General features: G+C 41.1%; 2 protein-coding genes across 3 annotated transcripts; one reads left to right on the top strand and one right to left on the bottom strand.

The window, feature by feature from the left end:
• Positions 1-43,569: 43,569 nt before the first annotated feature.
• Positions 43,570-80,250, top strand: FAM98B (family with sequence similarity 98 member B). The gene is made up of 8 exons (XM_081228813.1): positions 43,570-43,676; positions 52,240-52,385; positions 53,533-53,667; positions 59,158-59,336; positions 62,444-62,524; positions 63,125-63,241; positions 75,189-75,356; positions 77,437-80,250. Exons 1-8 carry the CDS (start codon positions 43,606-43,608, stop codon positions 77,806-77,808), a joined length of 1,269 nt encoding a protein of 422 aa, XP_081084939.1. The 5' UTR covers positions 43,570-43,605; the 3' UTR covers positions 77,809-80,250.
• An 892-nt stretch (positions 80,251-81,142) lies between these two features.
• On the bottom strand, positions 81,143-159,972 carry RASGRP1 (RAS guanyl releasing protein 1). 2 transcript variants are annotated; one of them, XM_081226855.1, is made up of 17 exons: positions 159,848-159,972; positions 155,195-155,379; positions 121,526-121,631; positions 112,827-112,889; positions 111,751-111,882; positions 109,275-109,428; positions 105,563-105,736; positions 104,435-104,551; positions 101,863-102,138; positions 100,263-100,343; positions 95,603-95,707; positions 94,647-94,756; positions 93,756-93,900; positions 92,978-93,014; positions 92,049-92,201; positions 90,983-91,368; positions 81,143-83,840 (listed from the first exon to the last, which is right to left on the bottom strand). In XM_081226855.1, exons 1-17 carry the CDS (start codon positions 159,880-159,882, stop codon positions 83,706-83,708), a joined length of 2,394 nt encoding a protein of 797 aa, XP_081082981.1. In that variant the 5' UTR covers positions 159,883-159,972; the 3' UTR covers positions 81,143-83,705. The 2 variants fall into 2 exon arrangements, with proteins under 2 accessions (XP_081082981.1, XP_081082982.1); XM_081226856.1 differs by lacking the exon at positions 95,603-95,707.
• Between the last annotated feature and the right edge of the window lie 124,650 nt (positions 159,973-284,622).

Raw genomic sequence — 284,622 nt, 5'->3', positions numbered from 1 at the left:
CCACAATCAGTTTAACATCCATCATCTCATATAGATACAAAAATGAAGAACAAGAATGTTTTCTTACTTGTGTTGAGAACTGTTAGAACTTAGTCTCTTATCAACTTTCAAATATACCATACAGCAGTGTTAACTATAATATTCAGGTTGTATATTACATCCCCAGTACTTATTTCTCTTTTGACTGGAAATTTGTACCTTTTGACCATCCAGTCCCTGCCCCACACCCCCCACCTCTGGTAACCACAAATCTGATTTCTATACGTTTAGAGGTTTTGTTTGTTTGTTTCCAGATTCCACAAATAAGTGAGCTCATAGAGTATTTGTTTTTCTCTGTCTGATTTATTTCACTTAGCATAATGCTTTCTAGGTCCATCCATGTTGTCACAACCACAAAATTTCCTTCTTTTTTATGCCTAAATAGTACATATATGGATAATTGTATATACATAAATTATATCTTCTTTTATCCATTTATCCATTGATGGACACTTAAGTTTTTTCCATGTGTTGGATATTGTAAATAATGCTGCAATGAACAAGGCAGTGCAGATATGTTTTCGAGTTAGTGTTTTTGTTTCCTTTGGATATATTCCCAGAAGTAGAATTGCTGGATCATGTGGTATTGCTATTTTTAATTTTTTTGAGGAAACTCCATACTGTTTTCTATAGTGACTGTATCAATTTAAAATCCTACCAACAGTACAGAAAAGGGTTCCCTTTTCTTCACATTCATACCAGCATTTGTTATCTCTTGTGTTTTTGATGATTGCCATTATAACAGGTGTGAGGTGATATCTCTTTGTGGTTTTGATTTGAATTTCCCAGATGATTCGTGATGTTGAACACTTTTTCATGTACCAGTTGACTTTTTGTAAATCTTCTTTGGAAAAATGTCTTTTCAGGTCTGTTGCCCATTTTTAATTGGATTATTATTATAATTGTTGTTATTATTACTTGCTATTTTTAAGTTGTATGGGTACAACTTATATATTTTGAATAATAACCCCTTATCAGCTGCATGGTTTGCAAATATTTTTTCCCATTCCATGGGTTTTGTTTGTTTGCTGTACAGAAGCTTTTTAGTTTGATGTAGCCACACTTGTTTAGTTTTGATTTTCTTTCTTGTTCTTTAGGTGTCATATCCAAAAAATCATCATCAAGACTCATGTCAAGGAGCTTTTCCCCTGTGTTTTCTTCTAGTAGTTTCATGGTTTCTATTCTTACATTTAGGTCTTTAATTCATTTTGAGTTAATTTTTGTGAGTGGTGTAAAAATAAGAGTAGTTCCATTCCTTTACATGTGAATACCCAATTTTTCCTGGCACCATTTATTGAAGAGATTGTCTTTCTCCATTGAGTATTCTTGGCTCCCTTGTCAAATATTATCTGACTGCACATGAATGGGTTTAATACTGGACTCTCAATTCTGATTTTTGGTCTATGTGTCTGTTTTCATGCCAATACTGTATTGTTTTGATTACTATAGCTTTATAATATAGCTTGAAAGCAGGAAGTGTGATGCCTCCTGCTTTGTTCTTCTTTTTCAGGATTACTTTGGCTATTCAGCATATTTTGCTGTTCCATATAAATTTTAGGAGTGTTTTTTCTACTTCTGCAAGAAAATGCCATTGAATCTTGATAGGTATTGCACTGAATTTATAGATGGCTTTGGGTAGTATGGCTATTTTAACAGTATTAATTCTTCCAATTCACATAGGATAACTTCCCAATTATTTATGTCTTCTTTGATTTTTTTCATGAATGTTTTGTAGTTTTCAGTGTACAGATCATTTACATCCTTGGTTAAATTTATTTCTAAGTATTTTATTGTTTTGATGCTATTTTAAATAAAATAATTAAAAAAAATTTCAGGTTATTTGTTGTTCATTTATACTTAAACTACTGATTTTTGTATGTTAATTTTGCATCCTGCAACTTTACTGCATTCACTGTTTAGATTTAACAGTCTTTTGGTTGAGTCTTTAGGGTTAGTTATGTCATTTGCAAATAGCAAGAATTTTACCTCTTCCTTCCCAATTCTGGTGCATTTTATTTCTTTTTTCTTGCCTGATTTCTCTGGCTAGGACTTCCAATACTATGTTGAATAGGAGTGGTGAGAGTGGGCGCATTTGTCTTGGTCCTAATATTAGAGGAAAACCTTTCAGCCTTTTGCTATCAACTATAATGTTATCTGTGGACTTGTCTTATAAGGGCTATATTATGTTGAGGTATGTTCCTTCTATACATAATTTATTAAGGGTTTTTATCATGAATAGATGCTGAATTTTGTCAAATGCTTTTTCTACATCCATTAAGATGATTATATGTTTTTTTCTTTCATTCTATTAATGTGATGTATCACATTTATTGATTTTTCATATATTGAACCATCCTTGCATCCTAGGGATAAATCCCACTCAACCTTAGTGTATGATCCTTTTAATGGGCTGCTGAATCGTTTGCTGGTACCAAATTTTCCATCTGTATTCATTAGGAATATTGGCCTATGGTCTTCTATTCTTGCGGTGTTTTTTTTTCCCCCCGACTTTGCTGGGTTTGGAAGTGTTCCCTCCTCTTCTATTTTTTGTAAGAGTTTGAGACAGATTATCATTAATTTTTCTTTAAATGTTTGGTAAAATTCACCAGTGAAACCATCTGGTCCTGGGCCTTTCTTTGTTGGGGGATTTTGGTTACTGATTCAATCTTCTTACCAGTAATTGGTTTTTTAGATTTTCTATTTTTTCTTGATTCAGTCTTGCTGGATTGTATATTTTTAAGAATTTTTTCAAGTACCTTTCCCCAGAGGCCATCCAAGAGTCCAAAGGCTTATTGCAGCAAAGTGGGCTTCTGGAGCTGAACCTGAGGCCTCAATCTGACAAATGCCAAGGGCATTTTCCAGGCTTGTTCAGCACTTCAGATCAGTCAGTGCAAAAAGCTCTGAATGATTACTAAGACTTTGAGACATTGAATGACCTGCCCAAGAACAGTTCGACTCACCCAAGCCGTGTGGCTGACAGGGTCTTGGTTCTCTGGCCGGGTGTCAGGCCTGTAACTCTGAGGTGGAAGACCTGAGTTCAGGACATTGGTTCACCAGAGACCTCCCGGCTCCACGTACTACCAAACGGCAAAAGCTCTCCCAGAGATATCCATCCCAATGCTAAGACCCAGCTCCACTCAATGACCAGCAAGCTACAGTTCTGGACACCCTATGCCAAACAGCTAGCAAGACAGGAACACAACCCCACCCATTAGCAGAGAGGCTGCCTAGAATCATAATAAGGTCACAGACACTTGAAAACACACCACAAGACGTGGACCTGCCCACCAGAGAGACAAGATCCAGCCTCAACTACCAGAACACAGGCACGAGTCCCCTCCGCCAGGAAGCCTACACAACCCACTGAACCAACCTTAGCCACTGGGGTCAGAAACCAAAAACAACGGGAACTACAAACCTGCAGCCTGTGAAAAGGAGACCCCAAACACAGTAAGTTAAGCAAAATGAGAAGAAAGAGAAACACACAGCAGATGAAGGAGCAAGGTAAAACCCCACCAGACCAAAAAATGAAGAGGAAATAGGCAGTCTACCTGAAAAAGAATTCAGAATAATGATAGTAAAGATGATATAAAATCTTGGAAATAGAATGGAGAAAATACAAGAAACATTCAACAAGGACCTAGAAGAACTAAAGAGAAAACAAACAATGGTGAACAACACAATAAATGAAATTAAAAATTCTCTAGAAGGAATCAATACCAGAATAACTGAGGCAGAACGGATAAGTGACCTGGAAGTTAAAATAGTGGAAATAACTACTGCAGAGCAGAATAAAGAAAACAGAATGAAAAGAATTGAGGACAGTCTCAGAGACCTCTGGGACAACAGTAAATCCACCAACATTCAAATTATAGGGGTCCCAGAAGAAGAAGAGAAAAAGAAAGGGACTGAGAAAATATTTGAAGAGATTATAGTTGAAAGCTTCCCTAATATGGGAAAGGAAATAGTTAATCAAGTCCAGGAAGCACAGAGAGTCCCATACAGGATAAATCTTAAGGAGAAATATGCCCAGACACATATTAATCATACTATCAAAAATTAAACGCAAAGAAAAAATATTAAAAGCAGCAAGGGAAAAGCAACAAATAACATACAAGGGAATCCCCATAAAGGTTAACAGCTGATCTTTCAGCAGAAACTCTCCAAGCCAGAAGGGAGTGGCAGGCCATATTTAAAGTGATGGAAGAGAAAAACCTACAACCACGATTACTCTACCCAGCAAGAATCTCATTCAGATTCGACGGAGAAATTAAAACCTTTACAGACAAGCAAAAGCTAAGAGAATTCAGCACCACCAAAGCAGCTTTACAACAAATGCTAAAGGAACTTCTCTAGGCAGGAAACACAACAGAAGGAAAAGATCTACAATAACAAACCCAAAACAATTAAGAAAATGGTAATAGGAACATACATATCAATAACTACCTTAAATGTAAAAGGATTAAATGCTCCCATCAAAAGACATAGACTGGCTGAATGGATACAAAAACAAGACCCATATATATGCTGTCTACAAGAGACCCACTTCAGACCTAGGGACACATACAGACTGAAAGTGAGGGGATGGAAAAAGATATTCCATGCAAATGGAAATCAAAAGAAAGCTGGAGTAGCAATTCTCATATCAGACAAAATAGACTTTAAAACAAAGACTACTACAAGAGACAAAGAAGGACACTACATAATGGTCAAGGGATCAATTCAAGAAGAAGATATAACAATTGTAAATATTTATGCACCCAACATAGGAGCACCTCAATACATAAGGCAAATGCTAACATCCATAAAAGGGGAAATCGACAGTAACACAATCATAGTAGGGAACTTTAACACCCCACTTTCACCAATAGACAAATCATCCAAAATGAAAATAAATAAGGAAACACAAACTTTAAATGATACATTAAACAAAATGGACTTAATTGATATTTATAGGACATTCTACCCCAATACAACAGAATACAGTTTCTTCTCAAGTGCTCATGGAACATTCTCCAGGATAGATCATATCTTGGGTCACAAATCAAGCCTTAGTAAATTTAAGAAAATTGAAATTGTATCAGATATCTTTTCTGACCACAATGCTATAAGACTAGATTACAATTACAGGAAACAATATGTAGAAAAATACAAACACATGGAAGCTAAACAATACACTACCTAATAACCAAGAGATTACTGAAGAAATCAAAGAGGAAATAAAAAAATACCTAGAAACAAATCACAATGAAAACACGATGACCCAAAACCTATGGGATGCAGCAAAAGCAGTTCTAAGAGGGAAGTTTATAACAATACATTCTTACCTTAAGAAACAAGAAACACCTCAAATAAAGAACCTAACCTTACACCTAAAGCAATTAGAGAAAGAAGAATTTTAAAAAAACCAAAGTTAGCAGAAGGAAACAAATCATAAAGATCAGATCTGAAATAAATGAGAAAGAAATGAAGGAAACAGTAGCAAAGATCACTAAAACTAAAAGCTGGTTCTTTGAGAAGATAAAATTGATAAACCATTAGCCAGACTCACCAAGAAATAAAGGGATAAGACTCAAATCAACAGAATTAGAAATGAAAAAGAAGTAACAACTGATACTGCAGAAATACAAAGGATCATGGGAGATCACTAAAAGCAACTCTTTGCCAATGAAATGGACAACCTGGGAGAAATGGACAAATTCTTAGAAAAGCACAATCTTCCAAGACTGAACCTGGAAGAAATAGAAAATATAAACAGACCAATCACAGGCACTGAAATTGAGACTGTGATTAAACATCTTCCAACAAACAACAACACAGGACCAGATGGCAATTTCTATCAAACGTTTAGAGAAGAGCTAACACCTATCCTTCTCAAATTCTTCCAAAATATAGCAGAGGGAGGAACACTCCCAAACTCATTCTATGAGACCACCATCACCCTGATACCAAAACCAGACAGAGATGTCACAAAGAAAGAAAGCTACAGGCCAATATCACTGATGAACATAGATGCAAAAATCCTCAACAAAATACTAGGAAACAGAAAAGGATCATACACAATGATCCACCATGATCAAGTGGGGTTTATCCCAGGAATGCAAGGATTCTTCAATATATGCAAATCAATCAATGGAATAGACCATATTAACAAATTGGAGGATAAAAACCATATGATCATCTCAATAAATGCAGAAACAGCTTTCAACAAAATTCAACACCCATTTATGATAAAAACCCTCAAGAAAGTTGGCATAGAGGGAACTTACCTCAACATAATAAAGGCCATATATGACAAACCCACAGCCAACATCGTTCTCAATGGTGAAAAACTGAAACCATTTCCACTAACATCAGGAACAAGACAAGGTTGCCCACTCTCACCACTATTATTCAACATAGTCTTGGAAGTTTTAGGCACAGCAATCAGAGAAGCAAAAGAAATGAAAGGAATCCAAATAAGAAAAGAAGAAATAAAGCTGTCACTGTTTGCAGATGTCGTGATACTATACATAGAGAATCCTAAAGACTCTACCAGAAAACTACTAGAGCTAATCAATGAGTTTGGTAAAGTAGTTGGATACAAAATTAATGCACAGAAATTCCTTGCATTCCTACACATTAATGATGAAAAACCTGAAAGAGAAATTAAGGAAACACTCCCATTTACCACTGCAGCAAAAATAATAAAATATCTAAGAATAAACCTGCCTAAGGGGACAAAAGACCTGTATGCAGAAAACTATAAGACACTGATGAAAGAAATTAAATATGATATAAACAGATGGAGACATATACCATGTTCTTGGATTGGAAGAATCATTATTGTGAAAATGACTCTACTACCCAAAGCAATCTACATATTCAATGCAATCCCTATCAAACTACCACTGGCATTTTTCACAGAACTAGAGCAAAAATTTTCACAATTTGTATGGAAACACCAAAGACCCCGAATAGCCAAAGCAATCTTGAGAAAGAAAAACGGAGGTGGAGGAATCAGGCTCTCTGACTTCAGACTACACTACAAAGCTACAGTCATCAAGACAGTATGGTACTGGCACAAAAACAGAAATATAGATCAATGGAACAGGATAGAAAGCCCAGAGGTAAACCCACACCCATATGGTCACCTTATTTTTGATAAAGGAGGCAAGAATATACAATGGAGAAAAGACAGCCTCTTCAATAAGTGGTGCTGGGAAAACTGGACAGCTACATGTAAAAGAATGAAATTAGAACACTGCCTAACACCATACAGAAAACAAACTCAAAATGGATTAAAGACCTAAATGTAAGGCCAGACACTATCAAACTCTTAGAGGAAAACATAGGCAGAACACTCTAGGACAAAAATCACAGCAAGATCCTTTTTGACCCACCTCCTAGAGAAATGGAAATAAAGACAAAAATAAACACATGGGACCTAATGAAACTTAAAAACTTTTGCACAACAAAGGAAACCATAAACAAGATGAAAAGACAACCCTCAGAATGGGAGAAAATATTTGCAAATGAAGCAACTGACAAAGGATTAATCTCCAAAATTTACAAGCAGCTTATGCAGCTCAGTATCAAAAAAACCAAACAACCCGGGCTTCCCTGGTGGCGCAGTGGTTGAGAGTCTGGCTGCCGATGCAGGGGACATGGGTTCATGCCCCAGTCCGGGAAGATCTCACATGCTGTGGAGTGGCTAGGCCCGTGAGCCATGGCTGCTGAGCCTGCACGTCTGGAGCCTGTGCTCTGCAACGGAAGAGGCCACAGCAGTGAGAGGCCTGCGTACCGCAAAAACAACAACAACAAAAAAAACACCAAACAACCCAATACAAAAATGGGCAGAAGACCTAAATAGACATTTCTCCATAGGGATATACAGACTGCCAACAAACACGTGAAAGAATGCTCAACACCATTAATCATTAGAGAAATGCAAATCAAAATTACAATGAGGTATCACCCCACAGTGGTCAGAATGGCCTTCATCAAAAAATCTACAAACAATAAATGGTGGAGAGGGTGTGGAGAAAAGGGAACCCTCTTGCACTGTTGGTGGGAATGTAAATTGATACAGCCGCTATGGAGAACAGTATAGAGGTTCCTTAAAAAACTAAAAATAGAACCACCATACGACCCAGCAATCCCACTACTGGGCATATACCTGAGGAAACCATACTTCAAAAAGAGTCATGTACCACAGTGTTCATTGCAGCTCTATTTACAGTAGCCAGGACATGGAAGCAACCTAAGTGTCCATCAACATATGAATGGAGAAAGAAGATGTGGCACATATATACAATGGGATATTACTTGGCCATAAAAAGAAACGATTGAGTTATTTGTAGTGAGGTGGATGGACCTAGAGTCAGTCATACAGAGTGAAGTAAGTCAGAAAGAGAAAAACAAATACCATATGCTAACACATATATATGGAATTAAAAAAATGGTACTGAAGAACCTAGGGGCAAGACAGGCGTAAAGACGCTTCGTAGAGAATGGACTTGAGGACTTGGAGAGGGGGACAGGTTAGCTGGGATGAAGTGAGAGTGTGGCATGGACTTATATATACTACCAAATGTAAAATAGATAGCTAGTCAGAAGCAACTGCTTAGCACAGAGAGATCAGCTCAGTGCTTTGTGACCACCTAGAGGGGTGGGATAGGGAGTGGGGAAGGGAGACACAAGAGGGAGGAGATATGGGGATATACGTATATGTATAGCTGATTCACTTTGTTATAAAGCAGAAACTAACACACCATTGTAATGAATTATACTTCAGTAAAGATGTTAAAAAAAAAGAATTTTTTCATTTCTTCTAGGTTACCCAGTTGGTGTATAGTTGTTCATAATAACTTCGTATGTTTTTTTGTTTATCTATGGTATGACTTGTCTCCTCTTTCATTGTAATTTTGTCAATTTGGGTCCTCTGTCTTTTTTCCTTGGTTAGTCTAGTTAAAGATTTGTCTTTTCAAAGAACTAATTCTTAGTTTTGTTAATCTTTTCTATTTTCTTATTATCAATTTTGTTTATTTCTGCTCTAATCTTTATTATTTCCTTCCTTCTGCTAACTTTCAGCTTGATTTGTTCTTCTTTTTCTAGTCCCTTGAGCCATAGAGTTAAGTTGTTTGAGATATTTCTTGTATCTTGGTATAGAAGTTATTTCTCTGAACTTCCCTCTTTTGCTGCATCCTACCAGTTTTGGTATGTTGTTTTTCCATTTTCATTTGTCTCAAGACACTTTTTAATTTCCCCTTTAATTTATTCCCTGATCCATTGGTTGTTCAAGGAAATGTTGCTTAACTTCCATGTATTTGAGTTTTCCAGTTTTCCTCCTGTTATTGATTCCTAGTGTCATACTGCTGTGGTCACAGAAGATACTTGGTATGATTTCAGTCCTCTTGAATTTGCTTAGACTTGTTTTGTGACCTAACATAGGGTCTTTCTTAGAAAATGTTCCATGTGCACTTGAGAATGTGTATTCTGCTGTTGTTAGATGAAATGTTCCATATGTCTGCTAGGTCCATTTGGTCACTATTGTTCAATTCTGCTGTTTCCTTATTGATTCTCTGTCTGAATGATCTATTTATTGTTAAGACTGAGGTTTTAAAGTCCCCAACTACTATTGTCTTGTTGTTTACTTCATGTTGTAGCTCTACTAATTTTGGCTTTATATATTTAGGTGCTCCAATGTTGGGTGTATAAATATTTATAATAGTTTTATATCTTGATGGAGTGTCCCTTTTATCATTATATAATGCCTTTCTTTTTCTGTTTTTACCTTTTTTACTTTAAAGGTTATTTTGTCTGATATAAATATAGGTACCCCTCCTTTTTTGTTGTTGTTACCATTTGCTTGAAATATCTTCTTTCACCCCTTCATTCTTAGTCTATTTGTATCTTTAAGACTAAAGTGAGTCTCTCGTAGACAGCATATTTTTGGATCTTGTTTTGTTTTGTTTTATTTAATCCATTCAGCCTTCTATTTTTTGATTGGAGAATTTAATCCATTTACATTTAAAGTAATTATTGATAAGTACAGACTTACTATTACCATTTTGTTAATTGTTTTCTTGGTGTTTTGTTCCTTATTATTCTGAGGTTTGGGGGTTGTTTTTTCTTTTTTAATGTCTTCTGGTATCAGTATGCTTTGATTTTTTTTATCATGTTCTTTTGTGTAAGTGCTACAAGTTTTTCTCTTCTGGTTACCATGAGGCTTACATACAGTATCTCAAAATTTAACACCATATTTTCAACAGATGATAACTTCAATAGCATGCCTAAACTTTACACTTTTATTTATCCTTCCCCTTACATTTTAGGTTATTGACATTACAGATTACATATTTTAATATTATGGATCCAATAACAGATTATTATAGTTATGGTTACTTTTACTACATTTGTCTTCTAACTTTTAAATTAGAGATTAAATATTTTATATTACCATATTATAAAATCTAACTTCGACTATTTTATATATCTATATACACATATACAGTTACATTACATATATGTAATTACTAGTGAGTTTTATACTACCTTTTTATGTTTTTGTGATGTTCATTAGTGTTCTTTAACTTCCACTCAAATAACTCCCTTTAGCATTTTTTGTAAGGCAGATCTAGTAGTGATGAACTCCCTCAACTTTTGTTTACTTGGGAACGTCTCTCTGCCTCCTTCATTTCTGAAAGATAGCTTTTTTGCATATAGAATTCTTGGCAGACACATTTTTTTCAATATTTTGTATATATCATCCCCCTCTTTCCTGGCCTGAAAAGTTTCTGTTGAGAATTCACTGATACAAGCAGCTTCTCAGGAGTCCCTAGTCAGGGTCTGTGGTCAAACGATGTCAGGAGTGGACAGGGATATGAATTAGCACACCTGCCTGGAGAGAGTAGGGGAACTGGCTCCAAGCTTGGCCAGGCTCTTTGTTTGTGGTCTTGATGGAAGCTGACCCATTCTCCAAGTTCCCTGGCTGAACAGTGCCATTGCCTTTGCTCTGCAGATGATCAGCTCTGCCAGCAGGGCTTTGTAGCTTCCAGGTGTTCTGACCAGACTTCCTGGTCAGGCCAGTCTCTAACTCAGCTCCCTTGCCCGGGCAGGTTGTTGTGGGGAAGACCAGGCTCCAGGACCAGCAAGGCTCTCTGTTTGAGACCCCAAATCAGGCAGATCTGCACCCTGCTGAGTTCCCTGGTCAGACTGTGCCACTGTCTTGGCTTTGCAGATGAGCAAAGTTGCTGGCTGGGGCTACTGCTGGCCCGCCAAGATCCAAGTGTTTGCTGGTTGTTGCAAGCCCCATCCCCTTTCTTCATCACAATCAGATTCCCCATAGTCAAGCCCTGCAGATTCCCCTGCAATCCCCGTGAAGGGAGACTGGAGCGGGACTCCCAAGAAGTGACTTACGATGCTGGGGAAGGTGGATGTCCACCTTGGGCTCTCTTTTCTCCCAGGAGGCTCAGTGGAGACCTCTTGGGGAATGCTGCAGGAGGGGCAATGAGGTCCTTGTGTAGCTGCTCCTTTTACTCCTCTAATACGGTCTGTCTTGGTCTCTGTGGTGCAGGGGGTGCTTTCATGTTCTAGGATTTTTCTCAGTGGTGTCTAGTCCATGAATAGTTTTTAGTTGTTCTTCCTGTGAGGGGTAGTGAAGTTGGGAATGACCTCTGTCACTATCTTGGTGATGTCACCTCTGAGAGTAGATCTTAAATGTTCTTACCACAAAGAAAAAATAGTAATTAGGAGATGTGATGCAGGTATTTATTAAAGCTGTGTTGGTCATTATTTTTCAATATCTAAGTGTACTAAATCAACACATTGTATACCTTAAATGTTACACCTTGCACAATGTTATATGTCAATTATATCTCACTAAAGCTGGGGGAAAATCCACAATTGCTTACATGATATTACTCATGTAATGCTGACCTTCGTGTATTAATATGTGTATCCTATATTTGCAATATAATTTAACATAAAACAGTAAATATGACACCATTAAGGTGAATCTTTGCTGTTTGGTTTGCCCAACATTTATTTGCCTTCCTCTAACACTTCCCCAGTTGTTGTTTGGGTACCCCTTTCTACCTCCACAAAACCCATGTACTCAAAGGATGCTCACCTTACTGTCAGCTTCAGGGCTGGGTTCTGATAAGCTTAACTCAGCACATCCTCTTCATCTGGCCTCACGGATTAGTACACAAATGGGCACAGAACCCAGTTTGGGTGGATGAGAAGCAAGGAGATATGGCTGAGAGGTTCTCTTTCCCAGGTACTTTCCCTTTTCTGAGAGCATCATCGAAAGAAATCCTCCTTTGTAGTTCAAAGAAGCAAAAAAACCCAAAAAACAAACAAACAGAAAAACAACCCAAATACAAAAAACCAGACTGAGGACAAAGCCACATCTGAGGGAGTAGAGATGAGAGAATTGTAGAGAAATAGAGCCAAGGCCTTGTTAACATTATGAAGCCTCTGGTTAAAACCATTCCCAAAATCTTCAACTATAACTTTACTTTAGCCAACACATCTCCATTTTAGCTTAAGCCAGTTTGGATTGGGGTTTCTGTTTCTTGCAGCACAGAGTTCTAAATGTGACATAGGCTAAACTATTCTGTAAAAGGAAGAGCAAACTATTTAGCTGAATTGATCATCTTACTTACATATAAAGCTTCATAAGAGAATTTGTAATATTACATAAGTAACTTTTCTTTCTCCCATCTCACCTGCCCTGTTTCTTCTGATAGTCTGACAGAGCTCAGAAAAGGAACAATGTTAAGAAGAATGATGAGATCTAGACTAGGCTTAGAAGAGTGGGTGATTGTCCATATTATAAAAGTCTACAGGTGCACAAGGGAGGGGGTGATGACTGTAATGCTATACCTGTGTCACTTAAATTCATTTTTAAAAACAGTTTTATTGGTGTATAATTGACATATAGCAAACAGCACATATTTAAGGTGTAAAATTTAATCAGCGTTGACCTATGTGAAACCAACATCGCAATCAAGGCAACAAACATCTATAACCTTTAAATATTTCCTTTTGATCCTTTGTAATCCTCCATCTCACCCCACCCTAATACCCTTACCATTCGCCAGGCAACCACTCATATGCTTTTTGTCACTATAGATTACATTTCATTTTTTAGAATTTCATGGAATAATATACTATGTATTTCTTTTTTGTCTGGCTTCTTTTACTCTTCATAATTATTTTGAGATTCATCCATATTGTTGTGTGTATTAGTGGTCCATCTGTTTTTTTGTTGAATAGTATTCTATTTTATGGAAATACCACAGTGCATTTATCCATTCCATTGAAATGTTGACAGACATTTGGATTATTTCCAGTTTGGGACTATTACAAATAATTAGCATACAAATATTAGCATGTTTGTCAGTACATATGCTTGCTTTTCTCTTGAATAAATGCCTAGTTGTGGAATGGAGGATCAGATGGCGGGTATATATTTAACATTTTAAGAAGCTGTCACACTGTAGTCCAAAGTGATTGTAACAATTTTACATTTCTAATGGTGGTATGTGAGATTTCTAGTTGCTCCACATCTTCCCCATATTTGGTATGGTCAGTCTTTTTAATATTAGCCATTCTAATAGGTATGTAGTGGTATTTCATTGTGATTTTAATTTGCATTTATGACAAATGATATTGAGCATAGTTTTATGTACTTATTTGCAGTCCATATATCTTCTTTGGTGAGGTATCTGTTCAAATCTTTTGTCTATTTTTAAAAATAGGGGGACTTCCCTGGTGGTCCAGTGGTTAGAACTTGGCTCTTCCACTGCTGGGGACCTGGGTTCAATCCCTGGTCGGGGAACTATGATTCCGCAAGGCATGCAGTGTGGCCCTCCCCGCAAAAAAATGTGGTTTTTTTTTTTTTTGAGTTGAATTCTTTACATATTCTGGATTCCTTTATTACATGTATGACTTTAAAATATTTTCTCAGAGTCTGTGGCTTGCTTTTCATTCTCTTAATGGTGTGTTTTGAAGAGCAAAATTTTTCATTTTGATGAAGTGCAATTTATCAAATTTTCCCTTTTTGGATTATGTATTTGACATCATATCTCAGAAATCTTGGCCTAAACTAAAGTCATGAAGATTTTCTCCTATGTTTACTTCTAAAGCTTTATATTGTTAGGATTTATATTTAGACCTCTGATCCATTTTAAGGTAAATTTTGTATATGATAAAAGATATAGATCAGTTATTTTTTTCTTTTTCATATGATTATTTAAAATTTCCAGCACCATTTGTAAAATCAATCTATCCTTTCTCCACTGAATTGCCTTTGTATCTCGGTCAAAAGACAAGTGTCCATATGTGTTTAGGTTTATTTATGTACACTCTTCTCTGTTCTACTGATATATCTGTCTGTCTTTACAATAAAACCATGCTGTCTTCATAAAAGAAAGCAAAATTGAGTTCTTTGTGGTGAGGTGGATGGACCTAGAGTCTGTCATACAGAGTGAAGTGAGAAAGAGAAAAATACCATATATTAACATATATATATGGAATCTAAAAAAAAGAAAAAATGTTCTGAAGAACCTAGGGGCAGGACAAGAATAAAGATGCAGATGTAGAGAATGGGCATGAGGACACGGGGAGGGGGAAGCATAAGCTGGGAGGAAGTGAGAGAGTAACATTGACATATATATGCTACCAAGTGTAAAATAGATAGCTAGTGGGAAGCAGCCACATAGCACAGGGAGATCAGCTCGGTGCTTTGTGACCACCTAGAGGGGTGGGATAGGGAGGGTGAGAGGGAGGTGCAAGAGGGAAGGGATATTGTGATATATATATACATGTAGCTGATTCACTTTGTCGTATAGCAGAAACTGGCACACCATTGTAAAGCAATTATACTCCAATAAAAATGTTAAAGAAATGCTGTCTTAATTAGTGTAACTTTAAGGAAAATCTTGAAATAAAGTAGTGTTAATTCTTCAACTCTGTTCTTCTTAATTTTCCAGTTTTATTTATATAATTGACATATATTACCATATAGGTTTAAGGTAGACAACATGATGGTTTGATTTACATGCATTGTGAACTGATTACCACAGTAGGTTTAGTTAACATGCATCATCTCATATAGATACAATAAAAAGAAAAGAAAAAAAATTCTTGTGAGGAAAGCTCTGAGGATTTACTCTCCTAACAACTTTCCTGTATATCATACATCAGTATTGTAGTTATCATGTTGTACATTGCATACCTAGTGCTTATCTATCTTAAACTGGAAGTCTGTATCTTTTGACCACCTTCCTCCAGTTCCCCCAACCCACCCACTGCCTCTAGTAATTACAAATCAGATCTATTTTTCTCTCAGTTTGGTGGGGTTTTGTTGTTGTTTTAGATTCCACATATAAGTGAGATGATACAGTATTTGTCTTTCTCTCTCTGACTTATTTCACTTAACATGATGACTTCAAGATCCAACCATGTTGTTGCAAGATATATATCTCACAACTTCTTCATCTTTTCATCCATCGATTGACACTTATGTTGTTTCCATGTCTAGGCTATTGTAAATAATGCTGTTATGAACATGAGGGGGCAGGGTACAGATATTTTTTCTAGTTAGTATTTTTGTTTTCTTTGTAAGTACCCAGAAGTGGAATTGTTGGATCATATGGTAGTTCTATTTTTAATATTTGAAGAACCTCCAATCTGTTTTCTACAGTGGCCGTACCAATTTACAATCCCACTAGCAGTGCACAAAGGTTCCCTTTTCTCCACATCCTTACCAACACTTGTTATTGCTTGTCTTTTTAATGACAGTCATTCTAGTAGGTGAGGTGATATCTCATTGTGGTTTTGATTTGCACTTCTCTGATGATTAGTGATGTTTAGCACCTTTTCATGTGCCTGTTGGCCATCTGTATGTCTTATTTGAAAAAGATCTATTCAGATCCTCTGCCCATTTTTTAAATTGGATTGTTTTTTGCTACTGAGTTGTAAGAGCTCTTTATATATATGTGTGTGTGTGTGCGTGTGTGTGTGTATATATATATATATATATATATATAGGATATTAACCCCTTATTAGTTATACAATTTGTAAATATTTTCTCCTATTCCATAGGTTGCCTTTTCATTTTGTTGATGGTTTGCTTTGCTATGCAGAAGCTTTTAAGTTTGATGTAGTCCTGTTTATTTTTGCTTTTGTTGCTCTTGCTTTTTGTGTCAAGATAGATGCAATAAGAAGTATCTATCTATATACAGTATTGCCAAGATGTCAAGGACATTAAGGAGCTTACCGTCTATTTTTTCTTCTAGGATTTTTATGGTTTCAGGTTTTATGTTAAAGTTCTTGTTCCATTTTGTGTTGATATTTGTGTATGGTGTAAGTTAAGAGTCCATTTTTATGCTTTTGCATGTGGCTGTCCAGTTTTTCCAACAACATTTATTGAAGAGACCATCCTTTCCCCATTGTGTATTCTTGGTTCCTTTGTCAAAAATTAATTGATGATAGCTGTGTGGGTTCATATGTGGGGTATCTATTTTGTTACATTAATCTATGTGTTTGTTTTTATGCCAATACCATACTGTTTTGATTAATACACCTTTGTAATAAAGTTTGAAATCAGGAAGTGTGACGAATTTAGCTTTGTTTTTCTTTCTCAAGATTGCTTTACCTATTTGGGATCTTTTGTGGTTCCATACAAATCTTAGGATTGTTCTGTTTTCATGAAAAATGTCATTGGAATTTTGGAAGAGATTGTATTGACTCTGTAGATTGATTTAGGTAATATGGACATTTTCACAATATTAATTCTTCCAATCCATGAGCACAGAATATCTTTCCATTATTGACACCTTCTTCAATTTCTTTCATCAATGTCTTATAGTTTTCAGTGTACACGTTTTTCATCTTCTTGATTAAATTTATTCTCAAGTATTTTTTTCTTTTTAATGCAGTTGTAATGGGATTGTTTTCTTAATTTCTCTTACTGCCAGTTTGTTATTAGTGTATAGAAACACAACAGACTTTTGTATATAGATTTTGTATCCTGTAAGTTTACTGAATCCATTTATTAGTTCTAACAGTTTTCTTTCTTTTTTTTTTTTTTGTAGAGTCTTTGGGGCTTTCTGCATATATTATCAAGTCATCTGTAAATAGAGACAGTTTTACTTCTTTGTTTCTGATTTGGATACCGTTTATTTCTTTTGCCTAAGTGCTCTGGCTAGGACTTGCAATACTTTGTTGAAAAAAAGGGGTGAGAATGGGCAACCTTGTCTTATTTCTGATCTTAGAGGAAAAGCTTTCAGCTTTTCACTGTTGAGTGTGATGTCAACTGTGGGCTTGTCTTATATGGTCTTTATTATGTTGAGGTATATTCCAGCTATATCCACTTTATTGAGTTTTTTAAAATCATAAATAGATATTGAAATATGTCAAATGCTTTTTCTGTATCTATTGAAATTATTATATGATTTTTATCCTTCATTTTGTTAATGTGGTGTATCACATCGATTGATTTGCAGGTATTAAACAAGCCTTGCATTCCTGCAATAAATCCCACTTGATTGTGGTAGAGTATTCTTTTAAAGTATTGCTGATTTAGGTTTGCTAATATCTTGTTGAGGATTTTTGCATTTCTGTTCAACAGGGATATTGGCCTGTTTTCCCTTTTGGTAGTGTCCTTGTTTGGTTTTGGCACCAGGGTAATGATGGTCTTGTAAAATGAGTTTGGAAGTGTTCCTTCCTCTTCTATTTTTTGGAAGAGTTTGGGAAGGATTGGTATTAATTCCTCTTCAAATATTTGGTTGAATTCACCAGTGTAGCCATCTGATCCTGAACTTTTGTTTGTTGGGAGGTTTTTGAGTACTGGTTCAGTTTCATCACTAGTAATCAGTCTGTTCAGATTTTCTATTTCTTCATAATTTAGTATTGGTAGGTTGTATATTTCTAGGAGTTTATCCATTTCTTCTAGGTTGTCCAATTTGTTGGCACATAATTAAAATTGTTCATAGTAGTCTCTTATGTTCCTTTGTATTTCTGTAGTGTCAGTTGTAGTTTCTCCTCTTTCATTTCTGATTTTATTTGAGTCCTCTCTTTTCTTCTTGGTGAGTCTAGCTAAATTTTGTTTATCTTTTCAAAAAATAAGCTCTTAGTTTCTTTGATCTTTTCTGTTGTTTTTTAGTCTCTGTTTCATTGATCTCTTCTGATCTTTATTATTTCCTTCCTTTGACTAAATTTGGGCTTCATTTGTTCTTCTTTTTTTAGCTTCTTGAGGTATAAAATTAGATTGTTTATTTGAGACCTACATTGTTTCTTAATTTAGACATTTACCACTATGTGTTTCCCTCTCAGAACTGTTTTTGCTGCATCCCTTAAGTTTTGGCATGTTGCATTTCCATCTTCCTTTGTCTCAAGGTATTCTTTGATTTCTCTTTTGAGTTCTTCTCTGACCCATTGATGTTCAGTACCATGTTATTTTATCTCCACGTACCTGTGAGTTTTTTTAGTTTTCTTCTTGTAAGTGATTTCTAGCTTCATACCATTGTGATTGGAAAAGATGCTTGATATGATTTCAATCTTTTAAATTTATTAAGACTTGTTTTATGGCCTAACATATGATTTATCCTGGAGCATGTTCCATGTGTGCTTGAGCAAAATGTGTTTTCTGTTGCTTTTGGATGGAATGTCCTATACATGTCTGTTAACATGTCTGGTCTAATGTGTCATTTAAGGCCAAAGTTTCCTTATTGATTTTCTGTTTGGATGACCTATCCATTGATAAAATTGGTATATTAAAATTCCCTAATGTTATTATATTGCTGTCTATTTCTCCCTTTAGGATTGTTAACATTTGCTTATCTACTTAGGTGCTTCTATATTGGGTGCATAAATATTTACAAATGTCATATCCTCTTGTTGGATAGATCCCCCCTGCTGTGTCTTATTGATGAATTTAGGTCACATTTTTATTCTCACAAGGAGAATGTGATAAAATTAGACCAAATAACCCTGCCTCTGGACCAAGGCTGTAACCAGCTAACTTTAAAGAGTATGGTTGCATGGGGAAGGCTTTGCATGTCTACTGAGTTGAAGTTTTGTTAGGAAGGGTGAATGGAAAATGGATGTCAGGGAGGCAACCATCTCTAATATACCTGATTAATTGGAGGATGACCAATCAGATGAAGTTCTAGTTTTATTTCCAGTAGTGTTGGGAAGCAAGTATTTCTTTGCCTTTGAATGTAAATGAAGAAGTATGTAGTTTTGATTGCTACTGGCACCCATCTTGTGACCATGAGGGGAGTCTTCTCAAGGATGAAGCCAACCATGGGGCCAGAGCTCAGGGATTCATAGAGAAATAGATAAGTAGATCTGGAGCCCTGACTACACTATGTGTTTGGCCTGGATTTTGGACTTTTTAGGTACATAAACCAATGAATTTTGTACCTAATTATTAGTTAAGCCAAACTGAGTTGAGTTTTTGTTGCTGATTTATTTTTATTTTTATTTTGTTTTTAGTACATTTCTAAACAACAGAATTCTGAGACCTAGAGGGTGATGCAAAGCAAAGGCCAGTATTACAGTCTCCAATGCTAGAAAAAATAGAACTTTCAGACAAGAGACAATAATGAGAGAGTTATGTCTAGCCAGCAAGTGGGATCAAGGGGATTCAGATACTCCCTGCCAGATGCTCCTAACTGGAGTAATAAGTCTTTTAGAAGAATATTCTGATAGAAAAAATTCAGTGGCTTCATCAACCATTTATTTTTTCTTCTCTGCACTTGGGAAGACTATATTTCCCAGCTTCCCTGAAGATAGGTTGGGGTTAATGTGACTGAATTTTAATCTGTCCAATGTGGGCAGAAAGTGATGAGCTTTCTTCTAGATCTTACCATAAAACTCTTTGTATAAGCTACCATTCTCTCAGTTTCCTTTTTATGCTATGTGTCAAAAATAGCAGAGTCATGAGAATACTGTGACATGGAAGAATGTTTTTCTGGTTACCAACTGCTGCATAAGAAACAACCTCAAAACTTAATGGCTTAAACAACAGTGTATAATATGATTCTTATGATTCTGTGAGTTTTCTGGGCTCAGCTAGTTGTTCTTACTTGAGATCTCTCATGAAGTTGCAGGCAATTGTTGGCTAGGACTGCAGTCATCTGATGAATCAACTGATGGACCAAGAGGGTCCATTCACACTGGCAGCTGATGCAGGCTATCTTTTGGAAACCCAACTGGGGCTGTCACCTGGCATGCCTCCATGTGGCATCTCCACGTAGCTTGAGTTTCTCTTAGCCTGGTGCCTGAGTTCCAATAGGAAGCATCCCATAAGTATGCATTCTAAGAGGCAGGACGTGGAAGGAGCCAGATAGTTAAGGACTACACCTGGACTGGCACAGCATCATTTTCACAATATTCTATTGATGGAAGTTACCAGGCCTGCCTCGATTCAATGGAGAAATAAATTTTACCTCTTGATGGGAGAGTGGCAAAGTCACTTTGCCAAAGAGCATATGGTATTGATAATATTGTCATGATCATCTTTGGAAACACAATATGCCATACTCTCCCACCAAACACCTCTTGGACTATGACATGAACTAGATATACACTTATATTATCTTAATCCACTGAGATTTTGGGATTGTTATAGTGGTTACTTTGTCCTGAGTACCATACATAATACTGTATCAACTGAGGGGACCACCCTCTTGTCTCTCAGATTCACAGTAATGCCTCTTCCCAGCTTGCATAAGGAACCTTATCTTACAAATGAGGATATCATCATTTCAAGCAGAATATTTAGTCCCAGGTGCAAGGAGGTACCTGTTATGTTTACTCACATGGCCATTTGGGTGCACCAAGTTCCAGCTGCCAAGTCAAAGGTCTGGCTCAAGTTCTACTGGGAAATAATCACATTACAGGCAGAGTCATGGAACAAGCACAACTGCCCACCTCCATACATCTGGTTGGTTCAGGTCAGGCATCCATCTCAAATAGTAGGTTCTAGGCTGCAAATCCAAGTATCTTATTTCAATTGCCAAGATATTTTCCAAATGAACTTACCCCTAATTCCAAGGATATGTTCAAATGAATTTTACATATTGCATTATTTGTAAGCATTCTTCAAGAGATTCTTAGGGTCCTTGCTATACACCTCTTTGTGTAGGGCCTACTCCAAATCATTTGCCTGGTAACTACATATTGGTCAAAGGTATAGTCTTACACTTTTACTTTCCAAGAGTCTTGTTTATCTTGCTCAGGGGCCCAAAGAGCTGATAAAAAAAAAAAGAGTGTATGGCTACTGATTGTTTTTTTCCAGTTTGTATGATGCCAGTAGAAACTCGCCTTGGATTTCCTACACATGTAATATAGTCTGGGAGGGCCCACCCATTCTTGGCAACTAGTAAGATGGAGGTAGTTCCCTTAGTCAAGAAGATAAGTTTGAGCACAGACCATTTTATGAATATATCAGTATGCACTGAGACCAGTCAGACAGGTTCTTGGGGTTGATGCAGAAGAGTACAGTTTTGCTGTACAGCCTCTGGTAGTTCAATACTAGAATTCATAAACTCCTCTGCCTTTTGGTGAGTTCAGGAGGGCCAGCTTCATGGGCACGTGACCTGTGCAGTTGCACTGAACCTACTTTTAGCAGAGCTCCATGCTTGGTTTAATGCCACGCTACGCAGCTTGTGGGATCTTTGTTCCCCAACCAGGGATTGAACCCGGGCCTTCGGCAGTGAGAGCATAGAGTCCTAACCTCTGGACCACCAGGGAATTCCCACCATCTTGAAAATTTTCATATTTTTTTAACTTTTTCATTTTGCCCTGGGACATGCACATTATATAGTTGGCCCTGGGTAAAGGACCATTATTCCTCTAATCAAACCAATCTGTCTAATGTTGTTCCTGCACTATTACTGATGTCTTGAAGGTAAAATTAACCTGAATGAAATCTAGGAATTGCCACAGAAGTTAATACCTCCTGATAATAGATGATATTAAGACCAGAAATTTTACAATATTCACAGAATCCAAAACAATGTATCTGTGGATACCGTGGTTCGGTTCTATTCTGTTCTATTCTCTTCTTTCTATTCCACAAATAGTTACTGAGTACACTCTGGGAATGAGGGATGCAGCTCAACAGAGAAAGTGATCAGAGGCCAGCGAAGTGAACAACATAGAGAGGTAAGCAAGAGCCAGATCAGGCATGGGCTTTTAGGCCATGTGTATGTTGGACACATTTTATGTGCCTTCTTGGCTTTCCTCCTGGACTAGTAGCTGCTTGCTTTACCTCAGCTACCACTGCATCTGCCTGACTCTTCTTGGGCCTCTGTCTGAGGCCAACTAGTTTCTTGCCCTTAGAGTTCTAGGTTCTCTTTCTTTGCCATTGTCATGTTTCTTGGCCAACCAGCCATGAACATCTGGAGTTTCTGGCTCCTTCTGTACTTCTGCACTTGGAGGAAACCCAGACCACAGGACATGGGATTTGGCACCTAGATAGAGAGTCAAAGGGGAAAAATGATGCAACCTTAAGTGCAGGAAATTTGGGGCCAGTGGGAAAGATATAGAAGGAGATGAGCTGGTAAATACCCTCCTTTTCCTCTAGCTCAGGGTCTGTCTTAGAACAGTTTTTCCTTGCAGTCCAGCATGTTGGAGGTATGGGTATTGACTCCTGGGAAAGCAAATGTCTTGACTGGAAAATTAGGGATAAAGGAGGTCTGAGGGAGAGATAATGTTTAGATCTAAGGGAGTGGGCCCAATGGAAATGGATCTTTGTGTCTCATCTTAAGGTTGATAGGAACATGTCTAGCACAAAAGATACACTCAACAATCAGGAGGACAGGATGTTCCATCCCACGGATGTCATCCAGACCCTATCCTCAGCCACCGCAGTGCTTTCCTAAAGAGCCCATGAATGGAGCAGCCCTGGTAGCAAGGATGAGTTATGTATTGACCCAACAACTTGGGTTTCCCTTCATCAAGGCTGAGGAACTCAGTACTTTATTGTGTATGTGTTTTGCTTTTAATTTCTTTTAAAAGTTTACTTTAAAAATTAGTAAATTGGTAAAGTGTTTAAAACAGTGGCAGGTACATAGGAAGCACTTAATGCTATCAGTTGTCTTAGTGTGGATTCCCTAGAAAACACAGCTAGAGGCAAAAGCTTAGGTACTAACATGTTATTAGTAAGTTCAATCCTAGGGAAGCAAGAATAACTGAAGAGGAAGGTAAGGCAGAAAAGGAGAGAAGATATATAGAGTACCTTATTGCACTACTGAATGCTAACATGCAGGAAGCTAAGGCCTGAAGATGGTTTTTTCCTTAGGGATCCCACCCAGGCACCTGGTGGAAGGTTGGTTATATTCCATCTTAGAGAGGGTTTTGTTTCTGGATCAGACTTTGCCTTTTCTGGCTACAGTTTCTCTGCTATCATCACCAATTGAGGGCTCACAGAATGTTTTACCGATGACAATATTGTCTTGAAATAAGTTATCCATTTTATGACAATGATGGTGAGACAATGGATGAAACACAAAAATGTTTAGAGGTGCTACCTACCATGTGCCATCTGAGAAGCAGCTGTCCTGATAGAATGCTGAAATGGCCTATTGGATACTCAGGTTTGCTGATCATTTTAAAGTCTTCTGAGGAGGTTACAGAGTCTACCACCTTGACAGATTAGTCTTGTATCTTTCCTGTCAAGGAAGAAGGGAGGATATTTAATACATTACAAGTGAGTGCAAGTGGCTCTGAGTGAAGCAAGGGCTGAACTGACTGGACTTAGTTTAGGCATCACCCAGAGCCATGCATGTACATTGTGCTCTGGCCAGAGTGGCCCTTACAATAGCTTGTGCTGTTAAGTGGCCTCCCTTGCTCCTACAGACTGAAGGCCTCATTGCCTTGCCTGCTCTGAAATCTTCAGGCCACTTGTGGGCAAACTGTAGTGTTATTTCCATGTCATGTGCCTGGCATTTTTCTGCCCTGGGGACTCAATATAGCTGCTGAGGTGCACATGTAACCTGGATGTGTGGGGGAGTCATCCTCCTCTTGGAGCAAACTTTGACAGACAGAAACATGAGCTAGCTGATAAATTCTTCATCTTTTACCCAGAGGGATGATTGAGAAATTCAGTAGCTTCATAGCACATCAGTGAAAAGGCAGAGCAATGCAATTGTTGTTACCAAGCTGTGGCCAGCTTGGTGATGCACTACCATATATTTGCTCCACTTTCCTGCCTTGCTTGCTTCTTCTATCCTTCTTGATTCTCTAGGGTTGGAGCTACCAATAACGTCCTACCACCTAAGCTTTTCCACAGACTCTGTTTTCTACTGAACCCAAGCTAATTGATAGAATTTATTATGTGCTTACTGTGTACAGACACTATTTTGAGTACTTTACATTATTCATTTTTTATTGTGACAATTATATATACAACATAAAAAATTTACCATTTTTAAGTGTACATTATTTTTTTCTTAAGTAAACTTAAAAAAATAAAGTAAAACATATATACAGACAAGTACAGAATTCCTAAGTATACAGCTCAATGAATGTCTGTAAATTGAACACATCTGCTCAAGATACAGAAAATTACCAACACCAGAGAGCCCCTCCCTCATACCTCTGCCAGTCATTATTCCTTCCCAAAGAAGATCACAATTTTGACTTCTATCACCATTTGTCTGCTTTTAAGTCTTTTTAAAAGATTTAAAGAACACTTGCAGTAGAAAGAACTTTTGCTTAATGTTGTGTTTCTATGGTTCATTAATGTTGTATGTGGCAGTGGTTTGTCCATTTTCATTGCATATAACATTCCATTGCATGATTACTCCTTAATTTATTTATCCATTCTACTGTAAACAGACACTTGGATTCTTTCCAGTCTTTGGCTGATATGAATAATGCTGCTGTAAACATTCTTGTACATGGCTTTTGGTGCCGAGCCATAGGGATTGTATAGGTTCAGCTTTAATTAACGCTGCTTAATTTTTCCCCCTAAATTTATGTTCCCATTGATAGTGTGTAAGAGTTCTAGTTTTACATTCTTGCTGACATTAGATATTGCGTTCTTTTGTAATTTTAGCCATTCTCTGTGTGTGTGTGTGTGTGTCTATATATATATATATAGTGGTATCTCAGTATTATTATTATTATTATTATTATTTATTTTTGGCTGTGTTGGGTCTTCCTTGCTGCGTGTGGGCTTTCTCTAGTTGTGGTGAGCAGGGGCTACTCTTTGCTGTGGTGTGCAGGCTTCTCACTGTGGTGGCTTTTCTTGTTGTGGAGCATGGGCTCTAGACACGCAGGCTTTAATAGTTGTGACACATGGGCTCAGTAGTTGTGGCTCGTGGGCTCTAGAGGGCAGGCTCAATAGTTGTGGCGCACGGGCTTAGTTGCTCTGCAGCATGTTGGATCTTCCTGGACCAGGGATCGAACCCATGTCCCCTGCATGGGCAGGCGGATTCTTAACCACTGCACCACCAGGGAAGTCCTCAGTATTATTTTAATTTGCATTTCTCTAATGGCAGTGAGGTTGAACACTTTCATACAGTTATCCATTTGAATACTCTCTTTTGTGAAGTGGTTATTTAAGTCTTTTGGCTAGTTTTTCCCCCTTTGACTTGTTTAACTTTTTCTTATGGATTTGAAGGATTTCCTTACATAATCTGAATATGAACCCTTGTCAGATACATGTATTGTAGATATTTTCTCTCACTTGTTTAGGCTGCCTTCTCAATTTCTTAATGGGATCTTTTTATGAACTTAATTTTAATAAAGACCAAGTTGTCAATATAATATAAAGTATCTATATGTCCTGTGGAATAGGCAAAATTTTCTTAAATAGGACAGAAAAGCCCTAACTAATAGACTAAGTAATATCTGCCTATCCCGATTTCATGAATATATTTTATATTATCTTCTAGAAACTTTGTTTAATCTTGTAATTTACATCTACGGTCCCTCTGGAATTGATTTTTGTGTATAGTGATGATGTATTTAAGATCAATTAAAAATTAAAATGGAGTAACTGGGGTTCAGACATCCAAAATGGAGCCTGGGGGCCATTGTGGATGTGGTTTCAGACATGTTCCTGCATGACTGAGAACGTAAATTTTCTGAACTGTACCAAACTCAAGGATACCACCATTCATTTTCAAAACAGTATCTGCTAGAGGCTGCCACCTGCAACCTTATGGTCTCAAGGTCTCCCATTGTAATGTGCAACCATTTTGGACATCAACTAACCTTGCTTAGCAAGCATCCTTACTTCTTGCCAGCCCCAACCCTAGTTCTTGACAAACAACTTCTATAACTTTGTGGTTTTTCCTATATAAGCCTCCCCCGTTTTGTAGTCAGGTGGAATACAATTCAAGTGCTTCTTGAATCTGTGTCTCCCAGGCTATAGTCCTCAGCCTGGCTCACATAAAGCTGTCTTCTATTCCGTGATATAGATTGTTTGTTAATTATTTGCATCAATATTGCTTGGTGTAGTCTGCAGGATATTAGAGAAACCCACCTGAGGTTACCTGAAATCTACTTTGAACTGGCATATGGTACCAAGCCTGGGCCCCTGGGCCCCTTGGCTTTACAGAACTCTTCATGTGATTCGGTGAGTTCCTTCCCTGATATCAGGACCTCCTTATTTTAAGTTGTTGGCCCTGACTTTTATTCAAGCTGTTAAGATCTTAAGATTAGGTGTCTTAAGGGGTCAGGGTTACTGGTACATTTCCTAGGTGAAAGGGACCTAGAGGGAATTTCCTAGGCAAGGAAAGCCTAGGGGGAATTTTGGAATGAACTGGGTTGGCTGACCTCTTTTTAATTTGGATTAAAATTGGAAAGATTTATGGGCTTCCCTGGTGGCGCAGTGGTTGAGAGTCCGCCTGCCGATGAAGGGGACACGGGTTCGTGCCCCGGTCCAGGAGGATCCCACATGCTGCGGAGCGGCTGGGCCCGTGAGCCATGGCCGCTGAGCCTGCGCTCCACAACGGGAGAGGCCACGACAGTGAGAGGCCCACATACTGCAAAAAAAAAAAAAAAAAAAAAAAATGGAAAGATGTATCTATATCTATATCTATATTGTCTTAACAAACTGTTTGACAGCAAAATGAGAGACTGAGTTCATTCAGCTTCAAAGAGAAGGGACACTAGCTCCTTCCAGCCTCAAGGTGTTCTTAGGTGACTGAGAACCTAGGAGAAGAGTCTGAGGATTGATTTTTGTGATGTGTAGTGGTCCCATAGGGAACCCCATCATGACACCTTAAGTAATTGATGGCTTACCATAAGGATTGGTCATCCAGTGCTTCAAGCCCGCATGGTGGCTTTAGACTGCCAGCAGGAAAAACCAAGACACAAAAGAGGTGAACCAAAGGTGCCACCTTGAGAAGGTAAGCTTACAAGCAGCACACTTCTGACCCAATACACTGTCCTTAGAAATTGTTCAGACTTTGTAGTAAAATGAAACTAAAACAAAATGCAAAGTTGTGCTTTTAAAGCCTATTAGCTCCAGGATGGGCAGGCACTCACTGGAACTCTGGCTGGTTTTATGTACAACATGTAGGGAGCCAATAATTGCAAATACTTGACAAATGGGAAGATTTAAGAAAAGATAACTTAGATCTTAAATGTCCAAAATGGGGCTCTTTTGACATTCCAAAATTGGTTTTTTGCATACACAGTGAGAAAGCCAGCTTGATGAAACGTCTTTTCAAAATTCTGACCCTAAGGGAACAAAAGTCCTTCTAGAGAAAGCTTACATTTTCTTTCTTTCTTCCTTAAAGTTATAAATCTTATGTCTTTGAAATGTAAACACAGCCCACATTGCCTGACACTACAACCTTGACTCAATCAGAGGAAACTAAAACTAAAAGGAAAAAAAAAAAAGGGGAAATGAAGCCTTTTTAAACTCAAATGAGTAAAGTTAACTTATTCCATCTGTTATATATAGACTAGTGAGTTTTATATTGTAATACCTGATTCATGACCAAGTCTTAAAACGAAAACTGAGACCTCTGTCTGTGTCTGTCTGGATGTATGTATGTCTATGTATGTATATTATAAATATATGTTTCTACCTTCAGATGGCATTACCAAAGTTAACTTGTAAAAGGGCTATACTTAATTGGCTTAAAGAAAATTAAACACTTGTATAAATTCTCTCAGAAATATAATCGAAACTACCCAAAGGAATTTCAGGTTCACATGATCTGGGAAGTATTCAATATTAAATTAATATTGATTTTACTTTGACTTTTTATTGAAATATAGTTGATTTACAATGTTGTCCTAATTTCTGCTGTACTGCAAAGTGACTCATTTATACACATATATACATTCTTTTTTAATATTCTTTTCCATTATGGTTTATCCCAGGAGAATGGATATATTTCCCTGTGCTATACAGTAGGACCTTTTGTTTATCCATTCTAAATGTAATAGTTTGCATCTACTAACCCCAAACTCCTACTCCGTCCCTCTCCCTCCCCTCATCCTTGGCAACCACAAGTCTGTTCTCTACGTCTGCGAGTCTGTTTCTGTTTTGTAGGTAGGTTCATTTGTACCATATGTTAGATTCCACGTATAAGTGATATGATATTTGCCTTTCTCTTTCTGACTTACTTCACTTAGTATGATAATGTCTAGGTCTATCCATGTCACTGCAAATGGCATTATTTCATTCTTTTTTATGGCTGAGTAGTATTCCATTGTATATATGTACCACATCTTCTTTATCCATTCATCTGTAGATGGACATTTAGGTAGTTTCCATGTCTTGGCTACTGTGAATAGTGCTGCTGTGAACATAGGGGTGCATGTATCTTTTTGAATTGTAGTTTTGTCCAGATAGATGCCCAGGAATGGGACTGCTGGATCCTATGGCAACTCTATTTTTAGTTTTTTGAGGAACCTCCATACTGTTCTCCATAGTGGCAGTACCAATTTACATTCCCACCAAAAGTGTAGGAGGGTTCCCTTTTCTCCACACACTCTCCAGCATTTGTTACTTGTAGACTTTTTTAAAGTTATTTATTTATTTATTTGTTTGTTTATTTATCTTGGTTGCGTTGGGTCTTTGTAGCTGCGTGGGGGCTTTCTCTAGTTGCGGCAAGCGGGGGCTACTCTTCATTGTGGTGTGTGGGCTTCTCATTGCAGTGGTTTCTCTTACTGTGGAGCATGGGCTCTAGGCACGTGGGCTTCAGTAGTTGTGACATGTGGGCTCAGTAGTTGTGGTACATGGGCTTAGTTGTTCCACAGCATGTGGGATCTTCCCGGACCAGGGCACGAACCCGTGTTCCCTGCATCAGCAGGCGGACTCTCAACCACTGTGCCACCAGGGAAGCCCTGTCTTTTAATTTTTCTTTAATGGTTCCTTTGCTGTGCAAAAGCTTGTAAGTTTGATTAGGTCCCATTTGTTGAGTTTTGTTTTTATTTCTATTGCCTTGGGAGACCTAAGAAAACAGTGGTATGATTTATGTCAGAGAATGTTTTGCCTGTGCTCTCTTCTAGAAGTGTTATGGTGCCATGTCTTATATTTAAGTCTTTAAGCCTTTTTGAGTTTATTTTTGTGCGTGGTGAGAGGTGTGTTCAAATTTCATTGATTTACATTCAGCTGTCCAACTTTCCCAGCACCACTTGTTGAAGAGACTTTTTCTGATTTTATTGTTTTGCCTCCTTTATCAAACATTAATTGACCATAATTGTGAGGGTTTACTTCTGGGCTTGTTATTCTGTTCCATTGATCCGTATGTCTGTTTTTGTACCAATACCACACTGTTTTGATTACTGTAGATTTTGCAGTATTGTCTGAAGCCTGGGAGAGTTATGCCTCCTGCTTTGTTTTTTCCATCAGGATTGCTTTGGCAATTCTGGGTGTTTTATGGTTCCATATAAATTTTTGGATTATTTGTTCTAGTTCTGTGAAAAATGTCATGGGTAATTTGATAGGGATTGCATTAAATCTGTAGATTGCTTTGGGTAGTATTGCCATTTTAACAATATGAATTATTCCAATCTAAGATCGTGAGATATCTTTCCATTTCTTTGCATCCTCTTCAATTTCCTTTATTAATGTTTTATAGTTCTCAGCGTGTAAGTCTTTCACCTCCTTGGCCAGATTTATTCCTAGGTATTTTTTCTTTGGTGTGATTTTAAAAGGGATTGTTTGTTTACATTTCCTTACTGTTATTTCATTGTTAGTGTAAAGAAATGAAACTGATTTCTGAATGTTGATTTTGTATCCTGCTACTTTGCTGAATTCATTTATTAGATCTAGTAGTTTTGTATGGAGTCCTTAGGGTTTTCTATATATATCAGTAGTATCATGTCATCTGCATATAGAGTTTTACCTCTTCCCTTACAATTTGGATACTTTTATTTCTTTTTCTTGTCTGATTGCTGGAGCTAGGACTTCCAGTGGTATGTTGAATAGAAGTGCCAAGAGTGGGCATCCTTGTCTTATTCCAGATTTTAGTGGGAACACTTTTAGCTTTTCGCCGCTGAGTATTATATTGGCTATGGGTTTGTCACAAATGTCTTTTATTCTGTTGAGATATGTTCCCTCTATACCCACTGTGGTAAGAATTTTTATCATGAATGGATGTCACATTTTGTCAAATGCTTTTTCTGCATCTATTGAGATGATCATGTGATTTTTGACTTTTCTTTGTTGATGTGGTGTATTGCATTGATTGATTTGCATATGTTGAACCATCCTTGTGAACTTGGGATGAATCTCACTTGGTCATTGTGTATGATCTTTTTTATGTGTTGTTGGATTCGGTTTGCTAATATTTTGTTGAGAATTTTTGCATCTATATTCATCAAAGATATTGGCCTGTAATTTTCTTTTCTTTTTTTTTTTGTTGTATGTGGGCCTCTCACTGCTGCGGCCTCTCCCGTTGTGGAGCACAGGCTCCGGATGTGCAGGCTCAGTGGCCATGGCTCACGGGCCCAGCCGCTCCGTGGCATGTGGGATCTTCCCGGACTGGGGCATGAACCCGTGTCCCCTGCATCGGTAGGTGGACTCTCAACCACTGCGCCACCAGGGAAGCCCTGTAATTTTCTTTTTTTGATGGTGTCTTTGTCTGGTTTTGGTATCAGGGTGATGGTGGCTTCATAGAATGTCTTTGGGAGTGTTCCCTCCTCTTCAGTCTTTGGAAAGAGTTTGAGAAGAATCAGTATAGGTTCTTCTTTGTATGTTTGGTAGAATTTGCCTGTGAAGCCATCTGGTCCTGGACTTTTGTTTGCAGGGAGTTTTTTTTTTTTAATTACAGATTATATTTCCCTTCTAGTGATCAAGGTGTTCAAATTATCTATTTCTTCTTGATTCAGTTTTGGTGGGTTGTATGTTTCTAGAAAGTTGTCCATTTCTTCTAGGTTGTCAAAATTTTTGGCATATAGTTGTTCATAGTATTCTCTTATGGTTTTTAAATATTGCTGTGGTATCGGTTGAGATTTCTCCTTTTTCATTTCTTATTTTGTTTGTTTGGGTTCCCTCTCTTTTCTTTTCTTCTTGGTGAGCCTGGCCAGAGGTTTGTCAATTTTGTTTAACCTTTCAAAGAACCAGCTCTCGGTTTTATTGATTTTCTTTCTATTGTTTTCTAATCTCTATTTTGTATATTTCCTCCCTGATCTTTATTATTATTTTTTCCTTTTTCTGACTTTAGGTTTTGTTTGTTCTTCTTTTTGTAATTCTTTTAGGTGGTATGTTAGGTTGTTTATTTGAGATTTTTCTTGTTTTTTGAGGAAGGCCTGTATTGCTATGAACATCCCTCGAAGACCTGCTTTTGCTGTATCCCATAGATTTTGTATGGTTGTGTCTTCATTGTCATTTTTATCAAGGTATTTTTAAATTTTCATTTTGATTTCCTTGTTGACCCATCATTCTTTTAGTAGCATGTCGTTTAGGCTCCATGTCATCATTTTTTTCTCATTTCTTTTCCTGTGGTTGATTTCTAGTTTCATGCCATTGTGGTCAGAGAAGATGCTTGAAATAATTTCTATACTCTTAAATTTGTTGAGGTTAGTCTTGTGCCCTAGTATGTGGTCAATCCTAGAGAATGTTCCATGTGCACTTGAAAAGAATGTGTATTCTGGGTGTTTTGGATGTAACGTCCTGAAAATATCAATTAAGTCTAACTGTTCCATTGTATCATTTAGGATCTTTTGCCTTACTGATTTTCTGTCTAGAAGATCTATCCACTGACGTGAGTGGGGTGCTAAAGTTTCCTACTATTATTGTATTCCCATCTATTTCTCCCTTTATGTCTGTTAGCATTTGTTTTATGTATTTGGGTGCTCCTATATTAGGTGCATATATGTTGATGGGTGTAAAATACTCTTGCATTGAGCCTTTTACCATTACATAGTGTCCTTCTTTATCTTTCTTTATGGCCTTTGTTTTAAAGTCTATTTTTGTCTGATATGAGTACTGCAACTCTTGCTTTCTTGTCATTTCCGTTTGCATGAAATGTCTTTTTCCATCCCCTCACTTTCAATCTATGTGTGTCCTTTGCCCTAAGATGGACCTCTTGTAGGCAACATATTGTAGGCTCTTGATTTTTTTTTATCCTGGCTGGCACTCTATGTCTTCTTTTAAAATATATAAATTTATTTATTTTATTTTTGGCTGCGTTGGGTCTTCGTTGCTGCATGTGGTCTTTTCTCTGGTTGCAGTGAGCGGGGGCTACTCTTCGTTGCAGTGCATAGGCTTCTCATTGTGGTGGCTTCTCTTGTTGGAAGCATGGGCTCTAGGTGCGTGGGCTTCAGTTGTTGTGGCACGTGGGCTCAGTAGTTGTGGCTCATGGGCTCTAGAGCACAGAATCAGTAGTTGTGGCACACGGGCTTAGTTGCTCTGTGGCATATGGGATCTTCCCAGACCAGGGCTCGAAACTGTGTCTCCTGCATTGGCTGGCGGATTCTTAACCACTGCCCCACCAGGGAAGTCCCCACTCTATGTCTTTTGATTGGAGTATTCAGTCCATTGACATTTAAGGTAATTATTAATACGTATGTATCTATTGCCATTTTAACCCTTGTTTTCCAGATGATTTGATGTTTCTTCTTTGTTCCTTTTTTTGTTTTGTTTTTCTTTTTGTGATTTGATGATTTCCTTCTATTTTATGGTTGTATTCTCTTATTTTTGGTCTTTGTGAATCTACTGTATGTTTTTGATTTGTGGTTGCCCTGTTTTTCAAGTATGTTAACCCCTTCCTATATCTGCTTACTTTAGACTGATAGTAATATAGGCTCAGGTACATTCTAAAAAAAACATTCTATATTTTCTTACTCTCCTTCCCCACCTTTTATGATTTTGATGTCCTATTTCACTTCTTCATGTTTGTCCTTTTGCTGTTCCTTATGTTTATCATCACTTTCATAAATAGTTTTTTTTTTCTTTCTTCCGGATCTGTTTACTAGCTAATTTAAGTGATTTACTTTCCAATTATGATTTCCTCCTTCCTATATCTTCTTGCTTCTTTACTATTTAGAGAACACTTTCAATATTTCTTTTAGGATAGGTTTAGTATTGCTGTATTCTTTTCATTTTTGCTTGTCTGAGAAATTCTTTATTTCTCCTCCTATTTAAATGGTAATCTTGCTGGGTAGAGTATTCTAGGTTGAAGTTTTTTTTCCTTTCAAAACTTTTAGTATATTTTGCCATTCCCTTCTTGCCTATAGAGAAATCAGCTGATAGCTTTATGGGGGTTCCTTTGTAATTAACTCTTTGTTTTTCTCTTGCTGCGTTCAGAATCCTCTTTAACTTTTGCCATTTTTATTATAATGTGTCTTGGTGTAAGTCTGTTTGGGTTCATCTTATTTGGGACCCTTTGTGCCTCCTGTATCTGGATATCTGTTTCCTTCTTTAGGTTTGGGAAGTTATCAGCCATAATTTCTTCAAATACATTTTCAGTCCTCTTTTCTCTTTCTTCTCCTTCTGGAATCCCTATTATGCATAGATTGACCCAGTTTATATTAGCCCATAGGTCTTTTATATTGCTTTCATTTTTTAAATTTGGTTTTCTGTCTGCCATTTTGACTGGGTAATTTCCATTATTCTTTCTTCCAGATCACTTATTCTTTCTTCTGCATTATTCATTCTACTATTCACTGCCTTTAGCTCAGTTATTGTCTTGGCAAATTAACTTTCTAATTTTTCTTGACTCCTTAAAATTTCTAATTCCTTTTTACAGTAATCTGCTTTTCTGTTGATAGCCTTTCTTAATTCCTTCAGAATTTTCATTACCTCCATTTGAACACAGTGTCTATTAGACTGAAGAGGTATGTTTCACTGTTTGTTCCTTCAGGGGAATTCTGTCGGTCTTTTAACTGGGAGTGGTTCCTCTGCTTCTTCACTTTGCTTATATTTCTCTAAGGAAAAACAATTATCTACTGTAGTCTTGGAGGGCTATTTAAATGTGGGAATGGCCCTGTGTAGTTTGTGTGGATATAATATGTTTTTGGTGTGAAGGCTGTTTTTGGTTTGAATGCTTGCCATCTCTTTCCTCAGTGTGTGCTGGCCATTATCCCCTTGATAGGGTGTATGCAGGTGTGCAGCCCACACACACTCCCAGGAAGGCAGGGGCAGTGCTTGGCACACTTTTGTGGGACCCTCAGCGGTGGCAGCGGTCTGCGCCCACCTCTGGAGTCTGAGATGGTAGTGGCAGCTGATGTCCGCCCCTGAAGTTCATGTAGGCAGTGCCCTGCCACCTGAGAGCTTGAGCGGAGCGAGAAGTTCCAATGGCAATCCCTCCCCTCTTTTCACCACCCCCAACAATGGCGCCTTGCCTTTTTGGCGGGCCCAGTCTTCTTCCTGTATTTCCTGGGTTAGGGTACACCACACCCTTGCCCCCTCAGGCTGTCTCCACACAGCTAACCCCAGTCCTTTCCCCAGGTCTGACCTCTGAAGCCTGAGCCTCAGCCCCTAGCCCCCACCCATCCCAGTGGAGGGGCATTTCAGGTTGGGGAGTGCCAGGTGGTGGCAACAATTGTGCAGGTCTCTCTGTGCTTTGCCCTCCACAAAGCAAACCAGTTGCTGTGCTCTCCTCTGAGGCTCCAAAGTTTCCCGTTTGTCTTGGCTATCTCCCTGCCAGTGAGGGGACTTACAGTGTGTGGAAACCTTTCCTCATCTTATTTCTGTTACAAAATTTTGTCAACAAGAAAAATGACTTGGTATGATAAAATTTTTTTTTTTTTTTTTTTTTTTTTTTTTTTTTTTTTTGTTTTTTGCGGTATGCGGGCCTCTCACTGTTGTGGCCTCTCCCATTGCGGAGCACAGGCTCCGGACGCGCAGGCTCAGCGGCCATGGCTCACGGGCCCAGCCGCTCCGCGGCATGTGGGATCTTCCCAGACCGGGGCACGAACCCGCATCCCCTGCATCGGCAGGCGGACTCTCAACCACTGCGCCACCAGGGAAGCCCGATAAAATTTTTATAAGTAATGAAATAGATATAAATGATATGAGAGTTTTTAGCTAAAAGAAAAATTATGTTTTTGGGTATGTCTACTTAAAAATAGTTTCCTCAAAACTTTTGGTAACTTAAACCTTAGAGTTTTGCTAAGTTAAATTAAATAATGGGAATTCATTGCATGTCTAGATAATTTTTAAATGAGATAAATACTGAAACATTAATTGCTTAAGAAGTCTATTTTTATCTACTTTTGACCCCTTATTATAGAGACTAAATATGTTTGAGACTATTAATAAATATATTTTGTGCTTTATTTAAATATTATACTAAAATTATTAGAAATAATAAGATTAAAAAATGACTGTGTGTGTAAAGTAGGATATATGTTGTCAGTAAGAGAAAGTATAAGGAATGGAAATGCATCTTGTTAAAGGAAAAGAAAATAATTTTGTCCTAAGAGAGGTAGAAAAAAAAAAAGACAAAGAGGAAAAGCATAGGACAAAATCTGAAGGTAAAAAAAGAAGTTATAGAAAGTTTGCGGAAAAGAAACCCTAAGGAAATAATTTTGTATGTGATCAGGACTGGCTAAGATTGGAATGAATTTAATTAAGTAAATGAGTTTTAATATTAAATGTAAGGGTGGTACAAAACTAGAATCTGATTTTCTCTGTCTATTAAGAAGACAAAGTCTTCTTGGAATAATTATCTGATTTTGATAAAAGATTATAAAGTTTCTTTAACCTTTTAAGGAATCTGTTGCAACTTTCTGTATTTGCCTTTGAAATCGTTTTCATTACCTTGGTTTAGAGAATAAGTATTGTTTCGCAGTGACCTATGACCCCATTTGAGTAAGTGTTTTAAGACCTTTTTGGTATTTTTGACAAACTTCCTCCAAATCAAATTCTAATAAAGTCTTTTGACTTACAGCTTTGGATGTCCTCTCTCCTTACAAAAAGAGAGATATTTAACTAATCATGTATATTTGATATGTTAAATTACATAAGAAGCATTATCAGATAAGAAGCAATATTAAGCCTTTATGTTGTGTCTGTACAGATATAAATGTTCCAGAATATTATGTGAAATTTCTAGAAGCCTTTTATGTCCTGAGGTAAAATGTTATCTGTCATCAAAATTGAAGCTCACACTAAGACGACTGAACCCAAGTATCAGGGAAATACCCAAACTGACTTTCATACAAAGGCAGAAACAATAAAAGAATCTGTAAAGATTGTGACACATGTGGATAAAGCCCATTCCGCTTCTGCAAAAATTTGATCTCTCATTGCCAGACTTTTGCCATCCTGATGTCCTTGTAACATGGCAACAGTCTGCTCCTGAATCAGAGAATTTAAGATGAGTAAACAGCAGCTATAAAGGAAACAAACAGTCAGCGCAGTGGGAAACCCAAGATGGTTGCTTGGTTCTTCCCAGCTCCCTGGCAAACCTCCTTTTTCATGTGATGTTTGAAAGCCTCCTCTTGCCATGAGGCTGATGCCCTCACAATAGCAAAGAAACTGTTTAAAAAATGTGTTTTCCACTTGGGGTATACCTTTCACAATGTCTAGTGATGAAGGCACCCACTTCACAAGGCAAATCGTGAAAGTGTTAAGAAAAACCTTGTGGAGACATCCCTGGTGGTCCAGTGGTTAGGACTCTGCACTTCCACTGCAGGGGGCATGGGTTTGTTCTGTGGTCAGGGAATTAAGATCCCACATGCCATGCGGTGTGGCCAAAAGAGAAAAAAAGAGAAAAACAAACCTTGCAAACCTCTTGAAATTATCACTGTCCCTATCACCTTCAATCATCAGGCAAGGTCAATGGAACTAATGGAAAAACTGGACTCAAGCAGAACAAGAATTAATTACATGGGGGACTTCCCTGGTGGTCCAGTGGTTAAGATTCCCCGCTCCCAATGCAGGGGGCCCGGGGTTCGTTCCTTGGTCAGGGAACTAGATCCCGCATGCCACAGCTAAGGATGCTGCATGCCGCAACTAAAGACCCACATGCTGCAGTGAAGATCCTGCATGCTGCAACTAAGACCCGGTGCAGCCAAACAAACAAACAAATATTTTAAAACAAACAAAAAAATCCTTTAAAAAAGAATTAATTACATGGCGGGGGGCTGGTGGTGGTGGGATGAATTGGGAGATTGGGATTGACGTATATACGCTAATATGTATAAAATAGATAACTAATAACCTGCTGTATAAAAAATAAATAAAATTCAAAAATAAAATGAAAAAAGAATTCATAGGATTGAATGAACTGATAAATATGATTATAATTTTTTATCGTTTTGTCTAAAATACTGATTTTTTTTTTTTGTTTTTGTTTTTGTTTTTTTTGCGGTACGTGGGCCTCTCACTGTTGTGGCCTCTCCCGTTGCGGAGCACAGGCTCCGGACGCGCAGGCTCAGTGGCCATGGCTCAGGGGCCCAGCCGCTCCACGGCATGTGGGATCTTCCCGGACCCGGGCACAAACCCGTGTCCCGAACCCGTGTCCCCTGCATCGGCAGGCGGACTCAACCACTGCGCTACCAGGGAAGCCCAATACTACTGATTTTTAATAATTTGTTTTCCAGATAAAAGGAAAAGATTTTAAAGACTTAAAACAATTCGGTAAATTAAACATTTTTAAGCAGAATTGAAACACTTATCTTTTTCTCCCTATCTGATTTCTCCAGAATTCTCAAACTAAGCCCTTTTCCTGAAGCTAAATGACTTGATACAAACTTCAGAGAAATTGCCACAACAGCTCATATTTAAATAATCCTCATGTTTGTTTCTGTATGAGCCACTCAGAAAGTTTACTTGAACACCTGATGACATCATTAGAGACATTTCAAACTGCAAAAGGTACTTTGACCCTGACATCTAGAAATCTTGATTGACTGCCTCTTGGGCCCAGAAACTGGTTTATAAGTTGCTCTAATTATTAACCTTTGTTTTTCTTTCATTTCTATGAAAGTCCTCTTATTAAATACCTGATTGTTTGCCCCATAGTCCCAGCTTTGGGAGCACACCTGAATCACCACCTCTTAAAATGAGATATAACTATTGAACTAAACTGAGCTGTTTTCAGAACTAAAAACTGGTTCAAAGAAATGGAAGATTCTACTAACCCATTCTCTTCACAGTTACCAGCTCAGCTTTTAATACGTGAAACTTCCAGAGATGTTTCAGAAGAGGAAACTATTGGGGCCCTAGGTAGGTCACCACAAAATATGCCTCAGTGGCATATTGATTATTTTGAATTAAAGTTACTTAAGAAACAGCCAATGCAAGGGGGACACTCTCACCCTCCTTTCTGTCTCCCTGAAAGCAGGAAATATATCTCCCATGTGAAAAGTGCACCCCCTGCATCTGGAAGTAGAAGGACACCCTTATCACCAGAGATAGGAAATTCAGGCCAAAAATCCTATATAACCAAATATTATTATATCTTTAAGTTACTATACCAAGCCCAAACTCTGTTAAATTAAAAGTAACTAAATTAAATATAATCAGGTGTAATTCTGGTTATTGTAACCAAGTTTCTTTATTGATTACTCTGTAACCAGATATTTAACCATGCCTTTTAAGTCTTATTTATAGACAGTTATTATTGTACTCCGATGCTGTTGCAAAAGTGCTTCATCTTCAAGACGATTCATAAGAAGCCTATGGAAGCAGTTAACAACAGCTCCACATCAAGAGGATGGCTGTGCGAGGATTCCAGCCCACACTGACATAAAACAAGGAGCTGTCCTGCAGCTAGAGCCCCTAAATAAGGCATCCAGATATTTTTACTCCCTGACAGGCAGGGTCAATGCCCCTACTCAACACTGAAGCAGCTACAGGAGACAGACCATCTATCTCCCCTCTGCTTCCCATACAATTATAGGAGTAAAATCTCTGAAGGGGGAATGAGGGTGTGTGGGGGGGAAGGGGCAGGGCACAACCATGAAAAGAATGACACAGCTGTTGAGGATATGACAAAAATTGGTTAGAGCCAATTAGGCCCAACTTGGAGGAAGATTCGACTTCCAGTAGACCTTGAGCCTCATTTTATGCTCACTGTAATATAAATATGGGCATCTAAGTGACACACCCAGAGGTGCCATGACAGTTCTGAGGCCAACCATAAAAGGCCAAAAAGTAGGTGGTGGCCCAATTCCTGGAAATCCCTGCCCCTTCCCCAAAGTATTTGGAATAATCCTCCCAATTATGAGCCTATAAAATTACCCACCCTATAAAAACTAACCACCGCCACACCTTTGAGAGGACCCACACTCTGTCTATGGAGTGTGTATCTCCCAGGGCTGCTTTCCACTTTTGAGACAGACATATATGGAATGTGTATCTCTCTAAATAAACCTGCTTTCCCACTTAGAGCCCCCTGCCTGTCTACTTGTATCCTTCACAAGCATCCTATATTAATCTACTTCTTGCCTGTCTTCTTTGCCTCTTGCAGAATTCCTTCTGTGCTGAGATATAAAGAACCTGAGCTTCATTAAGTCCTAAGACCAGGTATGTGATTTCAGCTGGGAGGCTGTGGGTTTGAGTCCCCTTCTAAGCCAGAGATTGTGGATTCAAGTCCCATCTGAAGTGCAGATGGGTTCGAGTCCCAATCTGAGGTGTGCAGTTTCAATTATATCCCTGAGGGATCAACTAACCTCGATTGTAATCAAAACGTGACTTGCCTGAGACCATACCCCTGAAGTCTATCTGGGCTCAAATGTGACCCAAGCGTGTAACATACTCTTCTTTTTCCTCCTTGCAATGTGAATTTCCTGGGGCAAATCTACCCCAGCTCTGAGGAACTCAATGGATCTGGAGCAGGTTATTAGCCATTCCGGCAATGAAAGGGACATGAGACCAAAATTGATCATCAGTGCTTTCTAAAGGAAAGATTTCAATGATGACATATTTAAGATCAATTAAAAATTAAAATGGAGTAACTGGGGTTCAGACATCCAAAATGGAGCCTGGTGGCCATTGTGGATATGGTTTCAGACATGTTTCTGCATCCCTGAGAACTTGAATTTTCTGAGCTGTATCAAACTCAAGGATACCACCATTCCTTTACAAAACAATATCTGCCAGAGGCTGCCACCTGCAACCTTATGGTCTCAAGGTCTCCCTCTGTAACTGTGCAACTATTTTGGACATCAACTAACTTTGCTTAACGAGCATCCTTACTTCTTGCCAGCTCCAATCCTATTTCTTGACAAACAACTTCTGTAACTTTGTGGGTTTTGCCTATATAAGCCTCCCCCATTGTGCAGTCAGGCAGAACACAGTTCAAGGGCTTCTTGAATCTGTGCTCCCTGGCTATTGTCCTCAGCTTGGCTTGAATAAAACTCTCTTCTATTCCTTAATATAGATTGTTTATTGATTATTTGTGTTGATAATAGCACGAGGTAGCACGATTTGGATATCCCATTGACCCAGAACCATGTATTGTAAAGACCTGAACTACAATGGTGACTTTGTCATACTCAAGTGACTGTGTAAGTGCAGCTATCTGTTCATGAGAGGAATTGGTCAATAAATTCTTTTTAATAATGTCCTTATTGATGTTCGTTTTAAGGTACTGTCCTCTTAAAAAGCATTGCAAACTACCACATGTTTTTCTAGTTTCTGGAAATGTTTGTATAAGATTGGTGTTATTTCTTTCTTAAGGGTTTGGGGAAATTCATCAGGAAAACACTTTGGGCTTGGAGTATTCTTTGTGGGTGATTTCTAATTTGTCATTCAATTTCTTTAATAGATGTAGAACTTTTCATATTTTAAATTTTCCTTGTATCATTTTTGTTAAATTGTGTTTCTCAAGGACTTTATCAATTTCATCTAAATTTTCAAATTTATTGGCATAAAATTATTCATAACATCCTCTTACTGTCTAATATCTGATGACCAGTACCAATGTCCCCCTTTTCATTCCTCATATTGGTTATTTGCTTCTTCTTTTGTACTTATTTTTTCTTGATCAGTTTGGATAAAGGTTTGTCAATACTATTTAGTCCTTGCAAAAAGACTCAAATTTGGCTTAATTTCTTTATTGTATTTTCCCTCATTTCATTGTTGTCTACTCTATTATTTCTATCTTTTTGTTTCTTTGAATTTAATTGATTTGCTTTTTGGCTTCTTGAGATTGATACTTAGATAATTAATTTTCAATCTTTTATCATTTCTAATATTTGCATTTAATGCTATATATTTTCTTTTAAGAATGGGTCTACTTGCATCCTTCACATGTTGATGTGGTATTTTTTATCACCATTCAGTTCAAATATATTTTCTTATATCCATTTGTTGTTTAGTTTAATCCCTAGTTTAATTCTAGTTTAATCTGATTATTTAGAAGTGCATTGCTTAAATTCCAAACATCAAATATTTGGGGACTTCTTTAGTTTTCTTTTTTTCTTATTGATTTCCTTGTTTAATTGTAATGTGGTCAGAGAACATACTTTTTATGATTTCAGTCTTTGAAATACAGTATAAAGTCAATTTTATAAATTACATATATGAACTTGAAAAAATTCATATTCTGAAGGTTTGGGGAGCAGTGATTCTTTTTTTTTTTTTTTTTTTTTTTGTGGTACGTGGGCCTCTCACTGCTGTGGCCTCTCCCGCTGTGGAGCATAGGCTCCGGACACGCAGGCTCAGTGGCCCTGGCTCACGGGCCCAGCCGCTCCATGGCATGTAGGATCTTCCCGGACCGGGGAACGAACCCGTGTCCCCTGCATCGGCAGGCGGACTCTCAACCACTGTGCCACCAGGGAAGCCCAGGGAGCAGTCATTCTTATATCACATTTGTAAATCATGTTTTCCAAGTCTTGCGTATGTCTATTGATTTTTTCTTTTTCTTTTTTTAAATTGCTTATTACATCAGTTAATGTGTTTAAAATCTTCCTTTGTGATTGTGGATTTGCCTATTTCTCCTTCAAGTTTGTTAAGTTTTTTATTTATATATTTTGAGGCTGGTTATTAAGCAAGTAAACATTTAGGGTTGTTATAGCATTGTGTTGTCTTGACACATTTATCATTATGAAATGTCCTTATTGATGTCTCCTAAGGTTACTAAGAATAGTACTTTCTATGACTTCAACTCTTTGAGAGAGGCAATAACCACTTAGAACATACATTCTCTGTCTTTGGTTTAGAGATGAATTCAAATACATTAAGCTGCAAATAATTTTATACTTAAGCCTGGGTATATGGTAGAGGAGTAATTATTGATATTTGTTCAAATTTATGTGTAAGCTTCCCTCAGGGGATTTTGCAAATTTATCGGTAAGCTTTTTATTTTTAACAGTGATTTGGGAGGTGAGAACATTAGTGTCTTTAGTGCATTAGGGCCAGGGATGTTATGTATTCTGTGAGGCATGGGACAGTCCTTTACAAGGACCAATAGTTACTGTTTTGCACAACTTTCAATAGTTCATTTGGTTATTCATTTGGGTGATATAACTGTTAATGATTTTATGCTCTATGCTGACTCTATTACATATGAACCCTAAAATATTTTTTGTATTCTTTAGATAGACACTGAATTCTTCATAAATAGTACACAGAGGGACTACTGTGTTTTGTTTGGAGTTTTATGGAGAGTCAGTCACAATTTTGGAAAAGCACATCAGCTACCCTATTCTGCCCATGGAATTTTTTTTTTTTATACAACTCGCCTATATTTTGTCAGCAGTGCAACACATACTCTGTATGTGTGTTGAAGAGGATTCTATAGATAGATGCAACCATCTGATCACTTCATTGATCTTTTACATTTCATAATGAAACAATATTTTGTTATAAATTTCCTTCTCTCTATGAGATTATGTACAACTTTAGCTCAAGATAATTAATATTTCATTTAGGGATTTTTGTTATAAAAAGGGAAAGCCGGAATTTGATCGTTGAGAACTTGGTAGAATCACAATGTTTGCTAAGACAACTCAAAGAAGTCTTTTTATTTCTACTAGTTATTGTTATTATTATTTTTTAAAGTTAGCATTGTTGCATAAATTGGTTTTAGGCAGGAGAGCCAATTGCCTCCGGGCCGGGAACGTTTTGTCCCCCAGTGCCAGAGGCACTCCTAGGCAGTCCAGGTTGAGAGCCGGTCGGAACCTTGGCGCCGCGACGCCAGTTTCCGGCGGGCTCCTTAGAGCGCGGAACAGCTTTGGGCCGAAGGACCATGAGAGGGCCGGAACCGGGTCCCGAAGCTACGATGGAGGGGGACGTGCTTGACACTCTAGAAGCGCTGGGGTGAGTAGTCCTGGGACCGCCTTTCCCCGAAAATGTAAGCTGTCCCTCCGCTTGGCTGCCTCAGTCTCCTCCCCGTGGGCCTTCGCTGAGCTCTTGCCGCTCGGTGCAGGCCTCCGTCCCTGCCTCGCTGCCTCCGGCGCAGACAGAGTTAAGAGAGAGGCGGGAGAGAAATCCGCTTCGGGGGTGGAGCAGGCCCGGAGAGCTGGGGCGCTTGGCCCCCTCTTCCGAACTCCTTGCCTCGGAACTCCGCAGCTGGGACCCGCGGCGAAGGCGCGGAGGGCCCCGGCTGGCAGCACTCCTTTGGGGAATTAGTTGCTGCCCCGCAGGTGGTATTATTGTTGACGCTCCGGGGGAGAGGCGCTGGAAGCCGGAGTGCAGCTGTCGACTGTTGTCTCCTACCTTGTACAACCTGTGGATTAATTAGGGCGCGGGAGCGAATCTCCTGCTTCCTTGACCCGAGAAAGGGGTTTTAGTTCAGTGCAAGTCCATTCATTTCACCGTTCCTTCCATTCATTAACAACATATTAATTTGGTGTTAATCTGTATTCATTAATGCGTATTTGTGTGCTAGGCCGAGGAAGAAGACAGTTTTCAGATTACGAGTAGGTTACCTAGTCGGGGACTATAAAGAGTCTACTGGTGTTTGCAATTCAGGGTGGTTAAGTGCTATGAGAGCTCCTGGAATGATTTTAATACTTGCAAGCATGGGTATCAATACATGCAAAATAGTCTCTCCTTCAGCCTCATCCTGTTTTTCTTCACAGCCCTGGGGTCCCTATCCCGAATTATCTTGTCCTGAACATTTATTTATTGTCTCTTGAACATCCACCCTCCCCACCCTCCACCCCCTAATACACAGAAGTCAGCTCCAGGAGAACAGGTACCTTACCTGTCTTGTTCCCCAAAACATCCTACAACCAGATCTGCTACAATAAATAGTGGTTGGATGAATGGGTAAATGAATGAAGAAAAGTTCAAAGCAGAGACTGCACAGAGGTAAGCATAGGGCCAGATAGTTGCAAGTCAAAAAAATACACATTAATTAAAGACATTGGAACTATCTGTGCAATTGTGTGCCCTGCCACATCTGGAGTTTCTTGGATAGGATAGGCTTTGCCTTTGCAGTGCTATCGTGAAGCTCGAACCACCCTCTCGCCCCCCTTTATTTTTCTTAAAACTGCACTTGCTTCTCTATCAATTGCTTCTTTGGGACCCTGATAGTACCTACTTTGCAGTGACTCATTGTTACAGAGCCTAAATATCCTGAATAAATATTTGTCAAGTGAAAGAACAGAGCCAGTGATTATTTAGGGGGCATTTTTACTTCTGTGAAATCCCGTGGAAATTTTCACGTAACTTGGTTAAGGAAGTAACCAACACAAAAAGTTAAAATAATTAAAGTGTTTCGGACCCAAATGTTTTGAGCTCCCAAGTATTCCAGATAAGACTAGTGGGATTCTATAAATAGTTTTTGAAAAATGGAAAGTCAGTGCTTTTTAAAAATTTCTTTCATTCTTTGAATTTGTTTATATTATAGGTGTTTTGAAAAATGAAGTTTGGTATAATCTTGGCTTTTATCAAGGAAAATTATTTCAGATTATTCACTATAGAAAGTAAAACAGTTTACACACTTTAGAACTGATTTTTCCTGGAATAATTAAGGACAAGATTTTGAAGTTTGAATTTTCCTATAATGATAATGAAAAGTGAAAAAAGAGTAATTGTTTATTTACAATATGTGTTGTAATTGAACATGCGTTTCAAAATCTCCATGTAGATTGTGAATAATGCATTTTCTGTTGTGATTAAAACATTTAGGATATCAGTGAAGGTACTTCAGTTTATCAGATAAAATAGGAAATTAAAGGGAGCAATTAAAAGGGAAAATCTATATGAAAGAACAGTTTAGTGATGTAGTACATTATAAACGAAAACAGGGTAGTAATAACTTAGTTTCCTAATCTGTGAAAGGAGCACGCTGGATCAGATTTCGGAAGTCTCTTTCAGTTCTGACAATCTATGATTTTGTAGAACAGTGTATCTCAACCCTGGTTATACATCAAAATCATGTTTAGAGCTTGTAAAAAAATGTTTCAGTCTGGTATATTCCACCAGCTGAGTGAAGCATGATCTTCAGGGGTGCGATATAGGCATGCATATTTTTAAAAAGCTTCACAGCCTAGGTTGAGAACCATCATTGTGGAGGGAAATTTATTTCACATATTTACTGAGCACAGCTGTATATTGGACGCTGTTCTGAGAAGTCATTGGTGAGCAAAACAGACTTGGTTCCTGTCCCAATGGAGCTTACAGTCTGGTGGAGAAAAAGACATGATCACACAAATATTTATAAACTAAAATAAGTGTTTCAAAGGAAAAGAACAGGGTGACATAATGTGGCAGGAGGACCTATGTAGTCTTAGGGGTTAGTGACAGATTACTGAGGAAGTGACATTTGAGTTGAAATAGGAAGGGTGAATAGGAGTTAACTAGGTGACGTTGGCTGGGAAAGGAGGGGAAAGGTGTCCTTACAGTGAGAACAAAATATGAAAGACCTTAAAGTGGAAAGGATCTGCCACATTAGGAGAACTGGTAGGAGGCTGATGTAGCTGGAGGGCAGAGAGCAAGGACCAGTGTTAGAAGATTGGATCAGCAAGGAACAGGGCATGCAGCACCTTTTAGGCCATGTTGAGGATTTTGTTCTTTGTCATGACAGCAATGCGACATGATTGAAGAATTTTAAATAAAAAAGGGAGTGATTAGATCAGGGGTCCCCAACCCCCGGGCCATGGGCCAGCACTGGTCTGAGGCCTGTTAGGAACCAGGCTGCACAGCAGGAGGTGAGCAGTGGGTGAGCAGTGGGTGAGCGTGGAGCGAGCGAAGCTTCATCTGCTGCTCCCCATGGCTCACATTACCGCCCGAACCAACTCCCCTACTCCCCCCGCTCCGCCCCCCTCTGTGGAAAAATTGTCTTCCACAAAACTGGTCCCTGGTGCCAAAAAGGTTGGGGACCGCTGGATTAGATGTCTAGTTTGAAAAGTTACCTCTGTCAGCAAGGTGGAAAATAGATTGGAGAATTAGTTAGTAGTCTAGGCAAGAAGTGATGGTTGCTCAGTGGCAGTGGATATAGAAAGAAGTATATTACTGGTCTTAGTGATTTGATTGGCTATTAGAGCTGAAGGAGATGACAGTACAAAGGATTCATTTCTTCAACAGGTATTTATTGAGCAACAAAATAAAATGATACACTTTGGAATCTCAATTGGACAGGGAAGAAAGTGAAGACAGCCGGGAGCTAGGATATACAGAGAATGCGGAGGGACCATAGGAACTGAAGTAGAGATGATATTAAGTGTGGTCAAAAGAGCAAGCTGGAAGGATAGATAGTAGGCTCTTGTCAGGGAGTGACGTTCAAATTAGTGATTTCGGAAGTGACGTAGTTCCAGGTGATGGCATGATCTGGGCGTGGCTTACTTATGTGCAGTGGCAAAGGTTGGAAAAGAGGAGGTTAGGGAATTGAGAGCTCAGGGTATTGGAAAGGGCATACATGTGGACTTTGAAGAAACTCAGTATAATTGAAAAAAATAGGAATGGAGAGGAAAAACTGAGCACAGGGAATGTTGAAGAGTGTCCAAGAGATTGATAGGTGAAAACCACGAGAGAAAGAGGGTGGCAAATCTAACTGGCCTGAGCCTGGAGAGAGCAGGAGATATTTATAAGATAATGAGGGAGTCGATCAAAAAATGGGCAGAAGATCTAAATAGACATTTCTCCAAAGAAGACATACACATGGCCAAAAAGCACGTGAAAAGATGCTCAACATCTCTAATTATTAGAGAACTGCGAATCAAAACTACCATCACCTCACACTGGTCAGAATGACCATCTTCAAAAAGTCTACAAACAATAAATGCTGGAGAGGGTGTGGAGAAAAGGGAACCCTCCTACACTGTTGGTGGGAATGTAAATTGGTGCAGTCACTATGGAGAACAGTATGGAGGTTCCTTAAAAAACTAAAAGTAGAACTACCATATGAGCCTGCAGTCCCACTCCTGGGCATACATCTGGAGAAAACCATAATTTGAAAAAATACATGCACTCCAATGTTCATTGCAGCACTATTTATAATAGCCAAGACATGGAAGCAACCTAAATGTCCATCGACGGAGGAATGGATAAAGAAGATGTGGTGTATTTATACAATGGAATATTAGTTATAAAAAAGAATGAAATAATGCCATTTGCAGTAACATGGATGGACTTAAAGATTATCATACTAAATGAAGTAAGCCAGAGAAAGACAAATATCATATAATATCACTTATATGTGGAAGCTAAAAAAAGAATGATACAAAAATGAACTTATATACAAAACAGAAATAGACCCACAGGACATAGAAAACAAACTTAACGGTTACCAGAGGGAAAAGGGTATGGGTGGGGAGGGGTAAATTAGGAGTTTGGGATTAACATATACATGCTACTGTATATAAAATAGGTAAACAAGGACCTACTGTATAGCTCAGGGAACTATACTCAGTATTTTGTAATAACCTATAAGGGAAAACAGTCTGAAAAAAAATAGATATATATGTACGTATAACTGAATCACTTTGCTGTGCATCTGAAACTAACACAACATTGTAAATCAACTATATTTCAATTAAAAAAAAAAGATAATGGGGGAGCAGTGATATGGATGCTGTATTGGGAAGCAAGGAGGGCAAAACCCCCACCATTTGACCGTCAGGCACTTAAGAGTAAAATACCCAAAGCTAGAGGTAGTATAGGGATAAATCTTTCTGAGAAGACATTGACAGAATAGGAGAGTTGTTGTTTATGGATGGAACATATGGAAGAGTTTGAGAAGCAGGAAGAAGTGGAGAGCTGGATCAGAGGCAAGCCAGTAGGGTGGGTAAATGACAGGGGGAAAGAAAGGGTCTAATATTTTATATGTTGTCCAATGAAAATAGAAAACAGAAACTAAATTAGACCCTGGCTGTGTCTTCGTTAAGGTTTACCAATGGCCCTACTGGACTGAAGGTTTGGTTCACCCAGCTTAGAGTAGTGTCAGATCGGCAACTGTGGTTCAAGTGTGCATGGCCCTGGGGGAGTCTAGGCCTAGGGGAGGTGTCCCCAGTTACTACTAAGTTATTACTCTTTGGAGTTACTCTTTGGAATAAGAGTAGCACTTTCCTAATTAAATAAGAATTTATAGAACAAACTAAGCATGATAATAATACCTATCTTATAGGATATTGTGACAATTAAATAAGGTAATATACATACAGCACATAGCACTGGCCTAAGATTAGTTTATAAATGTTAGTTGCTATATGATTATGATTGTTATTAGATATTCAGGTTTGTTAAATGCATTTCTTTTTTCTTTTTCTTTTTACCTATTTTGATGAACTGAGGCATTAAAGCTTGTGTATTCAGGATTTAGTATTTTTGGTGATTTAGTAAATTTTTGCTGAATTTTAAAATTGGCATTTCAGTAAAAATAACTTACCAATAATATGAATTAGTTAAATTTTTTCAGGAGCTTATGATTATTGCTTTATTGCAGAAGTGAAAGCAAGTAGGGGGAAATAAGATATTTACTATTAAGTCTCAATGTGAGGTGCTGTAAGACATGGTAGAAAGGTAATACAGGGGAACCAGTCTTGGTTGGAGGAGCAGAGACTGGTCTAGTCCCAGCTGTCTTTACCTGGCTGCATTACCTGGCCAGGTTATTTACTTTGTTTCCTTATTAGTGTAGACAGAAGTTTGAGTTCACATGGAGCATTTGGGGTCAAACCTGGATTTAAATCAGAGTGTCATCATTTATCTTCTGATATTATCTTCTGGTCCTACAGAATTAGGATAATAATAACTTCAAATCATTGCTGTAAAGAGTAGATGAATTGGAATATTCATCTGGCCTGCTACGTAAGACAGGTATACTAACCTTGTTGAGCCTTAATTTCTTATCTGCACAACGGGGCTTTGAAAATACTCACCCTTTGTGAAATATGACCAGAGAATTTAGAGAAAAAGAAACGCAAATGGCCTTTAAACATGTCAAAAGATGTACAGTCGTGCCATAAGAGAAATGTAAATTAAAACTATACTGAGATACCAGATGGTCAAAAATCCAAATGTTTGACATGAGTCAAATGTTTGTTAAGTTATGGGTAATGGATACTCTTCTACTTTAATGGTACAACCCCTGTATAGGCAAATTTAACATTATCCAGCAAAGTTGGATAGCCATTTACCCTTTGATCCAGTGATCCCACCTCTAGAAATCTATCCCAGATATACACTGACAAAAATTTGCCCAATTTTTTTAATAGCAAAGCACTACAAAAACCCAAAATGTCCTTCAGTGGGGGCATAGCAAATAAAATATGGTATATCCAGACAGTGGATACAACTATAAAAATGTTTGAATAGTATCTCTACAGATCTCTAGTATATATAAATATGTGTCTGTGCATGTGTATGTGTTTAAAAAAAGGAATAGAACAGTAGATAGTAGGCTGCCTTTTATCTAAAAAAGATACATTTATATATATATATATATTTTTGTGTATATATATATGTTTATATTTTAAAACATTATGGTTTGACAACCCCAAACTAATAAATATGGTTTCCTGAGGAAGGGAGGAAACAGAGTACTAGATGGAACAGTATTAAGATTACAAGCTAGAATTGTCTGAATGTACCTTGTTTTGTTTTAGACTTTGAAACCGTATAAATGTTTTACATAATTGTAAAGCAAAATGAAAATGAAAGCAAAATTAAAATGAAATCAAAACAAAAAAAGAGAGACAAATCCCTAAAAATTAAAAGCAAAATGAAAAAAATATCTATCAGTGTATTGAGTAGGAGGTTTAATCACATGGAAAGGAATTGTTTTTCTATACATCCTTACTGGAATATATTCTAAAGATAAAAATATAAATTGTTTTCATTAATTTTATTTTTAGTAATAATGCTGTTTTTTCTATTCTGAAACTATGTAATTTATGTTATTTTTATATTTACTAGGATTCTGTAAATGTCATAAAAAACCAGCATTTTCATTGTAAGAGAAAAATAGATAAAAATATAAAACAGGGGGCTTCCCTGGTGGCGCAGTGGTTGAGAGTCTGCCTGCCGATGCAGGGGACACGGGTTCGTGCCCCGGTCCGGGAAGATCCCACGTGCCGCAGAGCGGCTGGGCCTGTGAGCCATGGCCGCTGAGCCTGCGCATCCGGAGCCTGTGCTCCGCAACGGGAGAGGCCACAGCAGTGAGAGGCCCGCATACCACCAAAATATATATATATATATATATATATATATATATATATATAAATAACAAAATAGGTAAAAACCCTATAATTCTAAATTTGAACTGGAAATAGCAGTGTGAACTCCTGATATAGTTTCTTTTAAAAAGGTACAGATACAGTGACTAACCTTTACGACCAGATTGGGTATTCTAAATACCATTGAAGAGAATCAGGGCTTCTTGGAGAAATGGCTGATTACAGATATAGGGGAGGAACTTATTGTCATAGAAAGCAAGGAAAATATTCAAAGAATAATGGGGACAAGTCAAAGGACTCATTGAGTAACATGAATGCGCTCCCACTAATCAGAGATAGGACAATTTGAGTATCAAAAGAAAAATAAATACAATGGATTAAAACCCATCAACTGTGCTAAAACTTATAAGTTTAATAATGTGGGGGAAAAAAAGCTCAGTTACAGAAAGAACAGTAAAAGTAGAAAACTGGTATCAAATTCAATTAAGATAATATATAAAAATGGTTTGAAAATTTAAGGTTCTATTCAAATACACTTAGTAGCAGTGTTTACAAGTATAAAATTATAAAAGAAATGGTTAAGGTTAAAATAATCTCATATGTCCTCAGTTTTAATTTTTTTAATTTAAATTTGCATCTGTTCTTTTTTCACTATATTACCTTTTTCTTATTCTTGTAACTAGTATAGTTATTAGACTCTATTCTATTTGACTTTGTTATATGTAATATTTATCTTAAAATTGGTTGATAATTTTACTAAAAAATTTTAAAACAAAGTCAAATGTTAATTATATAGAGCAGAAATCAGCAAACTATTTCTGTAACAGACCAGATAGTAAAAATTTTAGGCTTTACTGGCCACACTGTCCCTGTCACAAATACAGGAAAACAGCCAGAGAGAGTTTGTAAATGGGTACAGTTGTTGGCTGTGTTCCAATAATATTTTATTTACAAAGACAGGCAGCAGATGTTGATTAAAAAGTATTAGGGGGCTTCCCTGGTGGCGCAGTGGTTGAGAGCCCGCCTGCCGATGCAGGGGACACGGGTTCGTGCCCCGGTCTGGGAAGATCCCACATGGCGCGGAGCGGCTGGGCCCGTGAGCCATGGCCGTTGAGCCTGCGCATCCGGAGCCTGTGCTCCGCAACGGGAGAGGCCACAACAGCGCGAGGCCCACATACCGCAAAAAAAAAAAAAAAAAAAAAAAAAAGTATTAGGTGTATTAGGGTTTTGTTTGTTTTAACTTTTTATATCTTCCTTTCTAGGTATAAGGGACCACTGTTAGAAGAGCAAGCCCTTATAAAGGCAGCAGAGGGTGGACTATCTTCACCTGAATTTTCAGAACTCTGTGTTTGGTTAGGCTCTCAAATAAAATCATTGTGCAACTTGGAAGAAAGTATCACTTCAGCTGGTATTGCTATTGAGTTTTATTTACTTTTCTGTTTACTAGTAAAATGAAATGATAGGTTATGATTTACAGTTTTATCTATAATGTGCTTACTGTACAAAGAAATGTCATTACTACAAAGAACTTCAATATGTGATTTAAATATCTTTGGATTAAATTTTATATTGATTAATCCAAAATTGGTTCTTAAATTTATATAAGATTATAAATAATTATTGTTTATCTGCTGTCTTGAACTTAGTATTGTTCTTTAGAAAAAGAAGAGTCTGAATTTGGTTATTTAAAAAGTTTAATTTTTGAATAGTGCTTATTTTGAATTAAGGTGTTTTTTTTCCCTGAAGTATGCATATATGTAATCCCTAATTTAAGTTGTATTACCAAACCTATAACTCAGGACGTGGATTCACATAGGAATACGTTTATAAAAAAACTCCTGTACTAGCTCACAAGGTTTATTAAATTCACTACTGTATTGGTAGCTGGAGTTCTTGTGGGTCTTTGGTAGAATTTCAGACAGTGTAATAAAACAAAAAATAAAATTTGGGGGGGCATTTGCTAGGAGACCAGTAGCCTTCCCTTCTAATGCTGTCCTTTTAGATTGTTTTTTTCCATGCCAAATCTAATAGAATTCACTTGAAGCTAAGTAAAATAAGCTGAATTCAGACTTATGACACAAGTTCCCACATAATTAGATGATGAAAGAAAGATAAGTGCTGAGGCTTAATTCGATAATAGCATTTATTATCCAAATCCATAGAAATACAATAGAAATGGATCATTTGCTCTGAAGCCAATTAATAATTATAGCCATAATAATGCTTTTAATATTTCAGTTACTAACATAAAATATTTCAATTTTATCTGCCTTTATGGAAAGCCCATTGGAAGATATAGAGATTTAAATATAAAAATATTTATAATTTCATGATTAGATACTTAATGTTCTTGAATTTAAGTGTTGCTTTCCATATGTAGAAATATGTTTTGGTTGCTTTGACCTAAGCTTTTGGGGTCACACATTTAAGGATTTAATGTCAAAGTGAAAATTTGGAATTGAATATAAATTTAAAATCAACTAGTGGTAGATTTGATAGTATCAGATTACATGGTAAATATTTAGTAAATGTTTTATACCTTTTCTTGTTTAAAGGGAAAGATGATCTAGAAAGCTTCCAGCTTGAGATAAGTGGCTTTTTAAAAGAAATGGCATGTCCATATTCTGTACTCATATCAGGAGATATTAAAGACCGTTTAAAAAAGAAGGATGACTGTTTGAAACTTCTATGTAAGTTATGTTTCTTTGAACAATTTAAATGCATGTGTTTAATCTGGTTTGTGTTATTTTCAAGTGAAGATTTATGAACTTTAATTAATGAAGCATTAGATATTTTGTGTATTAGAAAGTTTTTAATACTTGGCTTAAAATATGAAACTGACTCAGATTTTTATATAAATGTAGTATAAATTCTACTAATGTACTCTTTGAGATTTCTAACACTTATGATTTATTTGGCCAATATAGAATGCCCAGTGTTTGTGACTTGTATGGTACTTCAGTAATTTTTCCTTCACCTAATTCATCTCTTTACATTTATGACTAATTGGCTAAAGTGGTGATCTCCAAACTCCTATTTAATCTTAAAGCTCTCTGAAACTAGGCTGCTAAGCAGATTATTAGACGATAGGCACTGAATGATGGTTCAAAAATATTTATTGATCACTTTCTACTGTACCAGAAACTGCTCTAAGCATTAGGGATATATCAGTTTAAAAAAAAAATTGTGCCCTTGTGCCCCTTGAATTTTAGTGAGTGTGGCCTATTTTCATCAAGGGTGAATTTGGAGTACAGATTACCTATATCTAAACAATTACTATGAATAACATCCATTTATTTATTTTGGCTCCCTTAAAATTTTTTAAAATTCAGTTAGTTTAATTTCATGCTATTTTGAAAGTTCTATAAGCGGTGACTATTTGAAAGAATTTTTCTAACATCTTCTATTATTGAAGATTTCTATTATTTTAGGTTGTACCATTTATAAAAAGATGCATGTGATATATCCCTCTATGTTCTGGTGTTAAAATGTTAGTTTCATTAGAGCAGAAATCATGTTTATGTGTTTCATTAGAGCAGAAATCATGTTTATGTGTTTAACTAGCGGTGGTGTTGGAAGTGTTGACGTTTGAATTATCTTGTTTGTTTTGGGGAGGATAAAAATTATGTGCCCTTCCCCCATTTCTTACACTATTTCCTTGTCTTCCTCCCATTCAGTGTAAGTCACTGATTTAATGAACCATTGTTATTAATGGGAGGTCACAGTAACCCTTAGGTGTATTGGGATAAAAAGGAAGGTAAGAAGCACTGGCCATGAGGAACTTGCATATAGATATAGGTAATCCTTAGATTACCTTATCCTTACCTTAGATCACCTTATCCTTACCTTAGATCTAGGTAATCTGTAATTCTTTATGTTAGTCAGTGAGAACTGTGTAAACCATCATGTTTCCCTTTTTGCCTTTGCTTCTAAGAAGCTTAGCAATAACGGTAATGTAAGTTTCTGGTCCAAGTAAAAGTAAAGAGGAGATATAAGAGAGGTTGGTATAGTTTTTTCTGATTATAAAAATACATGCTCAGGAGGTGGGGTGAAATGGGGAATTGTTAAATGAGTACAAAATTTCAGTTGAGGAAGGTGAAAATATTCTGGAGATGGATGGATGGATGGATGGTGGTGATGGTTATACAACCGTGTGAATGTACTTAATGCCACTGTACACTTAAAAATAGTTAGAATGGTAAATTTTATGTTACATGTTGAAAAAATACATGCTCATTATAGAAATCTTACAAAGTAGATAAATATGAAAAGAAGAAAATAATTTATAATTTCACTCCCCAGAGAGGATCATGAATAACTTTTCAGTGTATTTCCTTTTCCTTCTCTTTTTCCTTTGTACACACATATTTAAATAAGATTGAGATCTGTTACAGATGTAGTTCCTGCTCTTCCTCTTCTTCATTTAATGTATTGTGAGCATTTTCCCATCACTTAGTATTTTTTGAAAAAATAATTTAAATTGGCTACATAACATTCTATGCTATGGACATTTTTATTTAATAGATTTCAAATTTGGGGGTATTTGGATTTTTCTAATTTATTTATTTATCTATCTTTTTATGGCTATGTTGGGTCTTTGTTGCGTGCAGGCTTTCTCTAGTTGTGGTGAGCGGGGGCTACTCTTTGTTGCGGTGCGTGGGCTTCTTATTATGGTGGCTTCTGTTGTTGCAGAGCATGGGCTCTAGGCGCGTGGGCTCAGTAGTTGTGGCTTGCGGGCTCTAGAGCGCAGGCTCAGTAGTTGTGGCGCACAGGCTTAGTTGCTTCGCCGCATGTCGGGTCTTCCCGGACCAGGGTTTGAACCCATGTCCCCTGCGTTGGCAGGCAGATTCTTAACCACTGCGCCACCAGGGAAGTCCTGATTTTTCGATTTTAAATTAATTTCTTTGTTCATATTTTTGGTTACTTAGACAAATATCATGAACATTTAAAAAAATTCTCTGGTCTAGATATATTGCCATAATTTGCTCCAGAAAGGTTATACCAATTCACAATTTTACCAGCATCTATTTCATCTTTATCTTTAGTTTGACTACCTTTAAAACATACTGATATAATAAGCTTCTTCATGTTCTTTTAGAATTGTTTGCAACTTGTGTAAAATGAAAAGGTCCACATTCCTTACTATGTGGAGAGCTTTTATAGAGATAAAAACTCACTGGAAAAATATGTAAAGTACATAAGGCATGAAAAGGCATTCTACAGAAAAAAGTTTTTAAAAAATTGCTTCTAAACATGAAAAGATGCACAGTTATCCCCCAGAGTTAAAGAGTTACAAAAAAAAAAAAAAAAAGGATACGATTTTTCACTTACCAGGCTAGCAAATACCAGAAGAAAAAAAGTCATAATACAAGTCTGGGGGGAGTAAGCATTCTCATATACTACAGGCATTGGAGTGTGGTGGGAGGGTAATTGGTACAATCTTTTGGAAAGGCAAATTTTCAATAACACAATTAAAATTCACCTCTCTTTTGACTTGGCAATTCAATGACTAGGAGTTCATATTAACTGTACAAAGATATATGAAAAGAATGTTCATTATGGCATTGTTTGTAGTAGTTAAATAGAAATGGTACATCTTTGCAGTGATACCATTCTATAGCCGTTAGAATGAGAGTAGATAAAATGTGTAAATATGGAATGATCTCTAAGATATATTGGTAAATAAAAAATATACAGAACATGTATCATATGCTCTTGTTTCTATAAAAGAAATAAAAGTGCATAGGTGGTAGAGACATATACTAAATACACACACACACACACACACACGCACGCGTGCCTGCCTAAAAATATGCCCAAGAAACTAACACTGGTGATTGCCTCTGGGGAGGGGGAATCTGAGGATCTGTGGTGGGAAGAAGACTTTTCACTGTATTATTTTCCGTCTGTGAGGATTAGCATTTTAAATACTAGACTGAACTCTTGTTTGTACTGTTACATACAGCATGTTTCCATAGAACAAAGACAGGCTTCAACCATGGTTCTGCACAAAATATAAATTTTTGAAGAACTGGTGATCTGCTTAATGAAGTTAAAAAATCAGAGGGACCTTGGCATAGTCCTCATATGCAAAGTTTGATAGATGTTGGTCTTAACTTTTTGTGGGTTCTTTACACTATTGTGTATAGATTACATGGAAAAATCTTAAATTAGTGGCTCTCAATCCTGCCTGCCCATGAGAGTCACCTTGGGTCTAAAACCACACAGATTCCCAGATCCTACTTCAGACCTACTGGTTCAGAATCTCTGAGGGTGGGACCCTGGTACTTGTACTTTTAAACAATTTCTCAGATATTTTTTTCTGCTCAGCTGAAGTCGAAACTGTTGTATTAAATTGTGTGTGTGTATAACTTTAACTAAACAAATAAAAACAAACCCCAATATCTTAACTGTACTGTTGTAAAAGTTAATTTTAAAAAAGACTAATGATTTAAGATAATTTTTTGCTTTCCAAAATGATATTTTTTAGGCTTTTTTAAAATTGAAATAGAGTTCAAATAAAATATTGTTAGTTTCAGGTGTACCACATTAGTGATTTGACATCTGCATACATTATGAAATGGTCACCATGGTAAATCTAGTAACCATCTGTCCCCATACGAAGTTATTACAGTATTATTGACCGTATTTTATATTGTGTGTTACACCCCCGTGGCTGATTCCTTTTCTATCTGGAGGTTTGTACCTCTTAAGCCCCTTCACCTGTTCTACCCCACCCCCACACACCTTCTCTCTGGCAACTACCCATTTGTTCTCTGTGTATATGAGTTTGTTTCCATTTTGTGTTGTTTTGTTTTTTCCATCTAAGATTTTTGAATGATTTTTAAAAATATGGCTGTTGAAAGGATGAAATAAAATGGTGACAGTGAAAGGACTTGTGAACAGCCTGGGGTGGTCTGTCTTAAAGGCAGTTTTTCAAATTGCTCTATCTGCTTAATAGATCAGTTAAAGCTATACATTCTCCCCTGGCTTGAGCTGTGCATATCAGAGAGAGAATATTTTATTAGTCTTACACATTCTTAAGCATTTTAAAATTGTTGAAGTACAGGTGGGCCTCTCCTACTAGGCTTTAAACTCTTTGCAAGTAGGCACTATTTAGAAAAAAGATTCCTTCTGCCCTCTTTATTATTATTTCTTTTTATAATAAGAATATTTAATGTAAGATTTACCATCTTAGCAAATTTTTAAGTGTACAATATAGTATTGTTAACTATAGGCACTATGCTGTAAAGTAGATCTCTAGGATTTTTTCATCTTATATAACCAGTATGTATCAAACTTTGCTTATGAGGACTATGCCAAGGTCCCTCTGATTTTTTAACTTATTTATTTTTTTTGGCTGCGTTGGGTCTTAGTTACTGCACGCGGGCTTTCTCTAGTTGCGACGAGCGGGGGCTACTCTTTGTTGTGCTGCGCGGACTTCTCATTGCTGTGGGTTCTCTTGTTGTGGAGGACAGACTCTAGGCGCATGGGCTTCGGTAGTTGTGGCTTGCGGGCTCTAGAGCGCAGGCTCAGTAGTTGTGGCGCACGGGCTTAGTTGCTCCGCGGCAAGTGGGATCTTCCCAGACCAGGGATGGAACCTGTGTCCCCTGCATTGGCAGGCAGATTCTTAACCACTGCGCCACCAGGGAAGTCCCGGTCCCTCTGATTTTAAAATTTCAATAAAACAGATCACCAGTTCTTCAGAAATTTATATTTAACGAATATAAAATTTATATTTAACTAAACTCCTTGTTTCCTCCTTCCCTGGCCTGGCAATCACCATTCTACTTTCTACTTTAGGAGTTTGACTGTTTTAGATTCCTCATAAAAGTAATATCGTTAGTATTTGTCTTTCTGCGTCTGGCTTATTTCACTTTGCACAGTGTCCTCCAGGTTCATCCATGTTGTCACAAATGGCTGGATTTCCTTCTTTTTTAAAGCTGGATAATAATTCCATTGTATACCTATACCACATTTTCTTTATCCATTCATCTGTTGAAGGACACCTAGGTTGTTTCCAAATCTTGGCTGTTATGAACAATACAGTAGTGAATATGGTAGTGAAGATCTCTTTGAGATCCTGATTTTCGCTCCTTTGCATGTATACCCAGAAGTGGGATCTTTAAAGCATTCTTGCACATTTTAACATTATTTGTTTTTCCCTTTTCTTATTATAGTATTTTTAAGTACAGAGCTTCAAGCTTTACAGATATTACAGAACAAGAAACGTAAAAATTCTCAATTAGATAAAAATAGTGAAACTTATCAGGAAGTTCAAGCTATCTGCGATACCCTTGGTATTCCCAAGTCAACAACTTCTGACATTCCACTTATGCTGAACCAAGTGGAATCAAAGGTATTGTATTTGTTTTATTTTTCATTTCCCCCAAATTCAATTAAATGCTGATATGTAAATGTTGAATGAAAAATGAAAATACAGTTGACCCTTGAACAGTGTGGGACTTAGGGGTGCTGACCCTCTGCAGAGTCGATAATTACCATACAACTTCACTGTTGTCCCTCTGTATCTGCGGTTCGCATTTGTAAATTCAACCACGTGTGGATCGGATAGTACTGTAATTTTATTTAGTGAAAAAAAGTCACATATAAGTGGACCAGCACAGTTCAAACCCATGTTGTTCAAGGGTCAACTATTTCCTTTAAGTACAAGATATACATTCTATTTAAAGAAACGTTTATCTTCGTGTAAACTAAATTTTGGATTTGGAGTTAATATGCACGTGACCTAATTTGACTATAAGTAATATTCAGGAATCAGATCTTAATGAGTCAGTGCTAGGCTTTGTTGAAGGTTTGCCCTGATAGAAATCCTTTTACAAATTTAAGGGTCCCTTTCCTAAACAAGGTTGTATTACAGTATAATGAAAGAAGTAGAGTTATCCTATGAAGTCAAAGGCAAACTAAATTTCTTTTTAATGGATGTTGTTAATAGAATTGCAGTGTGGTTGTCTTTGGCAGTGAGCAAAGAAATGCACAATTTCTGGTGGATAAGTGTTTAGTAAATGTTTGTTGTATAGTGAATAAATGAATGAGTACCCTGATGGAGTAGTTAAAAACAACTAAAACCTGTGTACTTCTAGCTTTTTTTTTTTTTCAGTTATTAAACTGTCCTTGTTCCCAGTCAAGCCATCGATTAGAGAGAATGATACTCTCACAGACCAAATTCTGGCTTAATTCCTAGGTTTTGTAGGAGTCCTCTAGGGGAATAATACCAGATTCATTTTTAAGGAAAAGAAAATTCTCACCCTCAAGAATAGGTACTAAAACTCTGTTTTTAGACATGCTGTTTTAAACTAAATTCTTGAATAAAGTACTCTTTGCATTGATAATTTATGAACTGAAAAATAAAAAAGATTTGTCTTACTGAATGTCAGAGAATTTTAGTATCATTAAGGTGAAAACACAGTATAAAAACTTCTTTTTTTCCCCTAGAACTTGTAAACCAAAGAATAAGCCTATGAATCCCAGCTCAGAAACATTGTGTAGAGTTAATAAATTGCTCTTCAGAATTTGTTTCTCTGCATTAAGAATGATCTGGGGTTGGCTAAAATATCTGGGGCTATTTCAAATTGAGACAGATTTCTAGACTCTTCCTAATCTCCCAGTGCTTACACATATTGATCCCAGAGAGGTTTTTTCCTTTTATGAGTTTCAGTTAGAATTTAAAAATACCCTCAAACCTCTTTTCCCTACTTAAAGCAGGCTGTAATGCCTGTGTTCAAGTGCTGGCAGGCTAATTATAAGGTAGTAGTTACCATGGCCATCATGGCTAAATATTTACCTATAATGACTTACTTCTCCATTCAGTTCCTATCAAAAGCAAAACTTTCCATATTTTCTTCTATGTACGATGTGTCCAGAAGACACTTTGTCACCATTGGGGAGGAAATTTATCATTAGTTTTTAGCTCGAAGCTGTTCAAATGTAAATCTAAAGTAATTATAGTAATATTAACAGTGCACATACAGCATTTACTGTGCTAAGTGTTTATATGTAATAACTCATTGCATTCTTCACCTATAATGAAGTAGTAATATTATTATTTACAACAGCCATTTGAGAAAATTGAGGTACTGAAAGATTTAATAATTTAGACAAGCAAGTTTCTAAGTAGTAGTAGTGGTAGACTGGAGTTTCAAACCCAGGTGGTCAACCTCAGAGTCTGCTCTTAACTCTCTCTTTATCACAAGTAGTTCTCAAAGTTATTAAAAACTGTTATCTAATGTTGAAATACAGGAAATGTGATTATATGTGAGAAACTTAGGCATGCATTCAGAGTCCCTCTTGAGTAAGGGGTTATGACTAAAACTTTTAATAGTATATGAAATATCAAAATCGAAGGTATTTACAATAGTGAGGAACCTACAGAAATGGTATGTTTTAAGAAAATAATAATTCTTTTCAATGTGTAAGAGTAGTGTCAGTAATCACTGTTGTAGTGGTAGATTTACTGTGATGTAAAGCTTAAGCTTTGGGACCCCCTAATTTGCACAAGTTCTTTCTAAGCTCATTTTTCAAAAATAGCTTTCTCAAGATATAATTTAAGTGCTATAAAATTCGCCCATTTAAAGTGTACAATTCAATGAATTTTAGTATATTTACAGAGTACAATATCATCAAAATCTAATTTTAGAACATTTCCATCATTCTCAGAAGAAACCATGTGCCCATTTACAGTCACTTCCCATTACCACCACCAGTTTCCAAGCTAATTTTGTGTTCATAATTTTTAATTCTTTTTAAAAGAGGTCCCCCAACATTAAATAAGGTTCATACTCCTCAAAATGTGAACTCTTCCTGATTATTTTCTCTAGTTACTTTATAACTAAGCAACTCTAAATATTTCATTCTGTTTGAATGACCTCTGATACTGCTAAAGCAAAAGCAAATGTCTAAATCTTGTTCACCAAAATAAAAATGTTTCAAGTAATTCAAATCAGTGGCTTTGCAAAAGTAATGAAATGTGTATGTGGTGACTAATTGAGAGTGCTTGCTCTCCTGTGTTGTCTTGCTGAACAATGGAATGTGTACAAAATATTTAATTGAGTAAAACCAACATACTCAGCAAAGGTTTTAGTATCCCTTTTGAGAATTTGTCAGAATGTAAGAGCGTGCCATCTTAAGAAGAAACTGAATTTATTTCACATAAAACATTATAGATTCTCATAATAAAACCTTTTAGTAGCTACTTCTTTAGTTGTCCATGTACATTATCTCTTACTCTGGAAAAGGTGTGCTATAGCTTGAATTAATGTAACTAATGCTTCTTTGAGAAAGATACTCTGCATTGTAGTGATATTCTTTCCTAGTATGTGAAGGTATATTTTAACTATTCCTCTTTAACATTTTATTAATTTTCTAGCATTCAAAGCGTTTTAAGCAAGAATAAGATTGTTTTAAATTGGGATATACATTTTCACAATCTTTTATGTTTAATTTTAGGTGAAAGATATTCTCTCACAAGTCCAGAAAAATCACGTGGGAAAACCACTGCTGAAAATTGATTTAAATCTGGAACAGGCGGTAAGTCACCACCCCCCCCTTTTATTAGCTTTATGTAATTAAAGTAGTGAATATGACTTAATTTTATAGATGGACATGTAGATTTTACAGTGTGTAGCATGCATTTTTATATTGGAGAATTAAAATGGAATGATATTCTAGAACAGTAGGTCCTAACATTTCTTCACTCAGATTATTAATTAAAAAAAAAAAACCTGGCCAAAAGTATTCATAGTGCCTAATATGTTAGCATAGTTGTAATTTGAAAAGTGTAGTAGCTCAACGCCAACAAGATGGGAAGTTGTTGGTATTTTCTTTCCTTATTGGTCCAGACTACTTTGCAGGTAGACGTCTTACTTAAATTAACATGTTTGATTGAAGATCAGGTAAACTGTACCAATTGTAGAGTTTAATTTGTATGTTTAATATCTTCCGAATATTTTAAATGTTCTATCAAATATCTTTATTATTTAAATAATTTACTGTAAAGTCTCATGGGATCAGAAAATGACCATTAAGTACCACCTTTTGAATTAATAGGAAGTATTGACCACGATTCTGAAATTTCTTTTCGTGCATAATGAGTCTAAAGGTTATGATTTTTGTTTCCAAATTCTTTAGGAACAACTGGAAAGAATCAACGATGCCCTTTCCTGTGAATATGAGTGCCGTCGGCGGATGTTGATGAAACGATTAGATGTAACAGTGCAGTCCTTTGGATGGTCTGATAGAGCAAAGGTATGGCTGTTTTTCCATTTGTGTCCTGTAGGTGGTACCCTGTGACAGCTCTTCAGCCTCTCTTGTCTGTTAGGTAACGATGCCACATTTGTACTTTATCACTCTGTCTGAAGCTCCTGCCCAGGCCAACTGCTGGTCTTAAATAATGATCCTGGTCTTGTATAAGTCCCTGTTTGCAAATATCTTAATTTCTCCCCATATCTTTCACATTTATTTAAAACTCATAGATGTTGTGATTTATGCAAGGATATACATAAAAGAAGGCATCATATGTGATAGTGAGATAGATATAGTGAGCAACCGGTCAAGAAAGAAGGATTTACTGCTAAACACCCTACAGTACACAGGATAGCCCTTCACAACAAGATCTGTCTGGTCCAAAGGTCAAAAGTAGTGGTTGACAAAATCTGTTTCTGATGATATGAGATCAGATTTTTCTTTATACATAATATATTGTTATTTTCATTCAACAAATAGTTGAATGCCTACTCTGTTTCATGTACACATTAAAGGATATTTATTAAAACATATATTCGAACAGCAAGTGCAATGTGGCACACTGTACACAAGAAGAGGTGACTCTTCTGTAAGCATCACGCCTGTCTGCTTATTGTGCTTACTGCCGCTTTGTTTATTTAACTAATGTGAGGTTCATTATTCTTTTTCAGTTTTGCAATCTGGTTAAAGTAACACATCACTCCTCAATGTTATCCTGTCTGAATCTTCTCTGATAAATAGCACCTGTCTAAAGAAAGCACCTGCTCAGAAGCAGTTTTAGACTCCCTGTTACTGTTAAGCTTGTGAGAGGTCACCCAGGCTGAGAGGAAAGAAATTAACAGACAAGCTGCTACTGTGTTCTGAAATGATGGGACTGAGGCCCCGTATTCTCTGGTTTCTCTCCTCATGGTCTGTGCAGTCTTTCCACTATAGTATGTCTCTCTTCCTATTCCACAGAGGGATTAAAACCCTTTTTTCCCATTTGATATATGTCTAAATCCTTTTATTCAACTGTCGAAAAAGTAAAATACTGATTTTTTTCTTTAGAAAAAAAAAAGAAAGAAGGATTTAGGAATGAATCAGGTAGCACTGATGCCTGAACAAACCTTATTAAAGGTGGCTTAAGGCTGTGGAGTGTGTTCCAGTTGAAGAGGGGGTTGGAGGGTGGGGGCATGAAGGGGGGGTTGGAGGGTGGGGGCATTCCCAAATATGAATCTCTTCAGGTAGTTTTCTAGAGAGCTGTCACCTATCATTCCCATCTTATGCCTGTAATCTGTACCCAGGCGTCGTCTGGGATCCTCCACTCCAGACTGTAAGCTGGGACAATTATAGGAAAACATTTGCTTCCCCTGTTTGGAGGACCATTGTGTCCTGTGCTCCTTGATGTCCAGTGTCTGAAAATCACTGGTTCACATGGGTTGTCCAGTTTTATAGTTGTTTCAGGTAGGAGGGTAAATCTGTGCCTGTTACTCTCAGATATTATTATTACATTCTTTGGATTAACTGGGCAGTTGTCCTGCCCCCATATTGTATCAACTGGGGTCATTTATGCAGCTTCATTCAACTGATACCTGGGCTGGGTTGGGCTGGAACATCCAAGACGGTTGCCTCACATGTCTGGGTTTTGCTAACTGTTTCTTGGGGTGCTTCACTTGTCATCTTGGCTCTTAGGTGGTCTCTCTCTCCATGTGGTGCCCCACATTGGTTTCCTATGGCTGCTGTAATAAATTAGCACAAACTTCGTGGTTTAAATAATACACATTTATTTTCTTACAGATCTAGAGATCAGAAGTCCTAAAATGAAGGTATTGGCAGGGTTGCATTCCTCCTGGACACTTCAGGGGAGAATCTGTTTCCTTGCATTTACTAGCTTCCAGATACCACCTGTGTACCTCGAGTCATGACCTCATCCTCCATCTTCAAAATCAATAGTATAGAATCTTCCAGTCTTTCTCCTTCTGCTTCCATTGTCACATGCCTTCTGCTGTCTCTCTCTTATCAGGAGCCTTGTGATTACTCTGGGTTTACCCAGATAATCCATCTCAAGATCCCTAACTTAACTCCATCTGTATCTTCAAGGTGACATATTCACAGGTTCCAGGGATTAGGATGTGGAGATCTCGGGGGAGCCATTCTGTTTACCAGGTGTCTTCTAATTGGAGTTTATTTTTTTCCTGCATTGTATTTTGTTATCATATGCGGCTGCTGCTTTTTCCTTTTCCTTTCTTTTTCTCTTTTTTAAACATACTTTTAAAAATCAAGTAGTCTAATGAGTCCTCTTTTCTATACTTTCCCTCCTAAAAGCTTGTATCCTTCTACTGCAATTTGGGCTGTTTGTGTGCCTATCCTTGGCTACTCCACTATTTCCTGGATCCCATGGCCTTCTCTTTCATTGTTTATTCCCTCAATCTGCCATAGTAAATCCACAAATAACTTCCTAACAAAGGGTGCATAGGAGGGATTTTTCTGAACCCTTGAATTCTGAAAATATGTTTATTCTGCTGCCACATTTGATTGATAGTTTGGGTAAATATAAAATTCTAGGTGGAAAACATTTTTCTCTAAGAATATTGAAGGCAAAAAAAAAAAAGACTATTGAAGGCATTGCTTCATTGTTTTCTAGCATATAGTGCTGCTGTTGAGAAACCCAGTGCCATTGCCTGTCCTTTTGGATGACCTTTTATTTTTCACTGGGAGCTTTTGGACCCTCTTCTTTTTTTTTTTTTTTTTTGAGAATTACATTTTATTTGACAGACTTGCTGAGGACTTAAGCCTGGAAGACAGCCTCTCAGATGACTCTGAGGGACTGCTCTGAAGAGGTAAGGGAGGAGCCAGGATATATAGGAGTTTTTGCAAGAAACCAGGTAGTAGGAACATCAAAAGATCATTGTTAAAAAAAAAAAGAAAAGAAGATCCTTGTTAATTAAAGAAAAACAGGGACTTCCCTGGTGGTTGGACTCTCTTCTTTATCCTAGGAGTTCTGAAATTTCACAGCATATGTCAGTCTGGGTCTTCCTGAATTCATTGTGCTAAACATTAGGTGGGCATTTCAATCTGTAGACTCTTAGCTTTTATATTTCTCTTTTAATTTCTTCCCTTTTGTTTTCTCTTTCTGAAATTCTTGTTATTCAGATATTAGACCCCCTGGATAGATCCACTTGAGTTGCTTTATTTTTTTTCTCATTTTCTGTCTCTTCCTTTTTGATTGACTTTCTTGGAAATGTCCTCAATTTTATTTTGTGCTTGGCACTAAATTTTTGTTTCTGCCATCATTTTTCATTTCCAGGAATTCTTTTTGCTTCTTGAGTTTTCCTTTTTCATGTTTTTTTTTTCTTGTTTTATGAATGTGCTATCTTCTTTAATGGGGATGAAAATTTTTTCTTAAAAAAGGTTTTTTTTTTTCCCCTTTAATTATTTCTGTCTCTTCCAGGGCAATTTTTGGTTTGTTTTTCTTGGTTTCTCTCTCGTGGTGGCTTTCTTCAAATCATGATGGTCCTTTGTTGTCCATATTTAAGAGAAGACACTGAAAAACTGATTGGGAACTGTAGTCGTTGATCAGGATTGTTGATGTCAGACTTTGGAGCTGCCTCCTGTGCTGTGGAAATTCCTGATGCTCATTTGGAGAAGTCTTTTCTCTGTAGCTGCTAAGTTTTTCAAGAAGGGAAGCCTAATTTTTTTTTTTTTTTTTTTTTTTTTTTGTGGTACGCGGGCCTTTCACTGTTGTGGCCTCTCCCTTTGCGGAGCACAGGCTCCGGATGCGCAGGCTCAGCGGCCATGGCTCACGGGCCTAGCCGCTCCACGGCATGTGGGATCTTCCCGGACCAGGGCACGAACCTGTGTCCCCTGCATCGGCAGGCGGACTCTCAACCACTGCGCCACTAGGGAAGCCCCAAGCCTCATTTTTTTCTATACATTATTCTTCTTTGGCCAGAGGAGGAGGAGTGGCAACATGGCACCAGGGATTGGAAGAATAGACTATTCCACAAATAGACAGTTAACCCCTATTTTTGGCTCCCAGTTTCATTTTCTGTGATGTTGGTTCCCTTCTTACCTGTATCCCCTTTTTCCATTCTCTTTATTATAGTATATATGTATTTTTTTATTTTTAATAATTTAGTGTGTTTGAGAAGATACCTTTAGGAAATATCTTGATATTTTATCTTCTCATCTTGGTCATTTTTCATCATGTTTTAGGACAAGGAGGTTGTGTTTTTGTTGTTTTTTCCTTAGTCTGGAAGATTTTTAAAATATTTTTTTTCTCAGAGTATAGGTCAAATTTTGGCCTTTCATGCCATCCTTTTCAATTGATTATATGAGTATATACATTTATACCCTGAGTTTTCTTTTCTTGTTAAATTTAATATATCTTTATCTTATTCTCCCTATTTCATGTGTCTGATGTTGTTGAATGACTCATCAAATATTGTTCTACAGCATTTAAAATCTTTTGCATACAGATATACTCTATTGATTGACATTGAGTTTTCCTTTAATTTTGTCTTCTTTGACCCTGTAATGAAATTTTTGGCAGCTAAATTTTTGTTCATGTCCATGATATATTCCTAAAAGTGGAATTTCTTGATCAAAGAATATGCATTATAATGCTTTTGATGCACACTCTAGAGTTGCCCTTCAAAAAGATTATACATGTTTATTAGTATGGTTAATCTGATTTCTCTGTTACTTTGCTGGTATTGAAATAGGACTGAGTATACTTTTATAGTTTGCTTTTTTTTTTTTTTACTGAATATATTGTGATCATTGTCCCATATCTCTAAAAGTTCTATTTCAGTGTCCTTTTTAAATTAATTTTTAATTTATTTATTTTTTGAGTTATAATTCACCATCTTAAAGTGTACAGTTCAGTGGTTTTTAGTATATTCACTGTATTCTGTGCCATTATCTAATTCCACAACTTTTCCCTCACTGCCAAAAGAAACATGCACCTATTAGTGGTCATTTGCAGTACCTTCACCTTCCTTCTCTGACACTCACTACTATAACTTACTTTCTGTCTCTTTGGATTTGCCTGTTCTGGATATTTCATATATATAAGGAGTCATACAATATATGGCTTTTTATGTCTGGCTTCTTAGCATAATGCTTTCAAGTTTCATCCATGTTGTCCCATGTAACTGCACAATCAGCCCTCCATGTCCGCAGATGTGAAACCCATGGGTTCCTAGGGATTCCTAAATGGAAATTTACTGTGTGAAAGGTTATGACTCTAATGCTCTTGATTCACATCACCAAATTGTTTTTTAAAAAGTTTGTATGAATTTAAGCTCCTACAAGTAGGGTAAATGAAATTTTGCCTTCACTTTAGCTTCTTTAATATTTAGAATATTATCAATTTTATGGCTACCTTGATGGTTAAAAAAGACTAAATTGTTTTAATTTGTATATTTTTTATTAGTGGTACAGTTGAACTTTTTTTCATAAGCTTATTAGTCATTTGAATTTCCTCTTTTTTGAAATTTCTGTTTGTGTCTTGTCTTTTTTTCCCCTTAAGGTCTTCCTGTTTTCCTACTGATTGAGCTTTTTATATATTAAGGAAGTTAGCTAGTTGCTTTATTTGTTGAAAATATTTTCCCCAGTGGTCTTTTGTTTTATGTCTTTTGATGTGCAGAAATTTTAGTCTCTAATATGGTTTAAGTTTTTCAGTTTAAAATAAAACTTTAAACAGTGAACTCTTTCTAAAAATTTATAATTAATTTTTTTATTGGAGTATAGTTGATTTACAATGTTGTGTGAGTTTCTGCTGTACAGCAAAGTGAGTCAGTTCTACATATACCTATATCCACTCTGTTTTAGATTCTATTCCTATATAGGTCATTACAGAGTATTGAATAGAGTTCCCTGTGCTATAAAGTAGGTTCTTATTAGTTATCTATTTTATATATAGTAGGGTGTATATGTCAGTCCGAATCTCCCAATTTATCCCTCCCCCCTCCCTTTCCCCCTTGGTAACCATAAGTTTGTTTTCTACATCTGTGACTCAATTTCGTTTTGTAAATAGGTTCTTTTGTACGATTTTTTTGGATTCCACATATAAGCGATATCATATGATACTTGTCTTTCTCTGTCTGACTTACTTACTATGATAAACTCTAGGTCCATCCATGTTGCTGCAGATGGCATTATTTCATTCTTTTTTATGGCTGAGTAATATTTCACTGTATGTATGTACCACATCTTTGTTATCCATTCCTCTTTCGATGGACGTTTAGGTTGCTTCCATGTCCTGGCTGTTGTAAATAGTGCTGCAGTGGACATTGGGGTGCATGTGCCCTTTCTAATTATGGTTCTCTCCAGATACATGCCTATTAGTGGGATTGCTAGATCATATGGTAGCTCTACTTTTAGTTTTTTAAGGAACCTCCATACTGTTCTCCATAGTGGCTGTACCAATTTACATTCCCACCAACAGTGTAGGTGGGTTCCCTTTACTCCACTCCCTCTCCAACATTTATTGTTTGTAGATTTTTTGATGATGGCCATTCTAACAAGTGTGAAGTGATACCTCATTGTAGTTTTGATTTGCACTTCTCTAATAATTAGTGATATTGAGCATCTTTTCATGTGCTTTTTTTCTTTTTTTTTTTTTGCATACAAATTCTTGACCTTATATATTCATTGTGTCATTTTTTTTTCCCTGCCTGTAATGAGTTTCTTAACACGAAGTCAATCCATGCCCAGGATTTCTATTTTTTGTTGTTGTTCATCAACATTAGACTATATTTTGCATTTATATAATAAAATATAGAAGACAATAAAAATAAGTGAGTATTGCTATAAGCAACAACAGAAATAAAACTCATGAGCAATATTCAGCAAAACAAGGCAGACATAAAATGATATACATTGTATGATTTCTTTTTAAAAAATTCAAAACTGGACAAAACAAATTTATGGTGAAGGTAGTAGTTATTATGGGGGCGGAAAGCAGGGGTCATGACCAGGAAATTGTATAAGGAAGGCTTCCGAGGTGCTGGGAAAGTTCTGTTTCTTGATCTGAGTAGTGGTTATACTAGTGGGAGTTCAGATAACTCACATAAGTCATAAGTTTATAGTTAAACTTATGACTTACGTACTTTTCTCTGTGTTATAACTTATTAAGAAAGCTACAACAAAAGCCTTATTTAGTTCATTAAGATCAGCAGTTGGCAAAGAATTACTGAATATTATTTTAGACACCTACAAAGTTCAAAGAAGTGTCTTAGGTGATCAGAGATTCCAAGTCCATTCCACTATCAAATATATATATTTTTCTTATTAGTCATCCCTTTTATACACATAGTATATACATGTCAATCCCAATCTCCCAATTCATCACACCACCCCTGCCCCCCGCCACTTTCCCCCCTTGGTGTCCATATGTTTTTTCTCTACTTCTCTGTCTCAATTTCTGCTCAGCAAACCGGTTCATCTGTACCATTTTCTAGGTTCCACATATATGCGTTAATATACGATATTTGTTTTTCTCTTTCTGACTTCACTCTGTATGACAGTCTCTAGATCCATCCATGTTTCAACAAATGACCCAATTTCGTTCCTTTTTATGGCTGAGTAATATTTCATTGTATATATGTACCACATCTTCTTTATCCATACGTCTGTCGATGGGCATTTAGGTTGCTTCCATGACCTGGCTATTGTAAATAGCGCTGCAATGAACATTGGGGTGCATGTGTCTTTTTGAATTATGGTTTTCTCTGGGTATATGCCCAGTAGTGGGATTGCTGGGTCGTATGGTAATTCTATTTTTAGTTTTTTGAGGAACCTCCATACTGTTCTCCATAGTGGCTGTATCAATTTACATTCCCATCAACAGTGCAAAAGTGTTCCCTTTTCTCCACACCCTCTCCAGCATTTGTTGTATGTAGATTTTTTGATGATGGCCATTCTAACAAGTGTGAGGTGATACCTCATTGTAGTTTTGATTTGCATTCTCTAATAATTAGTGATATTGAGCATCTTTTCATGTGCTTTTTAGCCATCTGTATGTCTTCTTTGGAGAAATGTCTATTTAGATCTTCTGCCCATTTTTTGATTGGGTTGTTTGTTTTTTTGATATTAGGCTGCATGAGCGGTTTGTATATTTTGGAGATTAAGCCCTGGTCAGTCACTTCGTTTGCAAATATTTTCTTCCATTCTGTGGGTTTTTAGTTTTGTTGATGATTTCCTTTGCCGTGCAAAAGCTTTTAAGTTCCATTAGGTCCCATTTGTTTTTATTTTCATTACTCTCGGAGGAGGATCAAAAAAGATCTTGCTGCAGTTTATGTCAGTGTTCTGCCTATGTTTTCCTCTAAGAGTTTTATAGTATCTGGTCTTACATTTAGGTCTTTAATCCATTTTGAGTTTATTTTTGTGTATGGTGTTAGGGAATGTGCTAATTTCATTCTTTTACATGTAGCTGTCCAGTTTCCCCAGCACCACTTATTGAAGAGACTGTCTTTTCTCCAGTATATAGTCTTGCCTCCTTTGTCATAGATTAGGTGACCATGGGTGTGTGGGTTTATCTCTGGGCTTTCTATACTATTCCATTAATCTATATTTCTGTCTTTGTGCCAGTACCATACTGTTTTGATTACTGTAGCTTTGTAGTATAGTCTGAAGTCAGGGAGCCTGATTCCTCCAGCTCCGTTTTTCTTTCTCAAGATTGCCTTGGCTATTCAGGGTCTTTTGTGTCTCCATACAAATTGTAACATTTTTTTGTTCTAATTCTGTGAAAAATGCTATTGATAATTTGATAGGGATTGCATCAAATCTGTGGATTACTTTGGGTAGTATAGTCTTTTTGACAGTATTGATTCTTCCAATCCAAGAACATGGTATATCTTTCCATCTGTTTGTGTCATCTTTGATTTCTTTCATCAGTATCTTATAGTTTTCTGAGTACAGGTCTTTTGCCTCCTGAATACAGGTATTTTATTCTTCTGATGCGATGGTAGATGGGATTGTTTCCTTAATTTCTCTTTCTGATCTTTTGTTGTTAATATATAGGAATGCAAGAAATATCTGTGTATTAATTTTATATCCTACAACTTTACCAAATTCATTGATGAGCTCTAGTAGTTTTCTGGTAGCATCTTTAGGATTTTCTATGTATAATATCATGTCATTTGCAAACAGTGATAGTTTTACTTCTTTTCCTATTTGGATTCCTTTTATTTCTTTTTCTTCTCTGATTGCCATGGCTAGGACTTTCAAATCTACGTTGAATAAAAGTGGAGACAGTGGACATCCTTGTCTTGTTCTTGATCTTAGAGGAAATGCTTTCAGATTTTCACCATTGAGAATGATGTTTGCTGTGGGTTTGTTTTATATGGCCTTTACTATATTGAGATATGCTTCCTCTGTGTCCACTTTCTGGAGAGTTTGTATCATAGATGGGTGTTGACTTTTGTCAGAAGCTTTTTCTGCATCTATTGAGATGGTCATATGGTTTTTATTCTTCAGTTTGTTAATGTCATGTATCACATTGATTGATTTATGTATGTTGAAGAATCCTTATATCCCTGGGATAAATCCCACTTGATCATGGTGTATGATCATTTTAATGTGGTGTTGCATTTAATTTACTAGTATTTTGTTGAGGATTTTTGCATCTATATTCATCAGTGATATTGGCCTGTAATTTTCTTTTTTTGTAATATTTTTGTCTGGTTTTGGTATCAGGGTGATGGTGGCCTTGTAGAATGAGCTTGGGGGTTGTTACTTTCTCTGCAAGTTTGAGAAGGATAGGTGTTAACCCTTCTCTAAATGTTTGACAGAATTCGCCTGTGGAAGCCATCTGGTCCTGGACTTTTGTTTGTTGGCAGTTTTAAAATCACTTTTAATTTCAGTACTTGTGATTGATCTGTTCATATTTTCTGTTTCTTCCTGGTTCAGTCTTGGAAACTTGTATCTTTATGAGAATTTGTCCATTTCTTCTAGGTTGTCCATTTTATTGGCATACAGTTGCTTGTAGTTAAACAATGAACTCTTTATTATATTTGGAATCCTCTTAGTTATATGTTGATTATTATTATTATTATTATTTTACAAATAGACAACAGTTCGTTGCAGCAGCATTTAAAAAATCTATTTCTTTTCTCATTGCTCTCTTTTTTTTTTTTTTTTTTTTTGCGGTATGCGGGCCTCTCACGGTTGTGGCCTCTCCCATTGTGGAGCACAGGCTCTGGACGCGCAGGCTCAGTGGCCATGGCTCACGGGCCCAGTCGCTCCACGGCATGTGGGATCTTCCCAGACCGGGGCACGAACCCGTGTCCCCTGCATCAGCAGGCAGACTCTCAACCACTTCGCCAACAGGGAAGCCCTCATTGCTCTTTTTTTTAATGTTTTAATATTCTTTATTTTCAGAGCAGTTAAAGGTTCATAGCAATATTGAACAGAAGGTTTTGAGATTTCCATTTACCTCCTGACCCCACACACACATAACCCCCCCATCATCATCCCCCATGAGAGTAGTAAATCTTTGCAGCTGATGAACCTACATCGATACATCATTATTATCCAGAGTCCCATAGTTTATATTAGGTTTCACTCTTGGTGCTGCACATTCTATGGTTTTGAAAAAATACACAAAGACATGTATCCACCATTATAGTATAGTACAGAATATTTTCACTGCCCAAAAAATCTTCTCTGCTTTGCCTGTTCTTCCCTCCCTCCGCACAACCCCTGGCAACCCATTTAATCTTTTTACTATCTCTATAGTTTTGCTTTTTCCAGAATGTCATATAGTTGAAGTCATACAGATTATTATTTTCAGATTAGCTTCTTTCACTTAATAATAGACATTTAAGTTTCCTTCATGCCTTTTTGTCTCACTGATCTTTGATGCCTCCTCTATCGTTTATTGCATTCATGCATTTATGAGGCCCTGAATCTCAATTGCCTCTTTTGTTTCATCAATCTATTCCCCCCACCAGTTCCATTTAATTAGACTGAGGTAGGATAGTATAGTGTTATCTATACAACCACTCTAAAAGGATGTTTTGAAGATTAAAGATATGATATTAGATGAAGAGTAGCTTGGCTCATTTAACAAGTAGTCAATGAATGTTAACTGTTAAGGCAGTGATGATTTAGATATCCCCTACCTCCCTGCCCATCACTCCCCCCCAAAAAATATTCCAGTAGGACTGCAGTAAATCTATAAGTTAATTTTGAGGGAAACCGACAATACTCAATGTCCCCATTCCAGAAACTTGGTATTTCTGTTTATTCAAGTTTTACTTTTGTTTTTGTAGACTTACTAATGTTTTCTTCTTAAAGGTTCTGTGTGTGTTTTCGGTACAGCTATTTTTAGGTATTTTGCTTTTTGTTAACATGGATGGGATTCTTTTTGGTTACTTTTTAAATGAGTTGTTACTGGTAGTTATGTGGTCTTTTAGCATCTGTTGGGCTTTATTTTTTTCTCATTCTACCTCCAGATTATCAGATATTTGAATGTTTTGCTCTTCTCTGTTTCTTTGCTTGTGTTATTGTCTCCTTTTTTTCTTTCTGAAGATTATGATTGCCATCGCCCTTTTTAAAAATTAATTAATTAATTTGGCTGCGTTGGGTCTTAGTTGTGGCACGCAGGATCTTTGCAGCATGCAGGGTCTTTAGTTGCGGCATGCGGGATCTTCGTTGTAGTACGTGGGATCTTTAGTTGTGGCATGCAGGATCTTTAGTTGTGGCACGCAGGATCTTTTGTTATTGCAGGCGGGCTTCTCAGTTGTGGCGCACAGGCTCTAGAGTGCGTGGGTTTAGTAGTTGGGGCACGCAGGCTGAGTTGCCCCACGGCATGTGGGATCTTAGTTCCCTGACCAGGGATCAAACCCATGTCCCCTGCATTGGACGGTGGAGTCTTAACCACTGGACCACCAGGGAAGTCCCACCATTGCTCTTTCATTGAAATGTTCTTTGGTTCCTTTTTTCCCTGAATTTTGTCATTTAGATAAAAACAGATGACATAGCAAGAATTTACCAGCCTAAGCGTTATGCTTTGTCACCCAAGACAACAATAACCTTGGCACATCTACTTGCTGCCCGTGAAGATCTATCCAAGATCATCAGGACAAGTAGTGGCTCCAGCCGGGAGAAGACAGCATGTGCCATTAATAAGGTTGGTTTTTCTTTCAGTAACAGTGGATAATGAATTTATAATATACTTGTTTGATGTTTTTACAGATTTAATCCATTTTTCTTTTAATCCTAGTGAACTCCTAGAAAAGAGAGTGGTGGAGGGGCTTCAGTCAATTTAGGCTTAGTAATGTTTTCTGTGTGCATGTTTGTTTGAATTTCTGTATTCATAAATTAAATCACAGTTTTATCTGAATTAGAAGAATTAAGAATTATTTTTATGAATAGCATTAGCAAGAATTATTTGCCTCTTTCCAATAATGTAATCATTTTTTGTCAGTAAAGATCTGTAGGAGTCATTTCGAGTACTCACATATTCCTTAGATCCTTGGTGTAAAGGGAGGAGTCCATGCTTTGGGTTCACATCCTAGCTCTATCATTTACTTAGAGCAGTCACCTTGGGCAAGTTGCGGAATCTCTTGGAGGTTCCATTTCCTGATTCAGAGTATAGATCCATTGCTCTGCCAGTAGTCTTAAATAAGCTCAGAGTCTGAATTTTTTACTTTACGACAGCAGCATTAACAATAAACTAATTTAGAATGTTTATATCAGCTTGATTAGCATATACTTACTCTTCATTTAGATAGATCACTCTATGACAAACTACTACAAAAGAGCAAGAAATCAGAAGTAAGGGATTTGGGTAATTTTAAAACATCGTTTCTCACTCAATGCAGTTAGAAAGGTATCCTGTATCAAGGGATGGCTGTATGTAAAGTCAGTTTGCTAATTATTGCTAAGTTAGGCACCAGTGTTTGGGCCTTCCTGCTTCCATTTTAGACCAACCTCCTCTCTTCTTAAAGTGTTCTGTCTTTAAATATGTTACTTAATGTCTTGCATCAGGTAATAAGCTAGTCTTGATGGATCAAGAGTTCTATTTCTTTAAGTGACATTGCCCATCTCTTTTCTGAGTTTGTAATTTATAGTCTAATTATTTGAGGGCAATCTTATTATGAGTTCTTGGAACAGCATCCCTGTATATCCACCCACATAGCATGTTTGGTGGAGAGACCAATGAAGATAACAACCAAGAAAAAAGCTACTGATATTTTTTGGATTTGGTAATTAGGATGTTATTGCTGACTTTTAAAAGAATGTTTGCTTCTTTGAACCTTGTCCCACAGTGAGGATGTTGTACTTTTTGTCTTTCATTTATGACATAAAGTAGTAAAACATGATTTTGATTAGAGAATCAAAGGAAGTAGAACACAACTGATTCATAGATCATTTTGGTTGAGGCACTTCTGGTTTACCTTCTTTCCTGAAAGAGACTAGCAGGAAGCTATTTGCTTCCTGTTGGTCTCTGTACACAGGCGTATAAAGTAGCTCCTTTCTATAGAAAGTTGGGGACTTAAAGCAAACTCTTCCTTGGTTTATCCTTCAAAGCATTATAAAGCATGGTTAAGGAAGTGTATCAAGTCTCTCTTTTCTCTATAATATAGTAACTAGTATCATCATTGAAAGTTAGTGAGCTTAATTTCTCATAAAAAAGGAATAGTTCATTGAAAATCTTGTATCTCTTTACAATGATAACCTTGGATTATAGCCATTATGTTCATCTCTGACTGCATTATACCCACATGTTATATATACTTCATACTCTGTTGAAATAAAATGTGCTCAGAAATAGTCTTTTACTGGATAATCTATTACCAAACCAATGGCAATAGAATGTCTAGAGTTGTTGCATAAACGGATATGAAGTCAATTAATGTAAGGTATGTATTTTATGTATATTGTAAATGTTTGCTAAAAAAATTTCTTAGTGTGATGGGTACTACATTTGTTATAAAATTTGCTAAACAAATTTAAACAAGTCCTTAAGTTTCAGAAATATTCCCCCACGTTGCTTAAAAATAACAGCACATTGTGAGGAATTTGTCACACATCACATTTGTATTTTCAATATTAATTCATACTGCCGTGTCTGATACTTTCATGTCCTTAAATACTTGACTTCTGTTTCTTTATTAGAACAATAACTTCAATATTACTTGTATCCTTTTACGTAAATTTTAACTTTTAAAATATTGGAAACTGAAAGAAAATATTTCTTTACACAGGTGCTGATGGGAAGGGTGCCTGACAGGGGAGGACGACCAAATGAAATTGAACCACCACCCCCTGAAATGCCCCCTTGGCAAAAGAGACAAGAAGGCGGCGGAAGGGGTGGTTGGGGTGGTGGAGGTGGAGGTGGAGGTAGAGGAGGTGGTGGGAGTGGAAGAGGCGGTTGGGGAGGGGGAGGTGGGTGGGGAGGTGGGGGTGGAGGTGGAGGGGGGTGGGGTGGAGGGGGAGGAGGGGGTGGTAGAGGAGGAGGTTTCCAAGGCAGGGGAGATTATGGTGGAAGAGGGGGCTATGGAGGAAGAGGGGGCTATGGAGGAAGAGGTTATGGAGATCCATATGGAGGAGGTGGTGGTGGATATAGAAGATATTAAAAGCTACAGCATTTAGGTAGCAGGCTTACTTCTTAATAGATACATTAGTCATAGTATTCTAAATAACTACTTGAATGTCATCTTTGAAGTAAATACCATGTTAGATTCCCTGATGATATCATTCTTGAATTGGGTTTAGTATGTAAAGAGCATTGTTTTATACTACTATTTGATCTCTTAGACAAAGTGATGATTTTTTCCATATTCTGTGTACTCTGGAGAGCATGTTATGTCTTTTTAAAAAACAAAAAAAAACGAGCAAAAATTATTTTTAAAAGTGTAAATATATTATTACCATCAAACTTGGAAAATAGAAAGTATTTTATTGTCATGATTGAATTTAGATTGTTACCTGTATTTTATTCAGGTCTGAAACACATAAATGACCCCACTTGTAGTGGAAAGGAATATAGACTATTGCCTCATCTGTATTCCTGTGGCTGTGTTTTGTGTTTGTTAATCCTACTTTACAAAACAGGGAAAGGGACTGATTGATAGGTGTGTTCAAGAGGAAGGTTTCTTGACTTTTTCTTTCTTTTATATGAGCAATTCCTCTGGCCAGGTTTGTGTTAAAATTCCATTAATTGAAGCTGAAGTCTGGTTTTTGCTATGCATATTTGATTTATTTTCCAACTGGATTTGAAATCTGTATGATTTTGTTTGACAGCAGAATTAAAGACTGAGGTCAGAATTACTCTAAAGGGACAAAGACGTACTAATTTTACATGATGGTGTGAAAAATATTTCTGTAAATTGGTTTCTTCATCATTTGTGCCATCACTTTAGGTCTCTGAATATTAAAAGGCAGGCTGCACTGTGCTACACAGGATTAGGACACTCATATCCAGTTTCAGTAGATCAGAGGTAGGGCCAGGGTATCCCGTGGTAATTCTGATTCTCAGCTAGATTTGGGAAACAAAGGGTTGGGGAGTGATTAAATGTGGTTTGGTGGTTGGAGCAGTCGAAGGCTTGGGAATCAGGAGTTGTGAATTCAAATCATGGCACTAGTCCAGGGGTGCTATGGGTTGAAATGGCCATAGCTCTCAAGGATTAATTTGTCCTCATTTGTCAAATAAGGAATGTGATACTTGTGCCTTCTCAGGTTGTTTTATAAAGACCTAAGTACAAGTCCAATTTGTTGAGAATTTATAAAGGCCTGTTGTGAATGGTTTAAGAGGTGGCCCAAGTAATGCATTTTTCTCTTAGTGTAGAGAGAGAAAAAGATACAGTAACATAAATTTTTTCAATCCCACTTTAAAATCTGTAGGCTCCTGGTCAACTCTTGTGCATAACAACTTTCTGTGGTCTAACCAACTCAACAGATAGAAGGCTGAGTACCTGTGGACAAATGGTATTTGATATTTGGCAGTGTTATTCTTGTTGTTTTGTTTTACAGTAAACCCTGTGGGGAAATCTAAAATAATGTTAAACCTTCACATATTGTGTACACCACAGTCTTGGCCATGTATTTTTCAAGCTAACCCTTCGAGGAAATTTGTTCAGGATAGGAAAATAAATTTTTTTGGTTATTCTTAAGCTTAGATTTTTAAAAAATTTTTATATGTAATGAAGAGACTTAATTTCACTTGTGATAGTTGAAGGCTTTCCATATAAGGAAACACTTTTATCAGTAGCTGTGAACTCTGAAAAATAAATAATTTTTAAAAATATATACGCAAAGACCACTGGAGTAAAATATTTCAAAAAACCTATTACTTAAACTGTTCATTTAAAACCTTTACATTTCTGCTTCATTTCTTTTCAGGAGCTTTAGTTGCTGATACAGGATGGGTTTACAACTACTTTCAGCTTCTTTTATTACTAAAGGTTTATGGCGAATAATGGTAGAAACATTAGTTTATTAATTTCTGTAAGATTTCTTTGTACCTTCATAGGAGTGCTGTTGGGTTATCTGCTACTCACTGTAAATCTTATCCAAGTTTAGCACTTGCTCCTGGAATCTTGTTAGAGCCGGAACCACTCTTATTTACACATTCCTATAACCTTCACTTGAATGAAAAGCTGAGTGGTCTAGAACCTAATATCTTATTCTTTCCTGTGAGGTAGGATTTTCATGAAAATCTTCTTTCAGTAAAAATTTCTTTCATAGAAAAGTTTGCTAAGCAACATCTAGAATAGCAATAAGGCATTTGGGGCCTTAATGTGAAAGGCCATAATGTGAAAATGCTTTTATAAATTGAGTCCAATACAAATGCAGAGTATGATGAATGGCACTTCACTGCTTCCTAAAATCTGACACCTTCTTCTGTGCCACCTCTTCATTCTCTTTTGCCTAGTTCTTAATTTTATTTTTTCCTACTACCTCATTTTCCCTCCCCTTTTTTCTTCTCCCTGCCTTGGTCTATCCTGTGGTATCTAAATAGCACCTATAGACATGATCTTACTGGGAGTTTCTGGATTAAAGAAGTAACTGACCTCTTACCTGGATTTGTCCATCCATACATAATCACCACAACATTACACATAAGCTCTCGGTAAAAGAAGAGATGAAGTATTTCCTTTTAACCTGTTCCCTTGTGTTCTGCAGATCAGGGGAATCTTGCCTCACTAAACAGGAAAAAACATTTTAAACCAAAAAACATTTAATTACCTTTATGTGTGTCAAAAGAAGGTATGATAACTCCCAAAATATTTGTGATGGAGAATGTTCCGAGCAATGATACTATCTATACCTTGTAAGGGGCACAGGGTAGAGGTATTTGGAGTGGGAACTGTGGGTGGAGGAGGGGAGGTAGTTTAATCTCTCTTCTAGGGCCAAGTTGTCAGTGTGACTTCATTGTTTTGTATGAAGGACTATGAAATGCCAAAATGATAAATAAACCACATCCAAGTGTACCAGAACACATTCCACCATGGAATTTGAGTGATTGGAATCTGTCCCTGTTCTCCCCTCCCCACCCCCCTTCATTGGTCTAGTTAAACAAAAGTTGGCTGATGATTAAGGAAAAATCACAACTGTCTCTAATCACTCTAAATAATCATGAGCACAAATGAATTGCTCTGGGTGATCTGTCCACTAGATTGAACCATCCTCTACCAATTCCATCCACAGCTTCAAAGTTTCTCTTCTTTACTTGCTAGTTTTCTTAGAACTGTGGAATTAAAGCTGAAAGCCACAGGAATGACAACCTCAGATTTGTCTCCTTCAGTGTTAAGTATTTGTAGACTTAATATTTGGGGATCACTGTAAGTCATTATGCAATAAGATGGGGAAAGGTTGAATATTTCTGGATGTTACTACTTCATGTTATAGAAAGATTTAGAAAAATGTATACTGAATAATTAGTTGCTTTGCTTTTCCTTTCAGGAAGACTCAGTTTGGTTAACAGAAGTAGGGAGTGGTCTCAGTTGTCGATTATAGTAAAAATTCAGGTGAGACTTCTATATGTTCATGAACTAGAAGAAACACAGGACATCTATGCCGTAGGGATCCTAATGTCTTTTATCATACAAATATTACACAAAGAAAACTTACATTAAGTATCAAAAAAAAAACCCACCTTTACAGTCTGTACATTTTTTTCCTTGCAGTTCTTTTACATTATACATCTTTAAACACAAACTCACATTTGGCCAGTAAAACAGCAAATCAATTACCAAAGAAAATAAGAAGTGACATTGTTGTTAACAAGATCTGTCCTTGTTTCAGCAGATAAATATATGCCCAAACTTATTTCAAGTTGATACAAGGCACACAAATTTGTATCCTAGGCTTGATGAACAAAAAATTTGTTCCATATTATTTCTGTAGATTCCATTAATCCCATGTAGTTCATAGCAAATAATATTAATTTATACACTATTCTTATTTGGCCCTTGCTGGACTGTAAAGACTTGTGGTGAAACTACTGCTTCCTATCCATTTCAGTGATAAATTCTGGAATGCTTGAGACTTTCTAGCCATGTTAATTTGACTAATTAAGGAGACTGTGACCTTTTGAATTCCTCTAGATCACAAATTATTTACATAGAAACTAACCTGGGCTCTGTATTTTGGATCCTGGGTAAGAAGAATGAAAAAAATTTGTGTTTCATAACTATGCTTAAAGAAATTGAATTGTACCGTCTTTGGTCAGAGGAAAAGAATAGGTGAAGAATATGAATTTTAAGGATGATTATAAACTCATGTTTGTTCCACATAAGGTAAGTAAGTAGCAAAGTACTTCTTATAGGACTGTATACCAAGTGGTGGACCTAAGCAGCCCTGCCATGGGGATTTCTGAGTTTGGATTTAGAAAAAGGTAGGTTTATGTGAAAAGTGATTCTTTAAAACACTAACTGAAAGCTAGTCACTAGCTTTTTCACTAAAGCTCAGTTCAGTACAAGGAGGTATGCAAATGGGAACTGGTCTTTCATCAGAGAAACTTCTTAAATGATCTGAGTTCTCCAAGGAAGCTTATACTATATATATCATTTGTTTCTGATTAAGACTTGGTGTTGTTGGCTTTAGGTTTGGAACTTTTGGCTGTTGAGATTATATGCTTGGCAGTGGGTCAACTTGTGTATGAATTTTAAGTCAGCTTGGTGTCAGGCTTTCCAAGCATGGAAGGTAATTTCTACCCCCCAAAAGAAAATGATCATATGAATTTTTTTTAGAGAAATAAAGAGTCTGACAAAGAAGTTTGTGAATAGTTGCCCAGATAATTAAATGAGCCCACTTATCATTAACCTTCATTAACAGAAGACTCACAGGACTCTTGTGATTTTGCCAAACAATACAATTTACATTCTGAGCAATTTATCTTGTAACAAACTGAACTTCGTGAATTTGTGTACATGACCAAAAGTTGTTTAACTCACACATTTTACTAAGGAAGAAACAGAATTCCAAGCCACGTGCATGACTGATGTTGTATATACATAATATGTACATATGTACATGCTGTCAGCTATTATTGAAGCCTCTGATCCAATTAGCTTATTTCTAAATAGTATTAATAGTGAAGACAGTACAAGCACAAATTCAGTTCAGAAACTTCAAGAAAAAAAAATAGGATGGCATATGAGCGTTAAACATTTTTAAAAAGCCATAAATTCTTCATTCTATCCAGTGTAGATTATATGAGGGACAAACATCATGTTTGCGTTATGTTTGTTTTAGCTAATTAGCCAGCCATGTGTAAGGTGCTAATAGCCACATTTCCATGTACTTAACTTGGCTACTTCTTTTATGACTCAGACTAAAACTTATGAGTTGACCTGTAATTAGATGATGTCATGTTGTTTAATAGCCCCTTCCTGCTCTCCCCAAATTTATGGCTACATCTCTAGAAGTTCTCTTCTAGGTAGATATCCTCATGTGTGTTAAGAATGTAGTGAGGAAGAAGGGGAAAAGGCAAATTGATTAGATCTGAGGTAGTGAAGTGGGAACCAGATTTGTAAAGAATGCTGAAATATAGAGGAAGCGATTCTACTTTTGGAATGTGAGTATTTTTCCATTATAAGCAAGCTTTGGATGGAACAAAATAAATGCCTCAGGAAAAAACGGGAAGGAAACAAATGCATTTTCCAGGGATTTTAGTTCTAAGGAAGAAGCAGCTGGGCAGGCCACATAGAAGAAGCTATCTTGTCAGAAAACTATAGTCATGTTTTTTATCATGCTTTTGATATTAGTCCCAGGGGAAAAAAATTTTCTGGTATGAATGGCAAATATTTTGCATTCTTCAGCTTTCCTCCCTTTGATTCAACTGGCTGGAAGAAAAAACCATACCGCACAGTTGGAATCTTTTAAGTAACAAAAGAGTAGCTAGCTTTCCTTCTTTAAAGTACCCTTTTGAAAGCCAGTCAGTCTAAGGTTTCCCAGGTCTTTGTGTTAAGAGGTTTAGGAAATGAGATCTCTGATATACTCTGCAGTTTGTGCTGCTTGAGTTTCTGGGCTAAGAACAGTCACCCTGCTCCATCTGAGCCAAGACATGATTGCTTCTTGCAAGCTGGAGGGTTTCTATCTTCTTCTGTGCATATTTCAGTTGGATCTTTAGAGCATTATTATCTGCTTTCAGGGTATTTATTTCCTTAAAAAAAAAAAGAATGAGGTATGTTAATAAAGCAGCAATGAATGGCAAATCAGTTACAGTATTGGGAGTACTACACTTGATTGGCATCTGTTCACTGTGGCTGAGAATTAAAAAGTGTTTTCAAGGCATGCATTTTGCCCTGAATAAAAAATAACACATTAAATATCAAATGAGCATGTGTAAACAACAATTAGTTTTGTTACATCAAAGATGTGAGTGGCTAGCAGGCAGAATAAACCATTCCTGGGCAATAGATGAATAATGAGAAAATCTTTGAATATTGTGTAGCAGACCTAAACTTGGCAGAAATAGTCTTGGTTAGGTCTGAGGTATGAAAGCAGTGACTTGGAATTCTATAATATGTGATATTATAGTTCACATGAGATATTACATATATAATCATACTACATATTTTCTCCTCCAAATCACTGAAAACTAACAGACTCTTAAGAATTTTATCCCATCCCCTTAAACTGAGATTTATTTAATTTGCAGTGATTTAGTTATAGAGGCAGCTGTTGATTTCCAGTGTTGCAAATGGCAGAATTTCATTCTTTGTTTATGGCTGAGTAATATTCCATTGCATGTATGTATATGTGTATATATATACATACATCTTCTTTATCAGTTCATCTGTTGATAGACACTTAAGTTGCTTCTATATCTTGGCTATTGTAAATAATGGTAAGAACATTGGGGTGTGTGTATCTTTTTGAATTCGTGTTTTCATTTTCTTTGGATATATACGCAGGAGTGGAATTGCTGGATCATATAGTAGTTTTTTTTCAGTCTTTTGAGAAATCTCCATAGTGTTTTCCATATTGGCTGCACCAATTTTCATTCTCCCCAGCAGTGCACGAGGGTTTCCTTTTCTGAACATCCTCATGAGCAACTTGTTATCTTGTGTTCTTGATGATAGCCATCCTAATAGGTGTGAGATGATATCTCATTGTGGTTTTGAATTGCACTTCTCTGATGATTAGTGATGTGGAGCATCTTTTCGTGTACCTGTCGGCCATTTGTATGTTTTCTTTGGGAAAAAAGTCTATATAGTTCTTCTGTTTTGTAATCAGATTTTGTTGTTATTGAGTTGTATGAGTTCTTTACATATTTTAAAGAACTCCTTTCTAGGCTTCCCTGGTGGTGCAGTGGTTGAGAGTCCGCCTGCCGATGCAGGGGACGCGGGTTCGTGCCCCGGTCCGGGAGGATCCCACGTGCCGCGGAGCAGCTGGGCCTGTGAGCCGTGGCCGCTGAGCCTGCGCGTCCGGAGCCTGTGCTCCGCAACGGGAGAGGCCACAACAGTGAGAGGCCTGTGTACCGCAAAAAAAAAAAAAAAAAGAACTCCTTTCCAGATATATATCATTTGCAAATATCTTCCCCCATTCAGTTGATTGCCTTTTCAGTTTATTGATGGTTTCCTTGTTGTGCAAAAGCTTTTTAGTTAATATAGTCCCATTTGCTGATTTTTTGCTTTTGGTGTCATGTCCAAAAATTCATTGCCAAAGACCAGTGACAAGGAGCTGCTTCTTTCGTTTTTTTCTAGGAGTTTCATAGTATCAGGCCTCATGTTTACCTCTTTGATCCATTATGAGTGAATTTTTATCAGTGGTGTAAGATGGGGGTCGAATTTCATTGCTCTGCATGTGCTTATCCAGTTTTCCCAACATTTGTGAAGAGACTTTCCTTTCTGCTTGGGTGCTCTGGGCTCCCTTGTTGAATATATTAGTTGACTGTATATGCAGGGGTTTAATTCTGGGCTCTTTTCTGTTCCATTGGTTTATGTGTCTGTTTTTGTGCCAGTACCATACTGTTTTTATTACTGTAGCTTTGTAGTATAATTTGAAATTAAGTGTGGTACCTCCAGCTTTGTGCTCTTTCATCAGGATTACTTTGGTTATTCAGGATCTTTCATGGTTCCATACAAATTTTAGGACTGTTTTTTTTCTATTTCTGTAAAGAATTCCATTGGTATTTTGATGAGGATTGCATTGAAGCTATAGATTGCTTTGGATAGTATGGATATTTTAAGTCTTTTAAAAAAATTTATTTGATTGAAGTCTAGTTGATTTACAATGTTGTGTTTCTGCTGTACAGCAAAGTAATTCAGTTATACACATATACATATTCTTTTCCATTACGGTTTATCACAGGATATTGAATATAGTTCTCTGTGCTATACAGTAGGACCTTGTTGTTTATCCATTCTGTATGTTAATAGTTTGCATATACTAATCCCAAATTCCCAATGCACCCCTCCCCCACCCCCTCCCCCCTTGGCAACCACAAGTATGTTCTGTGTGTCTGTGAGTCTGTTTCTGTTTCACGGATAAGTTCATTTAGGTCATATTTTATATTCCACATGTAAGTGATATCATATGGTATTTTTCTGACTGACTTCACTTAGTATGATAATCCCTAGGTCCATCCATGTTGCTGCAAGTGGCATTATTTCATTCTTTTTTATGGCTGAGTAGTAGTGCATTGTATATATATATATATATACCACTAAATCCATATCATATCTTTATCCGTTCATCTATTGATGGGCACTTAGGTTGCTTCTGTGTCTTGGCTGTTGTAAATAGTGCTGCTGTGAACAGCAGGGTTCATGTATCTTTTTGAATTATAGTTTTGTCCAGATATATGCCCAGGAATGGGATTGCTGGATCACATGGTAGTTCTACTTTTAGTTTTTTAAGGAACCTCCATACTGTTTTCCATAGTGGCTGCACCAATTTACATTCCCACCAACAGTGTAGGAGGGTTCCCTTTTCTCCACACCCTCTCCAGCGTTTATTATTTGTAGACTTTTTAATGATGGCCGTTCTGACCAGTGTGAGGTGGTACCTCATTGTAGTTCTGATTTTCATTTCTCTAATAATTAGTGATGATGAGCATCTTTTCATGAGCCTTTTGCCCATCTGTATGTCTCCTTTGGAAGGAAAGAATTCAGGTCTTCTAGCCAGACATTTTAGCAACCTTAATTCTTCTGATCCATGAACACAGGATGTCTTTCCATTTGTGTCTTCGATTTCTTTCTGCAAAATCTTGTAGCTTTCATTGTAGAAATCTTTCATTTCCTTGATTAAATTTATTCCTATTTTATTGTTTCTGATGCTATTGTGAATGGGAAAGATTTCTTTTTCAGATGTTTTGTCCTTAGTGTATATAGAAATGCAACTGATTCTATAAGTTGACTTTGTATACTGCAGTTTAACAGAAAATGTTTATTAGTTTCAACAGTTTTTTTTGCTTAATCTTTAGGTTTTTCTATGTACAGACTCATCATCTGCAAACAGTGACAGTTTTGCTACTTCTTTCCTGATTTGGATGTTTTACTTTCTTGTCTTGCCTAATCGCTCTAGCTGAGACTGTCAGTACTTTAGGTCATATTTTAGATTCCACATGTAAGTGATATAATATGGTATTTTTCTGACTGACTTCACTTAGTATGATAATCCCTAGGTCCGTTCATGTTGCTGCAAGTGGCATTATTTCATTCTTTTTTATGGCTGAATAGTATTGCATTGTATATATATACCACTAAATCCATACCATATCTTTATCCATTCATCTATTGATGGGCACTTAGTGGTGAGAGTGGGCATCCTTGTCTTGTTCTTGATCTTGGTGGAAAAGCTTTGAAATTTTCTCCATTGAGTATAATGTTAGCTGTGGGTTTGTCGTATATGGCCCTTATTATGTTGAGGTATATTCCTTTTATCCAGTCTGAGCAGGGTTTTTATCATGAAAGGATGTTGTATTTTGTTAGATGTTTTTCTGCATCTGTTGAGATGACCACATGATTTTTATCTTTCATTTTACTAATGTGATGATTACATTTATTGATTTGCCTATGTTGAACTGTCTTTGCATGCTAGGGATAAACCCCACTTTTCATGGTGTATAAAAATCTTTTTGATGTGTTCTTGAGTTCAGTTTGCTAATATTTTGTTGAGAATTTTTGCATGTATAGTCATCAGTGATACTGGTCTGTAGTTTTGGTTTTCTTGTAGTTTCCTTATCTGGCTTCGGTATCAGGGTAAAACTGCCCTCACAGAATGAGTTTGCAAATATTCCCTCTATTTTTTGGAAGGTTTTAAGAAGGACTGGTGTTAATTCTTTGAGTATTGGGTAGAATTTGCCAGTGAAGCCGTCTGATCCTGGGGTTTTCTGTGATGGGAGGATTTTGATTACTGATTCAATGTCTTTGTTATTGGTCTGTTCAGATTTTGTTTTTTTCTTGATTCAGTCTTGTTTGGTTGTGTATTTCTGTAAATTTATTCATTTCTTCTAGGTTATCTAGTTTGTTGGCATATAATTACTCATAATAGTCTCTTATGGTCCTATGTATTTGTGTAGTAACAGTTGTAATGTCTCCTTTTGTCATTTTAATTTTACATATTTGAGCCTTCTCCCTCCCTCCCTTTCTTTCTCTCCCTCTCTCTCTCTTTCTGGTTGTGTCCGGTCTTAGTTGCAACACGTGGGACCTTTCATTGCAGCGCATGGGCTCCAGAGCATGTGGGCTTAGTTGCCCCACGGCATGTGGGAATCTTAGTTCCCTGGTCAGGGATTGAACCTGTGTCCTTTACCAATGGACCATCAGGGAAGTCCCTCTTTTTTTCTTAGTGTGAATAAAGGTTTGTCCATTTTGTTCATCTGTCTTTTGTCAGTGTACATGAAGCTTTGGTTTACTGTGGCGCAACTGGCTGTTTTAAGGGCAGTTACTATTAAACGATTGTTCACAGTCGATTTTGTTTATCTTTTTTGTCGATCCTTTCTACTTCTGGTCTCTATTTATTTCCAGTCTGATCTTTTTCCTCCTGATAGCAGCAAGTTGCTGTGGGGCAGGCTCACCAACTCCCTTGGCTTCACAGCCCTCTCTGCAGTCCTATGAAGCTATTCTCTGAAGCACAGGTGGGTAGAAATCTACTGGGTGGTCTGGTGTAGAGTCACTTTTGTTTGTTTATGAATGACCAGTTTAGCTGTAAATAAAAGGGGAGAGAAAAAAAGGAGCAACACATGCCACCGTAATGCTGATGTTGCTGGTCTTCAAGACTTTGAATCTCGTGTTTTTACCTTACTTATTACCATACTGATTACCCCCCAAAATATGGGGGGGTAATTTGGGATACATGAGTTGTTTCTCAACATAAATTACCTAGATAGCTGTCTATTAGCTACTGTGTAACATTGAGTATTTGCTATGTGCCAGGTACTGTGTTACATGATTAATAGAGGTGGATATAGTATCAGACTGGGGATTTGAACCTAAGACGCTTTGCATTTTCTTTTGTCCTGTGCTGGCTTAGAGGTATACACATACTTAAAATAATGTATAATATTTATTAATTATAATATGAATATTACATATTATTTTAAATACTCTAAAACATGCATAGTGAATTCTGGTCCTTAGGTCCCAATGACAAGGATAAAAGTAAAGAGGGTTTACCAGCTCTGGTATTACTGGGTAGGAATGAATACTGGAGCTGACTAACTCACTCACCTGAAATCTTTCTACCACCCACTTCTTGCAGCAAGAAGTCGTTGTTGCCAACAACTACATTGCTTCTTTTACACAGCATGTAAAATGTCAGGATCTGAAGCAAGCTGTAGAACGCCCGGACTGTATTTTACAGAGGACCAAACAGGTCACAGAGTTTATCAGCAGGAGTAAGAAATATCTGGGACTAGAAGCACAGATCTTTGTCCCCAAGACTGAAGTTCTTTCTACTCTATCAATCAAGTTCACTTTTCAAGGTTTATTTCATTGTTCTTGAACGTTGATTCTGGCCGCTTCTACCCCTAGAGAGGGCTTTGTGTCACCCGCATCGGAAGATGTTCTGATTGATTCTTAAAGCATGTCTTAAAATATTCTGAGTGAGTACTTTTCATCCAGAAAATCTGTTCTTTTCTCAAGTGTTCCTCCTAATATTATGTTCTTGTTCTAGGCACCAAACAAAGAGTTTCACATACATTACATTATCTAACTTGTTTCTTCAATTCAATTCCTGGGGGTCTGACAGGGAAGGTGCAACACTGAGGACCAGGTAGGGAATCCTGAGAACCTCTTGGGCAGTTTTACTATGTAGTGTGTGGAATTATGTAAGGAATTCTAGCCAGTTAGATGTTGGTTTTGTGTTTGTAGTGATTGATAGGCCTCCAAAAACACATTGCCAGCCTTGATGTTTTGGGGAAAAAAGGCAGACAGGCCTTACCCTGTCTTCGGTAAGAAACTACTGTCCCATGACAAGAGGTCTGTCTAAACAAAAGGAAGTAATTAGTGATGACCCTGTGGAGTTGAGTATTTGGACAACTGCCTGTTGTCCCCAGTTGTCCTAGCTCCTACTTTCCTTTCTTTTCTTCTATTTTTAACCTTATAGTCCCCCTTCTCATCAAACCTTGGCATCATACTCTTCTTGGTAAACCTTATTTTGTCTTTTCTAATACCTCCATTAGATAACTTATAATTAGGACATTGTGAGCCTAACAGAAAAAAAGCAACGCTGCTACCACAACTGTTACCATTTACTACATTATATTGCTATAGATTATAATCAATGGTGCATTTTCCAACTACTGTTGATTTAGCTGTGTGTGTGTGTATGTAAAATCAGCACATCCCCTGATGTTTTAGAGAAGAGTTCCCTCATTCTGTATTAAGAAGGAGGCTTTTTCTGCAGTGAGCTAAATACTCCCTTCCTTTTTTGGGTAGCATGGTGATCACCTCCTTTTAGGAAGATGTCCAGGCAACCATGAAGGCCCCCCAAAGACCTCTAGGGAGGGAGGATTTAGGCAACTTGCTTTTTAAGTCTAGAAAAAGGGTGTGGTGTCACTACAGTAAAGCTGATCAATAGAAAGTGGTTTTTCTCAAGGAGCCTACTGTGAACAGAGCTTTGGGCCCTGGTACCAACATTTGGAGATTGTACCTTTATGGCAATAGGAGCCCTGTCTATCCTGTCCTAGTTACGTAATGTGAACCAGGGCCCCCACTCGTTTCTTTGAGACAAAGCAGACTCCTTTTTTTTCCCCTTTATCTTTCTAATAATCAACCTGGTCTGAATCTTCAGTTTACATGTTCTTCCCTGGTTTAGCCCCACTTTTCTCAGAGTCTGAAAAAAAGGAAAAGGTGGTACCTGTTCCAGCTCTTGGTAGGTTGGGAGTCTGAGGTGACGGAGCTCCTCCTTTGATTTTATGAGGGATTCTTTATTCTCCCACTTGACGAAAGCCCGCTTTCTGACCAAGACTGGGCTGGGGCATGGAGATGTAGTGCTGGGAAGTACATACAGAGTATCCTGGGCCGTCTTCCTTGGGGAAGATAGCACAAAGTGACTGGAAGGGCCCTCACTGCCAAGCCAAGACAGTGCTTCGGTCTGGGTGGCCTTGTGGGCAACAGTCCTCTTCAGCCGAACAGAAATCTTCTGTGAGGACACTCCCATGAGCATGATGGTCCGATCCTTACTTTCCTCATTGTGTTCCAGAGCCTCCCCATTAGGGAATGTGAAAGGTCCTTCCTCTGGTGCTGTGGGAAGGTACGTGACACGTTAGTACTTTGGCTCAGAAAAGCAGAGACTCAATATTGACACATTAGTTTCAAATGAGACTTCTCTTATTGTTTACAGGAGTTCCATAGGCCCACAGTGGACTCATTTTCAAGCAGGCAGTTTAGGGGGCTGAAATCCAGGGGCCTTGCTGGCCAAGCTATGGCCACTGGTGTCAGGCTGCATCCACCCCGAGGAAAGGCCATCCTTAAAGGCTCCTTTTCTGTTGCTTTTTTCTATTTGCTTGCTTTCTTTTGCTCCCCAAAAGGTAGTGTGCCTAAGATTCCATCCCAAGCTTTATGTATGTCTAGGGTTTATATTTACCATTTAATAGATAACAGTGATAACCAGTAGTCGGTTTTTTTTTTTTTTTTTTTTTACTACAAGCAGACCTTGCCAAATAGCACTTCCACAGCAATTTTCATTTGTTGCCCATGACACACCTATGTTTAACCTACCTATTAATCTACTTCCTGGCAGTTCTAGGAAAGCCTCAGAAGTCCTCCTCTTGTCACTATTGGGCAAAGCTCTGGGGACTGGGGAGAGATGGTCTGGAGAAGAGAAACCTCTAGGTGCAGCCCCTTTCCAGGCTTCACTCTGAGGCCGCAGACCTTCATGCTGCTCTCTGCCACTTCTCTCCCAAGAAAGTCTGCTTGCTTACCGTGGAGCAGATCTTTGGCTCCCAACGAGCAAAGGTTGGACGTTGGCCCCACAGAGGTGCTGTTCTCTGTGGGAGCTGTTGAGTTCTTGGCTCGCTTCTTGCACTCGAACACAACCAGGTCTTTGCATTGTTTGTGGCAGTTCATCCCGCAGTCTGTGGACAAGACACCCTGATCAGGAAGTCTTTCACTTTCTCCTCCAGGGTCTCAAAACCACATGCATGCAGCGCTCTCGTCACACATGCCTGTCCTGTCTTCTGGAGCTAGGACACTTAACACCTCTATTGAACTTAACATTCTTCTCACTGGGTCAGCCCTGGATCTCACAACCTTGTCACAGCCCTTATGAGTCTGGCAATCAGAAGTGGCATCCTGCTCTCCTAGACAGAAGTGGTGTTTTTCTTGGTCATCCTGCACATACTGCCCACTCTATGGAGACCCTCTGGAGGCTCCCAGCTGTTAGGTCTTATTCTTTCTTCCTTGCAGTAAAAGGTCTTTTCTCCTTTACTCCTGAACTTTTCTAGTCATAAGGAAGGACAATTATCCTGGGATATCTACTGATAAAAGGAAAGCTGACAAGGGCCTTTGGTAATCACTTATCTTTTGTTTCAGAAGTGATTCTGTGCCTGTCTGTCTTTGGGGACCCATGACAATATGAGAGCATAATCTACCAGTCATCCCTAGTTCCAGGGCAAACAAGGCAAAGTGAGGCTCTTGTAATAAACCGCATAACTAGTCACCCAGATTCCTCTCTTCTTTGTGGTGGCAGTCACTCTCAGGGGGTGCTCTAGGGAAGCCAGTTTGAAGATGAGGTTGTGAGGTGTGCTGAGAAGCTGTGGACTGAATGGACAACTACTATGGGTAGAACATGCTTTACAGGAAAGCCTCTCAGACCAGGGAAGACAACACACTGGACAAAGCTGGGCCTTACCTTTACACCGATACCCTTGTTTGATCACTCCCCAGAGCTGTGAGACAAAGAAGAGACAGTTAGAATGCACCACAGGTCTTTCATCTACCTGGTAGGAGGCTAGACATTGACATCCATTCTTTATTTTCCCTCATTCAACTCTACCTCAAGTGGGAAGGAAACCTCATTTATCTCTCACGTGTCTTAATCCTTCCTGGCCTTAAACTGAAAACAGGAAAAGTTTGTGCTGATCAGAGGTATATGTTCTCAAGAAGCTTAACTACAGTGGATTTATGACCCAGGCCTGAAGCAGATGAATCACAGGACAAATAAGCTTCTTGAGACTCCAAACTAAAGAGCAAGTATACAGAATCCTGGGGTCACGGACTGAGTTTAGGAGGAAACTGTTGGTCAGGGTGGGACAGAGGAGGGGCAGAGCCCAAGTGACTTCTTAAAAGGCAGTTCCTTTTGAAGGGTGAGGATGTCTCCTATTTCTCTTTTCTAACATCTGAAACAGCATATGGATATAATACCTTAAAAGTATATCCCAAATTCAACATTTCCTCACCATTTATCCCAGGCCCTTCTACCAGAGGAGAAAATAAATCAGGAAGAAACGGGAAAAGATGAGTGCAAGTAAAACCCATGTATTTGAGGATGAGGTTATTGTAGGTGTTTGCTTAGGCTCTAGGCAGGAAGAGTTGATACAGGTGCACGAGGTCTGTACCTGGCTTAATCACTTAAACTGTCTCATACCCCTCCCCACGTTCAACCCCGAAGCACTCTGAGAACAACTCACAAATACAGCACAGTTGTCACAGAAAGTGGGCTTCAGGTAGGTTGTCTCTTGGAAGTTGTGAGGAAAGCCCAGGCCCAGCTTGGAGTAGATGGAGCTGGCCCTCATGAAGTAGGCAGTGATCTCTTCTCTGCTGATGAGACCTTCCCTGCCCGCAAATGAGAGAGAAGGATGTGAGCGGGGCTGGGTAGCAAGGCAGCTTCTAGCCTTAGAAACTCACTTTCTTCGTATCCTTGAGGGATAGCACAGTATGTATTACCTGACACTTACTTCCATGAGCCCTCCTTTTAATAAGGATGTCTGGGTAGCATGTGTAAGGAGGTGAGATGGCATTACTCATTTCCACAGAGTCACTCTTTGGCTAAACCAGGTTTTTTTTTAACTCACTTAACCACTATCCACAAGACTTGAAAAAGAAGTGATGGAAATGTGGGTATAGGGAAATATCTTATGCTGAGGTTTCTGACTTTAGACAGCACCTACTATATAACTGTAACCCACCAACCAAACATTTCGTTTCACACAGAGAACCAACTTCTTGAGAAAAGTAAATATGCAAAATATTAGTAAATATTAGTTGTTCCTCATAATCTGTAAGGACAAAGCAAGAAGGAAGACTAAACTTTTTCTTACTTACAGTTGACTATTCCTAAGGTGGCAGAATTATGGAGTCTTCAACTCTGAGATATTTAAAACATGCTTTTTTCATGGTCTGTTGTGGTCCAAACCGAAGCTGGACAGGCATCTGCTTGATAATGGCTCTCTTAGCACCGAGATTCATTAAGTGACCACATCAGCAACACATCTGAGTTTACAAATTCTTCTAGTGACACACCCATAAAGCATTCTTACCAACAGGTTCATAGCCACATATTCCCATACACAAACCCTCACCTGTCTTTGTCCATAACACAGAAGGAAAATGGAAAACTCGCAGCAATCTTTTCAAATTCTTCCTGGGAAATGTATCCATCCTGGTCATGATCATAGTTCTTGAATACAGACTGTGAAAAAGGAGTTTCTTTGGTGATTACCAAAGAGAAACCAATCATAGCCAAATGACAAAGGGGCCAGAACACCTCAGTCTGAGAGGAACAAGGAAACCTGCTCCTTAAGCTGCTGCTGAGATTCAGTGGGTCACATCCCAGGTCTCTGCAGGTACCAGCATCTGGAGGGTGGCCAGATGCTTTCAATTCCATTAGCATGTCAATGTGCCCTCACCCCAGCTGCTCTGTACTCCTAGCTCACTGCACTGAGGGATGTTCCCCCTTCACTGCCCTTTCTTCACTGCACAGCTCAGATTGCCACTTCTCTGTGTAGCTTCTACTAACAGCCCAGTCAGAAGTGCTCCCTACCCCCTCTTAATCCTCTACCAATTGTTCTGTCACTTGCCGGCTCATTCTTTTCTTGTTACACTGGAATGGTCCATAGGATAAATGTAGAAATATGAAGGTATGTACCCCTTCTCAGCATTTAGCACAGTGAATTGAATCAAGCAATGCCACACTGCTCAGTTTTAGATTCTCCTTATCACCCTTACGTACACTCAAATCTTTTCCAACCTCTCTTTGCCCCCAAATCAACTGACAACCTTTAAATATACGCTCTCTTGCTAGGCCTTTAAGAGGTACACCTCCCCCCATATGAGGCCAAAGTGTGTTGGCAAAATGTAACTTCTGCACTGTTCTGCAGCCACAATATGAGAAGTAACTGGTTCCCTGTGCTCACATAGGAACGAGTTTTAAGTTTCTTACCTTTGTGTTTCTACCACTGTGCTCCCCTCTCCCCCCACACAACACTAAGCCAGGCAGTGCCTTGCTTTTCATCTGTGTAAAAACAGCTGTACTTACATCTACCATCCTCTGGACATGTTTGCTTATGGTCTTTGGATCAGGTTTCGGAGATACTCCAGAGGCCCAGTCCACTACTACTGGTGGCTTTGAAGGTGTTAGTGGCTAAAATGAAATATTCAGAGAAATCCCTATGACTATAATGCAATGCTATAACCTTAAGCTCCTTCCTTTCCCATTACCTGGTAGCTGCATCTGTGGACAACCCTCAACTATGTGCAGTGGCAAGGAGCAGAGGGCCCGCACGTAATTGAAACCTAGAACAGTAACCTTGGCTAACACAAGTGTTGTGCTTTACAGTTTACAAAGAGCTCCTCACATACATTGTCTCCACCTAAGATAATTTAAAATTCTCAATATGCCTGGAGTTTCAGTTCCCTCTCTATTAAACCTTTTGTTGAAGCTATCGACAAAGAGTAAAGTAGGTCATTTAAATTTTCTCTCTCTAAAGCAACTACAGAAAGAAGAACAAACAAAACCCAAAGTTAGTAGAAGGAAAGAAATCATAAAGATCAGAGCAGAAATAAATGAAATAGAGATGAAGAAAACAATAGCAAAGATCAATGAAACTAAAAGCTGGTTCTTTGAAAAGATAAACAAAATTGATAAACCTTTAGCCAGACTTACCAAGAAAAAGAGGGAGAGGGCTCAAATCAATAAAATTAGAAATGAAAAAGGAGAAGTTGCAACTGACACCACAGAAATACAAACTACTACAAACAACTCTGTGCCAATAAAATGGACAACCTAGAAGAAATGGACAAATTCTCAGAAAGATACAAGCTTCCAAGACTGAACCAGGAAGAAATAGAAAATATGAACAGACCAATCACAAGTACTGAAATTGAAACAGTGATTTAAAAACTTCCAACAAAGTCCAGGACCGAAGGCTTCACAGGTGAATTCTATCAAACATTTAGAGAAGAGTTAACACCTGTCCTTCTCAAACTCTTCCAAAATATTGCAGTGGAAGGAACACTCCCAAGCTCATTCTAGGAGGCCACCATTACCCTGATACCAAAACCAGACAAAGATACTGCCCCCCCCAAAAAAGAAAGAAATTAGGCCAGTATCACCAATGAACATAGATGCAAAAATACTCCACAAAATATCAATACTAGCAAGCTGAATCTAACAATACATTAAAAGGACCATACACCATGATCAAATAGGATTTATCCAGGGATACAAGGATTTTTCAATACCTGTAAATCAATCAGTGTGATACACCACATTAACAAACTAAAGAGTAAAAATCATATGATCATTTCAATAGATGCAGTTAAAAGCTTTTGACAAAATTCAACACCCATTTATGATAAAAACTCTCCAGAAAGTGGGCATAGAGGGGACCTACCTCAACATAATAAAGGCCATATATGACAAATCCACAGCTAACATCACTCTCAATGGTGTAAAGCTGACAAACCCACAGCTAACATCACTCTCAATGGTGAAAAGCTGAAAGCATTCCCTCTAAGATCAGAACAAGACAAGGATGTCCACTGTCTCCAGTTTTATTCAACATAGTTTTGGAAGTTCTAGCCATGGGACTCAGAGAAGAAAAACAAATAAAAGGAATCCAAATTGGAAAAGAAGTAAAACTATCACTGTTTGCAGATGACATGATACTCTACACAGAACATCCTAAAGATTCTACCAGAAAACTACTAGATCTCATCAGTGCATTTGGTAGTTTCAGGATACAAAATTAATACACAGAAATCTCTTGCATTCCTACACACTAACAATGAAAGATCAGAATGAGAAATAAAGGAAACAACCTAATTTACCATCGCATCAAAAGAATACCTAGGAATAAACCTACCTAAGGAGACAAAACACCTGTACTCCTAAAACTATAAGACACTAGTGAAAGCAACTGAGGATGACACAAACAGATGGAAAGATATACCATGTTCTTGGATTGGAAGAATAAATATTGCCAAAATGACTATATTACCCAAAGTAATCTACAGATTCAATGTAATCCCTATCAAATTACCAATGGCATTTTTCACAGAACTAGAACAAAAAATCTTAAAATTTGTATGGAAACACAAAAGACCCCAAATAGCCAAAGCAATCCTGATAAAGAAAAATGGAGCTGGAGGAATCAGGCCCCCTGACTTCAGACTACACTACAAAGCTACAGTAATCAAAACAATATGGTATTGGTACAAAAACATAAATATAGATCAATGGAACAGGATAGAAAACCCAGAAATAAACCTACACACCTAGGTTCAAATCTATGATAAAGGAGACAAGAATATACAGTGGAGGAAAGACAGTCTCTTCAATAAGTGGTGCTGGGAAAACTGGACAGCTATGTGTAAGAGAATGAAATTAGAACATTCTCTAACACCATATACAAAAATAAACTCAAAACAGATCAAGACCTAAATGTAAGGACGGACACTATAAAACTCTTAGAAGGAAACATAGGCAGAACACTCTTTGACATAAATTGCAGCAAGATCTTTTTTGATCCACCTCCTAGAGTAATGAAAATAAAAATAAACAACTGGGACCTAATTAAACTTAAAGGCTTTTGCACAGCAAAGGAAACCATAAAAAACAGAAAACAAAAAGAAAACCCACAGAATGGGAGAAAATATTTGCAAATGAAGTGGCCGACAAAGGATTAATCTCCAAAATAAACAACTCATGCAGCTCTATATCAAAAAAACCCACAAACGACCCAATCAAAAAATGGGCAGAAGATCTAAATAGACATTTCTCCAAAGAAGACATACAGATGGCCAGAATTCACATGAAAAGATGGTCAGCATCACTAATTATCGGAGAAATGCAAATCAAAACCACCATGAGGTATCACCTCACATTGGTCAGAATGACCATCATCAAAATGTCTACAAACAATAAATGCTGGAGAGGGTGTGGAGAAAAGGGAACCCTCTTACACTGTTGGTGGGAATGTAAATTGGTACAACCACTATGGAGAACACTTAAAAGCTAAAAATAGAGCTACCATATGATCCAGCAATCCTACTCCTGGGAATATATCTGGAGAAAACCATAATTCAAGAGATACGTGTACCCCAGTGTTCACTGCAGCACTATTTACAATAGCCAGGACATGGAAGCAACCTAAATGTCCATCAACAGAAGAAAGGATAAAGAAGATGTACATATATATGGTGGAATATTACTCAGCCATAAAAAAGAATGAAATAATGCCCTTTGCAACAACATGGATAGACCTAGAGATTATCATACTAAGTAAGTCAGACAAATATCATATGATATCACTCATAGGTAGTATCTAATTTAAAAAATGATACAAATGAACTTAGTTACAAAACAGAAACAGACTTACAGATATCAAAAACAAACTTATGGTTACCAAAGGGGAAATGTTGGGGGGAGGGATAAATCAGGAATTTGGGATTAACATACACACACTACTATATATAAAACAGATAACCAACAAGGACCTACTCTATAGCACAGGAAACTCTACTCAATATTCTGTGATAACCTATATGAGAAAAGAATCTGAAAAAGAATGAATATATGTATACATATAACTGAATCACTTTGCTGTACACCTGAACAGCAGGTACACTCCAATAACATTAAAAATTGTTTTTCCTCTCTGTTCTCTACTTACTGTTTAGTAGAGACAAGGATGAGGAGAAAAATAGCTAAAAGGCAGGAAGACACGCAAGAAAAAAAAACAAGAAGTGAGGCCTGGACAAGCTGAGATGGAATCCATTCCTAAGTATCTGAGACTTGGCCCAAATTAAAATCTCTTCAAAAAACGAAAGAAGGCCCCCTTTTCATTGGAATGCCCTCTAACACCCCGAAACCTGCTGAATATGTTCAGTAAACATCTTTGGTTACAATAGTATGCTAGAACTTGATCTTTCTGTATAGAAACAATGAAATTTAGCCATCTGAACAGATAAGCTGAATTTCTCATGTATGGGCAACTCTCTACCCTTGAGTACCACTTGCTTTGGAGCTGGGGAGCTGCCCAGGAGACTGTGGGAATTATTGGTTCTTCAGAAAGAAGACTGAAATTTCACCTGCCTGTAGGAAGCCAGGGCCAGATAACCTGTGAAGTCCCTACTGTGCAGCCAGGACTGTGCACAATTTTGAGGACTTCTCATCATAAGAGGTCAAAAGACCCAGCAGACTGCTCTTTCTGACCCACGTGAATACCAGATGTGGGGGCTTTTCTATCTACCAAGTTGAAAGTCCTCTGAAGCTGAGCATCTGATTAATATACATATCATTATCATCAACAAATCATGAAGAGAAACAACTGCCTTGAGGACACTTTATAATTAATAGGAGGGAGAGGTCACTCCAGCCCACCATGCTATATCCCTTCTCTAACTAGTAAACCACTGGTCGATTCCCCCACTCCTTCTGACACTCATGGCATGTAGTTGTTTACTGTTCACATATTAGTCTTATCCCCTCGAGTTGTGTACAAACTCTTTATGGTCAGGAACTATTCCTAATACATATGCTGAAGCTTTCCTTATTCCTAGCACAATGTTGGGCACATAGTAAAAACATAATATGCTTTTTAAACTGAACTAAAGTCCATTCCAAGATGGATGACCTTGATGAGAGGCTTGTAAAGCACCTGTTACACATGGGAGTCTTAATATGAAAAACTCACTGGGGCTTTGTGGTTCCTGGGTTCCCGGGCATAAGAAAGCTCGTAGATTTCATCTTCAGTGTAGTAGAGATCTAGGGATAACTGCAGATCAAAGGAGAACAGAGTTAGTTGCTAGGATGCTGTTTGCCTTTCCCAGGGCCGATGTGTTTCTTTCTTGGTTCTTCCTCTCTAGTGGTTTACCCTTTTAGGCTGTAAGTCATTTGTTTTTAAAAATTCACAAAATTTTGGGGGTATAACATCTACTATTGCAGTAGGGCAAGCGTTAGTTCTTGTTAAAATATTTTTAAACTTTGGAGAAGTCTCAAGATGCCCACTTTTAAACTATGGTTTAATAGCTAAGCTTCTAGGCAGAGCTTAGGCCAAAGGCCCTATCTAGTCAGATGGTCCACACCTCACGTGTTCTCTCCCAAAGCAGATGGATGATCTGAAAGGACAGTTTGCATGACCTGATACCATTAAAATTTGATTCCAGCAACAGAACCCAGTTTAAATGATAACAGGTAATATCAAACAATATTAAGAGTTTCATATATCTTAGAACTATAAAATTTTAGAGGAGAGAGGTCTTAGAAATAATCTTGTTCTTAATCTGGATTCTATGGATGGGCTTCAGGGGGTTCAGAGCTCAAAAACATCCATATTTTTGAGTATATATGGCTTATGTATATTTTGGGAGGGAAATGCTTACAGTTTTCCTCACAGAATTTGTGAACCAAGAAAGTTAAGATTCAGTGCCTCTTTCCTCAGATGTTGCTGTCTAAGGCTGAAACTAGCCAAGGTCACCTGGACAATTAGCAAAAGGGCTAGGATTAGACACCAGCTGGATGCAAAGCCTGAGGCACTATCAGAATAATCCTGTGAGGTAGGAAGAGGCTACAATGATTATTCCATTCTGCAAAAAAAGCAGATTAAAAATTGTCTAATTTTAGAACTGAAAGAGAAGGGAGAAGTCATCGCAGAGATGAATCCCTCTGATTTTACAGAGAAGGAAACAGAGAGTTAGAGTTATGTGCCCACAGTCAGTCACACAGCTGGTGAACTATAGAATCACAGGTCTGGAACGGAGTTCATCTGATCTCACCCCGCACCCAAAGTGCAAATCCTGGTCTCCCGCATCACTACAAGTGTTCGCCTGCCCTTGGCTTAAATGTCTCTGGGATCCAAGCCAGTGGTAGCAGGACCCAAATAATGAACCTATTTTTTTTTTTTTTAAACTCAATGCCTTGTCCTTTTTTTAAATGAAAACCCACTGTCTCCAATCTCTTACCAAGCCTTGTATCCTGATTTGCTATCAGCTCCTCCCAGAGAGCTTAGGACTGGCTTTTGTAGGGGGAGGGGAACACTCCTAGAGGTCCAAAGGGCATGGTGCTTAAGAGCACAGCCCCGGAGTCCCACCACCCGGGTCTGAGCCCAGGTCTGAGCCCAGGATCCGCTGCTTAATAACGTGTGGCTTCTGGCAAGTTACGTCTTTGTGCCTCAGAATCCCCATCCATAAAATGGAGGTAATGATAGTATCCATTTCATAGAGTTCTTGTGAGGCTTAACTGAGCTGATCTTTGATAAGGTAGCACTCAGTGATTTGTCTCCTATGGAGCCTCACCGTCAGCAGATGCACCAGGTCCTTGTTGGCCTCCAGGGGTGGAGCCACCTCTTGGAGCTGGACCAGTTCGTTGATATGATTGTAAAGGGCCAGCAGCTTGTGGACATTCACCTTCCCCTCCTCCAGATAGTCGGGCATGGCTTCATACAGGGAGATGAGGTCCTTGAGGTGTACCCCCAGGATGGGGATCTTGAAGTGGGTGCACTCCCCGTAGGCACGCCGGTAGTTGTCATAGTTTCTGCAGGAGGACAGCAGCTCGGTCATCTCACCCAGAACCTACAAAGCAGAGGAAGAGAGCCAGTCACAGGTACCATCCAGGCAGGCTGCACTTTTGCAGCGGCCGCCTTTTACTCTCAGCTCCTACCGTAATTTCACCCCGTCCCTGATTTGTCAGGCAGGGGGTGGTCCATCTAAAGGCGTAGATTCTGACTCCCCAGTTAAAACTCCAGCTGATGTCAAACATCGCAGAATAGATTTAGAAAACGCAAGGTGTGCTTTACTACATAACTGGAAAATTCTAGATGAGGTTTTATTTACCATTTTTATGCTAAAATTGTTCTTTAAAAAAATAAGCACATGATAAAAAAGATTTAAAAAGTACAAGAGTATACAGTGCATAGTAAGTGTCTCTCTGTCCTCCACCCCAAGCCACGCAGTCCCCTTCCCTAGTGTCTTCTGAATGATTCCAAAGACACCGCACCACATAACACTTCAAGTGTGCTGCCCACGCAGCTGGCGCGGGGAAGCATGTGTTTCCAGCGTGGTGCTTCGGTCACCTGTCGCGTGTTGTTATTCCTTATGCTGCGCTCTGTGGGCCTTGGCTCGGTGAGTCTCAAGATGGGCCTATGCCTAGGAAGCAGGCGACATTCCACTCACGGACCGAAACCCTGGATAGGGAGACTGAACAGACTAGACCAATTCCCAGCAACGGACCTGAGAGAGGATGAGGCGGAGGCCGTGGGGGGCTCTGCATTAGAGCCTGTGCTCTGCCGCGGCCAGAGGGTGCGTGGCCGCTCCCAGCACAGCAAGGGCACAGCCAGGTCTGCTGTTCTTCCAGCGCACCTGCTTTAAGTCAGCACGCAGTTCACAGAGCCCCACCCCCATGTGTGGTGACCAGCCTTCTCAGAAGCAAAGACAGGAAGGAGAGACTGCCTGCCAGTCACGTCACAACACAAAACAACCATTTTAAACACTGTGCCGGAAATTCCTGTAATAAAATCGTGGCCTAAAGAAGTATCCTTTCTCCCGATGAAGAGCTTGAGGTCTGGGAGTCAGTCCCCAGCAGCCACATGGCTGCCAAGAGAGCCTCCTCACACACCTCTAGGAAACAGGGCACGTGAGTGTGGAGTGTGGGAAATGCTCACACGATGAGAGACTAGCAGCAAAGATGACAGAGGTATTTTTGTTCCCCTTGGAAGGTGACATAAACTACTGCAGGACACTAGCTTTAATTCTGGACTTAGGAATTCACTATGCAGACCACCCTGAAGGTCAAGCAGCTACAGACAGGAAGCACTGCTATGGGGGGGGGACCCCAAGCTGCAGAGCTGCAAGCTACATCTTGTAAACGAAATGACACAAAGGCACTTTAAATTCTGTGATTCTCTCCCTCTGAGACACAGGCAGCTTCAGTTGTTCTGCCTTCTCCCAGCCAGCACTATCAGGGAATTAGAAGGTGACCAGACCACTGGGAGGTGGGGGTGCAGCGGTGTCCCCAGACTCCAGCATTGTCAGAGCAAGGATGATTAGTAAGAGGCCTTCCGAAAGGAGGCTGAACACCTGGGAAAACGGATGTGGCAACAAGGCTCAGACATCTCTCCCTAAGAAGAGAGCTCATGGGGGGACCGGGGTTTGAGTTTAGTAAGGGAGGCCAAATGAGATGAAATACCCAGAGCAGCTGTTATCAAACCCATACCATAAGTAGCTGCATTTATATCTGTACTATATCACACATGGTTTACACGTGTGATAACGGCCGTAGGTATAAAGGATTAAAGTCCTTTCTATAAAATCTAATTAATAACGTAGGAAAGTGCATAGGACACTTAAGAAAAATGTTCCTCAATAAAATACCATCAATTAAAAAATGGTACCTGAAAAGCTCATTTCCAACTATCTGGGAAAATTCAGCTCTCCATAATGTCACTCTCCAAGGGTTCCAGCTAGCTAGGTTTCTGATGTGTCACTAAATAACCTCACTTGACATGCAGACTGAACTATGGTCACTGAACCACTCTTCCTTGCTAGAGCAAGTGAGTTCTTACTAAAGATGGTGACTCCGGATACTCAGTGGCATACGAACATGGGAAAGACACACACATTGTTTCAAATCACCAGCGGGAATGGGTGCAGTAACACTGCGGCCACACTGAGTCACAGTCACCCTCAAATCTGTGACATCCCCATTCCTGTCCTGTGGGTTTTCTTAGGGGTTGCTTCCTTGGTATTTTGCCTGGTTGAAAAGGGATGGTGTGGTTCGGGAATGCTCTCTGGGCTGCCCCTCAAGGAGGAAACGCTGACACTGGTCCTAGGAATGCTGCTAAGGGGCCCGGGAGGAGACAGGAGCACTGACCTTATTGATTTCATGCGGGACATGTGAACTTGTCTCCTTGAGCCTGGAGATTGAGCTGTGACAGAGCCCTCCTATCACAGCCATCAACGTATTGAAGTTCTGTAGTTGGTGGAGCTTCTGTGACACAGAAAATAGAGTCACTGTACATGTCAGTTACATGGGAGCTTAGATTCTGCCTCTCATCTCTGTGTTATGAGTCTTCCTAATTCTGGCCAAAGGCTAGCCATCAGGTATTGCAATTTTCTGTCCATTTCTTTCCTAAGGCTTAATTCCAGACCAGGAGGTCCCAAATCTAGCAAAGCGTCATGTCTTCCTCCTTTAGTTTCAGCTGGTCTGTGGACCACCCTCTACAGCAGTGGCTTCTAACACCCAAAGTACTTGTTTAACACAAAGATTTCTGGACCCAAGTGCAGATGTTCTGATTCCCCGGATCTGGGGTTGAGCTTAGGGATCTGTGCTTTTAATGTACCTTTAGCTAACATCAGAGCAGGTGGTCCATGTACCACACCTGGTCTAGAACATCTAGAGCTAAAAAAATATATCGTTCAGCATAATCCTTTACATCCTTCACTCCAAAGTAACCAGACTTTTATTTCTGAGGGCAACGCCAGTGCCTATATAGGACAGTAACTGGGACAGTAACTGGGACAGAGATGCTAGAATCTCTGTGAAATTTCAAATATGTGTTCACAGTATCTGCTTTTCTCTTATCAGATGCCTAAACTCTGCCCCTCAAACACTAAACCCAGCCATTCAACACAACATGGGCTCACAGACCTAAATCAGGCTGGTCCAGCTCCACTAAAACCTGAAATTGGCCTTTCCTTTGCCATGTGGGCCACATTTGGTAAAACAATATAGGATGGTAAGCATCTTCTGAAAAATGTTAAAGATCTAAACAGATCTAACCATATCCTGACCTTGAAGATGGCCTGTAGGGCCCTCTCCATACTGCCCTTGTGTGGGATGTAGAAGAGTCACCGTATCTAGATCTGGGGACAGGTAAAGGTGCACAAACCCCACCAGGACGTTCATGATGAGAAAGCAGCTCTAATGGATAGACTAGGCTGGGGGAAGAGGGGATAATTTACCTCTTAGCCCAGGCCTAGTCTTAATCCAGTCACTCACCTGGGCCACCTGGATGAACTTGATGAAGACTTCAGCTCGGAGCTGGGGGGTGGGCCGGCTGAGAACCATCAGTTGTACCCACTGGGAGATGCCGTTACACAGGGCAATGGACCGCTCCATGGTAGGGTTCTCCTTCACGCAGCTATTCACGAGGTAATTCTGATAATCGGAGAACTGGGGAAAAAGAAACTCATCAGGACTGCCACTCCGGTATTCTGGGAGACCCGAGGGGCATATTACCTCTGCTGAGTTGATGGCTAGGATCTGCTAAGGGACAGAGGAGCTCTTGGCTTTCCTCTCCTGCAGACAAGGATGGTAGGAAGGACATCTTTCTTATTCTACCCACAGCATGGTCCCTCTACATCAAACGCCATTAGGCCTAAATGGATGTGTACACAATCAAGTTAACCCAAATATTATGTTGAGTAGATAGGGACAGTGTCCTTTCTAAATTCTGAAGAATACAGTATACAAGAAAAATCTCAGTACTAGTTCCAGCTCTGTTGCTGAAGGTAAGGGAAAAAAAAAAAAGATCATCTCACAAAATCTACTGTCACACTCTCTTTTTCTCTCTCTCCTAGCTGTTTTCTTAACTTAAAAATGGGATAAAAAAAATGGGGTAACATCTGTCCTATTTAGGACACGGAATTGTTACTAAGATCAAACATGATAACCTGTGAAAGCACTTTAACTTTTCAAAGTGCTACATAAGTGTGAGGTGGTGCTAACAGGATAGAATTAACCTCATGATCAAACAGACCTGTTTGGATTTCCCTCTATTCGCCAACTCGAGCAGGGGCGAAGCGAGTGGGGTACATGACACTGGTTAGCTATTATTTGGGGACCACAGCTTCCCATTCACCTAGGCAATGGCATTCACTATGGCTGACAATGAAACAAACAGCAGATGTGAAGCTGGAAATGTCCCAGAAGATCACTGTATAGGTCATGACTGTAGCTACTGTGTCCCTGTCACAAACAATCCTTCTGCTCAAATAGTATAACAGAGGGAGGAGAGCTTGCTGTGCTCCAATGCTCCCATGGCAGTTTTCAGTGCTGTTCCCCAGCTCTTTCCAGCTCTCCACTTCTCAACTCTGCCCTTTGAGATCAGGTGTGACCACATGACACACTTTAGCCAGGAGAATGTCAGTGGAAGTGACGTGATGACTTTTTTTTTTTTTTTTTCAGAAACCAGGAAACTGTTTTAATAATGATGTTTATATTAGTAATAGGCACATCCCAGAAATAAAGAAAAATCCTCTCGCTGGGACTGTATTGGGATGAATGCTTTTCAGGGAAATTCTTTTAGGAAGCTGAGCACACTATCATTTCATACCCTAAAGATGTTTAGATATTTAGGAGTTGCTGATAGACATGACGACTTTTGAGATAGAAGAGCCAGTGAATGATTGGCTATGTTGCCTTTCCAGGCTGCAGAGATCGTGGAGATCCATGTCAAGATGAAGGCTCCCACACCCAGGCTCTGAGCACCTGTGGTCAGCAGAGGCCCCTGGTCAGACGTGTAGCAGGAGTGAAAAATAAACTTTTGCTTTGTTAGGCCACTGAGATTGGGTGGGAAGGGTTGAGGGGGTTGTTATCAGTGTACATACCTTAGTCCTGCCTGACTAGTAATACACTGATGAGAAGATCTCATAACCTGAATAAAATGAATGCAAATTAACTGAGCCCCATTTTTCTGTGCGGTGTTTGCTGATGGGTGGAAAAATATGAGTACACCAAACCTACTCCTTAAGAGAGACATATACAGCACAAATCTTACTGGTTCTAAGAAAAAGTTCCCCTGATTCATTCCAGTGAATACATTTATATACCCCTCCCATTCTAAATGTAACATATTGAATCCACTTGTTTTTTAAAAGAATCATCTCAGTATAATTCTTCCTCCTTCCAAAGTATTATAATAATAAGCAGAAAATACCAAATGTCACTCAATTCATAGCAGAGATAAATTTCCCTCCCACCCCACGTGGGGAAAACTGTTTAGAACTGTGTAGGTAAAACAAAAAGATCCCCCAAAAGTCTTCTTCTACGAGGCAACTGTGACATTCAAAAGAAATGAAGGTTTGGGCTTCCCCTGTGGCGCAGTGGTTGAGAGTCCGCCTGCCGATGCAGGGGACACGGGTTCGTGCCCCGGTCCGGAAAGATCCCACATGCCGCGGAGCGGCTGGGCCCTTGAGCCATGGCCGCTGGGCCTGCGCGTCCGGAGCCTGTGCTCCGCAACGGGAGAGGCCACAACAGTGAGAGGCCCACATACTGCAAAAAAAATAAAAAAAATTAAAAAAAAAAAAAAAAAAAAAAAAGAAATGAAGGTTCAAGCTGATGTCTTCATTTGCAGCTAGAACCCTGCACCGACACTGGGGGAGCACTGGCGCAGAGGACTTGTTCTGCAGACTCTTCCCTTCCACCTCCACTGATCTGAGCCCTGGCAGGGAGCAGACATCCCACAGGCCTGACACAGCAGTCCTACCAACTGGGCCCCAGTACAGCTCAGATTTCCATTGTGATAAATGGCTCTTTTCAGTGTCCTTCCCCCGTGACAGGAGAGGCACCGCCCAATGGAAATCCCCCAGGGGGAGCGTTCCAACTGGGGCCTGTGGTTCTGTCTGAGGGGAGCCAGTGAGGAGACTGGAGGTCCCCGTGCAGATGAATGCTTGGAGACGTATTTCCAAATTGGGCTGGAGGGGGCGGGGAGGTTCCTGGCTGATTGGCAAAATAGCTGTGTGAAAACAGGGAAGCTGTCAACGTTATGGGAGAAAAGCTATAATAACCCCTGTAACCTGGTTTGCAGCTCTCCTTTCAAACACAAGCAGCCTCAATAAATTGGTGCTGAGTGACTGAGAGAGAGGCTTGTGATCCTGGTCTCAGCTCTGACTCTAATAAACTATGTGACCTGGTCCAAGCCACCCCTGGGCCTCCATCACCTCAGCAGGGAACAGGTGCATCTAAGAAATGCATCCAGCAACTCGGTAGTCTCTACTTTTAGAGCAAAGCTCAAAACTGTATCTTTGCATAGCGGTGGGGGCTGAGTGGAGTCATTTCTCAGGAAATCGTATCGGCCAGTGGTGGTCTGTTGGCAGGTTCTCTTGTATGGACCGGTGTTCTCTGGTATCACATATGGAGTTTCAGTGAGCAAGGTTTGGGTCAGCACAGTTTCTCTCTAGAATCAGGGGTGACTGCTGGGCCATGTCAGCACCACCTCAAGGGTTTAGGTAAATTCTGGGCTAGACCAGTAGCATCTGATTTATTTTGAGATTTCCCACAGCCATCCAAAGCCTATTCTAGAATGAATTCAAGTCCTCTTACAGGACTTAGCCTCATTTTTTTGGAGGAAAATTAAAAAAAAAAACTTCTGGAAGCCTAATGATTATCAGAAGTAAAAAATGTGTGTGTATGTGCATGCATGCTGTGTGTACACTCACGTGTGCAGGGTACCATGTGTGCCCACAGTATTGCCACTTGAGCGAGTGGTGGGCTGGGGGAGGTGGGCTTGGAGGATGGGAGCGTGCAGCAGAGCAGGAGCAACAAAATAAGGCAGCGTGTCCTGATTTCCCCAACTACACAGAGTCTGATGAGAAAGCCTACCAGCGCTGAGGGGGCCTCTAGGGTTAGGAGGTGGATGGCCTATTGAATTCCTCTGCTTATTTTCAGAGATATCCCAGGGAAGCTTTTCTCCGGCCCCTTGGGTACATACAGATATCCTCCGGAAGGACTTGAACTCCAGGTAGGTAAGGTGCTCGGAGAGCTCTTCTGGTTCCAGATGGTCAAAGAGCAGGGAGACTTTCCGTTTCTTGCTGGTGTTCGATTTTATCCTTTGAGTCAGTTTCCTGGACCAGTCACGGGCATTGCTTTTGTGGGTGAAAATGAAAGGGAGAAGACAGGGAAAAAGAATAAATCAAAATTGCTTTTTTTTTTTTTTTTACATCTTTACTGGAGTATAATTGCTTTACAATGGTGTGCTAGTTTCTGCTTTATAACAAAGTGAATCAGTTATACATATACATATGTTCCCATCTCTCTTCCCTCTCGTGTCTCCCTCCCTCCCACCCTCCCTATCCCACCCCTCTAGGTGGTCACAAAGCACCGAGCTGATCTCCCTGTGCCATGCGGCTGCTTCCCACTAGCTATCTATTTTACGTTTGGTAGTGTATATATGTCCATGCCTCTTTCTCACTTTGTCACAGCTTACCCTTCCCCCTCCCCATATCCTCAAGTCCATTCTCTAGTAGGTCTGTTTCTTTATTCCTGTCTTACCCCTAGGCTCTTCATGACATTTTTTTTCTTAAATTCCATATATATGTGTTAGCATGCAAATAAATCCATCAACGCTTCCCACAAGACTAAGCAAAGCACCATTACCTAACTTTCCTTGGTCAAAGCAATGCATTAACAGTTTCCCCACATCAGTTTTTCCTATGGGGGAGACTAGGAAGCTTTGATGGTTTTCCTTGAGCCTTCTGAACGTGCCATGGGAACTGGGTAAAATGCATTTGTCTTAAGTCTGTGGGAAGGACAGAGTCTCGGGCGTTGTTCACAGTGTCCTGGCTCCTCTGTGTAGCCCTGGCAGGTCTGCTCTCTCCATGCCTCTGTGTGTCTCATCTCATCTCATGAGGGTGATGGGGACTCTCTGTGGTTGGAGATCTCAAGGTAGTGGGGCAGTTTTCATGCCAGAAAAGCACAGAGAACCACAGAGAGGAGATGCCATGCTGGGGAATCATGTGTAGGAACAGGTGGTCACTCTGGGCAGACTTGTGGCATTTTCCTCAAATGGCCTCAGCCACTGAAATGACCAAGGAAGCCTAGCTAACCCTAGGGTTAGCCGCCCCCCACATTTTCTTGTAATCAATCCATGTGTTTCTTATTCAGTTTCAATTTCCTACACTAAGGAAGCAAAGAGAAAGGTAGCAGGTTGCAGATCTGTGTTTCCCAAACCTGTATTCCTGAGAACCTTGTCTCTTGACAGAAGGGTTCTGTGGTCAAATGAGTTTGGGAAATGCTACAAATTCTGCAGCCCCCTTAGCCAAAGAGCATATTACAGACTCTGAGATGCATTGCAAAAAGGAAGTTCAACTCTCTATTTCTCAAGTATAACTGGTCAGGCAATATCCCACTGACTAATTCCTAAAGAATATACCATGGAAAATATTGGTAGGGGAAGGTCAGCTAGGGGAGTATTGGGATAAGGAAATCAGGGTTTGAGAACTGCCCTGGGCCCTGTGTGCTGCATTTAAAAAACGAAGACACTGTTACTGCAAAACCTTCTTTTACCTCTCAAGTTATTATAATTCTAAGCAAAGAAGTACAGAGTCCAACCTGCTATGTAGATTTAACTGGGACTCTGACATGTGATTTGGAAATCATTTCCACACGGCCACGGCACAGAGCACTGAGGGCTCTCACAGTCCAGATTCTGCTCTGCCATTAACTCAGCTAGCTGTGTGACTCCAGACAAGCAAGCCTTGCTGAGCCTCAGTTTCCCAGGACGTTGGATAAAATCATCTTGAAAATATGTTTCAGTCCTAGAATTCTATGTCCTAGGGATCTGTATTATTCTAAAACAAAGGGGCCACATTGTGAAAACCTTAGCATATGATGAGTGTACTCTCCTCTCCCCAGATTAGGACAGGCATTCATTTTTCCAGAGTGGGACCATCTCATAAATAAGAAATCCAAGGAATAATATGTAGTATTCCTGAGATCCTTTCCATCTCTGCATAGGTCTAAGTGTCTCTTGTAGAACTTTCTGGCCTACCGAATATGTTATAAACCCTTTGCTCGATCCATTTTCCAGCAGTCCCTTCCCCATTTATAAGTGCAGGGGCCCTCCAGGCATTAGCTGCTGAAGAGGCACCAATTTAGTCACCACACTTTCAGTTTCTTGGAATTTATATAAATTTTAGTCAATATCTGGCTACCTGATTTTTCACTGAGGCTTCTTTTTTCCTACTCTTAGATATGAGTCACGTACAGCGTTATCACCAGGGGGCTTCTCTGCTTTGATGCTACATGTCAAGCTTTTCTCTTTCATGAGGCCATCTGAACCTGCCTGAGGGCTTCTTGGGGTGGGTAGAGCAGACGTCATAGCGGGACGCAGAGCCTTGCTGAGCGGCCTGGGCTGTATTACAGGAGGGAGGTGGTTTCGAAAAAGGCGTCAAAACCACAACACTCACATTTGAGTTGTGTCAATCAGGCGGCAGTGCAGCTCCTCGCCGTTAGCTTTCACCAGTTCCTGAAACTCTTCCATAGTGCTTGCCAAGCTGGCATCCATTTTAAACATGATCCAGAATTCTGTTATCCAATACCTACACGGTGGGATTTAAAAAACACAAAAGCCAAAACTGAAGCCAAGGACTCACACTGTGGTGGGTTCTTCCCGCAAAAAGGAGTCAGAAAAAGACAGGGGCTGGTTTGTTCTATATTCCTGGGAATATAGAATCTATATTCTCTATACAGAATATAAGGAGCTGGAGTGGGGGTGGGGGGAAGAGAAGAAAACCACCCACTGACAATCCTCTGCGCTCCACATATTAAATGCTATGCTATGATGAGGTGAATCATAATGAAAGAAACCACTGCAAAGATTTAGGCACAGCCATGTGTATCAGAGAGAATGATAAATAAAACAATGGCAGACAAACCAAACGTCCAAAGATTGGACAATGCATCTGTAAATTACACTTTGTTATACCTCAGGATATTATATGGCCATTAAAAATAATGTTTACAAAAAGTTTTTAATGACTAGAGAAGATTCCTATGATTTAAAGTTAAGTGAAAAGTATAGGATACAAAACTTTGTATGTATTTTGATCTCTACTATGTTAAAAAAACCTACTTGGAAAGAGACAAGGGAAATATACCAAAATAGGTAGTTGGATATAAGTGATTATTACTATAGTTATATTCTTCTCCATATTTTCAAAGTGCTCTAACATGAGCTACATTACTTTTATACTTGGGAATAAAAACAAACAAAATAACCTTTCCCTTATGTCACTTGATACCAAAATGCTGTACGGTTGACAAAAACATTGGTATAAAATATTAAGCTCAGGCACATCAGAAAAAACTGACTATGCTCTTTGAGGAATTTCCAGTACTAACAATTGCCCTTTCTGGTCTGTCCAGAGGTGTTGTACAGATGGTCAGGAAGGGAAAGGCAGGGAGGACAAGGAAAGAGCTAGAGTTTCTGGCTCTTTCATTTCACCCCACTCCACAAAGTCCCCAATACATGCAGAAATGTTACCTTACAAAATAGCAGATCTTCAGGCAAAGCCCTGGTGAATTCTTTGCCAAGGCATCCTTATAGGTATGGCTGTGGTTAAGGGAAATGGAAGCCTCTGTTATAGAAACCAAACAACTTTTCATCTTTGGAAGTATTGCTAAAACTACCCTCCTCCAGCCTCGCAAATAGTTTCTTTTAATGTTTCTTCTCTCCCTAGCCATAGGATAAAACCAACTCAATCTGTGCAGCTGTATGCTTATGAAGGGCAAAGATGGTGACTTTAGCCCATGCTGAAGTCGCTTATAGAAGAAGGCCACAGAAGTAGGAAGTCAACAGCACAGCAATGCCCCCGCACAGGTGACCTGTAAGAAGTAAAGAAGGGGCAAGTGACCTCTGCCCATGTCCAAGACTAGGAGTATGCTGGAGACAAGCTAAAAAGAAGAGCTTGTTCTTATCTTTTCAGCAACTGACAAAAAATCTGTGCACTGAATTAGAAGAAAGGGAAGGAATATTCAGATATATTGTAATGATAATCAAGGCAATAATAGGAAAATGATAATATATGCCTAGAAAATGTCAGTAGATTGATCTTACAGGTTGTAATAGCAAGTCAGAAAAAGCCATGTGAATGATCCAAATACAACTGGAGAGCACACTAAGGATCAATATCATTTGGAATATTCCACGAGAATGATGCCATTCTAAGAACAAGAAAGAAGAGCAAAGTTCCACCAAGTTCACGCATCTCTAAAGACATATGGAAAGAATAAGTGTTTACTGTAAAGGTCATAGAAATGCAAAATCCAATCCAGTGAGGAACCTGGGTGGTCCTACCCTCTTCCATCAACATACTGAGGAATCAGGCTATGTGAGCTGTGTGCCCCGCAAGACACTGCCCTCTTTCTCCTCTAAAAACCATATCAAATTAACCACAATCCAGGGCTCCATGAATTTCAGCAGGGCCCCTGAGAGGAATCCACTGAGCAGCCAGCAGATGTCTCAATTAACTGGGGCTGTGCAGTCTTCTTTCAGTAGCTATGCATATTTTAACCCTTGGAAAACTCAGACTTAAATATAGCAAAGTAAAAAACAGTCCAAATCATATTACTGATTTTTTTATTAGGAAGGGATCTATGCCTTTTAAATCTTATATACCTGTAATGTTTAAGAGCATATTAGAATGAGAGTCTTGAAACTTCAATCTGGAATATACAATTAAGGGCTTTACACTTGTGATTTTAAATTCAAATCTTACTAAGTTTATGCATAGCTTTGGAACATCTAAGGTAATGTTAGCTTTACTGCTTATAATTTTAATTTACTGAAGTTATAAAAACTATTTAAAATTCAGAAAAGCCTCTGAAGTATTTAAAAAATCTAAAATATAAGATTTAAAATTACAAGTACATACCTATCAATAATTACTTTAAATGTAAATGGATGAAATGCTTCAATCAAAAGACATGGAGTGGCTGAACGGATACAAAACCAAGATCCATATGTATGCTGCCTACAAGAGATGCACTTCAGATCTAAACAGTTAAGACTCTTCAAGAAAAAAAAACAGGAGAGGGCCCAAATCAATAAAATCAGAAATAAAAAAGTTACAATCAATACCACAGAAATACAAAAGAATGTAAGAGATGACTACAACCAGTTACATGCCAATAAAATGGACAACCTAGAAGAAAGGTACAATTTCCTAGACATGTACAATCTTCCAAGACTGAGCTGGGAAGAAATAGAAGATATGAGCAGATCAGTTACCAATAACGAAATTGAATCAGTAATTAAAAAAAAAAAACTCACAGCAAACAAAAGTCCAGGACCAGATGGCTTCACAGGTGAATTTTACCAAACATTTAGAAGAGTAAACACCTATCAAACTATTCTAAAAAACTGCAGAAGAAGGAACACTTCCTAACTCATTCTACGAGGCCAGCATCACCCTGATACTAAAACCAGTCAAAGATATCACAAAAAAAGAAAATTACAGGCTAATATCAGTGATAAAAATATGATGAACATAGATTCAAAAATTCTCAACAAAATATTAGCAAACCAAATACAACAATATATTAAAAGAATTATACACCATGATCAAGTGGAATTTATCCAATGAATGCAAGGGTAGTTCAATATCCACAAATCAGTCAGTGGGATATACCTCATTGACAAATTGAAGAATATAATATATAAATAAAGAATAAAAACCATATGATCATCTCAATAGATACAGAAAAAGGATTTGAGAAAATTCAACAATTTATGATTAAAACAAACTTTCCATGAAGATGTATAGAGGGAACATACCTCAACATAGTAAAGGCCATATATTATAAGCGCACAGCTAACATCATACTCAATGGTGAAAACTGAAAGAATTTCTTCTACGATCAGGAACAAGACAAGGATGCCCACTCTCACCACTTTTATTCCTAGCCAGAGCAACCAGACAAGAAAAAGAAATGAATCCAAATTGGAAAGGAAGAAGTAAAACTGTTACTGTTTGAAGATGACATGATACTATACATAGAAAATCCTAAATATACCACCAAAATACTACCAGAGTTCATCAAAATTCAGTAAAGTTGCAGAGTACAAAATTAATATATAAAAATCTGTTGCATTTCTATATACTAACAAGGAACTATCAGGAAGAGAAATTAAGAAAACAATCCCATTTAAATCACACTGAAAAGGATAGAATATCCAGGAATAAATCCAACTATGTAAGTAAAAGACCCACAGTCAGAAAACTTTAAGACACTGATGAAAAAATTTGAAGATGACAGAACAGATGGAAAGATATACCATATTCATGGATTAGAAGAATATTGTTAAAATGACCATACTACCCAAGGCAACCTACAGATTCAATGCAATCCTATCAGAACATCAATGGCATTTTTCACAGAACTAAAACAAATAATTCTAAAATTCTATGGAAAGAAAAGTCCCCAAATAGCAAAACAATCTTGAGAAAGAAGAACAGAGCTGGAGGTATCACACTCCCAGACTTCAGACTATACTACAAAGCTACAGTCATCAAAACTGTATGGTACCGGCACAAAAACAAACAAGTAGATCAATGGAACAGAATAAAGAGCCCAGAAATTAACCCACAAACTTATGGTTAATTAATCTAAAACAAAGGAGGCAAGAATATACAATGGAGAAAAGACAGTCTCTTAAATAAACGGTATTGTGGAAACTGGACAGTTACATGCAAAAGAATCAAACTGGACTATGCTGGACACTATGCAAACTGGACACTATGCACAAAAATGAATTCAAAACTGATTATGAACTTAAATGTAAGACCTGAAATCACAAAACTTATAGAAGAAAACATAGGTATATGATCTTTGACATCAGTCTTCATAACACTGTTTTTGGATATGTCTCCGCAGGCAAGGGAAACAAAAGCGAAAATAAACAAATGGGACTAGAGCCTCCCTGATGGCACAGTGGTTAAGAATTCGTCCGCCAGTGCAGGGTCACAGGTTCAAGCCCTGGGCTGGGGAGATCCCACATGCTGCAGAGCAACTAAGCCTGTGCGCCACAACTACTGAGCCTGCACTCTAGAGCCCATGAGCCACAACTACTGAGTCCGCATACCACAACTACTGAAGTCTGCGCACCTAGAGCCCATGCTCCGCAACAAGAGAAGCCACTGTAATAAGAAGCCCGCACACCGCAATGAAGAGTAGCCCCTGCTTGCCGCAACTAGAGAAAGCCTGTGCACAGCCAAAAATAAATAAATAAATAAATTTATTAAAAAAAAACAAATGGGACTATATCAAACTAAAGCTTTTGCACAGTGAAGGAAAAGAAACCACCAACAAAATGAAAAGGCCACCTACTAAATGGTGAAGATATTTGCAGATGATATATCCAATAAGGGGTTAATATCCAAAACATACAAAGAACTCATACAACTCAACATCAAGAAAACTAACCTGATTAAAAAAACTGGCAGAGGATCTGCATATACATTTTCCCCAAGGAAGACAAATGGCCAAAAGCCACATGAGAAGATGCTCAACATTACTAATCATCAGGAAAATGCAAATTAAAACCACAACGAGATATCACCTCACACTTGTTAGAATGGCTGTTATCAAAAAGACAACAAATGGCAAGTGTTGGTGAAGATGTGGAGAAAACAGAACCCTTGCACACTGTTGCTGGGAACATAAATTGGTGCAGCCACTATGGAAAGCAGTATGGAGGTTCCTCAAAAAATTAAAAATAGAACTACCATATGGTCCAGAATTTTCACTCCTGTGTATGTATCTGAAGAAAACAAAAACACTAATTAGAAGAGATATATGCAGCCATGTGTCAATGCAGCATTATTCACAATAGCTAAGATGTGGAAGCAACCTAAGTGTCCATCAAGAGACGAAAGTATAAAGAAGATGTGGTACATACACACACACACACACACACACATACACACAGGAATATTACTCAGCCATAAAAAAGAATGAAATCTTGCCATTTGAGACAACATGGATAGACCCAGAGGGTACATGCTAAGTGAAATAAGTCAGACAGAGAAAGACAAATACTGTATGATTTTATTTATATGTGGAATGTAAAAAAACAAATGCACAAACAAAACAAAACAGAGTTATAGGTATAGAGAACAAACAGGTGTTTGCCAGAGGGGAGGGAAGTAGGGGGAAGAAAGAAGTAAGTGAGGAAGATTAAGAGGTACAAACTTCCATTTGCAAAATAAATGAGACATGGGTAAGAAATGCACCATATGGGGAATACAGTTAATAACTGTGTAATATCTTTGTAGGGTGACATATCCGTAACTAGACTTATTGTGGTGACCAGTTTGACATGTATAGACATATCAAATCACTGTTATGTAACAGAAACTAACATAGTGTTGTAGGTCAATTATACTTCAAAAATGGACAAAGAAACAACAAACATAGAAAAATAGATCAGATTTGTGGTTACCAGAGACAGGGGATGGGAAAAAGGGGGATTGTATGAAGGCAGTCAAAAGATACAAACTTATAAGATCAATAAGTACTAGGGGTGTAATGTACAACATGATAAAAATATAATTAACACTGCTTGACGTTATACATGAAAGTTGCTAAGAGGGAGAATTCTAAGTTCTCATCACAAGAAAAGAAATTTAAATTTCTTTATTTTTGTATCTATATGAGATGATAGATGTTCACAAAACTTACCATGAATCACGCTTCAAACCTTAAACTTACACAGTATTTTATGTCGGTTATATCTCAATAAAACTGGAAGAAGAAATAAAATTCATAATTATAGTTTAAAACCATTATTCCAATTAACCAAACATTTTTCAAGGTTCCTTAAAAGTGCTTGGTGGGACATTCTAGACTTATAAGAAGAACAGTAAGATTTGCAAGCTAAACTTGAACCCCTAAAGAAAAACTATGGCTGTGAAATTTGTACGTTTCATAAACTGACTTTAACTTAAAAAACCAAAATTTTGATAGATTTACTGTTATAAAATCTGTCCCTGAGAGCACCAAAATCGAACAGAAACACAAAACACAAAACCACACACACACACAACAAGAACAAAGGTAATCAATCCAAAAAATAAGCCCAGGCAACTGGCAAATTTCATGAAGTGAATGGTTCCAATGCCTGCCTTTGGACATAAAAGGGAGGAGTGAGAATGACACGACTTTACATTTCTTTATACCACATGGGTAAGAAAATGCATCCCTTTGGTGCAAAGAGATTCAAGCATAAGGTACATTCTAGATAAATACGTCTTAGAGTCTATATTTTTATTATCTGATCTAGTTGTTGAAATTTTTAACTTCTTCCTTATTAATGAGGAAGGCGCACACACACAAAAAACCCCACTTTTCTTTTAAAACAACTGGGTGGACATAAGAATCAACATGGTGCCTTTCATCGTGGAGTTTATCTTCCTTCTGTTTGCTCCCTACCCTTCTCTTCACATGTCCGTTCCCCAGTGCACAGTGCCAGATGCCATCCAGGAGGGCAGAGCCTCCCAAGGTCGCAGAGCCCTTGTGCCACAGCGGAGGCAGCCTCGAGCAAGGCAGGCACTGCTTTCTCACGTGAGGAGATGAAGCAAACAGCAGCACACGCAGGCCAGTCATCAGGGGCTCAGGCATCTGCTGACCTGGGGTAATCGTCATTGTTTGCTGGAAGCTTCAGGCTCCACATCGTCATAGGCAGTGCTGTGGCCATGAAGTACCAGGACAGTTCTGGCTGTACTTCTCAGGCATCTGAACTATTCAAAGCATGTTGTTAAATTTTTTTTCTCTCTCTAACAATGGAAAAACAGGAGACAAAAGGAAGCCATCCGAGCTTCTTTAACTGACAGGTAAAGGGAGCCACTCCAGTCTGGTATGTTGAGACGCTCACTGTGGAGGGGAAAGGGTTTCTGAGAGAGCTCAGGATAGAGCAGGAGGGGCACACTGGGCAGCCTGTGGAGGGCCATTTCCTGGCAACCGAGGATCTGCCGTTACCCTCTATTTGCAGAGGCTCTGGAGCATGGCCTGCCTGATTCGCTTCTCAGGAAAGTAACTGCGGAGGTGGATAAACGAGGGAGAGGGTGGCTGTGCAGATGAGAAGCCCAGGATGGGACGGAGGCTGGGGAGAGAGACTGTGAGGGCCCACACGAAGGCAGAGGCATGGGAATGGAGAGAAGAGAAAAGAGTCACTTCTGACGCAGGAACCCTGAGATTGGGTGACAGACTCTGTAGGAGGTGAAAGGCAGGGAGGACTGTGAGTGCTTTGAAGTTGCTGCTTTAAGACCATCAGATGGGCAGCAATTCCATGAACTGAAACTGAAAATACAGGTGTCAAAGCAGAACGCATAGTAGTAGTAGCTGAGGTGGTGAGTTAATGAGTTAAGTCTTAAGCATATTAAGATTGCAGTGTCTGCAGGACTAAGTGGTCCAAACGTTAAAAAAAAAAAAAAAAAAAAAAAGGTTTGGGTTAGAGAAATATGGACTTGAAAGACCTCAGAGGAATGGTGGTGGAAATCCTGGTGGGAACTCACCCAGGGGAAGTGCAGTGAGAAGAAACCAGGATGTTATCCCCATCTCGAGGGGGTACGCAAAGAAGAGGCTAGATGGAGAGGTGGAGGAGGGCAGCCCAGGAGGAGGGAGAGCCGGGAAGGTGCAGTTCCCGGGGCCCTGGAGGGAGTCTGGAGAGGCAGGGGGTGTCAACAAGGCCTCTACACGGACATCGCTGTAAACAAGGGTGGAAACAAAAGCCACCAGGCTTGGCACCTAGGAGGTCACTGGTGACATCAGAGGAAAGTCTGAGTACAGGGGTGGAGGCCACAGTCAGGTTAAGGACCGAGTGGGAGTCGAGCGATGGGAGAGAGTGAGTGCGGACTATTTTAAGAAGTCTGTGCATCACATCTCTAACCCTATCGATGGAATGGAGGGGAGGCAGGGCTGAGAGTTCATTTTGAGGTTGAGGAGACTTGAATGGGCTTTAGGCTGAGGGGCAGGTGCCCCCGAAGAGGCAGGGTTTAAAAGGACAGGAGAGAGGGGAGATAACCCATAGAGAAAGATTCTGTGAGAGTGGGGGGGGGGGCGGGGAGGAAGAGGGCTCTGGTTCCACCGTGGGGGCAGGTACCCGGCGGGGCACCAAGACGGGCACCCCAGGTACAGCTCAGTCCTTAGAGCAACAAAATTTTTTCAGCGAGGAGTATTTAATCACTGACATTGTTTAGAATTGCTGGTACGTGGAGTTAATAAAAAGTAGACCAACTCTGAGTCTGTCTGACTATGGTTTTAAAATTCTCTGCAGACCAGACATCCAATTACTACCTGCACCTCTCATCAGGTGGACCCCTCCCAAGGTTGCACCCTTGGAATGCCACTGAAAACACCTCCTCTGAGATGAGAGGTAAAGGTTTCTGAGTCACTTTAGAGAAGAGATTCAGTCTTTACTGCTTTTATGTTTTTTTCTGTGTGCCATGAGATGAAAAGGGATGGCTTGAGGAGAGTGGTAAAGGATTAGAACAGCTACAAAGCATGACTCAGTGCCAGGGACCTGGGCTTCGAGGTGCTAAACAGTCTCAGCCCACCTACAGCCCACAGCGTCATCAGTCATCAGGGAGAGGGAGAAGGCAGCCGTTTTCTCCACCCAACTCCATTCACACCCCCAAAAGAAGGTTAGAATCCAGCAGGGTTTGCTTGGCACGTAGCCAGTGCCTCTGCGTGAAGCAAAAAGGCACCAGCAGACTCTCCAGATGCTCTGGCACCAGGAAGCTCTCTTCAGAACCTGCGGAAGGCTGAAGAATTGGACAGGAAAGCCAGAATGCAGTTTATCACTTGAGTCATGCTTGCACCCTTGTCATTTTGCACGGGATGAATATGAATTTTGATTAATCTACAGGAAAAGTATTTTTCACTAGCAAGAACTAACAAAGAAGACTGTGTTTGCATGTTGATTTCTTTGGCCTCTTCCCAGAGCCATCAGCATCAATAACATTGCCTCGCCCAACAGAAGATACACATACATACATATGCGTACATACATGTGTACACACACACATGCACACAGACACGCACACCAGTCCCTGAAAGGACGTATGAACCCATTAACCACTCAGGGTTATGCCAAACCAACCAAAGTGAAATCATCCTTCAAATTTCAAGATGTTGCTGAATGAATCCCATTTGGGGACCACCAGGCACTGTGCTAAAGGATATAGAGTGATAATTTTTTGGAGCAGTTCAGCAGAGGAAATGAGAATTCGGTGCATGGTCAGCATGACTTGCAACAGTTGGTTACTTCGACACAGGTTTCCGTCTGCATCTGAAAACATAAAGAGCAGCTTCTGAGTGAGGCCCCAGAGAAGAATCAGTTACCTGGTGGGACACCTGCCAGCCCCCCATCACTCCCGGTGGAAGATCAGAGTGTGGGCTCTGCAGGCCCAGCGCCCCGCCCCCACTGACTCTGGCACCACACATCCATCCCTCCGTTCTTTGCTTCTCTTTATCCTCCGGCTGCAACCTCCCCACCCCCAAGTGTCCATTTTGAGGCTCATTAACCACGCTGCTGGAAAGGTGGTAGAATCGTGGGGAAAGGATAACATTTGCACCGGTACATGTGAGTCTCTGTTGAAAGCAGAAGCAGATCCAGGCTTTGTGATGCTTGAAAGGCATATAACGGGGGAAGGAGGAAGTCCTTTCTGGGGTCAGAGGGAAAAAAGTTATAGTCTTAACAGATGGCAGTTAAAATACCTTATTCTTGCAAGTTTTACAAAAACATATAACCATATGAATACATTTCTAGGGCTGCCCCATGGCCTTGGAAGGGGGCTCATGCAAACGAGGGGCCCTGAAATGTAAGCTTCCCTAGTTTTACAGGCAATGCGCTCTGGATGGCAATAAAGGAGGAAGACTATGGGCAAACATGACTTTTGGAGATTATGGGTGGGTTACAAGTACCCATGATGATTTGTATCAAAGATCATGGTTAGCTCCTTACTTGGGTTTTCCAAACCCTGCTGGTACCACACAACAAGATGCATTCCATACAATGGCATTGGGTGCAAAGATTCCCCCTGGAGTGCTTTTCAAAATCTTTTAACATTTACGGCATGAAGTGTTAGGGGCTGTGTTGGTTATTCACTGCAGATCTAGTCTCTGTCCTTCACCATGGACTGCATCACCAGGCTCCTTGCTAGCCAGCTTCCAGTTGGGTTCAGCCACTGGGATGCATCGGCAAGAGATGGGAGGAGAGAGAAGTAGGTATTTCTTTCTCCTTCCCTCTCTGCTTGGCACTACTTCCCTGTAGCTACAGGTCTCTTCAATGAGTGATCACGCTGCTTGGTCCATCTTTGAGGGCTCTAGCTCTCACTGGGATCTAATACTATATACTAATCTCCCTTGACCCTTTGCTCCTGAGGGTGGTAATAACTTCTGGCTGTTGATAGTCTCTGGGTGCAGCATCTCTTTTTTTTTTTTGCGGTACGTGGGCCTCTCACTGTTGTGGCCTCTCCCGTTGCGGAGCACAGGCTCCGGACGCGCAGGCTCAGCGGCCATGGCTCACGGGCCCAGCTGCTCCGCGGCATGTGGGATCCTCCCGGACCGGGGCACGAACCCACGTCCCCTGCATCGGCAGGCGGACTCTCAACCACTGTGCCACCAGGGAAGCCCTGGGTGCAGTATGTCTTAATTCTACTCTCATCTCTGTAAGTAGTCCCCCATCATTAAAGTGTCTTCATTTAAACAAACCATGTGAATTGTTCCCTACTGGGAACTTGAATGATTCAGGGGAAAATAACAAATGAAATAATATACATGAATTCTTTTATCATTTGCTAGCTCTTTAAAGCACATTATACAAAAGGGGTTATCATTTTCATTCCTTCCAAGTATACCAAATGGTAAACGAAGGACACAGTGCATTTGGGCTCAGGATTCAGAAGTTCTGGCTCACTCGCAAATAATGAGTTAAAGTCATAGTTCATTGAGAAAATATAAGCAAACGTGACAAGATCACTCACCTTCCCACCGCCAAATCCATCAATTTACCCGCATTCTATTACTCTTACTGCCTGCCTTCCTCTATTACCATGGAAGGCACTTCACAGGTCAATGCTTCCACTGAGCTCTGGGTCTCCTTTTTCTCAAGGACGCTGACACTGTCTTTGTCCAAGTTCTCTCCTCCAGTATCAACTTTCCTCTTTCTCTCTCCTGGTTTACTTCCACTGGCATTTAAGCACACCCCAAAATCTCCTATTCAAAATGAAACGAAATAAAACAAAACCTGAAACTCTAGGCACCTCTCCATTCTGTTCCCCTTTTCAGCAAAACCTCAGTCATCAATTTCTCATCTCCCATTCCCTTTCATCCATACCATTTTTGACTCCTACCTCTCTTATTCCACAAAATCTTTTATTTTCAAGGTCTCCAATCTTTTATTTTCAAGGTCCACGTTGCCAAATCCAAGGGTTCATGCCTCTGTCCTCATCTTACTTTATGACTTGAGTTGCATTCAACCTAACCCAACCCAAGCTGACAACTCTCTCCTCCTTCCTGGAGCACTTTCTTCGCTTGGCTTCCACAACATCACACTCTCTCAGCTTCCCTCTCCAGCTCTTGTTCTGTCTCCTCTTCCTTTGCTGAGCTTTTAAATGTTACTGTGCTCTGTGGCTTAGTCCTCCCACTTCTTTTTTTTCTAACAATTTTTAAAGTCTAAAACTTTTTAAGTTTTAAATTAAAAAAATTTAATTTCTTTCTTCTAGGTAGGGGAATTCATCTAGTCCTTTGGCGAAAATACCACTGATACGCTCACGACTGCCCAACAGACATCTTCAGCCCTGAGTACCGAATTCGTATGTCCCACATCCTACTTGGCGAATCCACGTAGATGTGTAATTTCTGACTTAACTCATCCAAACAAAACTCATGACCTCTCCGTCCCCTAATTCACTTCTCCTCCATTTTTCCTCATCTCAGGAAATGGTACCACCAGCCACCCTCTCAGTTACCCAAACAAAAAACCTAGGGGTCATCCTTCATTTCGCACTTTTCCTCGCATCCAATACATTAGCAAGTCTTGATTCTACTTTCAAAATATGCCTCAAACCTCTCCCTGTTTCCCCATCCTTGCCATCATGCTAGTTGTAGCCATTACCACGATGACCTAATTGACCTCCCTGTTTTCACTCTTATCCACTTACCCACAAACTGCTCTTCACACAGCAGCCAGGAGTGAGCTCCTAAAACCCATAAGTCAGGTCATGTGCTTAATATGCTTCAATGGGTTTCATTATACTTGTAATAAAACATGGACTCCTTGCTACAGCCAACAGAGCTCTACATGTTCTGGCCCGTTAGTCTCCCACTTCATTTCATACCATATTACTCCTCTCTATACCACTGTTTATCTCGAACCCTCCAAGCTTATTGCTGCTTTGCATTTGTTATTTTCGTCAGTGTGGCCTTTCTTCCCTTGGCCCATTCATGTCATTTATGTCTCAGTTTCAGCATCACATCCTCAGAAAGGTCTTCCTTAAACTACTTAAGGTAGCCATGATCCTGCCTGAGTTTCTTCACAACACTTACCAGTGATCTGAAGTTATCTTTTTTTATTTGATTTTTATTTTCTGAGTCTCTGCTAGAATATAAGCTTCATGAGACCTGACCTTGTCTGTTTTTTCCACAACCATATCTCCAGGGTCTAGAACAGTGCTGATACATGACAGTTACTCATTAAACACTTCTTGAGTAAATGAGTGAACTACACCAATTAGGAGACCCCTTAACTTTTCATGTATCTTTGGATATTGAGTTTGCTTTTTTCATTAGCTATTTCATTAATGATATATAATATACACACATTTTCTTTTTGGCCGCAGTTTGTAAAAGAAACAAAGTTACAATTTGATACATCATTTTTAAGAAGTATTCATCTAGCCTGTTATAGTTTTATAAATCTTTCATTACTTATTCTAAGCTTACACTCTGGTGAGGTGGGGTTAGTACTGCTATCTGTTTCCTGGCCCACATAATTTCTGTAATATTTATCTCCTGCCACAAAAATTCCGCAGAACAGAACACCCCAAAGTTCAGTGACTGAAAACAGTAATCTTTTTTTTTTCCTCAAGAGTCTTAAGTTGGCTAGGGGTTGGCTGATAGAGGTTGGGCTTTGCTAGGGCTCCTATCCTACATGCCCCGCCCCCCGCCAACTTCCCTGGACCAGTGGGCTAGCCAGTGTATGCTCTTCTCATGGTGATGGCAGGGTGCTGTAGGGCAACTGGAAATATCCAAGGCCTCTTAGGCTTAGACCTGGCATGCTGTCACTTCTGCTTTATTCTGTTGGCCAAAGAAAGTCACTGCTGAATCTCAAGTCAAAGGGCAGGAACCTCAAAGTCATATGGAAAAGATCACTGACACAGAGAAGGTAAAATTGGGCGAGGGGGCAGTAACGCAATCAAATCTACCACAATTATACGGATGTAAGTTTTCAAGTCAGCATCCGACAATATAGTTTTTATAATGCACCTTTCCTCACAGAATTATATAGTAGTGCTCCTATTCCTGTACATTATGGTACAAAGCAGGAGAAACTGAAATATATTTGTAGGGTATGCATTAGAATGTTCCTGGAGTTATGGACACAGTCGCAGACTTACTCGGTATGAATAGAATCTAAGACGTGCTATCTCAATTGTTCTTTGTGGCTGGCTAGCATCCTTCCATGGATGCTCATATATTAGGGAAAGGGGCTTAGCAGTATCCTGGGTGAGATGAAAACCAAGTCACATATAGAAAGATTCAAGGACCCAAATAGGTTTACCATGGAGAAGACTCAGTAGAGATATTAAAATTATCTTCAAATATTTGTAATGTTAACTGTGGGAGAATGTTTAGACTTGTTCTGTGGGGCCACAAATGGCAGAACCAGAGAGGATGAATAGAAAAAGTTATGGGAAAGAGAACTGGGCACAACACGTGGCATAAAATTCTAACCATTAAGCCTGCCCAACAACGGAAGCATTTGCATCACAGACCTCTGTATTCAAGAGGAGGCTGGGGAGGGACACTTAATTCAATTATTGTAATTGGCATTGCACCTATTATTTACTGAAGTCCTACTCAATACCAGGGGCTATGCTCAGCACTTTGATGTTATTTCTAATTCTCACAACACCTCAGCAGTGGTGTATGCAGATTTCTGTGGTATTAATACTCCCACTGTGGCCGATTCCAAGCCACCAATATGAAGTCAGACGGTGGAGATGGGAGGAGATACTTGCAGTCAGCTCTCAGCACCACGCTGCCGCTCTCATCCACGGACCCGGGGTCGGAAGGGCGGTGCCTGCTCAGCTTCCGTCCCACCTGGCACCTCGTTCCCAGGTGCTCCCAGACCCACTTTCCTCCTCACCTCACTCCTGCTCTCATGCCCTCTGGGCCTTGCCTGGTGACTGCTGACCAGTTAACCCTGAGGAGCACACTCCTCAGGGAGGAGGGGAGGACGCATGGGTGGATCCTCGCAGATGTATGCATAGCAACAGCCACTTCTTGGAGTACTTGGTGCTCTAACCCAAGGAAGAACATTTTTTTTTTTTTTTGCGGTACGCGGGCCTCTCACTGTTGTGGTCTCTCCCGCTGCGGAGCACAGGCTCTGGACGCGCAGGCTCAGCAGCCATGGCTCACAGGCCCAGCCGCTCCGCGGCACATGGGAACCTCCCGGACCGGGGCACGAACCCACGTCCCCTGCATCGGCAGGCGGACTCTCAACCACTGCGCCACCAGGGAAGCCCCAAGGAAGAACATTTTAACGTAGGGTGAGAATTCGGGAGAAGGGAAGCTCCCAGCCCTCATAAATCTAAGCCCCGCTCTGGTTCCCTCTGGGATAACCTGGTATATCATACCCAGACCCATGGTGGGGGGCCTGCCACGTGAGTGAGAAAATGCAGGTCTAGTTGGAGTATTCTGTTCCTTGGCACGGCACACTGTCCAGGAGCTCTGAATATCTTGGTTACAATTAGCTTTTAATTACTTATTTGCACTGGCTGGGGGACACCATGACCTGGACAACATGCAGTCTCAGTTTAACCGTGAGCTGCAATTTCAAACTTCCGCAACAGGCCTTTAAGCAGCGTCTTACCCAAGTGGGTTAGGGCTGGGCAGACTCACCTCTTCTCTCTGAGGGTGCTGACAGCCAAAGCCAGGGACACAGAGAATAGAAAAACCTGCTAATCGACCCCTACATAAAGGGGATTTGGTCTAATCAGGCTTCTCTCAACTCCTGTCCCAGAGAGGCTGACCTGGAGGCACTTAGTGAAGGAAAGGAACTGCATTTGCTCCCGTTGTGCTATTGGATTTATTCACCATCCTGCTGGGCCAGGGTGGTGGGGTGGGAGGTGGGGCAGGCATTCAAGTTGCCCGGCATCTAGATACACACAAGCGTGCACGCGCACAAAATGTGCGCGTGCACACACAGCTGTCCTTGAAGCCCCAGCAGCTGGAGAGCCACTGCTCTCCCTGGACGGGAACGCCTGGGAGCAAGACTTTGTTTTCACAGCACTGAGGCTCAACGGACAGAATCACCTGGGCTGAGCACCCGAGTCGTACAGCTCTGCTAGCAGCTGGCACCGTGGGCACAATTTTAAAGAGGAGGACACTGAGGTGTGTGCATTGGCCATGGTCTAGGGCTGGTGAGTGGAAGGTCCTGGACAGGATCGGCCCTCTGGCCCCCAGCCCAGGGCTCCTTCCTTGGCATCTACCTCTCCTCGGGGGATTGCTGGGAGGTGAGCGGGGTAAGGCCTAGGTATACTGGGAAGAGCTCTGACTTCCAGCCGTGCATGCTACAAGGCTCAACCTCTTACACCCGTATCTCTTTTTCTCCCCAAAAAGCCCTACACCCACATACCAACCCTGCCCTTCTCACTGCAGTCACGGTACAGACTAAAAATCTTCCTGGAGACCCGAACCCTTAAACCCACCACTTCTCATGACATCAACACAAAGGCTGTTACTGGCACCATTTAGCTAGGACGACTAGACCCCAGAGAGCCTGTGGCCACGTGGGTGAAAACACCAGTGCCCTGAGAGCTCACAGCCCCCTGAGTGGCCCACCTCCCCCTCTTCCTGCAACAGAAGCTCCACTCCCTCAGCCAAACCAGACGGCAATGGGGACGGTCCTTCCCGTGCACGGCTTTGCTTCCGAAGCATGAAGCTCTATGTAAAGGATGACCTGGATTTTTTGGATGAGCGGCTGCAATCTATAAATGTCTAATCATGCACACGAATTGCCTAAAGTGAAAACGAGCTCTCAGCTCTGCTGCCTCTGCTGAGCAAGGCCGTGGCCTTCCTTGGGGACTGCAGCCTCCATCCGGACCTGTCACGTCTCAAGAATCAGAGGTCTGAGAAGTCGTGAGGGAAGCTGTCCTCTTCAGTTCTGCAAATTGGACACAGTCCCGAGTGTGGAGGTCAGGGGGCTGGGCCGGCACTAAAAGACAAGGGGTGGGAGGAGGCGTGACAGGTGTGGGGTAGGCCCGGTGATGGAGTCTGCGACCCGGTGACGGACTCTGCGACCCGGTGATGGACTCTGGGACGAAGCCATGACCTCAAATTCTAAGAGCCGTTGTTGGAAGGCGGCACCAACTGAACACACTGGGCAGGTGGCCGCTTCTCCGGGGCCCATCTAAGTCCCTGGGAACAATCGAATTGTCCAGCTGGGTAGAGAAGCTGTGATTTGAGTCCTTGGTGAGCTGCTGTCAATGCAGCCTACTTGGCTCACACAGTGACCATCCCCTGCACAGCACCACAAGAATGTGCCCAGCGGGGGGCGGACAGGCAGCAGGGCCTCTCGGCTCAGCTTCCCGAGGACATAGAGAGCTGCCTGCAGGTGGCTGGAGGGAGGCCAGCGGACCCAAGACAAAGACACAACACAACAGGGAAGGGAATCTGGGGCAGCCCTCCCTCTGCTCTCTCCTTGCTTGCTGGAGCGCGTTCCTATCGCTTCAATCTTGTCTGTTAAATCCTGGGCCTTGGGAAGCAGCCGCAGAGCACAGGGAGATCAGCTCGGTGCTTTGTGACCGCCTGGAGGGGTGGGATGGGGAGGGTGGGAGGGAGGGAGATGCATGAGGGAAGGGATGTGGGAACAGATGTATATGTATGACTGATTCACTTTGTTATAAAGCAGAAACTAAAAAAAAAAAAAAAAAAAAATCCTGGGCCTTTTTTTGTGTATTTGTTGACAGGCTGGATAGGTATTAAGAGCAGCTCAGGGAACTTTCCAAACACTGACCTAGTGAAATAACACAAGGCCTGTCTGAGACTTACTGGTTAGCCACGAACTCAGCCTTCTTCAGAAAGTTTTTCTCAATATTGATTTGATCCTAACAGACCTAGACGCCTAGATAATCTCGTTCCGGTGCACAATAGGGCTGAAGCAATTGGCGTACGTTGCCATAAAATGGCACTGCCCCCAACACTGTCTCACCACAAACTGTGTTTTCACCATACAAACTGTCCTTGGTTCATAATTCTCTGCAATGAACAGGCCTGGACAAAAAACATCACCACACCATCATGTATGGTAAAAGGACCAAGTAAAATCTTTTGTAATCAGACAGAAGTTATTCTGAAAGCCTCCTCGCCCCTTCTTTGGTTGTAGCTAGGATTAGATTACCTTTGATTAAATACAGAGAAACGCTTAGTAAACTGGGAAGCACTGTCACAGTGGTGAACTGTTCTTATTTCTCTTGCTGGATTTGGAACACTATTTTGCTCCTGCTAGGCTTTGGTTATTCCAGAGTGGAACAATGGTTTTTCATGAAATACTTCATTAAAACCACAACTCAAAGAGGGGCTGTCCACGCTGGTCTGTCACACTGCCCATGCCAGTGAGACCAGATGTGGTTTCCTGCAAGCATGGTTCCAATCCACGGCAGAGTCAGTAGGGGCCTTCCAAACTTCTTTCCAGTTCTAGGTTCTAAGTGCAACCCGCCCCTCGGGCCCTCAAGACAGAAGGATTTCTTAGGGTTTACTGAGGTGCTAGAGAGAAATCTGCATGAGGACCCAGGAATGACTCTGAAAGAGAGAACTTCACAGGTGGGTGAGGAATCTCTTATTAACTGAAGGAAGGAAAAAACTGCCCTCTACTCAGGAGCCGAGAGCCAAATAAGAAGGGGCTTCAAAACGGCTCAAGTCATGAACTGGTGCTGTGTCACCATCTTACAGAAATAGCCAAAATGCAACTGAAACTCACAAAGTGGATACCAATCGGAAGATGGGAAGGCTGGGAGCACTATTTTGGTGTTCTGCCGGAGGAAATAGAGCATCTGACCGGAACAAGTGAACTACATTCAAAGTCCAGCCTGACTTTCTCTCCCTCTCCCACTGGCAGTCTCTGTTGCTCTCCTGCTGTTAAACATACATGGAGTGCAGTACCAGGCCCTGTTCCAAGAGGGTCTTCACATGTATTAACTCTACGAGGTAGGTGGTATTGTCATGATACATGAAGAAACCGAGGTTAAAAAGGGGGTAAGGCAGGGCTTCCCTGGTGGCGCAGTGGTTGGGGGTCCGCCTGCCGATGCAGGGGACACAGGTTCGTGCCCCGGTCCGGGAAGATCCCACATGCCGCGGAGCGGCTGGGCCCGTGAGCCATGGCAGCTGAGCCTGCGCGTCTGGAGCCTGTGCTCCGCAACAGGAGAGGCCACAACAGTGAGAGGCCTGTGTACCACAAAGAAAAAAAAAGGGGGGGGGGAAGGCAATGTGCCCAAGTTTAGCTAGTAAATGGCAGTCCTGGGATCTGAACCCAGGCTACCGAGCCCTGGGATAGCTCTGTCATTTCCGTGCTCATTTGCAGAATAAAAGCTTGATAATATCTTGCCTCCATCCCTCCCAGCAGAGAGATAATCAGGAGATCAGTCAAGATAAGGAAAGCACTTTGATATCTTTTGGGGAGAGCAAGGTCCTGCACTAAGTCCAGACCACTGTGATAACTGGTTGACTGGTGGGTCCCAAATATCCAGGCTGCCTGACAGTACAGTAGTCACGTAGCACACGAAACCTCGCGCCACTGCTGAAGTACTAACATGCATTTATTAGGGCCTTCTCTCCTCGCACGTTAGCTTGTTTGAACCTCACACCAACTCTGCAGGATGGGTATTATTTTTATTATTTTACAGACGAGGAAACGGAGTAAGGTGAGGTGACCTGCTTAAAGTCACACGCGTGGAGAGTGCCTGACCTGAGTCCAGGTCTTTCAACTCAAGTCCGGCCCTGTCCACTGTATCCCACTGCTGCTCATTCTGGGTTGAGAAGATTAAAGGCACATCCTTTTACATCTCAGCTTTGGGGGGTTTCTGGTGCCAGCCTACCTGGGAAGGTACTGAGCATCCCTGGTGCTTGGGTGGGCTAGGCTATTGTGGTGATAGTTGTATTTGTTTTTTCTATTTTGTAGCGCAAGTGCCTGACCGTGGCTTTGATTGCTGAGGCATCCATTTCAAAGGGGCATCCTTCAAAGACGGCTATCTCTCAAATAAACACACTGCCAGCCACAAGACTAGATAAAGAGCCAGGCCACCTCCCCGCACTGAGGCTCTCTGGTTTTAGACATTGTGGTTGATTTCAATAACTGACCATTGGGCTACTTGTTTTTTCCTCTCCTCATACTTTATAAACTCCTGCCCTTATGTTTTAAATTCACCAATAAAGACAGCCCATCAAACATTAGACCCACCCTCGACCCCAATACATTCAGAACCCCTGGCCTGCGTGCCCTTTCTCTTTCTTTCTCTCCTCTCTCCCTCCCCCCACCCCAACCTTGCTGTGGGGCCCTAGGTATGCTGTGCAATTTCCAGGTCTTGTAAGCAATAAACTTTTATTTTTTCAAAGTTTCCTGATGGTTATTGCTGAAGAGTGTCTTGTAATCATAATAAGAATCATCTCCTTTTGAGACGGGCACAAAAGAGCCCTGCTATAGGCATTCTAATTTTCACCACAGCTCTGCAGGGTAGACGTTGCTGTTTCACACATGAAGAAACAGACTCAAGGGAGGTAAGGTTACTCATCCTGACCACTCATTTGTAGTCCCACAGCTGGGAAGTGGCAGGAAGGGACTATAAATTATCGTGCTGGTTATTTTCTCACTCTGAGTCCAGGGCTGTAGTCTCTGGCAGCCCTGCACTGCCTTCTAAATGGGGATCCTCCGAGGATAAGGACAAGAGTTTGCTGACTTCTGTCAGTTCCCTGCAGTCTCCGGTCCCCTGCTGTGCACATTACAATGGGGCCATTTCTTTCACCCAAATCACAGGACAGTAGTCCCCCCTTATCCACGGTGGGGGGTACATTCCAACACCCCCAGTGGAGGCCTGCAACCCAAGATAGGACCGAACCCTATACTATCTACACCATGTATGTGTTTTCCTATACCAACGAGTGGGTAGAGTCTACAGTGTGGATCTGCTGGACAAAGGGATGAGTCATGTCCTGGGCAGGATGAAGCAGGACCGTGTGAGATTTCATCATCATACTCGGAATGCCGTGCAATTAAAAAACTAAAAATAGAGTTACCATATGATCCTGCAATCCCACTACATATATCTAGAGAAAACTCTAATTCGAAAAGATACATGCACCTCATTGTCCACAGCAGCACTATTTACGATAGCCAAGACATGGAAGCAACCTAGATGTCCATTGACAGATGAATGGATAAAGAAGATGTGGGGTGTGGTGTGTGTGTTTGTGTGTGTGTGTATACACACACACACACACACACACATGGAATATTACTTGGCCATAAAAAGAATGAAATAATGCCATTTGCAGCAACATGGATGGACCTGGAGATTATCATACTAAGTGAAGTAAACCAGACAAAGACAAATATCCTACGATATCACTTATATGTGGAATCTAAAAAATAGTAAAAAAAGAACTTACTTACAAAACAGAAATAGTCTTACAGATAGAAAAAACAAACTTATGGTTACCAAAGGGGAAAGGGGAGGAGGGATAAATTAGGAATTTGGGATTAACAGATACACATGACTATATATAAAATAGATAAACAATGAGGATTTACTGTATAGCACAGGGAACTGTACTGAATATTTTGTAATAACCTATAAGGGAAAAGAATCTGAAAAAAATATATATATACACACACACACACATATATATATATATGAATCACTTTGCTGTACACCTGAAACTAACATGATATTGTAAATCAACTCTACTTCAATAAAAAAAATTAAAAAACAGAAATTTAAAAATATCCCATAAAAAATAAGAAAATAAAACCTATGAATTATTTACTTCTGGAATTTTCCATTTAATATTTTCAGACTGCAGTTGACCATGGGTAACAAACTTCAGAAAGCAAAGCCTCAGATAAGGGGAGATTGCTCTGTGTAAGAACAGACACTGACTAGTAGCCAATGATAAACACAAAAGAGTAGCTGTGCACTTACTGAAAGAGTTAAATGTCTTTGGAAGACAGATGCATGTAGAAAGGATTTTTATGCCTGAGATGTGAGGGGATGCAAGGAGGTGATGGTAAAGGAATAATCACAGTTTTTAAGAAGAAAGGGTAAAAAGACGAATCAAGAAACTATAAGGACAAAAAGCAGGACCTAACGTTCAGGCTCTTCTTTCCATCTGTGTTAATGCCACTGGCATTTAATTCCATTTACAGATCTAGACAGAGCATCCCCTTGACACGGTGACCATCAGAGATTCCCAGATATCTTTAAGGATCCTGAAATTTAACGTCATTGTGCAACAGAACTATTCTCCTCAAGTGAGAAAAGCTTAGACTACAGCTCAAAAAGCCTTCCTGGGCTTTTTGATAAGAATTGCCAAAATATATCCACTGAAAAACTGACATTTTCAGGACTGAAAGGGTAAAGGGAGATGCCTGAAGAAGCTGATATCCTGAGTTTCTGTGGGATCTAATAGGTTGATGCCAAGATTTCTTCGACTTGTGTCCTCAACTGATCAGCAAGTCCTTGGTCAGCTCTGGAGCCTGCTCTGAGCAGAGTAGGAGGGGATGCCGAGGGCAGGGCCACCAACCCCACATGGCACTGAAAATAACACTAAACAGCTGGACACGCCTGAGCACAGCACTTTTCACCTTACACAGTACTTCCACATGCTTGGTCTCATTTGACCATCACATCCACCTTGTGAGGTGGGTAGGGACACAGTCACTTTGCAGATGAGAAAGGCACAAAAACAGGTTCAATCTGTCCAAGTGGCATCTGTGTGGACTGATGGGGCCTGTGCCGTACCAGTTACTAAGTATTTTGAATATCACCCTGGATGAACCACTGGCCCATGGATAATACCACCACCAGTGTGGCAGGGATGGTGTTCCAGGCTTGGATGTTCTCATATCAAGTCCAGGGTCTTTGTTCTAAGAGATCTGTGCCTAGTAGTGTGGGGAATGCAGAGATAACCAGGGTCCCGTGCCAGCAACTGTCCAGAAGCTGCCGGCTATAATATGGTACAGAACACAGAAGGGCCTGGAGGAAGGTACAAACAAAACACTAAGGCAGTGTGGGGAAAGGAGAAGGCTAGATTTGACTAGAAGAAATGGCTCAACCTTTATGAAGAGGTGGCATGAGGTGGGTCTTGAAGGAGGGGTCACGTATTGACAGACTAAGATGGAGGTAAAGACATTCTGGGTGAGGGAAGAAATGGTTTCTACTCTTGGAGATCAGAGAGTTAAAAGTATATTCAGAAAAGGATGCGAAGTCCAGTTTGGTTTAATTAGAAAGCATTTGTAGACAGGAAGTATGAAAATGCGGATAAGGGTCGCAGTGTTGGCGACCTCATATACCAAACGGGGGAGTTGCCCTTACTCTGATCTTTACTTTAAAATTCTGCAAAAGCAGATGGTCTGTCTACAGAAAGAGGAAAGCAGCACCCTCTCACCTAGCAATCTTTTAAAACTGGTTATACCTTACAACCCGAGCCCTAAAGGCTCTTTTCAAGGTGGATCATTTCTAAAGAACCTAGTACCTTATTTTAATTTCTATTTGCATCTTTTCCCTAACTGCATAGCTACTAAGGGAAGGTTACAGAGTGCGTGAGTGTGTGTGTGTATGTGGGCATGTGTGTACACTTACTGCTACACTGAGATCATATCAGAGCATGAAATAAAGGTTGGTTTTTGCCTAACATGACTAGTTTTGCTGTTATTCAGGAAGCTCAGTTACTTGAATTGATTATTTTTCCTCCCACACTTGGTCAGCATTAGTATCTTAACTCTCAATTTCCTTCCCTGTCAACATTCTTCCCGACTGCTTTAAAAGCCAAGGAACCATACAGATGGCCATCTATGATTACAAGAGAGCAGTGACTCTAGGGCTTCCCCAATCTGTCACAGGGATGCTGGATCATCCACTTGCAAAAAAATTCAGACCCCAAAATGTACAAGAAGTCAGCAAGGATGGGGCTGAACGCTGGCAAGGCTTTGGCTTCAGCTGCTTGCTCAGAGTTTGGTCACAGTGGGTCAATATCATTATTTCATCTTTCGCCTCTCATGTGCACCAGCTGGCACATGTGTCCCTGATCCATGCTAGTGATTTAGGTAAAATGAGGATGCTGTAGCCAGTCTGAATAGGTATAGAACAGGCTGTGTAGTAGGAAGCACTTCAATACTTTCCCCACTTGGTGTGTTTTCCCCCTTTACCTCTCACATTTCCACACACCTGGTCATCTGTGGAAACCATAGGAAAGATCTTCTTGTGTTAAGGTGTTGGAGACTTCAGTATTCCTCTGGTCATATTTGTATAATAATTGTCACTCTGAGAGGAGATTACATAATGAAAAAAAATTCGCAATTGGTAAATGTGGGGGCTTTAGTGGGTGATTTATTTTTCTTTTTCTAGTGAGGTGGTCTTAATTTAATGGAGAGTTTCAGGAGAAAAAAATCAAAGGTTTTCTATCCTAGGGTGCATATGTTCAGGCTTACCCAGAAGTAAATGAATATATTAAACCTGACTTTTCAAGACCTCCTGGTTAGCTTAAAAATAAGACAAGACAAAAAATAAACCAAACGACTTCCCCCCAAATAGATCCCAAGGCTTTATCTCATACCTATTGCATCAAAATATCCAAGGATGGACACAGAATTTGTATTTTTAAAAATCTCTCCAATGATATGATGGTCAGTCAAGTTTGATTAGACTGCTTTAGACCACTTAGTTTATTCCTTGCCCTGGGGTAGGTCAATAAGCTACTAAATGACCTCATGAAGACATTTCCAATTTCAGAAATCAGTGGTGAGGTCTTTCAGTCATTTTCAGGGATAGACACAAGGGAAGTACTTAACAAATAGGTGAGTTGGTGCCAATGTTACAGACTCCTGGGTGGGGACTCATGAAGCACAATCAGAAGCACATCAGAAATCAATGTGGGGTGAGCCAGAGGACCATGATCAAAGGTAACCGATCTGGGCCACAGGGAGTTTCCCATTGTACAGAGGGGAGTAAAGCTATTCTGAGGGGATATTTTATCCCTGAAGCTGGAGACCAGGGTCCTTCACACTCTCCAACATAAAGATGTCAGTTCTCCTGGGGCCTTCACAGGCTCTGCTGATTAAGGGTCTTTGCCTGTGGTGTCTGGGCAGTCTTCTCTCTCACCTCTTCCCTGGAACCCTGGGAAGTGTCCACTGAGGTCTATGACTTTCCAGGCATTAATGAAGGGGCACCGAAAGCTCAATCCCAGGGATGACCCTGCTGTACTTTGTCTGGCCAGGGGCATTTTATCCAGGACATGAAAACATCTCATTTTCCCTTTCCCACCATCCAACTCTTGGGCCTTTTACCACTCACAATATTTCTGCCAGAGAGAGGAACCATAAGGGGATTGAACATTAGTCATTTTATAATATTTCAGCAACTCTGGTAAAACAATTGGAACAGACTCACAAGTATGATTAAAATGAAATGTGTGGGTTCTTGGTAAATTTCAATGAACCCCTCTTCTACACTGGCATGGTCTCATGAATTAACTTTCAAGTAGACTGCCATTTCACCTCTGTAGTTTGTGGGGTGTTACAAAGAGTATTTCACTAGCAGCAGGTCAACTGATTAAATAAGGATGTTCTTGGCAGGGTTTTATTTATCTCCCCACCCCTGCCCAGTGATCATCAGAAGGGGGCTCTGGTTTCTGAGTCACTAGACATTTGTCCCTCAGATCTTGGCCCTCACATATTTGACCACACACAATCACAGAGGAACCCAAAGGATTAAACCAGAGATGAAACAAAAGTTAGTCATCTTCACTTGCTATCTGGTAGGCCTTGAAAATCTTGGCTTTACCTTCTAGCAAGCTCTACCACATGGGAATAGATTGTGAAAAGATGTCCTCTCACTGAAAGTTCCTACAGAAGAAATTTCTACCAGTTTTCTGCTAGCCAGTTTTGGTGTTTGTTTTTTGAAAAAAATTTTTCTATCTTACTGAGGTACAGTGGAAAGCACAAATTTTAACATATAGTTTGATGTCTTCTGACAAATACATACATCCTTATAACCCAAACCCTCTCAAGATTTAGCATATTTCTATGACCCAGTAAGTTCCCTTATCTTCCCAGTCAGTTCCTCCAACTCAGCCCGCCATAAAGCCATTTTTCTTATTTTTTTAAAATCATAAATTAGTTTTACCTATTTTAGAACTTCATATATTGGAATCATACAGTGTGTATTTTTGTGTGTAATACTTCTTTCATGAAGCAAAACATTTTTGAGATTAACCAATGTTGACTACATCAGCAGTGCATTCCTTTTTATTGATGAATAGGTATTCCATTGTATACATAGCGTATTGTTTATTCTTTCTGATGTTGAGTGATATCTGGGTTGTTTCCAGTTTTGGATTTGTATGGCAAAAGCCACTATGGACATTCTTGTATAAGTCATATCATGGGCATGTTTTCCTTCCTCTTGTATAAGTGCCTAGGAGTACAATTGATGGGTCATAGGGTAGGTGTATAAGAAACTGCTAAACAGTTTTCCAAAGTGATTATATCATTTTACAATCCCATTCATAATGTTTAAGAGTTCGAGATGCTCCACATTCTCACCAACAGCTGGTGCTGTCAGTCTTCTGATTTTATTGTTTCCATTTATCTGTTGAGTTACTCTTCTGTTTACCTTACTCTGAGTCCTTCAACATATTTATAATAGCTGTTTTAAATTCCCTAGTTACTAATTCCAACATCTGTGTCAACTCTGAGTCTATTTCTCTTAATTCTTTTTCCTTCTGGTTATGGGTCACATTTTCCTGCTTTTTAAAATGTCTTGTAATTTTATATTACACGCTGGGCATTATGGATACAATGTTTAGAATTTGGATCATGTTAATTTATAGACACATTTAATTTACTGGAGCTTTAAACTCATCCTGTCAAGGCCTGGATTTAGGCTTTGTTAGGGTGGCTCAAGAGTAGCTCTTATTCTAGGGCCCTAGTACTCCTATTCCTGTGCTGTGGTCTTTTTCATGTCTCAGCTGAATGCCTCAGGTGTTATATCTTTCCATTCTGGCTGGTTCCAAACTGCAATATTTCCCAGACTATAAGACTTCCTCTGACTCACAGACCCCCAGTAACAATTTGGTGGCATGGAGTCTTACCATATTTGTACACAGTTTAGCACTTGGCCAAAGACAAGAGATCTCTTCTTTCCAACACCCTACTCCACAAATTCCAGCCATCCCAGAAGCCCTGAACACAAACTCTGTTTCCTCTGCCAGGCAAGATGCTGCTCTCTGAGTTCTAGTCCTCTTTACAACAATTTGTATAGTGCCAGGAGAAAACCAAGATAAGTTTTGAGGTTACCTTATATCTTTTCATTTTATCCATAATCACAAGTCTGTCCTGTTTTCTAATACCTAAAAATAGTTGCTTCAGACTTCCCTGGTGGTCCACTGGGTAAGACTCTGCACTCCCAATGCAGGGGGTCCAGGTTCGATCCCTGGTGGGGGGATGAGATCCCACATGCATGCTGCAACTAAGAAGTCCACATGCCACAACTAAGAGTCCACGTGCCGCAACTAAGAAATCCACAAGCTGCAACTAAGAAGTCCGCATGCTCCAACTAAAGATCCCACAGGCCGCAACTAAGCCTGGCTCAACCAAAATAAATAAATAAATAGATGTTTAAAAATGCATGTTAAAAAAAATAATTGCTTCACATGTTATGTCCAGTTTTATAGTTGTTTACAGCAGAAAAATAATTCCAATACCCAATAATCTATCATGGCCAGAACTGGGAGTTCGTGTTTTGATATTTAATATGTGTATAAATGGGAAGTCCATTTACTCTGTATCTGTCCTCTGGGAGGACATATACACACTAACTCTTCTATGCACAACATTATCAAGACGTACATACGCTTAACACTGTTAAGACTAAGAAGAAAGAAAAAACCACTAATTTGTCATCTTTTCAGGTGCTGCCATCTTATATCCTCATAGATTTTATTTCTATATCATTCCTTAACTGTTTACCTCCTCTGTACTCTTTCTAGCCTTCTTTTCCTGTCTTAAAACCCAGAGACTAAACCTAAATTTAGTAATGCCCTGCACTCTAGTGCTCGGTCTGATCTTGGTGTAAGACAGACGTTGTTTTTTTTTTTTTTTTTCTTTCATCACACCACCACCACCTCCCACCCCTGCTTTCCCTGCCCTGGTGTCCATACGTTTGTTCTCTACATCTGTGTCTCTATTTCTGCCTTGCAAACCAGTTCATCTGTACCATTTTTCTAGACCCCACATATATGCGTTAATATATGATATTTGTTTTTCTCTTTCTGACTTACTTCACTCTGTATGACAGTCTCTAGGTCCATCCACGTCTCTACAAATGATCCAGTTTCATTCCTTGTTATGGTTGAGTAATATTCCATTGTATAAATGTACCCTATCTTCTTTATCCATACGTCTGTTGATGGGCATTTACACTGCTTCCATGACCTGGCTATTGTAAATAGTGCTGCAATGAACATTGGGGTGCATGTATCTTTTTGAATTATGGTTTTCTCTGGGTATATGCCCAGTAGTGGGATTGCTGGGTCATATGGTAATTCTATTTTTAGTTTTTTTAAAGAACCTCCATACTGTTCTCCATAGTGGCTGTATCAATTTACATTCCTACCAACAGTGCAAGAGGGTCCCCTTTTCTCCACACCCTCTCCAGCATTTGTTGTTTGTAGATTTTCTGATGATGCCCATTCTAACTGGTGTGAGGTGATACCTCATTGTAGTTTTCATTTGCATTTCTCTAATAATGATGTTGAGCAGCTTTTCATGTGCCTCTTGGCCATCTGTATGTCTTCTCTGGGACATTGTTGTTTTAATGTGCCCAGAACATCAGCATTCCTTTGGGAAAAATTTCTCCCCCAAATTCAGTCATGTGGGTCTAGAGAGAAATGGTCCATTCTTAAATTACTCCACCCCTGTGGCCATAGTTGATTGGTTCAAGCAGTAGCCATCTACTCCAATTTGAACCAACCAAAGTTCTTCCCTGGCAGTGTTTTCACTGAACTTGAGGAAAAAATTATTAAATCTCTAATGGTTAGAGATACAGGATTTGCAGTTGTTAGCACCATATTCCCTGTCCAGGGAGGAAACAAATCTTCAGTGAAAGAAAATGATTAGCTGACAAGCAGAGAAGCAAGTCAGAGAAAGAAGAAAGAGACAGAGACAGAAATACATGCTGGTATCTCCTGATGGTGTTCTAGTCCCTAATTTCAGATGTTTCCAAGGCCTACAGGTATCTTGTACTCCTTCTGTGCTTCAGTTATATGAAATACCTGTATTTCTTCAATAAATTCTGTAAGATAGTTCATGTTGGATTTCTGTCATTGTCCTAATATTTTGAAAAATGAGGGAATTATGTTTTGGGGTCTTATTCACTAAACTATTAATATAGCTCATATTCATGTAAAATTTAAAATTATAGTACTACGTACTAGGTTCATACCTGCCTGTGTCTATTATGACAACATCCTGTAATTTTTTTGACACAGCCATTTCAACCAGATATCTCCATCTTGTATCTCCAAGATGCAATTATGCACCCTTTGGCAGTTTGCATTATTAATCTGGGAGGATGATACACTAACATTCAAGTCTATAACCTAACCCTAAACCCTAAATCCTAACCCTAACATTCTGATTATCTACTATTTTTGATTTATCTATTTTTGATTATCTACTATAATGGTATTTTGATAAAATTTTACATAAATGATTTCTTTCTACTAAGATTCCACTTCACAACAATATAGAGGATAGGTATTAACTTTCATGTTGATAGAAACTGAGTCTCAGAAATGTTAAGAAACTCGCTAAGGGCAAAAAGTTCTAGCATTAGGACTAGACCTTATAATTCATTCAGGGTATGAGTCCCTTAACCTGGAAAGTCTATTTCTATTAAGGCAATCCCAGATTACTTTTTGAGAAGTCACATGGAACTATAGGCTCATGCTGAATTTAAAATCTACTAATATCCTTTGGTATTTTTTATAAGATGACAATTACCCTAGTTTTTCTCCATCCAGAATATATATAAAGCAATATTATTACATCTCAGTGTGAGACATTTATTCCTATTGAAGTGCTGTCCAAGTTCTTTGCTCTTCCTTATTGATCTTCCTGAACTTTGATTTTCATCTAATGTACTTATTTCCATCAGTATGTCTAACAAAAACATAGACTGTGTTTAAGTCTGATGAAAATGTCCAGAGCCACTTATAAGTGTTTACACCTGCAGAATGACATCCATCCATACCCATGTCTGTATGTATATACTTTGAGTACGATTATTAACAAGCTCTGAATCTATTTGGATCTATATGTAGCCTATATTTGCCCATCCAACATTTACTGAGCATTTACTTTGTAGCAGAGCCATCAGTACCCCACCCACATACTCTCAGGCCCTCCCATTATAGTGTATGCCCACCCAACTTCAACTTGCCTGAGGGCTTCCTTTGGAGGTCCTTCCCATCCCCACCTGTGCGCACAGCAGCCCAGACATGCTGGAGAAAACATGCTGGAGAATTAACACCTAGAAGCAGCCCTTAACCAATGACTGGAGGTACTTGCCATATAAATACCCCAGCTCCTTTGCCTTCGGTAGGATAGTTCTGAAGTCTTCTACCTTGATTCTAGAGTAGTAACCCACTTGACAATGCACCCTTTATAAGCCGTCTTCCCAGTTTTTTCCTAGGACCATTTTCCAAAGTAAGCTATTTGTATTCAAATCCTTGTCTCAGGATCTGCTTCTGAGGAAACCTACCTAAAACAAACATTTAATTTTCACCCAAACTAAAATGACCTTTAAAACCTTTCACCATTATTATCTGTTTTGCAGATGAGAAAACTGCAGTAAAATAACTTGCCTAAGGCCAACATTTGGTAAATGGCAGAGTCAGGAGTGAATTCCAAAGACTACCATGCTGTGTGGCCTCCCATGGCCTCCTCTGTAATCTGCTCACTGCCTTCTTGGGATCAGGCTCTACCACGACCATGGCATTTCCCTAACCAAAACTGTGCGTGCGTGCGTGCGTGCGTGCGTGCGTGTGTGTGTGTGTGTGTGTGTGTGTGTGTGTGTGAGGTGGGGTGGGGAGGACAGCATTACATTCTCTCAGTCACTTAACTCCAAGTCCTGCCTCTGATAGTAGGGTTGAAGATTAAAGTCTGCAGTTTTTTTTGTTTTGTTTTGTTCTTTCTGGATACCGGGAATTCAACATCTCAGTGCTGAAGCAGGGAGTGGGCTGAATGTGATGTGGGATGTCAAGTACAGGACACGAATCAGGTATTTCAGTGCTGTGCAACCAAAGCACCCTATGTTTATTCTTGACTTTCCTCTTCCCTCTTTAAGACAGACATAGCACTCTATTTCATCACCCAAAAAAATTAGACTAGATTCCTTTGAATTTTCTGGAATTCTTAATCATCTATTTTTCTTAGGTTTGAGAATACTTTTCTTTTTAAGATCTCAATATGGAAAATTATAAGCATATACCATAGTAGGCAAAAACAATGTAAGGGACCTCTATGGACATATCTGGCTTCAACAAAGATCAGAACATGGCCAGTTCATCTATACTCCACTCACTTTTCCCTCCCATATTATTTAAAAGCAAATCCCAAACATGATATTTCATCAGTAACTATTTCAGTATGTATTTTAAAAAATAAGAACTCCTAAGGAAAAAAAACCCCAATGCATCATTAACACACCTCAAATAAAATCGATAGTAATTCCTTAATATCATTAAATATCCATTCAGCATACAAATTTCCAAGTACATATAATTATATAATAATTATGAATATGTGTGTGTGTACATTTAGAATAAAGGTTCACATGTTATGACTGGTTGAAATGTCCCTTATATCCCTTTTAGTCCAGAGAATCCTCTTCTATATTTCTTGCAATTTTCGGGGCATACTTTCTCAGTTAACTGAAGCTAAGTCCATCTCGGGCAGATGCTGGTGGTTGCTGACCAGGTAACAGGACTCTAAGCCACTGAGGGCAGAGATGGTGGGGGAACCACAGGCACAGTAACTGTGGGGAATAGGTCCTTCCGGGTTTATTTAAAGCAGTGCCAAACATTCAGGTGAACCCCAGTCACCACGCACTCAGCTCATCCTTGGCAATAACGGAAGACAAAGTCCAGCAGCCAGGAGTGTGGCAACTACAGCTGTCTTCTGGAAAGCAACACATCAGAAGCCTGAGTGACTCACTGTGTGTCTTGAACTACCTGGGAGTGGAGGGAAATGGTGAACCCACCAAAGGAGGTTTGGGTGGAGTAAATCTGGAACCCAGGATGCAAGTGAGCTGGGGAGGAAGAAGGGGGGAAGGGAGCATGAAAACATCCCTATGCACCTGTCATTAAATAAGTGAATGCAAAATTAACCAAAAGGATTAACTGCTCACCAGACTTAAGGATGCTCTGTAGGCTGTAACTACATTCTAACAAGATAGACTCATACATCATAATGCTGGGACATTTCTTGGCTTCCTAAATGTCCTGGGAGCCTCCTTTAAATGGGGTTCTTCACAAGATGACAAAAACAAGTCCTGGGGGAACAGCGGTTCACAGACATCAGTGAAGGGAAGCCAGACAAAGCTACCTTTGCTCCCCTACCCCAGAAATTCCCAAGTGACTTCATCCTTGACTGCCTTACTACTCTGGTTATTCCACTCTCTCCTTCACTCTAAAACTGCCAATCTCTGCTTCCCCTTCCCCCTCAAGAACAGCACCTCTGGTCCCTACTCCCTTTGTTCATTTCAATTAATTGCTGGTGTCCCTCTAATCCAAGCTCCATCCTGGCAGCATCTTCTGCCTGAAGATTTTGGTAAGAACCTCAGCAGTCTCCCCAGGGCCCTTGACCACTCTTTGGAAAAAACCAAAGCAGACAACGTGTCCTCCCTCACACCACTGCCCACCATCTCCACAGAAGAATCACAAACGTACCAAATTGTAGCATCTCTGTGCTTCTACTGTGTATCTTTCCCGGTTGCTACTTCTTAAGATTCTCTTAGAAAGTTAACAAAGACACAAGATTTTTCCACTGTTTCTGTTTCCCTTCAGCAAAACCCTGCTGACTTTCCCTATACATAAAAGAAAAAAAAAAAAAAGCTCACCTCTAGACTTTTAAGTTAATGGGAGCATTTTTTGTTTCCTTCATTTATTACAACTATAATCAGTCATGGTTATCATAATTCTCATTTAGCATTGGAAAGAAATGAGTAACTCCCTTTCTTTTCTTGTAATGTCTTTAAGTCCTCATTAGAATCATTTTAGTTGCCAAGCAACCTTCACTTTTGTGCCTCATATGTGAAGAGATTATGCCAGAATTATTTTTTAAAATCAATTTTCGGATGGAAAAGCAACTTTGTGTGCTAGCACACCTCTTTATAAATACTAATACTGATTTTAAGATCATAATTGTTTAAAATGTGAATGATGAAAAGCAAAGAGGTAACTGTAGTCAATCTACCATAAATAAAGTTAATATGATTGCAGTACATAAACATGCATAGAAGAGAATCTAGAAGATATACCCAACTGTGTCAATAGTGCTTATCTTGCTTTTGGTGGTAGAATGGATGAATGCAATTTTCTTCCTTTTGCTAGTCTGTATTTTCTAAGCTTTCTATAGTGAACAGAATTTAAAAAGTTATTAAAATTTTAGCAATTATACTCCAATAAAGATGTTTAAAAAAAGTTATTAAAATTTAAAAAGTCAAACAGGAGAGCTGAGTTACAGTTAGATCTTTGTAAATACAAGTATGAGAAGACGGATGTTAGCTGAACTTATTGTGGTAATCATTTCATAATATATGTCAATCAAACCATTATGCTGTACACCTTAAACTTATACAGTGATGTATGTCAATTATGTCTCAAAAACAAAACTGGAAAAAAAGTAAGTATGTGAGCTGAGTAATAGTCAGGTCTTTGTAAATACAAGAACTTATAAAGTAGTGGGAATTAAATGAGAATATGTAAATAAAAATATTAATATAAATACTGTGTTGTTCATAGTAAATACTCAAAAGGTAACTATTACTAGAAAAAATTTTAAAGTCTACATACGTGGTAAATTTTATGTTATGTACATTTTACCACAATAAAAAAGTCTATGTAAGTACAACATAGATTCAGTCTATATTAATAATTTAGGGAAAACATCGATTTAAATTTGGTTGGTCTTTTAAGTCTTCACCCTAAGGATACTGGCTCTTCTAATAGTCAAAAGTACTTTCTTTAAAAACAGACAAATTGGGCTTCCCTGGTGGCGCAGTGGTTGAGAGTCCCCCTGCCGATGCAGGGGACACGGGTTCGTGCCCCGGTCCGGGAAGATCCCACATGCCGCAGAGCGGCTGGGCCTGTGAGCCATGGCCACTGGGCCTGTGCGTCCGGAGCCTGTGCTCCGCAACAGGAGAGGCCACAGCAGTGAGAGGCCTGCATACAGCAAAAAAAAACCCCAAAAAAACAAAAAAACCAGACAAATTCCCAAAGGACCTACAAGTTCACAGTCAACATCATGATTGAGACCCCATTACGCCTTCTCCCAGACATTTTCAGTCTCAGAAATCATTTCAGGAGTATGACAGTGAGGGGAAATTGAGGCTCTGAGTTACAAAGTGACAGTCCAAGTGCTCTGGGTTTAAGCTAATGACAACCTCAAAAACAAGACTGAAGGCTTCTTTTTTTTGCAGCAAAAACTGTTGACAAAGTTTTACTGATCATCCACAATAGTGGAATATGGAATTATATCATACAATGGATTTAATAAAACTTTAATTAAAATGACAATGGAATAGTCACGAAATCTTTGGAATTGGGATTTTTTTTCAAGTTCAGAGTTAATAAAGGAAAAGATAAAGAAAACATGAAAAATTTAACTACACAAAAATGTAATATTCATTAACGTCCCCAAAACAACATAAAAACTGAAATGAGAGTGAGGAAAAAAATGCCTGTAGCAAATGCCAATCAAAGAGTTAACAGGCTTTTTTTTTTTAACCATAAAAAGCTTTCAAAACCTCTAATAATAAAAACACTAAACAAGTGATAAATAGGCTAAGATATGGACAGCTCACAAAGTTAGAAATATAGTTAGCAAACAAACTTATGAAAACACACTCAACAAAAGCTTGGTTTTATGTATCAATAGTGCCTGTTACCAGATAGAGAGAAATGAAGGCAAACGATTAAACAGATGGAATCAGAAACGAAGAGAAACAGCATATAATGCTAGCATTAATGTATTAATGAAGAACAGAAGTCACAAAACTGAGGTTTAGTTGATCAGAAATAAGGGAAAGTTTAATCATGGAGAATTTTTAGAGGAGGTAAATTAAAAAAACAAAAACACAGAATAACTTCGACTCCAAAATGAGAATCTCTCAGGCTTAAATTTCCACTGTGACATTTTTTTTCTTTTTACTGTTATGTAAGTTTCAGGTGTACAACACTATAATTCAATATTTGTATATACACTACACAGTGATCACCCCCAAAAGTCTACTTACCATCTGTCACCATACAACTGACCCTCTTCACCCCTTTCACCCACCCCCCCAGCCCCCTTTCCCCTCTTGTGACCACAGATCTGTCACTTCAAAAAAATTTCTCAACTTCACTGATATGTGACTCCTTAACTGTAAGATATATGGTTCCTTTTCTTTGAAGAACACATGGAGAGTTGTTTTACAAGATACTTAGATGAAAGTAGCAAAACAACGGCAAATAATACTTTCTCCTAAACAGGCAACACAAAGTAAAATTTCCAGTTTTCAGCTTCCCACCTTTGCCCTTTGCCGTGTAAGCATCCTCCGTAGCTGGGGGAAGGTGCTGGTAAATGCTTAATGATGGCCTCTCCAGGGGTGGGGTCGAGATGAACCCGATTGGTAGTGTTTGCCCATTTCCCTGGAGTAAATACTCCCAACACAGGGAACGTCAAGCTCCTGGCGTGACTTCACGGACCATGGAGCTGGGACACAGCTATCTCCACACCACTATATGTATATGTATGATACGTATGTGCTATACATGTATAGCGTATCACTATATAGCATTTGTACCATACAGACACAATGGCCATCTCAAGAAGATGGATGACAGTAAAATGTGGTAATACACGAGGAAATGATGAGTTTTGAGGGTTTCTTTTTATTTTTAATATAACTGTAAGTTTATATAATTTAATTTTTCTTGATGCCTGTATTTAGCAATTGGCCTGCTAAACTCCTGATGACGTAACAACCGCTCTCAAGACTGCGACAGCACCCAGTCAAGTGTGGTGCCCTGTGCATGTGCGTAGGACGCGCGTAGCTGACCCTGCTTCTTCTCTCGCTCTTTCCCTGCTGTCTTCCTCGTAACCACTCTAGGACAACCCCAACTAGCTGGTAGCCCAAACTACCTGCAGACCAAGGCACCAAGTCTAGCAGCTGTAACAGCTCCAGGAAGAGGCAGGCAGGTCCTACCAACAGGAGGTGGGCCAGGGGTGGGTCTGCACTTCAGATAACCTTCCCCGGTGGTCTCACTGCCAAGCACAGCCAACAACTGAACACACCATTTTTGCTTTCACGTTATTTCCTAATGTGTTTCCATCACGGACTTAACAACCTTCATGTCAATACAGGGCCTTAAAAAGTCTGCTGCAAAAGCAGCACTTTTGAAGAAGTGCTCAGAGGAGCACTTCTCCAGTTCCCTCAGCTAAGCCACTACTTCTGGGTCTCTGACCCATGGGGAACTGGCATACACTAGGGAGCCAGGCCCCCAGCACCGCAGTAAACGGGTCTGAGTGTGGCTTAAAGGTGGAAATGCACATTGGGAATGCCGCCTTTGAGTGCAAGGAACCAAATCATAGTAGTAATAGACCACCACTTTCCGTTTATTTCCACGGCCAAAAGACTGACAGGCGGGGAGTTTTCAAGAGAGTTCCTGCATTTGAAAAGGGACAGAAATACAGGAAAATCTGACAGAAGTGGGCCCAGAGTTGCAAACCTTCTCAAAGGCAGGCCTCTCCCTAGTTAGATCTGGACTGATTGCTTTAGAGATGGCCAGGACACTGGCTTCGCCTCGTGACTGTCTAGTTCATATAGTTGAAAACCTATTTGCTCTATCATTTTTCAGAGGATTTGTATTCTTCAAGTTTTCCGTGTTTCCCTAGAAAGCCTGAGAAGATGCTCTGGGATGTCCAAGAAGCAAGTGTGCTGTAGGATGGTATTTCTCAAAATCAGTTTGTGGGGTCACCGCCTTCAAAACCACAACTGAATGAAAAGCTCTGGAGTTGACCCTCAGGAACCTGGAAGTTGAACACACCCCACCATGATGACTGCTCATGCTGAAGCTAGAGAACCTCTGGTAGAGTGGAGAGAACAGGAGTGTCAGAGTTCAGATCTCAGCGGCTCTCCCACTAATGAGTTTGGCCACTTTCCACAGGTTACTAACATTCCTGAGCTTCAATTACCTGTTAATTAAAAGAGCAAAATAATATCCACCTCACAGAGTTGTTGTGAAGATGAATGGGGCCAATTCAGGTAAAGGCCCAGCCTGTCAGGCCTAAGAAAGGAGGAGAAGGGAAATTCCTAGTCACTGTATCTCACACCTGGAGAGGGCAGACATGCCAGTCTATCAAAGATGCAGCAAGGAGGCTCCGTACAATATACAGCATCCCAACTATAGAATATGCATTCACTCCAGAGGGCTAAGAACAGTCATGCCCGGGAGCTGCTCTGATGCCCAGGAGCCTCAGGACGTGGGTGCCCCAAGGACCATCCTATACATACGAAATCTTGCAACCATGACTCCCAGAGATGGGAGATTCCACTGAGGAGGCTGCTGGGACAGCTGTGGTCTTCTTCCCAAAGGGCCTGTCCTCACAATGGCCAGCCTTCCTGACCCTACACTTGGCTTTGTTCCTGGAGTTGCTGGTTCCTGGGTCCAACTGCCCTTCAACATCATGGCCCTTGGCGTCTAGTCTTGTGCTTTTGTTGCATCTGGGCACTTGGCTTTGGTGCACAGACTAAGTTGCAGAGTGGTGAGGAACACTGAATCTTCCCTCTGCCATGGAGGGAACAATAGTCCCAACAAGTGTGTGTTTGCCTTTTTTGGATCTAACTTTAAAAACAAATGTAGGGCTTCCCTGGTGGCAAAGTGGTTGAGAGTCCGCCTGCTGATGCAGGGGACATGGGTTTGTGCCCCGGTCCGGGAGGATCCCCCATGCCGCGGAGCGGCTGGGCCCGTGAGCCATACTTGCTGAGCCTGCGCGTCCGGAGCCTGTGCTCCGCAATGGGAGAGGCCACAGCAGTGAGAGGCCCGCGTACCACAAAAAAAAAAAAAAAAAAAAAAAAAAGATGTAGTGTTTTACCCTTAATAAGCTGAGGTCTATACAATGCATTTAACATCCAACTGCAGGAAAGACATCTATTAGTGGTACGGGAAATATACCTATTAGTCTGGAGGTTTCTCTCGTTTGGGAGATACAATGCACACACTAATTTTAATTAATTCAGAATTTGTTTGAGAGAATTCCAAGCAGATATCTGGTATATAGATGGGGTCCAATAAATGTTTCCTACATTGAATGGAGTTTCATTTCTAATCTGGGCGACACCAGGCCTGCAGACTGTGGGCAAAGAGTGCAGACTTGCCCTGTGGGGCATGCAGGTCTCCCCTGAGTGAAGGGAGCTTGCCCTAGGAGAAGGACCTAAGCATGGCCCAGCTCAGCTTTCAAGAGGCTTCTGGGAGCGTGTTTTCTCTTTAGACTGGGCCGGGGGGCTAGGGGCATGAGGCAAGTTGTTTCAGTTCTCACAGGCTCCACTTATTGTCTCCTCTGTCCATAGAGACACTAATACCTGACTTATTTCAGAGTTGTTTTGAGTTTAAAAGAAAATCAATACATATAGCCCTCCAAGAAAGAAATAAACAACACACCATAAATAAGATACTAGCTAAGCTGTGTTTCCTTTCTCGCTGTCCGGTAAGACAAAGATGTTGAGTTTCTTCCCACACTCGACCTGGAAGCAGGAGGGCTGCTTGTTGAGGGTCCCTTGCTGGGACATGTTTGCAGTTTTCTTTCTGAGGCTGTCAGAAGTTGTCTTGCATTCAGATGGGGGGCAGAATTGGGACATCTGAAGCCTTCCATTCAGCCCTCAAAGCTGGCAGCCCTCTTACAAAGTAAAAACATTATAAAAAGCCCAGATGGGGCTTCCCTGGTGGCACAGTGGTTGAGAATCTGCCTGCTAATGCAGGCGACACGGGTTCGAGCCCTGGTCTCGAAAGATCCCACATGCCGTGGAGCAACTAGGCCCGTGAGCCACAACTACTGAGCCTGCGCGTCTGGAGCCTGTGCTCCGCAACAGAGAGGCCGTGATAGTGAGAGGCCCGCGCACCGCGATGAAGAGTGGCCCCCGCTTGCCACAACTACAGAAAGCCCTCACACAGAAATGAAGACCCAACACAGCCAAAAATAAATAAATAAATAAAAAGCCAAGCATTTGAAGCCCTTAAAAAAAAAAAAAAACAGGAGCCCAGATGATCTCATAGGTCTTTCCTACCTCTAAAGCAGATAGTGTGATTCACATCCATTTGACATAAACGTACCAGGGTTGTGATGATTTGCCTCATTACGCTCAGTGGAAGAGTGGATTAATAAGCAATAATATGGTGACAATGTAAAGCATGACCTCTGATCAAAACAGAAGGTGGGAGTGGGTTGTTTCATGGTGAAAGCAACGCACTATGACTCAAGGCTCTGAATTTCTAATCACAGATCTGTAACCCTGTATGTGACATCGGGAGGCTTGCTAGAGGCCTTAATTTGTACATGCTGGCCACCCATCCATCCCTAACAGCCTTGTAATAAGTCCTTCCTCTGAGAAGAGTGTGGGTGGTAATTAATGGTTAATAATACTAAAGAGAGAGCCATCAGTAAAGACTGCCAAATGCCCAGGATGCCTTAGACAGTACTCAGACTATTAGCTGGAGCTGCTAGAAAAATGCAAATCCCACACTGCTTCTCCCCTTCCAGTTAACCATCTACCCAGGCCAGTGCTATCCAATGGACTTTCTGCAGAGAAGGGAATATTTTCTATTTACTCTGTCCAGCAGCAGGCACCCCTTGTGGCTACTGAGCACTTGAACTATGGCTGGTGAAGCTTAGGAACTAAATTTTACATTTGATTTAATTTTAGTTAATTAAAATGTCTACATAAATAGCCACAGGTGGGTAGTGGCTGCCATACTGGACAGCACAGCTGTAGACAGTTCAAACCTCTTCAAAGCATCTGCACCAAGGTGAGGTTGAGAAAGTACTAAAAAGTAAATGGACTAATTAGTCAGTCTTTGTGTTCAAAAGAGGTTTTATTTCCTCCCCCTTTTTTTTCAAGTTGTTGGAAGGAGTGGCTGAAACCTGAGTCTCAAGGGAGAGATGACACCCTGCCCCACTCCCCCTGATAAAAAAAAAACTTTCCCCACACTTTGGTAGTGGTATTTCCCTCTCTTTCCATGGGTATTCAAATGAGAAGACTTCTAAACTCATGAATAAAAAACTAGGCTAGATTGTTTTACTCTTAAAGCAAAAACTCTTCTATACTAACCAGAGAAAATAACCAGTAAGGTAAGTTTCAACAGAAACATCAGCCTCGCGTTACTATTCTCGGATCACCTCTGAGGAGACCTCCAGAAGCACAAGCAATGTCCTGCCGTGGATGGTTGCCTGTCACAATCCGGCTTTGGCTTCCCGGCCCCCAGCTCTAGCTCCACACCCCTGCCCCACTAGACACGTCCACTGATAACCAGAGTCCAATTCACAGACAAAAGTGTCATCTCCCATTCCCTCCAGACATAGGGTATCTTTTCTTTTTTGCCTCTTTCATGTAAATTCTGTGGCAGGAAACCCTGCAGGACCTCAGGTGCAAAGCCTTGCCTTGTGATGGCTCCTTGCTGCCTTCCGGCAGCATTCCCACGCCCTGCACGAGAGGGGTGTGAACAGACCGTGGCTGCTCTCTCTAGTCTATGCCCTCACCCTTGGCGCGAACTCACTCAGAGTCTACATGGTTTAAAGAATTTATTCTTCCTGCACACCTTACCTTATCATTGCCCCGTCTTTGGTACATTTTTTTCTTTCCCCAAACGGTGCATTCCTCAGGTATTCTAAGCTTGAATAATGGAATAGGGGTTCGGTCACTGTAATTCTCTCATGCAATGCCCAGCTGAGTGTCAGATGCAATTAGGGGCTTAATTAGGGGCTATTGATACTTCATGATAATGGATAAAAGACTATTAGACTTGGGTTTTTTTTTAAAATAGCTTTGGGATTTTAAGGTACTTTTCAGTTCAACATAATCCAGGAAACAGTATCTTTAGCCCTGCTAGGATTCACTGAGGGGAGTGGGTCAGGCTTGGTCATTTTTTATTTTGCAGGACCTCAGAATCGGTCATGTATTTTTCAGGTTGACGTCATGATGATTTGAAGGTTAGGGCAACAGCCTTGAACTGAGCGGGCAGCTGCATGACTGGCAGGGGAGGAAGAAAGATGGCGTGATAAAGATATTGTTGGACCTTGTTTCCTCAACAGTGAAATGGAAAGAGAATAAAAATGCTTATTCATGAAACAGTCACAGTGCCCTGCTAAAGACCAGTAAATAAGACCATCACGACTGTAGTAGGAACTTTGCAGCTTATCAAGTCGGGAAGCAGGTGAAAGTAAAGTGCATGATGCATGGCTCATTACAGCCATGCTTCCACCCATCCCCCCATCTTCTAGCTTATCTCCTTGCATGGATATTTTCCAAAGAGATTATTTTGAAATAGAAAACCATCCATTCTGCTCCCAAATTCATCCCAGCTCAAAGACTAAATAGAAATTTAATTAAAATCTAATGCTAAACTAGTAAAAATACTCCCTCTTTTCCAAGTTAAAAAATCGATAATAAACAATAAAGCAGTGATTCTCAAAGTGAGGTTCTTGGATCAGCTGCAGCAGCAGCACCTGGGAAAATGATAGAAATGTAAATTCTTGGGCCCTACCCCAGACCTGCTAGAGCAGCCAGCCTGCGAGTGGGACCCAGCAATCTGTTTTACAAAAAACCTCCACGTGATTTTGATTTTGCAGGAACATTTGAGAACCGCTGCTTTAAACCAAATGGTGGAATCACCAAAACTATTCTTTTCTTTTTTTCACATCTTTATTGGAGTATCATTGCTTTACAATGGTGTGTTAATTTCTGTTGTATAACAAAGTGAATCAGCTATACATATACATATATCCCCCACCCAAACTATTCAATGTTTTGCTGATTGTACTAAATGAGAATCTCCAAAATGTCATTTTTTTCTGAATTCTACAAATAAGGTTTGACTGAGCACTAAACAGGTCCAGCCAATGAATAAGCCCTAGCTCTGACTTCTAACAGTCCTGCACTTGTGCTACCTGGGATCTGATCAAGCCTCCCCTATACTCCCTGGGAGGCACCGGGGCAGGGCTGGCTGGCGCTTCTGTGCTGAGACACACATGCTCATCTGCTTCCCGGTGGGAGATGGAGGGGTTTCTAAAGGGGCAAGGAGGGGGACCGGTGATATTGAAACTCTAGGAATTTTCCATCATTTCTTTTTTGGAACGGGAACAAACACTTAGTACTTTTCAATCACTACTTCACACATAACAATCAAAAGAAAGACAGTGCCTACAAAATTAAAAAAAAATAGGGCAACTTTGTTGATAATTGCTTGTCAGCTGCACTAAGTTGCTCATCCCTCACTGTGAGTACGGGTGATGACAGAGTGCACGCCTAGATAACTCCCTGCCCATGTGTCTGTCTGCTCATTTTATAGATCCTCAACCCTCAATCACACTGCTCATTTGCCAGTACCTTTCAGGCACAGACATCTGGCTTTGCCTGGTCCTTTTCTATTGCTCCACAACCACCCTCAAGATTGTGAGGGGAATTATTAAGACTTTATTGTCCAAATGATCCAAAGGCTTTCGAATTTCTATTTGATAACAGTGTTTGCTCATGTAACCCAGTCTTTGTGTGACCCAAGAACACAAGGACAGAAAAGCACCAGATGTACCACTGCATTTTATCATATTTTTCATCACAAGAAAAACCTCCATCCTGAGAAAATTGGAAATGCAAACTCTCCTCGGTAACTTTTCTTGCTTTAAATCGCACTTCTCATCACGACCTATTACACCCACATAGTCATGTGCCATAGGCACTGCACAGTCTCCAACATTTCAAAGGCTCAAGAGATATTTTTAAACCCCAAATGCAATCTAGGTTGCTATTCTATAACACACTTTTTAAGGAAGAACAAAGTAAGAGAGCGATTTTTATGCATGTGGGCAGTTCGCCAACTCACCGAAAGATTGAACACAGCTGTCGATGAGATCGTCCAGGCTGGCTCCTTTGGCTAAATGTCCCAGAGACACCATCATTCGGAACTGGGTGATCTGGGCCAGGCTGGGATGCGAGGGCAGGGGGCTGCTGGAGGGCTTCCCCTCTAGTCTTGCTTTAGGGGCTGCTCTGCAGCCATGAGAAGGTTTCCTGGGGAAAGAGAAAAGGCAGGTAGAGTTGAGCAGCCAGGGGACGACCACACTGACAGCTCCGCGCTCTGCAGGCAGATTGAAGAGGAAAGGAGTAGAGATAAAAGAATTAATCCCAGGAGTTGGGCTGATAAGACATACCCCTCCCACTTGGTAAAGGCACCAAACGGACTGGTTAGCTGTTAAAGAGACATCTCTCACACTAATAGCAAGGTGAGACTTCAGGGTTGCAAACAGGGCTCCTCAGCCTGGGGTTAGGATTGCTTTGGCCTGCTTTCTCCAGTTCCTGAAAGGAAAAGGCAGACGCAAGACTATTCTTGGCAGTTTTTAGCTCCTAGCAATAAATTTTTATTTTAGCCCTGAGACCACTGACTTGGGTCTTAAGAATTGTTTAAGTTTGGTCTCATCTTCAGCTAAATTCATTCGTCTTGAGCAACACCAGAGTTACTGCAGAAAGTCAGGTGGCCTCAGAAACATCTTTAAGGATTTTGGGGGAGAAGGCAAAGACCGAGGACCCGTGTGCAGGGGGTGAGGGTTATGGCGGTGGTGTTTAGATTTTAAGCTAGCCCTGTCTTTTTCACAAATCTTGGTTGGTTCTAAGATTCTGTTTTTCATTACTGACAATCATTCTGAGTCATTTTTATCATTAAACATTATTCTATCAAGTCCTTACTGACTATGAGAGCTTTATTCCAGAAGTGAATACAAAAGGACAAGTCTGAATCTGGAAATGGCTTTAGAGCCCAACAGGTCACCTTCCTCCACTTTCACTTAGCTTTATCTTTGGTCATGACCTCAACAGTATAAGTCAAGTTGTTTGCAAAATGATATCAGTAGGTTAATTAAGCATTTTATTTTCCCCTCCATTAAAAAAATAAACATAACATACAGAGACATATCTATCATCTTTGAAGGTTTACTAGTGATAGGTGTTGTTTCTGATAACTCCTTTGAGTATATTCTCCTCTCCTTACTGTGGCTTTGGCTATTTCATGTTTATTACCAAAGAGGAGATGAAGAAAAGAAGTATACCGGAGATCCATAGCTTTAACTAACCACTATATATTTGATAAACATACAATGGCATTAATTAATCAATAAGTACTTATCCTATGAGCAACACATGTGTGATAGGCCAGAGAGGACCAGTGAGATAGCCTGTAAAGGTACTTGGCAAACTGTAAAACATACTCATTATATGTTAGTTGTTGTAGTATGAAGGTGATCTGGAAGTTCCTTAATACAAAAATCTAGTTGGAGAATCAGAACCAGACCAAGAAAAGATAACTCTATAAATCTTAAATAACTGTCCTGTGAGTGCCAAGGGCAAGAAGTGTGATGTTCTCAGAGGGGGGAAAACCAGTTCTAGGTGGAGTGTTGAGGAAAGCTTCTCAACAAGATGTAACCTCACCCAGAAGGGGCTGAAAAAGTACTCAGATCAAAATAAAATGCTGGGGCACACATGGATTTTGGGAAACCACCCTGTTAAAAAGACAGTGGGACCACTTAGTACAAAGCCAGACTCGTGAAGGGTACGCCCTGACCTTCGAGTTCCCTCTCAAAGTAGCTCCAGAATGCTGGTCTGGCATTGGCTGCTGCCAGCTGTTCCAACCTAGGATGGGCTCAGTGAAATCCAATCAGAAACTGGCTCTTCGGAATCTGCGAAGCCAAGGCAGTGATTTCTGAAAGATCAGGTTGGTGTTACAGAACTTGATCAAGTTTCTGGCCATTACTGATTTTTACCCAGGCCCCGTGATAGCCCCAAGACAGATCAGCATCTGAAAATGAAAGAAAATAATGGCCACCCTGAATTGAGTACCTTTGATATGGCAGGCTCTGGGCTGGGGATTTACATGGTCTTTAAAGTTTACAGCCCAGAGAGATGTTATCTCCATTTCATGATGCGGAAACTGAGTCTAAAAGAGGCTAAATGACATAGACAAGGTTGTAGAACTCATATGTACTTGATCTGGGATTTGTACTTGGCACCTCTCTGGTTTGGTTTAATAAATATTTACTGTGCCTGGGACTATGCACCTTTCACTACATCAGAATTAGCAAGAGGAACTGAAAGGGTCAATTCAACTTAAGACAAAAGTAAAAACCTCCAAAAGCATAGCTGATAACATAAAGGCTGAATCTTGGGTCCTACTTCTTTTTCAGGTCCCCCAAAGTCCTCAGACCCCAGAGCTGGATGGCCCCTCCATGGTCATTCTCCAAGCCCTTCACCCATTCATATGGAGGTCTGGGCTCGGAAGGGCAATGTGACTGGGCACCAGTGCAGAGCCAGGTAGAAGCCAAGCCTCCTGTGTCCATGCCATGCTCCCTTCCCTCCGCAGAAGCAGTGATGACTCTCTAAACCTGGCACTGGTTGTCCAGTGTTGGGATAAGTCAGCTTTTGGCCTCAGCTGCTGCCTCTTCACCATTAAGACCTCTACCCAAGGCAGACTTGGGAAAGATGAAAACAAAGTCCTTCTTTTTAGAAGCCTCTTTTTCTCTTAGGCCTTCCATATTATTTCTCCTTAGCCCCAAGAGAAGAGGCCACGGCAACTGGAGCCTGTCTCCACACACAGCTCTTCCCGCTGGCGCAGGGATGTGGGTGTTTACCTCTGTCTCTCATCTGGCCAATCCAGGGAAAATTCCATTTTCTCCCTCAGTTGGTAGCATCAACCATTCAGGACTCCAAAAACTGCCCTGGCTGTAATTCTGGCAATGTTTCCTAGTGTCACCTGTAGGGGAAACCACTTTGGTGCAGGAGGTGATTCTCAGAGGTAGATGCTTTTACCAGAACTAGGAGGGACTGGTAAAATACAAGCAGAAAGAATGAACTTGAAGGGAGTATTTAAGGGACGGGGAAGGGAGGGTGAGATGTAGTCATGGGGAGGCCGCTGAGACTCAGAGGGCTTGGGCAGGAGAAACCAGGGAGAAGAGAAACTGCTAAAACCGAAATGGCATCCTGAGAGGTCAGGAAGATGGGGGTTATGTACACCATAAACTAGGAAACTGGGCAATTTTGCTGTGGAAGTCTCTTGACTGGCTGCTATATGACAAACCTTCAAAGCGTTCTCTTCTGGTGAAATGGCTATAGATAAGGATTTATAAAATGCTTTATTTTAGACATAGAATGCATTCGCCTCTAAGTCTGCAAAGGCATATGTATTTTTAAAGGAAAGTAGGCAAATGTCTCCTCACCAGCTCCCTCAATTATTAAAGAAAAAAAAAAAAGAAAAAAAAAAGCGCCCTAGAGAAACAACTTGAAAGTGTTTCCTGAGGCTAAAACTGGCTAAGGCTCCATCCAGTTTGCTGAAGGAGACTGTCAAAACTCTGAAGTGGTTCAGGTGCAATCCACTCCAGCCTCAGGTATCTCAGTGGAGGTCATAATTTCGGGTTGAATTTTTCATGAAGTTCAGCCCAGAAGAGTAAGGAATGAAATGGACAAGGAGAAAGAAAGGAAGCTTCCACAACTTTCTTTGCAGTGGAAGATGGCTTTTACTGGCTTCTAGTGAGGATTTCTTCCAGTCCTGTCCTCTCCCCATTCCCATAATACAGACTCATTTGAATGTACTGAAGCTCCTCCTCTCAGTCCCGTGCAAGGCAAAGTGCCGGACCTTCACGGTACAGGAAGGAGTGGGGGAGGGCATAAAGGACCAAGAACTTTTAGATCCATAAGGTCCAGCAGGGCAACGCTTCCTGCCTCGACTGGGCACGGCCAGGAGCAACAGAGTCTGCGTGGATGGAGGTGGGAAGAGCACAGCTTTCCCGGCCCTATGCTGAGCCCAGGCCCAGGCAGTTGTCCAGTTCTGGCCCTTTGGGGGACAAACTCAAAATTGCCCGGCTCCTCCAGGCCTCCTTCTCCTGCCAATAGCTTTTTCACTCACGGTCACTTTTCCTTCATCTTCTGTCACCCCCAAGACCCTCCTAAAACATGTCTCTAGGATCACGGTGGGTGGAGGGGAGTGCAGGTTTCCACCCAGGTGGTTATGTGGCTCACTGACCCCTGTGCACTCCTGGAAAAGGCAATTGGCCTTCTGGGTCCGGCCCGACGTCCGCAGGGCCAGACGGGCCGCCAGGTGGCGCTGTCGGAGCTGCGGCAGGTGCAGGGGGCGCGGAAAGTCCGCGAGTGGGAGTTCCAGGGGCCCGGAGCCGGGGGACCAGGTCGCTAAGCGCGATTCCTGGGCTCGCCGGGCCAACTCTGGCCGCGCGTCCGCACAACCCGGCTCCCTCCCCAGTCCATCGGGCGAGACGCGCAGGGCGCTCCAGGCTCGTCCGTCCCTCGCGCCCGTCTCCCGAGACTTCGGCCGAGACCCCGACCGGCCGCCGCCGCCCGCACCCCGGGCCCTCAACTTCCCAGAGGAGGCGGCGCCGTGCCGCCACCGCCCCCCCCCAAACACTTCCCGTCCCGGCGAGGTCCTGGGGCCGCGCGCGCTGTGGCCCCCGCCCCAAGAAAGGAAACGGGCGCCCCTACTCACCGCGGAGCTTCTCTCGCTTTGCCCAGGGTGCCCATGGTCGCGGCCGCGCTCCAGGAGCCGCCTCACCCAGCACGGCAGGACAGGCTCGGCGGGGTGCGGCGCATCGCCACCACCGCCTGCGGGGCCCCTCCGCCCCGGCCTCCTCGCCCAGGACGCCCGACCGCGGCGAACCCGCAGGCACAAACTTTGTGTGAGCGCGCCCCCTCGCTCTCCTCCTTGCGCGCGCGCACACACACACACACGCCCGCTCCAACCACCTGACAAGCGCTGATGTTATCGCCGAGGAAATGTGTGGCGCTGTTCAGCTCTTCCCCGAAAACTGCCCCCATTACTCGGTAGTCCCCGGAGGCCTGCGCCTCCCTCCAATCTCGCCTTTTACCCCTGGCGGCTACTTCTCCCGGGCCGAGGCTGAAGTCGGAAGCGGAGCTGGAAGGGCGGGGAGGCTCCAGGTGCCCTAGATATCACCAAACCAGCGCCAGGAGAGGGGTTGGGAGCCGGGGGAAACCGACTTCACCTGGTGGCTCTCGGGGCAACGCCCCCTCCCCCGCCCACACCTTCCCGAATTTCAGTCCAGTTTCCCGAAGACCCCTCGTCCCCTCGCAGGCCTCTCTGGTATATATCAGAGCGCAGAGTCGGGGGTGGGGTAAAGAACGAATACACGGTTGTGGGTCCGCCTTAGCCTGTGCCTTTGGGTGTCTTCTTGGTAGCAATTAACAAGACTGGTCCGGAGATACGTGCTCGGCACCCTGCGGGAGGCAGCGAGTGTGCAGGTGCGCTGCAGGTCAGGCGGGACACAGCTGCCTGGCGTCTGTGGATATGGGAGAGAGGGGGTCTGGGCTGGGGAGGGCTTTCTGACGGCAGATCTGGTCAGAAATGGCTGCCTACCCCTGCTTGCCGAAAAGATAGTGATGACAGCAATAGCTAATGTTGGCTGAGTGCCTTGTGCTAAGTGCTTTCTGTACATTCCTCATGTACGCCATCTCCCCCAAATACCAAGAGGTCACTGTTTTAAAGATGAAAAAAATGAAGGGTTAGAGAATAATACGCTTCCCATTCACACAACTAGTACACAGCAGAGAGAACCACGACCTGGGCTGAGATCTGGCTGACTCCCTGTAATCGCTGTGGGATCGTCCTAATAACATACCCATTATCAGTGTCACATGCCCTAACTCTAGTCACATTAATAAGTCCCTTCCCAGCCATAGTGTTCTGGACCTTAAAGCCTCATACGTATATGCCACCTTATCCTAAACACAACAAACAAACAAACACTTCAAGATAGCTTACAAAGGTGTGTAACTCACAAAAAGAAGTGTATGAAATGAAAAGTGAAAATTAAAGTACATAAAATGGAGCCAGAAATGAATTTTTTTTGATGCATCCCATAGAGTCCAAAACACTTGCTACAAGTGGGACCAAAGATTTGTCTCCTGGATTTCTAGCAGTCATGTTCCAAAGGGAAGCCTTGTCTAAAATTCAATTTCTGTCACACGCAAGACAAAAAAAAAATTGCTCAAGAGAAGATCAACTCTTTTGATCCTGAGAGCAGTAAGAAATTTCTCCAGAGAATGCTCACGAACATTGTGTAATAGAACAAAGTCCTCAGTCACAGCCATACACGTAGAAGGAACATTTGGATATTTAATAAATATTAAATTATGACACTCTTCCAGAATTACACTGTAATGCATATGTATACATGCCAAATAGATAAACACGTACCTTTATATAAATGCATAAATATATGTAAATGTGTTTAGATAGATAGGCTACTGGGTGTATACACACAATACTGAACACAGTTGCAGGCAGCTGTATGCAGCTATACACCTGCAGTTCATTATGTAATAAGTATAGAAATGATTAGCTATTAGTTCATTCGAGAAACAAGTCTTGTGAGTCTTGCTGAGTTTTCTAAAGAAAGAGGCCTGCTTCTACCTAGGAAGCGTCTTCTGCTCGGGCTTCCTGAGAGCTCTGCATTCCACTTGCACCTGATTGGGTTTCTGGGCCCAGCTGAACGCTTTGAAGAGGCTTTCTGGCTGTTCCTACTTGAGCAATTTGTCTTTTCCAAACACCTAAAAAATTAGAAGTTACCTCCATCTCTTTCTTCATCTTCTGCCATGTGGTTAGTCTCCATGGTGCTGAGACACCTCTGACCTCAGGAACAAAGTGCTCCTTCTTTTCTCTTGTTCTCTTATCCTCTTTTCTGCTTCTCCAAACTCTTGGATAGGCAGTAGTCAATGTCTCTGTAACAGTTGAGAAAGGTTGGGGACCACTGTTGTCTTCTGCTCACCCTTTGGGTAAGGTCATTCCTTGGGACCCTTTCTCTGTTATTCTTTCTTCTTTCAACCAGGGGCTCTTAACTGATATCCCCAGACCTTTTACTTGGCTTTTTGTTGAGTATCTGTGAAGCCTCTGAAGCTAAAAACACCTGTTTTCATCAGATTTTCTAAATGATCCACTACTCAAATCCGGTGGGTTTTTTTCAAATTAGGTGTTTTTTAATTTCTTCCATGACTTCAACAGGACCCAAATGACTCCCATGTCTGAATATCTAACCTTGATATCTAACATCCCAAACCATATTTCCAACTGGTCGCCTCCCCGAATTGTCCCCCAGGGCTTCCTCTCCATCTCCACAGCCACATGTCTTGGCCCCAGTTATCTCTGAACCTGAACATGTGTCATAGCCTCATAATGGCCCCCCTAGTTATAGAACCTCCTCTTCTCTGATCCTTTTTTCATGTTGTTTTCAGAATTACCTGATCATGTCATTTCTTTGCTTCCAAACTGCCAAGGAATTCTCCAGTTGCCTACAGAATAAACTACAAACTTCTTAACGTTGCTCACCTTCACAACTAACCTTACCTGTCCAGCCTGGCCTCCAGCCATGCCCTCCCAGGCACCTGACCTCTTAGGTTGTGACTTGGTCACTGCTGGTAATTGCTGTGTCCTGTGCCCTCACAAGCCTCAGTGCTCTTGCTTGTGTATTTCCTTCCACCTGCCATCTCTTTTCACCTAGATCACAAAGGCACAGTTATACCAAACGCATAGCAGACTGGCAAGTCGCCCCAGAGGGCACACGCAGGGCTGCCTTCCAGGGGCAGGGGGTACAAACCCATCTTGCAGAATCTGCCTGATGATTAGTTATGCTTGGAGTACCTACTGGCCACCACAGCTTCCACTCTGTGGTCTAACATTTTTTCATCCATTTGAGATACATTCACTGGGTGCCTACTTAGTGTCAGATGTTGTCCTTGGCATTAAGAATCTGACAGAGAACCTGACAGACAAGAGCCTCGTTCACATGAGCTTGCGTGTCTAATAAACAGACAAGTCCAAATATGCTAGGATGTTATACCCTGATTTCCAGGAGCTGCCACCACAGAGTTGGGTTACCCCCGCCCTCATGGGGACACCATGGGGTATTCCGGTTGAGGCACCCATATGGACCAATGAGGACAAAGCTGCCACATTTAGGGACACACAGCTCCACGGGAGAGTGAAGAGAGATGGAGAGAGAAAAGGAGGGAGGGGATGTGGCATCATCCTTTCCTCTCCTGCTGAGTGCTGCTCCTGTTTCTGAGACAGGGAGAATTGGCCTCATTATTTTATTATTGTGACTGGCCATCCCACACTGAACACTGTACATCCCTGCTGCTGTTCACCTTAGACCAAAGCTAGAGAAATTGCCCACGTGAGAAGAAGCCACTTTTGCTCCAGGCCTGTAGTTTGGGCGCTTATGGTTGGACTCCTGCATGTTTCTTTGTCCTCGGCATCTTCTTATGGAGGCAGCCCATGCCTCTTTGGGAGTCTCTCTGTCCATGGGCCAGCTCTTCTGGAGAGCGTTCTACCTCCTTAAGGTACCCCCAGGATTCTCTAAAGGGAATTTGATAAATGTCCTATAAATGGTATTTTAAGATATCCATTCTTGTTTTCAGCTGAAGGATGCTGCTCGTTTCTGTTGAAGCGCCTTCTCAGGGACCCTCTCCCCACCACAGGTCATATTTCTTTACATCATGGAGCCCATATGTTTTATTCGATTTTGGAATTGTTTTAGGATATTAACAAACAAACAGAAATATATGTTGTCTCATGGCTTTTGCTCTCAGTGAGATGGGGGTCCCTGGAAGACTTTGAACAGAGGAGGGAGGGGATCTGACTTCTGCTTTACAGGGTCTGGCTGCTGAGTTCCAGAGTGACTCATGGGAAGTAAGGGCGGGAGGTTCTCTGTGGAAGCGGCCTTCATAATGTCCAACTTCTGGGTCTGCCCGGTTGGTGGCTTTCCAACAGCTTTGAATATTACTCCGTGGTGAGAAGTGTAACATCACATTTTACACTCTGTGACTCAGATGTACATTTGTGTTACATGTCAAACTGAAACACAAGCTGTGTGAAACATGATCCTTTCAAATCTTTTTTTTTTTTAATGACATTAAAAAACAAATGCTGGTCAGGACCCTCAAAATTGATCCATTAGTAGGTTGGGATCATAGTTTACAAAATACAGCTCTAGGGCTACCTCTCATGATGATAATAGATCTCAGTAGTTATCTCTGGAAAAGGGGAACTAGGTGGCTCTGAGTAGGGGGAATCTTGCTTTTCATTGTTTCCCCTTTTGTAACTTTTATTTTTGTATTGTGTGCAAGAATTTAGTCCATCAGTGAATCCTATTTTGAATCATTCTGGCATAGAACTTCTTGCTTTCGGATTCTGGCCCAAATAGCTTAAAAAAACCAGAAGCTGGGGCCAGAAAAGGTTAAGTTGTCAGTGAATCTGCTTTGTTCAAGTTTATCAAAAAATATCAAACAATATGTTTTTCAAATATTTGGGAGGCAGAATGGCACAGTAGTTCAAAGTGTGAGCTCTGGAGTTAGACTGATTTTGAATTTCAGCCCTCATGCTTCCTAGTAATGTGACCCTGAGCAAGTTAACTTTTCTAAGCCTCAGTTTCCATGTCTGTAAAAATGGGTACAAACAAGGCCTACCTCATGCAACTTTGCTAATGATTATATGACATGGTCTATGCCTAGCACGTAGCAACCACTGCGGACACAGTAATGTTTTGAGTGCCAGGTTGTGGGCACACGAGGTGAATGTTTTGGTAACCTAGTAAGTGCTATACAATCACATCCAAGGGACACCTGCCCTAGTCTTGGTTGATGGGGAGCCGACTTCTCAGAGGAAGTGAGGTGGGGGTTAAGATGTAAAGGATGAGATGAACAGCTCACTAGCCAAAGAAAAGTGAGGGAAGAGGAGAGGCGAGGCCCGTGTTTCAGAGATGAGGAAAATGCAGAGGTAAAGAAGCAGCAGGGCAGAGTGCTTTGCTGAACTACACACAGGAACTTCGATTCTCCCCACCCCCTGCCAGTACATAAACAAGGTTCTCAAGTCTGACTTAATCTTATTGCCTTTGCAGAATCTGAGAGGCTTCTCACTTTGAAGGGTCCCCCGTGAGCACCTTGAGTCCCTCCCTCCACTTTAGATGTGATTCAATTAATGCCACTTCCCAAGATAGCCTCTGGGTGCTTGAGCTGAGCGCTGCTGGAAAGAGGGCTGAGTTAATTACCACGCTGAGCTTTTCAAATGGCTGTGCTGCAGTCAGAACAGCAACAATTTAAAAGCTAAAACTAGTTTAGTAATGCAACCACTATTTTTAAAAACTCCGATTGTGCACCGAGCGCCACCCTAGCACTAATACTACTTAATCATTTAACACCTACAAAGACATGGGTAAAAGCTCGAAAAAAACCCAGTTAATAGAAAGATTCAAGCGGCCTGAACCAGTCAAAGGATGTGGTTTTCTGAGTACAAAAACTGTTTAATATGCATTCAAAAAAGTACTGTGATAAGCATAGTATTAAAATGAAAACTCCTGAGTATTAATAAAGACACTTGCATGTGAGCGATGGAGAAAATCATGGTAAATTAATATGGGTAGGTGCTTCTCACACCGGGATCATCAGCAGACACATCCTTAACGGTCTAGAAGAAATTTTTTTCCCCTTTAAAAGGGGTCATATTTTACTCATATTTAAGAAATACTGAAGTAGGCCATTTCACACACAACTCACAAGCATTTTACTTCTTGATTTGACAGTGGATTTCTAACACCCCAGCCCACTCCCCTGTGCCAAAGCCCAGTTTTCCACCCCACATGGGATGTTAAGTATCTTTTTCTTCAGTCTGATTCTTTGTGGTGGGAATAGAGAGTGAAACTCTCATGGGCAGATAGCAGGCTTAGGAAAGTATACATTGGGATGGAATAGTCTGTCTTGTCTGTTCCTCCAGATCTGGAGGTGGGAAGTGAGCCCGACTAAAAAGGGTGCGACTTACCCCTGTAGGTAGCTGTGTTCCCTTGGTACAGAGACTGTCTTTCACAAATAATAGTCACACCCAAGACAGCATCATGAAAATCAGAAATTCACTGATTAAAAAACAAAGCTGAAGGCTTAATTTTGCTGCAAGTATTGATCAAGATTGATCTCCCTCCCTGTCTAACTGGTAACAGACTCAACACATTTTGGTTGAAGGAATTTCTTGGCATTCATCCAAAGGATAGCCAGAATTTACTGTAAAAGAAAACTGTCTTTTTCGTCTTGTCTTGTTTTGTTTTGTTTCTGCACCTTGCATCAAACTGAGAAAACTTGCCTCTGAACAAAGTGTACAGCTGGAGTAGTCTACATGATGGCTTCATAAGTATGGATGGAGACCCAACCGTCAACCAAGTGTTCAGCTTAATTGATTTTTCAATTAAATCAATCAGTGAAAAGTATCGCCATATGTTGTGATAAATCCAATCAGTGCCTATTTATGTACGATTTTCAAGTGCCCCAGAAATGAGGCTTTGTTTCCTGAGGAAGGTCACCTCATGCTGGCTCTTAATTTGGCTCATGCAGGTGTGATCCTGATGCTGTGTTAGTGCTTTGGCATCGTTTGTATTTGGGTGGAGGTGTGAAGAAGTCTGGGTTAGACATATGATGGAAACAGACAAGTTCTATATAATCAATGTTGACAGTTGTTTAAAAAAATCCTCTTTTTTGGGCTTCCCTGGTGGCGCAGTGGTTGAGAGTCTGCCTGCCGATGCAGGGGACACAGGTTCGTGCCCCGGTCCGGGAAGATCCACGGCTGGGCCTGTGAGCCATGGCCGCTGAGCCTGCGCGTCTGGAGCCTGTGCTCCGCAATGGGAGAGGCCACAAAAGTGAGAGACCCGCGTACCGCAAAAAAAAAAAAAAAAAAAAAAAAAATCCTCTTTTTTAAAAAACTGAAGTATAGTTGATTTACAATGTTGTGTTAGTTTCAGGTATACAGCAAGGTGATTCAGTTATACATATATATGATTCGGTTATATGTATATATATATATATTTTTTTTTTTCAGATTCTTTTCCCTTACAAGTTATTACAAAATACTGAGTACAGTTCCCTGTGCTATATAAAAAATCCTCTTAAAAATCTGAGTCGCTGTGACTTTTTGTCCTGTACCAGACAGAGAATATAAATGGGTCACGTAGGAGGCAGGGTCCAGGTGGGTAAGTTTGCCTCAGGTTCTCCCCACATAGGACCACTCTCAACTCAGCAGGAGTGGCAGGGTCACAGTGTATTTGTGAGCTCCTTCCTCCATAAAAATATATTTTAAAGTATATTTTATGATTGTGTTGGCATAAAGATAAATAGAATCTGGAATGGATTCAATGATTTTACATACGTTCTTATCACCTTCATCTTTTTCTTTGGTTTTAAAAAGAAATTAGAACCTCTTTGCGGGCCCCTCTAAGTACTGTGGGCTCTTGGCCCCATGCCTCCTGAGTCCACCCTCAGAGTGAGCCTGGTTCCTTCAAGAAAGACAAAGTGCTCTTTTCTGGCTCTGAGAGAGTACTGGCTTCTGGCTATTGAGAAATGTTGGTATAAATATAAGGGGAAAGGTGAGTTTCAAGGAGGGGCTCCCTTTGTCCCTTTTGAACACCCGGTAGGGAGGCATATGAAAGGTGACCTGGAGGGCAGTGAGGTGAGAAATTGCATGAAAAGTGGAGGTTTGCCTGGGGAGGCGAGATAAAACTAGGGGCGCTGGAGGGTCATTCAAGGCCAGAGGGCCCGGCTTGGAGAAGCTAAGAAAGCAGTACTTAGTGACCAACTGGCTGTCGGTGTAGGGAATAAGGAATACTAGCTCTGTGCCAGGGAGTGAGTAAGTACCTACTGCTTCTGTGTCAGACTTGAACTTGAAACTATAGTACCCAGAGGCCTAGCCAGAAAAGACCTGGCAGCCCCTGGGCTATTGCAAAAAGTAGGCTAGATTATTGGGTGCAGTTGGTAGGCAGCAAAAACAACCAAACAAACAAACAGAAAAGGGCTGACTTACATGTTAAGCTATGCTGAGCTAGATTCTATGATCAAACAGAACGCTTTTTACTTTTTTGTCTGTATTTTCTGTTTACCCTAGATTCCTCACGATGATTCTATGAGCTGACATATTGAGCACTTCCTATACGTCAAGCACTGTGCCAAGAAATAAGTACACATTATTTCATGTCATCCTTACAAAAAGACTTTATGATGATTTACCCTTGTTGTCTTCTCTTTATAGATGGTGGGGTTTAAGGCTCAAAAAGGTTAAGTGGCTCATGCAAGGACACACAGCTAGTGAAATGTGAAGCTGGGTTTCAATTCAGTGTGATTCTGGAGTCCAAGCTTATCACCATTTTGTTACACCTCCCACTCATAATATATTAGATTTTGTACCCAAAACTGTTGATCTCATTGGCTGTAGCCTATTAGAAAATTCTGGGTGAGGTAAAGAGGATCAGTAACCAGCACTAACCATATTGTTGGTGGTCTCAATGAAGTGCTGAGGTTTTAGCTGTCTTATCAACCACAGCCAGAGCATCATATGGTCAGAATTTTGGTCTAGTTACACTGATAGTCGGCCCAGCTCAAACTAGAATTGCCTCTGAAAAGACTTGGCCATTGGTTGGGGGAGGGAGAGCCACTGACTTAAGATTTCTTTAGGCCCAAGGTTTCACTTTCAGTTATTTGAAAAGTGAAAGTATAACTGTTGTCAATGTGCTATTAATACGTTAGTCAGGGCCTTGTTACCTTATTATGTCACTTCTCATATAACATGTACCATACCTCTCGTGTGTGTGTGTACCTACACCTGTGAATGTTTCCTTAGCAGATTGGGCTAAAAATGCAGTTCCTACTGTAATTTCTTCTCCATGACTCCTTTTTTAGGGGCTTTGGTCTTCTCTTTAAAAATGGGGAATTATTATATCAAGTGATTCAAGCATTATTCCTTAGGGCTTCTTTACTACAACCCAAGAGTGTTGACTTGTTTGCGTGTTTATTCATTTGTGTGAAGAGAGTTTTAGCTCATCATTATACTTCAAAAAAATTCTCATGACTGTACTCCAATCTTAAAATCTACCCTCAACAGGTGCGAATATTTTTCTGAGGTGCCACTATAAGTCCAGTCTTTTGGTCTAACCTGGTCAAATTAGGAGTTAAGTCTGATTTTGACTTGTGGTGTTTAGATTATTTTGCCTAGTCCCTCAATTTCCCATTTGGACCATCCTTTCCTGGAACATCCCAGAAACCCAGTGTTCTCAGTATCCCCCTACCTTGTGGTCCCACCCAACGTGCTTACAGCTTCTGATACAGATCTGGGCACTGAAGAAAAAGGGTCCCTCGCTTGCCTTGCTTTCAACACAGAGCAAATCACATGCTGGGAAGTTCCTGGCTCAGCGGTGTTGCTTCTCTTCCTGGTTCCCAGCCTCTCTAAGAGACTCACAGATGACACGTCAACTTCCATTTCTTGCTATTTCCATCAGTGTCTCACCTTTCCTTTTTCTCTTCCAGGGCATTTGAGGACCACTTTTTATTTTATCTTCTGTTTAATGTGATGTCTGGCATCTCTGCCAGCCCCAAGAGTACATGACAAAACCTGTCCTTACAGACACTGGAATACATGAAGGAAGGGTAAGATGGCCAAGATGCCTATAAAATGGGGGGCTAGAGATAAGGAAATACATGGATATGCAGTAAGTAGGAAGGCTTGCCTACTTTCTAGCTTCTGCTACAGAGAAGCATGATAGGTCCAGGTTCCTGAGAACTTAACTATGTCCCATCCTATTTCATCCTCTGGGAAAGATTTTTTTCCTTTGAACAGTCTTGTGTTTTTTGCCCTCGTCACTTGGAGGCAGGGGGTTGGGCTGCCTGAGATTGACAACAGTCTTAATATTTGTTGCACCATAACTTTACTAAGGTTGTGGATATCCCAAACCTAGGATAGGCTTCTGAGAGTCAGGGATGGCTTTTGATTCAGACTCTCAAGACCCAATATTTTTGGCAGATGGAGCTCCTTCTGAACAGTAAGTCATTGTTGAGTGACATGAATAGGACCAGAGCTAAAGGAAATTAGGCTTTAAAACGATTGTCTAAAACAAAAGTCCTTTCAGTCCCTGGTATTCCTGATTTCACCCCTGACTGAACCAAGGTTGCTCATTTTTGCAGGGAGAAAGCACACGAAACTGCAGTCTGGAATCTAAGCACACTTTGATTGGTAGGTCAGTCTCCATTTACAGATAGGAAGTGTTCACTGCTTGGCATAAGTTTCATCTGGAAGAGAAAGAAATAGCTAACCCTTTCCTGTCCTACTGATACTTATTCTCATCTTGTATTTCATGAGGGGCATGGCTGTCATTACAGGTACGAATCAAACAGAAAACACCATCATTCCAGCAGATAATAGAACTCAGGGAAATGGTTGCCAGTTTGCCAGGTTCCTTCTTCCCTATGTCTTTTTCTTTTTTTTTTTTTTTTTTTCCCACTTTTCTTGAAAGCTGCTGAGGTCTAGTTGTTCCCTAAGGAGGTTTAACTCAGATCTCAGCCAGTGCTGATCTAGAGGACTCAGGAAGGTCTTAACAATTGTGGTGTCAAACAAAGCAAATCCTGTTCTGGGCATGACTAGGAGGACCCAGAACTCTGAGACCTGAAAAAACCCTATTTATGGACGCTTAATGATGGACTTGTTTGTTGAGGGAGAGTTAGGGTTGTGAAAGTCCCCTGGAAACATGACAGACTGAGACTTCATGACTGGGGACTGTGTAAAATGTCTAGACTTTCAGGGCTGAGGGGTGGGGAACTGCAAACCTTCCTGAGTTTTTCCTGAGATTTTGGTAGACAGATGGTTCCTCTTAGTTCACAGAGGACTTTCCATCCCTGTTCTTTGCTCATTATTCACAAGAGTCTGTGCCGTGGCACAGAGGTAAGTGACTTGGTTTGGGCCACAAGGTAAACCATTAACTAACTGAGAATTGCATCATGTCTTCAAAGTCTAGCTTGGCCTCTTGACCAAAACAGCATCGAGTCTTTCTAGAAAAGATTATGTCACAGGTGGTAAGGCATTTGTCTTTGTCTTTCTTCATCTCATTTCTGTTTCCTGGTTTCTAGCACGTATTATCTGAAGAGTCTGGTTAGCTTCATAATTGATTCATATTATACAATTTGATTTTTATATGCTCCCCCTCTGTTGAGTTCTTTTGTTTCATTAAAAAGGGGAGAAATCTATGTAATAAAAACAATAAACTGGTATGTCAAAATTGTCTCTGTCCCCGAAATCATCTCCACTGCGACACTTGCTCTGTGCTGCACCTGGTCTTGTAGTTTACGGAAGCAAGTACTCAGCTCAATCTCTAAAAGCAGTTTTAGTCTTGACCTTAAATATGTCATTTTTGGTTTTTTTTTTTTTTTTTTTTTTTTTGCAGTACGTAGGCCTCTCACTGTTGTGGCCTCTCCCGTTGCAGAGCACAGGCTCTGGACGCGCAGGCTCAGCGGCCATGGCTCACGGGCCCAGCCGCTCTGCGGCATGTGGGATCCTCCCGGACCGGGGCACGAACCCACATCCCCTGCATTGGCAGGCGGACTCTCAACCACTGCGCCACCAGGGAAGCCCGTCATTTCTGGTTTTTAATCAGGGACTTGTACATGTAAACTGAAAATATGCATATATTTTACTATGAATATAAATGTTAAAAATCTTCTGAATTTCATAGCTTGTTTTGCTGAGAAAAAAAAATTTCCTAAGAATGTCAGTCAGAAAAATGATAAATTTCTGGAGGGGCCAGATGGTCTCAGAGGTTTACTCTCCTCTTTTTTTTTTTTTTTTTTTTTTTTTTGCGGTACGTGGGCCTCTCACTGTTGTGGCCTCTCCCGTTGCGGAGCGCAGGCTCCGGATGCGCAGGCTCCGGACGCGCAGGCTCAGCGGCCATGGCTCACGGGCCCAGCCGCTCCGCAGCATGAGGGATCTTCGCGGACCGGGCCACGAACCCGTGTCCCCTGCATTGGCAGGCAGGCTCTCAACCACTGCGCCACCAGGGAAGCCCTACTCTCCTCTTTTCTCCTTCTCAGGAGCTGGCCCAGCCAGGATGCCCCTGAACTAGTTTCAAAAGGGGTAGGGCCTGGAAAGGGGTCAGGGGCCATCAGCCTTTGAGTTTTGCAGAGTTTTCCTCAGCTTTTAAGTAAACATTAGTGTTAGTTCAATTTTTCATTTCTTTGCTTAACTCACTAGACAAGTCACTTACTTCTGAAGTCTTGGTTTTCCCAGCGGTACTCCAGTTGGAGTATCTGTGATAATTTTCACCTCAATTTACTTTGACTGAATTCCACACTCTTCAATTAGATAAGTGATATAGTAAAACATCATTAACCCAGACTCCATACTTTCAGAGGTTAGTAATTCCAGAGGTATGAGATGAACTTTACTATTTTAAAAATGTCTATGAAGAAAGTGTTTACTAAGCCTAAGTAAAAAACACAAACAAACAAACAAAAACAAAACAAGACATTGGCCTTTTTCACATCAGTTGGTCCAAACTTGAGAAGTATAACTAGCTGTTATAATGTTTTAAGGTTTGGAGCAACTGATTGGACTAGGACTTTTTGAGGGCAATCTAAGAACTCTGGGATTTAAGTGTGGTCTTCAAATATGTGAGTCTGTCTAGGTGCATGTGTTTGCATGTGTCTGAGTGTGTGTACCCATGCAGGTGTGTGTGCTATGAGGGTAAATTTTCAGTGTTGAGATTGTTTAAGGAAGTAAACCTGTGAAAGTGAGCAGGGCAATAGAAGTTACCTATATGGAAAAGGGAAAGAAATCATCTCAGAACTCTGAAGTTCAGTAAAAGCAAGGAAGAGAGACCTCACAGCATAAAAAACAAAGGGGGAAGTAAGAGGTCAGCATAACTTCATCATAAATATTAAGATCTTTGCCAGACTAAGAAATGGAACCCACCAGAATAGGATTTCTGAGGTAGATGGTTACTTGTATATTTGCATAGTGTCTATGTTTGGGGATAATAAACGAGTTTTGAGGTTTGTGTCTTAGAACAAGAGACCTGTACTCTATTCCTGACTCTGGCAGTGAGTAAAAAATAGTCAATCCAATTCAACCAATGTTTAAGGAGAACACGGGCATGCAAAGCCCCTCCAGGAGCTTTTATTCTAGTTAGTAGAGTCTTCCTAACTCAGCCCTTTGGTGCTAGTTAGACAAAATGTCCAATTCCTCTGAGGCTGAGTTTAAAATGACAGATGTGAATGCACATGTCCGCTTTCTCTTCATCTTACACTGACTGTGGTGCTCCAAGGATACATGGATATGATTCCAAAACAAATATATATATATATATTTTTGTGTGTGTGTGTGTGTGGTTTTTTTTTTTTTTTTTTTTTTTTTTGCCGTACGTGGGCCTCTCACTACTGTGGTCTCTTCCGTTGCGGAGCACAGGCTCCGGACGCGCAGGCTCAGCGGCCATGGCTCACAGGCCCAGCCACTCCGCGGCACGTGGGATCTTCCCAGACCGGGGCACGAACCTGTGTCCTCTGAATCGGCAGGCAGACTCTCAACCACTGTGCCACCAGGGAAGCCCCAAAACAAATATTTTGGTGGATGTCAAGTGTTTTTCGTCCATGAGGATGACTCCTTCTCACATAATTTGGATTTTTCTACTTCCAGATATTATTTGGGATTTCATAGTTTCAAAGTCATTTCCAGCTGTCACTCAACCAAGCCTGCCCACCTGTCCCTTGCTGGTGGCTCTGTTTGTCAACTCTGGAGCAGTGGTGATGACACCTGCACAGGGCAAAGGCTTCCTCTTCACAGCTCAGGAGTACGTGGCCAGGGACAGAGGCTTTGGAGAACCTTTCTCTTTCCAGGTGGACAGATAACAAAATGATATCATCAGGGTTCGTTCAACAAAAACAGCTTCCTCACTTGCTGGCTCCTAAGCTTGAGATTCCTCTAGAGTCTTTACCATTCATAGTTCCTTTTAAAAGGCCACACTAGATGTCCTTTGTGTAACAATTTAAGGCTATAGTCTGTCTGATTATCTATCTATCTTAATATTATTATATAGTAATAATAATTATATAAAATAAATATAATTATAAATATATATATTACACATATTATATATTATGAATATGTGATATAATATTTATATATAAAATATTTTATATAATTATATGTAATAAGGAAATTGAAGCTTTCTAAGACAGGGCTACTCAAGTTACATAACTAGTAAATGGAACCTTGATCGTTTGTCTTCAAATTTTGTGTACTTACTACTAACAATGTTGCTTCCTCTATAAAATATTCTACCATAAAAAATATTTTAACAGAATTAGTTCAGCAGATTAAGAGCCTCTAACAGATAAATTTTCCCTGTTTGGAATGGAGTCTAGGGCAGGAGTGTGTGTGTGTGTGTGCGCGCGCGCGCGTGTGTGTGTGTCTTTTACCCAAGTTTTTATTATCAATTTCAAACATAGAGGGAAGCTGAAAAAATAGTACATAGGACATCCATCTGCCTTCAACCTACATTCAGTAATGATTAACAGTTTGCCATATTTGCTTTCTTTCAGGAACATTCTTTTCAAGAATAATTTTCAGACATCATGACACTTTATCCTTGAATACTTCAGCCTAAATCTCCTAAGTATAAAGACACTCTCTCACATACCCGTAGTATTTCACTTATAACTAATAATAGTTCTATAATAGTATCTAATAACTAGTCCACAGTCAATTTTTTTTCCATTTGTCCAGTCCCTATTCAAATGTTCTCAATTGCCCTAAGAATGTCTTTTATAGAACTAGATTCCAGATTAGAATCACCCACTGATTTTGGTCATTGGGTCACTTAATTTCTTTTAATAGAGAACCACACTGTCCTGTGCCATAGCTACTAGCCAGATGTGGCTATTGAGCACTTGAAGTGTGGCTACTCCAAATTGAGATGTGCTTTAAGTGCAAAATATACATCAGATTCTGAAGACTCATCATGAAATAAAGAGCATAAAATACCTCATTAGTGTAATTTTACTATTGACTACATGTTGAAATAATATTTTGGCTATATTGAATTAAATAAAATATATTATAAAAATTAGTTTCATCTGTTTCTTTTTATTTTTTTTAATGTGACCACTCAAGGATTAAAAATGACATATGTGGCTTGCATTGTCTACCAGACAGAGCTATTCTAGAAAGAGCCTCCTTCCTTTTTTCCCCCATGACATTGACTGAATTAAGTGTATATGACAGTTATCTTTAGAATGAGTCAGGTATATTTTGGTGGGAAAAAAGGGGGCTAGGAAAAATTCGCAGGAAGGGCTGCTTCCTGGGAGGAACGCTAAAGAACCTGCTGGAAGGCTGCTATAAACCTCCACTGTCATGTGTCTGCTCAGTGTGGGCCAGCCTGTTGAGCTTTGCTCTGTCTGCCTCCTTCATACAGATTTGTAAAGTGTCTGAGGATTTCCCCTTCGTGTTAATATTTTGGTTTTTCCTTTTTTGCCTAAAGAATTTTTTCTCATTTTCTTCCCTTCTTCTTCTTGTGCCTGCTCACTTCTCAATTCATTCTCTCAGTTCAATTTGGGGGAAGCCTGGTGTTCCTCAGTTCTACTCTACCCATCCCTCAAGAGACCCTGGACATTATCACCCTGGGTAAATTAATGGGTATTAGAGACATTTCAGACCACACGCTGTATCTCCCGTTGACTCCCCTTGACCCTTCCCCTCCTACTAAGCTGCAGATGCCTGACTCCTAGCTGGCTCTCTTTTAGGACTTTGATGAAATGTCCTAAAACTCAAGAAGAGTTCTCTTCTTGAAAGTAATAACTTCTCATTTTTTATGACAAAAGTTATATGTGTTCAATTTAGTAAAGATAAGAAACACAGATAAGCAAAAAAATTCTTACCCCCCCCCAACCATTATACAATAGGATCGTTCAGCTGCTCCGAGCACAGCAGCAATATTCCCACCCTCCTCTATTCGCTTCCTAGTTCTGCTGTAACAATTACTCTGAATTTAGTGACTTAACACAACACAAATATATAACCTCACTGTTCAGTAAGTCAGAAGTCTGAAAGGATACCCAAACCAGACAAAGACACTACCAAAAAAGAAAATTACAGGCCAGTATCTCTGATGAATATAGATGCAAAAATTCTCAACAAAATATTAGCAAAGAGAATTCAACAACACATAAAAAAGATCATATACCATGACCAAGCTGGATTCATCCCAGGGACACAGCATGATTCAACATACACAAATCAATCAATGTGATACACCACATCAACAAAAGAAAAGACAAAAACTATATCATCATCTCAGTAGATGCTGAAAAAGCATTCAATAAAATTCAACAACCATTCATGATAAAAACTCATACCAAGGTGGGTATAGAGGGAACATATCTCAACATAATAAAAGCTATTTATGACAAACCCACAGCCAATATAATACTCAATGGTGAAAAACTGAAAGCCGTCCTGCTAAAATCTGGAATAAGACAAGGATGCCCATTCTCACCACTTCTCTTCAACACAGTATGGGAAGTCTTAGCCACAGCAATCAGACAAGAAAAAGAAATAAGAGGTATTCAAATTGGTAGGGAAGAGGTAAAGTTGTCATTAAATGAAGAAGAAAAACTACTAGAACTGATAAATGAATTCAGCAAGGTAGCAGGATACAAGATTAACACACAGAAATCAATTGCATTTCTTTACACTAACAATGAAATATCAGAAAGGGATTGTAAAAAAACAATCCCTTTTATAATCACACAGAAAAAATACTTCAGAATAAACCTCACCAAGGGGGTGAATGACTTAAATGCTGAGAAAGAAATGGAAAGATATCCCATGCTCTTGGATGGAAGAATTAATATTATTAAAATGGCCACACTACTTAAAGCAATCTATAGATTTAATGTGATCCCTATCAAATTACCCATGACATTTTTCACAGAACCAGAACAAGTAATCCTAAAACTTACATGGTAACCCTCTGCCGAAAACTGGGAAGTGAATGAATCAGAGGTGAACCCACTCTGGTGAGAAGGGGCCCATCTGTTGCTGCCTCCCTGGCCCTCAGCTGCCAGGGGCTCTGAGGAACCTCCAGGTCCCTGAGGCACACAGTTTGCAAACCACAGGGTGAGGTGACCTCACATACCCTCCTACTGACATCTCATCATCAAGTGCTTTGCTATCAATGAACTGCTGGCTGTCTAGAGGGGTCTGAGATCACTATTGCTGGGGCCCGCCATGCCTGCTCCCTAAGTGGTCAGTAGGTCCTTGTTAGTCTTAGATAACAGCCATTTCACAACAGGTATGAGCAGGAAGAACCCTGCAGGCCAAGCTGAATGGGAAGAAACTGGGCCACACCCACTTGGGGGAGATGAGTCTGGAGCCTAGATGAGACAGATGAATCAGGGGAATTCCTGTGACTCTGAACTTGGGGAATGTACACAGTATATAATAAATATATCATCTTAAACATACAGGTGACTCTGAATATTGACTCTAACCTCCTCTTTTTGTAGATGAGAAAATGGAACCAGAGAAGGTAAAGGTCTCACCCCAGGGCACACAGCAACTTAGTGGCATAATCAGGCATCCTAAAAACTACACATAGGTTCTTTTGCTTTTACTACATTTGAACATTCCTCCCTACCCCCTATAAAGGGAAAAGGACAGAAGGGAGGAAGAAACTAACATTTAAAACACCAGTTATATGCCAGACAATGATCTAGATGCCTTCCTTATACTTTGCTCACCGTTGGGATGGGGCAATGTACTGTTGTGCATGTGTGGTCTTTGCTTCACAAAGACCTGGGGTCCAGAGGCACCCAGCGGTGAGTGACCATGCTGCGAATTGAGCTCAATCTCTCCAAAGACTAACCTTTCCCAGCTTGGATCTATTTTATTAACCTAGAAAGGTACCTGTTGCCTAAATATCAGATTGCAGAGGAATTTGGGAAGTAATTTTAAGACTAAATAAGGTAAAAGGTGATAAACCAGAAACTGGCAATAGGTAAGACTCTAAATAGGATGTAGACACAGTGATTTGATTCAAAAACATCGACTTAGGAGAACATGGCCTGAAACCCTGCCCAGAACATGTCCTTGAGGGGGCGTTTCTTGGCATGAAGGTTGGTGCTGCAGGAAGTGGTGTAAGATATAGAGAGAAATCCTCTCCCTCGAGTCAGATTCCTCTGGGAAATTCCATCTAGAGGATGGAATTCCATCAACATTCTAATGTCCTCTCTGCCTGGAAAACTTAGGGTACTCTTCATAAGAACGTGAGGTTTGGGTGTAGATCTCCAGTCACTCAGAAGGCTTGGGTACCCAAAATTCAGGCACAGGGATTAATCCTTGGGGAGATGAGGGGCTGTGGAGGCCAGGATAGGTGCCCAACTACCTTAAGTTTGAACTCTAGCACCACCTTTGGTCCAGCCCAAGTCTACAGCAGATACTGTGGCTGGAGCCCTGCTCTGCTTCTCCATCTCCAAAGAGTGGATTCCAAAGCCACTGCTCTTTGCCCAAGTCATGTAAGAGTGGCCTTTTATTCCTGAAAACTCCAAGCTGCTACAGCAGTCTGGAATGCTCTCCATTGCCTCTCAAACTCACACCTCCATGGAGGCCCATCCCCTGTTGCCTTCCTGGCAGCATCACCCCCTACTGTCTTCCCTATGTTCATTGGTTACATCTTTCCTCTCTTAAACCACAGAGATTGTCACTAGCTGCTATATTGTATTGCTCTCTGATTTTTCATGTGTGCGAATCCCATTGAACTCAAAATTTACACATTTCTTGAGATTAAGGCAGAGATGGGGTAATGAATTTGACTACCATTTCAGTGCAGTAAATCTTAGAGAATAAATGCATGAGAACAGGACTTTAAGTCAGAGTGCCTGAGTTTAAATGCAGACTCTGCCTTGATCAAGTTACTTAACTGACCTGTGCTCCAGTCTTCTCATCCATAAAATGGGCATAATAATGGCACCTACCTCACAGGGCACTAATTAAATCAGAGAATTCATATAAAGTGCCTGGCACATTATAAGTCCTCAAAAATGTCAGCTATTATTATTCCCACGTGCCAAGCACCGCGTGAGCCATTTTCATTCACCATCTCATCTGTTCATCACAAGAATTTCATGGGGTGGTGTAGTAAACATCATTGGTTGCTGCATCAGCTACCTACTGCTTCTTCCTCGTCCACAAAGTCCTGCTATTATTTAGGTTTTTGTCCTCCTATCACCCTGTCTTTGGGGAAGCTGATTCTGCCCTCAGCCTAGGGGTAAGTGCTGAATACTTTAAACCAATCGTGACCTCTGTCACCAGTGATTGGGTCACAGGTGGTCATGTGAACCATTCAAGCCAGTGAGGTACGAGGGAAGCCTGGATGGTGGGGGTGGGAGTTTGGGAAGGCTCCCTCATTGATGAAAAAGAGGCATTTAGGAAGAGATATCCCTTCTCCCTGCTCTGGACCTTGTGGTGTCTGGATGTTTGCCTGGCACTTCTATGTAAAGGAAGTCAACATAGATGGAGGAGGCCAGAGCCAAGTAAAGCAGAGGCAGGCCCCAACTCCTGGTATACCTGTGCACTTGCTGATATGTGAGATGGGACTGACCATTATTGTTAAAGCGCTCGAGTCATGCTTTTCCTGTAACTTACACCCCCGAAAAAGCATCCTAACTAATACACTTAAGTATTTTGCTCCCTATGTCTCAGACAAGGAAACTGAAGTTCAAAAGGATTTGCATTATTTACTCAGAGTCAGACAGACACTAAGTGGTCCTGCAGAGCAGTGTCCTATGTCCCCTGTAGCCTCCAGTGCCCAGGACATCACAGGAAAAATAATTGTTGTTTAATAAGTAGGTAGCATCTCAGAGACTCCTGATGCTCCTACCTGCCTTACCTGCGGGTGTTCTAAGACTTCTGTGGCCAGGAGTGCTGAATGTGACATGCTTCAGCAGTTTTAATGACTTTCTAATGCAGTGCGCACAGCAAGTCTCATGAATTCTCTTAAAAGCAAGAAGAGTCATTATCTAAAGTGATTCTCGTTTCCAGGGCATACTTCAACACACTCAGCTCTGTCCTAAGTAATGCTTGCTCTTTATTTAAATGACAGACTTTGGTTTGGTAGTTACCACTTCTTAACGTCATTTTCTTTTAAAAAGACAAGATTCATGCTATAAATGCTTAGGATGTCTAGTTCTCCTTTTCTTCTGCAAATTGTGCTGAATTGATCTTGACGTTTATCTCTACTCTAAGAGTCCTCTAACTGGGGGTCTGGTAGGAAAGCTTGGGGTGGGTTATATGAGAACAAGAGCCAGTCGGGGTGGGAAGGGGATGTCTCACATTTTTCTTATCTGAGGAGCCTGTGTCATGTCTTAATAGATGCCTCTGATCTTTGTCAGGGCATAGAACACCAAAATACACCTTTAATTCTATGGGAAGCTCACCAAGGGAAAGTAACTACCAGTGACATACTGCATAGTCTCAGAGGCAATGACTGGGTTCCCCTTTGTGTCCCTGCCTCATGCCAAGGTCTAACCAAGCTCAGTCCCCACTGAACACGCACCTGGGCAGAACTTCAAGGACAGTGACCTTGACTGATAGGGCCAAATGAGGGAGTTATGGGCCAGTGGGCTAAGGTTGTAGCTGGGAAATTGCCTCAGTATTATACCCGTGATAGCTAAATTAATTGTTAAACCCTCCTCCTACTTGAAGAAATAATCATAGGAGAGAAGCCAAGAGTAATAAGGGTGACAGTTAATACTTACTGAGCACTTAACACGCATCAAGCTCTATTTTAAACTCTATACATATATTGATTTTTTTTTTAAACAACAGAAATTTATTTTCTCACAGCACTGGAGGCCAGGAGTCTAAGCTCAAGGTGGCAGCAGATCCAGTTTCTGACAAGGCTCTCTTCCTGGCTTGCAGATGGCCACCTTTTCCCTGGGTCCTCATGTGGCCTTTCCTCTGCTTGTGCTGGGGAGGGAGTCATATATATATATATATATAAATATATATATATATATATATATATATATATATATATATATATATATATATATATATTTATTTTATATTGGAGCATAGTTGATTAACAATGTTGTGTTAGTTTCAGCAAAGTGATTCAGTTATACATATATATGTATCTATTCTTTTCCCATATAGGTTATTATAGAATATTGAGCAGCATTCCCTGTGCTATACAGTAGGTCCTTGTTGGTTATATATTTTAAACACTGCAGCATGTACATGTCAATGCCAAACTCCCAGTCTATCTCTCCCCCCGACCCTTCCCCCTGATAACCATAAATTTGTTCTCTAAGTCTGTGGGTCTGTTTCTGTTTTGTAAATGAGTTCATCTGTACCATTTCTTTTTAGATTCTGCATATAAGCAATATCATATGATATCTGTCTTTTTCTGTCTGGCTTACTTCAGTTAGTATGAAGTTAGTCCATCCATGTTGCTGCAAATGGCATTATTTCATTCTTTTTAATGGCTGAGTAATATTCCATTGTATATTTGTACCACATCTTCTTTATCCATTCATCTGTCGATGAACATTTAGATTGCTTCCATGTCTTGGCTATTGTAAACAGCACTGCAATGAACATTGGGGTGCATGTATCCTTCTGAACCATGTTTTTTTCTGGGTATATGCTCAGGAGTGGAATTGCTGGATCATATGGTAGCTCTATATTTTTTTCCTTAAGGAATCTCTCCATACTGTTCTCCATAGTGGCTGTACTGATTTACATTCCCTCCAACAGTGCAAAAGGGTTCCCTTTTCTCCACACCCTCTCCAGCATTTGTTGCTTATAGATTTTTCAATGATGGCCATTCTGACTGGTGTGAGGTAATATCTCATTGTAGTTTTGATTTGCATTTCTCTGATAATTAGTGATGCTGAGCATCTTTTCATGTGCTTTTTGGCCATCTGTATTTCTTCTTTGCAGAAATGTCTGTTTAGGTCTTCTGCCCATTTTTTGATTGGGTTGTTTGTGTTTTTTATATTGAGCCCCATGAACTGTTTGTAAATTTTGGAGACTAATCCCTTGTCAGTCACATTGCTTGCAAATATTTTCTCCCATTCTGTGGGTTGTCTTTTCATTTTGTTTATGGTTTCCTTTTCTGTGCAGAAGGTTTTGAGTTTAATTAGGTCCCATTTGTTTATTTTTGTTTTTATTTCCATTACTCTAGGAGACGGCTCAGAAAAGATCTTGCTGCGATGTATGTCAAAGAGTGTTGTGCCTATGTTTTCCTCTAAGAGTTTTAAAGTATCTGGTCTTACATTTAGGTCTTTAATCCATTTTGAGTTTATTTTTGTGTACGGTGTTAAAGAATGGTCACATTTCATTTTTTTACATGTAGCTGTCCAGTTTTCCCCACACCATTTACTGAAGAGACTGTCTTTCCTCCATTGTATAGTCTTGCCTCCTTTGTCATAGATTAATTGACCATAGGTATGTGGGTTCATTTCTGGGCTTTCTTTCCTGTTGCATTGATGTATAAGTCTGTCTTTGTGCCAGTACCATACTGTTTTGATGACTGTAGCTTTGTAGTATAGTCTGAAGTCAGGGAGTCTGATTCCTCCAGCTCCGTTTTTTTTCCTCAAGATTGCTTTGGCTATTTGGGGTATTTTGTGCCTCCATACAAATTTCAAGATTTTTTGTTCTAGTTCTGTGAGAAATGACATTGGTAATTTGATGGGGATTGCACTGAATTTCTAGATTGCCTTGGGTAGTATAGTCATTTTGACAATATTCATTCTTCCAATCCAAGAACATGGTATATCTTTTCATCTCTTTGTGTCACCTTCGATTTCTTTCATCAGCATCTTATAGTTTTCGGAGTACAGGTCTTTTGTCTCCTTAGGTAGGTTTATTCCTAGTTATTTTATTCTTTTTGATATGATGGTAAATGGGATTATTTCTTTAATTTCTCTTTCTGATCTTTTGTTGTTAGTGTATAGAAATGCAACAGATTTCTGTGTGTTAATTTTGTGTCCTGCAACTTTACTGAATTCATTGACGTGTTCTTTGTATATTGTAATTTGAATTCATATAACCTGTGTTAGTTAAACTGTCACAGCTTGTGTTAATTAGGATACCTCTCACAACAGTAATACTAGATACCACTATTATAGATGAGAAAACTGAGCCACTGAGACATGAAGTAACTTACCCAGGGTTTCAAAGCTAGGAAGTGGCAAAGTCAGAATTTAAATCCTGGTCCAGAATCCAGCTCTACTCACCATGCTCTAGTGCCTTAATCACCAAGATAGTTCATGAGAAGGAACAGATGGTTTGAAAATGGTAAGCCGATGGTGAAGAGAAAATCACTTTGATCAAGCCCATTTTATTTATCCACCTTAACTGTGCCTGAGAGGCAGTGGAGCAGTGGGGAGAGCCTGCATGTCGAGATATCTGGAGCCCAGTTTGAATTCTGCCCTGACTGGTGTTTAAGGCCCACAGAGGATAAGCACCATCCTCCCCTCTTTTTGCCATTTCAACTGAAATATAATGAATTACAAACTCTGAAGCATACTCAAATCACCACTGGTCCACAATCTTTAGGATGGAGAAGACGCATCTGCATTTCTAATAAGTTCTCCTGGTGATTCAGATGAAGGTGAGCTTTGGATCAGGCCTGGAAACCAGATGATTCTTGAGGCTCGTTCTGCCACTTATTTAGTGACAACAGGCTCCTTGCCATGGTGGTTATGTTTCTGGTCTGCTTTTGTCTGCAGAGGGGATCAGGGGCAGTGGGAAAAGCAAGGGTGGGGAGTCAGCAGTTTGTGACTGTGGCCCTTGCCTTGCCTTGCCAGTGCACGGATTCTTCTGAACTAAGATTCACAATACAGGGGGTGAACGTCCTGATGCTGTTGTTGTTGTCGTTTAGGTTCTAATTTGCCCCCTCTCCAGTCCTGGTTACTGTACTCAGTAGATTTAGATGGCATAGACTTGAAATAAAGCACCCTTGTGTTTAAAAAAAAAAAAAAAAAAAGGCCACTGTTCACTGCCTCCAACCTTATTTTTTTTCATGTAAAGTAGGATAAAGGAGACCAAAAATCAGGGGCATGGAATGAAACAGCTTCCCGGTAATGTCGGCAGCCACGCCCTGCTCATTACAGCCACATTCTGGTCTATGTTGCCATGTCTGAATTAAGAACACTGCTGAGGGGCTTCCCTGGTGGCACAGTGGTTGAGAATCTGCCTGCTAATGCAGGGGATACAGGCTCAAGCCCTGGTCTGGGAAGATCCCACGTGCCACAGAGCAACTAGGCCTGTGAGCCACAACTACCGAGCCTGCACGTCTGGAGCCTGTGCTCCGCAACAAGAGAGGCCGCGATAGTGAGAGGCCCGCGCACCGCGATGAAGAGTGGCCCCTGCTTGACACAACTAGAGAAAGCCCTCGCACAGAAACGAAGACCCAACACAGCCCTAAATTAATTAATTAATTAATTAAGAAAAAAAAAGAACACTGCAGAGAAATGTTGGAATCTAAACAGTCACTAATTCTTTTTTTTTTTTTTTTTTTTTTGCGATACGTGGGCCTCTCACTGTTGTGGCCTCTCCCGTTGTGGAGCATAGGCTCCGGACGTGCAGGCTCAGTGGCCATGGCTCACGGGCCCAGCCGCTCCGTGGCATGTGAGATCCTCCCAGACCGGGGCACGAACCCATGTCCCCTGCATCGGCAGGTGGACTCTCAACCACTGTGCCACCAGGGAAGCCCTTTATTTTTAATTTGTTACTTTTATTGATTGATTGTGATAAGAACACTTAACATGAGATCTACCCTCTTAACAAAATTTGTAAGTGTACAGTACAACATTGCTGACTATAGGCAGAGTGGTGTACAGTGGATCTCTAGAACTTATCTTGTATAACTGAAACTTTATACCCACTGTACGGTAACCTTATTTTCCCTCCCCCCAGCCCCTGGCAACCATTTTACTCTGTTTCTATGACGATTTTAGACACTTCATATGAGTGGAATCATGTTGTATTTGTCCTGCTGTGACTGACTTATTTCACTTAGCATAACGTCCTCCAGGTTCATCCATGTTGTCACCATGTGGCAGGATTTCCTTCTTTGAAAAAACTGAATAATATTCCATGGATCTTGACAATGATTTCTTATATATGACACCAAAAGCACAGGCAATTAAAGCAAGAATAGGTAAGTGGGCCTATAAAAATAAACTAAAGAAACCCCAATTCTTAAGTAACTTAAGTAATACAAGTTAGAACTCTCTCCTGCTCTCTTCATCTTAGTTTTCTGCATCCCTCTCTTTAAGAAGATTCTGTCCAGGCTCCCTTAGTGTGGGTCTAGTGTACACATGGTGTACCAGCAAACATACCTCTCATGTCCTTTCTTTGCACCAATACTGCGAGTTGATATTTTCCTGTTGGCCCAGGTGCATCTCAATGCTCCAGAAGTCTCTGCCAATGAATTAAAGATGCTTTATGAGTCCTAGTCCTAAGGGTGAGGGAGGGATGGATTGGGAGTTTGGGGTTAGTAGATGCAAACTATTACATACAGAATGAATAAACAACAAGGTCCTACTGTATAGCACAGGGAACTATATTCAATACTCTGAGATAAACCATATTGGAAAAGAATATAAAAAAGAATGTATGTATATGTATAACTGAGTCACTTTGCTATATAGCAGAAATTAACACAACATTGTAAATCAACTATACTTTAATGCAAAAATAATTAAGTCCTAGTCCCCTTGCAAGCAGCCTTTTAAAACTTTATTTACTTTTAAAGCTGTCTCTTTTTGAGAGTCAGCATGATCTGGCATCTGGTCTAATCTTAAGGTCACACCCTAGAAGAGTAAGAAAGGATTTTTATTGCTAGCTATCAAATTGTGGAATCTCTATTGTCAGAGAATAATTTTTTTTAAAAGGTAAAATTGTGACTCTTGGGCTTCCCTGGTGGCGCAGTGGTTGAGAGTCCGCCTGCCAATGTAGGGGACACGGGTTCGAGCCCCGGTCCGGGAAGATCCCACATGCCGCGGAGCGGCTGGGCCCGTGAGCCATGGCCGCTGAGCCTGCACGTCCAGAGCCTGTGCTCCGCAACGGGAGAGGCCACAACAGTGAGAGGCCCACATACCGCAAAAAAAAAAAAAAAAAAAATTGTGACTCTCATACAGATTGAATACACATCAAATATTCACTCATGAATACTGAGAGAACTAGTAGCATATTACAACTAGTTCAAAGGCAAAGCTAAAGTCCAGTTCTTTATATAGGCAGTCAGAAATGCTGATTTAAATTTGCTGCTAGATGCAAAAACAGCCTGTCCCACAGGGTGGAAATCAATTTTATTTTTCACAGGACAAAATTCGTTTGGTTTTTCATGAACAGGAATCATTTGCATCACTCTCAGCTCTCCATGAGTTAAAGTCTGTCTCTACAGAGTTGCAATATTGTTGAAGACCAAGAAAGGCACAGACCGCTAATGAATCAGACAATCCTGGGAGGGTCCTCCAGACAATATCTTGCATTTCACTGAAAGGATACTCGAAAATCTTTTTGCTCATTTCAAAGTTTTTTGCTGTTTTTCTTGACCCTGCTTTGTTCTTAAATCTGCAGGGATGCTAAACATCCTTTGAAATCATGGCAAGAAATCCTTGGTGGTACTGCTTTCCCCTCTTGCTACATTATTATGTAGTTGAAAACCAGTTAAAATGAGCATTAAGTTCTCCTTGAAACTGGTACTTGCTCTGACTCTCCTGCCTCTTGTCCACCTGACCTGGCCACTGAGACCTAGTGCTAGTGACTGGACTCCAGGAGATGGTTCTGTCTTGCTTCTCCCCACCATCCAGGACCTTCTCAGGGAATTCATGAAAAAGAGCTCAAGGGTGAAGAGGGAGAACAAGGTGGAACTCAAGCCTTGATTAGAACTCAAGTCTTCTGATCCCTAACTTGGCCCAATTTCTTAGAAAAGAAGTAGCACTAGGGGGAATGCAGGGGGGTAAACGTGTGTGTGTGTGTGTGTGTGTGTGTGTGTGTGTGTGTGTGTGTGTGTGTGTGTGTGTGTGTGTGTGTGTGTGTGTGTGTGTGTGTGTGTGTGTGTGTGTGTGTGTGTGTGTGTGTGTGTGTGTGTGTGTGTGTGTGTGTGTGTGTGTGTGTGTGTGTGTGTGTACAAAGACTCTCTCTTTGACCAAACGTTCATCAGGTATCTCTCTCTGAGCCCCTTTCTCGAGGAAGTGTTGACCTTGTCCTGTCTTGGGCCTATTTGGTGCAATTTTAGCAAGAATCCTGCTGAGTCAGTTAAGCAAGAACGCCCCCCCTATCCTTGATATCTGATCAAGTGCCTCATCCCCCATCTTTGATGTCTAAGTCTTTGGCCTGCCTTCCCAGGTAAGAATCTTGTTAGACCAGTTTAGCAAGAATACCCCTACCTTTGATGTCTCCTCTTAGTAATTTTCCATCCACTGGACCCTCCTGGACTCAGTCCCCACTGGCCCTGAGCACAACAGAGCCCAGCAGCCCATCTCACCCTACTGAGAATGCAGGGGGAGGAGGCAGGTTAGCTCCCAACCAGGTTCATGCTCCATTTCTAGGTGGATCTCAGCTGCCCAGCCCTGCTCTTTCCCTTCATCTCCATGAGGGGGACACCAGGACAAAGAGTCCGGGAGGAAAAGGTAACACCAGCTCTGCCACTCACTACACCAGCTGAATAGGGAATTTACTTTACCTTTCTCTTCCTCAGTTTTCTAGTCTGTAAAATGGACATAAGAGTACCTATCTCATAACATTGTCATGTGAGTTTATTAATATTGTATTTATGAAATATAAACATTAATACTTATAAAGCAGTTATGTACATTTCACATATATGTTTGATTTTGTTATTATTTAAATAACTATTAGGTAAAAATGTTACCTTAACCTTTAAGAGAAGTGTCATCTCTAATCTAGGTAGAGTGATATAAATGGTAAAAAGGGGCATTACAAGCAGCTGAGAAGGGGAATCATTTGAGTAGGGGTGCTTTTTTCTGCTCTGGGTGGTTAAATTCCACAAGAAAGCATCCTTCACTCTCTAATGTCTAGCAAGTTAACTTTTCTCGTGCTCTGAGCAAGCGAGAGAGAGATAAAAGACATGGTAACAGGCTGGACTTTCCAGAAGGGTGACTCAGCAGTGCTCAGAGTTGGCCGTAAAGTATCAGCCAAACGATGGAGGGGGCAACCCTCAGTCAGCCGGTTCCCCAAGAGGAACCATGCAGAAGCACACTGTCTTATTGGGGAACATCGGCTTCAGGGCCCTGGAGATAGTGGAGGCATGGAAGGTGGAGTGGTGGCTGGGAATCCTCTCTCCATCTCCCAGCGCGCGCTCAGGAAGGCACTAACTCATCTCACTCTTGAGAAGCCCTCTTAGAAGGAATACATTCCCTGTTTCTGGAGGGCAGGCTGGACTACTGAGGAAGTGATATCCGCAGCCTGTGGGCCAGAGAAGGGGCTGCCCTCTGGGGCACGTTGTCTTAAACACTGAGGCTGTTTCCTGGAAGGACCACTCTGATGATACAGAAGAAACCTTAGAGATGAGAACATGAGTCGGAGAAAAGTTCTGGGGGCACTAGGCCATTTTGGATCATGTGAGAAGGAAAACACGTTACAGAAAGTGGCCAGTCTCCTAAACCCTCCCTCGGCCCCAGGTGAGGACAAAGACTAGAAAACACATCTTAAAATATGACTGCTTTTGGGAATGGCCACAGGCGAGGAAGCTCGTGCGTTCCCCCAAGTGGGAAATGTGTTCAGTAAATTGGTAACTTGGATCAATGAATTTAATCCGGATGTAAAAGGGGTAGGGCCAAGAAGTCTCAAAATTAATTCTTTCAAGGGAAGTGGCTTTGGTAGATAACTGGGGAGCTCTGGCCACTGATAAGAAGGTGTGAGAAAGTAGTTTAATAATGAAAGGCTCCTTCTGTGCAGTGGATGTTGGTTGCTTAATTAACAGTCCCTTTCTCCTTAATGCTGCCATCATTGCTCCCAGCAACCACAGGGTGGTTGCTTTCATCGTCATAGAAGATGTTGATCTCCAGAAAGACAATTTTCCCAGGGGATTAAAGAAAGTTCTCTTTAGGGGGAAAGCCACAAGATGAGGAAGGAAAGGAGAACCACCTCCCTCCTCACAGCTCTGTAACTGACTTAGATAAACGAAAAGTATGTAGGGGGAGAGAAAAAAATGAAGAGAGAAGGCTACCTGGAGTTTCCGTAGGCCACCTGAAGTTGGAGATAGAAACTCTATCCCTATATTAATCTGCCCTCTTAATGCCTACTTCAAGTCTTTCAAGTTTCATCTTTATGCCTTTATATGCCTCCTAACAGCGCACTGCATGTCCAAAAAGCTTCCTTAGAATTCGTATCACTTCTAGAAATTTGTTTGGGCCTAAGAAACTGAGGATCAAGCAAAACAGAATGAGGCATAATTTTTTAGTTAATTTACTTATGTCACTGAATGGTTGTTTTTAACATAGTCTAAAACATTTTCCAAAGAATATTCCACTGTATGATATTAATAAATAACATACCCAAAAAGAGTTTGATGGTCAAATAGGTTTGAGGATTACAGGGTTAATATGAATTATATAGATTTCTTTGTGTACAATTGCTCCAAGCCTTTAATAAACTAATGTATATTATAAATCAAGATGGGCTACTTGGTGAGCAGTAATTCCCAAGCATATTCTCAAAGCATAATGACACAATAGTGATTTAAGGAACACATCTAAAGAGATGCCGATTATTTCTCAGCCAGGTGATTTCACTATTTGGAAGATTCCTTCCATAGTTTTCACCGTGAGCACACCACAGGGAGACATCATGGGGCAGTGAAATGACACGTCAGTCAGGAGACCTGGGTTCTAGTCGTTCTAGTAGCAGTGGCAATAGTAGTAATTTGTTAGGCCTCAATCTTATCATCTGGAAAATTGGAGAATAGAGGCTTTACTTTGTTTGCAGGGCAATAGCTGGGAATCAAATGAAAATTTTGAAATAACACAAATATAAGTTGGTGGTGGTTGTTATGCCTGGGCTGAGAAGTACCTTATCTTGTTTGTTTGGATGATGCCTCAGGGCAGCACTGCTTCCTTTTGTTCTTTATCTACTCTTTACAGAATCAACAAAAGTCAGAATGCCTGTTTTTTTTTTTTTTAGTAATGTAGATTTATTTTTATTCAGAAATAGAATGCCTGTTTTGTATAAGGCTCTGTTTACATTGGTTCTAGAACTATGCTGAGGTTCACAGCAATCCTCTGGAAATGCTTAAATTCCCTAGCTAGGTATGGTGCCATCACTTAGGGATATCGTGTAAATGCATAAACTCACTTTGGCTGTCTGGACAAGCTCAATCTGACAGTCCTTTTTGTCTGTTATTTATGCTCATTAATGAATGATTTCCTTGTTAAATGGGCCAGTGGAGCAAAACCTATGCCTTCAGGAGCAGAATTTGCTGTTGGGCATATCTGCGTATTGCTTCTGTGAATTCTACTTTCTTCCTTTAAGACCTGGTTTTGTAACTACCTTCCCAAAGATAAAAGCTAGCATTGGTTTGGGTCACTTTAGAATAGCCCTGGACATTTTCAGACTGGGAATTATCCCCCTTTGTTGTCTAAGGGCGTTATCAAACCCACACCGGAAGAGGATGTGTTTCCAGAGACATCTGAGTTTGGCAATTGTTGAAGCATATGTTTTTGGGTTTTTCTTAAAGAAATTTATTTGTTATTTATTTATTTTTGGCTGTGTTGGGTCTTCGTTGCTGCACGCGGGCTTTCTCTAGTTGTGGTGAGCGGGGGCTACTCTTCATTGCGGTGCGTGGGCTTTTCATTGCAGTGGCTTCTCTTGTTGCAGAGCACCGGCTCTAGGTGCGTGGGCTTCAGTAGTTGCGGCTCGCAGGCTCTAGAGCGCAGGCTCAGTAGTTGTGGCGCATGGGCTTAGGTGCTCCACAGCATGTGGGATCTTCCTGGACCAGGGCTCAAATCCGTGTCCCCTGCATTGGCAGGCAGATTCTTAACCTCTGCACCACCAGGGAAGACCCGAAGCATATGTTCTTGAAATAGGTGGGTCAGGCAAACAAACTAAGTTGGGACTCAAGGGCATAGCATACTAGAATACCAGAGCAAACATGGTTGTAGTACAGCTTGAATAATAATGCCATTCATAGCAATTACTCTGTATCAGGCACAGAGTAATGCACTATATACTTCCCATGGATTAACTCCTTTAAATCTCATCATAGCACGATGGGGATGTGCCATTATTAGCCTGATTCTACATAGGAGGCAAGCAGCAAATTTACAGTGCCTACTCCAGGTTTCTGTTTCCAAGGATAGTAAGTGATGTCCCGATATAATGTACATATCTGACAATTTATCTATACTACCCATAGTTCTGGGGCGACCCTCCTGGCTATAGTTGATTGGTTCCTGGATAGATACTTGACTCAAAGGCAGCCAATTCATTGGATAGTCATATATTCTCAAGAATCTGAATTGGGAGTCATAGAGATATGAGTCTCTATAAAAGCTCTAGGGATGAGGCAGCCATTTTGTATCACGTGCCAGTAGGTGAGAAAGTAGAAGGAGCTCTTCTACTGAGCGAGGCAGAGAAGAAAAGAGCTACATGATGCTAAGAAATGAACAGACTGGTTAAACACTCCAACTCTTGGGTCTGACAGGCTAGGGTTCTAATCTGGACTCTGTTATTTGTGAACATGGACAAATTACCTAACTGCTCTAGGACTCAATTTCCTCATCTTTAAAGAAGTAGGATGGTATCGCCATCAGGTGAATTGCCCAGCACAGTACCTGGCACAGGATAAGCACTCACAAAAGAATAGCTATTATCATTATTATTACTATTTCTGATGGCTTTTCAGTGCTCCTAAGGCTTGACTTTACTTAATTCTCTTTTCTAAGATTCCATCTCTGTGTCCTTATCATAACCCTCCTTTTACTAGAATGAGACTTGATGGAAATGCATGAGTTGTCACGCAGCACAGTGATAACTAACCCTCTCCTTCACTTTTCAAAAATAGACTTTATTCTTACAACAAATTTGAGCAGAAGGCACGGAGATTTCCCATACACTCCCACCCCACATGTGCACAGCCTCCCCCATTACCAACCTCCTCCGAAGTGGGACATTTGCTACAATTGATGAACCACTGTCAACACATCATTATCGCCCAAAGTCCATAGTTTACATTAAGGTTCACTCTTGGTGTTTTTCATTCTCTGGGGTTGGACAAATTAATAATGACATGTATCCATCATTATAGTATCATAAAGAGTAGTTTCACTGCTCTAAAAACCCTCTGTGCTCCATCTATTCATCCTTCCCTCCCCACAACCCCTTGCAACCCCTGATCTTTTTACTGTCTCTATGGTTTTGCTTTTTCCAAAATGTCATATAGGTGGAATCACATAGTATGAAGCCTTTTCAGATTGGTTTCTTTCACTTAGTAATATGCTTTTGAGCTTCCTCCATGTCTTTTCATGGCTTAATATCTTATTTCTTTTTAGCACTGAATAATATTCCATTGTTCAGATGTACCATGGTTTATTTACCCATTCACCTACTGAAGGGCATCTTGGTTGCTTCCAAGATTCGGTAATTATGAATAAAGCAGATATAAATAGCCATGATTGGGTTTCTGTGTGGCCATAAATTTTCAGCATATTTCAGTAAATACCAAGTAGTACCACTGCTGGATCATGTGCTAAGAGTATGTTTAGTTTTGTAGGAAATTTCCAAACTGTCTCCCAAAGTGGCTGTACCATTTTGCATTCCCACCAGCACTGAATGAGAGTTCCTGTTAATTTATATCTTCGTTTGGCATTGTCAGTGCTCTGCATTTAGCCACAACCCTTCCTTTTTAAGACCAGCTCTTTACAGCATGGTCTGGGGCATGTATAGGATTTGTTCTTCATAGAATCACAACAAAAGGAAGACATATAAGACAATATAAATCATTCACTTTCCCACCATTCCATCTCCTTCTCTCCTCATCAGGTGTGGCAATCTAGCATCAACAATTTATTATATCTTCACCGTGTACTGCACTGAACTGTGTGTGTGTGTGTGTGTGTGTGTGTGTGAGTGGGAAGCCCTGCTCCTGGACAGAGGAGCTGATGGATTGGTAGGAAAAAAAAAGGTAGCAAACTCCAAACAGTAAAAACCCTTAAGACAGTATATATCAAATATGACATGGTTCTTTAGAGACCAGTGACTCTTAAATGAGGGTCTACAGGTACATAAAAAAACAAACCAACCCAAACCAAAACCAAAAACAAAAAGACAGATTTCCCATCCTGACTCCCAAAATTTCAAGTTCAGACAGTCTGAGGATGGTGATGGTAAATATTTAAAGAGCTCCTCAGAGGGCTTCCCTTGGTGGCGCAGTGGTTGAGAATCTGCGTGCTAATGCAGGGGACATGGGTTTGAGCCCTGGTCCGGGAAGATCCCACATGCCACGGAGCAACTAGGCCCGTGAGCCACAACTACTGAGCCTGCGCGTCTGGAGCCTGTGCTCCGCAACGGGAGAGGCCGCGATAGTGAGAGGCCCGAGCACCGCGATGAAGAGTGGCCCCTGCTTGCCACAGCTAGAGAAAGCCCTGGCACAGAAATGAAGACCCAACACAGCAAAAATAAATTAATTAATTAATAAACTCCTACCCCCAACATCTTCAAAAAAAAGAAAAGAAAAAAAAAGAAATAGCAGAGGGACTTCCCTGGTGGCACAGTGGTTAAGAGTCCGCCTGCCAATGCAGGGGACACGGGTTCAAGCCCTGGTCCGGGAAGATCCCACATGCCGCGGAGCAAGTAAGCCTGTGTGCAACAACGACTGAACCTGGGCTCTAGAGCCCGTGAGCCACAACTACTGAGCCCGCGTGCCACAACTACTGAAGCCCGCACGCCTAGAGCCTGTGCTCCGCAACAAGAGAAGCCACTGCAATGAGAAGCCCACACACTGAAACGAAGAGTAGCCCCCGCTCACTGCAACTAGAGAAAGCCCGTGCGCAGCAACAAGGACCCAATGCAGCCAAAAATAAATAAATAAAATTTAATTAAAAAAAAAAAAAAAAAAAAAAAAAAAGGGCTTCCCTGGTGGCGCAGTGGTTGAGAGTCCGCCTGCCGATGCAGGGGACACGGGTTCGTGCCCCTATCCCGGAAGATCCCACGTGCCGCGCAGCGGCTGGGCCCGCGAGCCATGGCCGCGGAGCCTGTGTGTCCGGAGCCTGTGCTCCGCAACGGGAGAGGCCACAGCAGTGAGAGGCCCGCGTACAGCAAAAAAAAAAAAAAAAAAAAAAAAAAAAAGAAATAGCAGAAAATTTCGAATTAGGCATAAACATGAATTAAAAAAAAAAAAAAAGAGCTCCTCAGAGAGTTTTGTTTTGCCCCAGATTTCAGAACCACCCTATGGATTACAAGTACAGTTAGGGTTTCTGGAGTTCAGAGTTGTCAAGGATGCCTTGATAGGAGGATGAAAATTAGAGCTGAATCTTAGAAGGTATGAGATAGAGAAACAAAAGGGGGAAACATTCCAGGAAAGCAGGAGCATATGCAGGGACTTTGGAATCTCCATGGTATCTGTTAAGGGGTGGGAGGTGGGTGAAGTAACAAGACCTATGAAACAGGAGCAGTAGGTTCAAAAGGGAGAACCACTGAGGCGAAGTATCACGCTTACATTCTGCATCTACATTTGCAGAGTCAGCATCATCTTGGCCTATTTTTGCAGCAGTCTTTTGCAAGGTGGGTGGAGCAGTACTCCTGCTGGTCCTGGTGGTAAAACTAGGTAACCTCTAGTTCGCTCTGAGGAGGTCTCATTTCTACTCCTAGTCTCCGCTGTTAGTGCCATAAAGCATAACCAGTCCCAAGTGAGAGGAGAGGACCAGCGGTGTTTGCTGAAGTGCCACCTCATCTTTGCAGGGAAGTTCTGGATCGGCTGGTTCAAGACACCTGGAAAAGTCACTCCAGTCCAACATGAACCCAGCCTCGGGCTTGGTGATGGTCTCCAGGAAGTTGGCAGCTCAGCTGACTCATGACTTGGTTATGTGACTAAACCCTCTTCTACAGGAAAGTTTTATGGAGGATAGAGGAATCTTAGCTCAGGAAGGCTTCTGAGAAACTAGAACGACGTTAACAGAAATACTGGCCACGTGTCTTTGCTATATATAGCTCCACAGTGAACACAGGCCTGCCAGCTTCCTTCTTCCCAGGAACCAGCAACCTGTGCACTGATCGGATGTGGAGCCTGTCTTTTCTGAGGGATCTCTTCCTCTGGGACCTGGCCTCCCACAACTTTGCCCCATGTGCTCTTCTCTGTGTTATCCCAGAGTCTGGACACGGTCTGTCAACTTTTCCCTTGTCAGGTCTTACCTATCCTGTGTCCTTTGATGTTAAGCCCAAACTGAATCTATGCAGAGTGAATCCTACAGCAAATATAGCAAAAGCTATAGGAAATTCCATAGTGTTTGGGGCTGTGACTGCTCTCTGAATCAAAATATTGAGGGCCCAAGGACTTACATTGTCAAACATGATTGGAATTTCTGATACCCACTGCCCTTTGTGGCCATATGAACACAGAGCTTCTAGAGACATCCTACCTCAGCTGAAGTCCCATGGTGAAAATTTCTTGCTTTGTGATATGGAGGGAGGGGAGAAATGGTTTTTGAGTAGAGGGCCTTCCAGGCCCTATAGCCCTTAGGTCATCCTCTGTGAGGAGACGCTTGCTGTCAATGAGTTTGATGTGTAGTGTTTGTCAGCACTGACAGATTCAGACTCATGTATTCATCTCCAACGTTCAGGTATGATCTGCCTTATTGTTACTGTCCTCCCCACCTCACACAATCCTCACACAAAGGACTGCAACAGACGGTAGTCCTATAATCCAGAACTTCAGTGAGCCATACTCTCTCATTAGAAGTGAAGACAAGAACATTTGCTATGTGAGCACTGTTTTTTTTCTCCCTCTCTGTGTGCACAGACCTGACGTCATTGCTGGGGAGCCCTGGGCTGGGAGTGTACTCAGGTGACTCATGAGGAAGAAACATTCCTCTGAGAAACATCACCTTTCTCACAAAGCATAAAATAGTCACCAGTATTAGACTTACTGGACTCTTACCAGGCCTTTTTTGAATAAACTGTGTCACTGAACACGTGAGTCCACATTAGTAGAACAAGTCAGAGTTCTCCAGAAGTATTTGTGGCAACTGTTTAGAAGTGTGATGGACCTCCATGTTAAGTAGTGAAGAATCTTACTGTGCCAATTCACTGGGCCACATCTCTGAGGGGCCCAGCACAGATGGGACCTCTGAGGGGTATTCCATGAGATGCTACAAAGGCATATGAGTTCCTTGAAGTGCCATGAAGGTGAAGGCCTCATCTGTCTTGTTCATCATGGTGTCCTCAGTGCCTGTAGTGGTTGCTCAATAAACCCATGTTGGATGAACGAACTGATTGTCTTTGATGGACCAAGTATGGCGCTAGTAGTGTGAGTTGGCTAAGATATGGCTGCTGTCCTTGAAGAGTTCTCAGGCTACTACGTACGGCAAATAGGAGGAGAAAAGACCAATACATAATGTAGTAATTGATGTATATAAAGGTCCCAAGGGAGTCCAAGGAGTGATTTAATTGTGTTGGGGGGCATGCAGGTGGATCAGGGCTTTCTGCAAGAGGCAGACTTGACAGGGACATGTGAAAAAGATTGAGAAACATGTGAAAGATTGAGAAACATTAAACAGTCAGAAAGACTTCATGCTTCACTAAAGGAATGGGAGATGAGATGGATCTTGAAGGGTGTGTGGGGGAGAGAAGAACAACGCAAGCATGATTTCTATTGCTGAGGAACTCTCTGTAAAAAGGAGGGGAAAATCTCTGTGAAGGGACATTAGAAAGCATGTATTACAGGATGTTACAATGGGACCATTCTTGCCTCTGTTTTGACTGAGGTACCAACTTGATAATTATGAGCTGCCAAAGGGGGTAAGAAACAAAATATGCCACCTGCACACCCTCTGTAGATTTATGGAAGAAATAACTCTGAGGATGCGTTTCATGCCTCCCAACCCTCTCAGCCAGATCAAGGACTTTTCAGGGCAAGGCTGCCATAAATGTTGCCCCATGTCCTGTGGACTAGATGAAGGCCACTTGGGAGAGAGATGAGATGGAGCCATCTTGGCTCCTGTCCAACAGAGATCCTGTCTTGAGAGGAGAGGAGAAACTCCATCAAAAGGGGCCAGGGATGCATTGCCCAATGCCCAGGGGATGAGGAAGGAGCTGTAAGAGGCTACCAAGAATACAGATGTATTCACAAGGTCAAAGGGGCTGCGGGGGAGATGAGCCTAGCAGGGGACCCATGAAGAGCTACAAAAACACTTTATGAGAGAAAGAGTTCACCTGCCCAGGGACACCAACACTAGCAAGTGCCAGGCCCAGAGAGCACAGCTATCCAGTCAAGGAAGTACTGTCCAATCCCCACCGCTCTCCCCACTCCTCTCTCTTTTAGGTATCATGGTGAGGGAGTGAGGAAGATCATAAAGTGGAAGGCTGAAGTGTCAACCCTCCTCCCCCACTGTGGGCTCCCAGCCTGAGGAGAGGGGATTCAATACTAAGTTGAGTTCAGCCTCTTGATTATTACACAGGACTGGACATTATCATGGCCAAAGTGAGAATGTCTTTGTGGCTTAAAGTGGCTCTAATACTGTTGTATTACCTAGGAGTGAGCAAAAATGCCACAATGCTTGCCAAGGTTTTTAACTAGGGGCAGGAAAAGTTAACCCCCTGAAAAACCATTATGGGACAATGGGAAACACCTACACTGTAGGTGGGAATGTAAATTGGTGCAGTCACTATGGAGAACAGTATGAAGATTCCTTAAAAAACTAAAAATAGAACTCTCATATGATCCAGCAATCCCACTCCCAGGCATATATCTGGACAAAACTCTAATTTGAAAAGATACGTACACCCCAATGTTCATAGCAGCACAACTTACAAGAGCCAAGACATGGAAACAACCTAAATGTCCATCAACAGATGAATGGATAAAGAAGATGTGGTATATATACACAATGGAATATTACCCAGCCATAAAAAAGAACAAAAAATGCCATTTGCAGCAACATGGATGGACCTAGAGATTATCATGCTAAGTGAAGTAACTCAGATAAAGACAAATATCATGTGATTATCACTTATATGTGGAATCTAAAAAAATGATACAAATGAACTTACTTACAAAACAGAAGCAGACTCACAGACATAGAAAACAAACTTATGGTTACCAAAGGGGAAAGGAGGTGCAAGGGATAAATTAGGAGTCTGGGATAAGTAGACACAAACTACTGTATATAAAATAGATAAACAACAAAGTCCTACTGTATAGCACAGGGAACTATATTCAATATCTTATAATAACCTATAATGGAAAAGAATCTGCAAAATTATATATCTATATCTGTACATATCCGAATCACTTTGCTCTACACCAGAAACTAACACAATGTTGTAAATCAACTATACTTCAACAACAGCAACAAAAAAAAAAGAGAGAGAGAGAGAGAGACAATGGGAGACAAAACCAATTCCGAATACATTATGAGTTATACTTATTCAACAAGCCGGTTACATATGCAAATGGTGCTTGGCATGCAGCAAGTGTTCAATAAATACCTTTTTACCGAGTAATGTCCACAAGGTTTAATGATTGCTCCAGAACTCTCTACATGGAGACATAGAAGTCACAAGACTTTTACTTTCACAAGTCAAAGTCAAACCTAGACGTTGTATTTCGGGTTGCTATGAACTCTTTAAGGGTTGTTAACTATCTGACCTCACACAAAAAGTCATGATTACAGAGGGACATCAGTGACCTCATGGCACTCTGAATGGTGTATCCAGGGAGCCAAAGTCCATAGATGATGTCTCTTTGTAGAAGACAACTAAAGACCAATGACTCCTGCTTTTCTTTGTCCATAGAAAACACACAAAAGTTGTTTTAAATCTCTTCACAAGTGAGGATAGAATGCTACCTTAGGATTGGCTTGAACATGCTTACTTTGCAATTGATAGAAAATAAGAGGATAAGACCTTCTCTGAGGTTTCAGCAAAGGAGAATATGGTGACATGGCTCATCAATTCATTCTGCCCTCCTCCCACACTGCTTTCTTCTATCCTGCAGAGGCTGGAAGTCTAAAAACTACATTTTCTCAACTCCCTGCAAGCTAGGCTTACTGAAGTGATTCAAATTTGACCAATTAGTGGCACTCACGTAGATCTGAAGGACAGACATGGGTCATGAGCCATGCTTCTGCTGCTTCTGAGGGCCAAAAAGCATGTGGAGGCAATTGGCCTTTCGAGAGTCTACTACTTTCACGGGTGATGAGAGGCAGAGTGTGGGGCATTCATTCATACTGTAGCAGGTGTGTTGTGATCTGGAGCTGGAAGCAGTGGAGGATTCCAGGTCTTGGCACCTTCCTGGTTGCTGTGGCAGTGGTGTAGTTCGGGTGCAGGTAGCTTCCTCGTTGTAGAAGAGGCAGCAGCTCCCTCGATGGGCTGGTTCTGCAGTGTGCTTCAGGAGTTTTTCCTGACAGCTCAACCTAGTCTGTTCCTTCCCGTCCCAGTGAGTCTATAAGGCATTTAATAAATCCCTTCCTACTTAAACTAGTTAGAAAGGATTATGTTCTCTACCACTGAACCCCAGTGGATGCAGCATGGCATGTAAAGAAAAATATAGAAAACAAAATCAAAATATGTCTGAGAAGCTAAACACAGGGAGGAATAAGTGTAAGAAAGAACTGTTTTATCTAGAGGTGGTGGGTAACATTTATCTCTTCATCCATTTATTCATTCATTCCGTATTTTTTGAGGGCTTCCATATCCCAGACACTGGGAGCAGCAAGCCATTCACTGGGGGGAAAAATGGGATCCCGCATTCATGGTGCTCAAGGTCTCATGGATTATTCTTCTTTTTCTCCCCTATCCTCTCTCTCTATCTGGCTGAGAACATTGACCTATACTTCTTTTCATTTACTGATCAGATAGTTGAGTGACTTGCTTAACCAAAGAATTTGGTTCCTAGAGAGCTAAGAGCTCCAGGAGCAAAGCTTTACCCTCAACTGTCCAGCCATAAACAGTAGTGATTGAGTTTTTCCTATCAGGTACACCAGTAATTAACTAACAAATAGAACCTACAGTTAATCTGTTATCTTAAGATCAGGGTTTACTCCCTACACATGGAGAACAAGTTTCTACCATCTATCAGGACAGTAGATTCTCCTCAAAGTTCTTTTACGTCAGGATGATGTGAGTGTTTGGCAGCTGTGGAGATGTGTTGCTCAGATCTCCCTTTAAGAGAGAACCTGCCATGAGGCATTGCTTTTAGGGCAGGTTCCTTTGGGATCTGCCTCAGCTTTGGAACCCATTAAGCATCACTCAGGTGGCCCCGCCATGACTGAGGCCAGTCATTTCTTCTCTGTCAGCAATCTTTGCCCCCAAACATTCTACCCAATCCTCTCTTCCGTTCCTTTCCTGTCGGATGGCAGACCTCCATCATTGTCTGAAGACTTTCTCTACCTACTCCTGCCTTCTTTCCTCTTTCTCTTTCACAGGTCTTACCTCCAGTAAATCTCTTGGACTCTTAACTCTGTCTAGGCATCTGCTTCCTGGAGTACACAACCAGCCCACTGTGCAAAAATGCCTTTTCTTTTCAGAGGTTTACCCACCTACATCTCACTGAAGAGCTTTCCCACTTGCTTTTGTCTCTCTTTTTCTCTGAATGAAGGCTTCCATATCTGAGGCTCTGGTTATTCTAATGTAGGCCCACCTCAATCCCAGCAGTAAAGGAGGTGATAAGGGACCTTTGGAAGTAATCAGAGTAAAACAAATAAATTAGAGGAAATATTGGGTAACTGGCATTTCGCTCAAAAACATCCCTGACCCTGGTACAGCTTGGGAGAGTCCCGGGCTGCCCTTCATGGAGCCGGATCTTCTGTTGTGACGAGAACAGTCACCAGTGGACACGGGTGTACAGCCTCCCCTCCAGCATGTGCTATTGGACTTGTTTGCACAGTGAAAATAAATGACCGAGTGGGAATGCCCTGCCCAACATCAGGACCCTTAGCGAGCTGCTTATTCTTCAAGGTCCAACTCATCTGTCTCCTTTGTGAAAATTTTTCTGCTCTCCCAGGGAGCATGGCCCAGTCCTTAGGTGCTCCTACTGCCAGGTGGACGCAGTTCCCACACTGCATGGGGATTATTTGAACACGTGACTCCTCTCTGGCTGGGCTGGGAATCTTAAGGGAGGGGTGGTGTCTGTCTCAGGCATCTTAATATCCCCCTCACAGGTGTGGACCCGACACTTTGTAGGCGTCCAATAAGTGTTGGGTGAGTGGACAGTGCCTGCCTGTCTGGAATAAGGCAATGGGCTAGACACTTGCTTGGAACTTCTTTGGCCTGTGATTTCAGTCCCAGGCTCAGCCCCAGGGCACTCCTGTACGTCTGGCTGGTTCAGGAGGATTGGACCTTGTTCACAGCATGGTGAAGAATAAAGAGAAAAGGTAGGAGGCCAGGCTCAGCTCCTCGCTGGGCTTCAGTTTCCTTATTTATAAATCAGGAGATCTGGTTAGATAGCCTGTAAAGACTTTCTAGCGCCATGGCTCCAGGTTTCTGTGTCTGAGGACACATAGCTATGTCATCTGCCAGCCTGTTTGCTTCCAAGGAGGATGTGTCTGACCTGCAGATGACACCTCCGTCACTGTGACATGAATATTCTCCATAACTGCTTGTTCAGGCCAGGGAGGGAGAGGCTCTTCTGCCTATAGCAAGGAGCTGTCATTTGTGTTCAGAACTGAAGGGTCATAAAGAGGGAGAACAAACGTGTTGGGCACCTACTATGCCTGCTGCTTTCACAAATGTTATCTAGTTATAGCTCAGTTTACAACAACTCTGCGAAGTTAATAAGATCCCTCATTTTAAATGTGGAGAAATGAGACTCAGTGGTTTAAAAGACATTGCCTTAGATCACACAGCTAGTGAACTAGTAGAGGTGGGATTTCAAGCCAGGTGTCCAGACCTCTAGTCTGATCCTCCTCCTGCTGTGATTCCAGGCAGATGGCAGATGTGAATAAAGGTCCCACACTGGAAAGCCATGGAGAGTGCTGGGGAATTAGGGAGTGGTGCAAGTGGAGGGTGGAAAGCAGAGGGGTTAAAGGGGAATGGGGTGAGACAAGGCTGGCATGCTAGAGCGGGCATGCACATCAGCCAGGGACAGTGAACTTGTTGTAACTGTGTGCACCAGGGAACCATGGACAGTTCTGAGGACAGATATGACATACACAGAATTGTGTATTATGAAGGTTAACCTGGCTTTGGAGTAAAGTATGGATTGAATGGGGAGAGATGAGAGACTTCTTAGAGAGCCTATGGAAACAGCCTTCCTCCATGATCAGTCATTCAACAGAGTGCCTCTATGTACAAACCCCTGAGCTCCACACTGAAAGATACAGAGATGAAATAGATGTGACGCCTGCCCTCAAGGAACTTATTATCTCACAGAAGTGATATATTACCAAGAGGACTATGTGGTCTTAACAGATGTTAGTGCTAAGGAGGTACAGCCACATCTCTGCCTTTGCAGAGTTTCCCATTAGATGAACCCCCTCATTTTAAAGGGGTCAGAAGTGAGTTTTTGGATAGCTCTGTGTACCAAAAAAGTGGGTTTCCTTTCCTCCTGTTTGCTTGGATGTCTGAGTGTCCACCTCTCAGTATAAAAACAAATTGTGACTCACTGACTTTTCTTCTTCTCATTTAAGCCTCCACTCTCCTTGTGTGGGTAAAGGTGTCAGAGACTGCGCTCTGGTCAGTGTTTGGACTGCAGTGCAGAGCTCCCTTCCCTCCCATCTCCACCTGGAATTAAGGATCCTCCTTACTGGTTCCTCCTCCCCTTCTCCACCGAGGCCAGCACTTCTTAAATCTCCAGGTGCCCTTAGCTCACTACTGGCCTTGAATCCCTTGATCTCAGGAGATGTGGAATGGCTCTTACTTGTGTTTTGCCTTTGGCTTAACTCATCTAATGTCTGCTACTTCGCAGGTGGCCCCCACATTACAGCTGGACCTCACCTTCAGTCACCCACTGGGTGCTTAACTAACAGTTCTTGGATATTTAAATAACAGTTTTAGAAGGGGACACTCTTAACTTTCAAATAGATCTCCTTTGAGTGGGACATAAAGGCAATAGAGGAACTGACATGTTATTCTTTTATTTTTCCCTTTTTCTTCTTCTCCTTCTCCTTTTGTATGTTTAAACCTTTCCTCTGTGCCCAGGAGAGCTGAGAGATGGAACAGGAGTCAGGGGTGTTTATTTGCTCATCAAAATTTTATAGAACGCCCTATGCCAGACATCTTCCTCTTTGGGATTCCAGCTCCTCAGCAAGGAGCTGCCCCTGGTTAGACTGGTGCCCATGCCATTAGCCCGGAGCGGCTGAGAATCATTCTTTCTTTTTCTTTAGAAGGCTCCCTCTTTTCCCAACAGCCAACTGCATCTCACACAGCAGCTACTAGGGAGGAAACCCTATGGAAAATGAACTCTGAAGCAGAGAGGAATTCCAAACTAAAAATAAACAACAGATCTTTACCTGGCTCTATATCCCCGCTATTGCCCTTGTCGTTGACTTTTCCTTATTGAAAACTACTCAGGGACCTGAGGAAACATCTGTGCTAATACTGATTGCACTTATCACTACCTGGCTCAGCGTCATTAAATATTTAGAGAGTTCCACAGAGTGAGAGGTGCTCTGTTGCACTTAGTTCTATGTGGAGACTTTCACAAAATCACAATGTGGAGGAGGAAAAGCTCTGAGAATCAGAAGGGCTGGGTTCTGGTCCCACTTGTGCCACTTTGCCTTAGTCTCTATGTTTTCAGAAGGGGCTGGAAAACTGAGTTTGTACTTCTGGTTTGAGATTCGGTGATCCTGACCTCATCACTTTCTTTTCACATTCTATTATCACTGTTTTTTCCTTCTTTATCTAACCATCTTTTCTCCTTGTCTCCCTTCTCTCTCCCTCCCCCCTCCCCTTATCAGCCCAGCTTACCATCAATGCTGTTGCCTTAGTTTGTAAGGAACAGCTTCTGGAATACAGTCTTACAAAAACACAACTGTTATTCCAAGCTCTGGAACTGAGACCCTTTTCTCTTACCAATACTTGAGCAAGTGGGCATTAACGCTAAGCCCCCAATCTACTTGTTTTCCTCTTAGCTGTGAACTTTGAAAAAGGATTTGGGGGAAACAAACGAAGGCAGAAATAAGCTATGTTTTGCTAGATCCTTCTGTTCTCCAGGCCTCTCTCCTTCTCATGTAGTTTACCTGGGCTGATTTTTACAACTTCTACCCAACAGAGTAGAAAGATAAGCCTGTGATGACCAAAGGTCATTTATTAAGTTTTTAATTGATTTCTAATCAATTGGACCAATTGGGGTTTAGGGTCAAGACCCTGGAAGATTAAGGAAGGAAATGGAATGTCTCACAATACCTATTTCTAGGTATAAAAGAACCTCCAGGAAAATTTTATTCTAAAAAGACAGACATCCAGGGCAATAGTCTACTCTGTGAAGGCTTCATTTAAGATGTATTTGTTTGGAGTGGAACCACAGGGGCTGGGAGGATGTCTGGCTGTACTTCCCTGATGCTAGGAGGATAGCAAGGTCGGGGCCACTCCACAGGGCCGTGCAGCGCTAAGAGCTCACTGAGTGCTAACTGCCATTTCCTCTCACCCAGATTGCTGCATTAGCCTCCTAAACCTGTCTCCCTGCTTCTGCGCTTCTCTCCAATCTGTTTCTCACACAGCAGCCAAAGCCTTCCTGTAGAAATGCAAATCAAGTTGTGTCACCGACTGCATGAAACTGTCCAGTGGCTTTCCACTGCATTTAGGGTATAATGTGAGCACATCACATTCTTACTCTGGTCTGGTTCTTATATTCCTACTCTGTATACAGAGCCCTTTGAAGCCTTGGCTGGCCTTCACCCACCTCTCCAGCCTCATCTAGGGCTCCCTTTCCCTTATGGAATGTGCTCCAGGCACAATGGCCTTTCTTCTGTCCCTTGAGCATGTAGAGCATGTCCCTGCCTCAGGGCCTTTGCACTTGCATCCTTAGCCACTCTGACCTCATTTCTTTGAATGGCTGCTTCCTTCCCAACCTTCTGGTCTCAGCTTAATGACACACCCACTCTGAGACCTTCTCTGACCTCCTATCTAAATGAACTTAGGAAGTCTCTCACAATTATATTGCCCTATTTTATCTTCTTTGTAGTCCTTACCGCTTCATAAAATTATTGTGTTTTGTTAATTATTCACTAATTTATCGACTGTTTCCTAACACTAGACTGGAAGCTTCAGAGAGTAGGCTTGTAGCTGCACAGTACACTGATATATATGCAGATATAAGTTCCTGGAACATAGTAGGTCCAGAATAAATAGTTTTGGTTGGTGTTGATAAATGATGAGACTTAACCCATTCTCCCGCCCCTCCCCTCATACTGACATGCTCTGTGGATGGGACATACCTTTCCTTTGTAAAGTGGGTTAAAGTGTCTGTTGACCTTGGAGGAAGGGCCAGTCCAGGACACACATTAGCACACTTTTCAAGCACTTAGTTTTAGGCAGGGCTCATGCACAGCATCTAATATCATCCAAGAGGGGCAGTATGATGGTCTCCAAAGATGGCCACCACCAATTCCTTCTCTCCTTGTATATACATGCCACTTCACTCATCAAGAGGTGGAAACCATTTCCCCACTCCTTGAATCTAATCAGTCTCATGATTTGTTTTGACTAATAAATAGAATGCAGCAGAAGTGATATTCTGGGACTTTTAAGCCCAGGCCCTAATAGAATTGGCAGCATCTTTTTCTTCCTTTTTGGAAGCCAGCTTCCATGTAAGAAGGCCAATACCCTGAGAATTCAATGCTTTGAGAGAGCCTGATCTATCCATGTAGAGAAGCCCCGGGGAAGAGCACCGAGGCACCAGATATATGAGTGAAAACTTGGACCTTGCAGTCCAGTCCGTGAATGCAGCCCACGCCACTTGAAGCAGAATCTACCAACTAAGCCAAGTCAACCTACGGAATCATGAGAAATAAATCATTAGTGTTTCAAGACACAGTAAATTTGGGGGAGGTTTTTTATGCTGCAGACAGCTAATGTTAGCTAAATCCTGAGACGTGAAGAAATTTTGAGCTTCTCAAGCTTTAATCTGCAAATAAATCATGAGGGCACATTGTTAAAAGGACGGTTCTGATTCTGTAGGTCTGGGGTGGGGTGAAGATTCCACATTTCTCACTAGCTCCTAAATGATGCCCATACCAATGACAGTGTGCATGGACTATACTTTGAGTGACAAGGCCAGTTCCCAGCCTCCAGGAAGTTCCATACTTAAATCATCTTGGAAAACCCCAGGTTTTCCCCATGCATATGTGAGGAAAGACTATTATGAAAAGGGTTCTGGTCAAATAAGTTCGGGGAACACCACCTACTCCATTCTGCAACTGGAGACTCACAACATATATTAGCTATTCAAAGCTCTTAGAGCTCCTCCAGTAGAGAAATCTGTTCAAATCTATTTAGCACAATATTTTCTGAGTATTGATGATACCTATTAATGTCTTAGAGAAATAGTGCCCTGTGGGACATACTTGGAGAAGCACAAAACCACCCTGTGTTTTTGTTTTTTTAAATTAACTCAGCCGGTTTCTCATGGTCCCTCAATAATGAATACTCATGTTACATAGCTTTGCAATCTGGTATCTTTTTTCCTTAGATCTAACCTAATTCCTTACCCCTTGCTGCAGTGTAAGAAGTCTCTTCATTTCCCATAGAACAAGAGGACAATGCATGTCCCTGTTATCTAGCCCTTTCTGTCCTTGAAGGTCTCTCCTTCTTGTCAAAGTCCCTGATCTTCCAGTTCTTTCCGTTTTTCTTTCCATTTTGCAGCACTTTTTCCAAGTTCTACCTCTTAACCAGTGGAGTGAACTTAGATTAGTTTCTTGGTATCTCAAAGTATAAATATGCCCATTTGTAAAATGAAGCTACATCTAGTTCGGGGGTGGGTATTAAATGAATCAATCTCTGGGAAGCACTTAGCATAAGGCCTGCAAGTCTTAATCACTCAATAAATGTCAGCTCTTATCGTCATTCTTCTGGGTCTGAGCCTCATCTCTTATAGCCCTAACTCTCCAGTGCTATGGGTATTCATGTCCCACTGAGGCTGGGAGGAGGTAAGAGACTGGGGGGACATGTGGTTGATTGAAACTCATCTAATTCCATAGTCTGATCTGAGCTGCTATTCTTAGCTGCCTTCACACTAAATCTTTCCCCTGGTACTGCTGAGCAGCTTTGGAAAGTTCAGGCTAAAGTTAGATTCTGAATCTGTGTCTCTGGAAGTCCACCCACTCCTCATCCCTGGAAGCTGTTCTTTGAGGCTAACACTGGCATTTCAAGGGTTATCTGCTATTTTTATATTTTAATCATCTCTTTGCTGAAACAAGTCACAAATCGCCCTCCGGTAGCCAGTCTCGATACTGGTAGGTTTTGCACTGAAACATGGTTCTGAACAACATCACCTCTCCCGTTTACCAGTTTATTCCAGAGATTCCCTGTAAATAGGGTTGAATTCCTTGCTTCTCTTGTTCCTCACTTGCTTAGGAGAGAGCAGGCAGCTTTTCATCCATATTAAAAACCTATGGCACTTTTCTTTTCATTGGCTACTCTCTCCTGACATTTGCAGACCCCACTAATAGCATCACACTGTAAGTCTCTGCTCCTATAAAAGATGCTCAGGGTAACTCAAGGTGTCCTTAGTTCTCTCTTTCTTGGCCTTAAAAGGAAGTAGCTCTGGTCACAAGACAAACTTCCCTTTCCATGAAGTAGGAGAAAAACCTGTTGGATTTTGTTTGCGTTCAAGCCTGATATGATTTCTTCATATGTGCAGATATGACGTAGCTATTATTGTATTTCTTTGCGGCTAACAATTGCTGTCCTTCACATAGGCTAGAACCCAAGCCAGGACAGAGGACAGCATGTGCTGTACTTGAATGCAGTGATTCAGCTTTTCTCTGTAAGGGACATCAAGGTTAGTATTTCCGTTTAACTTAGAGATGGAGGAGAACCCGAAACAGTAACAGCTAGGGTTTAATGTTACTAATGTGCCATGCACTGTGCTAACCAAACACTTTGCCTATAATCTCTTCTGTTTCCTTTTTTACAGAAGATATCTAGGAACCGAAGGCTTAAAGCAAGTGACATGACTTGTCCTAGGTCACAGAGCTGCTCAGTGAAAGAGCAGAGATTCAAACCAGAGCCTGGGGAGCTCCAGAGCCTCACTCCTGTCCACTACAAATGGGAAGTTCCCTTGGAAAGCCAGTTGGGGCTGTTCCAGGGGGCCAGTGCAGAGTTATGGACTTGGGCTGTAGGGCTGCAGGGCCCTCTTGAGGCCACTTAGCCCATTTACATGACTCCAAAGAGCATATCACGTGGCCAGTCCACTAAGACATGGTGGCTCCTTTTTGTAAATAGCTGTGAGTTAAGTCATTCCACAGCTGAGCCTGACAGATCTGTTGGGTTTCACGACCCTTAGAAAGGAAACGTCAGCCTGAGGTTTCTGACTATTCACATCGGAAAAAAAATCTGTGTGCTGAAACTCAAACCACTGTTATTTTCTCTTTAGCTTCCCACAGATAGGAAATGAATCCAAAGAAGTTGCAACTTGAAACGGGAGTGCACATATGGTGCTAGTCTTAGGACTACTGTGGATCCAATGAAACTTTTTATTACCAGTCTCATTAAAAATCTTGCTTATTACATGGATTATAAAGTAAAAAGTAGCAATGACTTTGATTTAAAGGTGCTTTAGTCCTGTTGTTGTTATTATTATTATTATTATTAATGGCCTTGCTCCTTAAAGTGTGTCTCAAGGACCGGCAGCAGCACCTGGGAGCATGTTATCAGTGCAGCCCCTCAGCACCCCCCACCCGCCCAGAACTGTAGAATCAGAATCTGCATTTTGTTTTTAACATCTTTTTTGGAATATAATTGCTTTACAGTGGTGTGTTAGTTTCTGCCGTATAACAAAGTGAATCAGCTATACATACACATATATCCCCATATCTCCTCCCTCTTGCGTCTCCCTCCCACCCTCCCTATCCCACCCCTCTAGGTGGTCACAAAGCACCGAGCTGACCTCCCTGTGCTATGCGGTTGCTTCCCACTAGCTATCTATTTTACATTTGGTGTGTATATATGTCCATGCCACTCTCTCACTTCATCCCAGCTTACCCTTCCCCCCCCTGTGTCCTCAAGTCCATTCTCTATGTCTGCATCTTTATTCCTGTCCTGCCCCTAGGTTCTTCAGAAACTTTTTTTTTCTTTTTTTAGATTCCATATATATGTGTTAGCATACGGTATTTGTTTTTCTCTTTCTGACTTACTTCACTCAGTATGACAGACTCTAGGTCCATCCACCTCACTACAAATAACTCAATTTCGTTTCTTTTTATGGCTGAGTAATATTCCATTGTATATATGTGCCACATCTTCTTTATCCATTCATCTGTCAATGGACACTTCGGTTGCTTCCATGTCCTGGCTATTGTAAATAGAGCTGCAATGAACATTGTGGTACATGACTCTTTTTGAATTTTGGTTTTCTCAGGGTATATACACAGTAGTGGGATTGCTGGGTCATATGGTAGTTTTATATTTAGTTTTTTTTTAATTAATTAATTTATTTTTGCTGTGTTGGTTCTTCGTTTCTGTGCAAGGGCTTTCTCCAGTTGTGGCAAGTGGGGGCCACTCTTCATCGCGGTGCATGGGCCTCTCACTATCGCGGCCTCTCTTGTTGCGGAGCACAGGCTCCAGACGCGCAGGCTCAGTAGTTGTGGCTCACGGGCCTAGTTGCTCCGCGGCATGTGGGATCTTCCCAGACCAGGGCTCGAACCCGTGTCCCCTGCATTAGCAGGCAGACTCCCAACCACTGCACCACCAGGGAAGCCCTATATTTAGTTTTTTAAGGAACCTCCATACTGTTCTCCATAGTGGCTGTATCAGTTTACATTCTCACCAACAGTGCAAAAGGGTTCCCTTTTCTCCACACCCTCTCCAGCATTTATTGTTTGTAGATTTTTTTGATGATGGCCATTCTGACTGGTGTGAGGTGATACCTCATTGTAGTTTTGATTTGCATTTCTCTAATGATTAGTGATGCTGAGCATCCTTTCATGTGTTTGTTGGCAATCTGCATATCTTCTTTGGAGAAATGTCTATTTAGGTCTTCTGCCCATTTTTGGATTGGGTTGTTTGTTTTCTTGATACTGAGCTGCATGAGCTGCTTGTAAATTTTGGAGATTAATCCGTTGTCAGTTGCTTCATTTGCATATATTTTCTCCCATTCTGAGGGTTGTCTTTTCTTCTTGTTTATGTTTTCCTTTGCTGTGCAGAAGCTTTTAAGTTTCATTAGCTTCGGCTGCTGCCCCCCCATCTCAGTGTCACCCCCTCCCGAAAAAGCCAGAATCTGCATTTTAACAGCATCCCGAGCTTATCCATCTGTATAGAAAGTTCGAAAGGCACTACTTTATGCCACTTAAAGCTTGAAGACATGGTACAGATGGCTTAGGTGTTAAGGCAACTGCTCACAGCGTTGGCTGCACCTTAGAGTCACCTGGGGAACTTTAGAACGTGTTAAAGACTGGGCCTCACTGCTCGAGATTCTGCCATCACTTTATCTGGGGTGGGTCTGGGCATGGGCATATTGTAAAGTTTTCTGGGTGATTCTAGTGTGTCATCAGGGCTCAGCACCACTGCCCGTGGAAAAGCAGAGTCCTGGCTCTGTGTCCGCCATCATGAAGGCGTGGATTGGTATGAGGACACGGGGTCTCTCTTCTGGACTCTGTAACTAAGGCAGCCTGGCTGTAGATGAGGCTCAAGGAAGGACAACAGACTAAATATTGAAGCACACAATCAAGCCCTATCACGTGTAGATATTTTTTTGAGAAGGCCGTGAAAGGGGAGCCACGGGGACTATGTTCAGACAGAATCAGGGTTTGGAAAAATGCACCTCTAACTCAGTGGAAAGATGTTTATGGGGAAGATTTAATGTCCGTCATCCAAGATTTTAGCATCTTTCATTCAGCATGTGTGCCTGTTTTAAAGTCGCCAGATTTAGCAAATATAAGATACAGGATACTCAGTTAAATTTGAATCTCAGCTGAGCAAACAGTTATTGTTTAGTATAATTTTCTAGTATGCAATATTTGGGACATACTTACATTAAAAAATTATTCACTGTTTATCTGCAACTCAAACTTAACTGGGGTCCTGTATTTTATCTGGCAACACTAGCCTGTTTAGAACAGGGGATCTCAACGCTTCAGGACACCATGCATATCAAAAAAGATGTCCTTGGTGATTGTGAAGGTGAGCATCTGTGTGTGTGTGTGTGCACGTGTGTGTAAAGGGTACTGAACGGCTGGGGTTGCTTGGTGTTGGGAGTGAGGAGAGAAAGACAAAAGTTTCAATAACAGTAAGGAGAATAAGAAGAATTCTCCCAGCATGTCAGGAAAAAATTCACCCAGAAGTTACAGACTAAAAAAACAAACTGAAGAAGGCTTCATAAGGGAAACTTTCTCCCATGAGAAATAGAGTTTTTGGTGTGTAAAATTATCGAAGGGATACATGCTTGTTGAATTTTCCAACGGTTTAGACAGGTGTGGAAAGGAAAACAAACGTATCGCAGTCCCTCGATATCACCCCTAGAAGTTACCGCTCTTAACTTTGACTTCTGTGCCTCCCAGAAATTTCTTGGGCATGGATTAACATCTGTGTACATGAATTATTTAATTTCAAAGAAAATTTAAAATTTTACGCACATCTGCAAGTTGCTCTTATTTTCACTTAACAGTACATCTTAGATATCTTTTCATATCTGCATATATACACTTACCTCATTTTTTAAAAGAACTATATTATAATTTATTTAATGTTAGAAATATTTAAATTTATTATTTATTTAAAAGACACTTAAAAGTACTTTCTGCAGAGCTTGGCATAAATGGTTGCTTCCCCTCACTCACTATTTAATTCATCATCATTACTTGGTATCAGTTCAAATATCATCCGCCCAGAGGGGCCTCCCCTGTTGCCCTGTAGCAAAAATAGCTTTGTGCCTACCCACACCCTCAGTTTTCCTAACAAATTACCCTGGGTTTTTTTTTTTTTTTTTTTTTTTAGTGGTGTTTTTCTCAATCGGAAATGACCTTATATTTTGGTTTGTTGGTTTGTCTATTTCGATCTGTCTTTCCTCACTATCCTATAAGCCTGAGAGCAGGTATTGTCTAGTTTGTGGCTGTCTCTCCACCACTGACAACGCTGCAAAATATACAGCAGGTGCACAAAACGCATCTGTTAGTGGATAAACGATTGAACGATTGAATTGAGCATACTGTGGCTTATGTAGAGCTAAAAAAGGGATAGCCAAGAAGCATATGATTTATGGAATAGGGAGCAACAGATGGCGAGAACTGTAACTCAAGGATGCTGTTTTAAGAGAGAGATAAAATCAACTCTATGGGAGCCCACTGAAGGCAGCAAATCATATACAGTAGGCAGACAGGAAAGGTGTCTTCGGGAAGGTGAGTCTGAAGTGACAGTTTAAGGATGAGAATGACCAGCAGGCAGGGACTGTGGGCCTGCTTCTGCAGGGCAGAGAACACGTGTAGACAAAGTCTGGAGGGAGTAACTGCCTGGCATGTTTGGGGACGGGCACCTTGGTACCATGGTGGCAGCTCAGGATGCCTGTGGGAAGGCACGGTGGCTTGTGGAGGGCTTCAAGGCTGTCTGGAGGAATTTGTATGTTTTGCTCTAAGCACTGGGGAGCTATTAGAGGGTTCTGAGGCAGGACTGATGGGTTCATGATACAGTCAGTCCTTGAACAACACAGGTTTGAACTCTGCGGGCCCACTTCTAAGCAGATTTTTTTCAATAGTAAATACTATAGTACTATTGGACCAGCGGTGGGCTGGATCCAGGGATATGCAGGGGGTTAGCATTCTTAAACCCCATGTTGGTCAAGGGTTGATTGTGTATTCTAAGAGGATAATATTGTCAGCAATGGAAAATATATGTTGGAGAAGGGAAAGACTGGGGTCAGAAGAGGCGTTAATAGAGAAGATGAGGACCTGAACTAGGGCAGGGGTCAGACAGATTTGAGGGAGTGGCCTTTTTCAGATGGGGAGAATTAGCTGTGTTTGATGTTTTTCATCAAGATCAGGAGTCAGCAAACTGTGGCCTGTGGACCAATTCTTGCCCACTCACCTATTTTTGTGAGTAAAGTTTTATTTGGAGACAGACACACCGTTCTTTTATGTATTATCTAGGGCTGCTTTGGTGCTCCCTTATGGCATGAAAAACCTGAAATATTTACTAGCTCACTCTTCACAGAAAAAGTTAGCTGATTCTTGGTCAAGATTGACAGCATCTATATATCTTAGGTATAGGTCTTACATGCTCAGTTCAGAGCCACCTTAAAAGAGAGCAGGCTCTGTCCCTGTGGTCTGGGAACCAAGGGTCACAGTCTTCCCATCAACGAGCTGCTGCTCTTTGCCTTGAGCTCTGTCCTAAATCCTAGTGAAGCTGGCAGCCATAGAGCCAGCACCATGAGATACAGCTCTGAAAGGCTGACTGGGAAGGAGACCGTTGTCTCTGACCAACGACCAAACAGCTCAACCTTCTGAAGAACCAACCTTTGCCTTTGCAGAGCCCACTGGCTTGCCCCTTTCAGGACACTGCCCCCTTCAACCTCAGAGCTGCTTGCAACCCGGTCTCTTGCCCCAGACTGTACTTCCTCCAAGGACACTTCAAAGTTTTCTGATTTTCCTTAGCAAAAAGGAGGGCAGCAGTGACATGACAGCCTTTCACAATGCTGATGGTCCCTCAATACACAGGCACGTGGCAACCTATCTCCAACAGAGTGAAGAACCCCATGTTCACAGCAGACAGCCTTTTGCCAGTATCCCTGTTGCTAGGATACGTGTCATCTGATTGATGTTTTCAAGATCCTGTATGAAATCCCTTTGTTTCCTTTGTCTTAAGGATGTGTCTTCAGGTTTTGTGTTTTAAATGGAGTCTGTGGTTGTGTCAAAAAAAGCGGGTTGATGCTTTCAACAAGCTGAAAACTCACCGAAACATCATTCCTCCATTACTAACAGTGATGCAGACTTTCCATTTTGGCGAATGGCCCTACAGTTCCTCACTTCAAGGTACTGGGTGAATGGGAGTTTCCTTGCTGGCTTTTTTCAGCTTGTTTTTCCCTTTGACCTACCCACTTGAAAATAATCTCTTGCCTATAAATAGCTCATACTTACTTCTAGAGTCAAGAGTTTGTTTGTAGGTTGTTTACTGGGATGTCATCCACCAAACTGCAGTGTCAGGCCACTCAGGGGAAAGCTAATTTCCTTTTGAAAATTGCAATTCTGAAAGGTGCACACATTTTATCTCCATCATCAACAGGAACAAAAGTACACATACTTCATGCTGAGTGATATGCCAGCAGGCTAAATATCAATAAAAATAATCCTATTCTTGCAACTAAAAATAGATAACATTGGTGTGACCTGACCCCACCGTGGCACACACAAAATTAACTTTCAGGATCTCTGAGTCATATCCTTCGACAAGAGGTCAGCATGGCTGCCAATCAAGAGAAGCAAGCCATAAGCAGTATGACTCTGAAGAGAGGAAAGAAGCAGTAGTTTCAAATAAGCTCCAAATTGAAAGTGACAAGGACAGATGCTTCAATTTACGGGCAATGATTTGCAAATAAGCTATTTCACACACAGGCAACTCTAGGTAGTATGCTTCAGGGCACATAGCCTAGGGCAGTGCTTTTCTCAACTGCGATGGTTTTGCTCCCCCCACCCCTGCCCTCACCCCACCCCCACCAGGCAACATTTGAGAATGTTTGGAGCCATTTTTGGTTGTCACTATTGGAAATGGGGATGCTACTGGCATTTAAAGAGGCCAGGGATTCTGCTCAACATCCTACATTGCACAGCCTTCTACAACAAAGAATTATCCAACTGTCAACTGTCAAATTAAATCTAGGGATTTAATTCTTTAATGGTGATTAGATATCCTCCTGAGCAGCGCCTAGGGGGCCAGATATTACATGTGTATTGGTAGTAAAGTGTCTGTTACTGCAGAAACTTGTCATTGATGGGTAGTACATAGTGAGACCTGTGAAACCCATGCCAGTGGGCCCCACTTGGAGGAAGAGGTGGAACTTCAGGAGTCCTAAGGGTGATGGAAGGGAAAGCCTGTGGAGAGCCAGAGGAGGGGCTGGGCTTTCCATGCCCAGGTTTGTGGAATGACAAGTTTGGTTTGGGATGAACTGAAGAAGAGTTTGCTAGAAAGTAAGTGATCCTGTAAAGAAGGGAAGGAGAGCAGCTGGTGACTTGGTGGCAGGTGGAGAGTTCCTTACTAGACCACAGATGGCTTCCCGTTCACGGAGGCCAGAGCCTCTGCTCTCACTCATGCTTACAGTGTGACGCTCCTTAAAGGAATCCCTTCTCTTATGGAGGGAGCAGGACTTCCACCACTCCTGGCGCTCCCTCTGCTTGCCTTTTGAGTCTCTATGAACCTGCAGGGAAGCAGGAACATGCTGTTCCCTGGGAAATTCCCGGGCAGCTCTCAGCAAATGAAGAGGACTTGGGAAGTGAGGTCCTAGACAGTGAAAAAATCCCTTTTCCAAAATGATACAAGCTTGCTAAAACCTTTCCAGTTAGAATCAGAAACAAGTGGGATTGCCTGCCATCAATATTATTATTAAGTATTGGCTTAGAGATTCTAGTGAGTGCAATGGTATTTTTAAAAATGAAATGATTTGTAAAAACTTTGGGAAAAGAAGAAAAAAATAATCTCTTCTGATGGATATGCAATTGTATACTTGGAAAATTAGAAGATCAAGTAAAAAACTAGAATTAATAAAAGAATTAACTAGGTGGTTATCTACATGATAAATGCATATAAATCATTAACTTTTCTCCATATTACCATAAGCACCTAAATTGAACATAGAGAAAATATTTCATTTCCAACAGCAATAATGATTATAAAAGACGTGTAAAGACATACTTTGTTCTTATAAAAAAGCTTAGAATTGTAAATAAATCTTCCTCAAACTAATGTAAAAATCTGATTAAACTTCAATGAGAATCTCAATAGAGCTTCCCCTTGGAATTGGATAAAACAATCTTAAATATCACACAGGAGAATAAATGTCCAAGAATAGCTAGCAAAAGGGGAATAAAAAGAAGGGGGGATTTTCTTGAGTTGGTTTTGCTTTACCAGATATCAGAACATTTTGCAATCATAGAAGAATAATGTTGTTTTAGGGATAGAGAGCTAGATTAGCATAACAGAATAAAGAAACTAGAAAACAATTGAAGCATATGAAGGATTTAATATACTTCTAAGGTGATTCAGTGAGGAAATGATGAATTTTTAAATAAATGGTGCTGGCACAACTGTTTCTTCATCTTCATCTGGATAAAGATAAAATTAGCTCTATCTTACAGAAAATCAAATAAGTTTCAGATGACTAAAGATGTACATGCAAAAAAATTAATGCAACAAAATACAATAAAATCTAGGAAACTTCATGAATAATCTCGGATAGAGAACATTTTCTTAACTAAGATATGAAAACCAGAGACTATAAAAGAATAGATAAAAGAGTATAAGAATATATATACATACATGCACACATACAAACACACATACACACACACACAGAAATGACAAGAAGTCGAAGGAGACCATAAATAACATCAAGAAACAAATGATAAATATGGAAAAATATCATTCCAATGTAGAAGATTTTCTCTATAATATGTGAAGAGCTCTCATAAATTAATAAAAGACAAATTATCTAACAAAAATAAGGTAAAGGATATAGGAAAAACAATTCATTAGGGAAAAATGAAAATGGTAACAAATACCTGAAGAAAAGCTTACAATCACTAGTAGCAAGAGAAATGCACCGTAAGTAACAATAAGCTATCTCTTTAGTCCCATCAGACTGGAAACAATTTCTAAGAGCCAGCAATCGCTTTTCTGAGCATACAGAAATAAAACACCAAAATGTGGAGCTCTATATTCAGCCTTGTTTGTAAAAAAAAAAAAAAATCTGGAGACAAGTAAGGGCTCATTAAGATGGGAGTGGATTAAAAAAAAATTGTGGGCCAAGGTCATATCATAAGGTATTATGTAACTTTAAAAAGAAGAATTTGAAACTGTACCATTTGACTTGGGGGAATTTCTATGACATACTGTTGATTGAAAAGTGCATGATGCTGAAAAGCTTGTATAATTTGGTTCCCATTATTGTTAAATAAGTAATGACCCATTATTGAATATGTATGAGTGTGTGCATGGAGAAAAAGATACAGAAGGATACCTACTAGGTTTTTAGCGCTCTGGAGGCAGGAGGTGTGGTGGAGGAGGAGGCCAGCAAAAAAGAAAAAAGAAAGAAAAGACTGCAATACACTCCCCTCTCATATCTACGACTTGATTCAATTTATAATTAAAAAAAATTAGTATTATATTTATTTATTATGTGTGTGTTTATTTTAAAACTTTTATATGTGTGTATCCATATGTGCCCAAGTTAACTGGCTGGGAAAAAAAGAAATTAACATAAATAATGGTTTTCAACAAATATGCTAATGCTATTTTGAATTTATGCCACAGTTTTCTCTCAAAGAATTCTTAATACTTTCATGTATGCCATTCATTTCATCCTCTCAACTTCCTAGAAGATGTGACCTTTAAATGTCAGAGTCTGCAGGGCTCTCTGCCTGGCTCCAGGGATGGACATGTGCAGTGACATGCCTGGGGCAGCTCGCTTCCTCTGTATGAGCAGATCCAGGGAGCTGGAGCTGGCTGCTGGGCGCTTCTTGCCTGCAGGGCTCTGGGTTTCTCCAGGCTCCTCTGTAATGTGTCTACTCCTCCAGACACAACTCATCCTCTTAGGTGAAAGGGAGAGCTTCCAGGCTTTACCCAGCTGGGGGTTCCAGAACCCGAATCAAAGCACAGGTGAAGAGTGAAGGAATATTCTCAGAAATGACTTTTAGGGACTGATGTGGGAGGATCACTGAGTGAAAGAACTCGTTCTAGGAAGAAGTAGGTACACTGTTCAGTACAGTAAAAGCAAGGGGCCTCTTCCTTACAGAGGCTGAATGGGGTTGTGTGAAGAGCGTGAGCTTAGAATGCAAGAATCAAGGATGAAATCCTGGTTTTACCACTTCCTTGGAAAATTATTTAACTTTTCTGAGCTTGATAAGCAAACCCTCCCCCAAATCATTCTTATTTATTAGATTATTGCAAGGATTTCATGAGATGATGACTATGAAAGCATCTAATACTGCCTGACACATCAGAGAAGCTTAACTAGCAGATGGTAGTAAACCCGTGTCATGAAATCCTGTTAAGATTAGGCCCTATCTTCTATTTCTCCTGTCTACCTTCTCATGCTTTCTTCAAACATTTATTGAGTTGCTATTATGCCAAATATTGGGCCCTGGAAGCCTTACAGTCTAATGAAGGAGACCTAGAAGAATATAAATACTCTGTGATTGGTTAAGGGTTTTACACTGAGGTACGTCCAAAAAGCTGTGGAGACATAGGAGGATACCATCCGAGGTGAGCCATAGTCAGGAAAGGCTTAACAGAAAGAGTGATATTTGAGAACTCATCTGTGTGACTGGTGAATGGAGAATAAGTAGTAATGAGTATGTGCTGGTTGGAAGAAAACGTATGCGCAGGCAGACAGATATGTTAAAAAAAAAAGCCCAAAGGTGAAAAACCATTGATATTTATAGTACTATTTTTGGTATAAAAATTAACATGATTTGACAAAAAAATCTGTACAAATGCTATTGCCCTGGGTTAGCTGTAATGGTTTGAACCCAGTAATACTACAGTGTGGAAACAGTTCAGCGGATTATGGGTATAACTAAATAAGGTATTTTAAATCACAACTGTGATAGCCAACCTATCACAGCCTATTACAACCTATCACAGCCAAGATGGCCCCCAATGATCCCTGCCTCTGGTTTTCAAACCCTTGTATAGTCTCCTTTCACACAGCAGAGTTGGTCTGTGGGACCAACAGAATATGAAAGATGTGATGTATGTCACTTCTGAGATGAAGTGACAAAACTTAGTGTCTGTCTTGGGCTCTCTTTTTTTTTCTCTCTCTCTCGGATCACTCACTCAGGGGGGAGCTGGCTACCAAGTCATGGGGTACTCAGGCAGCCTCTGGAGACATCCATATGGAGAAGAACAGGTCTGCCAACAACCATGGCAGTGAGCTTAGAAACAGAGCCTTCAGCCTTCGAGCCTCAGATAGCTGCAGCTCTGACTGACAACTTGATTGAAACTTCATGAGAGACACTGAACCAGAATCACCCAACTAAGCTGCTCTTGGATTCCTGACCCACGGAAGCCGTGAGATAATAAATATTTGCTGTTTTAAAGATAATGTATTATGCAGCAATATATATTTTTTCTCAACTTTTTACCTTTCTCTGCATCAATGCCCTTTGCTATATGATATTGCAGTTTCTCCTACTAGAGGTAGAATATATTTCTCTGCCCCACTGATGTTGAGCTTGGTCATGTAATGTGCTTTGGCCAATGAAATGTGGGCAACTGTAAAAGTATGTTCATTCGTAGTTATCTACCCTTAAGATGTATTATGTATTTCTGCCCATCTTTCATTGGTTGAAAGGGTTGAACTAACTTGATTAAATTTCCAGGCAGATCTCATTATTCACTCCTCTTGGATCTAAGGAATAAGTGCAAGTTAGTCCATAGGAGGTTAGGCAAATACACTCCCCAAATGCCTGCCGGGGTACATCTGAACCTATGGTGGGTATTCAAGGGTCCATGCTGCTCAAGAGAACATTCCTTTTGTACACATCTAGGTCATGTCCCTCCTCTCTTTGACCCCACTCCACCCATTTCCTCCAAAGTTAGAGGAGTATAGATTAGCTGTGGGTTTCTTTGGTAAATGTACTCTCAGATGAAGTTCAGAGGTTGCTCAAGAGAAAGTTGGTTGGAGTAGGGCCAAAGGCTTCCTGAGAAACTTTTCTAGTTTCTACCACTGGATGTGAGTTAAAATGAGTATTCCAAATAGGACAGCTTTGGGAGACTTTCCTCTTTACTCTAAAGTCGCGAGTTGGGCTAGCAAAGTTTGGATCCATCTGATATCTTCTACACATTAACCTACTAGCTGGGAGGAGTCTTATGTTACCGCCTAAGAGTGGGAGATCCCATAGGCTGATTGTGATGATCATTCCTATGTATTGGAACAAAGATGTATGTTTCTCATAAGTGGGATTATGCTAAACAAAGCCCAATAAATGTTGTTAATATGAAATGTTCATAAAATCAGCTTGGCTTAGTCCATATCTGTCTGACAGAATCACAAAGTTTATATTCTTCTTTTTTTTTTTTTTTTTTGCAGTACGCGGGCCTCTCACTGTTGTGGCCTCTCCTGTTGCGGAGCACAGGCTCCGGACGCGTAGGCTCAGTGGCCATGGCTCATGGGCCCAGCCGCTCTGCGGCATGTGGGATCCTCCCAGACCGGGACACGAAACTGCGTCCCCTGCATCGGCAGGCGGACTCTCAACCACTGCGCCACCAGGGAAGCCCCTACAAAGTTCATATTCTTAACCGTGAAGATGGAGTTTGGGATATTTGTAAACGGATCAGGGATTTCCAAATGTGAGAGACTTAGAGCCACGGGAGAGAGTATCATGTCACTTTGGTGTCTTGTGATCTAGTCTCAGGCCAACTTGTGATGTAGTAAAGGGTAGTTCATAGGCTCCCTGTCTCAGTTTTGTCATATGGAAAACTGTTTCCTACAGAAATTTCCCGACTGGTCTGTTGAGAGGATTAATCAGCATTGGCAAAGAATTTACAAAGACCCTTGACAACTGGACAGCAGCTAAAAGGTGCACTGTAGCAGCCATTTCCTCCAAGTTAGGGGGGAATGGATTAGCTGTGGACCTCTTTGGTAAATGAACTCTGGAGCCTGAGATGGAAGAGATTAGGGACAACAATAATTTTTGGTGTGGTGTGAAGTAGCAGGTCTTAGAACTGTTGGAAAGATTTGGGGTTTTTCTCGTCCAGGAGACTGCTATGACTTGAAGAGAAGTTTGAGTAAGGAAGAGGTGAAGTACAAAGACCCACTCTGAAACCACAAACACCTGTTACCTTGAACATCACAGCAACCATGGCTTAGCAGTAATCTTCTTTGGAAACAGTGCCGTTAAATCAACAAGGGCTGCCAATGCCAGTGATGGCAAAGACCTCTCGAGTCATGTGCACATTAGCTTCAGTGATAAGACTGGATGTGGTTGTTCTAGGGTAAACACCACACCTCTACTCACATGCCACTTGCTGGGATTAAAAACAAAATTTCTGTTGCACTTCTTATCTAGATCAGAGGCTCTGCCAGGGGACATTTCACAGTACTGAAAAGCAGGAAAGGTGCTCTGAGGAGTCTCATTTGGGGTGATGAAGAGTGAGGACAAGGGGTGAAGTTACTGCCCAAGGTCATACAGCTTATCTGTGGTCAAGCTGGAGCCCAGCACCAGGTCTTCAAATTTCTAATCTATCATTTTTACTGTTCTACCACTTCTATTCTTGACTTCTTGAAATTGATCATATCCCACTCTGACTCCTAGAAAGAGTCCACATGCCTCCTTCAAATGAAGTAGATAAACCTGCCCCCAGCTTCCTTTCTCCCCCCCTGAGGAGCTGCTTGGGTGTCTCCCTGACTCATCTACCTGGGCTTCTGTTCCATCAAACTCATTGGACCTGACCTTTCTCCTCCACACACTTTCCCTTGCCTCCAAACTCTCCCCGCCGCCAGTAACCGCCAATCTTTTACACTTGTATTTGATGTTACCCTTGTCAAGGAATATTTGAATTTTACCAGCTCCTTTTAATATAAGAACCCAAGGGGTGATTAATGGGAGAGAGCAGGTACTTAGAGAACCCAATAAGGGAATTAAGACAAGTTTATTTTCTTGCACTCCTGAAAATCACACCTTATAGCTGGCCCCTTAGCACACAGCTAAACTTGAACTCTACTACTTTGTCTTAAAGGAAAAGGTGACTCATAGTTTTGGGTATGCTTTGATAAAATGTAAATTAGTAGTAGTATAGTGATAACCCATTCTGTGAGATACTAAGCCGAGAAGTAGGAATAGAGATAGGCAACCATGAACATGCTGGCTAAGTTGTAGTTAGCCTATAGCAAAGTGTAAATAAAGTTAGAACATAATTTTTAATATCCTACCACCTACTTACAAATGTCTGTGAGTTAAATGGGTCATGACACCCTGTCTGAAATATAATCACATTTTTTACATGTCATCACACCAGAGAATAATAACTGGGCACTTTCTAATACAGTAAGTTCCCTACATACGAACCTTCAAGTTGCAAACGTGCATTCACATGTCCAATCACATAAGTTAGTTCACGTGTCTGGCGTACATGTCACATGTGTGCACCCTCTACAAATGGTTGTGCTTTTGTGTACTTTACTGTACAGTACTGTATAGAGTACAGTAGTACAGTATCTTTATTTCAAGCCCAGGATGTTTGGAAGTGAGTGTAAAAGCAGTGGTGATGTAGCTGGTACTACTGTACTTTTCAAGGTACTGTACTGTAAGATTAAAAATATTTTATTTTTTGTGTTTGTTTTTTATGTATTATTTGTGTGAAAAGTATTATAAACCTATTACAGTACAGTACTATGTAGTCAATTGTGTTAGTTGGGCACGTAGGCTAACTTTGTTGGACTTAACGAACAAATTGGACGTACAAACGCACTGTTGGAATGGAGCTCGTTTGTATGTAGGGGACTTACTATGTTATCCTTTGTGACTTTGGACAAGTAAATTGTCCTTCCCTTATCCTTCAGAATCAGTATCTGTAAATAAGGCTAATGCCTTATTGCATTTAAAAATCAGGCCCTTTGAATTTAATCTCCCCTAAATTTTCTTAGATCAATTATATCAGTTATCTGTTGCCACACTAATGTTGAATAACAAACAACCACAAAAATCTCCGTGGCATACAATGATGATCTTGTCCGAGGTTAGGTATCCACTGTGACTACCGTGAACCAGACTTGAGTCAAAACTCCCTTCGTCACCCAACCTCCATTAGAACTACTACTACTACTGACTAGTTGACACAGTGGTGCTTTGGATCTCCAGAAATTAGTGAATGTCCAAAAATCCCTGAAAAGTCTGATTATTTTTCCTTCTCCAGTGCACAGTCACTTTGATAAATGGCCATAGGTGCCTTTGGGGAAGGTTAGGAGGATTTGCAATACAATTTTTTAGTCTGTGCAGCAGGGTCCTTACTCAAGGGGGTCCTTATTCTTAATTCAAGGGGTTCTGTGAACTAGCTCAAGTCTGGGAACTGGTTGTTACTGATATTTCTTTTGATGTAAAGTGGCAGAATAATCCAATTTTTTTGGTGTTTATTGTACCTCCTCATGAGTCATGCTTTGTACCTTGCCTTCTTGGATTTTCTGGGACTCAAGTCTAGGTACAGGAGCAGTAAAGGCTGGTGGGAAGGAAGGAAGATCACCAGTTCCTTGCAATGCAAAATACCTCAGGGAAGGTGATTACAGGTTCTTCAGGCAAAAGGACACTAACCTCCTTGGACAGGGAAGGAAGAACTGCTTCTACTGGCAAAGTGGGCTTAGTAGAGCTTCGGAGTTCAAGTTGCCCAGCTTCATTGGAATTTACCCATAAAGCCCCATCCCAATATTCAAGGCCCCACTCTTTGACAATTATTACTCCAACTTTAACTTGTGAAACTGTAAGGTAGGGAAGTCAATTTGCATTGTAATTCAGCCACCTGCAAGAGTAGACTTTGGGTGTAATTTTGGAAATCTTGACCCTAAGGCTGTAGGAGATAAAGGTTTCTATTAGGGAAGTTGTGTATTTTAGGCCTCTTCTACAGATTTTGAGTTGGGAATTTAAAGCTCTGAGTTCATTATTTTTTTTTCCAACGCCTCCAGTGCATTTAGAAGCAACCGACCAAATCACTCCCAGTATCAAATTTTGTATTAGTCAAGGTTCAATCAGAGAAGCAGAAACCACTATGAGCAATTCTATATCATTATATTATAACAAGGTATTTCTTATAGAAATTTGGCCTCAAGCAATTGTGGGAGTTTATGTGCAATTGTTGCAGTTATGTCTAAATATTTTATACATAAATACATACATATATGTATATATAAATATGTAGAATACATAGAAAATAGAGAAGATACAAGTATATAGAAAACATATACAAACACATATATGTATATATAAATATATGCATATACACACACACTAAATAGAAAATCTATGGCTTCTGGCAAAAGAGTAGACTAAGAGAACCTGAAACTCTCCCACTACAAATTCTGAGAAAAGCTAAATAAAATGTTGAAAAATACTTTGAAATTTATAGTTGAGTTTACAAGGGAAAAAAAGGGAAATCCCTAGATCCCAGAAATGAAGAAGGAACTGAAAACAAGATCAGTAAGCTTGTAAACGGACCCTGGCTGCCCTTGGTATGGGGGTTATGGGTTCCTGTAACAAGGGCCGTGGGCTTTGAGGACCATAGTATGTGAAATAAGGAGCTAGAATTTGCATGATGTGGGGAGTGAACCTGAGGTGTCTGCAAAAGTCAGGACATTCAGAGGCTGAGGCTGTACTCTCAGTGAAAGGACAAAAGAGAAAAAAATCTACACCATGGCCCAAGGCTCAAAAATGAAACTTCTCTGTTTCTGTATGGCTCTTGGTGAAAAATAAAGAGTCTGATCTGAGAAAATTCAATCACAGACCTATGCCTTGCATGGGCTTGCTATCCAAAATTATATTGCCTACAAGGTCTGGGAATTCAAAGTGCATAATATTTGATATGAAACAGTGAGAAATTGATAAGGAGTGATATAGACAATAACAATAATAGCACGAACAAAATGATGAGTATCGTGGGGATGTAACTTCAAAGTGAAATTAAAGTAGAAAAAAACAATAACATGTAGGATAGGAGAGAGCTTACCGAATTTTAAAAGTTCTAGTGTTTTTCTATTATGTGTGAGGAAGTTGGGAATATTGATTAAATTTAGATTTTGTTGATTAATGTGGTATGTAGAATTTAAGAGTTATCCTCAAAATATAGAAATAAAAAATATAACCTCAAAACCAGAAGAAAGCAAAAGAGAAAACAGGAGATGTGATAAATCCAACAGAATTTAAGAAAAAGCAGCAATGAGAAAAAAGGGGAAATAGAAAGCATAAAATAAAATTATGGAATTAGATCCAGCCAAATAGATCAGTATCATGATAAATGTAATTGGGCTAAATTCAGTGGTTCAAATACAGTGGCTCAGGTTTCTTTCTTTTCTTTTTTAAACTCACAATCTTAGAGTCTAGATATATGATGGCTTCAAAATACATAAAGTATAATTCATAAAAGGTTGAAAATAAAATGCTGATAAAAGAGATACCATGAAGACACTTAACGAAGAAAGCTGGGATAACTACCTTAATATAAAATGAAACTGACTTTAAAATAAAAAACTACATTATTATAATGTATAATAATATATCACATTATGTAGGGATTATGTATTATAGTAGAATTGTTTAAACAATGGTTTTGTTTAACAGCACAGGCTCTGATAATACCTCATAATTGGCTTGACCTTAGCAATGTGATGGGCAATTCTCAAAGTCCATTTGTGATGTTTCTCTCTCCTCTGGGCAGAGCTGGATGAACAGAGTCTGTATTTGACTTTGTGAAAATCACTTTTTAGGCTTTCAAGGCTGAACAAAACCTCTCTTCCCTCCAGCCCCAAATATCTTTAGTTAATAGATGTTTCAGTTGGCTAAGGCTTGAGACATTCTGCTCTTTATGGAAACTTTCCATTTCTCAGCTTTGATCTAATTTGGGTTGATTTCACAATTTTTCTCTAAGTACCATCTTGTTCTCTTACTTCCGAAGAAGTTAAGAAGGAACAATGGACTGTATGCCCCAAGAGAGGACACACTGGCCATAGTACTTTCCTGCTTTAAACACTCCAATACTTCCCTTTCTCCTGGGCTAAGGTTCAAGCTCCCTGCAACGGCATAATCTGGCTTCTGCCTACATCTACAGTCTGCTTCTTGTCCCTTCTGGCCTAGCACTTAACACTCAGCTATGTTGCAATGATACTCTGCTTCTCGTTCTACATACGTTGTACTATCTCTTGCCTCTGCCTTGGTTCCAGCTGCTGGAAGGTAAACCTATCATTCACTATTCACTCACCTATTCCCTTCATTGTGCAGCCTTTGCTACCCTCCACACCTCCCATCTTGAACTCACCACCCTCCCTCTGTGCTCCCATAGCCACCTTTGCAGACTTCAGTCTGCACTTACCACACAATATTTGAAATTTCTGTTTATGTATCTGTCTCCCCAACTGGATTGATTGCTCCAGCAAAGACAAGAAGCATGTCATTTTAATTGTCTATCCTGTAATGTCCTTGATGCTGGCCACTGACTATTTCTAACTCTCTGCTTCTAGGCATGTGGTAGGATTGTACTTCTTGACCCCCTTAAAGCCATATGACTAGTTCTGACCAATGAATTATGTTGAAAGTGACTTGTGTCCACCCTGGGCCACTGAAGTTATTTGCCAGTGGCAGACCTTTTAGACTCTGGCTGTTCCTTTGCCTGACTGGCCAGGTAGTTATTGGTCTGTAAACCTAGGACCCAGAGTGAAAATGATGAAGATGGTGAGCCGATCCCTAGCCGACCCATGGTGCACATTTAATGTGAGTATAAAATAAACTTTCTTTGTTTTAAATCACTATGATGTGGGGTTGTTTGTTACCAGAGCATAAGAAAGTCCAACCTGACTGGTACATGTCCCCAGTACTTGGCCTGGTACTAGAAAAACCAAAAAAACACTACTCCAGAAGAAAATGAAATAAAGTAGTGTTTGTGAAAAGTACCAGACATCTAGAAGGCACTCATTAAATATTAATTGAATCTAAGAAGACATCTATATTTTAGGTTTCCTTTTAAATACTTTCTTCAATTGTGTCTGAGAATAAGTGTCTGCTGGAATGAAAATTAAATTACTAAGTTAAAAACAGTCATCCAGAAGAAGAGAAATGTCACGTATAGCCAAAGATAAAAAGTGATTAGGGAACACGTTTCTCAAGCAGAATATTTAGTCTCCCAAATTAAACAGGCATTCTATGAAGAAAAAGCTAGCATTTGAAATTTTGTCCTAGGTCTCTTATGCTCCTGGCAGGTTGTATTAATTCATTTGAGAATTATTCATTTAGCTCTTCACTGCCCTTTCCAGATTTTACAGGTTTTCCTAAGGTTGGGAAAGACTCATTTACTATCAGCTGTGGGGGGCAGGAGGGGTGGGGCTGGTAAAGCATGAAAAATGTTTAGTTTGAATAGTTCTCTTGGCTTCTCTAATTGTTGTTACCACCTGCAATAGTGGCATGGCAGCTGAAATAGGACTTCGTAATAGTGGAACTCCAAGGAAAGTTAATTAATAAACAAGCAGCCACTAATGTTTATTGAGTATGTGATAATGTTCCAAGAATCTACAGAGTGTGCAAAAGATAAATACAACTCTCACAAGAAACTTATAAAGTACCTGGACAAGAAGTACTTTGCATAAGAAGGCACTTGCAAATGTATGAGGGATTATTATCCATCCGTGTTGGGCAAAGACCAGGTACGTGTGTTAGCATGTGTGAACATGTATTTCCTTTATGTGTAGAAAATGAATTGCCTCTTATGTGACTGTGCTAAATGCAGTGGTTGTGTGTGTTAACTGGTAACATTCACACTGCTTTTCTCCTCCAGGAAGAAGAGCTGTCAGGTCCCAGGAGAATAAGAACAGTGCTCCCAATCTCAGAGGCCAAGGTAGAGAATGGGCAGTGAATGGTAGGAGAGAGCCAGTGCTAATGTTGTAAGGTGAGAAAGAGTGAAAATAATTAATGCAACGGGGGGAAACAAACAAATAAACCAGCAAAAAATAGAACTGAGCCATAGGCAAGAGTGGAAGCCAGTTGAAACCCAAGCTCCTAACCCTAACCTAGGAAAGCCTATGTAACCTGGCCCCTGCTGTCAACCTCATCCACCACACTTGTCCCTTCACTCATGGTTCTCCACCTATACTCGTGTTCTTTAAACATTTCAAACTTTATCTCTTTGAATGACTTAGCATTTGATGTTCCCTTTGCCTGGAAATCCATTCCCTAGATCTTCATTCACAATGGCTGGCCTCTCTTTTTAGGTCTTACTTCAGATATCACCACCTCAGTGAGACCTTGCCTGACTGTTACACTCTAACTGGAAGGTGTCCAGAAGTGTTTGTTGAATAAATGAACTTGATATAAATGGAAACAGTGTGCTCTGCTAGGCGTTTTGCAGAAATGGAAACCAAAGGCACCAAGTGTTGAGGTGATGTATTGTGGATTATCCAGGCAGATCTGGAATCTGGCGTCTGACTCTAAAGGTGCTGCCATCCAAAGTCTGACATGGAGAACCAGAGTCCAGAGATATACCTCTTGTGATTAACTACTGTTAACCTATGTTTTGTTATCCATGAAATGTGCAGTCTTTTTTTCCCAGCCTTTAGGAGCTTCTTCTTCTTCTTTTTTTAAAAAATAAATTTATTTATTTATTTTTGGCTGCTTTGGTTCTTCTTTGCGGTGTGTGGCTTTCTCTAGTTGTGGCAAGCGGGGGCTACTCTTTGTTGTGGTGTGCAGGCTTCTCATTGTGGTGGCTTCTCTTGTTGCGGAGCACAGGCTCTAGGCGTGCGGGCTTCAGTAGTTGTGGCACACGGGCCTCAGTAGTTGTGGCTCATAGGTTCCAGAGTGCAGGCTCAGTAGTTGTGGCGCATGGGCTTAGTTGCTCCGTGGCATGTGGGATCCTCCCAGATCAGGGCTTGGACCCGTGTCCCCCACATTGGCAGATGGATTCTTAACCACTGTGCCACCAGGGAAGCCCTAGGAGCTTCTTTAACTCTTTTGTGTTTTAGTGTTTTTATCTGAGAGTATCAAAATATATTTTAAAAAAGGGTTATTAGATCTAGAAAGAAATATTTGCAACTTAGATAGCAAGGAGCTAATACTGCAATGTAAAAGAGCTTCTGAAAACATAGAAAATAATACACCAATACACCTATGAAAAATGGGCTGGAAATATGACCAGAAAGTTCACAGAGAAACAAAGGAAAATGGTCCCTAAACAGGAAAAGATGCTTGACCTCACAGTAACAGAAATACACATGAAAACTTCACTGAGATATAATTTTGTCACCTGTCAGACCAGCAAAAATCTGAAATATTGATAACATATTTTGTTGGTGAGGCTGTGGAGAAATAGACAATCTCATACATTGCTAGTTTGGAAAGCAAAATGGTACAGACACAATGGATGGTTGACACATCTAGTAAAATTATATACGTACTTCTCCTTTGAGAAGGAGATATGTTGTAAAAGGAAAATATGTTGTAAAAGAACAAGAACAAAAAAGACTTTTATATACGACTATACATTACAAAATTGTTTTTATAGCAAAAAATTGGAAATTAGTTGAATAAACTATGGAACAACCTTTCAGTAGAATACTATGCAGCTATAAACAGGAAGAAGGCTATTTTTATACATGGCCATGGAGTGATCAGCTCAATAAAATGTTTTAGTGGAAAAAGTGAAGATAAAAAAGTGTATATATCAATAGTATTTTAAGATTTATCTCAGGAAGGGTGATATGAGTGTATGGATGACATTTAAAGAACCATAAAATAAATAAAACAATGACTTAAAGGAATAAGAAGGGGGAAGGTAAAGAGAATAGAGATGGAAGCTAGACTTTTCTGAATGCACCTTGTTTTGTAGATATAACATTGATACAAATGTAAATGTCTTATATAATTATTTAAGAATTAAATCAAAGTTAAAGAAGCAATTCCTAAAATTAAAAAACAAGATTTAAGACAGTCATGTGACCGTACAATCTTAATGTGGTAAACTGTGAAGATAAAAAGAACGGCAAAAGAAGCCAAACAATAACAATAGCAATAACAACAAACATACAAAAAAACTTGCTGATGGTATTGTTTGTATCATTACCTGCAATGGTTACATATATTGTAGTATAAAATAAAAGATTATGTTAAAGAGATTAGAAACTTTGATTTTTCATGTAAGACAAAAAAGGATACAAAATCACCAAAGCAAAACCCTATAATCCTATTAAATTAAAATATCAGTATGAGCCTATGATTTTTTTTTTTAATACTTCTTTCCTGGTTCCCTCCATAAAAGAGGTCAACCCATTAGCAATAAGCACCCCTTGTGGCTATATTGTAGCATCTAAATAACATTTTCCAGTAAAAGGAACCAGGGATTTTTGGAGAAATGGATGTTCCAGGTCTGAAGGCAGACAACAGACAAGAGGAGTTTGGTTATCTTGTCATACCAGTTTGCAAGGAAGTTATCAAAGACTATTGGGCTTGTGTTGAATTTCCCAAGAACCAACTTGAACTTCACATTGGCCGAAGATAGAGCCATTTGACCATCAGAAAAGCTAAAAATCACAATGAGTTAAAATATACCAGATATGTTAAAACCCATGAATTCATAAAGATACTAAAAAAAATGCTAACTGGTCATCTTTGGAGGATGTTGGAGGACCAACTCATTATCCTGAATTATTTGTAAGTAGAGGGAAAAGGTCAAGCATTTATCTTTCTTTTCACGTGAGAATTCCATCTCAGGGTAACCAAATAGTTAAAAATTTTCTCTCTATAGGAGTATTCCAGTAAACAAGGAAGAGTGACAGAACTGGGATAACACTATTTTGCAACTCCTAATTGAAATAATGGATCTAGGTAATGACCATCAACGGCTGCTAATATCACCAAAAGAGAGACAGACATCATATGCCTCCTGATGGATGCACACACCACCACCTATGAAGTATTCTTCTAAACAAGATTAAATCTGAGTCAAACTAGGCTTCTAGATCGAACATCAATTTGCATAGGAAGTTGAATAGACAAAACCGAAACAAAACTGTGAGGATGCAATCAGCCAAATCCAGAAGGTGAGAATCTCTGCAAGTCAAGCAACCCAGTTTATTCAACAAATAAATCTCAAATAACCCCATAAAGATTAAAATAGACAAGGTCAATCACAGCCAAATGCCAATGTACCCTATTTAGATCCTGATTTGAACAAATCAACTCTAAAATTAAAAATTATATGCAAATGCAGTTAGTGTTCAAATTTTCCTGGTCATCTCATGAGAGTGAACATGGTCTGGACGTTTGATGATTTTAAAGAATTACTGTTAATTTGGGGAGGTGTAATGCTGTTAATTGTGGTTACATTTAAAAACTTAGTCATTATGTTTTATACATTTATATTGAAGTTTTTATGGATAAAATGATATGATGTCTGTGATTTCCTTCAGAATAATCCCAAGTATGTGTATGTTCAGGCGTGGAGGTGGCAGAGTTTGACAGTGGTCAGGGTTAGAGATACAATAAGGGCCAATGAGTTAACCACTGCGGTAGCTGAGTGTTTATGGGGTTATTCTTCGTAGTGTTGAGTATATCTGGATCTTATTTGTTTGAGACAGTGCCTGGCATATAGTAAGCACTCAATAGATGGGTCCCTCAGGGAATCTGGGGCTTGAACATTCTGGAAGCTCTGGGAAACAATATAGAATACATCTTCTTTTGTGGATCTCCGAAAAGCTATGTGTGTAAAAAAGGAAGATTATTTTACACTAGTAGCAGACTCTCATTCTGTACCTTACTTTTTATCACTTAATAGTATCTCTTGGTGATTGTTCCATATCAGTGCCCAGAGAGCTTCCTCATTCTTTTTTTTTTTTTTTGCAACTGTTCAGTTTCCCACTTAGGGTTACACCCTATTATATTTAACCTAGGCTTTATTGATGTCTGTTCCCATGTTTTTTCATTTTGAGTGGAGTAATTAAGAACTCATTCTTATAGAACACAGAAAGGATTTTATTTCCTGTGAAGAGCCCCATGGCTCCATAACTTGTCAGAGACAAATCAAGACACTCTCCTGACATTGGAAACCCACGTTAAACGAGTGCCCTCCACAACTCTCTCACAACAACAATTAAATCAACTGATCTTTGAGTGAGCACCTCCCGGGACACACCCCTCCAGTGTGGGTTTAGGTTGGTCGGATCGGGGTGGGTGTCAGGTGGGTGGAGCACGATGAATACTTCATTATTGTCTGTCATGGTTGAATGCAGATCTTCTTCCCTAGCAGGGGCCAGAGTCTTCAAGCTTCTAACAGGCATTTCTAGAGCCCCTGAAACCTTCAGAGGGAACTGATATCAAAACTCTCAGCAGGTATAAGAGAGTCAAAGGAAGTACCTTTACGCAGGGCTGCTTGGAAATGGGGTAAGCTGCTAGATAAAAAAGTGCAAAAGCAGAAAAGGGCCCCAGGGTATTTTTAAACCTCTTACAAATAGGAGCAAGTCCAAATTTAACACGGGCTGGTTGTTTAATGTGGCTTTCTCTTTCACCCACCTTCCCTTCAAAGGGATAGTTTTTTCCCCCTCTCTGCCTAAATACATGGGCTCAGGGAGCAAATACTCAGCTCTGAGAAGCAGAGCAAGTTAACAGTTGTGAGAGCTGCACCCAAGTAGCAAAGGAAGCTGAAGTTAAAATAAAACCACACCTCTTTCCCCTCCAGGTGACAAAGATAACCCTCCCTGGTCTGGCCTCGATGCTCCAGCAACGAGCAAGCTGAAGTGAAGGGCCGTTGGACAAGAAAGAGGAAGCAGAACCAGGGTCATCCCCATGCCCAGTCCTTACTCCCCACTCCCTGCCTCTCCCATCCCCATCTCCGTGTAGATCTGGCCCCGTGCAGAGATGTGAGGGAGGGAAACTTTTCTTTTTCTAAAATACTTTCTCAGGCAACCTTAAACTTCTTTCTTCTCTCAAAACACGATGGTAAAGAAGATACTATAGAATCATCTATAATGTAGATAATTAATGAGCTTTGATGTATCATCCCTTCTGAGGATATTCTTACCCTTGAGCCAAATTACTTAGTGGGACATTTCAGGAATTAGTGGCTCATGAATGGGAGATAGTGTGGGTAGAGGGTAAGCTCTGGATTCTAAGATCAGAGAATATGAATGGCAAAAACACTAAACACACTTAAATACATGTGTAAAACACTCACTGTTACTTGACCTGTGTTCCTACACTCCTCTGCAGAAAAGCAAAGGCCCTTTGATATGAGTGAAACTTGCACTTCTGAGCAGTGATCAAGGCCCAGGCAGGCCAGTCCCTCAATCCACAGCATGCTGGGTAGCTCTGGCCTCTAAGCCTTGAGGTTTAAGTAGTATGAAGTCAGCTCAGTTAGCTGAGGTCAGAAGCTTGGTGTGACCGCTTAACATAAACTCTTCATCCACTTCTTTACTCACATTCAACATTTTATTTGGTCTAAAGCCCAGTGTAACCTGTTTGGATTTGAATCTCTACCCTGTGTCAGCCTCTGTATTCTGGGACTCCCAGTTTGGGACAGAGATGATGCAAGGTGCATGCAGGTCTTTCCTCTGACTACTTCATAAAATAGATGACTCCCTGACCTTAGTCCCTGAAATGAATTAACTTCAAGGTTTGGAATGAGAAGGAACTCAAACTGAAAACCTATGCAAAGCAGCATGCAGATTAGGAGAGCCATCAGATTAAAAGTGAGGAGACTTGCAGGCCCCCTCGTGCATTCTCCTTTACCCTTGTCTGGAAGCCACTTTCTTGCAACCCAGCTTTGTGTAGCTGTCAAAACCCCAAACTTAAAGCTATTGGCTCAGTGATTAGACTCTGGGTTTTGGGGTCAGGAAGTTAGGCTGGGGAGGGGGTGGAGTTTTCCTGTGGCTGTCTGAGCAACTACAGAAGAATTGTTTGATCTTTGCAGGCTCCAAAAATGATAACCAGCTTCAGTAAGACTTTGGGTGATAGGTCACGGTGGGGGGAACTTTTTACCTGTCTTTGAAGAATGTGAGACTGGGTCAGCTATTTGACATTCATAGGGGTGGTTTTGAAAGGGAATCAAGCACCAAAGGCCAGATAAATAGCTGATGCAAAGGAGTCCAGGCCTCATCATGCTAGCTCTTCTCTAGGCTCTGGCAGATTCTGTAAGCTTGTCCTCATGACCTGGCTTTAAACCATCCAAAATGCTTTAAACTTTCACCAAGAAGAGCAAGAGACCGTAAGAGCCTCAGGAGAAATCTGTGGACAGGTGCTGAATGATGTCACTGATAAGTCAGGTTGTCCAACAGAAGTCTTGTACTCTCTAACTGGCCATTCTGACAGGGGCAATGTATCCAGGAGAAACCTCTTTTCTCAGACCTCATTCGAGGAAAACAATAGATTAAGTCAAACCTCTTCATAAGAAGGTGAGAATAAATGTTCTCCTTTCCTAAAACCCTATGGTAAACTGATAGGCACTCTTCCCTTTCCCACCCTCCATTACACAGGAAGCTCAGGATTAAAACATAAATACAGCGGTCTTTAGCAATTTCCTTAAGGAAATTTGGAAGATGTCTCAGATGAGTCAGCATGCAGATGCAAATAACGTCTAAGAAGGATAATTTGTGTGGTAGTCGTGAAAAAAGGACACACAGGGAAACAGGAAACCATAACGTAGCGCTCCAAGGAGGATGAGCTGGAGAAGGACCCGTCACCAGGACTGGGATGTGGCCTCAGAGACAAGAATCACACAGTAGAATTCCTAGGGGAGAGTTCTTCAGGACTTAGCAAAGCAGGGGAAACACCCCTTTCAACCTTAGCCAATTAGGGACTTCTAGGACCATGGAGGGAAAATTTACTCCTTAGAAACTCAATGGAGTTGACAGCATTGTTCTGTTTGGGACTGGAAGACAGAAGCAGGATCTGAATAAAGAGTTGCAACCCTGAGCAATTTAGGTTCTAGACTAGCTCTGCTCCACAGAAATATAATGTGAGCCACATATATAAATTTAAATTTTCTAGTAGCTACATTTTAAAAGGTAAGAAGAAATAGGTAAAAATACTTTTATTCATCTATCATCTATTGAGCTAAGTAAGCTCCATATATCCAAAATATTACCACTTCAACAGATAATCAATATAAGTAGTATCTGAGATATTTTTACTCTAACTTAAATATTGAATTAATTAAAATTAGATTAAACTTAAAAATCTGGTCCCTCAGTTGCACTAACGACATACATTCTGAGTGCTCAATAGCATATGTGACTCGTGGCTACCGTGTCAGACAGTGCAAGTCTAGAACAAGAGCTCTCAAATTATGGAACATTTCAGCATTTAAAATTTGGATCCAGAAAACTGAGTTATATGAACATATGTGTTTTACCTGACCTCAAGAGTCTATATTCTCTTTTGTAAAATTTAGCTGTGTACGCTTCAACAACCATGTGTGTGGGACTGTGATGTCTAAGGTGGACAGACTGTATCCTTCAGGAGATTGTAAGAATGTGTGTGGGAGAGTGTCAGAAATGATAGTAGCTGTCTTTATCAGCCAGGATAGACTAGGTTTTGCTTCAGGAACAAAGAATCCCCAAATGTTGGTGCTTTACCCAATGAAAGTTTATTTCTCACATGTGCTACATATCTGACCTGGGTTGGTGAAGAGGGGATGTGGGGAGATGGGGAGATTCTCTCTGCATCCTTCCTCCTGATCCAGTCTGACAAAGCAGTTACTACCTGGAATATTGCTGGCCACCAAGGTAGAGCAGCAGAGCGCTCTGGACAGTCTCATAACTAAATAAATGATGGACCCAGAAGTGACACGAGTCACTTCCTTTCATTGGCTAGAACCAGTTTCATGGCTACACCAAATCCCAAAGGGACCAGGAAGTACAATTCTACAATGTACCCAAAAGGCACACAGAGAGGTGGAAAACTAGTGAATGGGACTTCTGACTGTCTGTCTTTCTGACCTTGGCTAGTTGTTGTGTAGTTGACTCAAATTTATATACAGGGACCAGAATGGAGTACCATGCTGAGCTTCATTAAAGAGGTTGGGCCATGCCTGTTTTGTTAAAAAAAAGAAAAAATGCTGCCTGTGCATTTGTGCTTTTGTGGAGGGGAAGGCCCAGAAAGAGAAAATTTCAGGTAGATGAGGTTCAACTAGGAGAGAAGACACAGGAGAGTAGTTTTTTTTTTTTTCCTTCCTCTGCCAAGAAATCAGAAATGCAGTTTCTCAATTGCTCTGGGACGAGAACAAGAATTCCTACTCAGATACCAAGCCTTGCAAAGGAGAGAAAGTAACACAAAGGACTGTCTATGTTTGGGGAGCAAATTCACCCCAATCACTATACAATGTAAAAATAACCAAGACCAAATATGGTTTCGAAGGCAGTGACTGTGAAGATGTTAATAAGGGGAAAGGAGCTAGTTTTAAAAATGGAAGATATTGCCTTGTTTATCTTTTTTATTTTTTGGCTGCATTGGGTCTTCATTGCTGTGCGCAGGCTTTCTCTAGTTGTGGCAAGCAGGGACTACTCTTCGTTGCAGTGTGTGGGCTTCTCGTTGCAGTGGTTTCTCTTGCTGTGGAGCACGAGCTCTAGGCGCACGGGCTCAGCAGTTGCGGCATGCGGGCTCAGTAGTTGCAGCATGTGGGCTCTAGAGTGCAGGCTCAGTAGTTGTGGCGCATGGGCATGTGGGATCTTCCCCAACCAGGGAACGAACCTGTGTCCCCTGCATTGGCAGGCGGATTCTTAACCACTGCACCACCAGGGAAGTCTTGTTTATTTCTGCCTTGTTTATTTCTGAATCACAAAATCATTTTTTTTTGGCAGCAGGATGTCTTAATCTCATTTTATAGAATGGAAAATTAAGTAAGAGAGGTTAGATGCATTGCTTGAGATTGGCATTTAGTTTTGGACTCCTAATTCCCTGATGAATGCATTATCTATCCTGTTGACATAATTTACACACTGGTGGAATCAGGGGCTCCTCATTATTTCCTGCTTTCCTCTTCATTTCTAACTCTGTTTTCAATCTTGATAGATGGAGATGTGAATTTCATGAGATCAGGGACCATGATTCTCCCTCTTTCTTTAATTAGCATTTCTGTTCGTAGACAAAAATAAAGCTAGGGATCTGTTATGGACTGAACTGTGTGTCTCCTTTCCCTCCCCCCCAGTTCATATGTTGAAGCCCAAACAAACCCCTATGTGGCTGTAACTGGAGACAAGGCTTTTAAGGGGATAATTTAGGTCAAATGAGGTCATAAGGGTGGGGCCCTAATCCCAGAGGACTCGTGTCCTTATAAGAGGAAGACAGCTCTCTGCATGCACAGAGGAAAGGCCATGTTTAGGTCTCTGGTACTTTGTTATGATGGCCCAAGCTGGCTCATACAGAACCTATCCCATAATTCTCTCCACTAGTCATATAGAATGACTTGCTAGGATACAATGAACAAGATATTTCACTGATGTGTTCAGTTGCTACCTGAATTCAATGAGGCCTGTATTTGTGGTTGGCACAAATTGGATGCTGAAGGGGACAGGAAGCACGGCATGACACTGCCTTCAATGAATGCAGAGACAGAGATACAGAAATAGCCACAGTAAAAATCACTGTGGTCTATAAACAATAGAGTGGGCCCAGGAAAAACAAATTCTGACAGGGACGCTCAGAAGCTTCCATAGAGGAGGCAGCAGTGGTTGGGTAGGAATTTTCCCCTCAGCTCCCTCATCCCGAATTATCCTTTCAGTTTGACTTATTTGTATGTCGTTGGCACACACATATCATTTCTCAGTGAAGCCAACATGGGCATATTTATTGAAAAGAAAGAAACTAACATTTATTGAGCACCAACTATGTGTAAAGCACTTACAGATTTCATTTCTTAGAAATGTACAACATCTCAATTTTGTATTTTTATGCCACTTTGCAGATAAGGAGATAGACCTCAGGTAACTTGCCCAAGAAGACAAGCTTGTTAGTGACGGAGATGAGATTTGAACCCAGGTCAGACTGACTCCCAAAACCCCAGCATACTGCCCCTGTAAAGTGATAGATGTTGCTGCTAAAGATCTCAGATAAATTTTTCTCAAAGATCAGTCATTGGTGGCCTTGGCATTTCATTTTACCTGTAGGTTTATTTATTGATTTTCTTAAATTTAGATGTCCTTGCTCCTCTGTGTCAGGGATCATTGTGTGTTTTTTCCACTGATGTTCCCTGATCAGTGCCTGGCAGGTGCTTAATAAATATCTGCTGAATGGATAACTGCTCTTAGTTCTTTAAAAAGATATAAAATGTAGCTCTTAGAACAATAAAGAGATACTAGGTGAACAGCTCTCTCTACTTGGTTGAAATGCAAAGAGGTATGGATGCTTGAAGATGGAGATGGGTGGAGAGGTTCTTTCAGGCTGGACATGTATGGACTTGTAGAATCTGAGGAGTCATGGGGATCTGAGGAGATATGGAACAGGTACCTGGAAAAGTCAGCCTAGAGACGAAGATATGTTTTTGGGGCCACCTTCAGAGGAGGTAGCTGAGGTTACAAAAAGGAGAGTTGAGGGAGAGAGGGCAGGATGAGAGTGGAAGAAGTAAAAGCCAGGGAAACTTGCTGACTCCCGGTTACTAGTAAGCACATGTGTCTCAAACTGAGCTGTTAAGCCTTTATTCCTCCCCACTGCCAAGCCCTCAGAAGTCAGCTCTGTTTTCTAACATCCTTTCTTTATGCCTTTCTTGACACCTTTTTCTTTCATCTGGACTCACCTTCTCTGTGCACCCCCATCCTTCAAATCCAAGTTCCATGAAACTCTCCCTGACCTCAGCTTTTACTGATTTATCTCCCTCTGAATTTCCACTGTTCACTCTTAAACCAGTGATCTTCGCTTTTCTGATTGCATATCCCTACCAGCAGAGCATTTTTGAGCTATTTCCCAATATACATATTTACTGATTCTTTGAAGTGTATACATACAACTGCTCTTAAACATTATGTAGAAAAGAGGGAAATTTTAAAAGCTGAGATAAAAAGGAAATAAACAATATTTTAAAATATCACGCTAATTTTGATGTCTTCATGTTATTATTAGTTTATATCTCAAGGAAAAATACTCACTTAGGGACATGGTTCATTGTTAATAACAGTGGATGTAAGTCTATGTTTCAAATGCTTTTTCTTTTTTGATAATTTCAAAACTCTGTTGACACTCTGACATATTTGAAAAAATCATCCTTGTGTTTACCTTACATTGAAGCTGATGAGGAGCTTGTTCCAGGAGAGGTAGAAATGTCAGACCTGCCACTTTCTTGTAGTTAATTTGTACTGAAGTCATTAATATTATTTTCAACCCATGGATAATTTACCAAAAAAATTCATGGCATTTGTCCATTTTGTGGGAGCTATATTATCTAGTCTTTGCTAACTAATTGATAAACTTATTCAAGCAGGGACAGACAAATCCATTTGTCACAATTATTGGAAATAGAGCAGCCACTGTCAACTCTTCCTCCTTGTAAATACTCTATTCTTCCCTCAGGACACATGACTATCTGACATACAGTCCAGGTGAAGATTCCAGTGTCTCCTTTTGGGGTATATGCACCCTCTGTTGGAGAACTGTGGTCCCACCCATAGTCCAAAGCACTTGATTACTTATTGGCCTGAGTTATTCTGTTTCATATGTGCTTCTCTTTACCTTCTCAAGTTGTTAATAACACTTTAAAAGTCGAGATGACCATGTTGTTGGTCTCTGCTGATGGAGTGGTAACATATTTTAGCTCTTTCCTCCTCCTTTATTCATGTCACTTTTTCATGAAGTTTGAGTTAAGGGGAAGCTAAGGTCCAAAGATGAATTGCGTGGCCAGCATTTCCAGTGTGATGGATGCAAACAAACCACAAGAATGGAGTCCAGTTCCTATACCAATATCTATGGTTGTTTCCCTGTGGATTTCCCAATTTACATCTCTTTTCAAGGAAGGGTACTCTCCCTTTAAAGCCCTGCATAGTTCTCACTTTATAGCCGTTAATTAGAATGTTCTATTCTTGTACTCTGTCAATCTCCCCTCCTCCCTTCTCTCCCTCTACTCCCAGCTCCTTCTGCAGCACAGAATATCTCCCCTGATGAAGTGTACAAAAAACAAAACAAAACAAAACAAAAACAAACCAACAAGAAAACCCCAAAGTCACAAAACAACTTGGGACATTACATTTTTTTTTTAGCTTCCCTCCCTGGGATAGCGATTCAGAAATAGCACTTTCTGTGCAGTCTATTTGTAAGCAGCATTTCTTGGCCTGAGTCTCAGTATCAGCACCTCGCTAAGCACTTTCATGTCTTGTGTGAGATTGAGGCAGACTCACCTGAGCCCTTTACTATGTACAGTAAAGTCATTGATAATGACTGACATGGATGGAAAGACCCCTCACTGTGGTGACATGGGGTCTTGTCCAGGTTCCTTCTATTCATAGTGGTGGATAAGTCACTTCATTGGTCTGTATATTTCAATGTAGATAAAAATCATACCCACTTCATAAGCTTGTTTTCAGGATTACTGAGAATTGGTACAGTAAACATACTTTGAAAAACATACATCTGTGAACAGTATCCATTTGTCCGAACCCATAAAACGTATTAACACTAAGAGTGAACCCTAATGGAAACCATGGTCTTTGGGTGATAATGTTTTGTCACCATAGGTTCATCAGTTATAATGAATGTACCACTCAGGTGGGGGATGCTAATAATGAGGGAGACTATGCTTGTGTGGGGAAAGGGGGAATGTGGGAATTTCTGTACCTTCCTCTCAATTGTGCTGTGAACCTAAAACTGCTCTAAAAAATAAAGTCTATTGAAAAAAAAGTATAAGGTGTTATACAAATGTAAGATGTCGTAACAAATTTCCTCTCTTCTGAAAATATTCTCCATTATTCTGCTCTTGTAACCCTGGGCAATAGGCCAACACCCAGGGAGAATGAGATGCATAGGGAAATTATTTCTTTTTAATCAGTGCTTAGAGAGTGGGTTACTGCACAGGAATATCAGTGGTCGCTTAGAGTGGCATTTTAGACTGGATTGAGGATGGTACGGGTAGGGGTGGGGATGGGAGCTCCCTAAATTTTTGTTTTCTTATTTATCCTTCATCTATTAGCCATTCTTTAACAATTTCCATGTGCTCACTTACACAGCATATTGGCATTCAGGCTAAGGAAATGGTATTATACCATACCGTAGATATCCACCTGATTAATTCTTTATTCATTAGTTAATTCAGCAGCATGTATTAAATACTAATCTGTGCTAGAAATTATTTAATGTGCTGGGGAGAAAAATACCCATAAAAATACCCATATATAAGAAATATTCTCTGTCCTCCAGAAGCCCTAATTCATGACTTTTGCTGTCCTTCAATACTGAATATGCACGCTAAATCATTTTCCCCTAAATAAATGCTGGACTCCTGCAGAAGTCAAGTTATCAGGCTGAATGTCTTATCGAGGTCTGGGTTGTAGTGTGTGTGATGGAGTTAAATTTATTCAGATACCCCGGGATATAAACCCTCTTGTATACTGTCTCAGTTCTTACTTCTTCTCCTTTCATGGTGTCCACATCAACCTAGCTAAGAACCTTCCCCAAGAAATCCCCATTGCATCACTAAGTTAGGAAGCAATCCGCATGAAGACTAACCTAAAACAAGCAATGTTTTTCTAGATTGGGACTAGCAAGCGGGGTGCGGGTGTTGCTTGAGGGCCCCTGATTTGTGCTTTTCAGAAGGAAATTATTTGCACCCCATAGAGTTCTATCCTATAAAATATGGTGCTTCTATTTTCAAAGCATTTATTCTAGTCTTGAAATCATCCTATGACAGGGGCAGGACAATTATTATTCTTATTTTTACCATGGAGAAATTGAGGCCAAGTTGAAGTAAATGACTATCCATTGTCTGAGATTCCTAAGTGGTAGAGTTAAGACTAAAATTCTTCCATAGAAATTATTCTGTGATAACATTCTGCTTCTCATCATTTGTTGCCTGAATTTCATGCTATGTTATTCCATGTCATGTCATGTCATGTCATGCTGATTAATTTCCTTTCATTTTAAAAATTTACAAGTATTTATAGAGTACCATTTTGTGCAAGGCAATGTTTTAATGGAGAGATGAATGTGGTATGTTCCTTTGGTTCAAAGAACTTGCAATCTATTGTTTATGTTTCTACTGATGCTTCTAAATTTTACTTGCATTCAGCAAAGGCACCTACTCCTGATGGCACAGTTGGGGTTATTCACATGTTGGAGAATCCAGGGTCCAGCAGCAATTTTAATGGTGAGTGTCCAGTGACACTAGATCCAGGTGGCGTCAGCAAAGCACCGTAGATAGCATGACTTACTTATATTTTCTGAGTCTGGTTCTCATCTTTTCTGTCAATTTGCTGATGTACCCGTATCCTTCCAAAAATTTATTTTTCTTTTTAAATTAATATTAGTTTCTGTTGAATTTGACCAAGCACCCTGACATACTTTCCCCAGTTTATACATACATGTGTGTATATGTATATATGTATATATACATATATAAAACTTCTATTTATATAACATATAAATATACAAAATCTATATAAATTTATATATTATATATAAGGTAAAACTATAAATAAATTTATACATATATTTCATATGTGTGTGTGTGCATGTAGAACGAAATATTTATGTAAAGAAATTATATTCCCAAAAAGATTCTAGTACAAGATTTAAAGTCTAGCTTTCCGTGGTCACTCATACATAGAATGCCCCCCATGGGTCACCTTTCCATGCTGCTGCCCCTAGTCCTCAGCACTGTCCTCCTTGCCCTCTGTGCCCACCTGATCTCAGAGTCTCCCATCCTGCACTCAGTGCAGACTCAGTTGCAGAATCAAGGTAGAGAAGGAAGTGCTACTGAAAGCAGCAACTGTTATCACATGAGCTTATGCCCTTCTTGAAGCAAAATGTTGCCTATCCAGTTATAAAACCTAGGCTTTGGGAAGGGATGCATTACATCCATTACCAATACATCCGGCTAGTGCATGCCTATTTTGCAAAAGGAGTTTCAGGGCCATTGTGAATGGGAAGAGCTTGTGGTCAATCTGGGAAAAGATTTTGACAACAGACTGTCTTAGAAAACCACAGAGTGAAGTAGAAAGGTAACACTTGCTACAGACAAACCAGAGTGCATTGTCCGTATAAGAAAATGGTCCCAGATTTGAAGTAACTAAATTCTGGAATTTTCTATGGACCTTAGAGTCATCTACTGCCATCTACAGGTCTTGGTATAGACACCTTTGGTTTTATGTCCCACATGGGGCCTGTTTACACATTCAGAACTTTGGACCAAATTAATAGGCAAAACGGATTTTAACTGAAGTTTCTACAGAATGATCTTGTTATACTATCTATAACAAGGATTCTCACTCATGGCTGCACAACAGAAACACTGAGGGAGCTTCCTAAAAACTGATGCCCAGACTTAGAAATTCTGATATAATTGGTCTTTTTTTTTGCTGTTGCTTTTAAGATTCCCCAGGGGATTCTAATATGAGGCCAGGTTGGGAGCCATTGATATATACGAACAAAAACATTAACAACAAAAACTGTTGATTCAGTCAAAGTTTAAGGCAAGGAAGAGAAAAATGGGATCACCTAAGGTAGGAATTTGAAACTCAGAACAACACTTAAAAATAATACCTTTGTAAATCATGACTCTCTTATTACAGGCATGGCAAGAGCCAGTAGCTAAAATCATTGACCTTCTTAATTCTACAGATAAAAAAAGTCTTTGCTTTCTTGTACTTCCCAAAATGTCCAGCATGGTGCTGTGCTCAGAGAGCTATATAGATAACAGCGATACATTGTACTTTCTCATACTTTGATCCCTTTGCTTCCAGCATTCTTTTCTGTTCACTTTAGGAACACACTCAATCTCTTGTTCCTCAACTAGTTTCATCTGGGGGTGGGCAGACAGCTTAGGACACATAAATTCAAACCACACATCTTCAGGAAGCCTGGAATGTCTTTAGATGTGTTGAACTGAAAGCTCCAGTTCTATTCCCTCAAGGATTCGTCCGTAAGGGCAATGCTTGCATGTACATTTAGATCGTTCTTTTTTCCTTTTTCTTCTTCTTCTTCTTCTTCTTTTTTTTAATTTTTTTTTGCGGTACGCAGGCCTGTCACTGTTGTGGCCTCTCCCGTTGCGGAGCACAGGCTCTGGACGCGCAGGCTCAGCGGCCATGGCTCATGGGCCCAGCCGCTCCGTGGCATGTGGGATCTTCCCAGACCGGGGCACGAACCCGTGTCCCCTGCATCGGCAGGCGGACTCTCAACCACTGCGCCACCAGGGAAGCCCCTTCTTCTTTTTTTTTATTGTGGGGGAAAGGATACCAGAGCTCTGCATGAACGCTTACAGCCCCATGGTTTGCCTCAATATGTATGTGCACACATAAACACCTCAAATGTTCATGAATCCCCATCAGAACAGTACTATTTAAAAATTGTAATGCTCTCCATTGACACCTCCAGCTGAAGAGCAATTTTAGAGCATAATTATAATGTATTGCATAATTTGGAAAAGCTTTTGTTCTCATTGTGATTACCCTCGGAGAGCTCCTTTTTCACCTCCCCCTTCCCACATTGACTGACTTAAGAATATCCGACCCTTAAAGGCTGTTTTGCCTTTATAGAATAAAAACGAAGCTTTAAGATGAAGTGCATAAAGTGATGGGTGGGAGAGAAATTTTGGTACATGATTCACTGCTTTATTGTGGTGAAGGTAATTTACTGTTCTTAAGAACTTTCTTCCCAGGATTTCACTAGGGAAAAAGGACCCATGGGAAAGAATTGTAGGCATCAGAAGCCCCCTGAAAGAGGGGCTCCTAGTTTGTTCATGGCCTTGGGCAAGTCTCAGGGCCCCTTGAGGCCCCAGTTTGCTCATCTTCAAAATAAGGGAACTAGACCAGATGACCCTTAAAATAAATTCTTAAATACTAGAATTCTATCATTTGGGAATACTATATGCGAGGGAGTGAAGAAAATGATTAGAAATCAAACATCAGATCAACTTTTTGTAGACCTTGAAAATGAAAAATTCTGGTTTCCTTTGGGAATAATGTTTTAACAGTCAGGACAAAGCATTTCAGAATGGTATTATTTCCAAGTCCCCTGGAAATGCTGATTTTTCTGTAAATGAAAGTGCCGACTTTTTACTATTTGACCACAACCCATAGCCCTTAAAAAGGGAAAAAAAGAGTGAAGCCTTCAAAATATACTATCAGTCATGAGGCACCTTATACTGGAACTTGTTTAGCATGAATGAGATGTAAAGAACACCTGAATGTCCTCTTTTTCTTACTAAGTCCTGAATTTTGAAGGAGTTATTGTTTTTCCCCCAGCCATACCTAGCATGGATCGTTTCAATGTTCTTCCTCCATCAAATTTTCTGGCCAGGACTTGCACAGGATTTACTTGCCTGCCCCTCTGCTGTTGATCCCCATCCACCACTCCATCCAATACACTAGTTTAAATGTCCTCATCCTTGAAGAGCTTAACTCAAATTTAAAAGGTGGCCATCCTTTAGTCATTCTTACTCCATACATTCACAATGCTGATGTAATATTACTTTTCATGGGCTTACCTATATCCTTTATAATGGTGTCTGTGCTGGTCCTAACTTCTTAACCCGATCAACTAATTGAGGGCAGACATGATGTTATTTCCAATCTTCCATAAACGCTTATGCAGATGGAACTCTGCAGTGGAAGTGTGCTCACTACATGCTGCTGATTAAAATAACTAAAGAGACATATTCCCGTGCCCCAAATTACTGTTGACAGTTTTGAACTATCAGTGCCAAGTCACAGTTCTGGAAAAAAAAAAAGAGAGATTTTTTCCAGTCTGGAAGAGCACTTCTGTTCACCTTGAGAGAGTGTTAATTAACTGCTGTCTAGTGCGTCTGCAGCATCCCTGGAGAGTTACCACCTTTCTTGGCAATAAACCAAATGGGTTGGCATTAAGCCTGCAAGGAGTAGATAAAGGCTATGTGTACTCCATACATTTTTGGGGATGTGGACTTGGTTCTTGTGTTGTCTGGTATAAGGTCTGATGATTCTTGGTTTCATTTCTTTTTTTAAATAAAATTATTTATTTATTTATTTATGTTTGGCTGTGTTGGGTCTTTGTTGAAGTGTGCGGGCTTCTCATTGCAGTGGATTTTCTTGTTGTGGAGCACAGGCTCCAGGTGTGCAGGCTTCAGTAGTTGTGGCGCATGGGCTTAGCTGCTCTCCGGCATGTGGGATCTTCCTGGCCCAGGGCTCGAACCCGTGTCCCCTGCGTTGGCAGGCGGATTCTAAACCACTGTGCCACCAGGGAAGCCCTGATGGTTCTTGGCTTCTGATTGATTTTTTGATCTGGGTGGATGAAAGTGAGGGGCAAACATTGGAGATGTTCTTGAGAGAAGGAAAAGGACTGTGCAACCTTGACGTGGTTCTATCTTCACCATGGTAACATGGCAGGGGGGAAACTAAAGATACTGAACTACTGGAAGGTTAGGAATCTTCTCCTGGGATGCAGGATAGGCATAACACATTCGAATCAGCTTGGTAAAACTGGCTTTCCAATCTTTTGATTGTTTTATTCATTAGCTCTTGTTCACTTTTTGATGAGGCTTGTTATGAAAAACTGAAAGCACTATGAAGTCTCCAATGCCTTTTAAAAATCATCAAATAAAAATTCAATTCAATTCAACATCATCCTAAGTTTTTGAACAGTGGCAACCTATTTGGCTAACAGAAAGCATCCTATTGCCTGACTAGGGCAGGTCATACATTTTATTTATAAACTCAGAAAGGAAGTTGCTCCTCCTCCACTCTCTACATTTAATCTGCTGTTTGTGGGTCAGCCAAGTGATGAAGATTTCCAACTGCTCTGCGGTGACCCCAAATCAGCACGCCTTTAACTGTGGCCTCACTTTGGCCCACCATTAGAACAGGTTCTCAGTTCAAAGGCGGGGTAGAAGTGGGCTGGCTGCTCTGTATTCATGGTAATAGGGGAGCCCCTCGCCACCACTGCTCCACCATGACTGAAAGCAATACCCATGCACTGAATGGAATTCTACGGGGCAAATAAATATTGGCTCTATATACTATTTTAGTATTTTTTTCGGGGGGGAGTGGTGGTAAAAGCAGGGGCTTGCCTAGGGTTTAGCCAGTGTGACTATCACTACCAGCCACATAAAAGGGATGTGACATCTCCAGCAGAAGGGCTCCTGAAAATCCATGCAGTATTTTTCCAGAGTCCACGACTGCCTATTCAAGAACATTTTCCAGTAAGTGTTTTGTGGGAGGTGGCCATGGTATAGGCTTACTACTGCCTTGGGAAAGCTGAGCACATCTCCTTTAATAGTGAAGAGCTGGTCTTCAGCTCTGATGGAGGAAGAGGAATTCCTAATATGGACTCGCAGAGGTGGAAATTGGTATTTATTGGCTTCTAATTTGCTGTCTGTCTACCTTAACACTTATCTGAAATACAAACATGATGGAGGAAGAACTGGTCTCTGCAAAGGCTATTTGGCTTTCGCTCTCAAACCCTGAGACAGCATGACAATGGGGAGGCCATTTCCCTCTCAGCTGGCCATCGGGTCCCTCTGTCTAGGCGGCTGTGAAAGGCTTCACCCTGAGGGTGTTAGCTGATCAATGCCTTTGGCTGTACGCCCCGCTCTGTTCCCACATTGATTGCCCAGATGCCTTAAAAATAATCCTATCTTTTCAGGTGGAGTGCATTTGCAGGTCTGGAGTCTGTAAAGCCAATTTTCATTTTTAATCCGGTTTGAGCAGATCTCATTAGTCAGTCAAGGCCTCCTTTTCATGCTTGCCTTGAGACACAAAGGGAAGCCAGTTATGAGCTGTTAATTAGCTATTAGGGGACTGGGAAACTTCCAATGGATCATTATTCACACTGTCTGAGGCTCATACTTATTTAATTAGAACTATTCCTTTCCCGTCATAAATCCCTAGTTAAAATGAATTTAGCTCAAAATTTCAGTTCGGCTTAAAAAGAAACTGGTGGCTATTTCCAATTCTACTGACTTTTTATGGGACAAATGCTTGAATAATTGCTGTCCTGCCAAGTATAAAGACTAGAAACTGGCCAGAACTCACACTTAGTGGATGTACGTATGTGTACGCAGATGGAGAACGCTCATGAGACCAAGGAAGTGGGCTCCCCTTGGGTGCATATCATTCTCCCACACATTTTCTTTAGTCTTTTGAAAACTCTGATGAGAACCCAAGATCTGATCATGGTAGAGGGAAGCAGGAGTAGAACAACATCATCCTTACATTCACCTGCTATGTGCCCCCATCTTACTATGTATACATTCTTTTTGTGTGTGTGTGTGGTACGCGGGCCTGTCACTGTTGTGGCCTCTCCTGTTGCGGAGCACAGGCTCTGGACACGCAGGCTCAGCAGCCATGGCTCACAGGCCCAGCCGCTCCGCGGCATGTGGGATCTTCCCGGACAGGGGCACGAACCCGTGTCCCCTGCATCGGCAGGTGGACTCTCAACCACTGCACCACCAGGGAAGCCCTGGTCATACATTCTTAAATCCAGGATCAGCTGAGGCACTGGGGGACTGGAGTGTGCTGACTAATGAAGTTTCTAGATAGACAAGCGTTCAGCAGAAAGCTTTTTGTTTCTGTTACTGAAGCTTGTGAAAAAAGAGTTTCTATATTTTCTTCTCGTTTCAGTTATCTATGGCTGTACAATAAGCCACCACAAAACTTCGTGGCTTAAAATAACAATCTTTATTTTTGTGAGTCATGAATTTGGATAGGGCTCAGCTGAGTGTTTCTTAGCTCTCTACGGAGTCTGCTGGGGTTCACTTGGCTGCATTCAAGAAGGTTTTTATCATGTCTAGCACCTCAGTGCTACTCCACAGGGTCTGTCTGCCTGTCTGTCTCTTTCTTATGGCTAGCTTGGGCTTCTTCATGGCAAGATGGTCACAGGATAGGTGGATGTCTTACAGGTCACTGGGTTCTAAGAGGGAGTCTTCCAAGTGGCATGATGGAAGTTGCAAGTCTCTTAAGGCCCAGCCTCAGAAGTTATCCAATGTCACTTTCACAGCATTGTGTTAGTCAGAAGAGGCCATATGGCCAGCCCAGACTCAAGGGAAGGGAAAACTGACTTCATCTTTCAGCGACTGCCCAATGACAAAAAATTTGTTCCATTTTCAAGGTACCACACAAAACTTGCCACATCCAAAACCTGGCTTTTGTTTGTTGATTGAGGGTTGTATGCGGTCTCTCAACCATCATTCAAAATGTGAATGATGAGTACACAGTCACGTGGATGCTGGAGATGTGACAGATCCCAGCATCAGTTAAAGATGCTTTCAGCTGTGAAGAACAAACAACCTAAATCAAACCTGTTAACATCATGTAAAAATGTATTTGCTTATTAGGCATAAAGTCCAGAGGTGGAAGGTTGCCTTCAGGGTTGGTTTATCCAGTACTTTAGTGATATCAGTGAGTGATGTCATATTATTCTCATTTCTCTTCTGTGACATTCCCCATATTGGCTTCATCCCAAGCTCCTCTTCTTATGACTGGGTGGCTGCCAGTAGTGATTGTGGCTGTTTGCTTCCTTGTTCACATACAGTGGGAAAGAGAGAGACACTATTTCTGTTTTTTTCTTAAGAGCAAAAAAGAAATTTTCAGAAGACCCCATCAAATTTCTCCTCATGTCTTATTGGTCAGAACTGGGTCACATGCTCATTTCTAAGATAATTAGAAATTGCTTTAGACAAGAGATATGGGATTATTCTTATACCAGCCTGTCCCATCCTGAACCTGAAGCGGAGTTAGTTTCCCTAAGAGATATTGGCTATGTAGAATAAAAAACAGAGTTGGGGTTATATTAAGAAGAAGGAAGATGGCAATTGTTGGATAGGCGGCCAAGAATGTTATTGCCTTGCTTCAAAGATAAATTCATGGCATCAATTTATTTTCTTAAGATAGAAAATAAAAATTCCTCTTGAGACACAAGACCCCGAACCGCTAAAGCAATCTTGAGAAAGAAAAACGGATCTGGAAGAATCAGGCTCCCTGACTTTGGACTATGCTACAAAGCTACAGTCATCAAAACAGTATGGTGCTGGCATAAAAACAGAAATAGAGATCAATGGAACAGTAGAGAAAGCCCAGAAATAAACCCATGCACCTATGGTCAATTAATCTACAATGAAGGAGGCAAGACTATACAATGGAGAAAAGATACTCTCTTCAATAAATGGTGCTGGGAAAACTGGACAGCTATATGTAAAAGAATGAAATTAGAAGATTCTTTAACACCATACACAAAAATAAACTCAGAATGGATTAAGGACCTAAATGTAAGACCAGATACTATAAAACTCTTAGAGGAAAACATAGGCAGAACACTCTTTGACATACATCGCAGCAAGATCTTTCCTGAGCTGTCTCCTAGAGTAATGGAAATAAAAACAAAAATAAAGAAATGGGACCTAATTAAACTCAAAAGCTTTTGCACAGCAAAGGAAGCCATAAACAAACAAAAAGACAAACCACAGAATGGGAGAAAATATTCGCAAAGATGATGTAACCGACAGGGATTAATCTCAAAAATTTACAAACAGCTCATGAAGCTCAATATCAATAAACAAAACAAAACCAGTCAAAAAATGGGGAGAAGACCTAAATAGACATTTCTCCAAAGAAGGCATACAGATGGCCAAGAGGCACATGAAAAGATGCTCACCATCACTAATTATTAGAGAAATGCAAATCAAAATTACAATGAGATACCACCTCACACCGGTCAGAATGGCCATCATCAAAAAGTCTACAAACAATAAATGCTGGAGAGGGTGTGGAGAAAAGGGAACCCTTCTATACTGTTGGTGGGAATGTAAATTGGTACAGCTACTATGGAGAACAGTATGGAGGTTCCTTAAAGAATTAAAAATAGAGTTACCATATGATCCACTAAGCCCACTCCTGGGCATATATCCAGAGAAAACCATGGCTCAAAAGGAAACATGCACCCCAGTGTTCATTCCAGCACTGTTTACAACAGCCAAGACATGGAAGCAACCTAAATGTCCACTGACAGATGAATGGATAAAGAAGATGTGGTACATATAAACAATGGAATATTACTCATCCATAAAAAAGAATGAAATAATGCCATTTGTAGCAACACGCATGGACACAGAGATTATCATACTAGGTGAAGTAAGCCAGACAGAGAAAGGCAAATATTATATGATATCACTTATATGTGGAATCTAAAACAAAAATGATACAAATGAACTTATTTACAAAACAGAAGCAGACTCACAGACTTAGAAAACAAACTTATGGTTACCAAAGGGGAAAGGTGGGAGGAAGGATAAATTGGTAGTTTGGGACTGACATATACACACTACTACATTTAAAATTGATAACCAACAAGGACCTACTGTATAGCACAGATAGATATTCTAGATATTCCTTAATAACCTAAATGGGAAAAGAATTTGAAAAAGGATACATGTATATGTATAACTGAATCACTTTGCTGTACAACTAAAACTTACACAACATTGTTAATCAACTATACTCCAATATAAAATAAAATTTTCTAAAATTTCCTTTTAATTGAGGATTAAGTTTAGGGAGAAATTATTATAGAATGGGTAACATCATGCAGACAAACCTGTTGAGAATCCTGTTTCTGTACCGAGAGAGTAACCTTCTCTCCAAAGATTCTGTTTTCCTTCTCTAAAATTAGGATAATACTACATGCTTCTTAGGGTCAGGATTAAAAAGTGACAATGTATGTAGGATGCTGAGACAAAGTAAACAGCCCTATGACTGGGACCACAAAAATAGGGGTCCCCTTGAGCAGACAGCAGGGTATTTCTGAAGGACCTGGAAGAGAGGGGATGTGGAGCACAGTAGCTTTTCAAGGCAGAATATAAACATATCTGAAAGCCCAGAAGGTAAACTTTCACAATGAGAACCAACTGGAGTGGGGAGGGATGGTGATACAGAGCTGGGGCAGATTCCTCTGGGTGTTTCCTCCTCCACAACATGTTTTTTAGAAGTGAAATCAGGTTATGAAGAGCATCAAGGAAGCTTTGAAGAGGAAGTCATAAAAGGACAGGCTACAGCTTGGAGACATGAGTGTGTGCTCTGTGCTCCTTAGGGAAGGAGGTGGGGGAGAGCAGGCGCACCTCCTTGACCTTCCCTGATGGCATATTAGGTCATTAAGGATGGTCTCACCTTCTCCACGCCTCCTGCCTCTCTGACTCACCACTTAGTCTGGGAACCAGTGGGATTGTCCCAAACCCAGGTTAGGCTCCAGCCCCATTCTCCCCGCCCGAAGGATGACTGCGATCCCTCTGACTCCCACTATTTCCTGCCTCCTATCAACAAAGCACAGTTCTCTCTCTCTCTCTAATTCTCCACCCATCCCTCTTTTCTCCCCACCCTCCTCTCTCAATACTGGCAGGACCTTTATGCTCTATGAGAGTATTTGGAAATTGAAGGAAGAGATTCTCAGGGAGAAGTTTCCATCCAGGTATCATTCAGTCAGACTTGGTTTCTCAATGTGCACTACCTCTAGCCAACATGCCAATGTGTCTGATGTCCCATAAGATGTAAAATTATGAGGCAATATCTTCTTCAAAGGTAAAAAATAAGCCCCAGATGTTTCCAACAGCAGTTAAGAGCCACAAAACACTTTAGAAAATTTCCTCTTTGACTCTAGCCCAGATGATCTAGACGAATAACTTAAAAAAAATTCATCTTAAACAGTAGTATTTTCATGTTGCATGTAGAGTTAGCTAAAGCTTCATATTTTAAATATTTGAGGCAATTCTGAGTATGTTTTGGGGTGACATTAAACCTGAAATGAATGCCAGAGTCTGGCTAAATGACAGCAAAAGACACAGAAATCTTTATATGGTGAATGTCAAGAAGCATAGGCCATGTGCATGTCCTTTTCCTCCTGTACAGAAGCTGTAAGGGAGGTATTACCGTCCCATTTCACAGATGAGGAAACAGGTTCACAGAGTCAAGGTCAGACACGTAATTTACCAAGTCAATTCCAGTTCTTCGTGTGTTACACCAGCTTCCCACTGACACAATAACCTATCTTATCCATGTTTTAGCTCCTTGCATAAGGTAAGTCATGACCAAACCGAGAAATGTGGGTTCCTGCCCTAGTCCTGCCTAGTTCTGTTTTTTGTTTTGTTTTGTTTTGCTTTGAATTTCAGCATTAGTTTATTTTCCACCTCATGTGAGGAGCTCCCCTTCCCTCTCCTGGTCTGGTCTTAGGAAGGACACTGGGTTCACAGAAGGAACAGTGCTGGCGGCATAGAAGGGAGGGAGGTGAAAGAGCCCATGGGCTGCTGATGGTGGAGGGGGGATGGCGGGGTGGGGGATGGCGGGTGGAGGAGATGCTGAGCTGGCCAATCCCTCTGGCTTCCCCGAACTGCCCAAATTAGATTTATTTTCCTTCTTAGAGGTTAGAAACCAGGAGACTTTCCTTTCAATGTTTTCACTACCAAGATTGTGCCTCTTACCCCTAAAGCATGTAGAAGTTGGCTCCCTGCCCCGCCTGGATCAGCACTATGGTCATTCTATGGCCCTGAGGACTGGCCTTGGCTCTGACTCTGGTTGACCAGGTTGTGAGTGTGTCAGAGGTTACCTGGGCCCTCGGTGACCTACTCTTCAAGTCTAGGACTTTACTGTGTTGGTTTGGTATTAAAAAAAAAAGAAAAAAAGGAGAGAGCATGAGAGAGCTAGCAGAGAAGAGAAAACAAAAATCTCCTGGAGATGGGGGGCCATTTGCAGGCTGCATCTTAAATATTCGCACTGCCCCGAGAATTCTGGCTGCGCTCTGGGGCCAAGAGGCTTTCTTTGGCTGCTCTCAAGGCAGCTTTGTGATTTTGAGGGGTTAAAGGAGCCCCCAGCTCCTGCCTGTGAGGATAACTGTCTGCATAACTGTCCAGCCCTCTGTGGCTCACTCTTTTCTTGTCCATGTGCTGCTTGCCTGCCTGCCTGCCTGCCAGCGTCTGCTGGGTGGTTTGGCCCCGGGCCCTGGGCCAACATTTCCCTAACAACTGCAGTTTGTCTCTCTTTCTTCCTCTCTCTCGTGTGTTGGGTGGTTTAATCCTATCCTGGGCTTTGCTTCTCCATTAACAGGGAGGAGTTGGATAAGCCACTTCCCCTCTCTGAGTGAGTGGGCCGGCTAGATGGTCTCTGAAAGCAGAATCAGCTTGGAGGAGCTGAGGTTGCTTTAGCTATTTTGTGTGCCCATCTGAATGCCTAGTTAGCCTAATCCTGACCATTAGTTGTCCTCAAGGCATGTGACCAGGGCAGAGCCTCACACAAATGTCTTGGGAGGAAGGAGCAGCTATAAAGATCAGATCTTTCTTGGCCCAGAGAGCCACCACCAGGCACGCCTTCTCTGCAGGCAGCATTGGAAGTGTGCTCTTGGGTTGCAATGTGCTTTCACCCCAACATCGCATTGTCAAGTGTCCGCAGATTGAAAAATCAAGGAGGTGTTCCTTGAGTCATTATTAGGGTATGTGTATCTCTAAAAATGACTTGCCTGTGCCCTAAGGCAATATATGAATGAGGTCACACTGGCATGCCCGGCTGTTTACAAGCTGTGAGAGGTGGAGTCAGGGAGTGAAGCAGGTGGATGAGATTCACTGGCAGGCTGCTCAGAGATGGGCGGTTTTGAGAAAAAAGGGAGGGGCAGATCCAGGCACCATACAGAAATGGTTTCCTGATGGATGGGGACTTGAAAAGTAGCTGGGGGAGGCAAAAGGGAAAAGACAAGCTATGAGGACAATGAAGATGCTTGTTAGAACTGGGATCTGTAGAAGGTGGTAAGAGGTCAATTTGGGATCTGCTGGATGATGATCAACTGATTTGCTCTGCTTTCTTTTCTTCTAGGACAGCTGCTTGGGGTGGAGCCAGCATTCAGTTATCCACAGCAGGTGGCTGGCCCTCGGCTTACTGGCAGCGGGCTGGGAGACTGGGGAGGAAGTGTGTGTGCAGATGTTGGAGGCAGATTAAGGAGACCTTTCAGCTCCCCGGAGGACAGCCGCCTTCTATTATCAATATTTCCTCTCTTTTCATCACCCCTTTTCTGTATTTATCCAACTCACCGACGGCAGCTCATAAAAGATTTGCTGAGCCCTAATTTTTCATTTTAGTTGCAAGCTGGACCTTGAAGGAGGATAAGGCAGACTCTTCAGTAGCATTTGCCTTTGTGGATGCTGTATTCCTGTTTATCAAGGGTGAAGACCTCATACTGCCTGCGGCTATCCAGTAGGGTGCTTGGAGAACAAGGCTGAGAAGGACCGTTTCTGGTAAGGAACGCTTTGAAAGTAAGAACACAAAATCCACTCTGGGCCCTGAATACTCAGCCTTAGAAAGTTTTCATGTCAGCAGCTGGTTCTGAGATGCTTGGAGTGAAAACCACATGACCTCGTTGCCAATGTGAAATATACGAGGTCAAAACCCACGCTAACCAACTAGTATAAAGTGGAGGTAAAGCCCAGCATTGTCTAAACTGAAAACCACAGAGTCATAGGAAGATGTCCTCTCCCACCTAATGGGATGACCTTTAACAGCATCCAAGATAAACAGCTATGAGCCTCTTCTTTAACATCCTCTGTGATGAGAAACTCAACTGCTACTCAAGGTACCCCAATGACCTGTTGTTGAAAGATGTTCCTCTTTATATAGAGCTGAAAACTGCCTCCCAGTAATTTCCACCCACAGGTTCTAATTCTGGAACTACATACACAAAATCTATTTCCTCTTTCAGATGACAGCCCTTCTAATGTTGTGCGACCATGATCTTGTCCCCCTTTTCCTTCTCTATTCTTCCTCATAGAAGTCTGTTTTCTAGGTCTGAATTCTCTCAACTGTTCCTTGGTCTTAACTGACTTCCAGACCCTTCTTCTGGAGACGCCCTAGATTGTCAGTGTCTCAACTAAAGAGAATTATCCAAGAGGAATACATATTACAGATGGGGCAGCCCTGCATAGAGCCTAGAAGGGCTATGATTTCCCTTGCTCTGGGCTGAATTGCTATTATGGCTAATCTCAAAATATGTTAAATGAAAGAAGCTAAACATAAAAAATTACAAACAGTATGACTACATTTATATGAAGTCTAAGAATAAGCAAAACAAACCCCTGATGGAAATCAGAAAGTGGTCCCTCTGTCAAGGGGGAACGGGTGAATCCACTGGAAAGAAGCACAAGGGAACTTTCTGGGGTGATGGAAAAGCTCCTTGCTTTGTCTGGGGTAATGGAAAATAGTTGTCAAAACTTATCAAATCGATCACTGATCTGTGTACTTTACTGTATATAAGTTATACCTCAATACAAAGAAAACTCAAATTTTTCATATAGTAAACCACCTTTTTTTTCCCCTCAAATTTTCCATCTATTTGTTCAGTTTGAGGTACTTATAACACAGCAAAATGCCACAAATGTACATCAAGAAGAGCAGCTGCCAGCTTTTCTATTGTTAGTCAATTAAACATGCACAAATTTGCTTTCTTCATCATGTGATTGCACTTTTATGTATTGAGAGAAAAAAACCTAAATCTCAAGCACAAGTAATATTTCAATGCCAATTACCTTCCTAAAAACTAATTGCTCCTTGGTATTTTATTAAAATACAAGGATTATAAAGCCATTAGAAAAACATCTTTAATGAGCTGAAATAAGACTTAGGCACCCTTGTGATGGGGGAGGTGGTACCACTCAAACAAATGCTAATTAAACAAAAGCTAATGGTAATTACTAGGCTTCTTTACAGGCTCGGCAGTGCAGAGTATGTCTTTTTTGAAAGCAAATATTCCAATACTTTTGCTTCTACTATTTCTGACTCTACTCAGAATTTGAATATTAGCTCAACCCACTAAAGCAGCAAGAAGTTGAGGTTTCCAGAGATCAGAAAGAACTCTCTTCAGCCAGTAATTGGGATCATTTTCAAAGTTATCCAAAACAGGATAAAAAAGCCAAGGAAGTCCCACAACCTCAGTCTTACCACGAGGAAACTATCAGACAAATTCCAGTACCTAGGGGCATCCTAGGATATACCTGAACAGCACTCCTCAAAACTGTCAAGGTCATCGAGAACAAGGAAAGTCTAAAACTACCACAGTAAAGAAGAGCCTAAGGAGACATGACAGCCAAGTGTAATGGGGTGTCCTGGATGGGATCCTGGAACAGAAAAAAGGACATTAGGGAAAAACTAAGGAGACTGAATAAAACATGAACTTTAGTTAATAATAATATATAAATGTTGGCTCATTAATGATAACAAATGTGGCCTACTAATGTAAGATGTTAATAATAGGGAAACTGGGTGAGGGGTATATGGGAACATTCTATACTATCTTCTTGATTTTTCTGTAAATCTAAAATTAAGTTTACTTAATTTTATACAGCTTAATTACTGTACAGCTTGCAGAGCATGGAAAAAAACCAGAAAAGTTACACATTGAAAAGTTTTCAGAGGTTATATATTTTCACAGTGGAATTAAAGGTTTAACATTTTTTTTTAAAAGCCATGAAAGAGGGCTTCCCTGGTGGCGCAGTGGTTGAGAGTCCGCCTGCCGATGCAGGGGACACGGGTTCGTGCCCTGGTCCAGGAAGATCCCACATGCCGTGGAGCGGCTGGGCCCGTGAGCCATGGCCGCTGAACCTGCGTGTCTGGAGCCTGTGCTCTGCAATGGGAGAGGCCACAAAAGTGAGAGACCCGCGTACCGCAAAAAAAAAAAAAAAAAAAAAAAAAAAAAGCCATGAAAGAAAGGATTCACAACCTGAACCCTTTACATCCTTCTTTGGGTCTGGGGGAGGGACGTGTTAGCTTCTGATCATGAGCTTTGACTACACTAGGTCTACTACCTGATGATTATGAAACTGAGTTTGGATGCCCAAATCAAATGCTCTGCATTTTGTTCAACGTTTGGTAATGCCAGTCTTTCAGGTAATAGCCATTTTAATGGGTGTGAAATGGTGTCTCATCTTGGTTTTAATTTGCATGTTTCTGAAGACAACTGGTATCAGCAGGTTTCCATGAATTGTTATTGGCCATTTGTAGATTTTCTTCTGCGAAGTCCTTCCTTCTGGGAACCCAGCCTTTCCTTCCACCGTTGACTCTAATCTAAAACCTGGATTAAGTCCAATAACTGGGCAAGTGATCTCGGATTTTTATTGGGGCAATTGCCCTCAGCTTCTTGATCATCCATTTTTGGTTTATTCTGATGGTAAGTCAGAGAGTAGCTTTGTTGAATCCCATCTATTTTGCCCCGCGGGATGCTGTGTTCTAGTAACTATTTCTATAACTGTCTTGGCCAAACCCTCTTGGCTATTACTGCAACCTTGCCACTCATGATAATTAGATTCATTCTGAGAGTTAAGCATCATTATCTGGCCTCTATTTTTAAGATGTGGGGTGGGGTTCCTGTTCTCTCTATTACTATCAGGTAGCTTAGTTCTGTAATCACTTTCCTACCATCACCAGCAGTCTACAAAGGAGAGCTACCACTGAACTTCTTAGTGATGTTGGTGTGCCTTGCATCAGTGTACTTATGTCTTTCTGTGAAATACAATTCTGGCATTTTTCTCTCATTTACCAGGAGCCATTGCTTTTTCCGTGTATCTAGAATACAGCCTAGTAGCAAGTATGTAGCATTTCTTGGGTCCTTACCAGGATGTTAAAATCTGTATTTCAGAAAAATACTTCCAACTCAATAAACTTCCTCTTATTCAGTGCTATGTTCCAGCCTCCTTGATCAAGTGCCCTCAGAATCCAATCTCACGTGTGCACCTGCTAGGTAGGGCCTGGTGCTCTGTTGGGGGTGCAGTCCCTTTTTTCCTTACCAGGCCCAGCATGTCTACAGCTGGGTGAGCTGCAACTTAATCCTAGTTGTAAGCAAAGTGGTCAGTAGCTGGGGCCGGTAGAGGCCTCTGCATTGTCTTTAAGCGAGAGAGTGGATCATTTCTTCAGGTTCAGAGGTTTTAGAGGAGTTTGGGAATTCATTCAAGTGTTTGGGAGAAATCAACCCAGATATTCCAATCCCATGGGTCAGGATTCATTTCCCCCAACCAACTTCCTGACTTCGGTATAACAAACCTGCCTTGACTGGGAGTTTTAACCTTCACTGGAGTTTGGGCTATACTTCCTATTAAGGTCTGGGCCTTAACTTTCCTTGTCCTCCATCTTCAGATGAGGAAACCCTCTTCATTTGCTTTTATGGAGAGCCTCTGGCTTTGTCACTTGGTTTTCGACTGCCTGGTAAATGCTCTCAGCCATACTCTGAGCTATATACTTTTTTTTTTTTTTTTTCCTGTACGCGGGCCTCTCACTGTTGTGGCCTCTCCTGTTGCGGAGCACAGGCTCCGGATGTGCAGGTGCAGCGGCCATGGCTCATGGGCCCAGCCGCTCCACGGCATGTGGGATCCTCCCGGACCGGGGCACAAACCTGTGTCCCCTGCATCGGCAGGCGGACTCTTCAACCACTGCGCCACCAGGGAAGCCCTGAGCTATATTCTTTTTGGGGAACTTCAACACAGTGTAGCAACAGGCATCCTCTTTCACTGCCCTCAAGGTTACTCTTTCCCCAATACTTTTCTAACACCAAATACATAACACGAGCTCTTGCATTCCCATCCATCTATGCACTAGCCTATTTCACCACAGGACAGTTTTAGTGATTGCATCAGGGGCCATCTGTAGTCCAACCACCCCAGCTGGATGGTGAATGATCCAGCTCCTACACATAATTCCATTCCCTGCTTCCTTGGGCCACTCCTGGCACCAATTTTTCCAGGCTGGGTTCTCTGGGAAGCTGACTCTAAGATGGAGTTTAGTGTGCAGGATGTTTATTAGGGAGTGCCCCTGGGACCAATATCCATAGAAGGAAAGAGAAGAAGGAAGGATTGGGTAGTGGAAAAACTCATTTAAAATTTTATACTACAAGAATTACACTATCACTGTAGAAAACATAGAAAATAAAGAGAAGAAAAATGAAGCAAAAATCTACCACAATCCTAACACTGCTAATCTTTTGTTTGAGGAATATGTTTTATACATTCTTAGATAAATGCATACATAATTCCTTATTTAAAATGGTTTTCACACTGTACATAATATCTCATAATCTGATTTTTCTCCATCATCTATTATGAACAATTTTCCGTGACAGTGAATATAAATATATTGTCATCTTAATGGTGGCAGAGAGAGGCTTACACACCCTGCGCGAGGTTGGACGATGCATGTCGAAGTGGGCAGATTTGGGCCAGCCTGCCAGGGTTCCAAGGTTAGCTCCACATTCAGCAGCTTTATGACCCGGGATGAGTTAGTGAGCCTCTCTGCACTTGAATTTCATCATCTGTAAAATGCTGACAATAATTGTAGTGCCTGTTTGTTGGGAGGATTAGATGAGTTAATATATGCAAAGTGTTGAGAACAGAGCCTGGCATTCGGTGAGTGCAATGTAGGTGGCGTTACCAGTGTTTTGTACAAAACACCATTGTTTATTTCACCGAAGTCCGTACTTTTTGACATTTACTCGGATAAAAATAATGTCATGATGAATACCTTTCTGCTCAGGGGAGGGTCAGGGGCACCTATTTGCCTATTTCCCTCAGATAAATTCCTAGAATTAAAATGACTACATTAAAAGACAAGTGCATTTAAAAAAAATTGATTTTTGTTGCCAGATAAGCCAATCAGAAAGTTGCAGCAATTTCCAGAACCAGCACTACTGTATGAGAGTGTCCATTTCCTCAGACTGTCTCCATCACAACTATTACCACCCATGGAAAGCTTGGTCAGTCTGTTCAGTGGAAAATGAGGTTTCAATTTATATTTAATTACTAGAGAGGTTGAACTTTTTTCGTAGTTCTATTTGCCAATTCTACTTCTCTTGTAACTGTCTACTTACAGCCTTTGCCTATTTTTCCAAAGAGTGTTACTTTTTCTTTATGAGTTTGAAAGAACTCTTTACCTCTTAAGGATACTCTGCAAATTTTGTAAGTCTTAAATATAAAACTGGTTTATGAAACTAGAATGTTAACATTGAAGTTTGAGTTAGGTATTAAAGCTGTGTTTGGTAAGAAAGAGATCAGGGCTCCCCTGGTGGCGCAGTGGTTGAGAGTCCACCTGCCGATGCAGCGGACGTGGGTTCGTGCCCCGGTCTGGGAAGATCCCACATGCCGTGGAGCGGCTGGGCCCGTGAGCCATGGCCGCTGAGCCTGCGCGTCTGGAGCCTGTGCTCCGCAACAGGAGAGGCCACAACAGTGAGAGGCCCGCGTACCACCAAAAAAAAAAAAAAAAAAAAAAAAAGAGAGATCAGTTGGTTTCTAGAAAGCCTTCTGAGGTGGACTAGTGAATCTGGGCAAAATGGCGAATGAGTGTTCTTTCCACTCTTTTTAGATTCATTTTTTCTGTAAGTATGAAATTATGTCAGAATAAGAAGTTCCCCCAGGGGTTTCCCTGGTGGCACAGTGGTTAAGAATCCACCCGCCAATGCAGGGGACATGGATTCGAGCCCTGGTCCCGGAAGATCCCACATGCCGCAGAGCAACTAAACCTGTGCGCCACAACTACTGGGCCTGCGCTCTAGAGCCCGCGAGCCACAACTACTGAGCGCACGTGCCACAGCTACTAAAGCCCATGTGCCTAGAGCCCATGCTCTGCAACAGGAGAAGCCACAGCAATGAGAAGCCCACGCACCGCAACAAAGAGTAGCCCATGCTCGCTGCAACTAGAGAAAGCCCGTGCGCAGCAACGAAAAACTCAACGCAGCCAAAAAAACACCCCAAAACAATAAATAAATAAATAACATAAAAAAATTAAAAAGAAGTTCCCCCAAAATACATAACTGAAAAGAAAGCTGGCTGGGGGGTTACTGGTGCCTGGTTTAGCCCAACCACGAAATACCTGACTGCTCTCCTTCATTATGTGTGTGGCAGCTATAAAAAGACCTCACGGTCATCTCTGCGGCCAGCCTGAGACAACAGAATGTGAGTTGGTCCTGCTGAGATCAGCTGCCTGCAGCTCTGCCCTTCCCTGGCCTGACCTGGGTCTGCTGGAAAAATCATACCCTCTGCTCTGTTGTCATGTGCTCAGTACCTGGCTTGGAATGGTAAGAAAAGGCAACCTCACCTAGCCTCTTGGGTTAGGGAGTCTCCCTTTCTCCCCACTGGTCTCAGGAGGATTGGAGATGGCAATGCAGCTAGCTTGTGCTTTCTCTATCCTCACAAGTCTGTGCTTCTCATGCAAGGCCCACTTACTTAGAGGAAAAGGATCTCACTCTTACTTCCATCCCTGCAACTAGAAAGCATGGTATGGTCCTCAGTCAGACGAACATATGTTCTAGGTTACATTGCAGAAACAAATTATCGCCCCCCCATCTCTATGGCTTAATTCGATAAAGATTCATGCTACCTACCCACCGTGAGCAGTGAAGGTTTGGGGTGAAGCATGGGGATTAGTGAGGGCTCTGCTTCACAGAGTCACTCAGGGAGCTCAGGCTAACAAAGGCTCGAGCATCTGTCATGTCGCCAGCTACCACAGCAAAGGGAGAGAGAAGCATGGAGAAATTACACTCGCTTTTCTCTGCTTTGGCTGTAAAGTGTCACATATGGTTTCCACTCACATCCCATTGCCCTGAACCAGTCACAAGGCCCCACCAACCTGCAAAGTGGCTGGAACATGTGCAGAAGCCCATAGAACATGGGGTGAGCTTTCTGTCTCCGCCCACTCCCAGCATTAGCCTCTTGACGCTTCCTCCCAGCATTGTAATTTAACTATTTATAATATTTTGTTCAATGTCTGTCTTGCTAGACTTGGAGGTTTTTTGGGGGGTTGGCACTCTGTCTTTTTTGTTCACCACTGCGTTCTTCATGCCCAGCCAGGTATCCCGCACGAAGAACAGCAATAGAACTGGGACCTTTGATGCCATCTAGTGGCAGCACACATATATTACAGGAGTTGTTACTTCGATGTACAGACAAGAACTCTGCCTTCAATTCTTTTTTGGGGGGCGGGGGGCGGTGCAAGCGGGAGTGTGGGGAGGTGGAACAAGAGTGTTAGAATAGGAGAGATGTTTCAAGATTTCAATAGACAAATGCTCTAGAATGAGAATCTCCAGACGTCATCTGGTAGTTATCCTATCAGCTCTGACCCCATCCCAGTTTTACCCCTTCCCCAGTTTGGCTGGTAAAAGAGCTTTTGGGTTTCAGAGTTGGAAGGTGACAAAATGAGTTAAAATTCCATAAAATGCATAATTCTTTTTACAAATAAAAAAGTTAAAACCTACCTATAGCTGCTAAATCAGTTGCAAAATAAACTGGTTTACTGGTCTATCTCAATGCTGGCCTGCCCATATTCAGCACCTGGGACGGAAAACAGGCAAAGCTAGTGACCTTTTCCCCGCCCTCTGGTACATCACTTCTTCAGGATCCATGTTCCGGTGGCTTCTGCCAAAGCTGAAAACGTTCAAGGTAAAGAGCCATGTTAAGGTTTCTAAAAAATTATCTGGCTCCAATTATCTGGCTTCTCGAGGTTTCTGAGAAGTGTCAGGGCTAGCTCTGGCTGCCAACTGCTGCGCCGGATGAAAGCTAATGACCCCGGGCGGGGCAGACAAAGGGTTTAAAAAGCAAAGCTTGGGCTTCCCTGGTGGCGCAGTGGTTGAGAGTCCGCCTGCCGATGCAGGGGACACGGGTTCGTGCCCCGGTCCGGGAAGATCCCACATGCCGTGGAGCGGCTGGGCCCGTGAGCCATGGCCGCTGAGCCTGCGCATCCGGAGCCTGTGCTCCGCAACGGGAGAGGCCACAACAGTGAGAGGTCCAAGTACCGGGGGAAAAAAAAAAAAAAGCAAAGCTTAACTGAAGTTAATCATGGAAGACAGGAAAACTTGGAGGACAGTGATGGAAGGAGTGCATTCGTGTGGTTTCTGTGCTGCCACCCTTTATCCAGAGACTCCGGGCTCTTCTGTGTAAGTGGCCCCTTGCTCTCTGGAATCCATTATCTCCCTAGGACACCCCATTATATGCTTGGTGAGATGAAAACCATGGTGCCCTGCTGCTGGCTCTGGAGAGGAGAAACCTAGGGCCGACAGCATTTCCCAGAAAATAAGAAACAAAACTAAACTTAGCTAACAATGAAGAAAGAAAGAGGAGGCAGGGTGCCCCCCCCCCTTTTTTTGATTGCGCAGGGTCTTAGTTGTGGCTCACGGGCTCCTTAGTTGTGGCATGCGAACACTCAGTTGCAGCATGCACGTGGGAATCTAGTTCCCTGCCCAGGGATCGAACCTGGGCCCCCTGCATTGGGAGCATGAAGTCTTAGCCACTGCACCACCAGAGAAGTCCCCAGGGTGTCCTTTTGACCGTAGAGCAGGCTGGGAGGTCTGCTTTGTTTATAAGAAACTGATTAACTGAATGTGGATAAGGTGATGAAGGAAGAATTAAAATATATATGCTTAACAAATACCATTTGTAGACATAATAAAGAAAAAACAATGAGAGAAAGTTCACAGAAGTGACAGACTCTCTTTATGAAGGACGATCTTGAATTTTTAATTAATAATAACATATTTATTGGGCACTTGGTAGGTGCCAGGTACCAGGCAAAGTGCTTCTATGTGGTTTATCCCTCAATTCTCACAGGTACTCTGTGAGGTAGACGTTGCTATGATCTCTGTCTTACAGAGGAGAAATGGGCTCAACAAGGTTCCTTAACTTGCCCCAAATCACGCAGTTAGACCAGCATTCCACTCTCTCTCCAGAGCCCTGGCTTTCGCAGCAGGTTTATACAGCTGCCACTCTGTCCTTTTCTGTCCCCTGAATCCTAGCTCCTAGCATCACTAGTATTCCTACTGACTCATTTTGTCTCTCAATGCTGCCTTTCCTGCATGACCTCCTTTCTTCCTTGCTTAAGGAAGAGCCATAATCAACATCATCAAAATACATTTATTCTGCTATGCTGGGGGCAGGGGATATAGCCATATGTTAAGGAGGGGCCCTCTGTCCCCAGAAGTGATATATTTGTCAAACCAGGGTTTTGCATGGCTGGTTCTTCTGTCCCTTGATTGCCCCCCTTCCCCCTCCCCTCCCCCCAACCATCTTTCCTTGGTCCCACCCACACTTCAAAACTCTGAGCTCAGAGGAACCCAGAGAGAACAGCCAGAGGTCCCCGAGCCACTCTTTCCTGTGAGAGCGTTCTTAGAATTCTTCAAAGCATTTACCCAGGGTTACAGGGTTACAAGTATCACTGAGGAGCTAAACACCACATTGAAGTGTACCTTCTTCAATGAAATGCTTTAAACTGGTTGAAACTCAGTTTTCTGAAGATTAATTATTCTTTTTTGATCTGACGTGGACAGGGAAGGTATCAAAGGCAGAATGAAAAAGGTCAGCTGGGCTCTGAATTTTCTTTCTTGCTGTGTGAATAAATGTTTGCACCTACAAATATAAGACTGACCAAAGGTGGCAGAAACTTCTCTGCAAAACTGTGGGAGAGTGTGCAGCGTGAGGCAGTGCGGCGTGAGGGGGCCCTGAGCAGGGCCATGGTGGGTGGGTGGGGCTCAGAGGTCTCTGTATTTTTTAGTACAGGTAAGTGTGCCTGGCTGGCTGTCTTCTTGGATTCAAGCATTGGGTCACTGTTAGGGACAGAGTTCAGGACCAGGAGCTGGAAGATTAGGGCACAGGTTTTGCTTTGTCACTGATGACCTAAGATCCTATGCACACCATTTAACTTCTCTGCTTGAGTTTCCTTACCTCTACAATGGGGGTGACAGCGCTATTATACTGTCTCATGGGTTTTGTTAATTAACTAAAATCAACAAAAAGTAGTAAATTCTTTTGAAATACTCTGGTTAAAGGTCTAAGTAGAATGCTTGGGACTTCCGGGTAAGATGGCGGAAGAGTAAGACGCGGAGATCACCGTCCTCCCCACGGATACACCAGAAATACAGCTACACGTGGAACAACTCCTACAGAACACCTACTGAACGCTGGCAGAAGACCCCAGACCTCCCAAAAGGCAAGAAACTCCCCACATACCTGGGTAGGGCAAAGCGGAGAGATTCCCGCACAGAGGATCGGTGCCGAGCGGCACTCACCAGCCCGAGAGGCTTGTCTGCTCGCCCGCCAGGGCGGGCGGCGCTGGAAGCTGAGGCTCGGGCTTCGGTCAGAGCGCAGGGAGAGGACTGGGGCTGGCGGCGAGAACTCAGCCGGAAGGGGGCTAATGAGCCACAGCTAGCCGGCAGGGAGTCCGGGAAAACTCTGGAGCTGCCGAAGAGGCAAGAGACTTTTTCTTCTCTCTTGGTTTCCTGGTGCGCGAGGAGAGGGGATTAAGAGCGCTGCTTAAAGGGGCTCCACAGACGGGCGCGAGTCACGACTGAAAGCGCGGAGCCCAGTGACGGGCGTGGGACGCTGGGGCTACTGCTGCCGCCGCCAAGAAGCCTGTGTGCGAGCGCAGGTCACTGTCCACACCGCCCTTCTGGGAGCCTGTGCAGCCCGCCACTGCCGGGGTCCCGGGATCCAGGGGCGGCTTCCCTGGGAGAACGCACGGCACGCCTCGGGCTGGTGCAACATCACGCCGACCTCTGCCGCTGCAGGCTCGCCCCGCACTCCGTGCCCCTCCCTCCCGCCCGGCCTGAGTGAGCCAGAGTCCCCGAAGAGGCTGCTCCTTTAACCCTGTCCTGTCTGAGCGAAGAACAGACGCCCTCCGGCGACCTACACGCAGAGGCGGGGCCAAATCCAAAGCTGAGACCCAGGAGCTGTGAGAACAAAGAAGAGAAAGGGAAACCTCTCCCAGCAGCCTCAGAAGCAGTGGATTAAAGCTCCACAATCAACTTGATGTACCCTGCATCTGTGGAATACATGAATGGACAACAAATCATCCCAAATTGAGGAGCCAAGAGTCAGTGCTGTGCCTCTGAGGTGGGAGAGCCAACTTCAGGACACTGGTCCACAAGAGACCCCCCAGCTCCACATAATATCAAATGGCGAAAATCTTCCAGAGATCTCCATCTCAACACCAGCACCCAGCTTCACTCAACGACCAGCAAGCTACAGTGCTGGACACCCTATGCCAAACAACTAGCAAGATAGGAACACAACGCCACCCATTAGCAGAGAGGTGGCCTAAAATCATAAAAAGTCCGCAGACACCCCAAAACACACCACCAGACGTGGACCTGCCCACCAGAAAGACAAGATCCAGCCTCACCCACCAGAACACAGGCACTAGTCCCCTCCACCAGGAAGCCTACACAACCCACTAAACCAACCTTAGCCACTGGGGACAGACACCAAAAACAACGGGAACTACGAACCGGCAGCCTGCAAAAAGGAGACCCCAAACACAGTAACATAAGCAAAATGAGAAGACAGAAAAACACACAGCAGGAGAAGGAGCAAGATAAAAACCCACCAGACCTAACAAATGAAGAGGTAATAGGCAGTCTACCTGAAAAAGAATTCAGAATAATGATGGTAAAGATGATCCAAGATTCTATTTCCCAGATCCAAAATCTTGGAAATAGAATAGACAAAATGCAAGGAACAGTTAACAAGGACCTAGAAGAACTAAAGATGAATCAAGCATCGATTAAAAACACAATAAATGAAATAAAAAATACTCTAGATGGGATCAATAGCAGAATAACTGAGGCAGAAGAACGGATAAGTGAGGTGGAAGATAAAATAGTGGAAATAACTGCTGCAGAGCAAAATAAAGAAAAAAGAATGAAAAGAACAGAGGACAGTCTCAGAGACCTCTGGGACAACATTAAACGCACCAACATTCGAATTATAGGGGTTCCAGAAGAAGAGGAGAAAAAGAAAGGGACTGAGAAAATATTTGAAGAGATTATAGTTGAAAACTTCCCTAATATGGGAAAGGAAATAGTTAATCAAGTCCAGGAGGCACAGAGAGTCCCATACAGAATAAATCCAAGGAGAAATATGCCAAGACACATATTAATCAAACTGTCAAAAATTAAACACAAAGAAATCATATTAAAAGCAGCAAGGCAAAAACAACAAATAACACACAAGGGAATCCCCATCAGGATAACAGCTGATCTCTCAGCAGAAACTCTACAAGCCAGAAGGGAGTGGTAGGACATAATTAAAGTGATGAAGGAGAAAAACCTGCAACCAAGATTACTCTACCCAGCAAGGATCTCATTCAGATTTGATGGAGAAATTAAAACGTTTACAGACAAGCAAAAGCTGAGAGAGTTCAGCACCACCAAACCAGCTTTACAACAAATGCTAAAGGAACTTCTCTAGGCAAGAAACACAACAGAAGGAAAAGACCTACAATAACGAACCCAAAACAATTAAGAAAATGGGAATAGGAACATACATATCGATAATTACCTTAAATGTAAATGGACTAAATGCTCCCACCAAAAGACACAGATTGGCTGAATGGATACAAAAACAAGACCCATATATATGCTGTCTACAAGAGACCCACTTCAGACCTAGAGACACATACAGACTGAAAGTAAGGGGATGGAAAAAGATATTCCATGCAAATGGAAACCAAAAGAAAGCTGGAGTAGCAATTCTCATATCAGACAAAATAGACTTTAAAATAAAGACTACTAGAAGAGACAAGGACACTACATAATGATCAAGGGATCGATCCAAGAAGAAGATATAACAATTGTAAATATTTATGCACCAAACATAGGAGCACCTCAATACATAAGGCAAATACTAACAGCCATAAAAGGAGAAATCAACAGTAACACAATCATAGTAGGGGACTTTAACACCCCACTTTCACCAATGGACAGATCATCCAAAATGAAAATAAATAAGGAAACACAAGCTTTAAATGATACATTAAACAAGATGGACTTAATTGATATTTATAGGACATTCCATCCAAAAACAACAGAATACACATTTTTCTCAAGTGCTCATGGAACATTCTCCAGGATAGATCATATCTTGGGTCACAAATCAAGCCTTGGTAAATTTAAGAAAATTGAAATTGTATCAAGTATCTTTTCCGACCACAATGCTATGAGACTAGATATCAAATACAGGAAAAGAGCTGTAAAAAATACACATGGAGGCTAAACAATACACTACTTAATAACAAAGTGATCACTGAAGAAATCAAAGGGGAAATTAAAAAATACCTAGAAACAAATGACAATGGAGACACGACGACCCAAAACCTATGGGATGCAGCAAAAGCAGTTCTAAGAGGGAAGTTTATAGCAATACAATCCCACCTTAAGAAACAGGAAACATCTCGAATAAACAACCTAACCTTGCACCTAAAGCAATTAGAGAAAGAAGAACAAAAACATCCCAAAGTTAGCAGAAGGAAAGAAATCATAAACATCAGATCAGAAATAAATGAAAAAGAAATGAAGGAAACGATAGCAAAGATCAATAAAACTAAAAGCTGGTTCTTTGAGAAGATAAACAAAATTGATAAACCATTAGCCAGACTCATCAAGAAAAAAAGGGAGAAGACTCAAATCAATAGAATTAGAAATGAAAAAGGAGAAGTAACAACTGACACTGCAGAAATACAAAAGATCATGAGAGATTACTACAAGCAACTCTATGCCAATAAAATGGACAACCTGGAAGAAATGGACAAATTCTTAGAAATGCACAACCTGCCAAGACTGAATCAGGAAGAAATAGAAACTATGAACAGACCAATCACAAGCACTGAAATTGAAACTGTGATAAAAAATCTTCCAACAAACAAAAGCCCAGGACCAGATGGCTTCACAGGTGAATTCTATCAAGCATTTAGAGAAGAGCTAACACCTATCCTTCTCCAACTCTTCCAAAATATAGCAGAGGGAGGAACACTCCCAAACTCATTCTACGAGGCCACCATCACCTTGATACCGAAACCAGACAAGGATGTCACAAAGAAAGAAAACTACAGGCCAATATCACTGATGAACATAGATGCAAAAATCCTCAACAAAATACTAGCAAACAGAATCCAACAGCACATTAAAAGGATCATACACCATGATCAAGTGGGGTTTATTCCAGGAATGCAAGGATTCTTCAATATACGCAAATCAATCAACGTGATACACCATATTAACAAATTGAAGGAGAAAAACCATATGATCATCTCAATAGATGCAGAGAAAGCTTTCGACAAAATTCAACACCCATTTATGATAAAAACCCTGCAGAAAGTAGGCATAGAGGGAACTTTCCTCAACATAATAAAGGCCATATATGACAAATCCACAGCCAGCATTGTCCTCAATGGTGAAAAACTGAAACCATTTCCACTAAGATCAGGAACAAGACAAGGTTGCCCACTCTCACCACTCTTATTCAACCTAGTTTTGGAAGTTCTAGCCACAGCAATCAGAGAAGAAAAGGAAATAAAAGGAATCCAAATTGGAAAAGAAGAAGTAAAGCTGTCACTGTTTGCAGATGACATGATACTATACATAGAGAATCCTAAAGATGCTACCAGAAAACTACTAGAGCTAATCAATGAATTTGGTAAAGTTGCAGGATACAAAATTAATGCACAGAAATCTCTGGCATTCCTATATACTAATGATGAAAAATCTGAAAGTGAAATCAAGAAAACACTCCCATTTACCATTGCAACAAAAAGAATAAAATATCTAGGAATAAACCTACCTAAGGAGACAAAAGACCTGTATGCAGAAAATTATAAGACACTGATGAAAGAAATTAAAGATGATACAAATAGATGGAGAGATGTACCATGTTCTTGGATTGGAAGAATCAACATTGTGAAAATGACTCTACTACCCAAAGCAATCTACAGATTCAATGCAATCCCTATCAAACTACCACTGGCATTTTTCACAGAACTAGAGCAAAAAATTTCACAATTTGTATGGAAACACAAAAGACCCCAAATAGCCAAAGCAATCTTGAGAACGAAAAATGGAGCTGGAAGAATCAGGCTCTCTGACTTCAGACTATACTACAAAGCTACAGTAATCAAGAGAGTATGGTACTGGCACAAAAACAGAAAGATAGATCAATGGAACAGGATAGAAAGCCCAGAGATAAACCCACGGACATATGGTCACCTTATCTTTGATAAAGGAGGCAGCAATGTACAGTGGAGAAAGGACAGTCTCTTCAATAAGTGGTGCTGGGAAAACTGGATAGGGACATGTAAAAGTATGAGATTAGATCACTCCCTAACACCATACACAAAAATAAGCTCAAAATGGATTAAAGACCTAAATGTAAGGCCAGACACTATCAAACTCTTAGAGGAAAACATAGGCAGAACACTCTATGACATAAATCACAGCAAGATCCTTTTTGACCCACCTCCTAGAGAAATGGAAATAAAGACAAAAATAAACACATGGGACCTAATGAAACTTAAAAGCTTTTGCACAGCAAAGGAAACCATAAACAAGACCAAAAGACAACCCTCAGAATGGGAGAAAATATTTGCAAATGAAGCAACTGACAAAGGATTAATCTCCAAAATTTATAAGCAGCTCATGCAGCTCAATAACAAAAAAATAAACAACCCAATCCAAAAATGGGCAGAAGACCTAAATAGACATTTCTCCACAGAAGATATACAGACTGCCAACAAACACATGAAAGGATGCTCAACATCTTTACTCATTAGAGAAATGCAAATCAAAACTACAATGAGATATCATCTCACACCAGTCAGAATGGCCATCAACAAAAAATCTGGAAACAATAAATGCTGGAGAGGGTGTGGAAAAAAGGGAACACTCTTGCACTGCTGGTGGGAATGTGAATTGGTACAGCCACTATGGAGAACGGTATGGAGGTTCCTTAAAAAACTACAAATAGAGCTACCATATGACCCAGCAATCCCACTACTGGGCATATACCCTGAGAAAACCATAATTCAAAAAGAGACATGTACCAAAATGTTCATAGCAGCCCTATTTACAATAGCTCGGAGATGGAAACAACCTAAGTGTCCATCATTGGATGAATGGGTAAAGAAGATGTGGCACATATATACAATGGAATATTACTCAGCCATAAAAAGAAATGAAATTGAGCTATTTGTAATGAGGTGGATGGACCTAGAGTCTGTCATACAGAGTGAAGTAAGTCAGAAAGGGAAAGACAAATACTGTATGCTGACACATATATATGGAATTTAAGAAAAAAAATGTCATGAAGAACATAGGGGTAAGACAGGAATAAAGACACAGATCTACTAGAGAATGGACTTGAGGATATGGGGAGGGGGAAGGGTAAGCTGTGACAAAGTGAAAGAGTGGCATGGACATATATACACTACCAAACGTAAGGTAGATAGCTAGTGGGAAGCAGCCGCATAGCACAGGGAGATCAGCTCGGTGCTTTGTGACCGCCTGGAGGGGTGGGATAGGGAGGGTGGGAGGGAGACGCAAAAGGGAGGGGATATGGGAACATATGTATATGTATAACTGATTAAATTTGTTATAAAGCAAAAAAAAAAAAGAAATATAAAGGTCTAAGTAATAAGTATATCTGATCACATGGAAACTCTGTTTAAAAATCTACTGTGTTGGGCTTCCCTGGTGGCACAATGGTTGACAGTCTGCTTGCCGATGCAGGGGACACAGGAGGATCCCACATGCCACGGAGCGGCTGGGCCCATGAGCCGTGGCCACTGGGCCTGTGTGAACGGAGCCTGTGCTCTGCAACGGGAGAGGCCACAACAGTGAGAGTGGCCTACGTACCACAAAAAAATAAAAATAAAAAAACTACTGTGTTCTTGGATTGGAAGAATCCATATTGTTAAAATGATCATACTACCCAAGGTAATCTATAGATTCAATGCAATCCCTATCAAAATACCAATGGCAGTTTCCACAGAACTAGAACAAATAGTTTTAAAATTTCCATGGAAACACAAAAGCCCTGAATAGCCAAAACAATTTTGAGAAAGGAGAATGGAGCTGGAAGAATCAGGGTCCCTGACTTCCCACTATACTACAAAGCTACAGTCATCAAAACAGTATGGTACTGCCACAAAAACAGACACATAGATCAAAGGAACAGAATTTAAAGCCCAGAAATAAACCTATGCACTTACCATCAATTAATCTATGACAAAGGACGCAAGAATATACAATGGAGAAAAGACAGTCTCTTCAATTAGGGGTGCTGGGAAAACTGGACAGCTACATGTAAAAGAATAATGTTAGAACATTCTCTAACACCATATACAAAAATAAACTCAAAATGGATTAAAGACCTAAATGTAAGACCTGATATTATAAAACTCTTAAAGGAAAACATACGCAGAACACTCTTTGACATAAGTCGCAGCAATATTTTTTTTGGATCTGTCTTCTAGAGTAATGGAAACAAAAGCAAAAATAAACAAATGGGACCTAATTAAACTTAAAAGCTTTTGCACAGAAAAGGAAACTATAAACAAAGTGAAAAGATAACCTATGGACTGGGAGAAAATACTTGCAAATGATGTGGCCGACAAGGGATTAATTTCCATAATATACAAACAACTCATACAACTCAATATGAAAAAACAAACAACCCAATCAAAAAATGGGCAGAAGACCTAAATAGACATTTCTCTAAGGAAGATATACAGATGGCCAAAAAGCACATGAAAAGATGTTCAATATTGCTAATTATTAGAGAAATGTGAATTAAAACTACAATGAGATATCACCTCATGCCATTCAGAATGGCCATCATCAAAAAGTCTACAAATAATAAATGCTGGAGAGGGTGTGGAGAAAAGGGACCCCTCCTACATGGTTGGTGGGAATGTAAATTGGTGCAGCCACTATGGAGAACAGTATGGAGGTTCCTTAAAAAACTAAAAATAGAGTTACCATATGATCCAGCAATCCCACTCCTGAGCATATATCTGGAAAAAGTGAAAACCCTAATTTGAAAAGATACATGTACCCCAATGTTCAATGCAGCACTAATAATAGCCAAGACATGGAAACAACCTACATGTCCACTGATGGATGAATGGATAAAGATGTGGTATATACATATATATATATATATATATATATATATATAGAGAGAGAGAGAGAGAGAGAGAGAGAGATAGATAAAGATGGGGGGGAGAGGGAGGGAGGGAGGGAGGGGGAGAGGGGGAGAGGGGGACAGAGAGAGAGAGGGAGGGGGAGAGGGAGGGAGGGGGAGGGAGAGAGAGGGAGAGAGGGAGGGAGAGAGAGAGAGAGAGAGAGAGAGAGAGAGAGAGAGAGAGAGAGAGAATGGAATATTACTCAGCCATAAAAAAGAATGAAATAATGCCATTTACAGCAACATGGTTGGACCTAGAAATTATCATACTAAGTAAGTCAGACATATATGTCTGACAAATACAAATATTTGTATTTGTATACAAAGACAAATATCATATGATACCACTTACATGTGGAATCTAAAAAGTAATACAAATGAACTTATTTACAAAACAGAAATAGACTCACAGACATTGAAAACAAACTTATGGTCACCAAAAGGGAAAGAGGAGGAGGGATTAATTTGGAATTAACATATACATACTACTATATGTAAAACAGATAAACAACAAGGACGTACTGTGTAGCACAGGGAACTATATTCAATATCTTGTAATAACCTATAATCGAAAAGAATCTGAAAAACAATATATATAAACTGAATCACTGTGCTGTACACCTGAAACAATACATTTTACAATCAACTATAATTCAATTAAAAAAAAATCTGTGGCTCACAGGAGAGTGCTGTCTTGCAGCTTGGCAGACCAGTCCCTCCACTCCCTATATGGTTGTCCCTTGGTATCCATGGGGGATTGGTCCCAGGAGCCCCATGGATACCAAAATCTGTGGATGCTCAAGTCTCTTATAAAAATGGTGTAGTTGGGCTTCCCTGGTGGCACAGTGGTTGAGAGTCCACCTGCCGATGCAGGGGACGTGGGTTCGTGCCCTGGTCTGGGGAAGATCCCACATGCTGTGGAGTGGCTGGGCCCGTGAGCCATGGCCGCTGAGCCTGTGCATCCGAAGCCTGTGCTCCGCAATGGGAGAGGCCACAACAGTGAGAGGTCCGTGTACCGCAAAAAAAAAAAAAAAAAGGCATAGTATTTGCATATAAACCTAAGCACACCCTCCCGTGTACTTCAAATCATCTCTAGATTGCTTATCATACTTAATACAATGTAAATGCCATGTAAATAGTGCCAGTGCAGTGCAAATTCAAGTTTGCTTTTTGGAAGTTTCTGGAATTGTTTTTTTAAAATATCTTCAGTTCTAGTTGGTTGACTCCATGCATGCAAAACTTGTGGATATGGAGGCCCAAATGTACTCCCACTACACACACCTGTCTGGAGATCTTAATCAAACATGCTTCTTTGTACTTCTGTACAGGCCATTTCCTTTGCCTATGATGCCCTAACTTTTCTTGTTTGCTCTGGAGCTTGACATTAACCAATGTCCATGCATACCTCCCTCCCCAGACACCAGAATTCTTCCTTTATAAGCTGAATGAACTTGCACAAATTACTTAGCTTATCTGAGCTTCAGTTTCCTCATCTCCAAATTGGGACTAATAATAATTCCTAGTGGTGTAGCTAGAGGTCCTGGGGAAAGTGAGAGGAAGCACCATTGTTACCCCAGATATGACTGTTGTTGAGACTCGGATGAGAGGCCGTTAGAGGAAGCAGTGGGAAAGCTGGGTCTGTTCAAGTGCATTTGAAACATCTGTGGTCAGAACAAGAGACAAAAAGAGGAGATGGTCCAAAGACAGGGCCTTTTAAAAAATGTGCTCCCTCTCCTGGATGGTAGCATCTGCCTGTGCTTCTGATGTAATTTCCAGACCAGCTGGTGGGAGGGCTAAGGAAAGTTCATGCAGCATCTGGCACAGGGCTGGACATACAGAGCTCCAGAAACATTGGTTATGACTATTATTTAATTGTTTCATCAATGCTCCCATGGTGCTTTATGCATAAATTACATCATTTATTTTGGGGAAACTGCTGACCTGCTTTGCACCTCAGTGTCCTCACCTGTAAGATGGGAATGGGAATAGTGCTCGCCTTTGGTGGTGAGAAGACAACCGGAGATAATATGTGAAAGCTCTCTGAACATTAAGCACCCAAAAGATACAGCTGTTATCGTCATTTGTTGTTAGGAAGTCAAGCAACACGTAAGAGTAGCTGGGCCTCATAAACATCAGGTAAATTCGGGTGCGTTTTGGAAGAACAAATATGTTAGGTCTCCCTCTGGTGAGGATGTGGAGAAGTGCAGCCAGTGCCCCGCCCTGGCCTGTGATTTGTGGGCATCCGCTGGATTGCTGATTTAGGGCACAGTTGCAAGGGGCCTTTGAGCTGGGAGTCTCCCAAGCTTTGCTTACCTCCTGGGTTGGACTAGGAGATTTATGGAGAGACAGGAGGATTTCAAATGTAAAGGTCGTGAAAAACTTTATACATCCTATGCCCTGGGACAGGCCAGGGGTTGTGCTAGCTTCCCCTCTTACTGTGAAACTGCTTGTGGATGGGAGACTCTGGGAAATGTTCCTTTCCCAAAGACCATCCCAAGTAAGAGTTAAGGTGTGGATCAGTGTATTCTGTCAAACCCCTTCAATGACCCAGAGTTAGTCTGGGTAACAAATACTGGTCAGAAAGAAGAGATGTCAGGGATTCTGTTGACATCTAACTTAAAATATACATGTGGATTAAGGGAATGGGCTGAGGATTGGGGGGAATGCAAGCCTCAACCAAAGCCCTTTTGGGTTCTCAGGCCCCCTCTGTGGCTCACCACCTTTCCAGAAGTCTGCCCTTTGATGTTCCTCTTTTTGAACCACTTCCCTCCGGAAGCAACCCTGGGAGAAGGAAACCCAAGGAGGCAGGAGGAGAAAGTCAGGCCAGGCCATCAGGCTGCAGAGTGGAGAGAAGATAAAGGGAAGATCTCCTTCCTTCTCGCAGGAAGCTGTGGCTCTAGGAGCCGTGGAGGCGGTAAGGCTGGACCCGTGCTTACTGGCAATCGTCTCTATCAGTCTCCATCTCGGCCACCTTTCTGCATCTGCAGTCCAGCCCAGGCAAGGGCCTGAAGGGAGGAGGGGTCAGAAGGAATTTTCTTCTCAGACGTGGGTTGGGGTGCTCTAAGTAAGAAGGTAAACTCCGATTTCTTCCTCCAAAGAACTCAGTAGGATTTGACCTGATTTTCAAGGGTACACGCAAAGAACCAGAGATATTCTAAACACATTTGGGACATTCTAAACACGGGGAGGCCCGTGGGAGATCAATTCCATGCTGGTCTTGGTCCAAGGTGGGAAAGTGCTGGGGCATAGGGATGTTCCATATCATGGGGTGATATGGAACCAAGAAGGGAGGTAGGAGGTCTGTTACTGCCAAAGCAAGTGAAGAGAAAGAAGTTTCTACTCTAGAAGCAGGTTACTCTCCAAGGAGGCAAGGACACACTTCAATAGGGTTTCATGTGAGGATGCAGGCCGGAGAAGCAGGGCAGAAAATGCAAACTTGGTTGCCTTATGGTATTGTTTAGATGAGTGTGTCTTGCACTTTGGAGTTTCACAAACCCCATATTAGGGAAAGCCACTGCAAGGGGAGGCTGTAAGACTTTCCATCAGGCAGCAACTTCAACACCCAGCAAAGTGTAAAAAGCATGCAGCAGCCTCCCCTCATCCACGGGGATATGTTCCAAGACCCCCAGTGGATGCCTGAAACCACGCATAGCATCAAACCCTATACACATACCTATGATAAAGTTTAATTTATAAATTAGGCACAGTAAGAGATTAACAACAATAATAAAATACAATTAAAACAAAATACTGTAATAAAAGTTATATGAACGTGGTCTCTTTCTCTAAATACCTTACTGTACAAATGTTAACACCTTTTCCATCTTAACTAAGCATTTATCACACACTGTGGCTGTAAATTTTGCAGTCTGAGGCGCGACAGCAAAACTAGCATGAATTTCTTTTTCCTTCTTCACAACTTTATGGATAGAAGGTTCATTCTTACTGTAGATCAACCTTAGTACATGACTTTTTTTTTCCTTTCCTTATTAAACCAAGGACTTTTCTTTATTTTTATTTTTATTTATTTATTTATTTATTTTTGCGGTACACGGGCCTCTCACTGTTGTGGTCTCTCCCGTTGCGGAGCACAGGCTCCAGACGTCCAGGCTCAGTGGCCATAGCTCACGGGCCCAGCCGCTCCGCGGCATGTGGGATCTTCCCGGACCGGGGCACGAACCCGTGTCCCCTGCATCGGCAGGCGGACTCTCAACCACTGCGCCACCAGGGAAGCCCTCAACTTTTCTCTTAAAGGAAGCACTTTACGGCTTCTCTTTGGCGTATCCGAATTGCCAGCATCACTCCTTTTGCATTTTGGAGCTGTTATTAAGCAAAATAAGGGTGACTGGAACACAAGCCCATGATACCAGGACAGTCAGATAACGCAGGCATGTCACTAATGGGCAGGATGCACTGACATCCCTGGCAGGACCGAGGAGGGTGGCACGAGATTTCATCACGCTACTCAGAATGTTGCACAATTGAAAATGTATGAGTTGTTTATTTCTGAAACTTTCCATTTAATATTTTTGGACTGTGGCTGACCATGGGTAGCTGAAACTGCAGAAAGTGAAACCATGGATAATGGGGGACTATGGTATTTTACTCATGTGAATGTACATGTGAAACCACCGTGGGAAAATTATGTGTGAGAAAATAGCACGCACCAAGTGGATGTGTTCTGAAGTCAAGAAGACTGGACTGGTAACAGACCAAAGAGCTTTGTCCCCTCGGGAGCCTGAACACGAATGCAGGTGTCGTTCCCGCTCCAGATGCCCTTGTCCCTGAGCATCAGAGCTTCAGAGCATTTATACCACTTGCATAGAGTGTGCTCATCACTGCTCTTGACAGAGCCTCCAAATTACACCTTCTGTAATTTTTTTTTTTTTTTTGTGGTACGCAGGCCTCTCACTGTTGTGGCCTCTCCCGTTGTAGAGCGCAGGCTCTGGACGCGCAGGCCCAGCAGACACGGCTCATGGGCCCAGCCGTTCCGCAGCATGTGGGATCTTCCCAGACCGGGGCACGAACCCGTGTCCCCTGCATTGGCAGACGGACTCTCAACCACTGCGCCACCAGGGAAGCCCCAACTTCTGTAATTTTGTTATTCTTTTTGTGCCACCAAGTCTTATGCTCTGCAGTAACCTAAGGCAATTAGCTTTATCAGGAAGAACAGAAAGACTAGCCTTGACTCTCTTCTCTTTTCAGATGCTCAAACTGGCTGATCAGATGCTCTGTTCCGATCACCCTTCGGGCAGTTGCTTAGTACTGTTGTGGAAATTTCTAGCCATCTCAACTCTGCAGGGTGAGTGGAAACAAGCCCCCCTCCTTATGCTGCCTGTAGGGATAGGGTCCAAGAACCACCGCAGAAGCACTTGTATGTCTGGCGACCGCTCTTCCCTGGAGCTTTGATTATTTAATAGTGACCAAATAGTAAAGGGGCCTTTCTAATGTTTAACTTGGGTGCCCTGAATGGAAAATTACTGGAGACTCAATTCAGTTGAAAACCTGGTTAGACTCATTAGTCACTGAGATTATTGGCTAGATGAGTAGATTTACTAGATATAAGCCAAAATCCAAGACAATCCAGATTTCTTATTTTAGCTATGAATTTCAAGAATTTTCCAAACTTCAAACCTGGCCTTTCTTTCCAATTTTATTTATTTTTTTTTAAACCAGAAGCTGGCAGTTAACCATCTAGATAATATTCTTCATTTTCGGATAGGGATTCTGAAGAACAAGAAAAAAAAATACATCCAAAAGATACATCATAACTTTAGCAAACTACCTTTCATCAGTGGAAAACTGTTTAGAAATCCAGTGACCTGATCCAAATAACCTCCCCATCATCCCTTGGCCTCTCCTGACTCTTGGCTTCTATTGGCTGCCTTAGTGTTAGACTTGACTTGCCTCCACTCTGCCACTTTTCTGTAGGATCGTATCATCTAGGACGCTCTCAGCTGCAAGGAATGAAAAACCCAACTCAACCTTTATTAACTCACTTAAACAGGAAGTCCAGTGAGAGGGCAGTTCCAAGCAGTGTTTGTGGCCCCCTTAAACTGTACTCCCTAAGAGTTACTTCTCACACTTGGGGTGCTCCCTTGAGTTTCCTGACTTGAGGAGGCTCTGAAGGTGCCGTGTCTTTGTTTCCAGAAGCCTTCGTGGAAGCTCTCTGGAAATAAGATCTTGCCAAAGGGTTTCCAGCCCAGGCTTGGAGGGCCCTAGTTATTTTACACTTCAGAGCTCTTCTTCCCTGGAGTGGGAATGACTTAACACAGCCTTATGTTTGATCTGGAGCAGCCATTCCTTAGGGCATCCAGCCACCTGGTCCCGCCCTCTATGCCAGAGTCCTGGTCCACTCAGGGGTACCCCTCGGAGTCCCTGACCTTGCTCTCTCCCTCAAGTCCGACTCCGGTGGGGATGGATGCCCAGACCATCCCACACATTCATCTGAATATGACTTTCAACATTCCTTCAACAAATGTCTGTTGGCTGCCAGCTATGTGTCAGGTACCATCTGGGGGCCTGAACACATCAGTGAACAAGATGGACAAGAGCCCTGCTTCCATGGAGCTCACACTCCTGTAGGGTGACACGAGGCAGCAAATAAGCAAACCAGATCAGATTTAATGTCAGACAGTGATAAGAAGAATATGAGAGAGGGTGGTGGGATAGTAAAGCCTTGGGGTGGCTGGGTTACTTCAGAGAGGGTGTCAGGGAAGGCCTCTCTGAGGGGAGATGGTAGAGCTGAGGCCTGAAGCATCGGAGTGACCCAGCCATGCAGGGAGCCGGGGGAGGAATGTTCCAGACAAAGCAAATGACAGGAAAGGCCTCCGAGGTGGGAGCAGACTTGGGATGTGGGAGGAACAGCAAGAAGGCTGGTGGGCTGGAGTTAGAGGGGCCAGGCTCCTAGCTCCTTCCAAGCGCACATGTGGGACTTAAGCCAAACTCAGGACATGAATGGACACCTGTGTTAAAGGTTCCCAGAAGGTGATGGGACAGTTGAGAAATCTGCCAGATGTTTTATGACCAGAGCCCTGTCTTCCCAGAGCACGTCAGGCTCCCCACGTGAGACTGCTGCCTACCTACCTGCCCTAGCTACCTTTTCGTGGCACCCTGGCTCTAGTTCATTATAAATCTATTGTTTTCCAAAATATATATATGACTCTCTATCCCCATGACAATACAGGGGACTTTCCCCCTGTGCTCCGAGAGCCATCTTCCATCCTCAGGTGACAAGAGCTGGTGGGACAGCATGTCCTGTACCTGCCTGGATGGCGCACGACATTGCAGACACTCTTAGCCAATGAGTCCTCTCCTGAGCTGAAGATCTTCTGCAGCACTTGACTTTCCTTTTGCTATTGACTTTGTGCTCAAGACAATTAGGCTATGTTCCTGGTAAAGAGACTGGGTCTATGACCTGGGCTAACCACGGGGAGAAGGAAGACAGGATCTGCCCCGCTTCCCAGAAGTCGGGCGGTTGAGATGACGTTGGCAGTTTTCAGGTGGCACAAAACCACAGGGGGGTGAGGATCTTCCATTCTGGTGGGGGGCTACAATCCCTTTTAGGTAAGAGCTTGTCGGATAGATGAACTTTACGACCCCACTGAAGCTGAAATGTGGGGAGTTGGTAGGACACGTGCCCACACATTGGATATTTCAAGGAGGTGAAGAGTTTTCCAGGGACGTTTCACTAAAAGTAGATTAGGAACAAGAAGGAAATTATGTGCCTTCACTAGGAGAAGCTACGTCTATCAGTAATCACCAATCAGAGACGGCAGCGGGTCTGATAACCTTGTGCCTTCCTGGTAATAAAGCAGCAGCCGGTTGTCTGTCATACTTGGTTCTTAAAGTTCAGTGTGCATGTGATGAGAGACACTGATTATTCTGGTCCTTGTAATGGTGCTCTTTGAGGGAGGGAAGAAGCGAGAGGAAAGCTTTCTGCCAGGCTTAGCTGGAGGCCAATGTCCTTAAACAGAAACCCAGGGGCATGCGTACCCTGCAAGAGTTGCTACAGAGTAATTCAGGACTGGGGTGGGGTAGGGGCTCTTTAGAGTAAGACTTGTCTTCCAGGCCACAGAGGTGTCGTCTGGAGTAGTAATCGCTGACAAGTTTCCTCCCTGCTACCAACTGGTTTTGTATCACTCAGGGCAATCACCAGTGACTTAGCCCTGAAGAGGGGTGCAGAAAAAACAATGGATGTTATGTTTGTGAGGGCATCACCCCCTAAAGGTCTCCCCTGCCAGTAGGTTTTAAGTGGTAGGGGCAGAAGTGACCACCACTGGCATTTTGGGTTTTGTGGGATGAAGAGCCTTTTAAATGAGAGGTACTGAACACTCCTTCCTGGTAGCCATTCCTGCCACTGGAAGCCTGGTTGGCCAGAATGTGGGGACGCGAGGTGGACGCTATCTGCAGGATGCTAGTTGTCAGGGCCTGGCTCCCAGATATGAACTCTAGAGCAGAAAGGAAGGCAGAACGCCCTACCAACTCCCTCCCATCTCCAGTTTGGCCGGAAGCAAAGAGCCTGAGGCGCTATTGGCCAAATGCCAGCCTGTGCTTGTTGGAGCCGGCTGATGACTTCTTTTCTGGTTTATCCGTCACCTTCACCTTTCATACTGTGGCTTTGGAAGCCCTGCACCCAGCTGGATGCAGCGTTGCTCAGGTGTGCCCCTAGGGGGCCAGCCAGCCCCGGGAGGCCCCGTCTTGCCTGGAAGGAACACAGCAGCAGGACCACGGGGATGAGCTGATCAGGGGGCCGCTCCACCTGGGGCTCTGCTCGGGGCTGTGGCCTCCCAGCTGAGACCTAACCACTGTGCTGACTCACCATGATTGTGGTTGAGAAAAACCCAGCAAGTTGGTGGCTCCCATGAGCTCAGGGGCTGTAAAATATAGGCCAGGGAGCCTCAGCCGGAAAGGGCTTCAATAAGTGAGAAACCAACCTTTTTTCTGCCCTCTCCACATGTCTCTTTTATGCTATAGAGTTACAAGGGGCCCTAGAGGACCCTGGGCATTTCCCTCTCTAGTGCCTTGGGGGACTGTGAACCAGGTCTGGAAATGGGCTAAAGGGCAGGAGCAGCATCCAGGCCTGTGTCCAAGGTTCTCGGGACTTGTCTTTCTTTCTGCTGTGGCTGAATCTGGATCTAGCAGGTTCCTCCATCTCAGTCCTTTGGCGAGCTCCTTAGCTTCCCAGAGAATTGGAATGACCCTCTCCAGGGACCTCCAGCAAACTCCAGACCAGGCTGCAGCCTGCATGATTCAGGGGCGAGGGCCCAGGAGCCAAGGAGGTGAATGGAGTAGGGGTAGGGGTACAGTTCATATTGCATTTTATGTAAATGGTGCCCCCTGAGGTGCCACAGATGAGCTGTCAGACAGATGTCCCCCTGTGCTGCCCCCAGCTCAGCTTTCTCCCTAGCCCGAAGCCCCTGATGCTGGCATCTGAAACCAGCACCTAGCACTGTGCCTGGCCCATTAAGGCACTAAATCAAATCTTGTTGAATATATAATAGTATGGTAGACAGCATAATGGCTCCCCAAAGACATTCAATCTTACTCCCCAGGACCTGAGAATATGTTACCTGACTTGGCAAAAACGGGGTTTTGCAGGTGTGATTAGCGTTGTGGACCTTGAGATGGAGAGATTATCCTGGACTATCCAGTGGGCCCATTCTAATCACTGGAGTCCTTAAAAGCAGACAACCTTTCCTGGGTATGCCCAGAGAGAGAATTGCGAGTGTGGAAGAAGGTCAAAGAGAGGGCAATGTGAGAAGGACTTGACGCCCCATTGGTTCTGAGATGTCTGGGGCCACGTGAATGAACACAGAGAGCCCTCTAGGAGCTAAGGGTGACCCCACCTGACAGCAAGCAAGGAAATGGGGACCTCAGTCCCACAACCCCATGGAACTGCCAACACCTGAATAAGTAAAGAAATGGACTCTCCCTTAGAGCCTCCACAAAGGATCAGCCCTACTGATGCCTCGATTTTAGCCCCGGGAGCCTCATGGGACTTCCGGCCCACAGAACTATGACATAATATGTTTGTGCTTTAAGTTACGGTAATTTGTTATAGCAGCAACAGAAAACTCATACGAATGGCT

The sequence above is a fragment of the Mesoplodon bidens genome, assembly GCF_964165515.1.
Source record: "Mesoplodon bidens genome assembly, chromosome: 3".
In the NCBI taxonomy this organism is placed as follows: domain Eukaryota; kingdom Metazoa; phylum Chordata; class Mammalia; order Artiodactyla; family Ziphiidae; genus Mesoplodon; species Mesoplodon bidens.
Note: the sequence above shows the minus strand (reverse complement) of the source record. Positions and strands in the feature narration are given on the sequence as shown.

Coding starts and splice junctions, on each gene's coding strand:
- FAM98B (XM_081228813.1), top strand. CDS start 43,606: ATGAGAGGGCCGGAACCGGGTCCCGAAGCTACGATGGAGGGGGACGTG. Junction 59,337..62,443: donor TGAACCAAGTGGAATCAAAG/GTATTGTATTTG, acceptor GTTTAATTTTAG/GTGAAAGATATTCTCTCACA. Junction 62,525..63,124: donor ATTTAAATCTGGAACAGGCG/GTAAGTCACCAC, acceptor CAAATTCTTTAG/GAACAACTGGAAAGAATCAA.
- RASGRP1 (XM_081226855.1), bottom strand. CDS start 159,882: ATGGGCACCCTGGGCAAAGCGAGAGAAGCTCCGCG. Junction 105,737..109,274: donor AGTCCTTCCGGAGGATATCT/GTATGTACCCAA, acceptor CTTTTTCCCCAG/TTCTCCGATTATCAGAATTA. Junction 102,139..104,434: donor TCCCGCATGAAATCAATAAG/GTCAGTGCTCCT, acceptor TCTGCTTTGTAG/GTTCTGGGTGAGATGACCGA.